The sequence below is a fragment of the Lepisosteus oculatus genome, chromosome 5, assembly GCF_040954835.1.
Source record: "Lepisosteus oculatus isolate fLepOcu1 chromosome 5, fLepOcu1.hap2, whole genome shotgun sequence".
NCBI classification, from domain to species: Eukaryota; Metazoa; Chordata; class Actinopteri; order Semionotiformes; family Lepisosteidae; genus Lepisosteus; species Lepisosteus oculatus.
Window position 1 is genome coordinate 61,219,814 of NC_090700.1, and position 219,962 is coordinate 61,439,775.

The 219,962-nt window shown below is 36.5% G+C and overlaps 2 protein-coding genes across 13 annotated transcripts; both read left to right on the plus strand.

Annotated features, from left to right (window-relative positions):
• The first annotated feature begins 7,460 nt into the window (after positions 1–7,460).
• celf6 (CUGBP Elav-like family member 6) lies at positions 7,461–153,577 on the plus strand. 12 transcript variants are annotated; one of them, XR_001478090.2, is made up of 14 exons: positions 7,461–7,926; positions 21,593–21,675; positions 101,588–101,636; positions 112,095–112,223; positions 114,454–114,533; positions 122,538–122,705; positions 123,358–123,505; positions 125,082–125,231; positions 126,764–126,826; positions 127,841–127,921; positions 129,449–129,592; positions 134,854–135,002; positions 138,724–138,802; positions 142,122–153,577. XR_001478090.2 is itself a non-coding variant. In XM_015343717.2 (13 exons), the coding sequence occupies exons 1-12, from the start codon at positions 7,677–7,679 to the stop codon at positions 134,979–134,981; spliced, it is 1,473 nt and encodes a 490-aa protein (XP_015199203.1). In that variant the 5' UTR covers positions 7,461–7,676; the 3' UTR covers positions 134,982–135,002; positions 142,122–153,577. The 12 variants fall into 12 exon arrangements, 11 of the variants coding, with proteins under 11 accessions (XP_015199203.1, XP_015199207.1, XP_015199209.1 ...); XM_015343717.2 differs by lacking the exon at positions 138,724–138,802; XM_015343721.2 differs by lacking the exon at positions 138,724–138,802 and having other exon boundaries at positions 127,844–127,921.
• Positions 153,578–212,654: 59,077 nt separating this feature from the next.
• On the plus strand, positions 212,655–216,786 carry LOC102693003 (ribonuclease P and MRP subunit p25). Its single transcript, XM_015343466.2, has one exon. The coding sequence runs from the start codon at positions 213,646–213,648 to the stop codon at positions 214,339–214,341; it is 696 nt and encodes a 231-aa protein (XP_015198952.1). The 5' UTR covers positions 212,655–213,645; the 3' UTR covers positions 214,342–216,786.
• Positions 216,787–219,962: the final 3,176 nt, after the last annotated feature.

The window sequence follows — 219,962 nt, forward strand, 5'->3', positions numbered from 1 at the left end:
TTCCTATATCCTTTTTCATTTGCAGCAAGGTTGTTTTTCGATTTCTAATATGAAGGAAGATTTGGTCATCATTCTTCCATTACACCTCTCACTGGGAGTCTCAGAATAGATAAGCATTTTCAAAAGAGGCTGATTTTAACGATTGAGCAATTTTACATTGCGAACAGATCTGCAAAATATTTTCCTCCCAGTAGAGATTCATTGTTATAACAAAGTAATGTGTTATATGAAACTAAATGTCACTAAAGGCTAAATTGTATATTAAAACAATCCGATGGAGAAAAAGAAAGCAAAAAAGAACTAGACATATTTGAACATGACTGGCATTCTTTTTCAAAAGCATTTGCCCTGTGTATGGCTTTATTTTCCTGTATAGTAAGTGGAGATAGATTATTCTTTATGTAATATAAATGCTGAATGCATAGGAAATTGTCTCCTGTTTTGTAAACATATAACTTCCATTGAGTCTAAATGCAGATATTTACATATATCTACAGTATGTACTTGTGACATCTTCCAGAACACAAATCACCCTAAGTCCATCCTAAGTCCAGGAAAGACTACACAGTCCTTCTCACTTGCTTTTCCCTTGGTTCTCTTACACAAATCACTAGTTTCTCACCATCTCTGCAGTAAATCCCCATGAACTCCCAGCTGATCCTGTTTGGCCATGGACTCTGCATCACTGACACAACAGCAGCTAGTTGGTTATTTCCTCTCAATTCTCACGCACTCATACAGCCAGTTCATGGTAAGGCCCAGGGAGGACTCAGGACGCATCCTTTGCCATCTAGACAACTTGCCAAGCAATGCCCATCATGAACCAACCAACCCTGGGTCAGCTGGCCAACAATGTTCTTCAGCTTAAACTAACTTTTTACAAGCATCTCCAGCTCAGCAAGCCCCACAAGCAGGTACTGTAAGCCAGTCCGTCCCATTACTCGTGTTAAGAAACCTGCCCTCTAGAGCTCTCACCCATCCTCCTTTCAGGCCGGAGTTTAGACACATATTGAAAACTTTTTCCTACTTCTCAGTGCCAATTACTTATTCACACCAACTGTGCCTCACTCTACAGGCTTTTCCAATTAACAGGTGGCTCTCTCACAAAGCCTCCTCTTACTACCTCACTTTAATGTTCATATATAGAAATGCAAATGCACACAGATATAATATTTTTACTTCATTTTTTCATTATTTTTTTCCATAAAGTCTGTCAGCGTATACCCAGAGCAAAGGGAAAAATAAATCCTTTTTAACAAACCCAAAAATAAGCCAAAGAATGAGAACTTCATGATCACAGTCTATATTTCTACATTCTATAAAGCTTGATGAAGAATGCAAGGTCTGTAGAAACAGATCTGTTATCTTTTCCAGGCAGCAAAATTTGAAGGAATGCATAAAATGTGATATTGCCATTATTATCTTTCATTTTATATTATTTTTTATTAGGTAAAAACCAATTGTCCATAAGCATTGCAAAAATACAAATAACAGAGAATGTACTACGTGCTAATGGACTGAGTGAGAGCTCCCTAAGAATTAAAATTTGAGATACTGCCATAACTTCAACTACGACAACTATGTTTTTTTAGACTGTACAAACAATCAGTAATTAAATTAAACAATATGGGCTTCTGATAGAAAAGGGTGGGCTCTAAAACTCATTATTAAACCATATGCAAAATGGTGTTGTAAACTGGACTTCAGCCAATGCCAACATTTCACTGTGTCTTAAAAAAAGTCAGAATGAGAATCTAGATTTATGAGAAAAATCAATTCTAATGTCCTTGGTAGCTAGACTATACTCCAAAATAAAATACAATAAATCTATTTTTAATAGTTCCTATTAATGGTTACTCTTGTAACTACTAGTATAGTTGTGCAGTTCTGTATAATCATGTGGTCTTTACAGAACTCAGACCATGAAGTAACAAGAGCTTGATTAAAGAAACAAGGAATGATACCTAGCAAAAGAGCCTTAATACAGACAGATCTAATGATTCCAAAGGAAGATAATGATTTATGACATGCTAAAACATGGGATCACATCTCATATGTCATGCATATGATGTCAGTTTTGAGAAATGTATTCTTTAAAGCAATTAATAAAGCTGTAGTTGATTGTTACTCCATAGTGTTCATGAATGTGGATGAATGACATAGAGAAGATAAAGAGGGGAGGGAGAATATGGAGGAGAGAAAGATGTTTCTGAGCAATGGAGGAGCATGAGAATTATTCGCTGCAATATAAGTGTATGCTTACCTTTCCCAAACTGCTCTGCTCTCCCTCCTGTTGGGGCCAAATGATTCTGAAGATACAGGACAGTGAAACATGTCTTAGAGCATAAATTTCATTTAACAGTTAGATATTAATAATATCTGCACAGTTGCATTCATTAATGCAAAATGTCACATATTCCCTGGTCTAATTGGAATTTCAATTGTGTGATTACTTTGATTAATTTCTTTAGTAAAGCAAATGCAGTTTGAAACTTACAAACTGAGTATGTTTTCCCAAGCATGAATATTTGCCTTTTAAAAATCCCCTGTATTCAGTGTGAATGTTATGCTGCATCAAATTGTACTATTTTCATCCTTCTAAACATTTGTTACTAATTTTTCATTGTATACATTTTTCTTATAACAAAATATACCTGTCATGTATTACTTGTTGATGTTTATGCATTGTTTAATCTTTAACCATGTCTGTGGGTAGTAGTGAAATTTCAAGTAAATTAACTGAGTTCAGACAAAGGGTGCACCTGCAACTCTAGTCAATTCACCACTCTGTTGCTTCATATTCTTATGCATCTTATCAGTGCAACTCAAATAGCAGTGGGGATTGGTGGTGTGCCAATCAAAAAGATTTGAAACTGACTCCAATGTAGTACAGAGAGTAATAGAGAAGGAATGACTGTCTTGGGCAACAGAGTTGCACAGATGTTGATCCTAGAATCATAGTTAACCCTCACAATATACACATAATATTGCTCAGGAGTTCAGTAGCAAACTAATTGAATTTGTTGATGGTACAATACTAGGGAAACTGGCAAATATCAAGATACAATTACAAGACAATACTTATTTTGATGCTTAAGGAGGTGAATAATAAAATAGGCTGAAGAAACTGAACATTTTCAGTCTTAGTAAAAGATGTCTATGAGGAGATCTGATTGAGATCTTCAGACTTTTAAAGGAGATCAATGAGGTAGATCTCATAGTAGCAATTTTATATAAGTTGAGAGAGCAGAATGAGTGTAGTTGGAAAATGGTTAAAAGCAAAATTCACAATGATTTCTTATGTTGAATTTATAAGGTATAGAATATATAACCTCAAAATATTTTGGAATTGGAGATTAAACATTTAACTGATACCATTATAGAGTCTCTCAGTAGATGTTCATTTAATTAGTCTTTCTGATGCTCTCTTTCATTCTCTTCATCAACTGTCTCCTTCACCAAAGCCACCTTGAAGGAATGGCAAACTAAATTAATTATCTAAGCAACATGGAAAACACCACGTTCAATGACAAGAAGTAACTGTAGAAAAGTTTATTTATTTTTTTCTATGAAGAAAATCAGAATAAAAAATAAGTTTGTTGTTTATCCCAAAAGCAGTTCTTCGTGAGCTTTTATAACATGCATTTTCCATCACTAATACTCTTTTATGCTTTTGGAGTTTGATGTTTTGTGTAGCTCCAGTGATCACCAAGCAGGATGGATATACTGTGGAATTGTCAGCAGCCAAAGCTCAAGAAGATGTTTGTAATACAACTTTGTGATACATTCAGGATGTTCTCATCTTCAAATGTAAAGATATATTAAAGGCATGTGTACACGTGTTAAACTGATGGCAACACTATACACATTTAAAATGAACTTTTCTTAAATGTTTTAACCGTCCCTCGATGAAGTGCATAATCCTAAGAGCGCAGAAACTATTTATATTTCTAATTAAAACTTTTATTACTAAGTTTTTGCAAATTAAAGTGATATATGCATTTCCTAACTTAAAAGGGTTTCACTTTGTGTGTTAAGCAACAAAATTGCTGTTCCTATCATCAAAAGCCATCAGTATTCATTAAGGCATAGTCAAAGACTCATAGATGTCAGATAGTCCAGTAGCTAATTTAGCAGAAAACACATGACTTTTTAATATTGTTTCATTTGGAGGATTCTGATGCAAGCAGGCACCTTCAATGACATACAGTATTTACATTTAATAATATATCTGTTAAATTCTTGTTCTGTTTCAAAATCAGAGCTCTGATAGTTAATAATTAGCATGCCACGATGGGTTTTCCACACATACATGTGCTAGTATAGAGAACAATAAAGGAAACTGAATTACACCCAGGAGAACACCTTCATTATTGTGCAGTTTTACTTAGTGTGCACCTCCAGCCACGCTAACCATATTGTTTGTAATATACCATCATAAATATCTAGTTTAATTGGAGGAATCCATCAATAAGCCAATTTCGAACGGCTTATCCTCTGACACAAGATGATTTATGAGAACAGAAAAGCAGCAGGGGTCAAGCAAAAAGCTCCCTTACAGTGGCCTCCGGCATTATCTGTTAATATGGTTCATAACCACTGGTAGAACTACAGTAAGTGTAGAAAATGTAAAAGAAATAGTCAGCCTTATATAGGTACTTATTTTTATACAGTGAGGTCCAAACGAAAAAGGAAGAGTAGTTAATATTGCAACACGGACACATTTTCAACATGACTATTCTATAAATTTGGGGAAAAAAATTAAACAGCAACCAAATCAATTCCACCCATTCATCCATTTTCTAAGTGCTTTATCCAATATAAGGTCACAGGGGAGCCAGAGCTATTCCAGCAAGCAAGAAGCACAAGGCAGGATACACCTTGGGTGGGATGCCAGTCCATCATTGGGCACACATAGACACAAGCATGCACACACTCACACCAGGTCCAATTAATCTACCACGTCAATTACCTTCAATAAATCGGAGTTGTAACACTATTGTGATATGTGCATAAGTCAGACCTCAGACTGCTTATTTCTACCATTACAAACATTATTGAATGACAGACAAGTACAGTGCAATTTGTGCTGCCTGAACAAAGGAAGTTGTGTTTTTTCTTTATGCTAATCTTATATCACATTGCTACAATGCATTCCAATCTGAGCCCTTTTCATATTTCAGCTGTCATACAACACTATCCATTGTTCCAGTGTTACTATCTTTTAGAGATTTTATGGAATATAGTTAGCTGTTGTATTAAATAAACCTCTCCATTTTCTCAAGGAATGCCAACCCTGTTTGGTCACATCAGTGAGAGTTTGCAGTGACAGATTGGGTTGTGTCAATTGACAAATTTAAATTGTTGCTTTAAGAGAAAAATAATTGCCTTTCCTAAACTTAAAATGATAATTCATCTAAGTCAGACACCACTGAATCTTCATGGTTCTGCAGTGCAGATCCCTTATAAGAATTGACAAAAAACAAAATTGCAAAACAAATAATGGCACTGGAACTAAACTAAATTATTTATGCCTTTATGGAAATAAATGCATTTCATGGTTTGAACAAGTATGTCCACGGTGCTTTCAAGCTGCCTTCAAGCTGCATTCTCTGGATATGCTATGAATGTGTATTGAATTTAATGTAAGTCAAGATTTCTTTCCTTTTGAGAAATAATCTGTGGTTTACATTATGCAATTTTAATGTGAGAAAAAAAATATTGGCTGTGATGTAGTAGGGTGAAGTAGGCAGTGGGAGATTGAAGAGCCCACTCCTAATTCAAACCAAAATTATTTCATTTCTACAATACCGTGTTGTGCTTCTTAGAAAGATGCGTATTCGTATCATCACAAATAAGCTTTATATCAATATGTATGGGGTTCTTTAGTAAGTATTCTGGTAAAAATATACTAGTCAAATGCATAAATATCAATAGTATAAGTTTATTTGATATATTTTGTGATAAATTAAATCAGATTTTTTTTTTACCAATTCTTCTATTCTTCCTTCAGGGAAGTAAATTGATGTGTCATAATTGCTGATGTGTTCCATTTTTTTCCTGTTCTTGATACTTTACTTCATTTGGTAGTGCATCTAGTCCGCTATATAGAATCCGGGCATAAAGGCTGTTTTCTCCGTACGCACATTAGCTACGCCATTTCTGGTGTGTAACTTTTCATCGAATCCTTCAGCCGTTTTGTGATTAGTTGTTGTTTTCTGAGCAATTGTCTAACCTCCTTCTAACAGAGTACATTGTTTTCAATCTTTAATCTTTATTCGAATTTCTTAAACCAGACATTGCAATCATTCGTTGTTCTGTGATAGCATTAGCAGTGTTCTAGGCAGTATTACTAAGGCTGTAATGATTCGACTATGTAATGATAGTAATGAAAGCGTAATCTTCTTTGGTTTTAACCATTCTCTCGGCATCTTTCGCAGCTACACGCGAGTCAGCACCACGGCCAGCAACAAGTAGAAAGGGGTGCGTTCAGTACCCTTGCCCAAGTGTGACAGACCGAGAGGCGAAGAATGTCCGGTGCAAATGGTTTGAATGCAGAAAGTACAAAATCTTCGCTTATTATTAAGCAATTTAAGTGCGCCATATTGCTTTGTTCAGGCATCTATGTGCGCAGACCGAATACGAAACCTTAGCTCAGACAAAGAGCTGTTTTTGTAACTTCGTCTTTCCTTTCTTTAGACTCTCCCAAACTTTTAGTTAGGACGGTAATTGATGACGGACACAAGAGGCGAATTTGCGTGGGGGGGTGATCCTTTTTTAAGAAAAAAAAAAGCTTAAGAAGAGCAGAACATGTCTCCTAGCCTAAAGTATCAATGTGATGAAGTCAAGGTGCAAGAAAAGCGTGTTCTTGTTACAGTAGTTATGTAAGCGGAACAACTGAAAACAGGTCTTATTCTCTTCAGAAATGCACTGTTTGATGAGCAACGTTTAAGAGCGTAATAGTGGTTAGAATTTCCCGAGAAGCGACTGATATTCCGCTGTTTGCATAAACAAAGCTTGTTAAATTTTAAAGCAACGCTGCTTTGACCTAACTTAGTTCCGCAAAATCTAATTTAGATTTAGTAACTCGCTAGAAATTAAATCATGTTATTTTATTTTTGAGCAGCCATCATTATCCGAAGCGACCAATATTCACCACAAGTACAGAAAAATGATAAACATACTCATTCAAACACGCATATACATTTATGAATCTGATGTTGCCTTTTACATGCTCAGAAAAGAGGAGATTTTTTTTAGTTCGCATTATATTGGAGGTGACACGTTGAAAAAGTAATGTAATTTAGTTTTTACTTCGGTTTCCTTGCTTTCAAGTTTCCAATCTCTCTCGTACACAAATGTTTGGATGTAACCCTCCACCCCTTAGGCCGCTGGCCACTGCCTCTTCTGATTGGCTTAGACGTACTTATTATGCAAATTGGATGGGGGTCTAGTCAAGAGCCCGTGAGCTGACGTCATAAGGCAGAGTGGCAGCTGACACGGAGAAAGAAACCGAGGGAGAACGAGAGGGAAGGAAAATATAAAAGATAAATAAGGCGAAATTTAAAGGACCGAGGGAGGGAGAGAGAGAAATACAGGAGAGAAAGAGAGAGAGCGGGTGTGTGCGTGAGAGAGAGCGAGAGAGAGAGGGAGAATAGCCGGCCCATTGGAAAAAGATGGCTACAGTCACTACGAACGGAGTGCAGCAGGAGAATGGCTTCAGCACCACGAACAGCTCCGGCAGGATGAACGGGCTGAGCATCGGGCAGAGCACCATTCCCATGAAAGACCACGATGCCATCAAGCTCTTTATCGGGCAGATCCCTAGAAACCTGGAGGAGAAAGATCTTAAGCCCCTGTTTGAGGAATTCGGCAAGATCTATGAACTCACCGTGCTGAAAGACAGGTTCACGGGAATGCATAAAGGTCGGTCTCTCTGTAGAACCTAGGATCATTACTTTTTTTAACAATAAAGTGCTATTTTCAGGTTGTCACTGTTGGGGCCGCTTCGCGAAACAATTTCATTCGTAATGAGTGCAAGCGCAGAGGTTTAAGGCTGTGTGCATTTGGTGCGCGACAAACTCAAATTCAGTGCATGTTTTTCTTTGTTGGTGTTACTAAATTGTAGCGGTGGTTCCCTAACAGGCTCTTCTAAGGACATCAGCACAATAAACTCATAGCGGCTGATGAAGTTAACAGTAAGCCAAGTGGACAACTCTAGTTCTCTGTTGTCTGGCAATTTTTTGATGGTTGGGATGGAAGGGTTAACTTCGGTAGTTCTATATTGGACATCTGCGAGTTCTAAATAGTAGATACAGCCAATTTGGATTGATTGTTTGCTTTATATTACGAATGAGGTCATTTAAAAGTTAAGAGCTGGCTGTGTACGTCTCTGTATGCATTGTTAACTGTGGTGTACAGAATTAGACAAGGAACATTAACTTCATTTGTTTTCTCGGTCACACTGTAAGGAAGATTAGATCAAACCAACCTCAACTAAAATGCACACATTTTATTTTTTTTGTCTGTAAGGTAAGCAGAAGATAAAAGACCAAATTCCACCCACCAACCCATGCGTTTATTCGTTTTCTTTTCCTTTCTTTCACTTCTTTCTTTGATAGCAAGATAAAAATAATCTAAACATAAACATTGTGCCTCTTCGATTGAAATCATCACAAATCTCTCCAAACCCCGTTCTGGAAATCATAAAAAATGACCAATGAGAAATCGAAGCAGCTCTAATTTCTGATAAATATGTAAATTAAATTAGACCTTTATTATCACAAAACTTGGGAAATTAATTCACTAGCCAATGTACAGTAGCAGGGCTTTGTCTGTGGTGGCTAATACACTTCGGCAAAACAACTGGCAAAGGAAAATTAAAGTTTGCTTACATCAAACAAAGAGCTCTTTCATCTAACCCCTCCTCCGAGGTTAAAGTATTGATCATCAGGCTCTGAACTTGACTTGAACATCCAGTTAAAAAAAACTGTTTTCACTACTGTTAACATATATGTTAGACATCAATTTATTGTAATTATGATAACCTACGGTACATTTAATAAAAATGCCAACATTATGGTAACTTACATTTATTTAGATTTGCAGCCCAGTAATAAATTATATATATATGTTATTTGTGTGGTCAAGGTGAAAGATGCCTTATGAAAGTCTGCGGTGGGATTTTTATCACCAAACGTTTTTTATGAAAGCGTTGTTGAAATATTTGCGTGAGAATGAAGCATGCACAATGATGTATCTATACATCAATGTTATGTATAATAGCCTATTAATGCAGTTGTATCCAAACTTATTTTTGTGATCCAACAAAAAGGGCTATCAAATAAGAAATATTTCACTTCTTTTTAGAGCCCTGTTAAGTTTAAGTTATTCGAATGGAAGGATTGACCAAGTTCTTCATTAGTCACGCAACCTCCCTATTTAAGCTGCATGTTTGCTGCAAACGTCAAACATTACATTTGCCAGTGAAGAATGAAAAAATATATATTATGGTGGACAACAGACAAGTAAACGGTTTGTTCCTCCTTTTAAGTTTATTATATTAACAACATTTTGCACGATTTGGCCTAAGTTCAAATTTCCATTCATACATTGTAACTGAAGGTGTGAAATGAACTGTAGCTCAAAAGTGGATACAAATTAGCAATACTATTAATTCAAAGCTCATTAACGTGCATTATTATTATTATTATTAAAAGTATTATTATGTTCCTTCTATATTAAGACGAAGCGATTAACAGACTGCAGATAAAGATGTTTGCACACGCAAACGTCTCTGTGTCTGCTGGTAAAGCGTTCACATCTTATCGCTTAAACGTACTAACCATAGGGGTTATTATAACTTGTCAGATGCAGAACACTGCATTTATTATTAATAAGTTTGTCAAGCTATTATTTCGTGTTATGTCAGAGGTCTTTAAGATTTTATGGGACTGGGAAAATAAGCTTTCTTGTTATTTTTATGAATTGCCCTCCACCGGGTTTAGTAAGTAGGCTATACCATACTGAGAGATAAATGTTTCAGTGTGCCGCGCATTTTTTGGTGCGCTACGGTTATATTTAGCCCTTTTTATTCAGTATGTTTTGCAGTCATTTTTATTTTATTTTTTTGGGGGGGGATCTCCTTGTATTTGATAAACCACGGACATAATAGGGATGAACATATTGAAAAACAAACGATCACTAGAGAAGATTAGTCCACTGAGCCGTCTCTCACATCAATTACTGCTCTCAGAAAATCTCCTTCTGAGCAGCAGACTTCGCTAATCACAGAGAAACAGGTCGCTTGCTTGCCCTGTGGGGGCTACAAGTTAATGCGCTCTATAGAATTAATACAGCTACTTTACATCTCGTACCTCGGGATCTATATAGAGCAAGAACCGTGGTAAAGAAACAAGCCACACAAGTGTCAAGCACATTTTTTGAGAACATTCGGTCTAGGAAATTTACGTACATCGAAAGCAGTGTCTTCTGGACGTTTTGTATCTTCGGAGTTTCTGTTCAATTACTGTGTGTAAACCAATGTTAAAGTTACACACGCTGTTGTTATTGTTTTAAAATTTCTGGCTTTCGGTTCTGGTGTTACAAGTATACGCTAAGGTGAAGGCCACACAAATCCGGGACAAAGATACACAGGACTACCACAGGGGACGTACGTTTCTTACATGAAATGAAACTACGCTCTGTAAGGATCGCAATCCCAGATTACTTTTCACCGAAAGCGTCATGCTGTGCCGTCAAAGACAGCAGCTTTTGATTTTAATTCATTCAGTAGTATTTATGCGCTGTATATCATTCATTATTAGTAGTAGCAGTAGTAGTAATATGAAAGTAAGACGAAAATAATTTTATGCAAATCATTTTGCAAAAATGTATTCCAGAACGTACTTTTAGGCTTAATATTAAGTAAACATTTTTTTATTTTAGAGTTCTCCTTCACAATGTGTAATCTCGAACTTAATGGCCTTCTCAAACGAACAAAAAAAATCATCCTTTTATCTACAGTACGTACGGATGTTTGTGATCTACTGTTCAACACTGTTCACAAACATGCAAACACACAACGGAAGGCTGCATATATACACATTTTAATTCAATATTAAAAGTAGTTTCTTTCACTGAATATGGTAAATCATTAGATTTTTTTAATTTGTTGCTGATGAATTATTCAACTGTCTATCCTGTTTACAGTAACAGCAGGATACCTTTTTATAAACCCATTTATCAAGAATAAAGAGTAAATAAGTAAAGCTAATCCACAAAAACGGCTAATTTAAATGCCACTGAGTGCACATGCAAGTTTGGGCTCTCAGCACCTGATTCTTCTACCGTATGACTCCTTTTGCTCCTATTGTAAATCATCTTGTGAACCATGCAAAGTAGTCTGTTTTGGACATCTTATCATTTGATGGTGGTCAGACCTAAAATTACTTTAATGGTCACTTATTCATCACCACACATACAGTTCTCTTCCTAACAATCAGGTGCACAGAAATTTATTCATACAATGTTGAACTACAAGTATGTTACAACTCCTCCAAATGGGCTTAAAATCATATCTCTTTAGAATATGTTAGTCACATAGGATGTACCACAAATTTTCTATTGCCCAAACACCTCTAAACTGAATAAAACACAAACATAAATTGACATGTTTAATCACATTGCACCTGGATCATTTTAAATTTGTTGCGTATAAAGTTATTCTTTATTAATTTTAATAAATCATCTTGACATTCATAGTCTTTGGAATCCATAATGCTAACACTGAATGTTTTGTGAATAAAGGCAACAGTTCATTGTTGGTGTGCTTTTTGCGACATAGCATCTACCAAAGCATTATGGCTATGAAGGGTTAACCATGCCGAACTATTTCTTTAGATCATGTGCTAGGAAACTGTATGAACAAGAAGATGTATGGCTTCAGGCTTTATGTAAAAAATCAAAATCAAAGCACCAAACTGGTATTCTCTGTTAAAGGAAGAGAAGATGAGCAGTTTTACAACACTTTCTGCAAACTCACTTGTGTTAGCAATGTATGTATTTAGGCTTCTTTTCATTCAGCAAGTTTGATAAAGCCCTAGAAAAAAAAGCACTTTAACCGAAATGTCACATAACCTCTAACATTTGCCATTATTTTTCAAGCACAGCATTATTTTGCACATGCACTGCTATTATTCATAAATATTGTTGTGACTTTCTCATCTCATTAAAAAGCAGTTTGCCCTTTTGTTTAAAATTACAGTGCATAGTACCCTTATAGGCCTTGCCTTTCTCGGTAACGTAATTCCTCATTATCAAGGGCTTGACTTGAATGCAAAACTCAACTGTAAGAATCCAAATGCATTCAATATGAAACATTGGATGTGATGTGAATTAATTTGGAAAGAAAAACAGAGAGTCAATCTTATTGTTACCTTACTAAACAAAGTTTTTCCTCCACTTAAAGAAAAACTCCTAGAATGAAAATATGAATTGTAGTAATTATCCATACTAATTCACCACCTAGACTGTTTTGTGTTTAAAGGGCATAGCATGAGACCTGATGTTTACTGGTGGCACAGAATGTTAATAATTGATTAAACAAAATAACATTACAACCCACACTCCCCTACATATAAGCACACACCCATTAATAATTTCTACAGAAAGAAGCTGGACAATATAAAATAGATATCTGAGATATTCAACAGATTCTACTACAACCTGTACTACATCCTAAAACAACCTGTCAGGTTTTGTTTAAATTTCAAATTGTTCTTTATTGGAACATTTCGGGTTTCTCATGAAGTGACTAAATGGTCTGAAATTCAACTTGGATAAAAAAATATACTGTAGTACTGGCTTCTAAACACTTCTAAACACTTTATGTTTGGGTTATCACTCAATATAATTATATGTATTAGATTTGTATCTCTTCAATAATTGTTTCAAAGATTTAATCCTGATTATTAATTATTTCATACATTACTTAAGTAATTCATAAATAACTGTCTAAAAGTCAATTCAGTCCTACATGGAATTTGATGCACAGTCTACACTTAATGTAAATTTATATGGAATAGTTCATATTGCTATTTAATTATTACATTGTTAGTATATTTTGAAGGGTGGCAGGGTGGTACAGTGGTTAGCATGGTTGCTTTGCAGTACTGGTGCCCTTGGATCAGTTCCTGGATTGCTGTGTTTGTGGAGTAGTATATTCTTCCTTTGTTTGTGTGGGAAACCTGGTTTCCCTCTGGTTTTCTCCCACAGTCCAAAGATGTGTTGTTAGAGTTAATTGGTGTTTGGTGTATCCTGCATTTTGCCTGTTGCTTGCTTGGATAGGCTTCAGATCTGCAACCGTGTATTGGATGAAGTGGCTAGAAAATGGATAGATGGAATCCATTTTATTTCATGGTGTATCTGAGATTTGCATTTCTAATTATTTCAGGCTATGGCTTCATGCTGGCAGTCCGTGCTCAGACACAGAAGTCTTCATTCGCCTCTAAGTTTTCACCCATTCTTTTCTTTTCACTTAAACTTGTAGGTTTAGAGCATTCAATACTTAGGGTTACCCCTCATTTTCAGAATACACGTTATTAACAGTTAAGGCTCATAAATATTTTTTAAAATTCTTAAATGATTAAGGTGATCAAGCTGTAATCTCAACTCCATTTAGTAAACAAAGTACTTTGAATGTGGTTTTCCAAGTGAAATCTCTTCTTTTGTTTCAGGAGAAAAGAAGGCTTTCTTCACTCTTAGACTGCTGAGTTTTTTAAGTCAGAGTACCTGTACTCAGAGATTGTAGCTTATTTTCCTTTTTTTGAATGCCCTTGGAAAAATAAATCTTCATAAAGTTCTTTATACACAGGACACAGTGGTAATTAAAACCATGTTTTATTATTGTGATTTTTTTGTTTTTTTCTTTGATAGGATAATGTGTTAGCATGATAAATGCCAATAGAAACATTAAGAAACAAAGTGTGAAGCAACAATTCATATTTAATAAAATATGCTTTAAAATCCGAACGTAGGTTTTTTGAAGACAGGTTCATTCTGATTAAGTGTGCATTGTTTGAAATGCTTTTTCTGAATTCAGGACTGGAGATATCAATATTAGGAGGAAAACATTAACTTGCAGAGCAACAGGTGATCCACAGTGTACAGTATAATGAAGTCTCAGCCACACTTCACATGCTGTGTCCAAATGAGAAAGTTGGTTCATAGTTTTAAAACATTCCCAAAAGAGAAATGTATCACCATTATAGGAATACACTATTGACAGTTTCATAGCACATCTATTTTCCAGGAAGATGGTTTAGCATATCTCATAAATACACTTGACTGAGTGTTGGAAATGGAAAAAAAAATGTCCAGTCATGCTTTGGTAGCGCTATGAATCATATGCCTTTCTTAAAGCAGAGGGCAGTCTTTGGGAGCCTTAACTACAAAGGGTGGTTTAGCTGCAGTCTCTCTACTATCATTTGATTAAATCCTGTAATACCTGAATACTGTATTCAGACACCAGCAACACAGATGCATTAATCTTCTTACAGTCTCTAGTGCACAGGCGATGGATTTGTTACAAAGGCATCTGTTTGACGAAAGAAAAGACAGTGTACTTTTACCAGCCAAAAAATCTTGTGAGATCTTACTATTATATTTTGTTTATATTGGGAAAATCACTAAAACAACCTACCTGACATTTCCTCTTGGATTTACTGTATATTTTAAGGAAAGACAATATATTGAGTACCCTTTGTCTGGGTGTCTGGGAGTCATGAGTATTGTGCAATCCAGCATCACTTGTCTCTTTCAACATTTTGACCTGTTGTAAACATGTAATGTGGATACACTTATAGACACTGATTACATATAAAACTAAAATGAAGTGCCATTAAACAAAATTTTGTTTAATGCATGTGTTTTGCATTTTTCTTTTGCTATCCACAAAATAACTTACTGGAGACATCACTGCTGTGTAATTATCCCCCTTAAGAAAATGCTCCATTTTCACGGGATTGAGAATAGACCTTTGCTGATTCCCTTTGAATGCAAAAAAAAAGAAAAACAAAAGAAGGAAAAAAAAGAAAGAACAAATCTTGTACGTAGATGCTCCTTGGAGTTGCATTTGCATATTAAAAGATTTGCCTTATCAGCTCAATTATGAAAAATTGAAGTGAGATCTTTAGCACTTTGGGAGAGTTTTGTTAATACCTTCAAAAAGAATTCTTAGCTGAACTGCCAGAAAACAGGGTCCGCTGGCCCTCCCACACACAGTAATACAGCCATTACAAACCATTTAAAGCTGAATTCAACTCCACAGCAAATACAATATACTATAGTTTCATACCTTTCTTGGTGAGAGCACATCTCTTCTTTAATCTGAACCTGAAGAGCAGTAGTTGAATAAGGTATCGAATAAAATACATACAATACACTTAGAATATCACATGAATTCACAAAAGGTATATAATATTCTATCTACTCGTTTGTCTCCATGGTTACAGGCCATTTTTAAAATCTAATTATGTTACAGATGCCTTTGTTAAATGCTGTGCAGTACAGCTTCTGTTTGATATCACAGAGATTGAGATAAAACACTTGCCTCCTCTTCTGTCAAGTAGAGCTTTAAAGGGGAATTTGGGATGAGGTTGGAAAGTAGTGGGGGGTTGGTATTTCCTGAGGAACAATGTAATGCATTATACTTCCGAGAGCTGTGCAGAAGGCTTGAGTCTCTACTCTAATATATATTAGATTACTTTTACATCCAATATAATTATGCAAAAACACAAGAACAAACTATGAATTACAAGGCATTGTACATTGTGCTGATGAGATGTGGGACACAGTGCTACTGGCTATATTCAGACACAATTGTTTCCTGATAGCTTTCAATAGCTGAGATACTCGACTCTTTATTACAAATATTCATTTACACTTTCCACTTTGGCAAAACTTTACGCTGTTTAGCACATTAAGTATGTAGAGATTTGATGCCCAAACTGGAAAATCACTCCCCATGTTAAGAAATAAATGCATACAGTAAATGTTTGTCATATTTGTGCTGCCTTGAATTTTTTACCATTAATCATTTGACAGAAGATGAACTGTCCCATGATATAGCCATGTAGTGATTTAATCTGGAGTCCGTTTTCAGAATCCTGAACATGCAATTTAATACCAAGTGTGCTTATGTCTATAGCATCTTGCAATTTGTGGTAATACTCATGGTGGGTTGTGTCACAGTAGTAATCTATTTTCACAAGTGTATACAGATAGATTGGATCTCCAGTCATGGATGGGGTGGCTCAGAGTTATAGTATGTAACATAATTCAAACAAACCTGGCTGTCTTGCTGGAGCTAAAGGCAGAATTATGAAGATATTTTTGGGGGTTTAGGAGAAATAGCCGTAGTAATTATGAGCATTGAGCTTATGTTCAAGTCATGAAACCTTTTGTTATCAGTGTCAATATTCTATGCATTTAACATATATGTGTATATGAAGCCACGAGAATCATTCTATTCCATTGTATTAATCTTAAGAGTTCCTACATGTGTTGCATCAACATTAAAACCTGTGAGTGTCTGAGAGCTGTCATTAGGTTCTATGGTCTTTGAGTCAGTGGTAATGCCTTATTTCTATAATCAAGATTAATTGGCTCTTAAAAATAAAACTGTTCTTTATGTAGCAGGTATCTGGGGACAGGGTTTTTCAAATTCTATCCCAGCAGCTGTTAACACCTGGTCTATGACAGCCTTTTCAGAATTCCACTTTGTCAGATGGCAATGAGAAACTGGCAGCCATTCTTCTGACATGCCCAGAATGCCTGACATGACAGGGGGTATTCAGGTCAGGACTGAAGTGTACTTGTTAGCAGATCTTAGAGAGGCAGCTTTTATAGTTGCTTCAGGTAACATGTCAGGTTTAAATCAACGTCATTTTCTCTTATTGTTTATGAATGCAAAATGAAACGGCAGACAAAATTTGTCATCACAACTTTTTAATTCATCCTGTAGCTTCATTTTCACCTAATCATATTCCTTTATTTTTCATAATATTGGGGTTTAAAGTTCACCAGGACCAAGAAGTGGCACACACAATGATGGAAGTTTTTCATCACTGTACCAAAGCACTTCAGATTATTGCAAAATTATAAAAGGAGAAATGTGGCCAAATATTGGCATTTGTAATTATTTTGTACCCCACTATTTGCAATTTTTCTTTCTCAAGGACAATGTAAACAGATAGAGGCTATAGCAGTAATTATGATGGAATGAGAATCACAGAAAAATGGATCAACAAGAGTGATGGTAAAGAAAACAGATCAAACTGTACTCAGGGTTCCAGAAAGAAAAATGAAAGAAGGTCTCAGAAACTATAACTCAGACATAAACTTCAAAGCACATGGTTTTAGGAATATGACAGACCACCAAATTCATTTATCCATTATAAAGCATTCTTATACAGTATAATGAAATCAGGAACATACGTTTAAAGGAAGTAGTTATCAGGGGAAATTTTGATTTCTCTCACGTACATTGTGAAAAAAACAAAGCAAGTGTCAGCAGTTTAAAATTAAATGGCAGATATGGCTGCTTTGATACTCATTTTGTCAAATCATCTGCTAGAAGGAATGTCTGTATTGATCTAGTCTTTTCAAATGATGAAGAGAGGGTTCAGGGAAATGAAAAAGAAATGACTATTAAATAACTGTAACAATATAGCATGCTTTGAGGTAAATTTAGAAACTGCAAAAGAAAAACTATTTCAGGATTGCAGATTATGAAAGGTTAGAAACTTTTTACAAGAAAGTGAATGTGATCAGATAGATATGGAATCAACAGAGAAAGGATGGCAGGAGTTTAAAGATATTATGCTTGAAGCACAGAACTGGTTTATCCCAGGAGTATGTAAACAAAGCCAAGAAAGCAGTGAACTGAATTGTTAAATAAATGAAATAATAAAAGTACAAAAGATAAATATATATATTTTTAAGAAATGGACCTATTTAAAGAAAAAGAATATAACGAACTGCAAGCACTGGTTACACAGGAAGTGAGGAATGTCAAATGAGAGACATAAAAGAATATTGCAATGGAGCTAAAAGAAATAATGCAATGTTTTCAGCATTGCAACAGCAGACGAACATAAAAGAGAAGGGTCTCAGAGGTAATAATTGGAAACTCTTAGATGATGGAAGTGAGTATTTCACCCATGTGTTTACAAATGAAGGAACTGATTGAGATTGAGGACTTTCAGCAGCCACTAGACAGGGGTCTGAGTGTGAAACTGATAATGAAGAACCCATCCATAAAAAAGTGATCAAGTTATCATAGACCAATAAGTCTCACATCTGCTACACATACAAATATGGAAAAGATATTTAGATCTAAACTGTAGGAACATTATAAATATGATCCTGAGAGACATAGATTTAAGAAAAGATGTTTGAGTACTTTGAACACAACAACAGTAATGGGAACAAACAAAACATACATTAGGGTTCTTTTAAATTTTCAGACAGCTTTGATAAAGTCCCTTATATATGATTTATTCTTATTTTGCATCAGTAGGTATTCACACAGTATTCAAGATAATGTGTGCTTCTCAGTTGGGAACTGGTAAGTGGGTGGAAAACAAAGAGTGCAAAAAAGATTTGGGTGAAGTATTTTCAGGTATCTTTGTTAAGAACACTAAATTCTGATTTAAATTGAGCAATTTCATGAATTATACCAAAATTGAGGATAAACAAACACTGTTAAGAAGCTGCAAAGAAAATTTAGAAAGGTTTTGACAAAAATCAAATCAACTGGGCAAAGAACTGGCAAAACATTTAATGTTGATAAGATCAGAATGTTACAGGAAGTATAAATCTAAATCTAAATACAGGAAACACAAAAAAAATGATTATATTGAAAATGTTGACAGATCATATACATTTTTGACGATGCAGTGAGGCACTAAAAAACAAACAGTGCTAGGATATACAGTATAGTGAAGTTGTACTTTACACTAGTTAGACCTCATTTAGAAAATTGTGTACCATTTTGGTCTCCACTTTATAAAATAGACTTTGGTACTCTGAAATAAGTCCCTATATGAGTGAGCACATACATTTCTGCACTTAAAGGAATGTCCTACTGTATATTAACAGGCTAATATAACTAAACATTTTAGCCCTGAAGAGAGAAGATTATTAGGGATGTCGTTCCTGTATTTGAAATTCAAAGATATAGACAAAGTCAACACAATGCACTTCTCCAGAATCAATGTTGACCAGACGAAACTATGTGCAAATGCATGTTAAACTGGGAAAAATCACTTTTTTACACAAGAGCATTGTATGAATTTGGGACAAGCTACTATCAGCAATGTTAAAGTTGATAACCTAGAAATGGATGGATAAGATCCCCATCCTTATCTTTAGATACTAATAACCAAACTATGGTTTGTTTGGGTTGAAGAGCCACTTGTAATTTATAACTTTTCTTAAGCACAAAATGTATTATATAAATTAAGTAGTTTGTTTACCACCATAGCTAGTTTTCAGTTTTTAACTTTCTCATATTAAACTTAATCAGTTTTTAATCCATATCTATTTACAAGTATGTAATGTACACCAAAGCACTATCTATAATATTAATAAAAATGGAAAAAAGGGGAAAAGATAAATATGGATGTCTGGAAGATAGCTCTCTTATATTAGTGTCAATGACTCATCTGATTAAACGCTACCAGAGATCTATAAGCTGCTGTCTTCTGAAGTGTAGAGACTCCATCGTCAATAACACAGCTATAACTGACAGTGTTTTCTCCAGAGGTTTACTTTGTGCTGACAGATTCTGGGAAAAGGTGTTGTGTTTTAATCTTGTGAAGCACTGTGCTTCTGAGGCACTTGGAGGCAAGAGATTGAGAGACCCAAATACCAGCCCTTATGTCAAGAAACTAAACTTGACATAACTCTACCCGAGCTTGAAGATAAGTGGGTAACTCCTGCAGAATTTGGTTATACCATATCCACTGGTAACCATTAAAAGGAGCATTACATGAAAATAACATTGCATTGGATACCTATATTTCTTGCACTTAAATGATGCTGATGAGCAATGTACCACTCAATGTAACCTCAGTCCTGCACTTTTTAAAATAAACACTGCACCTGAAAACTCCCAAGTACATTTTAAAATGTATTGATCAAACAGCTTATACAAAAATTATTTTCTTTGAACCAAATCCTTACCAAATTACTGCATGACAAAGTGGTTACATCATTACAGTTCTTTCCTATATATTAATATTATGCAGAAAACCTAATATTTTAGTAAAGAAAATAAAAGAATCCACACACATTTTGTCCAGCTTTATTTTTTTCTTTTTAAAAAACATAATTAATTGTCATTAGTGGGTATTTCAAACTTTAGAAAAAAATAACTTATTAAATAATAGTATAATGCTTTGATCTTTAAAGGTTCATGACTGTGTTGATCAATCATTCATCATTTGAAGATTGTCATGAGCTGTTTTACAGAAGGCTGGTAATTGCTGTTGTGAGTTGTTAATACAGTTAATTCCCTTATCATGCAAACCTAAGAATTAACGTATTGTCCATAGATGATTTTAACGTATTGTCTATAGGAACACATGAAGTTATTAGGCACTTTTTCAAAGGGTTGCCTTGGCTTGGACCCAATGGAAATCCATTTTTTACAAACTGGCAGTATTGTTTGGGTGGTTTCTGGACAGAATGATGGAGTGTTAAAGTCAAGGTTGTGGTAATTATTTTTTCATGAGAGAAAGCACTTCTGGCACCATGCCTGATAGCAACAATCTTCTTCTGTGGTTTAGCATTATGCAATTTAGGAAGTAAATTAGTAATGTACTAATAATTTTGAAAAAAAAGTCAAGAGCTTTTTTCTCACCTTTTTGTTTATGCAATATACAGTAGTTGACATGTACAACAAGTCCACATACTATATGTTGTAACACAATAATTAGTAAGTATATGTTAGAGGAAAATATAATCTCCAAACAGAGATTGGAGCTTAAGGTTGTAAAATGTAAAACTTGCTGATAAAGTTTTAAATGATGTATCACAATTTGGCAACAACCATCACAAATTATTTAGTTTTATACCTTTGAAGAAGGATATTATGTAGAACTATCTTTTATTTTTAATGTCCTTATTATGCTTTTATTCATGTTTCATTATTTTTGCATTCATCACATCACAAACCTCACTCCTAATGCAATTGTAATATAAATTGAATAGAAGTTCCCCCTATGTTTGCCTGGAAGAAAACTAAAAGAATAATCACAATAAAGACATATGCAGTGCAATAAAATCATTGGAATATGAAAATATATTGAAATGCTCACAATAATGAACAAATAGCAAAAACAAATCAGCTAATTGATTGTTTTCAGTACCTCTAACTCTTCAAATTGTGTTTGTAGAACCAAGGTGTAATTTTAGTTTAGTGGATGTAGTCATTTCCAAATCAGGGTAGTTCTCCAGTCCAACATATTCATGGAATTAAGTCCAAAGCTCACAGTTGTTTACAACCTTTCTCCATCTGTATTCTCAGGATGTGCCTTTCTAACATACTGTGCCAGAGAGTCTGCACTGAAAGCTCAGAGTGCTTTGCATGAGCAGAAGACTCTGCCAGGGGTAAGTGATTTGATTCTTTCATGTCTTTCATCTGGCTGAACTGATCCCAGCAACAATCTGATTGTTTGCTTCTACAGTAACAAATTATATATCTATGGGGTTTCTTTCTCATTTGTTTGCTGTAATTCAGGTAACAACCTTTATATTTCACATACACAGGCCTTTTGCTAGTTTTAAAAAACTAATTTTTAATGATTTGTAGTGTTATTATTAAAAGGTTTTTTTTTTTTAAAAAAGATGTTTGGTTGAAATGGTTAAAAAGCCTTCCATCACTAGACAGCATTCTTCCAACCTTATTCTTTCCAGCCTTATCTACCACTTGAAACCTCTGTGCTTGAATGTGTAGCAGAATTAAAACAAGTTGAGCAGTGATGTGTAGCTACTGTCTTCTTCAGCACTTGTACTGAGGTGACAAATGGTCAGAAGCTGCACTATACTGTACTTTAAGGGAGAGTCTAATCCTTGGCATAACAGTACAATTTTGACTTAGTCCTCTACAGACTCCGGGACACATTGTGGTTCTCAAAGAGAGGCAGCAAAAACACCTGTAAAAGAGACACGACCACTAGGAAGGACCTGAGTGGCGGATGTCTTTCAATCAATTAAGACTATTATTTTGCAGCCTTTGGGAGAGATCATTAGAGACAAATAAGGAGGCCAGATTCTTTGTGGACAGGAGAGTTTTGAAGTGCACTTGGCTTCCTTTTTAAAGTGCATTTCAGTTCAGAGAATGAGGAGACGATAAAACATTTTTTTCCTTTTTTTAGCTTATCTAACACAGAGTCTTACAAGAGATGTGTACAGAGAGCAGACAGCCTCTGTCACCTGGAGGGCTGCTGGAAAGGCCTGCTCTACATGTTTGTTCTCTTTTTGAGTCGAAGTGAGACATTTTGTGTTTGTTTTTCTGTGCTGGGTCTCGTTTCCTGGAGAAAGCTCCGGCTGTATGTGTGATATAGCAAACTGCAAGAAAATCAACAAAAGAAACAATTATTAACTTTGTTCCCTACCTGTGTAGGGTTACCCACAAAAAAAAATGATGAAAAGCTGCTCTTAATTGTGAAGGCTTTTCCAAAGGCACATTTTCATCACAGTATCCTGGAGAAATGTTTAAGCCTTTATTACTTAAGTGACGTGCAAAGGTCTTTCATTATCACATTATGAAGCAGCTGTTCCATCAGGTAATGTTATTCTGTCTTGCATAGGTTGGAAGCATAGTCATTGACCAAAAGTTGTAATTTATTTACAGGTAATGAGAAACTTAAACCTTTGTGACATTACTGCTAACACAGACATTCTAACAAGATTTCCAGATGTGACCGGAAGGTTATTTTCTGGCTATGTTATACAACATGCTATAGCAAAGTTTTTACAAAGTTACTGTAAGGGTATAGTGTGGTTTTGAACTATTGTACAACAACTATTTAACAGCTATTCTTAAATAAGATATTGTAAAACCACAAGATAATAGGTTGACATCTCTTATACTCTTATATTTTGGCTGTGACAACCTGTAAAATAATATATTGATGATATCAACTGTAGTTTAAACATTTGCATTGCTTATGTTTATATACTAAGTTGCAAATATTTTAGCATTTTATCACAATCTTTAGTTAGTTGTGATATTGTAGATCACACAAAACAATCATGGGGAATAAACTACCTCTATCAAAACTCATAAATGCTTATTAAGTTACCAGTTCACAAAATGAACTATTGCAGCTTACACATCTGGTATTCTGCAAATATCCATGTAAATTATTTTCTGTGACACTGTGCACTGACACATAAAGGGACTAGATTTACAAATGTCCTGTTGTAAAAGAGGAATTAGAAGGCATTATCTCCCTCCAAATAAGCCTGTTTATCAATGTAACAAGATATTATAAAAGCCTAAAATGTAAATTGCGATCATCTGTTGTTGACAGTTACTACTTTTTTCCAAGTCCATTTTTCATCATTCTAAGCTGTTAAAGTAATTAATCTAGCTGTTAAATTGTTTGTTCTATTTTACTTTCCCGGACAAAATGTTTCCAGAAGGCATTACAATAGCTGAAATCCAGTGCAATCTGAATGGGGCATTTTTTACCTTTTGTGAAGGATTTCCTAAAACCTATTAATTTTATTGGTTGCTTTTTCACACTTTTTCACACACAAAATCTGATGTGCTCTTCCAAACCCTAGAATTAGTTTGAAAGGGATTCTTTTGCATCTGAAACATGACAGTTTGAAGTTCTAAATTTCCCATGCTTCCTATCAAACTCTTGAATTTGAATTAAATGCCAAATCAAGCTTAGTCTCCAGCAGGGATTAACACCAAAGCAGGTACTCACATAAGTGCAATGTGGTACTCTCACTTTACAGGGGTTTGGATCAGACTGGCAGGGGGCTGTTCAGGTCAGGGTTGGAATGAAATTTAGAAGGCTACCAGATTAAGCTCTCAGCACCTCCTTGCCCTCCGCCTCACTATAGCCACTGCCTGTCACCTCTTATGAGTACTAAATTCACAAGCATGGACAGAATTGAACTTGATTAATTGAACTTGGTGCCTTATAGCAGAATTCTCCTTTCTGACTGAGACACACAGCAGGCTTAATACAAGCATACAAAATGTAGCAGAGTTTGCACTCACCCCATGCACAAAAGACTGCTGATGTCCCTGCTGGACAAGATTTCCCTATTTAGAACACCTGAATCATTATCTCCTCAGTGACTTACACATCACCTGAATAAACTCCTTCTCAATGTCCCGTTGCTTCCAATGGGCCAGGGGATTGGACAAAAACAAATCTTTAACCTTTCAAAAGATAGTTGCTCGATCTGTGTCACAGGCCACATCACTGGTACTGTACCTCTCAGATCCTATAAAACACTATTTTGTGATTCTAGATAATGGTCGCAGATTACAGAAATCTCCAAAAACTCTCCTACGAGTGTCTGTACTCACTGAATCCCAGTCATGGCAGAATGTTGTTATCAAATCCCAACCTCAAGGAGGCCTTGTAAGACAGTCTCAGAATGAAAAGAATACAGCAATCTGCAACTAAAGACCTAAATGAAAAAGGTCGAAACAACCTTATACTTTTATTAAAAGCTAGGAATTTTGGTTTCAGTGGATTAAAAAAGGTTAAAGTCTGAGAAGTTGAAAGACTGGGGAAAAAGCTTATCCAATGAAAGAATTTCACATTTTTTCGGTTGTGAACCATGACACAGTCTGTAGGCCACAGACAGGCCCTGGTCGAGCTAGGCAGTCCCCTGCTGTCTCCAGCATTAATGCGCACCACTGATATCACTAGTTTTCAGATTCTCCCATATGTCAAATCTGCAGCCACATTAACCAAACATACTGTATGTGACCTTCATGACAGAAGAAGGAGCACTTTTAGTCAATATGCAGGAATTCATGTAGCTACTTTAAAATTTACTTTGATCATTTCAGAGATGTTGTTCTCAACAGGTGCTCTCTTTCTCCACATCAGTCTTAAAATCAATTCCCTTTTTTTCAGGTGGGTAATGGAAAAAAAAGGTTTCTGCTGTTTAAAAGTATACAGATCTACAGTACATGAATTCTATACAAGGGGCAATCAAAAGAAAAAAAGTCATAGGTCTCACTTATAACTTAAAAACAAGCCCACCGTGAAAGTGCGTATGGTGTTAAAAACTCCTATTTTAAAAGCATAAAAACATTAGTGCTCTATTATCATGTATCCACAGGCAAATTGGTTATTTATTGATCATACTGAGTGGTATTAGTACTGTGAGAATGGGGAAAAACACAGGTTTTACCCTTCAAAATGTATACTCAGCCTAAAGAACTAGAATTAATTTTTCAGAAACAAATTAATCAAGTCATGTTATTGATACGTTATGTCAAAAAAGGCATATTTTATGATTCTATGCATGTTACATGTTCGATATTACATTTTTAAATCTACACATATCAGTGGTATTTACAGTATGATATCTACTTTGACTTCTATGTGAAGGCCAGGATTTTTCTACTTAACGGGCATTACTGTTATGCCATTTTTTTCATTGGTTGTGGTTGAGGGGATCCCCATTACCTACAGTATAAAGCGCTTTGAGTGGAGTGTCCAGAAAAGTGCTGTATACAGTAAGTGTAAGCAATTATTATTATTATTATTAAATATCATTTTAACATTCATATTCTCTACTGGATTGCTGCGCCTCCAGCACCATTAGCACCTCTGTATGTGCCTGCTTTAGAAAGCTACATCTCTACTCCAAAACCATTTCGCAGTCAGTTCTTGGAAACGGACTGTGAGTTTTTCTTGAATATGTCTTTGCATCACTCAGCATTTTAATATGCTGGTTCAGGTCTCAGAATTCATCTCTAACTAAAACATTCGCAAGGCAACAGGTCCTGCTTCACTTAGGCCAATTAGTTCCATGGGTATGGATATAACAGGCCCCTTAATTGGAGCTGTACGAGCCAAGAAGCCAATTAAAGTCCTGAAGTACATACAGTAAGCCAAAGCTATTGCTGATGCCTGTGTGAGTATTAAGGTGCTGCCACAGCCTTTCACTTATCTTTTATTCCTCACCGGAGTTGTCTGAAGAGAGATACAGATTTTTATTTCCATCTGAGCTGCTCAGACAGCACCTGACCACGTTATTAATACCTGGTCAGTGAAGCAGAGTTGCCAGAATTTTGCTGAAAAACTTTCTGAAGTTGCTAAAGCAGTTCTGCGTGAACTTTTGGGGGGTAAGTTGAAGGATTTCACAAAACCTGAACCGGTCTGTATTTTTTGTGCTACAGCAAAACTTCTTAAAATCAACCAGAAAGGAAAGTGGATTTTATAATAAAAGGGCCAGAATATCATTAAAGTCCTCAGAGTTACATTAAAATTAGATTACTGTAATGTGGACAGCAAATATCCAACAAATCTGTACACCAGTTACTCAAATTCCCATTACAGTTGCCATAATTATTCAGAAAAACATGATTTAAAAATCAGTTACTATATTTCTTTGTTTCACTTTTTAATGTTTCTCTGTCCTATTCTTTGGTTCTTGAGAAAGAGGGCAAAAGTTTTCCAGATCCAGAATAGTCTTATACTCATTGTCCATTGAATTTATCTAAAGAAAGATGTACAGTGTAAATGGTCTGTTCTTATGAAAATAACCAGAACCATAATTTCAATAAACTGATCAAAACATCTGTAGTAACTCTTAATATGCCACAGTAGATTCCAGTTAAATCTTTACAGTGCAAAAAACAGTTGTGCCAGGTAAGCTATTCTTCTGATGCAGGCTGTTTGTGCCTTTTAGAGCTATTGTTGGTATGACTGCTATTATGTGTTGTTCTTCTTTTTTTCATTGAGAGAACCAGAAGGAATGAAAAGGGAATTCTGTCTCAGGTCCTACTAAATAATAAAATTCAGATTAAAATTATTTTCCTTTCTGACCAAACAAGAATATAAAAAACTCAAGTTTCCGTTATCTGAATGGAGACTAATAAACATTGTTGTTTAGCTGCCCCTACATAAAAGCTTAAGGCAGAGTTTCTGTTTGATCATTGTCAGTGCACCTGGGGTGAGAGAAATGGGAGATAATGAAGTCGTGTTCACTCTTTTGACAAAGCTACCTTCCCTCTAAGGCATAACGAGGTGGACTATACCCCTGGAGATATAAGGGAAACTAAACAATGGGTGAACCATGAGACAAAAAGACATCCAGCTCTCTAGTGTGTCACTTTCCATGAGAACATGTCCATGACCAGAGAAAGTGAAAATGCTGAAAGATACAGTAAATATTCCATTCAATTTCCCCATGTTGTCAATGCCCCATAATAAAGTATTAGTCCGGTTCCACTTCTTCTTTCTCCTTCACCGTTCTCCTTTTTCTTCATCTTCCTCTCACTCATATCGTTAGTTTCTCAAAGACTCGCAGCAGGTTTCATTAAAATTCCAGACAGGAATCAGGAGGGCTGCGTCACCACACCTTATCGCCGGGGAAGTGAGACGCAGAGGGCACACAGAGCTCCTAAATAGATTTGCAAGGTCCACTCAATGAGAGGAACTGGGAAGCTTAAACTAATTACTGAAACAATACAGGGCCGGGTAATTCTTTAAAGAGAAATTACATTCTGTTGCTGGTCAATTTGTCCTCCACGCGAGATTTGTCAAACTTCAGTGCCCAGAAGCAATTCTTATTATGAGAAAGGAGGCTATTTCAGATGGTGGGGAATTCTTATGGCTTTCTGCCTTGGACCATAAATTACATCTCATGTTTTAAGGGGGAAAAAATAACCTTTAATTTACTCAGGCTTTCGGTCACTAATTATTTGCTGGTATACTGATAAAATAGGTTCATATCTTATAAGACATTCTATTAAAAATCCTAACTAAAGTATCAGTTATAGTTAAATACAATGTAATGTTACTAGAAAGAAATGTTACCAGTATTTCTATGTGTGCGTTTATAGAGTGTATATAATTATAATAATAATAATTGCTTACACTTATATAGTGCTTTTCTGGACACTCCACTCAAAGCGCTTTAAAAGTAATGGGGATCCCCTCCACCACCATCACCAGTGTGCAGCCCCACCTGGATGATGCGACGGCAGCCATAGTGCACCAGAACACTCACCACACATCAGCTATCAGTGGGGAGGAGAGCAGAGTAATGTAGCCATGTAGTTCATAGAGGGGGATTATTAGGAGGCCATGATTGGTAAGGGCCAATGGGAAATGTGGCCAGGATGCTGGGGTTACACCCATACTCTTTTCGAGAAACGCCCTGGGATTTTTAATGATCACAGAGAGTCAGGACCTCAGTTTTTTCATCCGAAGGACGGCACCTGTTTACAGTATAGTGTCCCCGTCACTATACTGGGGCATTAGGACCCACACAGACTGGAGGGTGAGCGTCCCCTGCTGGCCCCACTAACACCTCTTCCAGCAGCAAACTTAGTTTTTTCCAGGAGGTCTCCCATCCAGGTACTGACCAGGCTCACACCTGCTTAGCTTCAGTGGGTTGCCAGTTGTGAGTTGCAGGGTGATATGGCTGCAATATATATGCTATATTCTTATCTTCCAGAAGTACCAAAGTATCCAACCTTTAAAAATGAAATAAATTAAATACAAAATATATGAAATAGTAAGATTGAGATGAAATAGTTTAAATGCACCAGTTGGAAGATTTCATTCAAAGAGAATCAACTAAACTTATCCTTTAAAGGATAGGAACTACAATGTTGAGAACCCTAAGATTAAGTGGGCTACCATAAAGGTTATGGGAACTGAAGTAAAATATTTAGAAGCAGAAAGAAACAATGAACAAAAGCAGCCTTAGGAATAATTTAGGATAGAAAATGACTACATCATTCACAATGTTAATTGTATATTAATTAATAGTACTTTCTGGCAGTAATGCAGTGAAGTGCACTGTCAAGTGAAAAACGTCATAATGAAATTGGGGGCAGGGTCACAATTTTCAAGCCTCTGTGGAGAGGCCACAGTATTTAACCATTTAACCATTTAATGTATGTCACTTCATAAGATTGCAGCACTTGTACAAAATTGCTTGTGCATCTTGTGTTTGTTGTGTTGGAGATTGGCTATTTGTGTGGTTTGATATGTTTTTTTCATTGTTCCAGAATATATGAGGTGCCTCTGAGTAAAATGAAGAGACAAGCAGGCTAAAAGCAATAGAAACTAAACAGATTGTTGTTCAAAGCTCTCCAAGGGATCGCAGCATTTACTGCTCCTTCACCTGACGTTTCATGTTCAGGACTCTGCTTTCATCACTTTAATGCCTGTGAAAACAGGCCTTATTTCTGCATGTGTACCAGTTTGGAATTTCACTGTCCACAAAAGATGCCATCTGTGCTTTTGCTGTCCCCCAGGATGCAAGATGCTGTATCTTTAGGAAGGGTTCTTAGCGCAGTCCGTGTTGGAGATAATGTTCCATCTGAAGAAAAACCTTTAGAATGAATTACAATGTGTAGCAAAAAAAAATGCCTCCAAATCAACTGATCATGTTTTAAAATAGTGGCAGAACTTGAACGAATGTGGTTTTGTTCAGAATTTCAAAAGGCTTGACTTTCAGCTGCCTGCATTGCAGCCTATTGTCTGCAGTTAGTAAATCAGATCTATAAACTCTTTGTGCCTGCCAGGTTGAGCCCAAAGACTGTTCTTTTCATGGATTTCTAGTCTAATTTATCTACTTCCCTGACTGTAATGAGGCATGACTGGTAAATGTGATGACAGGATTGTTAGCATCGCTGGTTCAGTGGGACGGATAAAGATGGCAGTGAGGAAAATGAGCTTGAATGGTGTGTCAAAGCTGGCCAGTCAGATCTGCCCCCTGCTTCCTTCTCTTGGAGATGAATAAAATATAGCTTGTGATGTTGAAGGGGATAATTGCACTGAAACAGTCCACTTGTTTATTGCTCAAGTAATCAAAAGTTGCCACATTAAAAAAAAGACATTGTCATGTTTCCAAAGTCTAGTGATAACAATAATGCAAGCAGTGTATGGTGTGTTGCAGATGGAAAGACCAAATTCATCTAGTAGAAATGTGACTGAAGGTTCTAAAATCCCAAAGAAGTGTTTTAAAATTACAATAGTAGAATTCTTACTTGTTAAAACCTTACACAATTCAGAGCTATGAACTATAGGACATATCTGGAGGTTAAGTGGAAATAGATTTGGGGCTATAATTAGGTGACACTTCATTAACCAAAGTGTGGTGGGTGTGTGGTATAGTTTATCAAACCTTGCTGTGGATGATGAGCAAAAGGTGTGATTCAGGAAACACTTTTAAGTTATCACTCGCTTTAACCAAAGTGATAACTGAATTAGCATACCTTAATCCTTCTTCATTATTACAATATTTCTCTTTGAAAAATATTACCTTGGAGGTGATGAGTGGTTAGTTTAATATTTATGTATTAAAATACATCTGAGAATATATATTGCTGTCAAATATTTACACTCTCTTTTGGCATAATCAAGAAAAGTCCGTTACGGTAAATAATATATAATTCATAAACCACATTGATAAAAAGCATATACCATGAGGCTTAATTTATGGATATAATTTATGAATATCACAATCATGAATATAATTTTATTTTTGTGCCATGGAATTGTGACTTTGTGCAGTGAGATTCTTTTTGATCCATTATCTTGTAAGTAGTTCTATCCTACTCTCCGACTTGTTGTTTAATTAACAACTTTATTGTAATGTGTGTCAAGGACACAGATTAATTATATATGAGTTTAGAGTTTCAGCAAACACTACTCATGAAAAAGATATTGGATGACTGGTGACTCTGTAGTATTGAGCTGAAGTTGCATGCCATACAATTTTTTCTGTTGAGGAACGTGGCTGAAAACAGTAGATATCTTCATGATTACTGAGTAGATGTTGTTTTTTATCAGAGAGATTCTAGCTTGTCATAAATTGCAGTAGTTGGAAGGCCTAAACCTACCTGTCCTGTGACAATACCACAGGTACCTTCACCTTAATGGTACCTACACAGTTTTCATATCTTCTTCTTGTGTTACCTCTACAAAAACATCTGGTCCAATTTGACATATTCTTTAAGTCTTTTTATTCTAACATGATATTAATATTTTATTACTTATAGAGTAAGAGTGCACAGAAGAATTATAACTCAATTAGAGATCAGCTAATAGTAGAATTCATTGCTTTTCATAACCTACTAGACTCTACTTCCACTCTTTCCCCATGGATCAGAATTTTCAAACTTATGTCCAGTATGGTGATAAAGCACATTCCATTCTATATTTGAAGAGCTTTGTGACTCTTTGGCATAAGTGCAATCAATGATTATTATTGCCTCTACTTTGTTATTATTGAACTCTGCATTAAATAAAACCAAAAATTGTGCTGTCAACCATATATTGGCCAAGGACACCCCATAACATCATTTTCAAAGACATCACTGTGAAATGGCTTGGTAATTAACCAAGTAAATTGGGAGAAATATGTTTTCTGTATTTCTGCTTTCTGCTGAATGCAAATACAGACCTACATTTTCTTAAGCACTGCTAGCTTTGATTAGTAAGGCTTTGTTTACACTACTCACCTGAATCACATTCTGTTTTCAATTAATTCGATTTTTTTTGCTTAATTGGAAGAACTGAAAAATGATTCATACTGAAAGAAATTACTTGCACTCTTTAGAGGAATCCCATGCTCCAGACCCAAGCTTTGAACATACTAAGGTTTTTAAAGTAGTTTTCAGCAAATCACAAAAGGACATTAGTTTAATGCTTGTTATGATATGTAGCTTTGTGTTGCATACTGTTAACACTTTATGATGAAAGAGGAAAATAGAAATCTAATTTAATATATGCTCAAAATTACAGGGGAGTTTTCCAAAAAGAAAGACAATCTTTGTAATTAGGAGGGGGCTGTGTGTTTTTACATCTTCTAAATGACATGGAAAAGTCATAAAAGGCAAATAGAATACTAGGATATACATGTATAGCTAAAAGTGTAGTACAGTTTACAGTTAATCGAGAGTTTACATGTTAAGGTACTGTATGTTATGTTACAGAATCACAAAGCAGCAACAAGACCTCATGTTTGAGAACTGTGTACAATTTGGTTACCAAAAAGATATTGCTCCTCTGGAATCAATGCAGAGTATAAGAAACAGATACATATCAGAGCTCAAAGGCATTTAGTACCCTGACTGACATAAAGAACTGAATATTCTAGTTTCAAACAGAAGAGACAGCAAGGAATCCTGATTCAAGGCGCTAAAATTCCCAAAGCCATTGACACAGTCAATCCAACTTCAGAATCAAAAGTGAAACATTTTTTATTTCCATAGGATATTTGTGCCATAGGACACAAATGGAAAATGCATATACAACAGAAAGCAAGAAGCTCTTCTTTAGCCAATGACTTGCAGGAGTCTGGAACAAGCAACACAGCCATGCTGTTGAAGCCAGTACTTTAGATTATTTTGCAAAATGTCTAAAGGAAAACAATTAGTTACTAATAATAGAATCGGTAGATGGCTTGAATAACTTTGTCTTATTTGCAACCTTACTTCTGTTCTTGTGTACATGTATGAAAAATGTAAAGTCCTTCAAAACAAGAGATGCTGTTCTCTTAAACAAACATTTTTAAGATTCAGCCAAATATTTGCTGATGGGTGAGCTTTTTTTTTTGGAAGGATGGGAAGGTGGAGTTGTTTTGTTTTGTGCTGAACAGGCCTTGATTAATGAGACACGGGACGTGGGTGTGTATAATGGCAAGTGTCACCTTCTGCTATGACACTCGGCAGCTGCTCCCCCTACCAGACTTGTCTTGACCTTATGGATAATGAGAGATAACTGGACTGGGAACAGGCTCCTGTCAGCAGTAGATGAAAATAGGAAAAAAGAGAGACTGTTGCGCCAGTTTGTCTGCAGAACAGAAAAGCTTTTCAGCAAGCTAGATGCAATTACTGACAGTGCCCTGTCAGAAACAGAAAACTGGCTCATAGTTCAGCATTGGTCTTATCTAAATACTTAGGTGGTCAGGGTGAGGAAAAGGCTTTGACTCTCTGTTTATTGTCATTGTAAATATTTTACTGGATTTTAGGATAAACAAAGAAAACAATGGAAATCTAAGGGCAATCCCATTATAATCCTCCAAAATCAAGCCTGGGATGTAGGCTAATCTCAGCTGTATGTTTTATAATGGGGCTATAACAGTAATCTGAGAAAATATGATAATATGTATTTATATGGTTTCCTTACTGATGGATTGCTTTTTAAATTTCTTTATAGGAATTATCATCTTGCAGCAATGAAAACTGTGTTGCATATGTGCTGTTATTAGTAGCTACTGTAGATGTTTCTAATAAGTGACACATACTGTTAATACAAGTGCATTGTCAAAAAAAGAGTGTTATCTTGAAAAAGCAATGCAAGCTGTGTTGGAATCAAATTGAACATTTGTGGTGCCAAGTTTTAACACAAAATTCAAGGCTATAGCTGTAATCAAATTGTGGAGCCTCCCTTGCTCAACATTGCAAGTTGCCACTACCTTTAGTAACACCTAGGAAACCGATGTTATTTATATACCTGAAAATGATATAGAAGAGCGGCTGAGAGAGAAGAACATAAAAAATTGAATTTGTATCTTTATTTTTATATTCCAGTATGGTTCACTTGCTTTGGGGTGTTCTTTAAACATAAATAAATAAGAATTTAAGGGAAACAGTCTTAAAAGAGATTAATAAAACTGGATAAAAAATGCAGTGGCATATAAATACAACAGGACACTTACAAACCTCCAAATTTCAGGCAGTGAGTGTCTGTAAATTGCACATGTATCTCATACATAAGAAATGTATTTATTGTTCCTTATGGGAAAGCCTGGAGCGGTCTTTATGAAGAGCAAACCTCACCTTCCAGCTGCTGCAATCACTGCTCTGCAAACTACAGTCTAGCTCTCAGAACTCCAATAAAAGACGGCTATAAACATATATATCCCTGAGCCCAAGAGCAGCGTGCCTCCAGGGAGAGGTGCCAAGTCCTTGGTGAGAGCAGATTGAGTCTCGGCTCTTACATTTAAACTGTATCATTAAAGAAGGTATGAGAATGAAAAGCCAACCTTCCACACCTCATAAAGCCAGACTGCCTTGCAGGGTGAACAAGCTGATATTGCATTGGGTGCTTTATGGGGATTGACACAAGGTGCTCTGAAGTTTATGCTGGCTGGGGACTGAGCTAAAAGCTAGGCAAGCCTTTAGAGCATCAAAAATATTTTTTTCTTCATTTATCTTTCTTTACATTTCCATGGACTATTCTTTTTCTCTCTTTCCTTTTCCAATTGCTTTTTGCCCTCCTTCATTTTCCCCAGGCAAATTTTCATTTACATTGAAGGCCTGGAGACCTCTTTATACAGAAGGGCATTGAATCTGAGGCGAGTGCCTTGCTCGAAGGTATAACAGCAGCATCCCACCTGGATTCAAACCACCACTCTTTGGTCTAGAGTCCTCACCGTTACTACCTCTTTCTCCTTTTCTTGCCATGTTTTTTTTTCTCTCAAGGCTTCCTCTTCTGTTTTTTTTAACTCCCTTCAACATCATTTCATCATACTATATTCATCTTCATCTTTTATGCCTTTCAAGACCTTTTTTCTCACTTTCCTCTCATTCTCTCACAACGCCAAAGCATTACTTACCTTTTTTTTCTTTCTCATCAGCTGTCTATTTTTTATGAATTTTCCCATCAGTCTGTTCCCCAGTCTCTGAAGCTTTTTTATTGTTCTTTAGGCATAGAGAAATTGACACTTTAAGTACCTCTCTCCCTAAGTAAATAAAACCATTTTGTTTTCATTAAAAGCCTGAACTTGCAGAACGCATAGACCCTTCACAGTGTCTCATTTCCGTGCCCCTAATAATGCTGCCATCTATGGTGTTAAAGAATTTCGTCTTTCCACAGATCTCTTCTTTTTCAGCAGTAAATCTTCACCCAAATCCCACTTAAATCCACATCAGGCATCTTGCTCGCCTCAAGCAGCTGTCCTTTAAACTCCATTATCTACAATTACTTTAACATTAGGGATTTAGAGCACACCTGCCCTAACATAAAAGCATTTTCACCTAAATATTAAACCTCCTGAAAGTGATTTTGTGGCAATTATAGCACCTGCCCTCACAGGGAGCTTTCAACTGTCTGTCAGTGGTGTGAGATATAAAAGTCACTAAATGCTTCTTTCTTTTTTGTAATAAGATAGTGATACATGAGTGTTCCTAGCTTGCACAGATTATCATTTTGGTATTGGTGTTATATTTCTGTTCTAAGGTGTTCTGCTTGGGAGAGCAAAAGAACATGCTTTTATATTCATGTACAGTATAAGAGAGATATTTTATTTTTCTTACAAGAAATACATTTTCTTGTAACAATAAGGCATTTTGATATTCAAGAAATACATTATACCCTTTCCTTCTGCGTGAAATGGTTTATTTTAAAGCAGCTATTGTAAAAAAAAGCAGTAAGGACAAATCAGATCAAACTGAATATGGGTGTCAGTTTCAGTTCCACATTTGCCCATTTTGTGTTGTTTCCTGCTGTTTTTGAGTGAGTACACACTTACAGTACACTTTCAGCTTTATCTGTTATTTAGATTTCATTCATATTTCAAATCAGCAGTGTGTTGTCCCATTACTATCTTGAATATCAAAATGCCTTATTGTTATTCTGCCTGTCTTGCTACCCTTGTCCTGTTCTGTCCTGGAGCACGGGTAGACAAACAGGAGACAGAGTCATTCGTCTGACACCAGTTGAAAGACAGGCATGTCTCGGTGCCTATGCCCTGTCGGAGATAAGGAGAATTCTAATTTTTGACTTTCACCATGGTTTTTTTAGCCTGTAAATAATTCCAGCTTAGTTCTTTCAGTTTAGTGGTGATTAAATGCACCTCAAATGTGTTTGTTAAATCACTGCCCCCTTAAAAACAAGGTGTCTAAAAGGTGATCCTGCCTAATGAAAAGCCTTTGCATCTCCCTGGCAACCAGCACATCATAATATGGTCTTTCGCAGGTGGCCACCAAAAAGCATTCTCATTGACAGAACGTGGTTCTGTGCAGCGATCCAACTATATCATCACAGAATGAAAAATATTTTTTCAAAAAGGTTCCTTGATATATAATGAGGTATTATACCTTCCTATTTTTAGTATTATTTTTTTTTAATTCCACTTGACCTCATACAAGACTTGCAAAATGTGAACTCCGCCAAAAGTGCAGAGTAGCATAGCTTAAAGAAGATATGCAACAAACAAATTAATCTCTGTATTATCCTAATTATGGCTCACTCATAAAGCTTTTTTTCTGTATTTCATATTACTGCTTCAGCCCCTCTGGTTATCCTTGCTACTCATCTTTCATAAAATTGTGGTTTCAGTCAAGTCTATTCTTTAGACAGCCAATTTTACTGCTTTCCACGGAGCTACTGTTGCCAAAAAAGCACAATATTCACATCTACAGCATGACATCATAGTTCTGAAGTTCAGGAACAAAAAAGAAATGGAAGTGGAACCTTGTTTACCTACTGTAGTACACCTCCTAACTGAGATTTTTGGTTATAAAATTGTGAAAAATGCTGATGAAGGCAACATCTCATTCGTAACAGTTTGACATGTTATTGAATTTTTTGGAAAGATTTGCTGTTTCGAGTAACATTTCTGCCATTCAAACTGAACCTATTGTTAGGTCCGAGCTGTTATACCTCCGTCAATGCTTTGGTAGAGACAGACTAGGATGGCTAATTATTACAGCATTCTCGTTAAGGAGGATATACATGACCAAAGTTTATAGTAACAATTCCAACCAGTTATATCTTCCTGCATTGTATTGCAAGTTACAATGAGCTGTGCCAGTGCTGCTATATGCTTTTACACAGAGGCTCCTGGGGATCTGAAGGAGCTGAACAGGCCAGGGGTTCTGCGAGACAGGTGCTGTTGTTCGGATACACTGGCTGATCTCTGCTGATTGACAGTGATGAGAGATAAGGCAGTCTGGACTGGGGAATTTGAGCAGAGCTGGTGCTGGAGATAAGAAACAGATTACCGCTGCACAAAGGAAGCACGGCTTGGACTGAGGAGAAAGCACACAATCTGATGCCGAGCCAGTGTGCTTTTGATGGGCTGTGTGTGTGTCTAACTTGGTGGGCAGAGGTTGCTGAGAGACATTGTTAGTCACTGTGTTGTGTATCTCTTCACTGTGCCTAATGTTCAATCTCTGTGAGGATTTAGAAGAAAAAAGGAGAAGGAAATAAGCACAGTGCAGTCCTTTGTAGCTCTGTACCAAAGCATTTTCATCAGCAGCCTTCCTGAGTACAGTATCTCAAATTGTCCCTCAAAAACTATTTAAAGAGGTTGGTTATGGTGTAACACTTTGATATTTTAGGAAATAACCCAAACAGTAATACTATCAATGTTAATTAAAGCATTTTTATTTTTTTGTAATTGAGGTATCTCAGTCTTTAAAATGCTGGGAAAAGTGCACTGATTTAGCAGTCATATTATAATACATGAACATATAAGAACTAATAAGAACATATAAGTTAATATATAACATATACATCAACCTAATTGGTCTTTACCTCAATCTCCTTTGGTTTGTAACTGTTATTATAAAAAAGACCTTCAAATACCTTATTAATCCAAGACCCTCATCCAGGAGTTTCCTGAAGGAAGCCTCGGTATCACCCTCAATGGCTTAGTTGTTGAAGCTCATTCACTGGCTTCCTTCAGGAAACAGCCAAACGAGACCCTTATGTCTGAATCCACTCTTTCATCCCTCAAAGATCATCCTCCATGTTACTCTGTTAAAAGGTACTTCTATTTTATCTTGACCAGTTCACCCCACCACCCCAAAAAAATAGGTCTCATGACATACCATTCTGTGTTTTATCTACTAAAATAGTACCAGAGGTGCCAGAGGTATCTCAGAAGTACTGTACATTTATTGTGTCCCAGGCAATACAGAGTCTCAAATGCATTGGTTGTTAGAATGCACAGTGTCTGGTTGCTCCGTGTGGCTCAGCTCTATTAGTACAACCGATAGCACCTCTAAGCTCTGTACTTCACTGTGAGATGATTCCGATTAGAGCTATGCAGCTTCTAATGGGATTACTAAAGCGCAAAATAATAGGATTCAATGGGACTGTGACTTTGAACTGTTCAAGTGTTCCAGTAAATGAATGATTCTTGATTTGTTTTGTAAACAAACCAGTACAAAAGCATTTAAAAAATATATAGCAGTCTCTGTAATACAAAGTGTTATTTTTTATCACTGTTTTATTTAAAGGGTGAATGTTTTCATTATGGATTTGTAATTTTATTTTTCATTTGTGCATAAATTAATTCTAATAGCACATGAGGGCAGATTGTGCTGGCAGAATGAGTATTCAGTTGTGTCCAGTGATAGGCAGCATCAAGCCAGTCTCTTTTCATTCAGTTCACATAAAATCCGTTTTGCTTAGCATTGTCAGGTTGATAGCTAGCATGAGGAGTAACAACCAAAGCTAACCCAACAGAAGAAAATCATAATGAATGCTTGCAACAGAATATGAAGTAAAAGGAACCATTAACTGGTATAAACACCACCTTTCCAGGGTGCAACACAACTGCATAAAGAAAGCTTCTCATGCTGTGAGAGAAAATCTGCTACACTTTCAACTGCTCCTCTTCAATTTGAAGGAGCACTCGGCTGTGAAAATGGCAACAAAGCCAGCGCTTAATCACAAAGGTCTGAATTCTGTTCAAATGAATGATATCACAGCCTTACTGAATTAATCCATCTGGTTGTATGGGAAAACCTCTACCGTTATAGTCACTGCTAATAACTACAAACCCACAATCACTGCTGTGTAATCGAATTTAAGGGATGGTCTGCTGTCTGAAGTCTATAAAGAAACAAACAATAGGGAATTTAAGAATAGCAACTTATCTATAGGGATTCAAAATGCAATCTGAGAATGAACTTCATTCTAAATTAAATGTGTTGTTGTCCAAATACTGTTACAAATTTAAGGCTCCTACATCAAAGATTAATCTTAGACTCTGACCCAAAGATTTGAAAGGTTATAAATAATGTTAAAAACGTGAAACCCTATCTACCTGATATACTGTATACCGTGGTTGCCAAAGGTATGAGTAAATCTTGTGCAAAGGTACTTTATTGGTGTCACTGTGGGAAGGCCTAGAGCATGAACAAAAAATGATGAATCAATATTTTTCAATGGGATGACCTATGCTGTTAATCTGTAACTTTTTCTTGAGGTGTAGCCTACATTCAGTATTCTCACAGTGATTCACGGTGATAATGATATACTGTATATCTTTATGAGCAAGACAAAGAAGGTTTTCTATGTTTGTATTTAGGAACAGCTGAAAGGGCTCTGGCCCTGCGTGTACCATTCGCGTGTGTGGAGTCAGGAAAGAGGGTAGTTGATAAGCACGTAGGCCCAGGCAGCTGCGGTTTCCATGGTAACCTCGCTGCACATTCATGCGTTGCAAACAGAAAGGCACACGTGCCCTGCAGGAGGGGATGGCTGCATATTTACACAGCCCTGATGGTGGCTATGATGATAATGACAGAGGGAGATGATTAGGTTATCAGGGCCTGTGGCAGCGGCTGCAATCCGCCACTGCTAGAGCAGATGAAAATGGCAAATGACAAAGGCAGTGAGGAGGGCAAAGGTCACCTTTGAGTGACCAGGCTAAAGCAGCATTACAGTATGTATGTGCTAAATAACATCTCTTTTCTATTTTAGTAAATATTTTAAGGGCCATGTTTTATGGCTAATTTGTAATATGTAATATGCAAATATTACCCAGTGCAGGTTAGTGCTATAAGCACTATACTATACCAGTACTGGATGAATAGGTACTATATTGTACATACCTTCCTCCAAAGTGCACTATGTGATAGGTATTTGCCATTTTTCACAAGCAAGGCCTAAATTGCCCACAGCAGAATAGACACTTATTGGAGAGCAGATGCAGCTCTCACTGATAGCAGAGCAATCTTACTAGGGTGGGGCAAATCATTCAAGCATGTATTGCATTACAAAGTCAGGAAATTCTTGCCAATGTAAGTCCATCTATTGCTGGTGGCACTGAGGGTACACACTGTGTTTTTGGGAATCCCATCACCATCGGTTACAGACATCTTCACTGACTTGAGCAAGCAGCCAGGACAACATGTATGTATGTATGTTCTATGTATAAAAGTAATATCTGTGCATGCTGGGTCACCTTACGTGTATAGTTGTTCTGAGTCATTTCCTTTTTTCTTGCTAACATAATTAGGTGAACTTTCAACACAACACACCACAACACAACGTTTCGGCCGTGGAGCCTTCTTCAGGTCTTCACACCTGAAGAAGGCTCCACAGCCGAAACGTTGTGTTTTCTTTCTTCTCTTTTCAGCATGGAATAAACCTATTATGTGTTCCTTTTCAAAATGTTATGCTTTGGGCCTGGTCAAAACTGATGTCCAACCTTTACAGTCACATAAACAATAACTGTTCATCAAGACTAGACACACTTAGTGTGTGTGTTTTTTGTTAAAATACATGTATGAAATAAACAAAGATTCATCTTCACTAGATAAAAAAGCAAAACATCATGAAATGGAACATTCCTTAGACTGTAACATTTTCCTTTCGATTTTTTTACTTCATGAATCTTGATGAGAATTGGTTCAAAACGTAAAGGCCTATACAAATGCAATTGCATGGAAATGATTTCAATTGCAATGTACATCATAACCTAAGTGCTAACTAGATAATTTCCTTATTGCTATAATATATGACACTGAAATCTACTACACAGTTTAGATAAATGTCACAGACAAACTGTACTGGTAGCAAAAACCAAACAAAATAAGCTGGTGTTTAAGTGTTATTTCTTGAGAACAAATAAATCATATTATTTTTAAAAGTGATATTTATAAAAGTTATTTTTAAAATGCCTGGTAGACATTTATCAGTGCTTCTGATATTGTGTATTTGAGCTTGTAGAGTTATTGGAAATTAGAATGAAGTGTTCAAATATGTTTTCTATAAAATTATATTTGCTAATAAAACATTATGGCAGTAAACATGGGTTTTCACTGCAAATTAAAGTAATAAATCAGACAATCAGTTCATGTTGATTCTAGCATGGGACAGTGTGTTGTGCAAGACCTAAAGTGAAGTCTGCATGGTCTAGTTTGATGTGTGTGTGTGTCTGTGAAGTGTGCAAAATAAAAGGATTTTGATGTCCTAATAGCTGTTAAAATGTGGTCTTTTCATGACTGCAAAAGGTGCTGGGAGATGGGGACTAATGAGAATGTATAGCTCCTTCAGGATCCAGAGCAATGCATTTTTCACGTTTGTTTTTTTCCCCTGGTGTCAGAGAAAGCTCCGCTTCTTCAAAGCGTTGCCATTACGGGACTATTACAGCATTCTTCAACGCTGACAAATTACCTGAGGCATGAATAGAATTCAAAGCAGCACCTCTTCCTCTGGCTTCATCACAGCAACCTCCTGTTACAGTCGATAATTGAAGTAAAGCCTTTATCTGAATTTTAAGCCTCTCTCTCACTACCTCTAGGTTATTTATACCATGGCAACTCAAACTGCTAAAGCATGGCAAAATATTTGTGTTGATTAATTAGGAGATATTACATTTTTACAATGCCATAACTCACACTTCAGCACTATTTTAAAGATGCTTCACAAACATAAGGAACTTATTCCTTCATGCTTACCATTCTTCAAAAAAAGCACTCATTTTATATTTCACAAAACCACTGAAACAAGACAAAGAAGCTAGTAGCTACGGGTGACATGAACACAGAGCTTACATAATTAATAATGCATTTTTGGACAAAATAAAGTTGCCACTGGACATTTTTATTTATTACTCCAGAGCAGTATTTTAGGAAGAAAATGAACATTTAAATGAGAAAAAATAGCATGGAATTTAAACTCGAGGGTTATCATCAATACAACCTTGCTTCTGTGATCTTTTAAGAAGGGCATGTGCTTTTCTATGATGGAGATGTCCACTATGATCTTTTCTCATGTGAGCATGTTCTGTTAGCTGAGGAGTGGCAGCAGTCATTGTGCCTGTTCAGCTCTGTAAGTCACAATTAATGAATTACATTAACCTGTGGAGGTGTGTGGACAGGGTCTCTGACAGGATCTGGACAGGAATGCAACACATGACAGTTTGAATCATCCATCCTTAAAGCAAAAGGCTATGGCTGGTGTTGTCATTTGTATCACAATTGACAGCAGCCTTAGCAGTAATCCAAGAAACAGAGCACCATAGTCAGGCTGCAATAAGAGTTCTGATGTAATGTTTGTTTACTTTCCTCACTAGTTTTGTTCCCCTTCTTATTTCTGTTATGAATTGAGACAAACAAATTGACAAATGCTTCTGTAAGTTAGTTTGGCAGATGGAAAAAATAGCACAGTAAGACAACCCCAATTCAGGAGTCTTTGCCGTTCTAACCAATTAACCCCATGACTACTCACATACGAAGTGAAAAGGTAGTGCACCCTTATGTAACCGTTAACAGCTGGATTATTATCTCAAGCCTGCTTCACAAATAGGATCATTGAGTAAAAAGTGATAATTTGATATAAGCGTGCTAGTATATAACCCCCAGACATCAGTCAAAAGAAGAAGAGAAAATTGGGATTCAAGGATGAAGGAGTTGTGCATTGAAGTTGTACAATGAATGATTTTCCCTATCCTAACTGGAAGGATGGAAAACTTGCTAGCTTTTACAGAAAGGCACACAGGTAACAAACCAGCTTGATTTTAACTAATCTAATAAACTGTATGAAAAACACAACTGGTGTTCATTTGCTCCACCCTTATATACCCTCTGTGCAGGCTTTTATTGACAACACCTGTGCTCAATTAACTCAGGGCAAATATCTCATTTGCCTTAATAAGCTGAGGCCGGCTGGGAAATGTAGTTTTTCCACTTTTTTATTACTGGAAATACAGAATGTAAATAAGTTACAACGATTAGAGTTTATGTAGAGAATATCCCGGGCTTGTAATATAAAGCTTTTAGAACCAAACACTACAGTATGTTTTGTCACATATGGTTAAACCATTTATTTGTATTTCTGTGATACTTGTACTGTATAAGCATTAGTCAGGTTGAGTTACAATGGACCAAAGTTGTCCTTCATCAACAAAGGAGAAACAGAGCTGTAATGCCTTGAAGGCCTGATTGCAATTAAAAAGCAACAGAAGTATTATAAAAGCATTAAAAGAGTCATTCTGGCAGCCAGAGCATGCAAACCTGAGCCTGAGCACAGAAAGATTACTCTAATTCTTGAGCCAATTATCAAATCACTCATCAACACAGTGCAGGTGCACCTGCTATCTAACTGCAATTAAGCTTAATTTTTCTGAAAGCGCCATTGGGTTCCTCAACCAGTTGCAAGCTAGAGCTTTCATTAAGGAGTCTCCCCTCAGATGCAGGAAAGTCAAACGTCTGTTTTGTTCATCCCGTACTTTTGTGGTCCCTGCACATCAGACATCTTCAAGTCTTGCAACTGACTTTTTAAAACGTACATCCCTGTAGCTTGCGTACTGTAAGATTACAATTCATTTACAAGTTATAACAAATTCCAATACAAGGCAGGCAAAATGTAGAATTGGGAGGAATTAAACATTTTCCATGGTTCTTTCCAGATATACTGAAGATAAATGTAGATAAATTCTTAGTTGTAAATCTATTTAATCTACTATATAACTTATTGTCATGGATCTATAGATGGATCTAAAGCTGTAGGATGTAATATAAAATAAAGTGGGAACTTATTAAAAATAGGAAGTATTTATTTAGACAAACAGAAATGGGTGCAGGGTGATGACTTGTAATAGTTTCTTTGAGCAATTAATAACATGGTGAACACATTGGTTCTGCATGTTGGGAAGTTGAATAAAGTCTAAATCCACAGTGAACAAACTCTAGTACATCCAAAATTCGGCAGCCAAAATCCTGAACGGGTCTAGTGCAAGGGATGTCATTACTCCTATCCTGGAGTCCGTGCACTGGCTTCCTGTCAGGTGTCGTGTCGATTTCAAAATCCTCATGCTCACCTATAAGACTCTGCATAGCTTGGCACCTCAGTACCTGTCTGAACTCCCCACCTCGCAACCTTCGCTGTTCTAATTCTGATCTCCTATCTGTACCCCAAGATTATCTACACACTATGGGTGACAAGGTCTTCTATTGTTAAGTCCCAAAGCTCGGGAACTCTATCCCTAAGGATATCAGGGAGACACCTTCCCTATGTTCTTTCAAATCTAGACTAAAAACCTTCTTCTTTAGAAGGGCCATTACTAAACAGGTTCTGTTACATCCCCCATTGCTCCTACTATATTCAGTACCCCCATCTACTGTCTCCTCTCATTGTGTATTTTCATTGTGTATATCTTGTGTATTTTTTTTTGGTTGTTGTTCTATAATGCTTTTTGTGAAGCAACCTTTAAAGGCGCTATATACAATAAAATTTTATATTATTATATTATTAAAATAACAGCAAAGGGAATTGGTCACCACACCTTAAGCACTGCATCCACGTAAAGTTCCACATGTTTTCAAATTGACTGAAGCAGGTGACACAACATACAAACACAATAAATTATCGTGAACTGCTTGGAATTCAAAACCCAGACTCATCACCTGCGGCTTCACCTGGATTGATGATTGAAGTGCTGCATTAGTAGCTGAATCTTGTTTAGTCAGTGGCATCATTCAAATAGAGTGAGTGATTAAGCTTTAAGTTCGTGCTTGTGTGTCTGACTGAACCTGTTACCAAAAATGCTTTGGCCTTGAATACAGAAAAGGAACATGATAGCATTTTTTATGGCCAGTGATTTTAAATGGATTTTAGATGATTGGTAGTTTATATAAGCAATGAAGAGATAATGCATGGATTGTTTTTTTTAATTAAAGTTTTCCAATTCTTAATGCCACTTTCTATCTTATTTTAACAATAATTACTTATATTATTCTATATTACTTATTTTTCTGGGCACTCCACTCAAAGTGCTTTACAGGTCAGGGATGTCGGAATGGACGAAGCGTGAAAAGGCAGGAGAGCGGAAAAAAACCCTATGTGTAGCTGCGTAATGGGGGATTACCCCGGGCTGATCAGTTCAGGAGTCGTGTAGAAACCAATGCCCTCAGGCAGCGGACGTGGGGCGACCTGGATGCTAGGCGGGTCTCAGGACATCCGAACATCAATGCTGAGCGAAGGTGAATGACAGACCCGGAAATATATAGCCTAATAGATAGAGAGACACCGGAGGGACAGCAAAGCACAGGAAACTAGGGACAGGACATACAGTAGTAGGACCGCCATCTGGCTGCAGAGGGCGTGACAGTAATGGGGACTCCCCTCAATCTTCACCAATGTGTAGCCCGCCTGGATGATGCCACAGGAGCCATAGTGTGCCAGTAAGCTCAGCACACACCAGCTATCAGTGGGGAGGAGAAGGAGTGATGAAGCCAGTTCAGAGATGGGGATTATTAGGAGGCCATGATTGGTAAAGGCCAATGGGAAATTTTGTCCAGGATTCTGGGGTAACACCCCTACTCTTTTTGAGAAACACCCTGGGATTCTTTTTACTGTTTGGTGATGATACTATAATCCAGCAAAATCAGAACAGGTGAAACTAAAAAATTGCTAAGACAGACCTCAGGTACTTCTTTAAAGAGCAACAGACACTTCTTTGCCAGTATAAACCCATAGAGTGATGTATGTTAGAAACATAACACTCACACACCCTCGCTTCATTCCTCCTCCTCATCCCCTGACAGTAACTTGACAGCCTCAAAGATGACAGATTTGAAGGTGATGGAATAAGAGATTGTCAAGGATGACAATATCAGGCAGCTGCTTACTGGCTTTGAAGCTGATTATTTGATCCAGAACTAATGATTTAGTCGGGCTCAGTAGACCGAGATGTCTTGGCAGTCAGGTGTATGCTCCAGAAGGGTTTAACTCCTTCATCACTTGATGCCCTAAGGATCCAGGGTACCTTTAAGGCACCTATGACACCCTAGTTAGTGGATATGGCAGAGGGTTTGTATTAAATTTACTATTCTTGAATATAGACGTTTCTTTTCATAAAGAATCATTTTAGCCATCTTCCTTAAACAGTCGGGATATCACTAATCTTATCATGGCATGATCTCAAGATACTAAAGAATGTCAAGAAATCAATGACTCCTTTAACGAATCTGTCCAGTAATGACAGATGCAGGAACTGGTCATTGGAAAGGTAAAATACAAATCTAGCTGAAACAGCAAACAAGAACGTGACAAACCAATTATTGCCAAAAATAGGTAAACAGGGCGATCTGTCCCTCTGAGTTAACTGTAAGTTGCAGATTCTGATGTTCTGGGACTCGGGGTATGTTATGTGAAATAAATAAATACTAGAACAAAACTCCTGTTTCTCACATATTGTGGCATTCTGTCAGCTCCTGATTCAATAAGCAGTAATACCCAGGCAACTGTCTGATATTTTGGGATATCTCACCTTGCTATGCTTGCACTTAATAAGCAAAACAATACACAATGTCAATGAAAAAGCTAAGAATAGCTACAAAAAATACATATTTACAGGAAAGATACTGGGGAGTAAGCATTCTGGTCTCAAACCTTTTTACAGTGTAGCCTAAATGAAATCTACTGTACAGTTTATAGTCAGTTCAGTGTATAATTGCACTAATGTGAGAATAGAATGACAATTTTATGAAAAGTGTCAAAAACAAGGTCTAAGCCTCTTGAAAGAAATGTGTGTTGTGGCTCCTGGACTGTACAGCATAGTGAACGTTTTAAGATGGTAATTTTACTATAGGATTTATACCTCTGTTTTTACTGCCCACTGATTTTCTGTGTTTTAGTGAAAAACTCATAATTTTCCAGGTAAAAGCTGATTCTGGCAACAAGGGAAAATTGAAAATCTAGAAGTGCTTCCTAGTTACTTTATGTATCTGCAGTGCAATGTTTTATGTGATATTCACCATTATCTCCCATTTACCTGTATCAAGACTAAGAAATCAATTGACATTTAATTTAATTTAATTTCATACAGTGCAGTAGGCATGAGTTTATAAATACAAATTATCCTAAAAAGCAATTTGGTTATCCCTTATAATATATATACAGTATGATACTGAATGATCATAATAGACTTGGATAAAAATGTTTCAATGGTGTTTTGAAACACGATGTATTTGTTTGACACATACTGATTTGAACAGAAATGTTGTTACTTTTTAGGTTTGTCAGGAAAAGAGAAAATAATGTAACTTAACTTACATTATGTGTTAAAGTGTTCAGTGGGCAATTGGTTCTTTGACACTTTCATAATCTCTGGGAGAGAGCGGCAGGCAGGGGCACAGCTACGGAGCTGGTGAAGAACTAAACTGTAGAAGGGGAGGAGCTGAGCTTGATTCCAGCTGGACCCACAGTTTTTGGATTCCTGAGGAAAGGTTAATACTGGAGTTTGTAACAAAGAAAATGGATTTGGCAGCCTGTAAGTATCTTTCAATGGGTTTCGATTTCAGAATCAAATCAAACACAAATTGAAATAAAACAGATAGTTTATGGGTTTCATTTGTAGTTTCGATATTTCTCATTTCTCATAGTTGTTAAAACGTGCTTGTACTGTAGCTTAGTATTTGTTGGTAAAAATTGACAGGAAAGAGTGACATCGCAATAAATAAAAATGCCCTGGATAACTTGAGCAATGCCCTGGATAACTGAAATTGTAGCACGGTTTATGAGAAAATACCTTAAATTACATCCTTGTGGGATGGCTGTAGCATACACCACACTGCCACCTTTGCACAGCATGTGCTGCTATGCAAAGTTTGCACCAGCTGTTTCATGGAAAGAAACCTTGCCCTTTATTCAGAACTGTGTAATAATCCACATGAGGCCTAAACCACAGTTGCATTTGTGTTAGATGCTCCTTGCTTGTTCTGTTACATCTGAAGCCATTTTGAAGTAAAGTGAAGTAAACACTACACTATGGTGCTATGAGTGCCCTGTAATTATTTCCCAATATGAATCATTATTCCTCTACAATAACCCGGGTAATCAATCATCAGGAAAAGGAGACTTTTTTACTCTGTAAAATAGAAATATTCATGATTTAATGCTTTTTGTTGATGTTGTCCTAGTTTTGTCCCAGTTTCCTAATTTTGATACAAATCTTTAGTCTTTGGGTTTAACAAGCTGAGTTTAGCATGATTTGCAACAGCCATGGGTAGCTCAGCTTCTGCACAGCTCTCTGTGTGTCCTATTCATTCTGTGTAATGCTTGAAGCCACGATAAGCCATTTAAACCAGTAAGCTGAGACATGTCAGCCTCTGAATACTTTGTCTAAACTGAAGATCCTAAAATACTAGCAAAATGGAGCTTGTTCGTTTTCATTTCTACCGGTGATGGTGTTATTTAACAGAAGTTTGCAAGGAGGTCAGATTCTAATATATCAATTCTGCTCCTATATGTGTAAATACTTACTGGCTGTTCACAGTTTTTGCACATCTTTTCCAGCTTTCCTCCCTCCACCCCAGCTGCACCCTTGCCAGGACTGCCATTTCCTTAGCCAGGCGAGTTCACAATAAGGTGTTATCCCCTTATATCTGTCAATCAATTTTGTTATTAGAATTTGACTGAACAGCTGAATAATAAGTGACAGCAGTACCAATAGGAATAATAATAATAATAATAATAATAATAATAATAATAATAATAATAATAATAATAATAAACTTTATTTTATATAGCGCCTTTAAAGGTGGCTTCTCAAAGCGCTTTACAGGATGACAATAACAATAAATAAGAAGACTACAACAATAAATAAGAAAATTTCACAAGACAGGACATAATTATAATTACAACAATACAACAATAACAATAGAGGAGACCGTGGAAGATGGTATTAAGAAGAGCAGAGGGGTGAAGAATGGAACCAGTTAAGTAAAGGCTTTACTGAAGAAGAAAGTTTTGAGTCTGGATTTGAAGGAGTTTAGAGAAGGTGACTCTCTAATATCCTTGGGTAAAGAGTTCCAGAGCTTGGGGGCATAGCAGGAGAAGGCCCTGTCGCCCATACAATGTAGACGGGCTTGGGGGACAGTAAGGAGGGCAGAATTTGAAGAGCGGAGGTTGCGAGCTGGGGAGTAGGGCAATAAAAGTTCAGACAGGTATTGAGGTGCCAAGCCATGTAAAGCCTTGTAGGTGAGCATGAGGATTTTAAAGTCTACGCGGAATTTGACCGGAAGCCAGTGCAAGGACTCCAGGATTTACGTTTTAATATCACTCTGAGGGCATTTAAAGCCATATTTGTCTGGCAGTAAACTACATCCCTTAGTTGAATGCATCCAAAGTGCACAAGGATGTAGTTTACTATATTATCTACTAAAAGAGGTGTGGTATGAATATGATTTTCTGTTTACTGGGTTAGTGAAGTGGCTGTACTTCACATTGAAAATAATACTGCATGAAGAACAAGAAACTGAAGGCTGTTACTAATATGATATATGCAGAACTGAAACTGGTTCTATTGAAACTATGAGGCTTCACCTTTAAAACCAAAATGGATAGTAACATTAATAAAAGGTGAGACATTGAATTGAAACTGAAAAAAGAACAATAACATAGAAAAACAGATTCAGAGACTGTAGCAAAAATCACATCTGAGAGAACTGACCTGAGAGATTCTTTTAGTTTCACATCACACAACCAATGACCGATGATCTTTTATTCAAGGTCATTCATTGTGACACACAGTTAATCCTACTGATATGGTAGGATGGCCCGGCTTGAGTGAAGACCTCTGCAGACTCACTTGAATTGTTTAATCAAATAGAAAATGAAATAAGATCAAGGTGGGGAAAAGTGTTGGACTTACTGGGATTGATGATTTTTTATTAAGAACAACGCCACAAGAACCAAATGTTCACAAGGTAAGCAAGAGTGTATTATTAATTTTATTTTAGACAGCAGTGTTGTACAGATTCCTTTAGAGATCACTGGCAGGGTCAAAGACACAGTGGTGTCCCCAAATGCTCGAAGTCCACATGTATGAAATGTTATCTGTCAAATCAAGGAGACTGTAGGAAGCAAAGACAGTCACCAAGAAGGCCTGCACAGATGACCTTGTATATAGCAGTAGGGTTCAGTCAGATATGTAGACACGATACCCCTAAAACATATAGGAAACTAAGGCTTCAGGAAACAAAAAAGGACCCACTTTTGTAATTGGCTAGTATATATCTGACCTTTAACAGCTAGCTCCCTGAGGAGAGGTTGGGTGTCTGTCAGAGGAGAAATGGAATCTTGCAGTGGAGATAAGAGTCTGCTGTTCAACACATCTTTCTTTGATCTCGGGCTAATCTGTGTCTGCAAGGCAGAAAACTGTGATCTGTGACAGCCATTGCCTTCCCTTCAAAGTGGAATGAAGATTGTCCATGTCCCTGAATCAGCAAGCAGGAGCTCACAAACCAGCCTTAACCCCTCTACAGATCTGCAGCTTTTTCCTTTTCAGACCCAGGTGCTTAAAGGTCCCTAGCCCTGTTAGATTTTGGCAAGACATCTTTATTAGCATGGTTTAGGAAGTTATACAGTATGTAAATCTTCCATGCACTTACCTGCACTGAATGAGCTGAATACCCTGTTACATTTCAGTGATTTTTTTTCAACATGTTTTTTTTTTAAGTCTGGAAGTGAATTCTCCTGTGAATGTGAATTTTGGGGAGGTATATCTGGAGAAAATAGATAAAGAATAAGATTTTCTGCTGGCAGGCTCCATGTGCCTGGCTAGCCTGCTGCTCAGTGACAGAAAAGGCTTGGACTTTCATTTCAGGTCTTACCAGCAGCTGCTCATATGTTTCGGAAGGCATAGCTCATATCTGTTGTGGGTTTCATTTCCATATAATTGAATTCTGGCCTTTTCCCATTTGCGGGAGGATTTGGTTAAGCTGAAAGCCCTCCTTGACTGGTATTACCTCTGTGCAGATTTGGTTACAGCTGTTATTGAGGCAGAGAGGAACGGCGGACTGTCTCAGCGGATATCTTCCCTAATTACTGTGTTTATTGGAAATTAAAGATATACCAGCTAATGAAACGCAGCGAATATTACCTCCAAAGCAATGTCATTAATTCTGCCCCGTCTTGCAGTTCCTGTGTGAGAGAAGCAGATATTAGCATAAATATGAATTTTAGTCAGCCGGAAAGCACTTGAATGAAAACAAGAAAGGGAAAAAAACAACTCATGTTTTCTCATTCTTTTGTAATTTCTGGTGTGTATAACGTACTGTAAAGTTAGATTTTGAAAGGTTTATTTGTATACTCCTGTTCATCAATATTTTTTCCGGGCAGGGTCTGATGGAGCAATAAAAAGTTCATTCTCCACAGTGCCTGCAACCCAATGTCCTCTGTCCTCTGTTCTCGGTGAACAGGTCCATATTCAAATCCAGGCCAATTACTTAATGTCATATTAATGTGTTGTCTGCACAGCCTGGAAGTTCTGTTGTCTGCACAGCCTGGAAGGTAGAGAATAAATGCCCATGGTGGCAGTGACCGTCATTTCTTGGCAACTCTGCTAAACCTCAGCTGTACTAAATAGATCTGACAAGTAAAAAGAGAAAACATGAAAGTGGTCAAATGCAACACACAACCATTTAGTCTATTTACCAGCTAGGAAGATTAATGAAAACGGTGTTCAGAAGTTTTGCACTTATAGACACAAATACTTGCAAAATAAGTCCCCATTTTCATCTGATTAATTTATTTAATGTTATTTTAAATGAGCAAATATATAGTTTTTTAATTTTTAATTTGCTTGTTTTCTGGTGGGGTGAAAGGAAAATCTCCAAACTGACATGGGTATTAATCCTGGGCATGGAGTGTTTTTACCCTATTTTCAATCAAATAGATAAAAAATCCCTCATTTGAGCAAGTACTTAGCCTAATTAGAGATCAATATGCAGACAATTGAATGAAGAAATCTCTTTTGTTTGGGTAAAAATGCAAAAATGAAAATAATGAAAGACAGTCCTTCTTTAAAGATATTATTTCAATTATCAATTATAAACTAAAAGTGCTTTTAGATTTTGTCTTTCATATTCCTTTGATCCTCACTGCATGCTATAAGGTTACCCTTTGATACATTCATGCCACTCAGACGAGGGTGAATAACTTGTAACCATGTAAACAGACAAATAAGAGGAAAGCTTCTATGGCAGAAAAATACTAAGATGTACCACTTATGGCTCTGGCTAATTGAGCCCCTTACTTTAAAGTTGAGTCCTTCAGATTTTGCTTATTTTAGGTATAAGTGAGAGCTGTGATTTTAAAGTGGCTTGAAGCAAGACATGAAGACAAAAAGGAAAATACCAAATATTTTTCCACAGTGGAACTCCCCTAGAGAATAGATTTCAAAGCACTCCAGCGCACACAGCTTCAAGTGGACATGAAAACTCAAGGGACTTTGAAACACTGGTATGTAAAGGCAATTGTTTAGAAATATTTAATAAATGAAGCTAAATCTGCACCATTGAGACTGTATTAATTATCTGTTTTCATTTTTTGAATTGCTTAGTAGCCAAAAATATAGAGCCAAATTTGGGAAAAAATCTGTTTTAATTTATTATTTTATAATGGTGTTGCAGTGGCTATTTTTCATATTCAACTGCAGTCTCAATAGTCTAAACAGAAACTTATATTTCTATTTGTTGATGCATATTTGATGGCTTGTAGTCCCCATAACAGCCCTTTCTGTTCACCCATTTTGGAACACTGCATGGCACAACATTTTCTTGCCTTTGCATTGATTTAGCCTTCTGTATTGAATACCTGCTTTCTTTGAATTTGCTTCTTGTGTTCCTTTAACCTTTCCACTCCAGGCTGAAGCAGTGTCCTTGAGTGCTTAATAGGACCCCTTTAATGCTAGCTTCAAGAAAATACTCTTTTAAGGCCATTTTTCTACACCCTGATATTGAATTCCAACTGTTTCACATTTGTATTTTATAAAGTTCAGGCTAATCCCACCTTGCACTCTGAGATCTGAGTTTGAAAAAAGACTCAAATCAAATAACCCACCATCTCCTTTTATGACTGTAAACAAAGAATCTCTCCAGCTAGCAGTGAGATTTTGTCACAGACTATGTGCTGTTAGTATTAAAAAACACTTCTCACTCAACTACAGGATTATTGGATTGAGAATGTTTCAAAGAGCAACTGGGGCAAAGCAGCAAAAGTTTTGAACTGCTTAGATTTTGAAAAAAAATACTTTGCTATGTAGATGTAAAAAATAAAATCAAATTTGAAAAAAGTGGAAATCAGCACATACCAGAAAGGGATGTAATCCCCAAACTTTATTTTATTGAAAAACATAATGAATATAACATTTGTTACAAGATTTGTACTTTATTCTTTCAGATGAAACTGTTTTAGCATGATTAATTTGACATGTTCCAGATATTATTCTTAGCTGTACAAGTGAAAATGTTTTCTTCTGCAATCTATTAAAAAATACCTGCAAGTTTATTCTGATTTCTGATTTCTGAGAAGTGAATGCTGTTATTTAAAATGCAGGCTTCTCATTTTCTTGTCATCATGTGCTACTGGCAGATTCAGAATATGCAGCTGAAATGTGTCGTTAGAAAGATTTGTTTCTTTGAATTCAAACAGGGGCTGCCCTTGGGGATGTTATATAGGGCTTCTATCCCATAACACTGCATGGCGGTCCTCTTAGATAATTTTGTGTCACAGTGAGCCCCATGAACAGCTCAGAAGATTTCCTTGAAATTTTAATGAGTGCTTCCTCGTTATATAAAGATACTTTGATTTGATTTCAAAGACGACAAGATCAGAACAGCTATATTTATGCCTTAGACCTGTTGTGTTCTGTTGTGTATGTCTTTTTTGTTTCAAAGTCTTAAATAATGATGGTAGGGCTCTGATTGACCTTTCCATAATGACTGGATAGACTCATTTCCTCTCTACGGCTCTGTCATATCATCGAATCTCTCTCTCTGTATAATTATATGCTTGAGGAAACAGTGACTTATTTATTTTCCTTAACATAATCCCCCTGGAAGCAAAAAGGTTAAGTTGGGGGAGTGATTGGGTGCTATTTTTATCACAGCTTTATTTTCCCCTTAAGCTTAGGAAAGCATCTGCTATAAGGTGCATGTTTATATCTGACATACAGAACTAGAGAGGCATACTGTGTTTACCGAACTGTCCCCTAAATATTTGGTTAGGAAGACAAGGTTCACTGACATACAACTGGAATTTTCTACATAAAATGGGGTGTATTGTAACCAGTGAGGTTAGAGTGAGAGTACTACAAAGCATGATCACCTCCATCTCCCTTCTATCAGCGATCCAAGGGTTTTCTAAATTTGAATGGTAGTAGTCAGGCTGCTATGTTATTTTATCATATTTGTTGCATTATACCACATAAAACGAGCATCAGTGTTATTATGCGATGCCTGTTGTGTTTATTATAATATTAATTGTAACCTGTTATATTTCCACATTATATAAAAAATAACTGAATAAAGGTCCGAATAAAATTTTTATTCATATTTGTTTTCCTCATTTTAGAACCCTGACTCACTAAATATAACTGCATTCATGTAAAGATTAATGCATTTGTTTATATATAGTCTCATACAGTCTCATATAATCATGAGAAATGATGCAAAATCTTTGATTGAACAATAATGCCTTCTTTAAAAAGATTTAAAAAGTTATTTAGTAGTCTTTGTTTGACTATATCTGCTAAAAGAGATTTTCTGCATTCCCTTTTTATGCCGCAAAACAAATTTCACAAACAACTGTAGTGGACTGTGAGACATTATACCGACAGGAAGAACTAACATAGAAGTAAAAATATGAAATTAAATGAACCTTATACAGTACTGTACGTCACTGGTTGCTACCATAATTTTGAAGACAGAGGTTGATTATTTTAAAGTATTATTTCCCCATAGACTGGAGTAATCCAGTAGTCATTTGGTGACAGATACTTCAATAAGTTGTCAATTTCACATGCATGTCTCTTTTGACTCATAGACAAACTTACACCTCATTCTAATATGCAACACTTTCAACTGTGACTTTGCAAGTAGTTCAAATAACCTATTTGCATCACACTGGTCAGCCTTAAAGGTCAATTGGTCCAGATCACAAAAATATAAAAAATGTCCCATGACCGTAATGTGTAGTATATATCAAACAACTAGAACAGGAACTATAAAGGAAAACATTTGTATGCCCTGATTAACCCTGGCTGGAGACTTGGAGCGATACTTAAGCACCTGCTTTTGAGTCAGTAATTACAACAGTGGAATAGATTAATCAATGGTGTCTTAGTGGCTTGGCAATCAGGTGCCATTTAGGTTAATAGGTTATCTTGAGGGGAAGAGCTCAGAAATATGCAATTTAGAAGTTTAAACTCATCTTTTGAGCTTATTCAATCACAGCAATGCAGATCAATCAATGGCTGAGCATGAAACTGCAGTGGTATTCTCTTATGTTGTTGTGTTGAGGGCATATTGCAACCTAGGCTTCATCACTTGTTTTTTTTAAGTTTATTTCAGAACATCTAAATGAATAATTCTGTGCATTTGGGTCTTCTTTCCTTTGTTTTACCAGAATATTTTTAACAAATAATTCCCTGTAGTAACCTTGGAGAATTTGAATACTTGCTCTCAACTCAGAAATCTAAATTGCAAAATGACTGATACACTGCGGCAGTTTGTGGAAGGCAACATGCAAACAAAACAAGCAGTACTGACCAGCTGAATGAAAACACATAAATTCCATCTAAAACAAATATTTATTCTATTTTATTTTTTCTGATTTAAAATATGTTTCATCCGAGAACAGACTGAATAGGATTAATTTACTGTCTTGTGAAAGACAAACTAAAGCTCGACTTCAAAATTCTCACATTGATGAGGTCCTTAAGGCATAGCTAGAAATTAAATGACAAGAGGTTTTGGAAAGTATATGCTGTACAATGAGTATGTACTGTATGTGTAGGGTAAAACAGTTGACTTAGCCATGCTTTAAATGTGAATAAACCTGCAAATGTTAAGGTTTTGCAGTTAATCATCTACTAATATCCAGATGGGCATGGTAAGCTCTATAGTCTTCTTTTATTTATTATAGTTTGCTTAGTGTTATACAGTATTTGAATAAAACAGTGTTGTATCAGTAATGGATTATATAGCATATAGCAAATGCTGGCTGATCTACAGTACAACTGGTTATAAAAGTACACAAACTAGAAATGTACTGAAGACCACGTGATCTAATTGTGCTTTGGCAAAACCAATACTGATAATGCAATTTTAAAGTGAAAAGCCAAGATACAAAACAAATTAAGGGACCAGACCATCAGTCATAATTTGGACACACCTGTATTCTGCTACAAACACCTTTGCAATGTGACCAAACAACACTTCCAACATTTCTCTTGCCTCTTTGTACTCTTTAATTCACAACAAGTTCCAGGCTTTTCCATTTGTGTTCTAACACCTCAGGTACGCTACAGTCCCTGAAATGAGTTTAAATATTTCTGAAATCTACGAAAGTTGGTTTCACGTGTTAACATTTCTATGAGCAATGGTGACCCATGATGATCCCAGTGTCCAGCTGGCCTCTACATTACTTACAGTAATTGATGTCTTAGTTGAGGGAACATTTTGATTAATTAGGAATATTAGACAGCATTCAGCTCTTCCATTGTTTTAGATGTTATATTAAATATTAAATTTTAACTTAAAATCTAGAACTTTTTAAGAACTGAAATTGAAGACAAACATTAATTAGCTCGATTAAGGCTCTAATTAGCTAAGAGTTCAGCTGGAATGCAAACCAGCAGACACTAAGTCATGAGGACCTGGACTGAGAAGCTCCCTGCTGACAGTTTTATTCAGTGGCAGCACTTTGCTACTAACAAGAAATGATATCAGTAAGGTGTGGCCTATTAACATTTTCAAAGTCCTCGCCTTGGGTTGTCATTTTCTTCCCTGGCTATAGATGGGGACAACATAGTCTTACAGTAGGGTAAGATAATTTGGAAGGCTTTAGTTAAAAGTTCACGTTATAGAGATGCTGGAGAATCATGAACACATTTCAAGCAGATTTAAGACCAAATGACTGTATACTGTACATTAAAAGTCAATCTGGCAATATTACGGCAAATACTTTTATAATTAGAACATGAACAGTATTATTTGAATTAAAAAATGAAATGCAACTCTAAAGATGAATTAAATTATGTTAAAACAACAGAACAACAACAACCTATTATTATTATTATTATTATTATTATTATTATTATTATAACTGTTTTACTGTATTACTTCCGTGTTTATTCTCTTCAGAAAGTACAGTAAAAAAAAGTCTATGACCGATTAGTCTGTGTTTACAATCTCTCTCATTCTCTGTCAGTAACATCATACGAGACATTCACATTCCCTTTCAGATGATGTAATTTAATACTATCTGTCACTAATCTTGGGAAGAAAATCAAATACATACACAAATAAATAAATAGAGTGATAAACAGATTTGGAGAGATAAGCCCTTCTCTTTTTCTTACTCCCCTCGCTTTGTGAGACACGCACTCGGGCTGTGACATTTCTGTTGCCCTGGAGACGGAGTGTGCCAGGCGGTTGCCATGGAAACCTCTCTGCACTTAATGCACATATAACGATGGCCCTGATGCTGCAATGGCAAGGAGCGGGCTGATACAGGTTGGAAATTGCACTGGAAAAGGTGCACCTGCTGGCTTTGTACTAATTGGCTATTTCTCTTTCTCATTTTTTTGCTTGTTTTCTGTCTCTGTCTCTCACCAATCAATCCATATTCCACTTTAATCCTTTCTGCTTCCCCGCCTTCAGTACTATAGTTTCTTTCTATCTTGAATTCTGGCATTTAGATGCTCACAGTTTTATTTAAATTTTGTTTTGCTATTTTTTTCAAAGATATTTTTGGCTCCCCTTTATATCATGTCTAAAAAGTACTTAGGGAGTGCCTTTACCGTAGTCATGCCATGTCTCTGTTCTGCATACAGCAGGGTAGTGCACATTTGGATTCTTCTTTTAAAGTCTTTAAGAAATACGTATGAGCACAATTGTCTTTTGTCCTGTTAATAGGACTTGTATTTCAACTTTCCACAAAGCCTATTTTAATACCTCAAACCTGGAGACTACACTAGCAGGTGTATGCTGGTGCACATCAACATATTCTGCTATAACTATAAACGTTTTAGAACTGACTTATTTTTTCAGTAAATAATAATGAGCAGTAGTTTTACAAGTACATCACAGGTAAAGCTTACACCCATCAACTGGCATTGCAAAAAGCTCATCTCATAATAACAGGGTTCATACAAATGCAGAAACTCTATTGTCTGCACTTAATAAACTTTGTTCTACAGTATGTGATGGTTAGGTTTTCATTATAGTTTAGGGCATACTTGGCTTTTTTTTAAACAAGTGTTTTGTTTTAAGTAGTGGTTCGACACTCAGATCTGATCCTGTCTTTGAAGTGCTTACTGTTTGACTGAAACCTTAGGCTTCAATATCTGGATCAGGTGATTACATGATTGATGAATTGATTGTTCAGGCAGTATTTTTCAAGCCTGCATGTTCAGAGCACTCCAATTATCCAGGCCGTCACAGCTAGAGAGTGAAGAGTAGTGGCTTTGCCAACAATGTAATCTGTCAGGGAATTAAATTCTGACTGACGCATCATAACCCTTGCCATACACCATAAGTCACCTTGTTAGGCAAGGAATGAACAGTAACATCAAGCTTCAGCATTTTTTACATTTCTAAGGCAATTACAGATTAAGAATGCATATAATTATAAGGTACAGTAATAACACTACAGTACTTGAACACAATCTATACTTACTCTGCAATTTTTTAGTTGTGAAAAAAAACACAAGAAAAATGTTGGGATTTGTTCATTTAAAACTAAATAAATATTTAGAAACTTACAGTTAGCGATTTAGCCCATTTTCTTCATTTGACTCCAGGTAGTTCCTTGAGTACACAATGTCAGGTGCTTCTTGAGGGATTCCAGAGAAATAACAACAGCAAGGCAAGACAGTTTGCTTGAAACTTTATGGATGAAATGTAAACTACTTCATATTTTCACACCTTGCAACATTTCCCTCTCCTCCACTCTTAGTTGTTTTACTTAACTTGAATTATTTTGGCTGACATTGTCAGCTCCCTTGAGTAATCGGAATACCAGAAGCCCACAAAGTATTCCCTGTTGTGTATTGTAGAATGACTGTTATTTAAACTTGCCTGCCTAAGAGGTACCTTTTCAAGCAAAGGATTATATTGGTCACTCTTCTTTAAATTCTATCCATTTCAGCTTTGTAGAATTTTCATATCTTAGAGTCCCACCCTGTGTGTTGCAAGCCTAAGGCAAAGGGGCCTTGTGAAAGTGGAGCAGCAACATGCCAAAACAAGAATACTTTGTTTCCACTGCTGCAGCTCAGTCAGATCTCATCTGAGAAAGGCTGTCTTAGGTGCAGGTGACTCTACTTCTGCTGCCAGTGAGGCACAAACCAGTCCGGATCTGACTAACTTCGTCACAGTTTCACTTGACACTGAAAATGTTGATTTCTTTTTCCCATCAAGAACAGCATTGTTGTCTGTACCCACACATGCATAATATTAGTGTGCATTTTCAGTACCTAGTAACTATAGAATTTGACATGTTAGCTACTTTCCTTCATTTATCTTTCCTTGTCTGTCAACTGAGCTTTTGAACTTATGTCTCTTGCTCTGCTGCTGTAAGCAAATCTAAGCACTCTTCAGTACAGATGGTAAGACATTGACCAAACAAGTTTTTGATGTTCCCTTCCAAAGCTGCCTACTAAAGAAATATTTTTCCTAACAAGACCTTGAAATTTTTTCTTCAGCCTCCCAGCATCACAAAGCTGCCAGGCAGGTCAGGTGGGAGTTGACCAGATTAACTGGACTCAGTGAGCTCTTGTTAGCAGGGATGTGAAGCTGCCTTACACTCTATCTCAGCAACATTCACACCTAGATTAACACATACTGATGTAAAAATACATAAAATGAAATGAGCTTGGAATAAATTTTTCTTGTCATCACTCAGTTTCCAGATAGAAATTAACAGCTCTTGCTATCCCAACTGCGAATCACCTTAAAACATTAAAACTAAACCATTCATTTTAAAAAGGACAAAGAATCTCCCACATACCCTGCCTTCACCTTAGGAACCATTCGTCAGGCAGCTATGGGCAGTAAATTACTTTTCATCCACAGGCCGGCAGTGAGCACCTCCCTATCCCTGGGACTCAGCACTATTTACTCTCTGATTCGAGACCTTTTGACACAAATAAATCCACCACTGCCCCCCGTCATGGTAAAAATGATTGCAAGTGTCTAAATGACAGATACGCACATTACTGCCAGGGTCCAGATTCTTTTATCTATAAGAATGACTTTTTTCTGTCTTTCTCTGCTTGGTTCCACCCTCTCTGGCCTTCAATTCAGGGACTACGACAGAGTAAACAGACCTTTTCAGTTTCCTGCTCATTACAGTCTTGTTCTCTGGAATTGCTACTGAAATTTTATTCACACCTAACGCATTTGGTACCAATGAGAAATGCTGCCCCTGCTGAGGTGTATTACTTTAGGACATAAAAAGGTGTCAAAAGAAAGGAGGCTGTTTTGGCCATCTCACTTGTTTGGCTGTTTAAAAGCTAAGCAACCTTAAAATGTCATTCAGACGCCTTCTGAAAAAGCCCAGACTTTGTGCCTCAAATACCTGGCTAGAGAACTTGTCACAGACACCCACAGCTCTTTATGCAAAGAAGTGTTTCCCCTTCTCCATCCTAAGAAAATTGTGTCTTAGTTTCCAGCTGTGACATCATGTCCTTGTTTCGCTATTAAGCCTGAAGTAGTCCACTGGGGTAGTTGTTATTAACTGTACTGTGGTTACATTTCTTTTCACACAGCTGAAGAATGACTTGTGTCTGTACATTGTAAACAAATGATTTTAAAACCACGTAAGGCTTGCATGAAACATAAAAACATCCTTTTCATTTTTCATTATTTATTCGTACGATTCAATTCAAACCATTCTACAGTACATACAGTATACTGTATACATAATACAAATGTGTACCTTTGTGAGGTTCTAGACATGTGTAACCAAAGAAAATGTTCTTTAAAAGAGAAAGAAATTAAAATAAAAGTCAGGGAGACAGAGTTTGACAGCAGTATAATCAGCAGTCACCAGTTACTTCTTAATAACAACAATTAATCAACAACTTTTAATAGTAGATACATTTGCAAGAAAACATAACTTGCTTTTGATCTTCAAAAAATAATAAAACAAACAGTTTTAGAAGTGCATAATTGTAGCTTGTTAGCAGAGAATTAAAAGGAATAACAAAATATTAATCATAAAACTAATGAGGGAAATGCAATGATTTTTTTAAAAAGCTAATACATTCAATATTTTTCATTTAGACTGAAATCTTTCAGGTTGCTGACCAGACGTTCTGTAATTTTTAGAAAGGTTTTCCCACCTGTACAGTCCCTTTCAGCTTTGGAATTCAAAATAGCCTTGTGTAGTAGGATCTACACAGATAGGCAAACTGTTCACATTGATGACCCCTCCCCCCCCAGAAATGTGAGGCTAGTTTAACATTGAACTTTTCCCAATTTCCTCATATACCAGTTTTCAGTGTCAACAGAAACGAAGAAAACAATTGTCTATAAGAAGACTGTATTCGTTATAAACTTGCTTTCATTGAGTTGCTGAACGATTTTCCTCATCACTGAGGTTGCATTATTTTTTTCACTTTATTATAACAATGCTCATTGATTATTGTAATGACCTTGGCACACTTCAAAGGACCTGAAATCATGCAAAACTTATTTGTCACCATGTACTTTACACAAAGCTAAGTCCCCATCGCGTAATTTGATCATTTTTGTCCACGTTCCTTAACAACCAGGTTAGTGGCGCGTGGTCAGTATACAAGATAAATTGTATTCCCAATAAATAATATCTTAAATAATCCAGGGCCCACTTTATCGCAAGACATTCTTTTTCTATGGTGGAATAATGTTTTTCCACAGGGCTTAATTTACGGCTAATATACAAAATGGGGTGCTCCAATCCTTCAACTTCTTGCGACAGTATGGCTCCAATCCCAGTGTCAGACGCATCAGTTTGTACCATGAATGTTTTGTAAAGTTAGGTACCTTTAAGACCGTTTGAGGGGATAAAGTTTTTTTTAGTTCTTGAAAGGCCTTCTCTTCCCTTTCTGTCCATTTGATTTTTTCAGGGCAATTCGTCTTTGTTAAATCGTGCAATGGGGCGGCAATGGAGGTAAATCCTGAAATGTAACAGCGATAGTAACTCGCCAATCTCCAAAACGTTGGTATTTGCTTCTTTGTAGAGGGTTTAGGCCAGTTTCTAATTAACTGCACCTTCTGTTCTTGGGGCATGATCTTTCCTCTCCCAATCGTATAGCTGAGATAATTGGCTTCCTGGGTCCCTAGACAACATTTACTTGCATTAGCCGCTAATCTTGCTTCTCGCAAAGCTCCAGTTACTGCATTCAGGTGTTGTAGGTGCTGTTCCCAAGTCGTGCTATGAATTACAACATCATCTCCGTAGGCAGCTGCAAAATCTCTATGAGGTTGGAGTATTCGGTCCATTAATCTCTGAAAAGTAGCTGGAGCTCCATGTAAACCAAACGGAAGGACCCTATACTGGTACAGCCCCTCAGGGGTGGCAAAAGCGGTCTTAGCTTTAGCTTCTTCAGCCAGAGGCACTTGCCAATATCCCTTTGTAAGATCTAGCGTACTGATATATCGAGCGTTACCCAATTCCTCGATTAGATCATCTATATGGGGCATAGGGTACACGTCAAACATCGAGATCTCATTTAACCATTATTCTCATTTAAATTATTACAGAACCTAATAGTTCCGTCCTACTTGGGTATCAGTACTATGGGACTAGCCCACTCGCTATGGGATTCTTCTATTATCCCCATTCTCAACATTTTTTCTACCTCTTCCTTAATTAATTTCCTTTTGGCTTCAGGAATTTAATAGGGGGGCGGTCTTACCCTTTTTCCTGGTTCCGTGATAATCTTATGTTGGATGAGATGAGTTTGACCAGGACTCCAGGAACAAACATCCTTGTTTTGTGAGAGGAACTCTTGTAAGTCCTGCTTCTGTGAGGGTGCCAGGTCCCCCAGGACAATAGCACCAGTTTCTTCTTCCAAAAGGTCAGGGGAGAAGTGGGTGAGCAGAACTTCTGCTCCATGCCATCTCTTTAGTAAATTCACATGGTAGATTTGATGCTGTCGTCGTCTGTCAGGTTGCTTCACTTTATAGTTGACCGGACCCACCTTTTCCTCCACCTCATAAGGTCCCTGCCAGGAGGCCAGGAATTTACATTCCGGGGTCGGGACTAATAGCAATACTTTGTCCCCTGGCTGAAATTCTCGCACACTAGCTCCCCTATTATAAATCTGCCTTTGTTGCGCCTGGGCCTTCTCCAGATTTTCCTTCACAATGGAGACAACAATGTTGTATTCTTTCCCTCATTTGTTCAACATGTTCAATGACAGTCTGCAAGGGTGAACGTTGATGCTCCCAAGACTCTTTGACCAGATCTAGTAATCCCCGTGGTCTCCGAGCGTATAATAACTCAAATGGAGAAAACCCGGTCGAAGCCTGCAGTACTTCTGGAATCGCAAACATTAGATAAGGGAACAGTTGGTCCCAATTTTTACCATCTTTCTGCATGACCTTCCTCAGCATGCCTTTGAGGGTCTTATTAAAACGCTCCACCAGTCCGTCTGTTTGTGGGTGATATTGTCACGGACGTCCAAAGGGACTAACCGTGGGGAGCAGGAGAGCAGAAAAAGACCCATATGCGTAGCGGCGAGACGGGAAAAAGGCCCGGGCTCATTAGTGCAAAGAGTTCAGGAATGCCGTATAGAAACCTATGCCTCAGGGAGCGGACGTGGGGCGTGGGACGTGCTGAGTGAGGACAGAGCGCAAGACCCGGAAATATATAGCCCAAGGAAGAGAGGGACAGGAAGGACAGCAGACCGGAAACTAGGGACAGGACAGAGAAGGAGCACCCTCTGGCTGCAGAGGGCGTGACAGATATACTGAGGTTCTGATTTAATGAATACCCAATAGTTTACTTAAATCTCGCATAACTTTGGACATAAAAGGAGTTCCCTGATCTGTTAAGATCTCCTTAGGGATTCCCACCCTAGAAAAGACCTGTACTAGCTCCCTAGCTATATTTCTGGCTGTGGCTGCTCTCAACGGAATGGCTTGGGGGTACCTTGTGGCGTAGTCCACTATTACCAGTATATACTGATGTCCTTTGGCGGTTTTGATCAGGGGTCCCACCAAATCCATTGCAATCCGTTCAAACGGAGTTTCAATAATGGGGAGAGGAATCAAAGGATTCCTATAATAAGGTTGCGGGGCAGTTCTCTGACATTCTGGGCATTCCTGACAATATTTCTCAATGGCCTTATATATACCTGGCCAAAAGAACAGAGCGAGCAGTCTCTCAGCTGTCTTCTTCACATGAAAATTTCCATCTTCCAACTGGGCCATCCCAAACCTCCCTCGATGTTATGGTGGTTCCCAGTCTGGCAAATCCATATTTAAGAATTCATCTCCCAGTTTGGAGCCTACTTCCTGTTGGTCTGCCTCTCCAGGGTAATTGGTGTTGTCCTCCGAGTCTCCGAGATATGGAAGTGGACATTGCCTAGCAGACTGGACAGTATTCCAAAGTTGAAGAAAGTGGGGACAGTCACATCCCAACACCACCGGTTGAGGCAATTTTTCAACCACCCCTTTTCGGTGGAAATGGGAATTTTTGCAGACGGATATACCTTAGTTTCCCCATGGATACAAGTAATAGGGATTGCTTCTGCTTGCCTGATCTCGGTGTCTTCAGGTAGTGCTGCAGAGGTCACCAGTGTCACCGTACTTCCTGAGTCTAACAAGACCTCAACATATTTTTCCCCCTATCTTGATTTTAGCAATACAGGGTTCTTCACAGGATGGGACGCTTGCCGTGAGGTAGTTGCATTTTCCCTCTTCTCTGGTGTCCATTTGCATAGGTTCACACCAGTTGGGGCAATTACTGGCTAAATGTCCCTCTTCATGACACTTAAAGCACCTGCGGGACTCTTTCCATGCTTGGGCCCTTTGAACCGATCTTCCCTGAAGAGAAGTCTTAAATTGTGGTGGACCTCGATAATCTCTGTACTTTAGTGACAGGAACTCCATTTCATTCTCCAAACTCTTGGGGTTTCTCCTCTCCTCTTTCTGAAATTCCCCTCTTTCTTCCTTAATCAAAGCTTCAGAAGCATGCTATCAGTCCACTAAATCAACCACCTGGTCTAATATCTGGGGATCCCCATCACTCACTTTTCTTTTCATGTGAACAGGCAGACTCCTCACAAAGTGATCCAATACCACTCTTTCTACCACTTGCCCTGAGTTAAGTTCTTCTGGCTGAAGCCATTTTTTAGCCAGATGTACAAGGTCAAACATTTGAGATCTCGTTGGCTTATCCATTTGATACCTCCAGTTATGGAACCGGACCACTCGTATTGCCATCGTTACTCCTAATCTTGCCAAGATCTCCTTTTTTAGAGTTTCATAGTTCTCAGCATCCTCCTATTTTAAATCATAATAGGCTTTTTGGATATCCCCAATTAAATAAGGCGCTACTCTCCCTGCCCATTGCTCTCTGGGGCATGCATTCCTGGCAGCTGTTCTTTCAAAAGTTTTTAAATATGTTTCCACATCATCAAGCTCTGTCATCTTTTGAAGCCCAATTTCTTCTGTCTTACTGGGTTCTCTCCCTGTTACTGAGGACCGTCTAATTTCCTGTTCTAGTCTTTGCAATTCCTCTCTCACCAAATTCTGCTCTTCTATAATTCGTTGATTCGTCTCAGTTTGAATTTTATTAGCCTCCTGCTGTGCCTGTATAGCTTCTTGTTGTCCCTTTAAAGCCTGGAACTGGGTTAGTGTGGCTCGGGATAATTGTTGTATCAATTGTTCCATTTTCCTTAGCGAGAGTTCACACACAAACCGAGAGAGAAGAGAAAAAAAACTTTTTTTTCACAATCCCAATCAGCGGGTTGCCCGCATCCTCCACCAATTGTGGTGCCTCCGGGGGAAAGGTTTATGTGATAGAGACAAAAGTACTCACACCAGACTCTCTTTTCGCGGAGTTTTTTCCGTTTCCAAGTCAGTCCGCAATTCGTTCTCTCAATCCTTATTCAGTCCGAGTTCCAAAGTCTGTAAAGTTCCACCAATCCTCGCCGTATCCAAATCACAAACCATAAACCGTAAACCTTATTTCTTCCGTAAATCTGTTATCCTTAAATCTGTCCCAATACAACCAACTTCCACTATCTCCTCTAAACGCATTCACCTACTGGCTTTCGCCCTGGTTCACTGTTTCTAGGGCATACTGTATATATTTTGTTTCCTGCTGAGACACACCTGCGTCTCGTTGTTTTTCGGACTAAGCCCTTTCCATCTGCGGGTCAGCTGACTTCTCTTATCGGCCATCTTGGTCAGCTCTAAGTCAAGTATAGTGAGCAGATTGTTCCTGAAATACCTATCCTGGATGACCCTTCCTGTGGTCATCTTATAGCTTGAATCTGCACTCTCTGGGTTATGTCATCGACTTAATAGCTTGTGTCCCTTTGTGAAAGATTTATCTCATGGGGAAAAAAAAACAGTATCTCTGCTGTTTTAGGACAATTGCAATGAAAAAAACGACAATTGTTAGAGACATCTCAACATCTTTATCTTGTCCTGATAGCATGCTCGCTTTGTTTGGAAAATAATGATGTTGATCAAATAATAGATTTTGATCTTGGTGCAGTACATGTATGTATTCCATTTTATGGTTGCCCCATATGCTCCTTCCACATTTCCCCTTCAACCGATGAACACATTTCTCATTTCTCTATCTGGTCTTCTGTGTCACCCAGCTGCTGGTACAGTAGCTGCCACACCCAGATGGATGCTGTGCTTTAGTATTGGATTAATTTAGATCCCAGTCTATATTTAAAGTAATTTCAGAACCTCTGGGACGAAAAGCCCTGTACAATTCCAAGAAATTATTAATTATTCTTTACCATGATTTCATCATTCTTTCAAGCGTTTCATTGTTTCGTCTTGAACACTTTGCTTCCCATGCAATTCAGGCAGACCTAGAGAGAGGAATCTAGTTTGTTAATGGTGGATGATTATTATTATTGTTAATGGTATTGGGAAGATGATGAAAAGGGCAAGGACATTTGGAAAGAAATACGAGTAATGAGTTTGGAATTGTAACACTGTAAAATTCATTTTGTTACCCTTACCATCCAGTCCTAGACTGTCTCTAAATAACACTATATGACTTAGAATTTTGAATCAATCATTCATTAATGATTTTTTGGATACTCCTATTCAGATATTTTTTATTTTTCTTTCCGCTGTGCCATTTCATCCAGCTTTTAAAGTACTGTAACATTTTGTCATTCATCTGGTCCACCTAAGAAAAAAAGTAAGCCAAGGGCACACAGACACAAACACTCATGCTTGGCGCAATTTTCCTAGAAGCCAGTTAATCTACAAGTACTGCATGTCTTTGGACTGTGGGAGAAAACCGGGGCACCCGGAGGAAACCCACACAGACAGGGGGAGAACATAAAACCTCTACACAGATAAGACCACAACTGCAGGATTGAAGCCAAGATTCCAGCAATGCAAGGCAGCAATGCTAAAAACTGCACCACTATGCTGTCCATTGCACCAGCCTTATAGCTACATTTCAATCAGACATGGATCAACAGTCTCGTCTATGGGGCAGCAACCATGTCATGGTACATGGAATTATACTGCTTCAAGATTCCAATAATCTGGAACCTATGACACTATCAGAAGGAAAGATGACTTCAGGCCAATGTGTGTCCCATTAAGGATGATCAGCCGCAAACAACATGAATTCTAACTTTCTGACCTCGAGCTTCTGCATAACTATTTCTGTTCATTCTGGGCACAAATATTCTAAATCCACTGTTAAGCTGTAGGCTTTGCAGCAGAAATATCTCACCCCACTCATCTGATGCAATACTATGAAATATCTTTTAAAGCCCACATGCTTCTATTTGCTCCTTCACAGTAGCAGTGAAATATCCATGTTTTATTGAGCTTTTCAATATGTGTTATTGAGTTTTGGTCTTTATGTATTTTTTTAAGGTTTCAAAGCATTCCTTGCTAATCTGTCACTTTTAAAACTGGAGTTTTGCTCAGTGGCTCTCTTCTTGGGTTACATATACAATTTTTCACTGCATCTCTCAGAAATGATCAAAGGTCAAACCATGGAGGATTATGCTCAATGGCCATGAACACTTGATGAACGTGGAGACAAAGACAAAAGAGCCTCTGCTGGGAATGCAACTGTTTGCTTTTTGCAATGACATGATTCTTATTGTTCTAGTGTTGGTGTGATTGATTACAGAGCTGATTTCCATATCATGACTTTAACCATTTACAGTATGTCTCTTGCTATTGATAAAAGGGGTGGGTAAATAAGGTAACAGTTCAATATTCAACCAATCACATACCACTATGTTGTTTCTTTTCTTTATATAATCATAAATATTTCATAAGTATTTATACACATTCCAGAGCTTACATTCCACTGATACATACTATACAATGCCATACAAATTAAAACATCATTAGTTTTGTCACTTATTGTCAAGAATTTGTTTAGCTGACAAGAGGTATGAAAGCTTGTTTTTAAACATACAACACATTTCTGACAACAGACAAATTAAAATCTCAATAAATACTAAAATAGAGCTAGCAGGCAGAGAAAAGTTGCATCAAAGCAATTGGTCTTGTGTGGAATTTGAAAATATGAATATTTGGATGTGAATATTATCAGCTGCATTCATAGATTAATGCTGTTACAAGTTTTGGACAGTCATTTTCTCAGTCTTTGCACAAGCAAACGTGTTCATTTTGGAAAGCTGTGTTTCTTTCCAGAAGACAAAGGAAGATAAGGCACAGCACACACAAAAGAACAGAGATGTGATTTGATTGTCTGTACTATAGAGGGGGCTGCATTATAGCTGACAAACACGTTACTTCAAGTTGCCTTCCCCAATAACACTGTTGCATGATGACGGCATTACATGCTCTCTAACACACACGAGTTGCCCCCACCACTGAAGCCAGTTGGACTGCTTTATTGATGGTAGAAAGCTCTCAGAGAGGCTGTGGACTGCAGGCAGACTCTCTCGCCTTGTCGCGTTTGTCTGTTCCCATTTTCCTCAGCCTTCGCCTGCAGAGCCTTTCTCTGTGCCTGAGGAGAAATTAAATTTGTGCTTCTCCCAAGACGCTTGGCTGTACAACACACATACACACATACACACATACACACTCATCAAACCAACAACAATCCCCTCCTGCTTGTGCTGTCAAATGCAACAGGCAGAGAAGGTAAACTAACTCGAATTAGGGCTCAGTGAGGACCTCTTTCGTCTGCTGTGTAAGTTGATGTCTTGTTTTTTCAGTGCCAATACAAGCATCAACCCTGCTGCATGGAGAATGTTCAACACATAGTTTAGGTAATGCATGACAAAATGTAAGCCAGCAGTGAAAGGGTGTATTGTGTTTTGATTCTGAATTAGTAAAAACTTGATTAATTTAAACGTGACACATTAAGCAGCACCCAAGACCAGGTACATTGTAAATGCATGTCACACCGACATGAACTGATTAAACATAATATTCTCATCATTTTATACAGTAGCAAAATGTATTGAGAAATATACTTTCACAATAAGCACAAGCTGAAATGTACAATGCATATTATATTCTGCTACAGCATTTAGTATTCATTGTATTCATTTCATCTATCAAAATTTAGAAACTGTGCCGAGAGAGCTTATTGAAATCTACAAACAGGTGCTGTTGTTACAGAGGATATTGCATTGTTAAGGTTATTGTAACTGTCATATGATAGGTTTCTTTTTTTAAATGAAAGGCTATGTATTAAACAGCATCCAATAGCAGGCATAGTGAAGTATATGCTTGTCATTAGGGTGTATTTTAGAAAAGACTAAACATATTATTCACATCATATAATATGGCAGCAAAACATATCAAAAACAAATATTTGATCATTATGCACACGCAAATTGTATATTGCTACTACAGGTATTCATCATGTTATTCTGTTCCTCCATTGAAATGCATAAACTTTACTAAAAAGCTGACTACAATCCACAAACTAATGTTGCTGATACTTTCAGAACTTTATAGCACTAAGCTGACAAGCCTATATCTCTAAGATACAGTGAGTAAAGGCTAAACATTTTTTGTATTCTTAAGCAACGGACAGTGTGTTATACTGTGATTATAGATTTGCACTGTTGTGGATTGAAGACTCGTAAAACATTATAATATAAAGCTAGCAGATTCTGGAATGAGTGAGTTAAAACCTGATAAAGTATTAATTTGTTTTTCTTTTTATAATATCAAACATTATAATCAATTATCAATTATAATATCAAACTCTTAAATATAAAAGTTTTTGACAAAAACAAGCAACTTCTCCCACCTGAAAAAGATGTATTTTAAAACGTTTTTTTACTGCACTGCAAAATTGTGATTGCACATGCAAGAATGGAGGTCAATGCTCTTCCTTTGGCAGCGGAGAAATGTCACGGACTGAGGACAGCCTTTGAAAACCATTTTTCTTTTAGATAATTCTTGTCACACAATCCTCTAACTGAAAAGTGACTAATCTTTAAAAAAGCATGCAAGTCTATGGAATCGACACCTGTTTGCACATCATACATGTTCTCAGCAAGGTAGACAGAATTCCAGAAAAACACATTCAGATCCCTCTGTTCTTTCCTTTGAGTAATTCCAGGTTCTGAGTTCCTAAAATGCTTGTAATTGTTGGATTTGAAGTAATTTAGTTGTTGATTAACTTGGCAGCATATTAATTAGCAAGGTATTGAGAAGGCTGGATTTAAAAAAAAATCCTTTAATTTGTCATGTAAGCAGTAGTGTGAACTCATTTGCATTTCTGAGAAAAAGATAAAACTGCTTATTTTTTGGAATCATTGCAAACATAATTATAGTTTAAGAGTCAGTCTTATAAGTGTTGGCTGAGAGTTCTTTTCTGGCCTGGGAAGTGCTACAGTATACACAGTTTGTAAACCAGAAAAAAAGAAACAGTTCCTTAATTTTAAACAATATTGCTTTTTTTGTAATTATTTGGTAATCAGTGGTACTATTACTTAAAAACATGAGTGATCAATTGAATATGAAAATAATCTATCAAACTAGTATAAAAATATTTTTGGATACCATGCACAAGTACATAATGTAATGCATATATGGCATACAAAGGTCTAAGATCTGAATGACATACGTTTCTTTTTTCTTTCTTCTAATTCGATAGATCCTTTACTTATTAAGTTGGTTACAGTAATTGGTATATCCATTTACAGGTGTTTTGTAACATTAATTTTATCAGTAATTGTCTTAATTTAGATAATGTTTTACATGCATCAGTGTTTGCCAAACACTATATTTTGAAGAAATGTTTTTTACAGTAGATGTGTAGCACTGAGGATAGTCTCTGTGACTGAAACATGTATGCCTTTTCACTGTGCATTCCTCTATGCACTTTAGTTAGAACATATGTCAAACGTTAATAAAAAGTGTGTGCTGTTCTGTTGGATGTTTTTCTTTTGGATATGTTACAGTGAGTGGGTTTATTTCTATTACAATGTATTTTGATCCAAAGTTGGGATCATGGCATTGGTGGTTAGAACTACTGCCTTGCAGTTCTTGGGTACTGGGAGTGAGTCCAGACTGCTAATCATTATTTTTGTAGTTTGTATGGTCTCCCTTTGTCTTTATGGATTTTCTCCAGGTGCTCCAGTTTCCTCACACTTTACAAAGGCTTTTATTGTAAAGGGAGCCGGTCCTGACTCCCATGTAGTGCGTATTAAGGACCCTATGCAAACGGCAAAATCCAGAAGTGACTGGAGAAGCGCTACAAGGAAAACGCGATGAGGATCAGGACGGAATGACAGACAGGGGGGCTTGACGACGGTGATCAGGTCCAAGGGGGGAGCGCAGGCAAACAAGTCCAATACTGTCCAAGGGGGAAATCCGGGTGCAGTCCAAAATCCGAAACCGGGTGATCCATCCAAGACAAGATAAGGTTAAAATCCGGAACGGGATCCAGACCAGGAACAGGGAGTTAAAAATCAGGACACCGATTGGAAGCCTAAACCTTCAAGCCGCGGATTTAGGGCCACTTGATGCCAGGCAGGTCTCCGTCCGTCCGACTTCAACCGCAGAACCCTGAGCTTCCGGAGCACCGGGTTGAAATAATACGGTGAATCCAGGGACAGGTGTAGGGGATAAAGAAACGAAAACACAAAAGGCTCGGAGCGCCCTCTAGAGGAGGGATGACGATCATGACATTTATGGCTCGGTTAACTGATGTCTGTATTGAACCTGTGTGGTTCTGTGAGAGTCCCACAGTTGTCTAGTGTCCTGTTTAAATATAGCTCTTGGAGGGATTATACACCTTGTACCATTTACAGCATTAGTATGATAGGTTTTTAAAGGTGTATCATTTTGGGACTACTCTTTTATAATTATAGCATGAAAGAGCAGCAGTCATGGACATGCTGTAGTTTTGCACTCAATGTTCATGATCATGTAGGAGTTTAAATCTACAGCCTTATGTGTAAATAATAACCTGCTTAGTCAGGGGCTTTAAAAACATATTTATTTTCGTATGTAATGGACTCTCTAGAGCTGAGTTCTCCTTTCTTATCTCCTTTAACATTTGCCATTCATCTCCAGCTATGTTGAAGCTGCAGCATTGACATTTCTTTCATTCCCATTACTCCACATCCATCTGCTCAACAGCTGCGCAGTCAACAGAGTGAGCTGAAGGGACTGGCAGACTGAGTAGGACTGATATCACGTCACCTTTTTATAGTGTTGTACTGCTTAGAACTGTCTATTCTAACAAAAGTATGTCTTGAGAAGCAACCAGATAAGTGGGAACACAAATCAAACTGCCATAATTTTCTGAAAACCAGAAATGAAATGCGAAAAGAAACCCATAGACCTTCCCAAAATGTCTTTTTAGATTCATCTGGAAGGAAATTGTTCTGAAGCATTTTAAAAAATACCTGTAAAAAATAATTCCCATAAATCATTAAGAACACTCACAATACGTTATGAAATGGTTGGTTAGGACAGGAATGTTTGATGTATCACACTGGAAGCTGCAATGAAAGTTGTACCGCAAGACAAGCTGAAGGATTTTGTGTTTTCTTTTCTTTTTACAAAAAAAGCCTACCAGGGGAAATTATCAAAGCAGAACCTGCTGAAGAGAATGTTAAAGACGCATAGTAAACACGCTGCTCGGGCAGCGTAAATTGCAGGAGTCCTGTTTAAATTTGCAAAGGTAAACTTCAATAAGCGGATGGAGGGATTTTGCTTGTCTCTATTATTTCTGGCTTGTGTGGTTGGTCCCTGCAGGGAGATGTCCCAGTTTTAATACATATGAGCATGTGTGCAGTTATTAGCGTGCCTGAGAGAAGAGTACCTACCTACTTCTTCAAACTACAAAGGGAATCTGTTTTACTCAGATGCCATTCCTCAAGTTTACAGACTTTTCTCAGGTACCTATTGTGGATTTTTAGAGTGCCCGAAACAACAAAGCGATACAGAGAAGCTGTGATACGTTTACACCCTAGTGTCATTAGCTGTTTCCTTTTAAACAGATATTACAATGAAGCATACAGTGTGAATGATCAAAAACTGAGAAGCAGATGATGAATAGGGTTATTTTACTGTTTTAATTTATTAAATGTATTTTTACTGTAAAAGGATGCTTTTGGCTGATTATTCTTTTTAAGGCAGTAATTTCCATGCTCTATGCTGTTTTATGATTAACCCTGTATTTGATCTCTTGCAGCCCTTTTTTAACATTGAGTGATGTTTCTACTTTGGTGGTCATTTTCTTTTCTGTTGTACAATATGCCTTGATCCTCTGATATCCTTGCATGAAATAAAGCTGAAAAAGTGCATTACCTAGTCCCGATCAGAAGGAGCACTCTTTAGTTGTGTGCTGGGGCATAAAGCATTGCATCGCTCCTTGTAGTTTTCTTTTTTGAAAAAGAAAAAATCTTTAGAATTTCACCTCTGCCTCATCCTTGACCATTAAAAACTGACATACGCTGCATTTTCATTCTACTTTTTCTTTAATCTGACATTTTTCAATAGCACCTACATTGTGTATTAAAAATTAAAATAATTTCAGATGACTACTCTTCCATATTTTTTTAAAAATGAAAGAAATTGCAGTGTTCATTAAAAAATCCACTGAGATGAAAGGAATCCTGTGGTCTCCTGTCGACAACTAGTTAAGAACAAAGGCACCTCTTTCAACCAATCAGAAGCTTTTAAAGTTACCCATAATAGAAAAGCTTCCTTTCACTTATTGCTCTTTTAGATAAAATTAAAGGGATATAATGTAGGTTTTTTTTAAAGCATATTAGTTGAATGTGGTGTACAGAAGGACTGTCTGATCATCTTTACAGGGAACGATTCCCAAAATAGGTTGACACCATATTATCTATTTCTGTTTAAATGTGTAATTATCTTTGGTTTACAATTACAGCACAAATGTACAGCCTAATTGATAGAACACATTACAGCTAATGTTGTAACTATTATAATGTGTCCAAATTTGCCCCATGCATCAATGTCATATAACAAGGCCATTGGTAAATCATGGACAGAAAGCACACAAATACTGTATTGTATTTGTACATCTATAAAGAGAAGCTATCGGAAATATACTAAGTTCTAAATATACTTTTAGTGATCTTCAAAAGATAGTTTGCACTAGAATATACTGTCACTTTGGGTCTTCAGTAACAGGCCTGTACCTGCATTCACTGTTGCACTGTACTACTGTACATACAGTATGTAAAATATACTGACACTGTGAATGAGACTGTTGTTTCATGCCAGATGTAGACCGTTGTTTTTTTGCCCTAAGAAACAAATTGAGTCTCTCCTTTTTCTTTTACTCACAAATATCTCACCTGCCACGTTCCTTTAAGGGGATATTTTTTTGTCCTTTTATTGAAAGAAGAGAACTACAGAAAAAAAACTAAAGAACTGGAGCAGACAGTTGTGTGTGCTGTGTAAGAATCAATAAAAGTCCTTACATCCAGTGGGTGGACATTCCATGATCTAATAAAGCAGTAGGGGTGGAATCCAAGCCACTGAGGTTTGTGAGAGTGCAGGAGCACATTTTGAAGTACAGTGGCCTCTTTTATGACAATAAACATATACAGTACAGTACCAAAAATATATTTTTAAGTGCACAAATATAACATATACACATATAGATAAGTACTGGCATATAGAGAAATTGAGATTCATGATCAGGAGATGCAGGGTCTTGTGCTCATAATAAGATGCTGACATTGGCCTTTGGACTGCAAAGTAAGAAGAAAAAAAGAGGCATTTGATCTAAATGCTGCACCTCTCAAAGTTGGATCCATAAAATACAAACTGTAGCTTATAAAATAATAAAAAATATAAACATTACTTATCTGCTTATTATCCACAATTGTAAATGGAATCCTCTTTTCTAAAAAAAATACATTTAATACTACTTTGAATGATGGACCACTTCAGGCACACTCCTAATACTAATACGAACTACTAATGTGGATAAAACCATGATTTACATTTTATCATACAAGAATGCAGAGTGACATGGTCTTTATTTGTTCAGACAAGCATCTTGACCTAGTAAACCATACTATGCTTGTCTGAACCAGAATGATATCAGCCTATCAAGATGAATCAGTCATGGGCAGAATGGCTTCAAAGCTGTCAGACACAATAGTCTCACAGCTGAGCGATGGTACGATTAATACCCTTGGGGGAGGCATTTCAGGTGCAGTGTTGGTTTGCATTGCCATCAAATCCCTCTTGTGCACAACATACAAAATGAGGGAAAGCAAGAGTGTTGACAATACTTTTTTGATTGTAGGAAATGAGTTGGTATCCATTTTACACAGATGTAGTGATCTAGAATGCGCAAGGTGTCAGTCCGTTTACTGCTGAAGATACCATGGTATCATGGACAGTACTGTGTCATGGTGGGTTTTTTTTTGAATAATTTGATTGGAGGACTGCACTACACTGCCAGGTGGTGGAGTAGATCCATAACTGTAGCTGCATGTGGCTGTCAGACAAATCAGTGCTCTATAAAATATTTATTAACCCATTGCGGTTTTCCTGCACTAATCATACTGTATGCATTCTGTACTAGCAACAAACACTGCATTAAATGCAATGATTACATTGTTGGGCCAGGAGGTCGTTTTTTTTAATTACATATAGTATACAGAATTATTAGTAATTGTGATAAACGGCAATTAGAAAATGGATAATTTAAATATTTTATAGAATATAAAATTATCCATGGTGGTTTTAAAAATACAAGTGGGCAGATTAAAATGTCAAGTAATCATTTGAATTACTTTGTTGGTCCTGTACTGTAAGTTGCATTGTAGCTTATACAAGTCTGCTCTATATTTAGTGTTACAATTCCCAACACTAGTAGCACAAATAGGTAGAGCATGAAGTGACCATATCAGGTCCTTAATTTCCTTGTTTTTAACTTTCTGAATGTCCATCCATCAACATGGTCTTACAAACAATAAGGTACAAAGGCACCAAGGCCTGTCCATGAACTTGCAAACACTACACAGACAGATGCTGAAGGCTGAAGCTGAACCTACTATCCTGAATTTGTGAGAGAGCACTGGTAACCACAATGCAGTCATTTTGCCCATTTGTGAATTTAGTGAGCAGTTATTTTTTTGTCTTTTCTTGAAAAGCCCACAATCCTGGCAATCAAGAATGAACAAGTAATAGGTTTATTCCATGCTGAAAAAAAGAAGAAAGAGAACACAACGTTTCGGCCGTGGAGCCTTCTTCAGCCTTCTTCCACTCCTGAAGAAGGCTCCACGGCCGAAACGTTGTGTTCTCTTTCTTCTTTTTTTCAGCGTGGAATAAACCTATTACTTGTTCCTTTGCAGCCTACGCATGCTGACGCAGCTACCCACCTGAATCAAGAATGAAGATAGGTTTATGATTTACCACCACTGATGTTGAAATATCTAGTACAGCGGAAGCCTTCACAGTACTAGTTTAATCTCTCATGTTCTCACAGTATTGTGTCTTAGAACTCTTGTTATTGTGCCTGTATAGCAACCTAGCTTTAATAATATAGCACTGAAAATCACTGATACTGAATCAGTATTGCATGCCAACTGTTTTATTGCCTGTATGAACCAGAGGGCATGTTGTTCAGTGGGGTGACATTGGGAAAAAGATATTGGTTTAGCATGGCATTATCAGACTTCTAGTCCATTACCAGCAGCACCAATATTATATAACTGGACCTTGGTAAGGAATAACAGCATTTTTATTAACAATGACACGATCAACCCTTTGCCTATACTGTAGGCAACCCCTACCAGAAACTAATAAATCTGATTGCCAGCATTGGTTGGCATAAAGCATAAAGGATAAAGCTGACAATAAAGCTTGAGGGGTATTTTCTAAAGGTTAAAATGTCAGAATTATTTTTATTTTATTTTAGGACAATCCACTTTGCCTTTGGCATGATACAAATCTAATACTTTGTTTTGAAGATTTTACTTGGGTAAATCAACCAATAGTGTTTATGTTTTATTTTCTGCCACACCGGTTGAATAAATACCTTAACTTTTCCAGATTAAGAGATCTGTTAAGAACCTTAATCTTAACTGAATTAGAAACAAGTCAATGAAGTAATTAATTCCACAGTATCACCAAGTGTGGTGTTGTGCGACACTCAAAAACGTCTGATCTTTTTTTTGGGTTGGATAGAGCACATCCCCTTTGACTTATGCAGCAAGACAAAGATCTTAATCACTAAGGGTGATAATCTTACAGAGCAAGTTGCTTTATTCAATAGAAAATCCTGATAGAAATCACAAGACATATGGTGTGAGTAATACAGTTCTCTGAGTTTGGGGAAACTATATTAGGTAGTGAGATTTTTTAGTGATTTTTTTTTAATTTAGTAGTGAAAGACATCTACTGAAGCCAGTGACCAGGAACAGGCAGGAATAACAAACAGCTGAATTGAATGTAAAATCAATCAACATGAGTGACAAGTGGGAACGAAGAAGCAAGGATCTTGCACCTAGACTATACCTGTAATTCAATTAAGGATAAACAATACGATCAGCACATCATTAAGAAAGACGTGGCTCTTTTCTGTTAAGAACATAATGAAGGTAACAAATGGGATGAGGCCATTTGCCCATTTACAGTGTGTTTGTGTAACAAAGAGTTCTTTCCGGACCCTATGCGGACGTCTCCTGCATGACTTTTTTTTGAAAAAGTCATGCAGGAGAGGGGAATTAAGACAGGGGCGTGTCCTTGGTGCGCTGGTGTACGGAGAAGGTGTGGCCGTGGCAAACAATCCAAATAATAAATCCATAGGCGAATCCAAAAATGGCAAAAGTCCATGGCCAGGTGATCCATCCAAAATGAAGGATTAAAATCAGGAACCGGGTCAGAACCGGCGAGCGGAACGTGGAACGGGCATAGAAATTTAAAAACATAACGGAGCCAGGTGCAACAAGGTCCTGGGCAAATTCAAATTTTACATTTGAAGATTTAAAAGAGAAATCTCAGCATCACTCAATCTGGGTGGAGATGGAGGGTTTTAAAGTAAATGAGGTGTGTGTTGTGAATTACATAATAAATACTTGACAGTGGAAACTGTCAAAAAAAGGTTTCAGGTTTTATTTACTCTGTAAAGTTTCCCAGACTTAGTTTCAAAACCAAAAAGATAAGATAGACTTTACAATATTTTGTAAGATGTGTGTGAAAATTCAGGATTTTGAATCATAAGAATTTAAGAAAAGTTGTGAATGAGGAGCAACCATTTGGCCTTTCTAGTCAGTTTGGTTGCTAGCAGCTAACTGATCCAAGGATCTAATCCAGCAATTTATTGAAGGAATACAGCCCCTGTCTGGGTTGTTTGTTCCAGACCTCCACAAGTCTTTCAGTAAGAAAGTGCCTCCTGTTTTAAATTTCTGCTGGTATCTGGTTTGTGTTTTACTTTTGATTCTGAATAATTACTTTTGTAAATAGAAATGATGAAATGCAGGTCATAATTGAATAGAATTTCTTTTTAAAATAAATAAGTTCAATATCTGAAATACAGTATTTCTAAAGTAAGTAAAGAAAACTTAAAAGGGTGTACAACCAGCAAAGAGCCATCCATCCATTCATTATCAGAAGCTGCTGATCATTGTCCTGGTGAGGGCTGTGACAAGGCAGAACTTGTTGTGGACTCATAGTGCAAAAGGAGAACATAGAGTTGTTGTCTCCCAAGATGAGACTCCAGGCTGTCACAATCAGTAGAGACCTTCATGTTAAATGTACAAATTCACTATTTGTGTGCAAACAAATGGTTAAAAAATCCTTATTAATCATTACTATGGATTAATCATATTTGAAGAAAACACAATTATTGTTTGACATTGCATTTTAATTTCTGTGATGAGCATTGGAACTTCAAATAAAAAAAAATGCTCACATTTTACTGTACTGCAACATGAATGGAATTTATCCTCGAAGCTATGAGCAATTCTTATCTCTCTATAAATATCTAGTGTTAACTGCAATGTTTTTAGAGTCACCAGCAACCAAACCATGCATTATTCATCCAGGTTATGTATTGGTAGAATTGAGTATGAAAGCAGATACGAGGTCTGACTGAATATTGAAATAATTTATTGTATTTACTAAGGAAAAAGTAAAAGTACAGCTGCTGTCTTTCACTGACAGCAGCAAGAGGACACAACCATTATCAGAGGAGGGTGCTGTCATTTTGGCTTGCAAGAGCTGATGTAGACAAAACCAATGATGAATATACGTTACTAAAGATTGTATTACCAAGCTGCAGTATATATTATATGTACACCATCTTTATATCTGTGTATAGACTATTTATGCAGTATATGCTGTCATTCTCTGTTTATCTCTTTTTTGTTGCAGGAATTCATTTGTCTGTCCACCTACAGTATTTCTCGATCTAAATATATTGAGAAAAATGCATTATAAATCATAGGAGGAAAGTTTTACATTCCGAAAAGTTGCATTGTGGTATTTCTCTAACTTTTACAGAGAACTGGAGCTTCACTATTTTGTTCTGACCATGATGTATATGTTTTCAAAGTAGCACTATATCTTTGATACTGGAAGAAATGGCTAACAAATCCTACATAATGGCTCTAACACAAACTCTATTAAGTATTACTGTACAATAACTAATGCTGATACAACTATAATTCACACATTTTAAATAAGACCTAGCTTACTGAACATCCTGTCATCAACTCTATTTGTTTGCACCTGTCTTGTTTGTGTTGAGCCAATCTGCATTCATTTTTACAAGTTGATTAAATAAATGAAATTCTGTTTTTGCCAAGATGGAGGTTCAATATATTCTGATTTGTTTTATGAGCATGTTTAAACCTTAATGGTTTTCCAATTAGTTACAGATCAATAAAGCAGCCCAGAAACATACAGCTGCTGCAACAAAGTTGTAAGAAATGCCTTTCTCTTTCTTTGTAAGTCTCTTCTTACTATACTGTATGTATGCAGTTATTACAATTCTGTCCTGTTTCCTCCTACAGATGAATGCATTTTTTCTTTTTGATTGTTAAGTGGATTCCCTGAAGGCATTAGCTTCCGAAATACACCTGAAGCCCAAAGCTTTTCTTATCAGTCACAAGTCACAAATCTGGCAAATAACGAAGAGTTGTTTCAAATGCAAACCTTCTTTTTCACCACACAAACACAGTTAACTTGGAATCCATGTTGGACTGAAGAAATATTCCTCTATTAAAAACGTGATTTACTTTAAGCTGAATTCGGCAAATGTTCTCTTCAGCGCTCCCTCTTCTTTCAGTAATCAGCCTCTGCTCAGAGGTGTAGTCTGACAATCAGCGAGGGCTCTAGATATTGGATGGGGAATCAAAATCCCTGTCCCCCTCCCCCCTTCCTCTTCATATGTTTGCGCTGTCAAGTTATGTGGGTCAGCAACTGTATATCTTCAAGCTCTTTGTCATCAGTCCTTCATTATAACAACCTGGACAAAATATAAGTGATATATTTTTAGGATATTCATTTCAAGCATATGTGTGTAGTGCTTCACAAATTACATATCAACAATTAGGTTAACAATAAAAACAAGCTTTTCTTAGTATAAAATGTCTGCTGCAGAATATATTGTTGGTCAGGACTATATAATGACTTCATATATTCAGGTTTTCCAGATACAATGCAGGCTTAAGTGTTTTTATTGAACTGCATTGTATTTACGTAGACTGTATTTTGATGATTTTGATTCTTTAGCAGCTGTTTCTGTTACAAATTATGAGGGAACCAAAATTCCAAATTACTTACATCTGTTTTAAAGTGAAAAGAGTTTCGATTTTCCATGCAATTCTTATGTTTCCCATCTGCAATTTCTTGTACACTGAGCATCAAAGGAAACAGCTCTATGCAAGTCTGTCTTTTGGAAAATAAAGTACACAGATTTCAGATACTGATCTGATATTTTTGGCATCATTCTGATGAATCGATCACTCACTGTGACAGTGACTGTGATACCTTCAAATGACTTCGACTGTTGCATAAGCACTAAAATACTGCATTAGTGAGAGTTGATTGAGCACAAGAGATGAGGTGATTTAACATGTTGAACATCAAGCCTGGATAATCCAGAATGAAAAAAAATTATCAGAAAAAAATGTTCTCTGCTTATCAAGAGAACAGTAGTTTTGTGCCCTCATCATGCTGGAGAATAGTTTTAAAACAATACACTGTTGTTCACAATGGAGTCATGTCCTCTTAGGTGAGGAATTAAAGATTTGATGGATGTTAGCAAATGTGGCACAGGGACACCCAAAGATGCCTTATAGGTTGTAGTACAACACATCAGTCGATGGGAAGGTCCAGGTTTACTGCTCTTGGTAGGTGTATCTAGTCTTTTCAGAAGTCAAAGTGTAGTGATTGATGGGAGTTCGACTGCATGGCACTGCATTGATCAAATCCTGGGAATTCACTTGCTACCTTTCCTGTGGAATTATCCTGACATGACAAAATTCCAGTAGGAGAGCACAAGTCAAAACAATGGTTTTCCTGTGAGATTAGGATCTACCAGATATGCTATACAATCTCTATTCACTAGACCTGAATCCAGTTGAACATTTTTGGGAATATTTATGATGACTTGGATTGTATTATGTAGTACTCATACTGTGACCAATGAACACATGCTTGTTTAAACTTTTCAAGAAGAATGGAAAAGAATCCCACAAGACAGTATCGGCATTCTATCATCCAAAGAATCTGTGACAGATTAATATACTGTATAGGTCACACTGGTTGCAATGGTGGCCATTCACATTATTAGCCTGTAACTTTCAAGCCCCTGTTGATCAACCCTGTTAATGACAAATATTAAACAGCATCAACCAATTTACCTATATTATAACTTTGTAAACTTGTTTCAGTTATAAATGATATGTTTCTATTGATGCTTAGGATATTTAATTTTCAGAAAATGAATGGAGCAAGTGTACTAACAAAAAAAAATGCATTTTAAAAACAATTTGCAAGTTTTAGTGTTTAAACCGGATCTCACTTTCAGACTAAGGTGCCTTTGTTAATCTTCAATAACATAAGCATGAAATAATTGCAATTCGAGGATGAATGACTGCCATTCTATCACAAAAAGGACTTGCATCCCTTACTGCTTTTAGCTTCCGTGACATGAGCAGGCTTAGTAATGCCCTGTGTAAATGGAATTTGGAGATAAATGGCAAATTGCATTCTGTTTCATGTGTAACAAATCTCTTGTAATAATATAATAATAGATGTATTATTCATTATGCCTGCAATGATGAAAAAAATCAAGTAATGTTGACTGTAAGACAGAGTGGCATTTGCACTCTTATTTGATGCAGTATTTATGTGAAAGCAAAAAAGCAAACAAACTAGTACAACATCTCCAACAATTTGAAGTGCTTCCGGGCAGTACATGTGGACATTGGTTATATGTTTTTATTGGATAGCTAACTGTGTTGCTACAGGAATGAGGGATTTCTTTTCTAAATGAAATGAAAAATGAATGTTTTTTTTGTGTGAATAAAATGGTAATTCTAAGTAAAACAATAATTCAATTGTTGACACGGCACTAGCAGCAGAAAATGTTTACACTCTTAAAGACTGTCAACATACCTTTAACTGTTCAGACAGAACAGTGAATTTAATAAATCTGGGGTGTATACTGCATTGTCTTTGACTTAAAAAGAAAGGGAAGGGAAAGGCACAAGATTCTAGAGGAGAACAGATAAGCCAGAAGCATAACTAAATATATGGAAAATGTTATTATTTTTTAAACTTTATTCTTATTCTTCAGATTTCTAGTCAAGTGCTATCAGAGCTACCGACTTGCATGACAGATCATGTAGAAACAGTCAGTATATAATGGTTGGCCATTGTAGTTGAATTGCATTGCCATGTCATTGGAATTCAGGAAATAACACAAGGCAGACATACTGTACCTAGTGGATCTTTTAATCCATTCCTGTTGCAGGGCTTTGGGATTTTTAAGGTCTGTCCATGGGGCAGGTATACTGACAGGTGCAATGCAGCACCAAAAAAGATTTGTTCCAAAGTCTTCTTCCAGACTGAGAAGAAAAGTAAATCAGTCCATTAAAAAAAAAGCTTTCTGCAAATAAGGTAATCAAGTCCTGTGCTGACATTGCTACTGAATAATACTGGCAGCACTGTGTCGGAATTTATATTTGAATTACAGAAATATATAAATATATTGTGCAATGCTGTTTTTGCTTTCAAGTAATAAATGATTGAATCATTTACATTTATTCACGTTATTAAGAGCAGGAGAGTTTTTTATTGTAGGAAGCTCTGACCTGAAACGTACTTCTCTGTCAGTGCATTAATCTAAATGGACTGCTCTGAGCCTGTTGAACACAGTTTATGACATAGTGTGCTACATCTATAGAATACCAAGGGCCCTGAGCATTGGAAAAGAAGAAAAATCTCCATACAAGTGAAAATATAAAAGCCCTGAAATGGAAAATAAAAAAGATTAATGTGGAAATACTCCCCTGTTAATATTAAGGATGCACATTTTTAAATGTATAGTGCTGAGGCTCATATTGTACTTTACATAAAATAATTGATTCATTTTTTTTTCATTTGTTCATTTAGCTGCTGCCTTTAAATGAGGAAATGTACAAAGGTTACAATTAGGCAAGTACAGAGCATCTATTTATACAGGCATCTATATAAAAATCATGCGTATCCAAATAGTAGATCAGAAGCAGCGCACAACTTCACAAAAAAGCCACAGCCAATGGTCCCTCCTAAGTACACAGAGGAGAACAGCAACTGCCAATCAAAGGAGCCTTAGGCACTGCCACTGACTTGTGCTTCCATAAATTAGCATGTATTTGCATAAATCTGGTTGTTAAGCAGCTTCACTTGGCTCTCCCACTGAATGACATTTCCCTCTCAGAGTGCTGATAAGAGCTGAAGGATTGAGGGTTTAACTCTTTGTATGCCGCATCCTTGAGCTGGTTCTGTGTTGGTGAAGCAGTAGAATAGGTCAAGGCATCTCTGGCCCTATATGAGTTAGGCTATACTCATCATAAATCCAGGAAGGACTCTGATACTTGATATGGCAGTTTAATCAGGTTTTGTGTTTTTTTTTAACTTTACTTACTTTTGCTTAACTTGATTCACAACCAATGCTTTGACAGATTCGATGTCAGTATTAATGGAACAGAGCAAAAAATGCTGGCATTCTGTGCAGCTTTGTGAGTCACACTGAAATTCTGGAAATAGGAGTTGTTCTTTTTCTATTTGTTTTAATTAGGGTTTTGCTTTCATATCATAGACACGGTACATTGGTATCTAAGCACTATAACACAAAATCCTATAGAGGTAATTGCAGCAAGAAAGCCCTGCACTTGCAGTAAGTAGTAGGAAAGAAAGAGTTAACAGGCCTTTTGTTCTGATGTAATCAGCCCAATATGGAAGGCATCTCTGCCATAGCCTACAGAAAGAAAAAAAACAGACCCCTTGGCCTCAGTCTGAGGGTGGGGAAACAGTAATTGGATAACCCCTGGTCTTCAGCTTCAGTAATCTCTGCTTGAAGCAAGCCATGCACTGTTAATGAAAGTTTCCACAGCTTTATTTCTTTCTCACGTTACAAGATGCCAGCCTGATAAATTATTAAAAGTGCTCCTTCGCCCAAAGATCAGGTCATGTTTACAGATTAGTTCTAGGCTTGTTGTACCATCCAGCTTACAGGTAGCACCACCACATAGGTTAATGAATCCAGAATTTGAGCTCAAAGGCAGCATTTGGTTTTGCATTTCAATCCTTTAGCAAAAACTGCTCTTGGAATAAGAGCCTCAGATCTTGGAGGTCACATACAGAGCCATCAGGGGTACACCTGAGATAAACCATTAATGTGGTGTGGGTAGATCTCTATGCACTTTCCTGGTAGAAAAAGCATTAGAACGTTCTCAGAAACATACAATTAATTTGTAATTTAATCTTTTTAATATATTTCCATTTACATAGATAAAGCTATGGTTCAGAGTGACAATGAACCTGGAATGTTTCCTGTGTTACAGACACATGGGCACAAATTTCAAATACAGCATCGGCTCCTGGATGTGCCAAGTCAATTTCTCTTGCAGGATGCACTGGCCAGAGCAGTAGCCAAGGCCTTCTGTCACTGCTACATCGCAAGAATATGTTTTTTTTTTTTAGCTGCAAAGAGGCTGTTAAAATCAAATTTCAAATTCCAGTCTTTCAAGATAGGGCTGGTGTGCAGGTCGTGGTTCTTTCTTCTGAAATAAACTTCTGTGTAAGTAAGAACTTACTGTGAAATAATTTAACACTTTGTAGGCTCTATTTTAGCTTGGCATTGGCTGTATTTATGCTGATTCATTTGCTGTGACGTACAGGTTGGCAGGTGCTGTTCAAGGTGGGAGGTATGCCCAGGATAGAATTGCCATCTCAGAAGAAAAGTGGAGATGTAAAGGCTGAAGTAGCTTTTTACTTGCTATTTTTGCTGTTTTTTTCAGCACTGGGCTATGTACTCTTTGTTCACTTCACACACGCAATACAGCAATTAAATGCAGTTGCAGTGTTCAATTTCATATCCTTATGTGACAAAGGTATAATTGAATATTGGCTTTTTTTTCTGACTCTTGACAAAATAACAGAAAATGCAGTTCTAGGAACCAAAATCTGATAGCTGTACTCTTTTATGGTCTAAATTAGCTCAATATCCACAACAAATAGACGTATGACATGAAACAAAATGACACTGGATCACTAATACTGTCAGGTACAGTAGTTCAACAAAACTGGCATACATTTTAACATACTGTATAAGCACTTAGGTCAGTGTAACATATAGAAGTACTACATGAAGATGTAGTCCATGTTAATATTTTATTATACCTGAGTTGTATAGGCTTGACTGTTTAGACACTGATTGGCTGACTTCAGTACATTCAAGTGCAGAACAGCTGAAAGATGAATGCACAACCTGTCAAATATGTGAGAGTGATTTTTTGGGTTCTCTACTGGCAGCCCACTACAGTATAATAAACAAGCAGCCCAACTGAAACACTAGCGACATTTACTGACCTTTCACCTGGTTTCAGGGAAGTTGGTTGTTTTTTTGGGGGAGCAAGTTGAAGATTCTCACCTTGAAATAATTTTTCATTTACAGGATCCATTCACTGACTTTTAATCCTTGCAACATTTTAGTTATCTTAAACTTCTGTTTTCCCGAATTAACTGAAGTGTAGAATTCCATGTATTACTTATATCAGTAGCTGATATCTAGAAAAGCACACCTGAATTCAGCTGAGAATGCTCCATTACGAGAGTAAATGTTGGTAGGTGGCTATTGATTAATATAAATAAAACATAAAAAGAAAGAATATATATAATTGATTAATGAGGGACTAATTAGTCTTGGTCCAGAGGACCCTTGTTCTGGTAGGGTGGCAATTCTCTGAATGTCACCAAGTCATATCCAGAAGAGATGAGTGACAGATCACTTCAGACCACCTTATCATGAGCCTACAGTCCCTGGGGCTCAACCACAAGCTCTAATTAACTGTCACCCCAGGTGCAAACAGGCAATACAGCTTCTGCTGAAGCACACGGGCTAAATCAATTATTGAGTATGTGTCCTGTTAACCCTTTCCTGTGAACATTGGTTTCTTTAGCTGACCTTTTTCTCGAGTGTTTGAAGATCCCAGGCTCTTATACATATGATGTGTTAGAAGTCAAGAATTCCTGGAATATCCAACTGATCAGAGAAACTTTTGAGGACAGTTTTGTAACTATTCCATTTTATTTCGTATGAGTTACTATAAAATATGATGCAGTTTTAGGCAGAAAATCTACTGTAAGTCTTTCCTCTTGAATTAACGTGCGGCTTAATTACTGCAAGATAGTATTAGAATTAAATTGTCTTTTGTAAAATTAAATTAACAATTGATTTTTTTTTTGCTAGCTTCAATTTAAAATCTTGCTTATTCTCTGCTAATTAATATATATGGTCTTTGTCAGAGAAGTAATAACAATCAGCTGGCTGTATGGTGTGATCAGTGGATGACATTCTTACAGTTGTTAGAATTAGAGAACAGATCTGATTGTTCAATAATGTTATTTCTCCTAATTGTGTTCTTAGTGGGTCTGTGGTTAAGATGCATGTTTTAAAAACTTTATTTACAAAGCCTTCTGTATTTAGTGGGACATTTGACAGCCCTAATTTTAGTATATTGTCATGCTGCCTGATAACAATTAAGAAAAATATGGCAGTTTAGCAAAGGTGTAATGCTTGATTTATGTGTTTATTTTTTTCATTTGAAAGGCAACTTTAAAAACTTGTCCAAATACTCTGGACAGAAATATTGAGCCAGATACTGTGTTGTGGGGCTGCCGCATGTCACATAAGTGAGTGTTGTGCATTAGTGAGGGATGACATCTTCTTTTGTATACTGTATAAAAAGCAATTTGAGACACATTGGGATGAACAGTGCTAAATAAATCCAATTCATTATTCAATCCATTTTCTTACCACTTCATCCAATTCAGGGTAATGGGGGAGCTGAAGCCAGCAAGCAACAGGCGCAAGGCAGGACACACCCTGAACAGGACACTAGTCCATCACGGGACAAAAAGACACAAACATAGGCACACATAGACTCACACCAGGTCCAGTTTTCTCAGAAGCCAGTTAACCTAGCAGTATGTCTTTAGACTGTGGGAGGAAACAGGAGTAACCACAGGAAGCCCATGTGAAAATGGGGAGACTATAAAACTCCATGCAGATAGCACTCCACCTCTACGCTTATTATTTTTTTAATTAAAGACATAAACATATAAATTGAATGGGTACTTGATGGAACATGTAGAAGAAGACCATTTTATATTTTCGATTCATATTGAAGACATAACCAATATGAATGCTAAATAAATACACTATAAGCAAATCACATTGATATGTGAAGAAAAGAGTTATTTCAATATGGATGTAATCTAATCCAAAATATGTACTGTTAAATTGTATAGTAGAAGTTTCCATGTTCACGCCTGCTGCCCTTTGGAAATCTGGCCCTCCAAAACCATAGAAAAGGTACTGGATTATCAGACTATTCATAAAAGACCTAAGAACCTTTTCCTTTCATTCTACAGTTGTGCTGTTCACTCAGTAATGCCCTAATCAGGAAATAAGTTCTGTCTGCCAAAGTTGGAGCACTGGGAATGGTGCAGATATTATTTCTCTGGCCTTACAGAGGAGCATTTAATTTTGATGGGGGAGGAAGTGTACTATGCAAGGAAAGGTTTAATTAAAGTTGAGATACTGTAAGTGAGTTCTGGGGTTTTGTGAAACAAAAGCTTTCTTGATCATTATATAAGACAGAATCTTAATTGTTTAGGATAATGGTGTGCCTTTACTGTATTGTCCAAAATAAATAATTTCATAATTTCATAATGAAGACATTTTATCACTGTATTTGATAACCTGTAAATAAGATTTTTGATTTCTCTCATTCTAACAACTGTAATTATTTCATATAAAAATGGAATAGAAAATGCATAAAATCTTCAAGGTTTTAACATGATCAAATGTATATGTTTGAATCTATGAAGCACGTCCTAGCAAAATAGGAAATGTGCCTGTTGCTGTAAATATCCTTTCAATACCCCATTTTGAATTAATTCAAGTCTGATTTTTTATGCCATCTCAGCCAATACATGAGCTGGATGCTCCTTTCCACTGGACCATGTTAAAAAGCAAAAGGCAAATACTTTGTTAAATATTTATCAACTGTATTTTAAGAAGGTCCCAAATTCTTGGAATTTGGGGGATACACAATTGTTACATCTTGGAAAGGGAATTAAGATGTTGTGGTCATAAACTTCTATAGCCCATCATAGGCCAACAACTTATACTGTACATCTGAGTGTACATTCACTCCTTTTCATAAAAATTAGAAAGCAGCTCTTGAGAGACACAGAGTAGTTCTGACTTTAGAGAATTGGCAGACATCGAAGGATAACATGCTCAACCCACAAATGTGATCCTTTGATAGCAGTCTGAAATGGAGCACTCAAGCACCATGATTAAAGCAGTCAATGCCGCATCAGCCCTTGTATGTGTCTTTGCTGTTACCCACAATGTGTTCTCAGTGCTTTTGTGAGTAATCACAGCATATTATTTGTTTTAATGAGGCTTAATGCTGGCTCCTTGCAATTTTTGTACTGAAATTAAAACCTTTGATGTTTACAGAAAGATCCATGCCTGATCCTCTTTTTATTTTCTTTGCACAACTTGAAAGGTACAGGAAAACATTGTCATAAGAGGCTAAAGTGCAGTGTTTCTCTTCAGAGCTGATTAAAATATATAATTTCAAGCCATCCCATACTGATGGTAGAGTATCTTGATTAGCTTGTCCCTTGGATTGTATGACTTAAAACAATTCAGTTGCCTAGACCTGCAGATACAGTAAGCATGCAGAATTGTGAGAAATTCACAGAAATGTCTTTTCATCAAGTCTCTTATACAGTATATTTACTTAAGCTTGTTCACCAGGTGAATGGCAAAGGTTTACATACAGTAGCTAAGCATGTGACAGCTTTGATATTTTGCTAACAGGAGATCCTTTAATAAGTAATAACTTATACTAAGGTATTGTGTTTTGTTTTTTTATCCTAGATTATCCAGTGTTGACGGAACCCTGTCTAATATCTGTCAAAGATTTGTTAAGATCACTTCTGATTAACAGATTTGGAACACAAGTGAACCTTGTGTACTGTACTGTATGTGTTTGTGTTGTGTCTCTGTAGAACAAATCACCCTAGTAAAAAGCTCAAGTTCCCATGCTAGCATACTCCATGTTGCTACAGTAGTTTATTGGTTGCTGCCACATAAAATTCTCCAAATATTTGACGGTGTTCAAAATCTTCAGTGGCAGTGAAAAAGTCAACCCATTGAACTCCTGCAGTGAAACACAAAGCAGAAAACATAAGTAGAATCAAAAGGAAAGTGTATTTAAAACTGAGAGTAGGTGGCCTTTTTTACACAGATAGTTGGGGAATCTGGAACAACTCAACAATCCATGTTATTGAAGCAAGAGTCCTCGTTTCATTCAGGAAATGAAAGAATGAGATCCTCAGATCAAATTAGCTAGAATCAGATCTGCCAAATGTGTTAAGTAGTCCATTTGGATGGAGGTTGAGAACCTCCATCTAAAACTACAGATGAAAGTGTTCGTTCCTGAACACCCAACCCAGCATACAGTTCACAACCTGTAAATCCAGTGCTAGAGATACAGTACTTACAGTATATCAGCTCAATTTCTGTGGGAGCAGATATTTGTCTAAAACTTTAGCAAGTCTTAGTTTGGAAAACTGTGCTCTGGTTTCTATGTCCTATTTTCCATTAATTATTATTATTATTATTTTTATCGCAGAAATGTAGACTGGAAACAGACTTAGCACCCTTATGTCAAAATGGAAACGCCTTTGAGCCTGTGCTAGAAGCAGCACTTTGGAGAACGAAGATCATAAAGCTCCCTGTCACATTGACTAATTTGTTAGTCTCGTCTCTCTCAGTGTCGGCTCTCCCTGCTCGAGAAAAAATGCCCATAAACTTAATGTAGTGCGGCGGCCGCATGCTGTGGTGATCTATATGGTGATCTATCTGCAGCTGGGGAAAACAGGGACTTTATGAACCAGAAGATAATATGACAGCAAAGTTTCACATACTATATGCCTCTGCCCAAATTTCGTCAGCCTTTCCCTGCTAGAGGACTTGGTGTCTCTTAAAATGATAAACAGAAAATATTTTGATATTTAGAAGGTATTTTGAATGAATTTATATTTGACTGTATTCTTGCAAGGATGGTGATACAAAGTCTCTAAAGGTTTCAATTAATGGTGTAAATTAGTAAAAGAGTGTGAGGCAGAGGAGAAAAAAAAACTAAAATGGGCTACAGGGAATCGATAGCGAGGTAATTACAAAGTGTAGGACAGAACGATGAAAATGACAGAGGAGAAAAGTTAAAGCAGTTTTGTTTTAAGAATATCTTTCAGTACTATGCTATCAGATGGAGGAAATGGGCTTCAGTTCAGAAGTTAAAACTTTTTGTCAGGACTTAAAGAAATCTGGTACAACTGGAAATAACTCCTACCTTCCACCCCCTCCCAGGCTGTCTGTTTACAGGGTTCTATTTCTTCCTGCTCAGGATATGGTTGTCCTAATACATGCTTGTTCACTAAATCTTATGACTGGCAATCTGTGATTTCCAAATTGCCTTCTTTACTTAAAGATGAGACACTTGCAATATCAGCAGGCCATGTGCAGAAACTGATACAACTTCCATAAACAGAGTGCATTTGAAAATGCCTCATGTCATGTATTAGGACTCTTTTCTTTTCCTTGCATCATCCAAACCACTCAGATGAGTAACCTACTTTTTTAGGTTGCTTTCTTTCTAACGTGGGCTTAATGAGGTTTATTGATTGCAATTGTAATCGGAGAACAAAAAAAGGCAATATGTTTTCCTGCAGAGAGTTTTTATGTTACTCAAAGTTCAGAATATCTTTTGCTTCATTTATTTGATTTCAGTGCAAGCATGTACCAACATGGCAGTGAAGAGGCATTACTTTAGATATCAGTTTTGCATTTTGTGCTGCATTCTATTGAAAAAAGTGAAGAAAAAAATGTACGTTGTACATTCTTAAAAAGATCTGAATGGTTCTTGTTAAATACAAAAAGGCACAATCATAGTCCAGCAAGCCTTCTGAAGGTGAAATCGACTTGAGATTAATCTTATACAGTATATTATAGGCCACGGTATGTTGAAATCTGTCTCATTAAACGTTTAAAGTTTTGAAGTGATTGTCCAGAGTTGCTTTGAAGAATGTCTGTCTATGCAAACGAAACAAAATCAATCAAAAAGTCAAAAGAAAAAGTCATGTTAAGATTGTTAATACATTTAACTACTATATAATATTCAGATTGCACTGTTTATGGTTTTTATGTTTTTGATGTTTACATTCTTTAATCTCTTTATTACTTAAAGGGGACAGTACCCAATGAATAATAATTGTCCTAAAATATTAGAATGCAAATCATGGAAGCCTGGTAATAATATTGTGAAGCTGTGTGTGCTATGTTTCCTGGGGCTCCTCGGAGTATATGTGCCTATCACATGAGGATAGGGAATGGATTCCAGACATCTCTCTTCTCTCCAATGGGGCTTGGAGATGAGTCAAACTGCGTTAAGCATCTTTAATTGAGTTTAACAGCCTGTAAATGGCATTAACAACTTGAGCTAATATTCTGATGAATGAGTCTAGATTGGTAGGCAGCAGAGAGAGTAGATGAGGGACTCTTGCTGTTTGGGCTCTTTAAAAAACATTAGGAAAGAAGAACTTGCCATTTACCCTCTTTTTCAAAAGCGCATATAAACACCTTATGAAAGAAGAGGGTACAAGAGCTTTTATTTTACATAGCAACTTTCAATTTAAAATACCTTCTCAAAATAATTTACAAGGTGAGGTTACAAAAGAAATATAAAATGTACTAGTTGATAAGCCGTGATTTGTGGTAAGATTGGAATCCAAACTGAAGAGACTCAAATAGAATGCTTTTGGCAGCAAGTCGCATTATCTGGCTGGAACCTAACTTTCCCAGAATGTAGAGTTTTGCCTAAATTATTCTTTCTTCTGCAAAATCAGCACTCAATCCTAGTTTACATATTGAATATTGAGGCATCTACAATGTTGTTAAATATCCGGAGATACCTACTGTAACATTAAATCTAAAATTATAATCAAATGTGAGCTTGTTGAGTATGGGACACATAGATTCTGAATGGCAAGAAAGACTTACAGTACAGCATGTGTTCTTATGTAAAAAGATATTGTCTACAATGCCAACAACAAACCTTTAGCATTTGCATTGTTTTTTTTATTCACAAGAGCTGATAGGAAATATCCCAATCAGCACATCAGCTCCCAAAGTGGGGCTTGTTTCAGACCTAATGCATTAAATATTTTTTACTGTAAATGTCGATCAGCAAAACATTGTCTTCTTCTGAGCTAACTAAATATGTGTTTGTCATGAAGCTTGGAGAATCATTTATCTAAATGGAAACATTTGCCTGATGGAAGATCTTGATGGAAGATCTTGATGGACAATCAGTTCGTACCTATGAAAAAAGAAACTGAATATGAACTGGTTAGGTGAGACTTCCATTTTAGAAAAAACACAGTGTCTCTGACTTCCAAGCAGGAGGATGAGGAGTTGCAACTTTAGGCCAAATTACAATGACACATTTTAGGGCAGGGAAACTACTGTAAGTCTGTTACAGATAGAAACATGATAACATGAGAAATTCATGGTGCAAGCTCATCGCACTACTGTCAAAGGCAGCTGGCAAGGTGAGAATCAGGGAGACAGCTCACAGGCTTCAAAGGAGGCCAGAGGCTTTACTGGAGAGGAAGAGGAAAGAAGGTGCAGATTAGTTTCAAGCACACCAAAAGCAATAGGAGATGGAATTAACCAAGGGGCAGCTGTGCAGTGTTTCAAGAAAGTAGAAAGGAGAAGCTCTGGTAGGAAGGGAAGAAGGTAAAGGACTCACCCTGTGAAGTACCAAGTACACATTCTGTCCCAAACCCTTGGGTTAGTCTGGCAGTTAGAGACCTCAGGGTAATATTCATATTGGAGAGAAGAAAAAAAGAACTGGGGTAAATAAACAGTCACAAAAGGTGAAACAGAAAATAATAATTTCCTTAGATACTGCATGAAAAATAACACATGAAAAAGAAACATTAATGTATGTTCCATGCAAATGGTTGTAATGCAGCATTTTTACAAAGTTGATAAAATTGGAAAGCCACACATATATATGAGTTATATCATGATATGAGTTTAAGAATAGAACCTTGTTTTATTACCATTGCTCAAAGAGGTATTTCGGCATTTACCCCTTTTCCAAGAAGTAAAATAATATCAAACAGAAGCTTCAAAAAGCGATGTTCAATACAGTTTTGTATTTTTATAAACTATTGTGATCTATTTTGGATATAACTGAATTGTCTTAAAATTGAGGCTAGTACCACAGGCAATATCTTATTTTTAATTATTACGAAGTATAAAATTTTAAATATTGAACAAGTCACTGAATATTTTTGTGAGCCCTTGAGTGATTCTAAAACTCGTGAATAAGATGCTATGAAATAAAGCAAGACATTTAAGCACCAGTGCATTTACTTTAGATTACCACAATATTTTTTTTTCTGAAAAAAAAGGCAGAAAATGCCCCAGCTCTAATCCCTCATAGAAATAGAATTAATTCAAAATATTTCTCTATTTTCCCTTTTTGGCATTCCATTTTGCTTATGCAAAACTCTTGATCACCTTCTTTAAGGTTCCACCCTACAACTGGAAAAAAGAAAAAAAAAGTTTTTTCAAAGTCCAGTTATGAGCCTGACCTGTATTTCCCTATAGCATTATCAATTCCTGGTTAAGAGAACAAGACTGAAAGAGAAATGTGGTGTTTCTTTTTTTTTCTTTACTAACAACCAGTGTGAAGGCGTAGGTATATTTATCATAAAAGAATGAAAAATATAGATCAACCCCTGGAGATTAAAAAAAGAACAAATTGAATGTAGAAACAACTGCCGCTGTGCTGAGCTGACAGGTCAGTCCACAATTTCGATTGTGGATTTTCGGGCACAATTGTGCAAGCTGCCAATTTGTCAAAATTGATCAACCCATTAAGACAGTGTGTCAAGAAACGTATTGGATTTGGGAAGCTGAGAGAGGGAGAGAGCTTGTCTTGAAGACTTTCCTATTGTGTTTGCCAGCATCTGCAAGATAACAAAATATTTTGAAACCCACATTTAATTAAAATATATATATATAAAATAAAAAACCCACCTGTGGTTGGAAATGTCACCATTTGCTGTCAATTGTAGTACATATTCTAGCCAGAGGGGAGATGGCTCTGCCATCCTAGGCTCTGATAAATTCATATAATTAACTTTGCCTTGATCCCACAGCTAATCTTTTGCACGGTAATAAGGGATTAAAATGTCACTTAAGCCACCTGCTGTTAGTGAGCCCCTGAGCCAATCTCTGTGTGGCTTCTCCTACTCCACATTGTTTTGAAGGAACCGCAAAAACCATTGACAAGAGAAATCTAGCAGGAAGAAGTGTTTATTGGACATCAAGTGCTTAGGTATAAATAAGAGGGGCAAGTGTGGTTTAGACTTGGATCACAAGGAGGTATGCTATTAAAGGATGCTTTAACAGGTTCTTTAAGAAGACACAGTGTTTCCACCAAGACTTTCTTGTAACAGATTTTGAATCTTTAAAGTGGAACTGCAATACTATTTTAATATTTTGTATAAATATACATTTATATACATCTATATATTTTAGAAAGAATCAGCATTAATGAGTGCATTTCAAACCACAATAAAAGTCAAATTTACACTAATTTGTAAAACCTCCAATTTACATAATGAAATAGACTAAATTTCCAGGTATGCGTAATGCCATATTCTATGATTCAGGAGGAGGCAAAACACTTCTAGTGAAGTGATGCAGCCTTATTGCATTGTAAGCAAGCAGGCTTGCGAATGCATCTCTTTTAATCTAATAGAAATATTTGCTCTCAACTTTGAGATGGTTTTGCCAACAAATACTCCTTGTTATCTCTGCAGGCAGATCATGTTGGAACAGTTTTGTCATGAAATGTCTGCTGTACAACCTGTACTTACTTGCTCATACATCTCATTACATTAGTCATTACAGTGACTAGTGAGCAGGAAGAGCCACATTATGTTGCAATTTGTGAGAACTCTCGCCGGTGGTGAGACCAGCAGTTTGTGACTAAATGACGACTATCCAGTACTTTCACAAAGTTCACAATTTTGTGCTTAATTCAGAATTTGTAAAATGTTGTCATACCGTCAATTATTTTTTATGTTGCTGAGATTTAATAACCAGTCTGAGAAATTGAGACTGCAGTTCCTCTTAAGTTCCTCTTAAGTCATTACATACAGTACGACGTCTTTCCCCCATACTTCAGATAAATATGTGTTATTGTATGCCAGTCTGTGAAATTTTCAAAGTTAGGAAAATGTATTGGGAAAAGGTCAGGATTTAGGCTGTCAGACACAATTGAGTACATGATGTATATGCACATACCTGAATTAATTAATTTAATTAAAGAATATTTAATGTACAGGCATTATGAGTACTAAATAATGTAATATGATATATTTGCATCTTCTGTGGGAAAAATAACAGCAATTTTTGTTTCTTCCGGGGCCTTAGCACAGTGGTGAAGAGACAAGGAAAGCAATCGGGTAAAAATCATTCCAGAAGCACTGGAGCTATACAAGGATATTCCTCCAAGAAGCAACAGCAGGAAAAGACTAGCATGAAGAAAATAATATGTTTAAGTCTCATTTAATGGTTTCACTTTTTTGATGTAACCTCAGAGAGCAAAATATCTGCCAATTCAATGGATAATGGCCCATAAACCAACAGTCTGGCTGCTCTGGAGCTGCCCTCTCCATGGTTGCCAGGCAACTTCCAGTGTATTAACCTCTGCCTAATGACTCCTATTGAAATGTTGCCTTGGAGGCCACTAATGGCCTACCGCTCCAGTCTTGTGCTGGAACGCAATTAATTAGAAAGCTGTAGAGCTGACTGCCGCGTGAACTGGGACAAATTTCTGACCTCCTCACACCCCTTGCTCACACTCAGATGTTTTAACTGGTCGAACTGGTGTTCCTTACAGATGCACCTTCTTGGACTGGAAGCAGGGGGTAAGCAGTTTGTCAAGATTTTGTGAATATGGCTCATTATGAGGGTATCAGTAAGAAGATTAAAGAACACCCATTTTAATTCCATGTAATGTGCAATTTTCATTTGTGCTATTTGTTTATAGGTTAATTCTTATTTCTTTCTTCTTACTATATTTCAGATATTATCTGCTTTTTTCTCTGGTAAGCACTTTGTTCTGATTGGTGATGTTATGAAACCCAAAATTTCCAACAAAATGATTTAAATGTAATCAAATAATTTGATTTGCCAGAAATGATAATTGAATTTCCAAAGATATAACCCAGAAGACGCCAGTAGCTATATCACCCTCCAGCTCTCAACTGGCTACCCACTGAAGCTAAGCAGGGTTGAACCTGGTCAGTACCTGGGGGGAGACCTCCTGGGAAGCTCTGGTTGCTGCTGGAAGACGTGTTATTGGGACCAGTGGGAGGGGGCTGTGGGTCCTTATAGACTAGTGTAGTGGCGGGGACACTACTGTAGTGGGCACCGTCTTTTGGATGAGACGTTAAACTGAGGTCCTGACTCTCAGTGGTCATTAAAGATCTGAGGACATTTCTCAAGTAGAGTAATGTCCCCCCCGGCCTTTACAGAGGCCTTCAAATTGTCCCCATGTATTATTGGCTTGCACTGCGATGGCCCTGCCTTGCACTCATTGCTTGCTGGTTAGCTCCGGCTTCCCACAACACCGGATGGAAAAATGTGGTTTGGTAAATGCCATGACATAACCCAGAAGAGACAAAGTTCAAAATCAACTAAATGTTAATGAAATCAAAATTATACCATGATGTAATTTTTTATATGATTTAAAACGTGCGTACAATAATGGATATACTGTATAAAACAGAATAATACCATGTGCATTTTCCAGCATATATACAGTATAAAAAAATTGTTGTATGACTGATGGAGAACAAACATATTTTGGAAAGCAGGCTACACAAGACTGAAAGTCCGTTATGAGTGATGATTATTCCAATTAAGAATAATACAGACAAAATGAGTAGGCTGCTAAATAGGATTGTAGAGGCTAAATTTATCAAATGAATTAATCAGCAACTATACAAAATGAAGCTGAGACAAAGTGCACTTATTACTTTTCCTTCAGCCATTACCATATACAGTAATTGCATTTAAACCTTCCAGAGGTAGGGGAGCCCTTTTAACTCCAGGCTCTGTAATGCAAATTTAGCCTGTGATTTCAGATATTATTGCAAAGAGAAATGTCTCAAAAGACACATCTACTTTTAAAAATATATTATTCTTCACCGGTTTATTTCTTGTGACCCCTGATATTAAGTCATTCTTTTCTTCTTTCAGGAGAATCAAATTACATACCTATTAATACATAATTCACAACATTAGGCTAGGATGAGATAAACTTTTTTTGTGCCTTTAAGGTTAGGAAAAGTCTCTGTCACTCCACTTAACTGAGTGTTTGTATACAATCCAAGATTGGATTGGACAATATGCGCAGGGAGTGTACATGTCTTACCATGTAACTTTTCCTCTGTCTCACTGTCAGAGTATCTTTGCATTTGGGTGTAACACTGTAGGACCACCTTTCTATACAGTATGTGTCTGTATTTAGTAGGGATCTCATGCACTGTCAGTTGCTTGCAGGTATAATGGAAAAGGGCTGCTGTCCTTGTGCCATGCCACAGCAAATTTGTACTAAGCTAGGAGCTCTCTACACTGCAGGGCATCAGGCTCAATGGTCCAGATAGAGTGACCATGTAGTTTTCTTTCATCCTGTTGGCATGGGGTTAACATGGATTCTTTGTGTGTCAGTGAGATTATGCTCATAGTATCAGTGTGTGTCTGAGATGTGACCTGCCAGTGCAGTTTTTTGGAGAGGGTCACACATCCCTGATTTTCGAACATGGCATTGCATAAATTTAATTGTTAGGATGTTCAGTGGCTCTGATGTACCTCAGTCAACAGACACCCATATTATTAATGTTTAGCACCAAGTATTGAATATATATCTGTGTTATATTGAAATAAAATTAAATATCACTACAAATTGAACAACAAAATATACTTTAAATATATACAAATATAACTGATGGAAAAAAGAAATGCAACATTTTCTGGAAGTTATAGCTAGTTATAGCTTATTTGTTTTTTAAAAAAGTTGTCAATGTGTTTTAAGCCCTCTGACCAGCAAAACAGCTTGTGCAGTGAGGTATTGCAACTTGGCAATAACATGAAAGCTCGTTAGGTGCACTTTTACCCAACGAGGTCCAGGTGGAACAATGCCTGATCAGGTCACCTTTAAAAAGGCCTTAATTCAAAGCTTAGGTCACTGCAAGAAAAAGACCACACATAGTCAGTTTTCTGTGCCTCGAATGTCACCAGAAGCAAGTGAGAGGGCCATTGGAATGCTTCAGGCAGGAATGTCATGTTGCCAGTGTTGCCAGACACTATGGAGTAAGCCACTCCACTGTGTCCCGACTGCAGAAATGGTTTTGGCAGATTGGCAGGACAGATGACCATCCAAGTTCTGGTCGCCCTAGAGTAACCACACCAGAGCAGGACTGACACATCGGACTGATCCATCTGAGAGATCGTTTCAGATCTGCCACCTGTACTGCTGCTGAAACTGCCGGCAGGCACAATGCCCGCATCAGTGACAGGACAGTGAGGCTCCATGCTGCTGGCCTTAGAGCAAGGCGACCTGTCAGAGGCCTCTACTCACACCTCCTGCAACTGCGATGAACTCATCAGCACTGGCATCAGGTCCTCTTCACTGATGAGTCACTCTTCAGCCTGTTCCACGCAGACGGGAGGGCAAGAGTGTGTTGCATTTCTTTTTTCAATCAGTATATATAGTATACAGTACAACACCTTTAGAAGCATAAAATAAAATTCACCTGATGAGCTTTTCAAATATCGCTAAAGGTAAACAAATTATTGGAGCCACATAGTACATTTTAGTTTTTTTACATTTTACTGCTCTTGTTCTGAAATTTCTGAAAAGATTTTTTTTATAGTAACATAATCCTATAAAATAAAGAAGTTCAAATTACATGTCAGTTTCATGTCAGTTTTGATTACTTTGTCAAGTATATTTGATAAGACAGGCATTAACAACAAAATAGTGGAAGAAAAAGTAACTGAATGAGAACTCATGATTTATATATTTTTAAAATATGAGGTTCTTTCTACAGTATAATAGTAAACAATTAACAGTTTGGATTTATAACAAATGAGCACAGATGTTTCTTTAGGTCATACAGTGGGCATGATGTTGGGCATGATGTAACTCAAAGACAAGGCTTATTTCTTTTAAGGGGGTCTAGATTTGTTTAAATGGTGAAGCAGTCAGCATGGCAACTAAAAACTCTTGTTGGTAAAACCAAGAGAGGTTCTTACAGAATGCATTCAGTAAAGTAAAAAAAGAAATGAAAAAATAAATTCAAATTCAACAAGAAAACTGCTCCTGCATGTGGATTAGTCTAGCAGGCTAACATGGAGAAAATTCAAAATACTGGGATCGTTTATTTTTCCACCTTCTTCAAATGTCTATGCTAGCGAAGATGGCAGCATATTCAGCCCCTAGCATGAGAAAATGCTGCTTTGTAATCATCATCTTTTCTCTGCCCTTGCAGATGAACCGGCCAATCCAGGTGAAACCAGCAGACAGTGAAGGACGAGGAGGTAACTAACCATTTTCTGTTCTCATTTTTGGCCTTCTTCTTTATTATACAGACAACCAAACACACAATTATCCAGATAACAAACAGGACTTTTTGCAGTAGCATTTTGGGGTCTTTCATTTCTGAATGCCTAAGGTTCAAGTCTGCCTCAGGTAAGAAACGAATGGAGGCTGGTTCTGAGAAGTCTTTCTACAAAAGCAGGTTCTGAGGATTCTCAGCTGGTTTAGGACAATAGTGTAAACAATGAGAGTAATAGTATAGCTGGGTTGGGTAAGAGCCCACATGTTTTTATTGTGTAGAACACTATAAAACCCCAGTCTTAAATTATTAATTAAAGCACGTTTTAATGATTGAAATGGTTCAACACAGTTTTCAAATAATATGGAACAAAGATTAGCTTTTGTTTTTTACAAGTTTTCATAAGCTAGAATGATGGGACAAATTACATTTATGTAGATTTTACTATCCAAGCTGACAGTCAGAGATTTTGAACTGTAGACTTGATTTTCCACCTTGAATCTTACATTTTCCATTATGTCTCGTAAGAGCTAATGTACTCCAAAAGTAAAAAAAAGCACATTAAGAAATTGGTGTGTAGTCTTAAAATGTTTGTGTAAATTTAATTCAAAATGCAAATAAAGCACTAATAGAAACTATTAAAATACAAATGTAAGTAATATTGTTGATAATCTCACTCTTTAATTTGCTTACATTTACTGTACCTCTAAAAAGTATTATAAAAAGTTAATACCAGACTTAAACAAACATGGATACATAGTTCATGCTACAGTTTGTCTTAAAATATTAAGCATTGAATAAATTTCCGGCAAGATATTGCATTATAGTTCTCTCAGAATCAAGGCTGTACTCATAACTGTTTTCCTGCCATAACACGATGAGTTATTATTTGTTATTAAAACAAAAAAAAGACATCACAAAATGGGATGTTTAATAGCAAGTGAAAGCTGAGATGTACTCAAAGAGCTCTTAGAGGAATTTCTAAGTGTGCGAGCCAAGACAGGCCAAGCTGTTTACAAGCATCATTCTTCATGATCACCAAATGCATTGTCAGTAAAGTAAAAATGAAAGGCTGTAAGTATTATAAATACACTGCTGTGGAAAAGTCTTGGGCATTTTGCACTCTTTTCATGGAATGTTTTTCTTTTCTTTGTTTATGCAGAAACATGTTTTATGGTGGCCTCCTGAAGTTATGTTATGTTAAGTTATGTTTTAAGATTTTCATAATACAGCAGATCTATATTTTGTCATACAAAAAATAGCATTTTAACTGCATACATGTAGATCTGCATAAAGGAACAAAGCAGACTAATGAAGAACACTTGATAGTGAGTCAATTGAATTTCATTGCTAAATGTGATGGATTATCCACTACAAATTGAAATTATAACATACATTTGGGAAGAAGGTTAGATCCTAATTTTACACACTTCCCCTCTTCTTTATATACAATTTATATACCTTACCTTGTGGACTGACTTTTGTGTACTTCTCCCCTTCTACCCTTGCAGCAGCTCCCCAGCTCATTCCTCATTCTACTGAGGCGGGTCTGATCAGACTCATCCTTACAGTCAGGCTGCCATTCTTTCAGCTACACCAAAGTTACACCAAATAACCTCTAAAACATCTGTCCCATCGCATTCATAAGGATCTAACCAAACTGCTGAACACTTTATGTTGGCTTCTTCTGTATGCTTTACCTTGAATTGCTGTGCTAAAACATTTGAAATGATTATGACCAATATGAGTCAAAGATAGCTAGATTGCGGGACTGACTTATTTTCATCCAGACCAAGTTGTTGACCAAAATGAGAAAGGGTACAAACAGCAGGGAGTTATTCCACCTTTCTAGATTGCTTGGCTGTTAATAGTTAAGTGATGTGAGGATCTCATCTATTTTCTTCTTGAACAATGACAGGCTTCTTTTACGAGCTTTGACAACATGGCTGGGTACCTGTCTACTAGTCTCAGTTCTAAATGCACTTCCCAGTGGATGCCACTTGTATGTATGGTTCACATTTCACTGCTGGCTCTAAAGAAGTCCAATGGGTTTGATTCTAAATACAGAAATACAGTACTTCATTAAGGTTTTCTATTACATTTCAGTGGTGCCAATCAAAGTTTTTCTAATGGCAGAAAACCATAGTGGAGATAGTGAGTAAATTGCTGATGCTCATAATATACAACTATCGTAAGTACTGTTTGTGTCTAAGACTTTTGCACAGCAGTGTAAGTAAATGTGACAGAGACCCAGGTTTAAGTATAAGGCCATTTGAGGTTTTCCTTGACACTACAACCCCTCCCCCTTCTCTCCTTGTAAAGAGGTCTGATTGTGATTTACACAGCAAGGTTAGGGTTTGGCAGCTGATTTCCTCACCACGCAAATCCCATTTAGATCCTATTTTTGTCACGGCGCCACTTTAATTAATGGCCATCTAAAACCAGGCAAAGTCCGACTGACAAGGCTTGGGATGGAGCCAGTCTGCATTTTACGGAGATAAATTGGACATTGGGTTTAAGAGAGAAGGATACATGGGCCATGCTATCAATTACTACTATTTTCAAGAGGCAGAAAAGGAGAAAAACAAGAAGCAAAAGAAAAAAAATGCATGAACTACATATTGGTTGATGCACGTCTCGGGATTGACAGTCTGCATATGCGATTGAGAGACTGCTTTTGAGGGCTGTTTAAAAAGGGCTGGAAACTACATTATATACTGTACCAACATGGGCACAGAAATGTAAAGCTTTAATGTCAACAGGCACCTGGACTGTAAAGTCGAAGAAAAAAGCAGAATTGAAAATTAAACCTAATGAGAGACTTGTTTTGCTTTTTAGTTTTCTGTACGATTCTATCATTCTATCTTTAGGGATTCATCCCAGAAAGCCTGAAATATGTGCCTTACTGCTGTTTCCTATCCATTGTGTGGGAACTTCTAGGAGGTTCTTTGATTTTTGTGTTTAGATGGTTATTAGTCCTGCTACCTTGTTATTCCTTAAAAAATGCATCTATTGAAATGACATTTTACAGCTGAGTGAGCCAAAGCAAAGCATGTTGGTAGTGCATCACCTCATTTCAGATCTGTGTGGAATACTGCTTTACGTTCTGAGAATGCTCAGGCCCTTTTACTAGTGAACATTTATGGATGGATTCTGAAAACATTACAATGCTAAATAAAATTAGATATGCATTTTTATTTAATAATGAGTGTATTTATGAGTAGCTTTGACTATAAGAATTTTCATTTCTCCTGGACCATACTGCTCACTGTCCTATCATGAACACAACACTGTCTAAACCCCCGTCTATGAGCGCTAATACACAGCCAAATGTATCTTTCTCACTCCAATGCAACCTACAATGTGTTTTTGAGCAAGCCACTCAGAATTTAACTCTTTTGCTAAATCTATACTCAGGATTAGGAAGCGTATGTCCCTCAATATGTCTGACCTCCCATCAGTCTCTGTACCAGCAGCTTGCAGAGAGGTGTGGCGATTGAGTTTGCAGAGGGAGCAGTGAGAAGCTGAGTACACACACAAACTGAGTAATAAAAGACAGCAGAGCTGCCTTCACTCTGCTGGGAATTTCTTCCCCCTGACCTTGTCTGCTGGTGTCTCAGTGAGGAAAAGATCAAGCCTGATAATCTCTGATTGGAGATGGCCGTTATCTAAACACAATCTGTTTGTTTGCTCTGTCCCACTCCTTGGAGTTCGGCGAAATATGGAACACATCCAATTACCGGGGAGATGAAGAGAGACGGCAGGCAGGTTGCAAACCCCATTCTCTTTCATTAGCTGTGATAACAATGAGTCCTCCTTTCCATCACAACCTGGAATTTCTGCAGGGGCTTTTCCTTTGTAACCTTTGTGAGGGGACTTTTTGCCTGATTTCGTCCTTGTAGTCTTCTGCTTGTCTGAATGGGACTCTAGCAGAAATTATGGAATTGATGCAGCCCTGTGCAGTACTGACATGCCTTACCCAGCATGTTGGAGCAGAAAAGATCAATGGGCTATGTGCATGTGGATTTCTGAATGGCTGTCTTCAGCCTTCAGTATCTACAGGAGTTAGAAATTGCCATACATTCAATTAATCTAAATTTTCTGTCTCTTGCTCTAGTCATGTTCTATATGAATTCCAGTAGCAGCATCTGTTGAAAACCAAAAATAATGTGATTTGTTCATATTTAAAAGAAGACAGGAATTGAACATTTAGCAGCTAAGTAGTTCAGGTGGGTAGCTGCGTCAGCATGCGTAGGCTGCAAAGGAACAAGTAATAGGTTTATTCCATGCTGAATAAAAGAAGAAAGAGAACACAACGTTTCGGGCGTGGAGAAGGCTCCACACATAGTCAGTTTTCTGTGCCTCGAATGTCACCAGAAGCAAGGGAGAGGGCCATTGGCATGCTGCAGGCAGGAATGTCAGGTGCCAGCATTGCCAGACACTATGGAGTAAGCCACTCCACTGTGTCCCTACTGCAGAAATGGTTTTGGCAGATTGGCAGGACAGATGACCATCCAAGTTCTGGTCGCCCTAGAGTAACCACACCAGAGCAGGACCGACACATCGGACTGATCCATCTGAGAGATCGTTTCAGATCTGCCACCCTGCCGGCAGACACAATGCCCGCATCAGTAACAGGACAGTGAGGTTCCATGCTGCTGGCCTTAGAGCAAGGTGACCTGTCAGAGGCCCTCTACTCACACCTCCTAGACGTCACACCCGACTGGCTTAGGGCAGACAGAGGCTGCCATGGACTTGTCAGCAGTGGCATCAGGTCCTCTTCATGGATGAGTCACTCTTCAGCACTCTTCACAGACAGGAGGGCCAGAGTGTGGAGAAGGGGGTGTTGCATTTCTTTTTTCCATCAGTGTATATAGTATTCTATTGATGCCATCTAAAACTATCATTTAGTGATAAAGGTACAAATCAGTGGTACAGTTTTTTTCACGTTTTTACATGTAAAGGTACAGTGGTAGATACTAAAAAGGAATGAATGGTTAATTAGAAATGTAGATAAAAAGAGCACACTTTAGATAATATAGCAATTTGTGTGTTTTAATATATAAAATACATTGTCTTTAATATATGATGTAAAAATCCAAAGCTAAACCCCCTATTTGAAATCACTGATTTTTTAAAACATCTTTAAATGTAAGATTTTTTTTTCTTTGATCCTAGAATTTTAAGAAAGTTTTCCTTATCTACTAACAAAGTTAAGGGTATGAGGTTAGGGCCAGAAAAAATGTACCTTCTATTTGATTTTCATTTAAAAGGATGAATAGAAGCAATTCCACTACATGTTAAAGCTGCCATGTGCTGCCCAATGTGATCAATTCAAAACCAGTTGTTCAGTTGCCTTGGGCAGAGTATGATGGGCATTAGTCAGCTTGCATTGAGAACTTTATAGCCTAAAGATGCTGACTTTAGTTCCTATAGAATGTGATAAATTCTTCTCAGTAATGTTTAAGTAATTTCGGATTTATTCCTGTATAGAGGCAAAACCTGTTAGTATACGAGGACTGTGGTGAAACATACTGTACAAACCAAATACAGTGTTCTGATTTCCTACCTCATCAATTTTGTAATCCTACTACCAAATTAATAGCAGTTATTGTTACAGCTGTATCTAAAACATGTAAAATGCTGAATGGGGGCTATATTAACTAGAGTAGAAAATAATTCACATGGTAGTCTACCGATAGACTAATTTCATGTTTTTTTAGCAAGGTAGCATTTCAGCATGCTTTCAGAGAGAGATTATTCAATCTTTGAGATGCACATGCATATTAGGAATTGTGATTATTACCCACACCTGGCTTTGCATGTATAAAATGTAGAGAATAAACAATGTTAAAACTGTCAATAAAAGAACATTTTTCACATCTTTACTATTGAGCAGCTATTTAAGAGGAACTGTTGAAGATGTGGAAAAATATATTTTTATAAAGGGCTAATCAGCATACAGTAGTAGTAGAAAATTGAATATAGTACATTCCTTTGGCTCTAAAATAAACATGATTTGTATTTATGTGGTTTCCTCTTCTTCTCTTGGTCTCTCTGCACGTATTTTATGCCAGAACACCTAAAATCTCAGAAATAGTATGTTCGATAAGCTGGTTAGAATTGGCATTAATGCCAGGAGACACAAACGTTCAAGCAACTTATGCACATTCTTCTGGAAAAATGAGGGAGCAAACAAAAAACAATGTTGTATCCTAAAAAATGTACTTTGACTCAGATGAGAAAAACATCAATCTTGACAGCATATGCCATTTCAGCAAAACCCATTAATTTTTAATACACTGGGTGTTGAAATGAAAAGGCTTTTCCGGACAAGCAATTGTCAGATGTCAGTACTGTTTTGATATAACGTCTTTGATCTTCTTTTATTTGCATTCATAAACCTGGCCGTCAACACACAATTTCGATTTGGACAGGGCTCAAGACTGACAGGACGCTCCATCTCATTTCCCAATGAAATTTCTTCCTACTTCAGTCAAGAAATAAAACTCATGCAGGCTATGAGCCTGGTGGCAAAAAGAAAAGTCTTTGCAAGTTTACAAGACAGACGCATTCTTTACCCTGGCACTTTCAGGCACTTTCCATTCATTACGTACAGGTAGATTGTCAGAAATTGTGAAACCTGAAAGGGACTTATTTAGTACAAAACTGAAATATGGCTGAGGTTCAGTAGTTGCACAGCCATGGCTTGCCTTGTTAAATATGTTCTTTTTAAGCTATTTGTATTGTTGCATAGCAGAGTTTTCATGGCAAGATATATTAAAGAAATCCCAAATAATGGATTGTAATACACCAGCCAGAGCAAATAAGATCTTCCACAACCCTCAATGGATCCACACACAAATTGGGGAGTGTGTTTGTTATTCAAAGTGTTTTCCATGTGTGCGTAAACAACTTTTGTTATATTATACACAGACTCCTGCTCCATTTTACTGTTCATGTTGCATCATGTGCATTTATTATGTTAAAGCTGTTTGCCTTAATAGGGTGGCTTCAGAGTTTTACAAAATATCCATGACAAGATACAAAATGTTTAAGGGCTTTGCATTATAAATCAAGGGTGTAGACATGGTTTGCTCCCACTTATAAACAGGAAAATATTTGTATAAGAAAAACAAATAACTAAGTATAGTATAACATCTATAACTTAATATCAGTATATATTTTTCTTACTGGCATTTTCAATTACTACTACCTGTATGTACTGTATATGGTTTACAGTCACTTATCTTAGTGTTCATTATTCACATAGCTAACTACTGTAGTTTTAAAAGCATTGCTTGTTAAACATTGACAACAGAGACCTCTTCTGTTCTTTGGTACTGTGATTTTTAGTTCCTTTTTAAGTGTTCCAAAGTGTAAGTGCAACAGAAATAATATATAAAGACTTTTTATGGTGACATCACTCCTTAGGGTTTTTCAAGAGCATCTACAGTAGATGCCCTGTGCCTGGGGACTAGGTTTGATGTTTGTTTGGGCTGTAAAGTTTGGGTGATTGTAAATGCAAACGTGACATTGGTTTGTACTGCATAAACAAAAGAGAGATAGTAACTTCTTCCTCATGAAATGTATGCCATTTCTGTTCAGTTTAGTTTCATTCCTGCTTTGTCTTTCTCGTCAAAATACTGTATACTCTAATTTTAAATTTTCAATCAACAAAGTTTATTTTTTAACTATGAGTCAATTAAGAATGCGTTTTCATTAATGGCAATGACAAACTATCCAGAGAGTCACACCAATGTGTAACATTACATTTAACAAACCAGTTTTGAGTGGTAATATAGTTAGCTTTTAGCCTGAGGACCAAATATTTTGATACAGCATGTTAATAATGTGATACTTATAAACATTGTAATCATCATTGATGCTGAAAATATTTTTGTAGCAGTTGGGGAGCAGTCTAAATGTGTTGATTTGTAACAGTCTGTACAGACTTAAAATAACATGATGCAGATACAGTATGCAAGGTTCTTAGATGAATAGTACATGAATTTCATCACTCGGATAAAAATGCATAATTCTATTTCTACTCAGTATTCATTGATTTTTTTAATAGGAGTCTCGCTCTCCTTCAGGCTAAACATCTCTTTATTCACTGTATGCATTAGAAGTCATTTATTCATATTCTTAAATGCACTTTAAAACCTGAGAATGGGTTATAGCAAACTCGTTTGTGGAGTGTAGAAATCTACAAATTCGATAACTGCATCTTAAGAGACAGGTGTAAAGTACACTAATTAATTGTAATCTATATGCTGGACAATGTGTATAGCTCTGCAAAAAGTAAGCTGGGTATTCCAATTGAGTGACTTTATTAGTATTAAGTCAGGCAATGAAACAAGAGTGGTTCTAAATTCAATTTTGAATGTATCCTCTATAGAAAACAAAGATAATTCACTAGCCTTTCCATCTTCCTTCCTGTGGAGACATGGCTGGTGTAATTGTTATTTTTGCATCACTGAAGAGGATTGGTGACCTATGGCTCATTAGTTTAAATGCAGTAAACAAGAATTAGACCTAAGAAAGGAATTCTTTGAATTCCGGGCTCTGAATTTGAGTTTACCTTAAACTCAATGTACAAAAGTATTTAAGTGATTAAATAAACAGAATATAAACAGTCGTTTCTGGGAAAAACATTTCCATTTTTAAGATATTAACAATTTCTGACCCTGCCCTTTTCCTTTAGAATCAGTCAAGAAAGGCAGACACCACCAATCCGTAGGATTAAAAAAATGAGGACACCAAACAAAACTGAAACAGTTCATCATGGTAAAGGAAAGGGAGATTAGTCTAATTGAAGTCTTTGAAACTAGTAATATGTTTCTTTTATTTTCATTCAGAATGCATTGCGAAAACTTGACTTGTCAATCCCTGAGATTCTTGAATGCTTGTAGGTTAAGGTTAGGCCTCACACAATCTCCTCACCTATGTTTATCTCCCACTCAGGCAAGTTATGACTTGTAGACTGTGAGGGAGAGATGGCTGCCCCATATGTGCCACCCTCCTCTAAACTCAGTGCTTAATTAAGGCCTGGTTCCTGGAACTGCAGCACGCACTAGGCCCCTTTCAGTCAATGTGCAAGGCCTCTTGGGTTCTCCTAACGAGGGGAGATAAGCAGTAATGAACAAGATGAAAAATTGGCTAATTTTCAGCACTGGCAGATAAAGCGTGACTAAACGACCATCTAAAAGTTGGAAACCATCCAGCATGTAAGGGAGATCATACCTGCCAGCATTACAGAGGCACAAAGTGTTTTATTCACCTGCAAAATATAAGGTTTTACGATAGGCAATTTACATTTTAGACTTTTCTGTAAAACGGGGAAAGAAAAAATGAATACAGTGTAACTGATAACAAATTTTTATTTTTATTTTTGTAAGTCACACAAACATAATTGCAACCTTATAACAGGGTTTGGCATGTACAGCTGGCAGCACATCTTTTGAGACCCTGGTGGTGTTCCTGCTGTGTCTGTCTGCACCCTCACCCACACCCCCAGCTCTCTGTTTCTCTTTCTGCATCTCTTTCGCTTTTTCTTCACCTCCCTTTTACTGTCTCTTGTAGTAAAGTGATTCAAGACAAAAAAGGACTGAATCCATCCAGATTGCCATTCCTAATATACCTCTTACCTTTCTATCAGGCACGGGCTTATAAATTCTCAGGCTTTGCATAAGAAAGTTTTTCATAACTGCGTTAAGCACATAAGAAAAGGACTGAGAGGTGCTAAAAGGAGATTAATGAAAGAGATAATTCTCCTTGACTGTAGAAGTATCTCTGTTTACCTCCCAGGAAAGAAGCATACTCTCAAACTCATGTCCTAGCCCTGGCGTCTTGGTAAACAACTATGCCAAATCTCATAAGGACAAACCAGAGGCAGTTCTCATTCGAGAATCGCAGCAAATCTGCTAAATGCCCTTCATCACAGATGAAACTGAGTTTTAATATTGATTGCTGCTACTGGAAATTTTAGGTTTCACGGGTGTTTTACAGCTGTGCTTGTTCCTCTCTAAAATATGTTATAAAAACAAAACACTTCTATGTGCGATATACAGAGAGTGGATGTAAGTAAACTGGCATCCAAGCTGGAAAAGATTGCTTGTCCATTCTGGAGCCATGCCTAGCAGCAGCAAATATGAGCTGGGTTACTACATTATGGTGCTGTCATTTGCCTGCTGGAAGCATCGAGAAATAATGGAACACAATCTGTGTCAGTCCAAAAATGATTTGCCCTGATCTGAAAACAATTATTAGAACAAGTACTTAGAAATAAATAACTTTTTTTTTTTTAGAAAAGGCGGGAGTGGTCAACATCCTGAACCTTTTTTTTTTGTGTCTGGAATTCCAAATTCCCAGCTCCTTAGACTGTTCTGTCAGCTGTATCTCTTGTTTTTGTTGTTTTCGTATTTTTTTTTTCTTTCAGAAGACAGGAAGCTGTTTGTGGGAATGCTGGGGAAGCAGCAGAGCGAGGAGGACGTGCGGCGTCTGTTTGAGCCCTTCGGCCAGATCGAAGAGTGCACTATCCTGAGAGGGCCTGATGGGGCCAGTAAGGGTCAGCGCCAAACTCCCACATCCCTTCACACAGTTTACATCAGAAGCCCCCAATTCGATACAGGAGTGCTCTGAGACATTCGTGACTCCCATATGTCCCTCTAACCCACACAAGACTTGTGTTTTCTTCTTGCATTAATCTTTTTCTACTTACTGCCTGTAAATATGCTGATGGAAAATCCATTTTTGTTATCAAGTTATATCAAGACTGAGGAAGCTGAACTTGTTCAGAAAGGAAATTAGTTTAATTGCATATGAGGCATTTTTTCTGGGTCTCAGTCAAACGTTTTGGTGGCTTGACAGGTTAGGTTATGAAAATGCAGATCACTCAATTTTGGCAGCTATTCTTATTAAGTTAGATTACAGGTAAAAAGAAAAGTCATACTTCACCTTAGCTTTGACCATGACCAAAATTTAAATAGAGCCTTTGGAAAGTATTACCATGTGGTCGTAGAAAACAGTACTAAAATGTTGATTTAAATGTGATTAGATGAGTGTAGAATGAAGCCTATAATTTTGAAACTCTCATTTTATGACTCTGACTGTATCCACAATTTTGATGTGGGTCCTAAAGTGATCAAATGCCATAATTATTGAGACTAATGTAGAATTAGCAAGGAGGTCCTCACCTGCCTCTGATTGACTTGGGAACATACAGAACTACTGCAGGTTCTAGTAGTTTCTTACTGTTGTATCTTCCCATACTGAGTGAAGTTGCAATGAATGGGATGTCTTGGTATGGGGTGGTCTCAGGAGACAATGTATGTTTCATTTTACTAATATTGGTGCAAAGGTGTAGCAATTGAACTAATAGAGTAACAATGAACTATTGCAAATCAGGAGTTGAAACGGGAGGGTGAATTGGGAAGGGTAAGGTTTAGGTTAGCTGAAAGGAGTTTCTTGATTTGCATTTGATTAAGACATCTCAGGTTGTATGTCCTATTACAACTTTAGACATACAGTACTGTATAAACCCTCTTTATTTTCCCTTTAGCTTCTTTCGATTCTTGTTCTAGCTTTGATTTGTTCATGTTTTGTTTTAATTAACAGAAACTGAAATGAATAAAGCTGTGCTGGTCTGCCAGACAGATGCAATGCTCATAACAGTGTGTTTTTGCTGAAATTATACCCTATTCACTCAGTCTTAATAACTCATTAGCAGAAGTGGTATTTACTTCATTTACATTATGGTTTAAAATGTGGTAACGATGCATAATTTCGACTCTTAGCTTTTTGTGTTAATGTCATTTGATGGTGGTTGTTTCTAACATGAATCTGGCACATCTGTGCCTTTCATTTGCAGTATTACGTGCTGGATGTGGCAAATTAGAAAATAATCAATATTACAAATATCATACTATAGTTTTAGATATACATCTCTGCTATGTGGTGGTGGTTAAAAATATTACGTAATTTAAACAATTAGCACTGCGTCATGCATGTCCAGAATGTTGAAAAAATGTCTCAGACCATTTCCCCAGACAAAAGGAACCAAACAACTCTGTAGTAATGTGGGCCTCTAATACCAATGCTGAATGTTAACACTTCCAATTAACTATTAACTTTATGGGCTGTGATCAAATTATCAGAAAAATCTGCCCTGATCCCTCTGCTTTCATAGGCTACACCTCCTCCCAATATTGATTTGTATGAGAAGATGCTTATTATGACAAACCAATGAGGCTCAATAATAAAGTGACTATTTTAATGCAACTACAGTAGGAAGGAGCCCAGGTGACCCTCACCAATGCAAGAAAATGTGGAAAAGGATTTGGTGGATATGAGACACATTTCCTATATTCCAAAACTCAGAGCAAAGATCTTTTTACATCCTCCTTTTGATCGAAATATCGGAACTTGTACTTATTTGTCCTTGTATATGCTACAGTATTTATGAATCTTTCTTACTTTTAATTATTTTTATTCCAGTGTTTAAAGGGACTACACTTTTTGATGGTCAAAATGAACAAAACCTTTACCAAACATGAGAATGATCATTATCCAGTTTCAAATATTTTACATTCATTAATAAAATAAATAAATAAATCCCTAATGAAGGCATAAATTGTGTGTAGAACTTGTGTAAAACAGGTGAGTCGTGTAGAACCTCTTCAGTGTGAGAGCTCACACAGTGGTAGACACTTTCAGTGGTGCCGACACTGACAACAGGAAGTTTGTGGCTTGTCGGGACCCCGTGTCTAACTCCAATGTTTTCTGAATGTTTGTTGTAGGCTGTGCCTTTGTCAAGTTCTCCAGTCATGCAGAAGCACAGGCAGCCATCAACAATCTCCACGGCGGCCAGACTATGCCGGTGAGTGCCAGTTCAGTTGCCATACTGGAAATGCCACCTGGTGAATTGCTCTTGCTTGGTTATAGGTCAGAATGAAATGATGACATGTTGTGACCATCCTGACTAGAATTCAAACGAGATTTTAGAACACAAAACATACAGTAATATAGTATTGCATAGAGTTAAAACAAGGCTGGTCTAACAGCACACATGCAGTAGGCTGTGCATCAGGAATGAAATACACTGTCCACGGCCTTGATGGCCATAGTGTAGGAATAAATTAAGAAGCAGTAATAAATCAATTTTAGAACTGTCAGTTTTTACAACTGCTCATGTATTATGTATACTGGCACCAGTTAAAGCTAAGCCAGAACCTGGAGTCCACAAGCTGGAAGTAAACACAGTTCAAGCCAAATTAAGGCATCTGAAGTCCACTCTGAATGGACGATACAGCTGAACATATGGAGCCACAAACAGGCCAGGGGGTGTATCAGGAGCAAACTGAGATTGGTTAATAAATTATCATTTCTGGAGCCAGTTAGCTCTGATATCTGTGTCCAACATTAAATCAGATTAATAAGTGAGCCGGCACTTAGTATTTGACAAACAAGGTTTTTGAAAACAGGTTTGGATACCAAGTGTGATCCAGTTAATTTGGATAATACCATAGCCACATGCCTCCCAAAACAGACAACTAGGGGAAGATTAGTGAATGTTTTCTAACTTGTGCCAAATGTAATATGTGGATATGCTTTAAAGGCAGCATGACTTGTTAATTTTCATTTGGGAGCATCTGCATTGGTTGGCTTAGAGCAATACTTTAAATAATATAAAATTAAATTGTTACCGGTCGTCAGTGGCACTACTTTCTCCAGACTTTATATCAGACTTTAAAGAGTGCTTTTTATTAGAGGATGTTTGTCTTAATTTATCAGACCTATTTAGCTCATGTTCTTAAGGTTCCCTTTATAATTGTCTACAGTATTGGTGAAGTATCAAAATCCTCAAACAACACTTCTGGCTCAACACTTAAATGAAATATCGATATAAAAGAACACACGCTGGAGAGGGGTGGACGCACTGAACAAACTGCCGAAACATATTATTGATCACTGGAACGTCCTGATGGGGATCCATAGCATACTAGCAATCAAATGATAATGATAGGACTGATGACCTCCTGTCATTCCCTCTGTATCTGATGTTCTCAAGTTATTTGAGTCACATCACTGGTTAAAGTGTAGGTTGTTCTGAGTTATGACTCTCAGAGGGGTAACCCTCAGGCAGTATTACTTTAACCTCTGTGTTCAATGGACTGCAGAGGGAAAATCAATCAAGGTTAACTTGCCCAGGAGCACTGCAGCAGCCTCTAATAAGAAAGCTCCACTGAAGCCAGGGGGACAGCTGAGATGAGCACTGTTTTTCTTATGTTGACTAACTTGGCAACAGGTTATGTGGATAAAAGAAATACCCTGAGCACAAACATTGAGATTGCGCCATGCTCATTCACGATTAGTGTTCTTGTGAGCTTGAGAAGTCTGAGATGGAATTTGAAAGGTACAGTACACTTGAAACTAGCTTGGAGGTGGCAACAAATTCAATTAGACATGCTCTTTTTTGTTTAGCTTACAAAGAATGTCCAACTGTGAAGCATTAAATGGTTTTGACTGCACTGTCTCCCAGCTTCAGTTAGAACCCACACACCATTCATTTACAGCCTCACGACAGCAGTGACTCAGCTACACCAGAAATTGGAAGCATTTATGGTATATGACTAATTAATTGGCAAAAACATGTAGGCCAGGATTCTCAGTGCTTTTCTACTTGTTACTGTGACATTCCCCTTGAAAGATAAAAATGTTAATTAAATTATTCAACTGAGAGGAAGCAACTACAGTATATTGTTTTATTGGGACTGAAATTCTCTCAGTATTTTGGTATCTGTAATAAATTGATTTTTCTCTCTGAAATAAAAAAAAAATCTGCCATTAGGGATTTACAGTAAAAAAAAAAAACTATTATTTTTACTTTCTCAGATGTGGTTTTGCAATTTCTCTAAATGAAACTGAACACAGCCAAAGGGGGCTGTCTGGATGAACACTCATGAAACATTTCAGGTGAAATAAATATTAGCACAACACCATATGTCCTAAACAAATTTTTGAAAAGAAGGACAATCTTTTTGGTGATTAATATAATTTGGTGACTACTGGTGCAATAAGAATGACAGACCAGAGAAGGGAAATGTATTGCTCTGATATATTCCAATCATTTTCAATTGTATTAGGTTTTGGTTTAAATACTGTAGTTTCACACACACACACAAACATAAATAGGTCATTGTAAAAAGAGATAAGTAGCTGACTTTGTAAAAAGCAAAATAGAAAAATCTTATATTTCCATAGGAAAGATTACACATGAAAGAAGGGGCACATTCTATCCATCTAGCTGGACTGCTAGTAGTTAATTGATCCAAGGATCTTATCTAGATGTTTCTTAAAAGACCTTTATGTGATCCCAGAGGTCTCACAATAAGCTAACAGAGTCTTGGGATGCATAAAGATTTTTTCTTTGATCAAGCAAGAACAGTAATGGACACATAGAGCATAATGTGTATTTAGATTTTCAGAAGGCTTTTGATAAAGTCCTTCATAAAAGATTAATTCTCAAATTGCAGGCAGTAAGCATTCAAATTTGATGTGTGTTTGGACTGAGAAATGGTTTAAAACAGAAAGTACAGTTAAGGGACAAATTGTACAATCAGTGTGATGTAATTAGTGGCATACCACAGGGACCTGTAATAGAACCACAATTCTTCCAAATTTATCTCAGAGATCTCAATGCTGGTAAACTTGCACATTTTGCAGTTGATATCGAAATAGGACGGTTATAAAATACAGTAGAAGATCCAGTGAAAATTCAAAATGACTTAGATAGAATTCAAGACTAAGCTAATACTTGGCAGATAATGTTTAATGTAGGCAAGTACAGAGCATTACATACAGATAGACACTTATGGAAAAAGTCCTAGGTTCTTGTATTGACACACTTTCAAATCAGCTAGACCATAAGGGAAAACAGCAAAAAAGGAAAATATTAACATAAAGATAAATATTAGACTGTATCAACATACAGCCTGACAATAGCATTAAAAGCATAGAATATAAATCATGAAATGTTATTTTAAAATTGCACCATGTTGAAATACTACCCCATTTAAACTATTCTTTACAATTTTGGTTACTATGTAAAAAAATATATTGCTTCTGTGAAAGGAGTCCAGACAATAACAGTTAAATACTTCCATTGGCTTAGAGTAGAATGTCCTACACTGACAGGCAAAAAGCATTAAACTTTTTTTTGAGTGGTGAGGAATAGGATGAAACCTGATTCAAGTATTCAGAATCCTCAAAGGCATAGACAAACTCAATCCATTGGACGTCTTTGAAATCAGCAGTGAAACGTGAACCAGAGGACACAGAAGGAAACTTTGTGGAAGTACACGTAAAACGGAGAGGGGAGACATTTTTTACAAAATGGCTTCTTTCAGGAAATGTCTCAGTGAGATCTTTGGATATATTACCTTATGACTAGGAGCCAAATGGGCTGCATGAGCCAGTTATTCGTATTCCTTTTTATGTTCTTAAGGAGATCTTAAAACATGGCCCTTTTCTACCCCTCCTCTCACAAAACATGTTCTCTTCTACCCCTCCTCCCACACACAATGCACAAGCACCAGCCTTTTGGATGGGTTCTGATTCAAGCCCAAAATACTGTAAACTGCAGTACAAAGGTTTTAGGCCTGTCAGTCACAAGCATGATGTGATTGTTTTCTGTTCTAACGATGATGTTATCGGTGTTAGTCTGGTATATAAAATACATTTAGTCTAGGCAAGATGAAACCAAATTTGTATTTTAATGATCTTAAATTCATATGGGACAGAATTATCAAAAACCTGATCCCAACTCAGGGTGAAGTGTACATTAACAGCTGATATAAAGTGGTGACACAACTGCTGTATACCGGGGGGTGGGGGTGGGGTTCTCTAACCATTCTTCTATTCACTTTCCAAGTGATTGGAAATGAACTGACTCAAATTCATTTAGCTAATTCTTTTCAGTTTGATTGAAATTCCAACTTAGATTATACAAAAAGAATCTCAGAAGTATTTTGTGTCACCTATGAAGCAGTCAGCAAGCTAGCATTGACACTGATGAACAACGTATTATCTGCTTGTCACTTACAAGAAAGCATAGTGTACTGTAGGTTTTCTGGAGTGGGTGAGAAATTTCTGTACAAAAAGTTTCTTAATTGTGGATATGCAGTCCCTGACTTTCCTGTCAAATTTTAATAACTGTTTGGGAGTTTGGGAGGAGGCAAACCCTAATCTCGCCCACCTCCACCTACCTGTGTAGAAATATGCTGTTCTTCACTTAGTCACTTATATGTTATTTTCCACATTCTGAATGTTGCTCTCACCAAAGACAGACCATGAATGCCCAAAAGAAGCCCAACTCCAGTACTTCCAGCACTGACTTCATAAGCTGTGCAACTCATAACCGTGTGTTCATAGTCTGTCTTTAGTTTTTGTAATTTATGAATTCCTCCTCAGCATTATGGCATCTCTATGGTTTCTTTTGGGGGTTCGGACAGTCCTGTCATTATGGGTGGGCTGATGTTCTCCTCAACAAGATGATTTCCTCAGTAGAGTTCACTAATTCAGATCATGGAAATATTCATTTTAAATCTAAATCTTAATTCAGCACCATTTTAAAAAGGAGTTTAAATCAAAGGGTTTGGAGGAGGTCAAACCCTAAACTCAAGCACTTCCACCTACAGTACATGTGAATAACATCACCTTACTTGCTTACTCACTTGCACATTTTGTTTTTGCATCTCTCCCTTCATTACAATAAAGCTTAATAATTCAAAATGAATATTAAGCTTTAATATCAAAATAAATCACACATCTTTCTGGTTTTAATTAGGGTTTGACTGAACTACTGAAACGATTGTCATGACAAAGACATTAATAACACTACAATGAAATTATTCCATTGTCGTTCCTGACTTTCCTGACGTTGTCACTTTTAATGTCCTATGATCCTTCAATCCTGCTCAGCACTCTGAAGAGACACCTACAGTTCCAATAATACTTTCTCGGAATGTTTTTTTATTCAATCACATCTTTGAAATTACATGCAGGTGAAGGTGTGCAATTTAAGTACAGAATATAATTTACAGAATTCTGCTTTTGGAGTTGTAATTTTATTTAATTTTCATTCATTTTTTTATTACAAAAACAGATAATGCATCTTTACTCTGTAGTGGGTCACTGAAAGCGTTCCAAGTATTGGATATGAATCATCTGCCGAGATTCTTGTCAGATCTCTGCAGAACTGTAATGTGCAGTTGATAAGTTTTTACTGTTTCTAAAAAAAATCATATGTCCTGAATTAATCCACTTTTGAAATAGCATTTTTGGTATGGAAGAATTTGTTTTTTTCCTGCTTCATGACAAAGTTGAATTTTTTTCTACAGCAAATGGTGTCAGAGTATGTCAGTGGAGTTTATAACAAACGTTCAGGAATGATGACAACAACCGGGTTTATTCAGTTATCCGTAATAAACAATCACTTTAGACATCATTTCCTCTACTGAAACACTATAAATACTGTACCTGATCCCTTCTCTACTTCAAACATGTCTTTTTGCATTCCACCTCCACCCCATCTCCATCTCTGCAGCTGCCCTTTGGTCACTCCTCACTCTGCATGGGAGTCCTAGCCTCCTCGAGCTCTGGCCAGGAGGTTAGCCCTCAGACAAACAGGTGAAGTCAAATTTGGACTAAACACTCCATAATCCTTTAAGTACACTTAATTCTTAGGTGTTGTTATTCCCAGTGAATCTATACTTGCATGGCCACTCAAATTATCTCATGCTTTTGTTTTTAAGAATATTAGATCTTCAAGTGAAAAATGATCTCTAAACCCCCTTTACAACACATTGATTCCAAAGTCAATTTCTTTGACATTGGCAGTAGTTGGTTTGTGGAGTCGGGAGGCTGCAGGGGTCACCAGGCACGCCTCATTGCATTTAAGTTACCTTGGGGCCTTCAAAATTCTGTGCTGGAGTTATATAAAAGTGTAAAAACACAGAAATTGAATGTGATCTAAATACCAAACTGTTCTCCTGAGGCAGAGGTGGGTGCTGGGAGAGATGTTCCTCAGCGATGACCTCATTCAGGTTAACATCTAAGTGATTCCATCGGCCGCAAACATTTCTGACAAGAACAAAGAAAGGTCAAAGAAAGGTCACAAATGAGGTGGAAAACAAAACACATGGAAACTGTGCCATTACTCTGCTTCTAAGTATTGATTGAGGGGTTTAAAGGGGGACCTACAAATAATATGTGCAGCTTCAGAAAATGAGATTAGAATAAAACTCTGCTAACAGCATCAATGGTGAATCAAATATGTGTAAATGGTTTCTAACATAATTTCATCACACAAAAAATCTAGATGTGTGGTGAGTGTCCAGTGAATTTGAGAATATAATCAGCCATTTATCTTTGTTTCCTACAATGTAAAAACCAGGTAAGCAAGAATGATGTTGAATTGTTGAATTGTGTTGATTGAAATATTCAAAGAAATCCGAAGATTTCTACTTGCACAACTATCATCTCATTCTGTTGGAAACACATACCCAACAAACTTAAAATCCACATGGTTTACAGAATAGTCTTTCTTGTTTTTAACATGCTCTATTCACTTAGGATTCTGTATGCATGAAGCTTCAGGGTGTTCTTCAGTAAATGAATGCATGTGAAATCAAGTGTATTCTCATGCAGATAAACAAGAAGGGTAAGGAGAAAGATCAACAGCAGGCCCAGATCTTAATTGAAATCCCTATTTTCCAGTCCTGGAAAGAAGATAATCATAGTGCTAATATGTTCATGCCCTCTTAACAAGTGTATTAAATAATGTATCTGAAACCAATTCAGTGTCCATATCAACAACTATTTTTCAAAGACTTGCAGAACCTTTGGACTTGGCATCAAACTGTAATTCTATTTTTTTTATTTTCTAAGATAGAACATAGCTGATACTTCTACAAAAACAAAAAACATTTTTCCCAATTCCAATTTCATGGCTTTTTTGGCCAAATGCAAAACTAAAATAGTTCGACATTCACAATCTGTGGAGCAGATTTTTCACAGGAGCTTCTAGCAGCCTGTGAAAAATTTAAGAAAGTTCCATTAGTAAATTTCCAGCCCTGGATCTTGACTTCTGAAGGTTACTGCTGCTTGGCAGTGCAACATTAACTGACCAGTCTCATTTCTCTCTGTCTGTCTATAAGGCAGATGAATCCTAAGGTCAAAATGGAACATAAAACATGTTTTAAGATTAATTTCCAGACAGAAGAAAGGAGTATCCCATGAGTTTTTTCCTGAAAGACTTGCAGAAATATAGCAAGCTGATATCCAATTCAATATTGCAATGTTAGACCTTGGTTTAAGGGCTTAGAAGAGGAGCAGCAAGGAGCAGTTAATGCCAGGAAGACATCCAAAAGTGGAACAGATATTACAAATGTACAGCATTTATTCTTTTAGTGTCTCCAGTTGAATATATGATTAATACACACCTTGTAAGAACATACTGTGTGTATTAATAATTTAAAATGTGTGCTTCCAGAACAACCCATGACGCCAGGAAACCTGTGCCATTAACCTTCCATAATAAATAGCTTATTTCCTGTTTACTTTGGTTTAGTTGTAAAGTTTGGTTTAGTTTTACGGCACTATAACCATTTGCAGGGAGTTGCACTCTTTTGTTTCTGTGACCTCAGTTATTATGAATAGCACATCACAGTTTCTGTGTATTCGTTTTAAGAAATTACATGACATGCCCATTTGTCTTACATCAGCTTTTGCATTTAAATAGCAAAAGCCTGCTCTGCCTGGTATCCTTTTGCACCTCACCTGGGCATACCATGTGTTGATTGCTGCTTGTGGCCTTTTTTAGGGGGCATCCTCAAGCCTGGTGGTGAAGTTTGCAGACACAGACAAGGAGCGGACTCTGCGGAGAATGCACCAGATGGCAGGGCAGCTTGGGATATTCAGCCCCATGACCATTCAGTTTGGAGCCTATGGAGCTTACACTCACGCTGTAAGTGATATTTCTCCTTGGCAGGTGAGGAACCCCCTAAAAACTTCTTCATTTCTACAATAAAATTCCAAATATTGTCTTGCAATTTCATTTTTTGATAATCTGAAAGGGGAGCTATCCTAGCTTGGATGCTTGTCACAAGACCTTTTGCACTAGCTAAAATCTAACTTTATAGTAATTTGTAATTATTAGTTAATGTATTCCACCTATTGCCAATTATTCTATTACTGACAAATATCAATATCCTGAAACCTTATAATTAATGTTTTAACTGGTAGAGATAATAGAGCAACACTTTCAGAGAGACAGGAAAACAGAGCTTTGATTTAGTGTAAGAACTCAACATTTTTGTGTTGCAGAAGCTCACAAAAACCCAAAGCAATACTAAAATTGCTCCTTCTTTTTTTTCTCTCGATTTTTAGAAGAGTTCAGAAGAAAAGAGTTTAGTCTCATGACCGTCAAACTGTTAGGTATATTCAAGTAGTTCAGCACCAAATCGTTTTTAAAACATTCACTTTTTAACTTTAAGATTGAGCTACACAGCAGTGAGAAACAGTTTGGACGGGAAGATTAGGAAGAAGGCAGAACTGGATTCTGAAGTTCAGTGCCCGTTCAGTACCCCCGCCGGTGTGAATGTGAATTGAGATGCGATGGTGCCTTGGTTGTCTCTCCACAGCAGATCATGCAGCAGCAGGCAGCACTCATGGCAGCAGCCCAGGGTTCCTATCTCAACCCCATGGCAGCGATTGCTGCAGCTCAGATGCAGCAAATGGCAGCTTTCAACGTCAATGGCCTGGTGGCAGCTCCCATGACACCTTCCTCAGGTGTGTTGGCACCTCCCTGGCCCTTGAGACAAAAAAAAATCCATTGACTTCTTCCATTTAATTGTTGAGAAGCCACCATTATGGCAGAGAAAAGCCTGTAACATTTTTGTTGCAGAATAAGGTTGGAGAGATCCTATAGTTAGTTCTCAGACGTTTTTAACTGTTCTTACACAAGACAGCATAACACAACACTTTCTTGTCTGCATAACCCTACAGACATGAGGAGATTTTAAACAAGACTGTGAAAGGAGAAACGCCAGATGCTGAAACAGTTTTTGAAAATAACAAAATATGGAAAGAATACCGTGTTCAAGATCATGTGAGGGAGCTGCTGACATTCCACTGGTATGCCAGCAACAACAGCGGATGTGAGTGCAGTCAGACAAGAAATTAACACCTGTTGGGCTCGGTTCAGCAGTTTAAACCGACAGACCCTGAAGGCCTGAATCTGAATCAGAAGTTCTTCCTCCAAAATAGAAAAAAAAGAAGGCTTACTGGTCTTTTACTTTCTCATGAGAAGGGTTAGCCTGTGCTGTATAAACCATCAAATTGCTGAAATTTAGAAAGGATGTGCAATCATAGGTTTTCTAAAATAAATTTCAGTATGAATATTGATAACAACAATAATTATATGAACAGTAATATTATTGAATGGTCAATTTTTATTCTTTCAAACCATTTCAAACAAAAAATTCTGTTTAAGATAATTCAAAGTTGTGGAAGACATTACTCATTTTGCATCTTATAAAATATACAACCTCCTGAGTAGCGATGAGTTACTGTTATTGATAATTCTCCAGTTGGTACAGTTAGAACGGTAACTGTAGGTTAGATAGACTTTTTTTTATACAGTATCTACACTTTGGTTAGGTTTTTATTTTTTACTTAACAAGGATTCCTTGCTCTCAACCTAGCGCTTTTTCTAAATGATCTATATATTTCTATATGTGGCATACATAGGCCAGCCAACATCACAGATGATACCACAATAGGAGGATTAGCACACACTGTAGAAGCTGCAAAGGAAACACAAAAAGGCTTAGATAAAATTCACGACTGGGCAAAGACCTGGCACGTGAAATTTAATCTAGAAGCAATTAAAAAACAAACACAATGTAAGGTTATATAGTTATCAGTGACAAATTTAAATCATGGGGTATTCTATTCAAATTGTGCAAAGATTAGGAAGGGCTCATTTAAAATATTCTGAACAATTTGGGTAACTATTTCAAAAAATATATTCATTTTCTTAGAATAATATCCTACACTAACAGGTAAAGACTAGTTATAGTCCTGAACAAGGAAGACTAAGAGGGAAACTAGTCCAAGTATTTAAAATGCTCAAAGAAATTAACCCACTGGAATTCCCCAATCCAGCCATGCTGTCAAAGATGATCTTTCAAGAAAAAGGCTGGAAGAGATCCTTGTATCATTTATCTGCAACCAAGCACACAAGCTAGATGTGTAACTTTTAATATGTTCTTTAGATTCAATCCTCGTGCTGCTTTTACAATCAAGCAGTCTCTGCTAAACTATTAAGTTTATTAAAATTATTAAGATATATTTTGTGTTTCAGGCACCAGCACTCCTCCAGGCATTAGTGCCACAGCCGTGCCTAGCATAGCCACACCCATTGGGGTCAATGGCTTTAGCACTCTGCCACCCCAGAGCAATGGGCAGCCTGCATCCGAGCCCATCTATACCAACGGGATTCACCCTTATCCAGGTAGGGGACTTGGCAGAATGTCTGTAGCCAATGCAGAACTTAAGCAACCTGCCAAGTGTTCTCGATTCTTTAGAACAGAAACAAAAACGTACACTCAAGCTCTTCCTTTATCTTTATTCATATTTTGTCACTCAGAATGTAGTTACGATGAATAATTATAATTATAGCAGGTCACATCAGTTTTATTGCACACCAAGTCAAGGATAAACTGGCCTAATGAAGCAAGCCCTGTCCTGGAGAATCTGCATGGCCAGTGAATGACGTTAATCGGATTTGAGCCATGGATTTGGACTATAGAGTCATGTTGCGCTCTAAATCCTGGCCTATACTGTATTTGAGGCACTCAGGAACCACCCAATAAATTACATTTTGAATATTATATGAGCTGTTCATTTCTTCTACAGTATGTCCATAATAAGCATCCATAATTAAACATATGACTGCAGATAAAACCTTTTATTCTAGAGTAAATTTTGACTGCGGACAAAACCTTCTATTCTAGAGACCTTTCTACCTATATTCCTTGGATTTCCCCAAGTGAAAGAGAAATATTCAACTCAAGTTTCCCAAAAGTATATTCAATCATGTGTTGCAAAATAAAAATGTCCGTATAAAATATTGAAATACACTTAAAATTTATGGAAATGCTTCTTAGAACCATTTTCATTTAAATAGAGTTCAGATATTTCAGTATTTCAAATATTGAAAAGTAATGTATGAGAAATGTAAATCCATTTGTGTCTGACTTATATTGGAATGAAAGTTTTTTAAATTAAATCTGTTTTAGTCTGTCTGTAGTTATTTCTTAATATTCTGAATTTAAATAATATTATTTAAAATATGGCTATGAAAATGACAGCACCTTAAAGATATTTTTAGAAATGTATGCTCCATATTGAGAGAATGTTTTTTGCTCATTTTCTGGTGTTATAGAGGTGGAAGTCGTGAAGTGATATTTATGTGAAGTTTCCTACAGTTTTCCTTCAGCTGCGACTCAGCTGAAAGGGGAATTCTGGTGATGTGTCCATTGTAAAAAGAGACTGCAGTGATAATAAACAGCAAAGTGGTTTGCCACAACATAAATATTTAATACAAACATCAGAGGCCCTTTTATAGATTTTTTTAAGTGTGATAAAAACAGTATATTCTGTGGGTCTCCTTTATTTAGCTATGAATTTCTTTCCCCCCCCTTTTCTGTAGTGTTTCTGTAATGTTTATAAATAATAATGTAATAAATAAAATAATATCATTATACAAAGCACAGACAGAAGTGACTTTGCTTAGAGAAAGAGTTCTGAATTCCAAAAAAGGTGCCTGAGATGAATGGTAAGAGCTAACATAAATTTAATTCATTGCAAGGGGAGTTGGAAATTCAATTTCTTGAGTGCAGATTGATGAAAGCACATGGCTGCAGTTGCAGTAGGACTGACTCCCCCATCTCCCTTTACCATGTGTGAAGTGACCATGTCTCTCACTCAGAATTCTGTTTCTTCCTGTCTCTCTCCCTCTACTTTTCTGTTTTCTCTCCGTAGCACAAAGTCCCACTGTGGCTGACCCTCTGCAGCAGGCTTACGCTGGTGTGCAGCATTATGCAGGTCTTCTAACGTTCCTGTAGCTTTCTTGCTCTCTTCCACACATCCCCTTCATCCCTTTAAACCTTTTTGCTCAGCTTGCGTCTCTGCTTTGACGATTAAGCATGACGGGAATCTCTGCTCTTTGCACTCAAAAAAGTCCAAGTCATTTTTTCTGCAGGTGTTTAAAGGTATAAGTTTTATCAGGCATAAAAGGGAAATCTGTTAGAAACAGATTTTATGTGTAGGGTTTCGCGGGGTCATTTTTATTACACACACACTTACATACTGACTCACAGATGCATGAATATAGCAATGTGTATATTAAACATCACCCAAGTAGTCTAAAATAATATACAAAAAAGAATTATTTTCATATTACTTTGCATGGGGGAGTCATAGCTTTTTAGTAAATGTATTCAGCTTCATGCATATTGGATACTAGTACTCAAAAGACCATGGATTAGAATGACATTCACAGTTGCTTTAAAATCCCAGAGCAAATTATACAAATATATACACACAGCAGAGACTCAAAGACAGAATTTGTCTCAAACACACACTTGCAGATTTGTCTTCATTACTTATGTTCATTAAATACCCAATTGGCTAACCCATTCTGAGCTGTTGAATAAGTCCAGTTCATCTGGTGAAAGCTCAACCACGTTCTTCATTTTTAAAGTTGTCATTCATATCATAATGTCTGAAACAAATCTGTCTTTGGTTATAATCATGAGCTATGATTATCAGTCAAGTCACAATGTATTATCACAATGAACTTTAAAATTTATATTTTCTAGTAGCCTGGCTTTAAATTAAAATTAAAACCTCTGCATATTTACATAAATATATTATTTTCAAGAGAAATTACAATGAATCAAACGTTTTATTTTTTTAGAAGTAGAAAGTAAAAGGAAAACACCCCTGAAAAATAAAAACTATTTGAGAAAGAAATAGATAATAAGGTGAATATAAATTGAGGGCAGCTGTGGAATATTCTTCAAATGAGAAAATCACTGTTTTTCTTCCTTGCAACAGCAGCCTACCCAACAGCCTATGCGCCAATCAGTCAAGCGTTTCCACAGCAACCAGCCATCATTCCACAGCAACAGAGAGAAGGTAGGAAAGTGTCCCCAAAAAGTGTTGATTGTGAGGTTTTATTACATCAAAGCTCATGTATTTTATAGATATATCAATATGAACATATCTACTTCTTTGAAGTATATCTGTGCTATGGCATCAACTGTTTATATAGTAAGAGACATTAAAACACAACAAAAGCTACTGGTTCCAGTATTTATTAATGCCTGTCAGTCTATGTAATAATAAAAAAAGGATGGAACATCAGTGCAGAAAAGGAAAAGCACCAGAAACTGTGCTATATAAAAATGATTCCTGGACTTCAGTGGATCACAAATTAGAATTTAGGCTAAAGTTTAGAATTTATATGTATCAACTTCAGCATTTTAATGATGGAAATGCTCATTCATGTTTTTAAGAATTCCAAATTTAAAAAAAAATATTTACAGGCTGTTTGTAAATTTCTAAAAAATGTAATCAGTATATGTCTAGTGAAAGTTTTTATTCATGCTCCTCTTCAATGGAATGTTGTGATCACAACAACAACAATCAATGCAACACAGGCCATACTAATTGAGTACTGTTTCCTGTTGGGTGGTGTGGTAATAAGCACTACTCCCTCATAGATTCAAGGTCCTATTCTGGGCTGGGGAACCTGTGTGTACAAATGGGTTTTTGGCATTCTGGTTTCCCTATTTCTGGGCAAGAAATACAGCATATTTACAGAAATATGTTGTTACAAATGAGGGGGGGAGGGGGGTTACATAAATTACAGAATAACAGGAATTGGATGAGCGGCTTAGTCAATGACTAAAATAAATAATCATAACCCCCAACTTGTAAGGATTTTGCCAAGAATATACCCAAGCAGTTGGTATAGTTAGAGGCATGTAAATTTTTCATTCTCTGGCACAGTTTTGGTGAAAAGAGTAGTAAATCAGGCACACTGGATTTAACAAATATTTATTTACAATGCAGATCTTTTTGGATGATCTCGAACAAGGACTGACACTCTTGATCATTCACCCAGAACTTATTTAACTTGGGTAAACCAGAAGATTCTTCTGATCACTGTGTCTCACACCCAGGACAACTAAGTAAACATCCCTTGGTTTGAAGCTCTAGGAAGTAAAAATATATTGAGACTAGTTAGCTGTTACTGCATTGTGTCTAGATTCTTGTAACACCTGTAACAATATACTCTTTGGGATCACCAGAATTGCCAATGAATCAAATATTTTGTTTTTTTTAGCAGTAGGAAGTAAGAGGAAACACCCATTAGAAATTAAAACAATTTGAGAAAGACAAAACACGAGATGGTACTGTACATCAAGGTGTAACTGAAGACAGCTGGGGGGTTTAAGGGGATTTTATTTTTGGTGGCCTTCAAGAATTCTGCTTGAAAGTCATGAGATAGACAAGAAAAAAACTTTGTCTATGGCTTTATATAATTAAAGATTAAGGTCCATTGTAGGCCATTCTAGTATGTATAGCATACATTATGGATTTCAGTGTGACTAACAGATTAGGTCTGTATCTCTTTTTTGTTTTTCCATATTTCACCAGGACCTGAGGGCTGCAACCTGTTTATTTATCACCTGCCCCAGGAGTTTGGGGATGCTGAGCTCATGCAAATGTTTCTGCCATTTGGCAATGTCATCTCTGCCAAAGTCTTTGTGGATAGGGCCACCAATCAGAGCAAATGCTTCGGTAAGTCAGAGCCGGTATAAATTAAAACCTTTGCAGGTCAGAGAGGAAGCAGATAAGTAAGGCAAAAATTAATTTGTATATTTCTGGACTCATTTTTCTCTGCCTCTTCCAATCAATTTACAATTAACATTTTCATCTCAGTGACACTTGCAGGTGATAAAGTCAGGTAATGAGCCTGGAAGCTCACTGCCTAGACAAAGTGTTTCAGTTGCTTATGTTGCTGCCCAGTTCAGCTCCTGAAGACACAATACAAGTTCCTTCAGCTTAAAAATTAATATTGCATTTCTTTAAAATAGAGTAGAGGGGGCCGGTTAACTGGCTGTCTGTATGATAAACACTTATATTGCTTATTCTCTAACACATGAAGAGCACCAAAAATCTCATGAATCTCCATGAGTGCAAAATATGTCTACAGCTTCATCCTGCGACTGCTCTGGTGTAAAGTAAATGATGACAATCAACTGGGAACTGGAAATTTCTATACATTAACATGTAGACTGTTTGCAGGACAAAATTAGCTCTTTTTTATGAAAACCAAAGTTTGATAATAAAAGACTATCTCGTTTTAGTAAAATCCTTAATGCTACACTTAAAATTGAACACACTTGGGTCTGTTGTTATTTTCTTTTAATAATGAGAGCCTATTTATTCTTCATTAAAGTTGCATCTTTGTTTTTTTCAATAACTAAATTTACAGATGCACCATGCAAATTGATTTTTAACTGTTGTTTGAAAGAAAATTGAAAATGTTTGGAGTTGGATAGGGGGTTAGAGGAAAGGATATACTGGATGCTTTGTGTCCCAGTTCAATCTTATTTTTACTTCCAGAAATTAAGGTCTTGGCTGAAAACTAATTGTTTGAATTCTGTTTTTAAATTTTTGTTTTATCCCTCTTTTTTCTCTGCCCTAAGGTGCTTGTAAAATAAATTAAGAAATTAAAAACAAATTGTCCTGTATAATATGACCTACTTCAGCGGTATCACTGTAGGAATAAGAACAAAACCTTTTAACCTCTTCTCAGAAAATTAAATTGAAGGAGGCCTCTGAAAAGCCCAATTTAATGTAATGTTTTAGCACTCAATCTATCTTAAAATTTTAACACTGGTTGTTACTCAGGCTAAATCCTGTATATAAAGAAGAGTCAACTTTGTTTAAAACTCCACACTACATATGAACCTAATTCAACTCAATTGGAAAGGAGGATTTCTTTTTAGTACATTTTCTTTACAATATATGAAATGAACTTTATAGTTTCTGAAGACATTCAGAACTCCTCGATTATTGGCTTTGATCGGCTATTGCAGCTGTTGGCATGGAAACATGACAGTAATAATGATCTGATAATTGTCATTACAATGGTGAGAAACTAAGAATGAGAATTAAGGCTGAATCTCATGCTTGCCAGTAAGCACTTGCTAGATCTTCATACTAGCTTCTAAGGACTTCTGTCGTTTGTAATTAGGAGCAGCATATACACATATATAAGTAACTTACATTATAGCAACACAGATTCTTGGTCATTTTTGGTACTTCCTCAACAAATTCCCCATATTGATTAAGTAGTTAAAATCAGCTACAAAGTTATTCATCAAAAATCAGCTGGATCGTTCTGGATATTTTAGTTTGGTTTTAAATTTTCTGAACAGAATAAACAAAGCCCTGGTAGGTGTAATTAGTGACCTTACGTTTTACTAATTTAGTTAAATCTATTTTCACATTCATTCTGGTAATACCAGACATTAGTGCAGCTTTTGATACCATTGATCATACTATATTGTTAAGTAGACTCAACAAAGAAATAAAGAAGTAAAGAAAATGTTATCGGTGTTAGAGAGTTGGCTCTCTCATGACTTGAATTGTACTCAACTAGAACAAAACAGTTGTAAAAGCTGGGTAATGTCTTTGACCAAAAATTAAGCAAACCAGTGGTCCAGTCAACCTCTAGAGTATACTGTAGTTAATTGTATTTACAATTCTCCTTACCAGTATTACTCTCCTCAACACATAGTTAGATCCCATATATTAAATAACAATACATTTATAAATTAAATGACAAGCAAAAGTTACTTTAAAATAATTTGTGTTGCTGTGTATTTGAACTCATATCATCTCCTCAGCTTCCACTTGTTTCCTTGACCTGTACATTAGAGGAAATAAACGCCTGCTGCCTCTTTGCCCAACGGGGTTAAAGGCCAATGATGCCCTTGTTAAATTTCTTGCTGGAAATTGTTTATTTCCTGTCTGAACATAGAGCCATATTGGGCTTCTACATGGATCTGGGGCCAGTTTTGTTTTGCATCCATGTGTTTCCATTACAGTATGTCAGATCTCTCAGAAAGTATAAATTTCATTTTCACTGTTAGTTTTATGATCAGAACTCCTGTCCTCAATTTATATCTATCTTCTTTAGACTTAGAGAATTTTGCACAGCAGAAAATAAATAGAATAATGCTGGTCAGATCCTCAAATAATCTCTATACAGATTACAAGTATCTCCGACTGTTATCTTCCTAAAATAATCTTCCTAATAATTGGTATTATTTTCAAACCAAATTTGAACAACAACAGATGAAGAGATGCTCACATGTTTTTGTCTTACCTCAATTGTTGTAATTTTTTGCTTGCTGCTATTTCATAAGTAATGTTTACAATAGATCCAGGACACAGCAGTCTGAATTTTAAATTATAATAATCTCACAATCACATTAAACTGGGTGCAACATCTCTACACTGGAAGAGTTCAGGGTTTTTTCTAACTTCTCAGGCTTGACACAGGTTTGTGTTTGGTCACATCTATGAGCTTTGTCCGCTAAAAACCCCAAAGCTTATCCTTTTACCTTTTGGTTGTGGCTTCTAATAATACCTAAATCAAAATTATGCTGATTTGGACACCAAACATCCCCATCCTTGTTTAGCAGTGGCTACGGAACTGACAGCTGTTTTGAATTTTCACGACATTCAAAATGTCGTTTGGATTTTGAACACACTGCAAGACTTTTTCCTTGCCTTGAGGTGAATGCATTTTGACTACTGTTCCAATCAAACATGGTTACTTCATGTCAGAAAGGTCTCTGTCACTTTTCATTGTGATCATCATTACAGCTTTCTTGGTTGCTCTCTGGAACGAGCGAACCTTAAACAGAGGTAGCATATGATGCTGTCTCAAAGGTTCACCTATTCAGCTACTGCAGTGTAAATAAATTAAGACTATAGTCTAAAATCTCCTTTACTTGCCTTATTATATCTAGATGTGACGTTGGATAGCAGTAGCTAATAAAGTGCAACTTTTGGTAATAAAACAATTCTTGCTTTAAGAAAAAAAAATAGATGTTTTTCTTTTACTTGCAAACCAATTTAAACAGAAACAATAATCTGCAATAGATCCCTGCTTTATTTATGATTTGTCTCTACACCCATAGTAAAATGTTACAGTATAGTTCTACAAGATGGCTAAGTCTGTGAGCTATATAAAAAAATGAATTGGGACAGTTCTGTAGAAAAGACAGTCCCTTGAATCAATGCATGCAACAGACATCCCCTGGACTCTTCCTAACCATAGTTCTTGTGTTTATAGACACATGCAGAAAATAACACTGCACTAACAAAGAAAAGCATGAAACCAAAATGCTTTGAGCTGCATATTTGGTTAGTTAATTGTGATATTTACATGATTTAACCTTCTGTATCTTGTGTTTTAATATTCCCTTTTTAACTGTACTTTATTTTAAAGTGCTTTAATATGTAACCCTCAAACTGTGAAGGTGTCTATCCAATACAAATGGACTGTATCAACAGAATTGCTCATGGAAGGTGAAAGCACCAGCAGAGCGGAGTTTGAGCAATAGTGCAGCATTTTATTTTTCTCTCTCTTTTTTTCCACCTCTTTTTGACAATAACCTTTTGGAGGCCATGTAAATGAAACGCAAGATTTATTAAAGCAAGAGCTGGGGGGATTCATGCTGTTTGACAGCTCTCGGCAGCAGGTTTGTTTAAAGGTTTGTAAAGCGTAAGTCTTATCTCTGCGGAGCTGACAAAGCCTGCCCTCTCCCCCCAAATTAAATTGGACCCGTAGCACCGTGATCAAATCAGTTGGCAGGCGGAAAATTCAAGCCATCAATCACGGAGGTGTCTGATAAGAGCGGGCGGTCGTGGCTCGGAAAGCTCTAGTTGAATCTGCTCTGACACCCAGGTAATAACTTAAAGCCAGGACCCAGGCTTTCCATCGGCACCACCAACCATCAAGCCCATCACAGAGCCAAATGGAAAAGTGCAGCACTAATTTCACTTTAACCCCAAATGCTGAAAGACTTTGTCTCCACCTTTGCAGTCTTCTGGCTTACACAATTACACTGCTATAGTATTATGGTCCTGCTGTGCCTCCAAAAACCATTTAATTGCTTGGATATGAATGAGCTATAAGAAGAACCATTGGTGTTTCTTTTCGAAACTAGCGTCAGAATAATTGCATGCCATGAGTTCTCTTTTGTAACCTTTAATGCTGATTACAGTTTTTTAAGACATGAAATTCCAAAATTCTTGCATCCTGATCACTGCCAGAGCAATAGGTCACATGCAGTACTTATCCCAGCAGATGCTGGAATCAATACATTCTTCAACATCTGAACTTTGCAAGGATTACTTTAATGATATTTTCATGTACAAATGTGTTTTCCATATTGAGTACTTCATGTTACATTACCTTACACACTGAACTGCAAACATCTGTTTGTACTTGGTCCCTTTGTTGCAGCTTTGGATTATATACAGTACTGTAGTTATACAGTATCTGAGCCTACACCATACTCAAATTCAAAAGTATTCAGACTGCAATCAAACAACATCGGAGTGTACAAAAGTTTACCTTGTTAGTCTTATGGTCATAATATTTGATTGCTATTCAAGAGTAAAGAAAAAGGGGCTTAACTCTAAGACAGCATGGCAACTAACTCTTTATGAAAAGTGTTCTGTTGCTGTACAAAGCAGCTGCAGAAAATACAGCTAAACCATCTTGCTATAAGAAGATATGTTAATACGCATAGGTTCATTTAAAAAAAAGTGCTTGGCTTTTAATGAATTTCACTTAGTAATTATTTATTATGACCTTTAGCTAACACTTTTGAAAAGAGCATTTGTTCTTTTCTTGAAAGCATTCAAACCATCATTTTATTATCAGATCGACTGGGTCATTGAAGTGCTTCACATGTGGCAAGGATTGTGATCGGGGAAGATTGAGCTCACACTTCACTTTATTATGCTTTCAGGTTTTGTCAGCTTTGATAATCCTTCAAGCGCTCAGGCCGCCATCCAGGCTATGAACGGTTTTCAAATAGGCATGAAGAGGCTGAAAGTGCAACTCAAGCGGCCAAAGGACGCCAACCGACCTTACTGACCCCTCTTCCATCCAGACCAGGTAGGGTCAAAACCTGAGGGACGCGCTGCGGTAAAGAACACCTACAGAGAGGCCCTTATAGTTTAATTTATAGCCATGAACCACCGGCACCTAAAATGGCTGACTCTTCAACAATACTATGAGGACCTGGGTTTGCTGTCAATGATCACAACATTTACCTTCACTGCTGTGTTAATGCTAGTGTAGGAGGTAATTGTTCAACTGCTAACCTTCCCTTTCAATAGCAATGAGCACTTCAAAATCTATATACTCACATTATGTTTGAATTATTAGTATTATACAGTATCAACACCACTAATAGGGCTCAGATACTGGTATATCTTAGATGAGGGCTATCTAATAGTCCTTAGTGCTAGAAATAAGTGAAATGATGGTACTGTATGCCCTGGTACTGTACAGTATTTGCTGTAGGAGTGTGAGCAAGCATAAATCTGTATTCTCAAGGTATAAGTAATATAGAGTTTTGAGAGGTTTGCTACTACATGGTTTTTACAGTCACTAAATTTATAGATACGAAAATAAATCTATGGCCAGGTCTTTGAAAACGTTAATCTCAGTGAGACTTTATCTTGGTTTAATAAAGGTCAGTACACATATTAATGTAACTGAATTTAGGCAGAAAAGAAGTGAAGTATTCTAAAATTAGAACTCTGTTGGCATTTGAAACACAGTATTTTATTCTCCAAGCTAAATATATTCCCTGTTTTAAATTTCAGATTTTAACTCTAAAGGTATGATTGTGATATGGAGTGTTAACAATGACATATTTTATTAACTGTTTCACTGACATTGTTAATTAAAATTAAACATTAAAACATAGCTGAGGTTAAAAAGTACACTCCAGTATTAGTAGTGATACCATTAAACTTCAGTGGTACTATATATGTATTTAGACATCTAAGGACATTTAAAATAATGTATAACTTAAAAATAAATCTACTGTTCATGTTTTAACTGTCAGTATAAATAAATAAATGTAATAATTTAATGTCACTTATTATGTAAAAAAATTGAAAACCCATTTTTTATTTTTTATTTCTCAGTTCCATTGAGAGTTTAAAACATCACCAATAGACCTGTTCCCCATGCCTCTAAGCCCAAAAGCTTTATTCCTGGAACTGAATATAAATTTTTTGTATGGCTTTCAACAAAATGGCATGACCTAGTCTGTTTAAGTAGCCAACAATACTCTTCGTACCAAACAAGGCCTTTAAAAAGCATCATGTCTGTGATGCATAATAGGGAGAACTTCCAAAAACACAGCAAGGGTTACAAAACAAGTTATTTCAACATGCCTAAGACATATTGTATGACAGAAAGACATGGACAGGAAGTTTTGTTTTTCACTGGATATGGAGCCAGCCTAAATGTGTTTTGAGGTTTCCCGGTCATTTTTAAAGCCCAGTGTTTGACAAGAATGTAATTGCTTGTAAGTGTGTTCATTCCATTTTTCTCCAGTTCAGTCCTATTTGTTGTTTACTGTATGTCCTTTTAGTGTCTGTTTTTGTCATCCAATCCTTTTTTTTAAATTGTGTTATAAAACAAATGTAACCAACAACTGCAAAAGTGAAGGACTTTTCTTATAGAGAGCATCTCTGGCAACTACATTTGGCACAATAATGGTTGGTCTAGTTCCTAGGAGAGGTTTAAAACTATACAGAATGGTGGGATGGTGCAACAGCCTATGGTCTATGTTACTGCTGATACAGTACATCCTGTAGATAGCATATGAGCCTGAGCTATTTTCGATCAGGTACAAAAGTAAGGTTTGAGGGCATTGAGGAGTCCTGTGTTTTCTGAGTTTTCCCAATCTTTAGACAACATTTAGAGCAACTAGAAAGCAGATTATGGGACTAGATGGGATAGTTTTTATGAATCTCTGCGCTTTTCTCCAGTTTATGATTTGAAGTAAAATGTTTCTTTCACCTGATCCTATCATGTTTTTTACTGTAAAGGATACTGTAGTTATGTCTAGTACCAAGAAGACCTATCAAGGCTCCTCTCTTTTGCCTTAACAGTTGCCTTCAGTAAGTAAATAAAATAAGTTTTTTTGCTTCTTCTGTCCAGTTTTTAGAATTGGGTATTGTTGGGGTTCAAATATGTCCAGAAGACGTGAAGTGTTTTCTACATCTTACAAGACTTCTTGTTTTGAGTGATTGATGACTAAAGAGCATAGTTTTGAATTAGGGCATTTATGCACATTCAGAACAAAAGATGTCATTGTCATACTTTCTGGTACTGTAGCCAATACCACTAGACCTCACTTTCTATGTTATTTTATAGGTGATCACCTTAAGATACTGAATCTTAAGGAGTAATTGGAAATTATTGTGCTATGAGGTCTTGTGTCACTTACGGGTTATGTTAAAAAATACCGTTCATTTTTATTGCAATAAATTGACATAATATGTCGGATTGGAAGTGACAGCTCTGAGAACTGAGAGAAGAAGATACAGAAAGATAAGATTTGATATGTGAGTTTTTGTTTTTTGAAGTTGGTGTGGATGACTTAAAAGTTTACTCTTTTCTTGTTGTCTTCATCATATTTGAAAGTCTTAATGCTTCCCAGATCTATCTTTTTGATCCAAACTGGCTTTTGAAAAACAACCTAAATTATTGAGTTCTGGTCCCTTTATACAGACATAACATAAAGTTTCTAGTCAGAGAGGCAAGCCGGTTCCTGCAGAACTTTAGAATGAATCTTTATAGGTCTCCATTCATAGCAATATATTTGCTTGCCTAGGACTTTTTTACATTTTGTGTTTTACTACAAAATAATTTTTAAAGCCTCTATATCCAGCACTAAATGTTCTGCCAGTTTTTAACAAATCAGTGACGGCTGCTAAGATTAGAAATCCAGAAAGGATTGTATCTAGACACAGGGAAAATTTTTCTTATATAGTATTGTTCGTGGTGTTATTTTTGTTTCACAATGTTACAGCTGATGAACATAGTGGTTTCATAAGCAGAATCTATTAAGAACATTCAATTCTGTAGTATAGTGTATGTTGGGTTTGCCTATTTATTAAAATATTTCAGTACCCATTAAAATATTCAATGTGTAAGCATTGTAAACTGAGTACAAAAACCGATTGATTACCTTGTTGCAGAGACAAGCTGAAGCAGATCACATTTACTTTGACCTGTCCCCCATGTCATCCAGACAAGAGAAAGTGGTTGCAGAAGTTAATTAATATTTCACTTCTTTACTTTTTCTGCAGTAATAGAGAATTATATTAGACTTGAATTATTAAAATTCTCTGCCTCCATGTCAATTAGGATTAGACTTATGCAGGCCGTTAAAAATAATGTTGGGTTAGCTGTTTGCTCCATTTGGTATTTGCTGTCTTATTAGCAACTGAAACCCAGAATTGTTTTTTTAGTTTCTTTTTTGGAATATTTTGTAGTATATTGTGACTGGTTTCCAAAAAGGTAACTACAGAGAACAAGAAGGTAATGCTTTTCTGTGCAAGGAGACCTCTAAACATTCAATGGAAAGACTGTGTCTTTACTTGCTGCTCAGAGTAATTTCCATAGCTGGCCTCTTTTGCCTCTTGTTTTCCATTGGATGATAATAACACCTTCATTTGATTTGTCAGCTGAGTAAGGAAAGAGGCTGTGGCTTTTGGGGAAGGGATAAATGCAGATTATATTACCTACATAAAGGAAAGAAATCCCACCACATCTTTTCTTCTTTTGCACCCAACCACCTGCAAACCAGGCAGGGCCAATCATAGCTCAAGATGGCCTTCCCGTTGTCTAGCAACCCTACCAGTCATGGGGGACAAACTCCCAGACCTGTAAGTTGAACCCATGGTGTCATTTTATTTTGGATGACGTCATGTGGCGGGACTGTGACTGCGTTGCATGACGTGACGTCGATTCGTTTCTATATATATATTTATCTATATATTTTTTTGGCAATTTGTGAAGTGCAGTTGATTAATGCCTTAGTAGTTGATAGCTGTTGTAAGTAAATCTGAAGTGCTGATTGGTTGATCATGATCGGACGTGAACTTTGACCCTTGCTGTTGTAACGTGACCTTGTGTGTTTTTTATTTTTGTGGAATTCAATGTGTATGGATATTTTTTACTATATATATTTATATATACCAACAAAGTCCTTTTCAATTCTTATAATTTGTTCTAATATTATTGTTTATGTAAGGAGCTGATGCCCGCTTTTGTTGGCTCAAGAATTTGATTCTTTGCAAAAAAGGACCTTTTTCAATTTCCAGTTCAAGGCCTACAGATCAAAAACTGCCTTGGGTTTGTGAAAGCAGCTTATGAAATAATTTAAAGGACACTTCAAATAACAGAGAGATTCAGATTTTAGGTATTCATCTGACACTTGAAAGAAAATGAAATCTAGACCAAAAAGCAGTGAAAATGATGTTCAAATGTTGTAATCATTTTTTTTACTTCAACACCAAACTAGAGAAAATGCTCTAATCTACTGGTCAACAAATGAAACCAGTGCTAAAATAGAATGCTTAAGAAAAGGTTGTTTCTGAAAATGGTTGGTTAAAATTGTCTATGTTTCTGAGCACATAAGTCCTCTTGAATTTAAATAAAAACATCCACTAAATATACAGATAAATATAAAGTGCTTTTACTGACCTATTTCCTTAATTTTCTTTAAATGCAGGAAAAATTTTATAGGAAAAATTATCAAAAATGATCAAGGAAAGAAAGGCAGGGCAATTAATTGGTAGGTACTGCAGAATTTAAAACTACTAATTTTTTATGTTATAAGAATATATAATAGACTACCTTTATTCCTCTCCAAAACAATTAAGCAAGCACTTGGAGTGGACCACTTTTCCTTATTTTTTTCTTTATATTTTCCTTCTACCAAAGGTACCAATACCTAGTGTGTTTTCTGTGCAGCTTTTAAATAAACCCAGGACTATTTTTGTAGCAAGTATGACCAAAGTATATAAGTAAGTATATGAATATATATATATATATTCTTGCTTTAATTTATACCGCACAATGCTTACGTTTACCTTATTTGTGACTGGTGAAAAGAAAGAAGCCATCTAGTTATAAAAGCCTTTTAAATAATGCCAGCTCTTCATACCCTTTTATAAGCCTTCCCCCCAGAGCACTACAACCAGACTCAAAAGCTAAGCTCTGTCTTCTGGTTGTGGAAGGTACATTTGGAAAGACTGCAGTCTACAAACACCTCATTGCCTCTCAATTGGGATTGCGGTGAAAAAGGTCCTTTTCATGCAAGTTACACTTTTTTACGTTCCTACAGGCCAACCCTGATAAGACTGCACTATTCTCATTGAACACTTTCCCCCATTCTCCAAAAAGCCCTGCCGGTCTCTCTAGAAGCACAGTTTAAATATAGGACTCTGTGGATGGCCGCGAGGGCACCAGTCTATTGGGGTTCGTCTGTCTCTCCTGTGCCTCTCTTGTATTGGTCTCTCTCATAGATCCACTTCAGGTGTGTGCCTTAACTTGCTGGAAAACTTGCAATGAGCATGCCCCCTCAACGTGACTCAGCATGCACCACTGGAAACTCAATCAATACCCATATGAAATGAACATATATGTGGTTGAAAAAAAAAATCTTTACATTTCATCCAGAAAAAAACAATTTTTCTTTTTGTTTTTGTTTGAGTTTTTGCAAAAAAAAAAAGTGCTGCTTTAAAAAAAATAAACTCGGGAAATTTGGAGTTGATCTATTTTAAAGCGACTGTGTTTTTTCTTATTTTGTTTATTGTTTTATATTTGCATTTTATTCAAATATAAGAAACTACTTCTTTTTAAATTGAATTTCCTGTATAGCCCATGTACATGTTATAAAGTAGGCGTGAGAAGGACACCAGTGTTACACAGCTGTGCTGGTGATTGTCAATTTGATTATTAAATGCCCAACAGCGAAGACGAGAGGTGAAAAACAACAGAATAAATGTAAATGTATACCACTGAAGAATGCAGATGACTTTAAGACTGTATTTAAGATGATTTTATACAGAAACGTTAAATTTCCTTTACATGTATCTTGTAGGTTCACTGTGCATTTTGTTATATTTCTCAGAATATTATGGTTACTAAGAATTAGCCTGTAGTGCTTTAGAAGCGTCACCTGCATTGTATGTGATTTATGTTAAACTTGATTGGTTAATAAAAGTAGAATTACCCATGTCTCTATACAGTATTTTACATGGAAATTCACAGTTCTCAGTGCAAAAGAATGTAAGACTAAACGTACCGTTTATACATTTTAAGTTAAGTCAATGTTTTTAAGACTTTATTTGTAGTTAAAGAATTATCAAATGTTTTTTTAAATAAATAATGCTGCCTTTGTTTAAATAATATTGTCTGTTATAAAGCATGCTGGTCTTCCTAGTCAAGAATAAATAGGTATGTCCTATGCCTGACATTTTACCCCCAGCTCTATACATAAAAAGCACCATTTCTATAAAGAAACTTTTGGAAATCAAAATTCTGTAATTTTGGCATTTAAATTTGTGATCTTTTATTTTTTGTGAATCACTTTTCATGAATTTCAATTTCAACAGCACAGAACAAGAACAGAGCAGTACAACGCACCAGTCTCCCCAGACATGTGCTCTCTTACATGGAATATTTCCATTGTGATGGGAACATAATAAATTACAATCCATCATCCTTCTGACTATATATCAACACAAATGGTAATGCAAAGAAACACTGCAAAGTTTGTGGAAAAGGGTCCTTACTTTTTACTCAGCCAGTTACTTTCTTCCTGTTTATATTTTATTTTCCACCTTGTGTTCCTCCCTGTGTTTCCATACTTTGTCCAATCTCCTCCCCTCCCCCCACCCTTCTCCTACTGTTTATCCGGGACTCTGAAAAATCATGCAGAATTACAGTAGGACCGCTCACCTTAGATGTAAAACAATACAGTCGCTTTAAATGACCCCTGTTTGAATTTGTATATCAATGACCTTTTAAACATACATGTCTGTTCCATATGGTAAACCACAGTACATTCATTTGCTGAGTTTTATTTAATTAAAACTTGATTTTTTTCTTTTGTCGTTTTGTCGTTGCGTTCACCTGAACCCATCTAATTAAGCAGAGCCCGCAGTGCTCTAACAATCTGTCTCCTTTCTCTTGCAGGATGAAGGGCCACAAACTCTTACTTCCACAAGTGCAGTATCAGTACAAAGACTTCTTGCTCTGCTACATATCATGAGAGAAGGGGGGTCCCTTGTTCATTTGGGAATGAAACCGAGAGATTGAGCAACTAAGAAAAGGAGCCTAGAGTTTTGTTTTTGTTTTTTGTTTTTCAAAATTCTCCTCTTTTTTTTCTTTTCTGCTTTTGCAATGTGGAAGAGGATTTGCTGAGACCAAGATTTTGCTGCTCTTTTTTGAAACATTTGAAACCGTTCTAAACATGTATACTGGAAACACGTGCAAGCAGACATAGTACAGACACACACAGACATACACAGACACACTCTAGCCAGCTGGCTTTTAGGTTTTTGTGCCTAGACAGGTGTTTGGACATGCCTCGTTTCAGGGCCCAAGGACAAGCCCTGAAAAGACTGGATATGTGGGCGAGGAGAATCCAGGATTATTAACACGCATCATTCCTTAGAAAATAGGGACCAAAGGACTAAATGCTTTTTTAAAAAAATATTTAAAAAAAAACTCTTACCTTGTAGCTGCGAGTATTACGATTTAATAGTAGTTAAAAAGTCATTTAAACAATATCCAGTGGCCTAAGTCTACAAAAAGAAAGTGACTGAAAATAATTTGTTCTGGTAGCCATTTTGCTGTACCAGGTAGTTTAGAACAGTAGATTAGAAAGTTAAACTTGCAGATTGCTGGCCTTTTTAAAACTATGATTTCTTCAACTGTTAAAAAGAAAAAGTATCTTTACATTTTTTCGCTGTCCTGGTTAGCGGTGAGTTTATGTTTAGGGTGTAAAAAAAACGCCACTGGATAACTTTCTACTCATGGCATTGTACATTTCATCTCGATTATCTGACAAAAATAAATGGAACTGTGTAAAAAAATCCTAAAAAGGAAAAAAAAAAATCAAATGTTGCCTATGCTGGGCAGGGTGCGGATTTTGGGGGCTTCCAAAAAGCCCTTGTGTTCAAGCGACAATCTACATGAAGAGACCAAGTGAAATGGACATGTTTTAATTTTTTTTTGCACTGCTACAGAAAGTATGCAGACACAAGCTTATCATTTTTAAACAGATTCTGTAACGATGAAGGACTGAGGACTGATGTAGGGGTGTCTTGATAGCTAATGAAACTGCCAAAAGAACACACAAAAATTGGCCGTTGTCACTTTTCATGAGACTTGGCTTAATGAAGCAAAAGCAGGATTTTTTGGCTACCAAAGGCAGAGCGATCCATTTATGTGTGGCCATTTTGATTTTCTAGGCTGTGGTATGAGGCTGCTGGTCAGGATTCAGAGGGTTTTGTCAATTTCAGAGCTCAGCATATCTATCTGTTTTTACAGTATGATGCTGGCTCATGCTAGCAAAATGCAAGATGAAAGTTGAATCTTTTCCAGAATGATAATTTGATCTATTATACCCATCAAGCTCATAAAATCCGGAAAAAAAAGGTCTAAGTACCTCTTAATAACCTGTAAAAAAGAAAGGGGGTGGGGTAAGTGCTTTCGAAACTATTTCTGTATCCCTAAGAACAAGATTTTACTGCCTAAGACTATGGGCAAGAGGCAGATTTACAAACTTAATTTAAATTTGTTTCCTTGGTGACAAGGCAATTTAGTCTAAAAAGTTGAAGGGTTCTAGATATAAATCTGAAAACATTTACTATTTAATATATTTAATATAATATTTTTCCAAAATTTTTCAAGGTGATTATTGAATGCCTATTTATTAAAAGAAAGAGACAATTATACAGTTTGTTAAAAACAGGGGCCAGATGCTCCTTTAAGGCACTTTATCTACTTCTATTCTTTCAAAGTGATGCTTCCAAAATGTGCCAAATATTGTCCTTGGGAAGTCAATTTTGTAATGTGGCTTGAAATCTAAACTGAAAATATCCAAAGTATTTCTATAAATTTGAGCTGTTATGGTGGTCATAATGATCAAAGCTTTTTACATTTCCAAATTTGAGAGGCATGAAAAAAAAATTAGTGGCATTTGTTTTATTTTTTAAATACTATAGTACTATAATGCCAAATTAAAAACCTGGAAATGTTTTCCCAATCTTTTAAGTACACAGCAAACATATGGAAACCACTTATGAGTATTATGGAATTGTGGTTTTTCCATCAATACGTTAAAAACATAATTGAAATATGAGCATGTGACACATCTTCATCCACAAGTGAGTGATTCCATTAGAAATAGAATCTTCTAAGCATTATTTTAAAACATCTATTATTGCGAAATTATTTTTACTAAAACCTTCAAATTGCAACTTTTTTCTTGATTCATTATAGATGGACTAAATGGAATTTAATATATTAATTATTCAAGCAGTTTATAACAAAATTACAATTGTACCTGTAGTTGATATGGCATAGAAATACTGCAATACTAGTAGTATACTACTACAATAAAGTGATCTGAATGTCTGGACACTAGCCCCAAACTTTAGCTTTTTATAATCACTGACACTCTTAAGCAGGTTTTTGAATTTTTCCCAAGAATGTTCTATAACAGGCATTCCCAAACCTAGTCCTGGAGAAACCCCAACGCTTGACAGATACAAACACAGCTGCTGTTTTGTTGTTCCAGCTGAGCTGCATTATATAATTGTACCCTTAACTTGCTTAAGTTAATATCTCAACGAACACAAGCTTTAGCTTTTGAGCAGAAAAAAGGTTGCAAAGGTTACAATTAAGAAACTAGTTCAAATAAGGATTCAATGACATACAGAGGCTGGCTAGACTAAGAAACAGCAGGCAGACAAGAGTTATGATACCCGGCACTATAAGTAATGAGTTGCATAAAAAGCCATGTGTGGGATAGCTTGATTTGTTATCAAATGCCCCCAGTGCCAAAAAGTACATGTTTTTTTTTACGATCTGAGAAATGAGATAAAGAAGGGCAGCCAACTTCACATGGCAGCCACTGGACACCAACACTGAACTGTTAAACTATGTATACAGCTGGAAAGGGTGATGGAACTAGAAACAAGCTGTAAAAATTAAGCAGTGGAAGTAGGAATTTAGTTTAAGCAGATGTCAATAACCAATGGTAGTTATGTTTTTTGAATTCTACATAAAGAGTACTGCCCTTTGTTTAAGCTTAAGCCTCACCTTTCTTAAAGGGGTGCCTTCAAAGACATCCTAGGACCAAACTGCTGGCATTTTAAAAAGCTCATGTGCAGCCTTAGTTTTTTTGCTGAAACAAATGCATGATGCTGACAGTGCCTTGGGGATGGCACTAGTGAGGTAATAGAAAATCAATTGGTTTATATTGGACACCTGCTGCCTTATAGCTACAGAGCCTGCTCTTGTCTTCTTTCCAAAGCTAAACAGACACATTCTCACCTGCCACAGCAATGTACGACTGCTCAACCATGCACCCAAACAGCACCTTGAAGTGTATATTCATTGTGCTACAAAAACATTGATTAAAACAAGTACTTGAATTGCTGCTTAAGGAAAGTGTTGCGCCATGTTTTTCCTCTAAAAGCCTTGAATTATTTTTTTCTGATTAATGTATCTTTTCTCATTTATATACTGTATATATATTTAACTGGATTGGTTGCTTTCTTATTTAGTTAATACTAACAATTTAAGGCCCCTTTATTTTGGTTAACTCTTTTCTGCCTGATAAGTTTCTATCAGTATTTGTCTTAATATAATCTGCATCAGACCCCACCCTGCACTTCAAAAGGGAATCTCTTTCTGTGGCCCATCATCTGCCTGGATGCACATCAAACAGCTGTGCAAGCAGTGATGTCCAACAGCTGCTTTGCCTCAAACCCAGGAGAATTGAGATGGAGTGCATAGTGCCATATTAGTCTAATGAGTTGGATTGAATCTAAGGACAAGGGAGAAATATATGGGGTAGTTCTTAATAAATCACAAAATACTATCAACAATAACATGTCTGTATAAAGGTACACAGGGTTATGAACCCAAGTATAATTTTTAGTATAAGTATAAGGTATAAGTATAAGTATAAGGTTTTGTGTGGAGATGTGGCGCAACAATCTCTTTAAAAGCTTATGTTATAGATAGCCTTTATAAAAAAAATATTTTCCTGTGGTAAAAACATTGCAAAAAGTAGAAAATCTGTTAAAGCACAGAGTATTGTAAAGCATGGACAAAACTATACCAAGTAATGGTAAAGCACAGTTATTCTTCAAATTAAGGAGGTCTGGAATACAAAATTACAGTACTCAGCAAGAAAACCTTCACGTAACTTCAGAAGAAAGATGTCTATCTTGTGTTATGTCCCTCTTACTGTTTTATCTGTGTCTTTTCAGTTTCCAAAAGTGAAAATGATATTTCAATTTGAATAAATGCTTTATTTGCACTCATCAGGAGTCTATCCATAGAGCACAGTTCACTAAGAACCTTAAGGACAATGTCTGCCCCTGAAATAGGCATTCCACTGAGCCACAGATCTGATTTAGTGGCTCAGAACACCAAATTATATTGACCATTTGCATAAGAGAGCTGTTTGCCATAAAGGCATTATGAAAATGAGGATAGGTATTATGATTATTGAAAAACCATTTGTTAAGAACTGTTCTCTGAAGGTAGACATGAGATTGTTTTTAATAGGCTGCAATCAAGTGTTTTAAAGAAAGTGTTAAGTTTAAGATATCTATGGACAATATAAAAAAATCTAATTTATCTTTTATTATACCTGCTTCTCTGCACATAAAAATGTTGTACCAGTATGGTGCAGCTCTCCGTGTTTTTATGCTGTATTCAGGGTATCAAATAGTTGCTGCAAACTTCTAGGTTGTGTTTGTAAATGGCAGATCTTTACCATCTTAGTCCAGGACACTGTTCTACTATGGTGTGTTTCCATTTGGCTGTGCCTGTGAGTCTGAGTCATGGAGTTGTGTCCATTGACATTTATCAGTGTGTGTAAAAAAAAATTTTTTTTTACACAAGATCATATATTTTAGAAAATGGAAACTGATATGATCCAAACTAACACCATTTACAGTAATTTGTTTTTTAAAAAGATATTTAAGAAGTATACGCTGTCTGTTAAAGGTGTTCTAATGAGTCTTATTGACTCATAACTACTAACGAGAAATCATGAACATCAAACCTTATAAAATATTTCTGCAGTAGCTTCCATACAGCCAAATTTTAGCATGGTTTTAATCTCCATTTTGAGGAGACTGGATTATAAGAATGATAAAAATGTTGTCTCCCAAATCAACACCATTTCAGAAGCCAATGGAAATGAGCCATACTGGAACTGGTAAATCTCTGTCAGCATGTGTGCAAATGCAGCTTACAAAGCTCACTTACAGGTGTAATACTTAATTTTATGGGATGTCACTCAAAAGACACTATTGTATGATTTGGGCAAGATCTGCTGTGCACCTAAATAGAAGATGTCTATGGTTCTAAGATCATTGATCTGCTCTTGAGGCTTAAACACAGTATGAGATTTGATTATGTGATTGCTTTTCAGATTTTTTGGAGTGACATGTAACCATAGGGGACAAGGTCATGCAAGGCAAAATACTCCGAAAGAGGCAGTCTAGTGCGTGCATGCTGGGATGCTAGAGATTGAAAATTATTAGAGTGCTCTCCATTTTCTTTCTATTTCAATATGCTAACAGATGACGTCCATTAACAGATGAAACATAAGTGGGTAAAATGATCTTTAGGAAGTGCTGCTGTTGTGGCAAATTTAAGGTAAAGACAAAACTGGCATGGTTAAGCAAAATTAATTTGATTGGAATTTTAGTTATGACTGACGCAATGAGTTCTGATGTCCCACTGAAATAATGCATTTGTAATTAATTTAAAGGTAAATATACTACCTAAATGCAGGAAATATAAACACCTAGAATACATAGCTATATGAAACCGGATGTAGTGTAAATTCATACATTCTGTAGAGTGTCTTATAAAGTAGTGCATAAACGGCCTAGGTAGCACTTTTTTAAATAAAACAAGCAGGGAGCAATAAAAATTGGAATACTTGGATACTTAAATGACACTATTCATTAAATTGAGAAAAATAATGTTCCCTGTAGCACACTTGGTGATACTTTGTCTCCACTATTTCTCCACACAGGTCTGTCATATCCTCATTTTTAGAAAGTGCCAATGAATTTATCTTGTTTATCTCAGTGTTTCAAGCAGGCCTGATGAATATGTTCCCAGTTGCTATAACAACTCAGTGAATTTGTTTTCTATGTACAAATTGTCTAAGCGCCTGTTCAGTTAAGAAACCTGCATTTTAATGTACCAGCATCCCATATTCCAGTTATGAATATTACCCAAGTAGTGTGTGCAAATGTTATCATAGATAACTGCTTAAAAATACTGGTTGTTTTTGTTTAGTCACTGGTTTACTTTTGCTACATATGTCAAGGAAGGCAGCTTTCATTAAACAATCTTATCAACTAAATCACTTGTAGCGGTCCCAGCCTTATAAATGTATTTAAGAATGCTTACTCCTGCTTTGCCTACATGAGTATTGGTGTTGTTAAATGCCATTCAAAGCATCTGGCAATCTTTACTTTGTCCTATTAGGAAATTATAACACTTGTTAATTCATGCATCATTCACTTGTTCAGACTGCAACACCAGCTAATTATTTAAAAAAAGTGTTACATGTTGGGATACATGGAATAGCAGACTGAAAATTAAAAAATTGTAGATGAAAATGTCTGTCCCCCTTCAGGAAAATTGTAAGGCTGTCAAGTCAAGTGAGTTTGTTGTCTTACTGAAAGAGTATTTGGCTCTTGCCAACCTGTGCAGTCTATTCTATTAATCTAAAAGGTTTCATATTTATTAAAGAGTGATGTCACCCTTACTTCATTCTAAATTAGGCGCATAATTAAGAATCTCATTATCCGTAATTGTAATTTTATCATAGTAACCACTGACCAAGAATTAAGTTGTATGTGCCAGACTCTTTAATGAAAAGAATGTTTCAATAAAACATCAGAGCATTACTGAGGTGTTTTTAGGGCAAATGCAAATATAATGTTAAATTCTTAAGAAATAGAAAGCAAAAATTCTGGTCTGCCATTTAATGAGTAAAGCATGGACAAAATGCCATTTTATTAATGCCATTTATTTATTTTATTTTTTTATTATTTTCCCCTTATTTTTTACTTTGGTATTAATAGCTGTGACATTTGCATAAATTGCATGACCAAAACTGTTTCTTTGCAGATACAATCTTGCGCATAAGAGAGGAATATGGATTAAGATGTGAATTTCTAATGTGATTGAGCAGGAATTGCAGGATGATTCCTCAAAGCTGTTTTACCTCGATGTAGAATAAACTGGAAAGTAAATGTCAAGGACTGGGAGGCATGATGTTAAAATCTGAAAGTGTAAATCTAATTAAAGAAACCTTTGAGGTGGGAGGAAGAGAGGTAAAATGAAGACTTTGCAAACAATAAGACATTTTGCCAGTAGTATCATTAGCACATTTCATTTAGAACATTTACCAGTTCATTCAGGAATAGGGCTAGAAAAGCAAGAAACTAACTCGTACTGTTTTTTGTTCTTTAAATGCAGGGTGTGGGGAGCGGAGAAGGGGGGTGTTAATCTGAAACTCCACAATTCTTCCGATACTCAGGGTGTTAATAAGCACGATGATGTCACGATTAGTGGTGACTCTTTCAGAAATCCAACCTCAGTTTCCTCAGAAAAGAAAGGGTGATTTGCTGGGCCAGAAAGATTCTGAAAATCATCTCATTGCACCCTCTAAGTCTGGATGAAACAGCTAGGGCTTCAGACATACAGTAAAATCACATAAAACCTCATCGAAAGGTATAAAAGGTGACCAGAGTGATCTGAAAGTGTTACGTCAGAGATGTTACATCTTCAGCTTTCAGCCTCAGAGGTATTGATCTTCTCCAGAATGATGGAGTGTGTCTGGACCTCTTTTAATAGAAAGGCTTTGCAGTTCAGTAGAGTAGTCCAGTAACTTGCTTTGCTTCATGGGACTGCAGTAACTCACATTTTTTCACATCAGGTTATCATTCTATACATCACATAGTCATAGGATGGAGAGAATACAAAAATGCTGATCTGACTTTTGAAGAATTTGTTCCAATTCTTACAGAATTACAAAATTTTAAAACAGAGGCAGGTTGCCAGCACTGTTAATGGAGAACTGCTCTGAAAAGCTTACAAATGTGGCATACAGTGATGTCAATTTAAATATAGCCACATTAATACAGGCATAGTGAGTGGGGATGAAACAGGTGTGCTCTTGAACCTCATTTTCTCAGTAACAAGGGGCTGTTTATAAACATTTACAAATGTTTTATAAATGGAATATAGTAATAGAGTATTAGAAAAGTAATATAAATGTGATAATAACCAATCACTATTGGAGATTAATTGCATGTTATTAAAAAAACCCTCATCCTAAACAAAACCTGAAACATCTCTGAAACAAATCCTACCCTAGTAACCCTAGTTATGGTACAGGTATTTAATATTATTTTAAAACTATTTATAACATCCTTAATATCTTGTTATATTTTTTTAGACAGTATTACTGTTACTTGGAAATCTAGCATAAGCTAAGTTCACTTAGTGGATGGAAACAAAAGTATCATCATTTTTAGTATTTGTAAATCCATTAAAGGGAATAAGAGTGAATCTTTATACTGGCCATGTCTAATTAACTATATTTTATTAATCAGCAACACATATTCCATTGGTCCAAAGGCTGCCTGTGTGATTACCAGACTTCTCTTTACTCAGCTACAAAGCTGCTATAAAGTTCAATAAAATACTTCTCAATTTATGAAGCTCTATAAAAGATAAAATGTATTTTCCTGCAAACTAAGTTAAAGAAGGGGTTTGCAAAGTGAAATTAGTGTTAAGATGAAATACATGCTTTCAGTATAGAAATAGAAATTAGTGTCATCAAGTCACAGTCAAATATTACAAATCAAGGCAAAACAACAAGAATTACAAAAAAAACCCATGAGGACCATTAACTGAAAGGTAGCTTTGGAGCTACCAGCTATTGTCACTATGATGTTTCAAAGGTGTAGTGAAAAGGGTGATGAGTTACTGTAATGAGGTAAAAGGTAATCGTGAATGACAAAAATAAAATAAAATTTTCTCCTCAACAAATTTAGGGCACTGTTCAAGTACCTAGATTAGGGACTACTTTGTAATGTGTGTTTACTCGGCCACGAAAGGCATTCTCTCAGACCACAGTTTCAGCATTATAGTCTCAGCCATCGCTGGCTGGACTTTCGATGATGCCTTTAAGTGGCCTGGACTACTTAAGAAGTGGTGCATGATTGACCCAAGCACTGCTGCAATCGGGTGGGCTTGAATCAGCCAGGAAAACCTGAGCTTTGCCACTCTTCAGTGAGCCTTGTGATTTGCCTCGGTGCCTCAAATTGTCATCAGCAAGAGCAGCATCGCAATCAGTGTAAAACCTCCAAAGTACACTGTATGCTGTAGGGCAAGCAATATGAAAAATGGCAGGTGTCTCTGAATGCACAGTTCTCAGTCCACATCCCTCCAACATGGGTTAGAAGGTCTGGAAAAGCCAACCTGATTACTAACTGGTAGTTTTAAATTGGGTGGTACATAAAATAACAACAGGTAATTTCCAAATTAAAACTAAAGTTACAGTTTTGGACGGGTAACTGGGTACCCAATCTAGCAACACATCTTCAGCCAGTGCACCAGCCTGCCTCTGCTTTTCAGGTTATGCCAACTTCAGTACTTGTGTATATATAATATAGCTTATTTTTTAATTCTGTTATCAGCCTTCTTTATAGACCTACAATAAAAAACTAAAAAGTAATAAAAGAAAAGATAGTTAATATATTTCACTGAGTTTAAGAGGAGACTATGAAATAATTTATCAAAAAAAACATTAATAGAGAAAATGATTTTATTTCTTGTATATTGATGCGCCAATGTTTAAATGATTTTATATTTATGGTGGTGATTGATTTTCTTTGTTCTTCTTCCTTTTTTTTAAACAAAGCTGGGATAAATGCTGTTACCTTGTTCTTATTTTGTTTCCTTCACTCACGAATGATTGCAGAGGACAATTGCAGTGGATTCCCTTTTAAAATCCTGTCTGTTTAAGGGGTTTGGTATTCTGTATCTGGTCTGGCAATGATTCAGAAAGTACAAATAACAGAGAAAGGAAAAAAAGAAATGTACGGAGAAAATATAAAGATGAACTGACAGAATTTTAAAAACAATGTATCTGCTGTGAATGAGAGATCAAGCATAAAACAACAATGTAACACTTGAAAATGTGATACTCTTCCAGGGCTGTTCAAAGTTTTTTTAATTATGAAAAAAAGGCTCATGTGGATTTAAAATTATGCATTGAGTTTAAATTATGACTTCAGTAAGGTTAGTACAGTGGCCATGCTGTATGAGTCACATTTTGCTATTTGCCTTATCAAGCTTTCTTCTGTGTACCTTAATAGCTATTGGATTTGAATCCAAGTCCAAACATTAGCAACATATGTTATGAAGGATGGACAATGGATTTTGACTCTTGTTTTTTAGAATGTTTTTTTATTTGTAACCCATTATTGTTTTTATAAACATCGTCATTTTTATCCATCCCAAGAATTAATGTGCTTTGCTGATGTGGCCTCCACAGCTATTCACCCAACTTGAAGTAAATACAAAACAAAAAATGAGGTCAGCCTTAAATCCACAGCATCATCATGTTTGTCATCATCTTCTTTAAATATATATTATGTATTTACTTAAGAAAGATGAATCAGAGTCTCAATACATAAACATCACATTAACTTCAAGTTTGGATACACAATGATATTCCTTTGACAGCACAGTGTGTACAAGAATATTATTTTGTTTTTGAATAAACTGCTGTCAATTTATGCAAGGATTTCAAAAGTCAGTCTTTGCTTCAGTCAGGTGAAAGGCATAAAAAAGGAACTATATTGTCCCCTTGTCACAGTTTTATGGACCAAATGTTATTATACGTTGCTCAGGTATTTAAAAATAGCTGAGCAGCATTGTAAAAATGTGACATTAATCCTTAGCATGTCGTTGCCTCAAAACAAAAAGCAAACATGATGAAAAAAATGAAAAGAACTTATTAAAATGCCAAGTCAGCATTCACAGCAGAAGCAGATGTGAAGAGGCAATCCCAGCTTTGTTTTTAACTTGTATGAAACTGTCTTAAATTAAGGAATTATTTATCTTGTATTTATTTACTTTTTGAGTTAAATTATATTGAAATATACTTTTTTATTTCCTGGAGAAAAAAAAAACATTTTTTAATTTTATTTTCCTGAAACAGAGATGTAATTTGAACTAGTGTTGGTAAAGGCCTGTTTTACCCTCTGATTTGGAAAGATTTTTCCTGTAGTGTTCCTGAACTGTAGTTCTCTAGTTAATTATATTCTGCTTAGACTAAAATAAAGCACAGTCCTGTAGAATACTGATTGAGTATGTGCTTTTTCTTAATGCTCCATTAACTGATTTAATATACATCCAACACACTGCATGAAGCAAACACATCAGGGCTATAACTAGTAATACCTCACAATATTACTCATTGCTAAGTGTAATTAACTGGTTTAATAAAAGATTAAAAGTTCCTGGCGAAATTAAATGAGACCCTAGTTCTCAAGGGCTGCCAGGTCATCTGGTTTTTACCCTAATTTAAGCTCTCAATTACTGTGTAAATGTACTGTGTGAGCAATTATACTGTATATTTACAGGGCTGGAAATCAGACTACAATAGTACAGACGTTTCAGCTGTTTCATGTTTTACAAGCTGCAGAGATGTCTTTTAAAGCCAATTGAAAGTGTTAGATATCCCCTATTTTTCAGTACAATTTACAACCCCCTCCTTTCTCCTTTTTTGCAATAAAATTCAGGTTTTCAAACCTGGAAAACAAATCTGACGGTAAAAAGCTAGGTTCCTGCACTTCTCTTTTATTGAGCTGAGAAGCGTCAGTTTCAGAAAACATGACAAAAGAAGGAGAATTCACGAAAAAGTTAATTGGAGGCTTAGAAGATTCTCTTGGTTTAAAGGGCTCTGTGAGGCTGCCAACTCCAAAGCAGATGTGTTGTCCTCGCTGTTTGAGTGTGGAAGGACAGATGAGAGGAGAGAGATGTGCAGGAACCGGCCCCTTTTGCTTTCACAGTCCTCCATTGCAAATCAGTTCTGACATCCCTCCATATCCTTCATTATCAGCTACTGCCTGGTGTGATAATCAAGCTGATTGGGAATCAGGCACCTGTAATGAATCTGAGATTGGCTGAAGGTTTTTTTTTTTGTGTGTGTAACTAAAGTGCAGTCTAATGAAAACAGAACATTCAAAGCACTGCTTGAACAAAGAAATTCATACAGACTCCCTCACATGCAATCATTTTTTTTATTTCCTCTGCTTCTGTGCAAGCACAAACACAGACCCTCCTGAAATGTTTTCAAATGTTTTATCCAGATAGATGGCTGCAACTAGACTGGTTTTAAATGCATGTACTGTGTATATAAAAGCATACATTTATACAAGCATTGAAATATACACTAAATATTACTGACACAAAACATTCCTTGTTGATATCATTGGTTTGGTATAATACTACTTTATCAAAACAATGTTTAGAATTCCTTGTCTGTCTTCCTATTTCTCACAAATGTTTTTATCTTTTATTCTAGAACATCCTGTATGAGCTCTAAGGAGTCCAGGTCCAAGAACCATAATCTGCTTCAGCTGTTTGAATTGATGTGCCCTGTCATCTCCACTTGTTTGAACAGGATGGGACAAAGATGATGTTATACAATGTACCTTTCTGCTATGTTTTGGTAGGACGTTTTCAGGTAAAAACGGAAAATTGACATTTCTGATACATATGTAAGAAATATAATTTTCTTTCATTGATGAGCTTTCTTTTTCATAAGTATTCACTTCAGCATTGGTGACAAACACAATACTCTCTCAAGGGGCTTTTAATGCAGTCTTTTTGCTGTTTTGCAGGCCCTTGTGGGGCCTGAACATCCTTTCAATTAGCAGGTAAGTCATTATCCTGTAGGCAATCAATATCCCATCATCTGCACAGCAGCTGGAATGCTGGGAGAGGCGGTGTACCAACACTGCGGCAAGTGGGGGGGCATTGTGCTGATCCCCACTTGCGATATCCTGTCAATCACTCTAACGAGCCGACAAGACAAGAACCCAGAGAAGAGGAGGGATGTGGCATGTGGTACGGTGCCAAAAATGCACCTTGCCTGGAGACTAATCATTTCTCAGCTTGGCAAGTCTGGGATGAAGCTCCTGCTCGGTAAAACGTCTTGCATTGGCTGAAAGTAGTGTTACAGAACATTAACTTTTAATAAGTTGAAATATTGCATATCTCTCACTTCTTCTCTATTAGCAGTAACCGAGTCCAGAACATCTCCAACTTTTCTCAGTCCTACCCCACACTCTGAGTAATATACTCTTACACAGCCAGGAAACAAGGCTGACTAGAATATTCCCACTGAATCTCAATTTATTTTATTATTGTTATTTAGACCTGCATTAAGCATATTTTATGAGTACATTACTAACTTTCATATCTCAATAGGATTCTTTTGAAAAGTTAGACATTAATAGTTTATGAACCTATAAAAGTAAAGATATTATACTTTGGGTGATAGTAAAGGTAATCAGGGATCACTGCTTATTATTCAAAAATGGACTTGAGTTGTAGGTTATTCCAGTATTCAGTTGTCCCATAGGCAAATTCCAGATTATGACAATGGAAATTAATTGTTGCAATTATCCCAGACATCTCCATGCAATTTCTGCAATGACATCAACAATCTAACACTCAGTTTTTAGTCCTTTTTATAACCTTTATTTCATTTTTTGATTTTCAAAAGAATTCAATACCCCTGTTGCCATCCACAAATACTGTGAAGGCCATACAAAAAGGTAATTTACACTAGAACAGTTTGAAAAAATCTAAAACTTTCAGTCTAAAATTCTATACAATAATATACAATCATTTAAAAACATGAGTTGAAGCATCTAAGGGAGCTAAGTATCAAATGTTTAACTATTGTTTAACTATTGTTTAACACAATGTGACATATTTTCGACCAAGGGTTTTGAGAAGCCTCTATTACCCTGTACAAACTACAGTTTGTAGTTTCATCGTTCCAAATCCCTGATTAGCTTGACTGTGTGATGAGGCTCAGCTGTGGGTAATCAGCTTGCCTCTCAAGATATAAAAGGGCGTAGCAAGAACATCCTATTGTCTTTTGTTTAGAGGATGTGGGTTGTCTGGGGTTTGGCTATTAAAAAGAAAGATGGAATACAAAGTGTTTTGAAAGCAACCTAGGGCCTGTGAATGTAAAACCATCAAAACGTTCAATTGTTGCAGATCTTAGTAGATGCTGGAAGCTTAACAAACTAATCTGGAAGAAATATTTGTCAGACTGTTTTTTCCTGTGCTAGTTTGGAAAACACAACTGAAAAATTCCAGTCAGTAATGTGAAACCACCAAAATATTACGCTATTTAATGTTTTGTTCCAAAATAATACTGAAATTAAGCTTATATCAGAAAAGTTGATATTGTTTCAAGGATTATCTTTAATTCTTATTATTTTTTCAGTTCTACAACAGCAAAGGCTTCTTGATAGTGCAAGCACTTGATTCCTCAAGTTTTCTTTTGAGTGAGAGTGACACATTTTAGTGGATGCGAAGCAATGACCACCAAATGTTTTCTAGATTTGACTGGAAAATTTCATTTTTCCAAACTGGGATGACTGGAACTCTGAGCTCAGGGTTAAAATAGTGATTGATTGGTGAATGACAAATGTTAAAAGAGCTGTGGTTTATAATGAGGTAATACAATACAAACAAAGGCTTATATTATATATAAAAATATATATTTTTAAATGAATCTTATTTTGCTGTTGGTTTCATTTTTTTCTACAAATCTGAAAAACAATGTATTTATTGTTTTAATGCCTCTCAGCATCTGATATATGATACAATAAGAAATTAAATTGATCAAATCCTTTCCTTCTCCATGAATTAATATTTTGCTCTTTCCTTCTTTCTTGAGCTATAATATTTCTTGGAATGTCATTTCTGAAGGACTGATTGAAATTTGGCAATTATGACGAAACAATTCGGTTTAGACAAACATCCTTACTCATCCTTATCAAGAACAACCAAAGCTTTCATAATATAACTTGGGTTAACAGTGTAGTTTAAGAGCAATTCCATAGTGATTCTATTCCACTCTAATCTCACATTGCAGAGTATGGATGTGAATACGGGTTACTCAGACTTACCATTTCTCTCATGTTGCCATGAAGTGTGATCACTTAAAATGTTGGTAATTATTCAATGGTACTAAACAGGATGAATAGAGCATTAAAAAATGTTGAATAGATTTCTCCACCTATAGACAGATAACAGATTGCATATAATAGATAGCAGAGCTTAGTGACACTGAGCGTGGTACAGAAAGTGACATCACTCCTCTTGAAATCCTACACAGTGTTGAATATTGCTTTTGGTGTAGCAAGAGTTTGTCACTGTTTAGGAATTCTGTGTGCTTTGAGCCTGAGTGACCATGATCCAAGTCTTGGACTTTAGAGAGGTCTGATGCAAAGCCTGCTTTACACTTCAGTGTCTCAAAAGTTGTGCTTATGAAATTGCAGTTCCAATATTCCAATGTTTTTGTTCTCAACTTTTGTAATTCTCACAAACATAATAAAGCACAGAATTCTCAAATGTCAGTTTTTACTCTGTCACTAATGTAGACAAATTGATTTATTTCAAATGAGTATATGTTCCCTGGGGGATGTTTTCATTTCCTCTGAAGAGAGCTACAAATAGTTCCTTCCATTAACAATATTACAAACAAGACCTTCCATTAGCAGTAAAGAGGAGGACTGTAATGAAATGAGGTGATTGTCACCTAGTATCTCCTTGATAAATCTTGCACAGTGGTCCATCATGGAGATTAGTGCTCAATACTCTAGGAGGAAAATCTTCAAACCAAACATTTGAAGAATTCAAGTCCTTCAACAGGACATTTAGATCTATAAGGAAAACAGTTACTTTCAGGAACTGTCTGAACTGTTGCATAGTTACCTCATCTTTAGATCAATACAAGAAAAGGAGAAATTCAAGTTAGCCAAAGACTTTGTACAACAAAATAAAAGAATTACATATTCAGACAGGCTATGACATTCTTGCATCCAAATGGCTTCTTACAGCACACAATAATATCACATAACTGACCAAGAGGCATCTCCAGTGCCGTATTGCTGCTAACAGTATTTTGTTATAGCAGGGAATCATGTATGCTCCTTTGTAATCCTCCTTTTTTTCTGCTGCATCACACATTCAAAACACTTTCAAAGAGTTTATTTTAATCTACATTGATATTGACTTCCTGGGTCAAACAATTATATTGCACTGTCACTCTTGGTCATCCTAGAACTGCAATGAAGCAAGTCCCTGTTTATATCCTCCTTCAAAGACTTAAACCTCATTCAACCTACCTACCTATATTCGTTATACAATATCGCCTATATTTTATATACTGCCTACTGTATAATACAGACACATGGTCATGAAGCGGTTTCTGATAAATTACAAGCAATGACAAACTATATTCCTTACCAGTAAAATCTTGATGTTAAGGTTGATGCAGAGAAACATATTTGTTCATTTCAGTTTTTCAGAATTGTGCAGTTAACTTCAGTTTGCCCACATTTTACAAATACCTTTGGTTAATGTTTTTCTTTTCCCTTTTTAGATTAACTGGATTCTTTCAATTTTGGAATACAAAAAAAATCTCATAATTTATTTCTATAGAAATAGTCATATTCAACTCTAGTTAAAGTGGCACTAATTTTAAATGTCATATTTGTATAATTCTATTCAGCTGATTTAATTAACATATCACATTCCTTTATTAATGTATTTTCAAGATTTTTCAAGATGTTGTCATTCAATTTCAATCTTTTGCCTCAGGATTTTAAATTTTGATATTGCTGAAGCACTTGAAACTTAACTGAATGGCATTTTGAACCAACCTTGGTCAGTAATATGCCGGTAAGCTGCCCAGCTCTGCTTCTATTATGTATTACAAAAGCTTAATCGATATCTAATCAAAAGAGAAATACAGCGAATCATGTCTTACAGAACCCTTTGTTGTCAAAGGTTATGTTTCCATAGCAACCAAACAGGTGTTTGCTGCTCATTCTCTGGAGTTATTGATGGAAATTAACAAGCATTGACAAACCTTGAAGACACGAAGAGACCCGTATCTCCTATTTCTTTCACTTTTCTCTCAAGGCTGACCTTCTAGGTCCATAATGACTTGCTTGATTTTATAGCAAAGTAGAAGTCTGTATCTACTTTTTATAGGAAACACAGTGTGCAAATCTTAGGTTTTTCTTAGTATTCTCTAAGGACTGATAACTCGGAAATTGCCTGTGCTTAAATATTCTCCTAAACCATAAATGACTTTAACATTAAAAGAGATGAACAGTGTTCTAAATCCTAGGCATTTGAAGCCGTAAGCTTTTAAGAGGCAAAACTGAATCCAGTGTATGTTGTCAATCTTCTGTCCCTGCCAAAAGGATTGCAAGACATTGCATCTTGTCGTCATGATTTTCCTCTTTAGATACTGATACTGATACTGGAGGTTAACTTGGGATTACCTCCCCTGCCTCAAAATTGTCCTTAGTGACTTACCCTTTCTCTTGTTCTTTCTTGCATTCATCCCTCTCTATCCTTGATGGAAATAAATTGCATGGTGTGACCACGTTGCTGAGCCACGATTCACTTCAAGTGAAGATTCAACTGAAGATTTGTCTTCTTCAGTAGAGCAGAGTGGGCTCAACTTCTTCTTCCTCACACCTTTCTGCTGTGCAAAAGAAACTGTCACGGACGTCCAAAGGGACTAACCGTGGGGAGCAGTAGAGCAGAAAAAGACCCATATGCGTAGCGGCGAGACGGGAAAAAGGCCCGGGCTCATTAGTGCAAAGAGTTCAGGAATGCCGTAAAGAAACCTATGCCCTCAGGGAGCGGACGTGGGCCGCCCTGGTGCTAGGCGGGTCTCAGGACATCCGAACGTCAATGCTGAGCCAGGACAGAGTGCAAGACCCGGAAATATATAGCCCAAGGGAAAGAGAGGGACAGGAAGGACAGCATACCGGAAACTAGGGACAGGACAGAGAAGGAGCACCCTCTGGCTGCAGAGGGCGTGACAGAAACACATGATCAACCCATTTTCCAGTCTCCAGGGAACACCTTGGGTAGCAATTCTAGTACAATGTGAGGGTTAAGATAAGCTGTGGTGAACACTGCAAGAAATACCTTAATGCTGTTTTTCGTCAATCTTTAATAAGCACACCATCATACTTCAGAGCTTGCTTCATTAAATGCAGTCAATGAGGTGCAATACATGGAATGGATCCTCACAGGTTTGGCAAGTCAATGGCAAGGTGTCGTGGGCAATTTCTGCATTTACTAAAATTTTCCGAGCTGCAAGCTGAAAAACATCACCTGGCTCACAGGTTTACCCAGCACCTCATAAACTGATTGTAAAAATTTAGTTTAAATTTTCACCTTGCCCTCAAATGTGAGGCAGGTGTAGCACATTTTAAACACAGTCCACATCATAGACTGTGACCCAGGTTTTAGTTTGATTTGGTTACAAATATATATGGATCTAATTTAAATATAAAACAAGGACCCTGGGCCCTGCTTTGCATTCCAGAGCTGTCTGGCTCTCTATAAAACATTTACGAGTAGGGCTCAAATGCTTTTAATTGATCTGTGTAGATTGCTGTGGCATTTTTCTCACCTTTTCTTCCAAATGTCATTGGAGCAGTCAATGTGAACCTTGGGGAGTTCACAGCATATTCACTCTCTGTATGTAGATAGTGTTGTCTAGCTCTCAAATATAGATTGCCACTGATTTAATTCTTGTCTCTTGTACAACTAGCATAAAGATAGTAATGATGTGATTGTGTGGAATTTTGTATTTAAATTTAATGAAAATTTAATTCATGGCTCTTCTAGGGTGTACACTTACAAACCTATTGTTAAATGGCTATTGAGACAAAGGGGAAAACCACAATGAGCTACATAAGAAGCATGCAGTAGTTTATTTTTTACATTACTAATTATTTTGTTACTAAAAAGTAGAATAATAGTTTAAAGCAGATATTCAAGTTAGAAATATTTGAGAAATCTCTTAATCTATACATTTCCTTGGAATGAATAAAATTAAAGTTATTTTAATTCCATGAAACTAAGGTGTGCATGCAAAGCACAAATACAACTACACTATTTTATAGCTTAATCTTCTGGATTTATATCATTTAAGCAGTTATAAAATTATATGACTTAAAAGTCAGTGTAAATAAACGCTACACACAGGAGAGAGTGAAAAATGACAAAAACAATTGAAATGAAATGTGACACATTTAAGAATAAATGTGTATATAAATGATAGGAAACATGGTGCCCTTGTGCATACAGAAAAAATATAATTTAATGATTATGCTGAAATATACTTTCAATATCTCAAATAACTAATATTTTGCTATCCTATGCTGTTTTCAATCATTATGTTGCAAATGAAACATCTTCTTTTACAAACAGACACATCCCCCTTGGTAGAATATTCTGCCACGTTTATCTGCAGATCATTAAAGCAGCATGCGTGTTCATTTTAATGCATGTAGTCTAGGGATCAGCGTTTGCCAAGTGAGAAACTATTTTGACATCTTGATTCTATTGATCCAGAAAACAGTGACAGGACATCAACACTGAAACCAGAAGAATGAGAAAGGGTCACTCTGCCACTGTGCATCTGCTACAAACTTGTATGAGCTTTACAAAGAGACAGGCACCCGTAGGGACTGTTCATGCCCCAGTACAAAGACCCCAGAGAGATGGTGTTGAAGAAGTGTAGTCACATGATGTGACATTGTCTACCACTTTCAAATACTCTCATGATTTTTAGAGTGTTTTTTGTAACAGGGCTCAGAGCACTAGGCGAGATACAAAAATGACGTCACCCCCCTCTAAAGTCTAGACAGCAGTGTAAAACTTTTCTGCAACAAAAGGACCTGGTCTTCGGTGTGATGGAATCGTACTGTGCATTTCTGAAGCCTCTGAGTGACTGAGATCAGATCCCTGCAGAGGCTAAAATTGTCACATTTTAATGGGCAAGTTTATCTCAGGTTTCATCAGTACTGTGGTTTGACAAACCACAGACAACATCAGACAAGAGCTGGATGTCTTCAAGCAATAGTCCATGTGCCATAAAGACCATGCCAGTCTTTTCCTGCCGATCAACACCACCTGGAATGGCATAAATATACCTTTGTGTCACACGTTGATGACTGCAATGTCATTTGATTAAAGCAGGGGTGCTTAGCTTCAATGGATGGCCACGGTCCAACAAGTTTGATGGGTCTCTTTACATCAGCAGTGCCTTAATAGATGGGAAAAGCTGTTAAATGGCTCCAGTTATGCCAATAATTATTTGAATTGGCTCATTAAAAACTGAACTGGAAAGAAACTGTGCAGGCACTGTGGCCTTCCAGGACTGGAGTTGGGTGTCTTTACAAAGGCTTCCTGCGCACTACAGGTACTTTTGTTTCCAGAAGCAGAAAATCAAGAATGTATTCAGTAAGGCGATATTGTATGGCCTATTTTGATCCTGGCAGATATGATGTAACTTTGAGATGATTCACTGTGAAGCCAAGTGACAGCTGGCCCCCATTTGTTGCACATTTCCTTATCCAAATGGCCTTTAAGTCAATTACAAGCAATTGTGTGATACAGTAATACACATTTTCTCTCATCAGAAGCATGTGGTGCATTGTTAAAGGTGGTCAGTACAGTGCACAACAGAAATTAAGCAGTACACTGGAATGATAATAGTGTCATTACATTAATGAGCTCTAATAAAATATCACTTCATACCATATTTTTCTGTAGCATTTAAGTTCAAAACAGCTCTACCTCATTTTGTCACTGAAAAAAAATATTTTGCAAGAAGGCTGTCGGTTGGATGCTAAAACTGTCATTAACATTTTGATTGTCCATTTGCTTATGAATCACCAAGTATGCAGAACTCGCAGATACTTAGCAGACAAATAACTGTTTGGAAGATTTAATAAGGATACCAGTTTTATTGACATTCCCTTTTTCACCTTTAGAAATAGAGATATGGGTGAGATGCTGTTTTACGCTTTAGGAGAGAAAATGCTCTGCTTTCCCATTTAGGTAGATATTCATTTATTTCACAAATGGGTCCAAAAAATAAAGCCTTCATTAAAGAAAAGAAAAATGGCAGGGACACATCTAAAAGAGAGCGTGAGCTAGTATGCTGAATTCCTACAACTAATCAAACTGGATAAGAAGACTTTATGTACAGAACAAGTTATTTTTGTAGGTAATATTAAAATAACCCAGAGGAGAGGTAGTAGCTTCCCTAGTCTAATAAATGAGTTGAGATGTATAATGTAGACTTTGGTGGAAAGACAGGACTTTAATGTCTTGTAAGGGTATTCCTCCCACTGCTCGTTTTCCCCTTATGCCTATGAGGGAATTTTGATTTGGGAATTCATGTTTCAGAAAAATGAGCCCCTGTGGGTCCACATCTATTAATAAAAAAAAACTTTTTTTTATTAACTTAGGTCAAACTTTTCTAAGAAACCTTGAAGGACTTTTGCATAACTGTCAGCTACATCAGTTTCTAACCCTGGATAAACTCCAATCATAAGACAATCACAGATCACATTCTTGTCTATTTCTTGTTGTTGCTGTTATATTTTTTGGCATAGGAAGATATAAAGACAGCCTGCTGTACAGCTGCTTTTCAGTGGTAAACAGCTTGATCAGACTACAAGTGCACTTCCCTGGCCTTCAGGAACTGCTGTGATAAAATCTGTGTTGGTATTTTGCGGGTCAGTGCGATTTAACCTGCCACTTTTCAGCTCTGACACTTAATCTATTCCCATAAATCATATAGAAGCCCTATTATTCTCTAATTATCTTGCTCTAATCACACACACGCGCGCCTTTGTTGCTCTCAGGTCCTGAATACTGAAATGGGGAGAAAGGTCAAAATAGAAAGCAAGTTTCCTCATCTCGCTGTTTGTAGTACAAGAATGAAATGCAAACAAACAACAGGAATACAATGAAGAGATGAGCGGAAAAGTAAAAGCATTTACATTATTTGGGGTGGTGATTAAAAAACAGTCAATCTATGTTAGACACAGACAATGCAAATAAAAGGAATAGCAAGTTAAGTAAATATTTGCAAAAATTCCAAGGTCTATGTGACATGTACATGAAGTAACAAACATATAACACCAACGGACATATGTGATCGATGTAATTATCACATAAATACAGCACAATATATATTTAAAAAGTCATGAATGTAGTGCGTTAATATCTGTCAAATGTATCATAAACCCACTCCCTTAAAATTAACCTGCTGTGTCAGTAAAGTGTATTTTACATACAATAGTGCCTTGCATATTAATAATGCTACAAATGAGTGATGTTCACATTACTATCATACAACTGTTTCTGTAGATTTCTTGTAGAAGTTCTACTGCTATCTAGAAAGAATGTAAAATAAGCATGAAGATGTTCTTAAAAAAATTGGCTTCTTAAAATGTTCAAAGCTGAGTGATGCAACTCAGCAGCAATACTCTTTGTTTCAACAGTGGTGAGTATAATCTGGAGCTGCTTTCATTCCCATTGCCTTCTTTACACCCAGAGGGCCTCACTTTAAAGTTAGCAAGCTGGTGAATAATTCTCTCTTAAAATAATCATGACATATCAGCATAACAGAATTTGGTCTAGTAAACGGTTTTTTTTCTGTTCATCTGTACTAAGTAATCAGCATAAAATATAAAAAGAGGGAGCAACAATAACAGCTTCATTAGAGAGAGCGCAGAATATAAATCCATTTTTCATTTTTTTTTCTGGGTGGCATGATTTCAAAAGGGGCTTATTTAAAAAAGATTATCCTCCTACATTTTTTTTAAAGTTCATTTTTATTATTAGTACAAGTTTACACCTCTCAGTCTCTCAGCTCTAAAATGCTGTGTGTATCCTAGCAACCTGCACAGCAACACAGGAAGATGTGAGAACCTGCTTATTAACCTGTTGCTATGACAACAGTGTAAGACAAGAACTAACATTGGATTTGATTTTAACCCCTTCCTGCAAATATAGCCTACCTACTGTAATTATGTCTCCTTCCTGATGGAAATATCAAATAAGGAAATCCCTTACATTGGATAGGGTGGAAGAGATGTCACATTACAATACAAAATTTGAATTTGCGATATTATGTTACAATAAACAATTGGCTGATTAATGTTACTAGAGTCTTATTTATATATAACCGATATATATATATGTGTTTTACTGTTCAAAGTAAGCCATGTCATGGTGCTAAACTTTCTCTGTGGAGGAGAATTTTGATTTTGTAAGCAAAAAGTCTTTGCCTACAAAAAGTGGAATTGGATTACTTTTTAGATCGTTCCATCCCCCTCAGCACTGAGAAAGAGCTATAGCTAATTAATATGTATTCCCATAACATTTTAGTAGAAAAGTTGGCTTCTGTGGAAATTTGTGTCCTGTGATAAATGGTAAATATGGTTTTGTGAGCAGGGCCGGATTTTGGTGTTCGTAGGCCCTAGGCACTTTCACTCCGAAATGTGCAAAAAGAGAGGTGAACGACACTTGAATGACATCGATGGACATGATGCACTTTAAACTGTTCTAATGCTAAACCACCTGATTGACGGAGCGAGTCGAGCGACCGCCGCTTCAGTACGTCCAGTTTCTAGAACAGCCGCTAGAGAGCATTTGATTATTGATTTGGAGCATCTAGAGTTGATCACAAGCATGTTGTTTCAGCTCGTTTTTCTTTAGTCACTATTGTTTCCCTCCTTTGTAGGCCCTAAACATTTTGTAGGTCCTATGCACTGTGCCTACAGTGCCTAATGGGAAATCTGGCACTGTTTGTAAGTTAAATAAGGTAATACTCTAGAATAACAGTTAATAAAAACACTTTATTAACCAGTTATAAATTAATAATAGACATTAACATCATATACAATATGTCAAATTTTAAACTTTAACAAAACATGTTATAAGTAAAAATAAATGCTTAATATTTAGAGTTCAGTGTATCTGTATAAGAGATGGTGATGTAACCCCCTTTCCAACACAGTTTTGAATTACCCGACTGCAAGGATTTTTGGTGTGACAGAATTCTTAGCTGTGCTGCTCTGTAGCCAGAATTGCTCCCAAGTGGCCACAATCAAATCCCAGTGGGGGCAGAGTTTCTCTCATCACATTGGTGCCATGACTTGGATCACAGAGAGAGATGTCTGAGGTTTGCTGAGGTTGTCGCGGAGGAAGGAGAGAATGTAACTGGGCTTGGTGGCACCGAGCTGGTTATACAAGGTGACATCACCCCTTTGAAACCTACATAGCTCTGAATTATTCTGCAGCAGGAGACCTGGCATTGTGGCATGGCATTGGCATTGCGGCTATATTCTCCTTGGAAGAGCAACCCTCATCGATTTTTGTCACTGATTTAAAAAACAAGTTAAGAAAAAACAAGTTGATTCCACAGTATCCAAACTTAGCTGACAACTGTGAGTTGACACTTCTGAGCCTCTGGACACTGGAGCTGGTAGCAAAGCCTGTATTCAAAGCAGCAGATTTTAGGGTGCAAAACCTACCACGTTTTTCAAGGAAAATCTTTTATGAAATAATCCAAAGTGATAATGTATTGTACAAAAATTAAAAAGCCACAATCATTACATAAATCTAGTTTCCAATGGATGAATCTGATAAATGCATTGGGTTTCGAAGTCTGTAAACCTAATTGCACCTTTTTTCATATGTATTTAGTGTAACAATTAAGACTAGCAATTCGATTATTGCACGATGAATTCTGTGAACAAATTAGTTTTAGAATGACCTAATGTATTGTGCGTTCTGCTCTTCTTCTGCTGCTTTTGGAGGCCCTAAAATTTGCACATGCAGCGGGCATATAAAAATGAACCTTATTTTAATCCTACAAAGCCCAGTTCCAACATGATATAGTGACAAATGTTTCAGCATGTGATCTTGAGAGAACAAACTGATTTGAACTGATGTTATTTCAGTAAAATCAATGCATTTTTAACAGCTGCAATTATGTGTGAATGTCAATTCATCATATGATTTGCATGAGGTAGTTCTCGCAGTCTCCAGAAGTGATGCATGTTATTATACTTCAATTATAAATTGAAACCAATTAGGAAAGCCATTGTATCTCACTGTACCTAAGGAAACTTTTTTTTTTTCTCACCATACCGTATATAAGTCTATTTCAGATATTATCTTTTAAATGTTTAGGCTGGTAATAGAAAAGTAGGTGAATGAATAAATTATAGATCGTTGGAAATAATTATGGAAATTGGAATTAATACATTGTTCCGAACATTCATACTGTATTATGTGTGTGAATTTGTTTGCCTACTGCCATTCAGTTTATCTTCAAAGACTATGGAATATTGGTCTGGCACTATTAAATTGATCAGGCTACCAGTAATATTGTGCCATATCAATATAATACAACATGAGAGATTTAAATACATGTATTTACATTCAGTAAATACATATTTACTAAAACAGTTTATTTTAAAATGTAGCATTGCATTCCCACTTTATCCTCTGTTTTCTATTTTTTCTGTTACTGTATGTCCAAAAACATAAATGAACATTCTGAATGAGCACTTGTTTCTGAACTGAAGGATATTTAGTTTTCACAATACTGTCTAATAATGGGACAAAGAAATACTGTTCTGTTTTTCAATATCAAGAAATATGCAACAAGTGGAATTTGTTTCAAACAAAGACAACTGATGTAGTTTCAATTCCGCTTTTTACATGTACAACAAAATGCTTGTGTGCATCATCATATTTTTCGGGTCCTTGTGGGGATTCAGTTTTAAACAGACTGACTTCCTTAATAAAGGATCAATGTGTGCTTGCTTAGGCAAGAAACGAGCCAAAACCCCAATTAAAATGACGGCCTGAGATTATCACTCCACCTGCAGAACAATCCGAACAGACAAAGCTCAGTCATATTTACACCAAGTCCATCCTCTGCCCTTACCAATAGGATCTGAGTGGTGTGGCAGGTACTTAGGCATCCAGCTTGATCTCTTCGCTCTCCCTTGCCTTTGCCACTCCCATACCAATCACAGCAATTGATTCTCATGCAATAAAATCCCTTCCAGGAATCAATCCCTGTCACTTGCAGGGAACACTGAGGCGAATGTAGATTGTAATGAATAAATATTTGCACATTTATCACAGTGAGTACCCGCTGCATTCAATATGTCCTCAGAGTGTGGCAGGGGCTTTTACAGCACCTAACAGAACAGGCTGTCTTTCCAGCTTTACAATAAATCGTAATTAGATTGAATGAAATGTCAGGAAAATGGAAACAGATTGCAATACCACCACCATTCCACCACCCCACCCCTCCAAAAATAATCAGATGAGACAATAAGCCTACATAGTTGGATATTTTAGTATCAGCAATGTAGTTACTTGTACCCAACCAACCTATATTGTCATACTGCCACCTAGAGTATTGTATTGGTTGTTGAAGAAATAAAGATGCTCACAAATTCCTAAGTGCAATCCTTAAGTGATTTAATACCATGATGTTCTCTGTACTGGTCATGGGCCACCTAAAGAAAAGTAACTAAGAAAGATTATTTTCCGGTCAGTGGAGCTGCTAAGAAAAAATAAGCATTACACCAATATCAATATGGCACAGGGAACTGCAAAGCATTTATTTTGATCCACCAATTTTGAAATCTAATATTCAAATTGTAAATTATTTAAATAAATGAGTCCACTGTAAAAAAAGAGTGGTTTGGCATACAAGAACAATGCTTTTCTACTGCAAGACAAAGATTGTGAAAAAAAAATGTTCTCCTGGTCATTATTTTAATTTAATTTTAGGCTAATATCAGCAAATGGCAATTTATATTATGCTCCTTTCTACCAAGATAATTGTCACTGAACAGAAGGTTGGTATAAAATTTAAAACTAAATATTTTCATGATAATATTTTTCTTTAAAATAGTTTGTCTTGTTAGTGATGGATGTGCTAACTGTAATTCTGAAAACATGCAAGGGTTAATTCGAAGGCTAAGGAATATGCTACTACCAATTCAAATGAAGTCTTTTTGTATTTTTTATTTCAAATAGTGCATCTAAAAATCTCACATGCCAGTTGGTTTCAGTTTCACCTGGGAATGTTCAGCATAACTGATACATACAGTACATATTGTAAATGATAAATCTGAACAAACATACACATTTTGTTAATAACATAAAAACTAGAAGTAGGTAAACAACACATTGACTTCAAAGAACTTGAACAGGAATGTTAAGTTAAATTTAACTTCCAAAAAAGCAAAATGTTTCAAGAGGGTAAGAATCATGATAATAGTATTATCAAATTAATGCAATGAAATCTTGTTATAACTATAAGTCTAATGTATGAAAAAGACCTGGGTGTTTTTAGAGCCCTTACTGTAAATACATTTAGTGTCAGAAAGCCACAAACATTTGGATATGCAGTAAATTTAATATTATTATTATTATTATTATTATTATTATTATTATTATTATTATTATTATTATTATTACTGAATATTTATTTAGATTATGTAACTGTATCATGTAACACATCAACTGTATCATGTAACTGTATTATACACCATAAATCACAGTTTTAACATATAACAGAAGGGCAACATGAAACAACAACACTTTATATACAGTACAGTCATAAATTAATATACTAAAAATATCTCATCTTTTTTTCCTTGAACAAAAAATACTTCCCAGGCATTTGACTGATAAGCTCGAAATTTTGACAAATTTTAGAAACCTTCTTAAAACTTTTCTTCAGACTCAGCTGAACCAAAGCAAGAAGAAATATAAAATTCCTTTGCCTGCAAACATGACTCTGCTGCTTTACAGGACGACAGATAATAGTGACGCAATGAGGCCAACATTAACAAGCTCTTCACCTCTCTTTTATGGAAAATGTCAAGCTAGAGTGCCAAAAAACAATTTTTCCGCAAACCATGTGTGGAGTACACTATTAACTATCAGGCTCACATTGCGTGGTTGAAGAGACCTGGGGAAACAAGACTTCTCCGAGAGTTGTGCTTGCTTGACGAATGGTTGTTAGAGAAATAATGAAACTTACATAACTGTCAGTTCAAGGACAGAAAAACACCCAAAGACTACAATACAAAATTCCAAGGATTCCCTAGTCGACCACACACTTAAGAGCTAATAGTGGACTTTCGGAGACACAGGCCACACACTCACAGCCCACTCAGTATTGATGGAACGGAAGTGGAAACAGTCACCAGCTTTAGGTTTTTGGGAATTCACATCACTAAAGATCTAACCTGGACTGTGAACACTGACTCTATCATGAAGAAGGCTCAGCAGCGCCTTTATTTCTTGAGGTGCCTCAAGCGATGGGGGATGCCAATACATGTGTTGGTGAACTTCTACCGCTGCACTATCGAGAGCGTCCTCACCAACGGGATCACCGTGTGGTATGGCAACACCTCTTCGCGAGAAAGAAAGGCACTGCAGAGAATGGTCAATATGGCCCAGAAGATCATCGGCTGCGGTCTCACTGAGATTAAACAGCTCTATGAGGACCGCTGCCGTGGTAGAATTCTGGCCATCACAGAGGACAGTCACCACCCAGGGCATGAGCTCTTCACCCCACTGCCCTCAGGCAAGAGATATAAGAGCATACGGACACTTACCACTAGATTCTTCAATAGCTTCTATCCACAAGCAGTGAGACTGGCAAACACATTTAGCCATTCCCCTCGGACCACACCCACACCATCACCATCTACCTCATTGTAATTTATTTATTGTACGTCTCCAGTCATTGTTTACACGTCTGTATTGTTTACATTCAAACTGTCTGCATGTTTACTTGCACATTGTCTATTGTTTGTTTGTACATTGTCTTGATGCACTGTTTGCACTTTGTTTTGTTTTTTACACTTGTTTTACAATCGAGAGACTTTCTGTAAGTAAGAATTCCATTGTACCAGTACCGGTTACATATGGCAATAAAGTTCAAGTTCAAGTTCAAGTTCACTTCTCAATCGAGATCTTGCTCACACAATTCAGAGCTCTCACTGCAGGTTCTCAGTCCCAAATGGCAAGAGAGGTAGCCTGTATTCAAACTGGGGACTTACATGGGGTACAGAGAGAGTTGTAACCCAGTCAGCCAACTGAGAGCCCGATAGGCAAAATGTCCCACGGTTAGCCAATTAATTATCGATGACATATTGCATAATTTCTATCCTCTCTCTGTAAAACAAAATGTCTCCAGACAATTTTCACTACTTGAATAGTTATTTCTGAGCTAAATAATAGTTCCCTCAGAAACTAAACTATTATTAATAGTAATTAATAATAATAATAGTCATAATAATAGGTTATGACAGACTGGTGAAAAATGTTTTGTACTTTTTTTCCAAACAGGTGTCAAAAAGTATATTCATTACCTGCAATCCTTAAGTGATTTAATACCATGATGTTCTCTGTACTGGCCATGGGACACTGAAAGAAAAGCACTATGAAAGATTATTTTCCAGTCAGTGGAGCTGCTAAGGAAAAATAAGCATTACACCAATATCAATATGGTACAGGGAACTGCAAAGCATTTATTTTGATCCACCAATTTTGAAATCTAATATTCAAATTAAAAATTATTTAAATAAATGAGTCCACTGTAAAGACAAACAGTTTTATACTTTTTTTCCAAACAGGTGTCAAAAAAGTATATTCATTACCTCTTAAGTTATCCACTGCTTTAATACTTATGTATTTTCTGGTGGCTTTTATGGTAGCTGGAACATTTTCTGAAAGTGAAGAGACCAGCGGGAGACTTACAGAGGTGCAATGAGTGATGGATAATTCAAGAGGTGAAGTCATTTAGCCTGACTTCATTTACCATTCAGAAACATGTGTATTCTAAAGTCATATAATGAGGAGTGAGATGCTTGTAAATTGTAAATAGAGCCACATGATGCATTAATCGATAAGAACGGACTACAAGAGTAACATTGTCAAGCATAGCTCTGCCAGATTGCTTCTTATTCAATAGTTCCATTTGAACTGTTAGAATCTCATTTCTTTGTGTTATAGCTCAGATCAAAGCTGCCCAGAGCACAGTGAAACACAGTAGGGTGCAAAAAAAATAAAACTACACTTCCAGAGCTGGGGTTTTTTGTGGAGTAAAAGAAACAAGGACTTCAGGGCCATGACTATAAAATGCAGGGCAATTGACATGACATATGATATAAATCTCAGTCCAAGTAAAAAAAGAATTGAAACAAATTGAAGGGAACCTAGAAGTATTTAGGTAGGAAGCACTCATTAGATTTTTTTTAATATAAGACACATACAGTACATATCAAAATCTCTCAGTTAGAAGTCCATTAAGAGAAGGTGTACTGTATGAACATAAAAAAACATTCCCCCAATTACAGTACATGGCTTTTCAGTACATCACACAGGAATTATTCTGAAGTTACAAGGTAATTTGTAATATCATAATTATACTTCAGAACCAGTCTAAATAATGTCTGCTATCTGGGAAGGCTTTAGATCGGGTCTGCTTTTGTTTACATTAATAGTGGCATGTTTCCAATTATTGGTGGAGTCTGACTTCACCAGCAAATACGAAAGGCCAGGAATTTGAAAGCTTTAACTTCTCTCTGCATTTTTCAGTGGCAGTCCAACCCTTATAAATAAATAAAATGTTACTGCTTAAGAATGCTAAAGTATACAGAGGTCAAGGCCGAGCTATAGAATGGCCCTCTGTATGTCTATGAGACCCAATAATGATCCTATCTGTTTGAGGCAATGTTTAAGAGATCTGCAATAATGGGGTGGGATGGGAGATTAAGCCAATACAAATCACAGTGTCAGACAGACAAAGCATACCAACACAGCTAAAGGGAAACATTGATCATTGTAAATGATAATTTTCCAGGGTTGGCTGGGAATAACTGATGTACCTAACTTGTTTTCTCAAGCTATACAGCTTCATAGCAGAGTCCAACAGCTTTTTCTGTCTTGGCCCCATTGCAGCAAAGACCCAGTTTTCCTCTCATTCTGTGTCACTTGTACTAGAGCACAAAAGTACATAAAGTATAAACATGCATAGAGTGGTAAGAGTGGAGAGCTGCTTAAGCATGCAAGCTGCAATGGAACATGGAGAACTTAATTCTCCATGGAAAAGTAAAAAGAAAAAAAAACAAATATTTTGGCAATGGAGCTTTCTTAGGAGATGTGGTGGAAAAAGGAGTAGTACTAGGCAATGGGCCTGAACAAAAGAAAGCAAATGTGAAAATAGGTTGATTGAAAAATATATGGATCAATTTAGCAAGAAACTAGTTATTGAGTGCTGGGGAAATATGTGATCCCATGGAAACTTGGAAAGACCTTGGGTCCTCACGTCTGATGTTTGATGTACTATTTAAGGATAAATAAGGATTAAGACGTCTTTCTGGTTTAGGGGTTGTTTGAAACACTATGAAAGGATGCTGGCAATGTCACGCCCTCTGCAGCCAGAGGGCGCTCCTTCTCTGTCCTGTCTCTTGTTTCCGGTGCTTTGCTGTCCTTCCAGTGTTTCTCTCTCTCTCTGGGGCTATATATTTCTGGGTCTTTCATTTGCCTTTGCTCAGGATTGACGTTCGGATGTCCTGAGACCCACTTAGCACCAGGTCGCCCCACGTCCGCTACCTGAGGGCATAAGTTTCTATACGGCATTTCCTGAACAGCTGAGCCCGGGCTAACCCCCGTCTCGCCACTATGCACAGGGTCTTTTACCTCTCCTGCCGTTCCACGGTTCATCCCTTTCCGACATCCGTGACAGGCAGGTCAGTGTAAATGCAGGAACTATCAACTTAAAAATATCTTGGATCCTCACTGCTCTGATGTACGGCATGTAGAGTGCACACTTAGATCTTTGCAGCTATGAATCAGTATCATGGTGCCCATTGGGAATATGTGGGCTCAATAACATGATTTTAACATAGTCAGACAACTGTAGTTCAGAGTCTCCAATGTGAGCCTGTATATGGATCACTGGTATTACTTTAGTCAAACATGTTTAAAACTGTCAGCCAGCCATAATTTAATTTAATAAATTTGGTTCATTTTGATCAAGAAACCATCCCCTCATCCCTGCATGCATGTCTTATTACCCTCTCTGTTGTTGATGATATCTTTGAACATTTAATAATAATAGTATTTTATAATAAGCATTGAATGTATTTTTATGTTTACAGATTAGCATCTATTAAGAAACCATACTGAAAAATGTACATGCAAGACTAGAAAAAAAATACAGTATATCTAATGTTTGTTCCTGATCACCAGTTGCTGGTAAAAATGATACAAATAACTCCCAAAATATATTCATTTATAGAACAAGAACAGAAGAAACCTGAAATGGGGATTCATGCGTATCTTTCCTGTTTTGGCCTTGTGCTTCATTAAGAACATGTAGAGTGCTCTCCTGATAATTTAAGAACATCTTTGCATTTCTACAGCCTACATGAAAACAGCTTTGATAAGGCAATGCCAAAAGAAGCAGACTGGGAAAAAAAATCCAATTCTAATAATTTGAACACTTTGGTTAAAAAGCAAGTCTCAGTGTAAGGCAAAAAGATGAGAACAGAATGGAAAAATAGTTGTCTTTATTTGGATTCTACCAACCTATTTTCTGCTATCACACAATGTTTAAGGCATGCTAAGTAGAACAAAAGCAGTTCTTTTCTTACAGGAGTGCATTTGTGCTGACACATCTCTGTGACAATGGGTTTTAAAGGTATACCTAGTGTATATTTTAACAAACGTGTTTGTTCTTTAAAAAAAACTCAATTCTTTTTAAAACCGTGCAGCTCTCCTGCAACATGAAGGACCCCACAGCCTCCCACGTACCTCCACTGAAAAGCAGGTCCCGTATCTGAGCAACACACTTAGCAACACTCCCGTAACCATGGATTATAACCTGTTGCCAAGGGAGACAGAGAGATGGGATTGATTTTTAGAAATAAAAATATGCCTGAAGCCAGAATATGATTTTATTTTTATTTATTTATCCCCATAGCACAATATCTGTGTTTATCTGGTAGTTTGAAAGACAAAGTAGTATTGCTTAGTCTCTTCTATAGAAATCTTCTGATTTAATGGTAGTGAGAAAAGGAACAAGCAAAAAGGTTAGATTTCTAGTGGCATGGGTGCCAGTAAGTATCTTATTAGGTGTCATTTAAAAATCTTCTCTTGACACCTGCTCAATCCGTAATTCAAGCAGTAAAAATGGCTAATCCTCTCTGTTTTTCTGGCTTACAATAAATAAGTAAATAAAAAATAAATAGACTACTGAAATCCATATACAAACAGGAATTATAACAGATTTACTAACTGGTGTATATTTCACCTGGGTATAGTAGCATTTACAAAAGATGCTACTTTTTGGCAATGTTTTAAGATAGTGTCTTGAGGTTTCCAGTAATATAATTTACTGTTTTGAATACACTAAAATCTCTGCACTCTTTGAGATGGCCTCTAAACACTTTTATTAAAGTATTTTGTTCTATGTTCCATACTGTTTCTAGGCCAGCTTTTTCCTTTTAACTTTAAAGGCATTTGACTGTTAGCACTCTCTGAACTCAAAAAAGATGGAAGGTTTGAACTAAATTCTTCACAAAGACTCACAAAAATGGATTTTTGGAAAAAAAGGCATCAGCTGCTTCTAAAAGGAAGCTTTAGAGAGCTTTCAAAGAAGAGTATCATGACTAATCTAATGCAAAAGCAGGGAGTTAGAAAGATAGGTGAAGAGAACTAAATCTGTGCAGTTTTGAAAAAGCAGGTTAGGCTGGATCAATTTGAAGTATTAGTATTTGAAAGGGATACAGAAACCAAGGGTCAGATACTGTTTTGCTTCAAGTTAAAAAAACAATCATAAAGAACATATCTTGAGCTGCTGATTTGAATCAGTCCATGATTTTTAGGAATATGTGGCTACTAACTTTTCTCATGAATATAGCATGTTACAACAGTGGACATTCTAAGCCAGCAGCCATGTCACCCTGCAACTTACAATTGGCAGCCCACTGAAGCTAAGTAGGTGTGAGCTTGGTCAGTACCTGGATGGGAGACATCCTGGGAAAAACTAAGGTTGCTGCTTGAAGAGGTGTTAGTGAGGCCAGCAGGGGGCGCTCACCCTGCGGTCCATGTGGTTCCTAATGCCCCAGTATAGTGACGGGGACACTATACTGTAAACAAGCACCTTCTTTCGGATGAGACGTAAAACCGAGGTCCTGACTCTCTGTGGTCATTAAAAATCCCAGGGTGTTTCTCGAAAAGAGTAGGGGTGTAACCCTGGCGTCCTGGCCAAATTTCCCATGCCTCCTAATAATCCCTCTCTATGAATTGTCTACATTACTTTGTTCTCCTCCCCCCCACTCCACCAGTTGGAGTATTCTCGGTTGCATTTAATGGCAACGTCAGCTCAAAGATTTGGTTCAAACCACCAAATGGAGACGGGTGTGCTGACAAGCGGACTCTGCTGATGCGGGATTAACGCTAGGATGAGAGAGAGAACAGTGGACATTCTGTAAGTAGGTTGCCAGCAAGAACAGTCAACATGGGTGCTGATAACACAATTGAAATCCAAATACAGTATGTGGGGGTATGGTTGCTCTTATGAGCAGAATATGTTAGTTTTTCACATTGACCTGTGTTTCCTTATGTAGACCCTAGAGATGATAAGACCCTTGGCAAGATAAGAACGCTGTACATTTTAAAGCTGTTGTTTAAACCATTTTCTAAAAACTACCTACTGTACAGTACTTCCCAGCGGGCTGTGTCATCGTTTTCCCTGTCGAAGTATTTGCTCCTAGAAATGTTAGTTAGCTCAGCATGTAATTATAACAGCAGCTGCAATAATGAATGAAAAAGATGAATCATAATAGAATATTAAAACATGCAAAAGAAGATATGCCATCTAAAATGGTGAAGTACGAACACCTGCTGTCCTCCTCCTCTCACTACTACAATGTAATCAGGCTAAGTACACAGAGTTTGAGAGGAGAAAATGTACACAGGTGAAATCTATAAGAATAAGCTAATTCAGTTATTTATTTTTCTTCCCATTGTATCAAGGGTCAAGTGCTTGTGAGTGGGGATTTTTAATATGGATTCTGTGCTTATACCAAATATTTAGCATGCTTTTGCATGGGAATTCTTTATTTGTTAATTTTCTTACTTATATGTATATTTTGTCATTTCTATTATGTTGTTTTAATTACCACCAACACCTGTATTAATGTAAATGACGATGGACATTTCTCAATATTTTAATCTTTGACATCAGAAAACTAACAGGGTACACATCATCTTTATGGTGTCATCTCACAAAGGACTCGGTAGTCGGCATGATAATGGACTACATGTTAGCAGTGTACAGAACTCCTCATAAACAATCAGAACTCTTTGTTGGAAACAGACTACTGCAGTAACTGCTTCTGCTCTTATCTTAGTTTTAAAAGCATTATATCCATAATTGAGCTACAGTAGGTTAAACCAGCAAATTATCAACAAGGGATTTAACAGAACAATTATGGTAACATAAGCAATAAATAAGAAGTGGAATTAATAATTTATTTTGTATAGTTCCTTTTTAAGCCACCATCATTTCAAGGTTGCAATGTGTAAATTCCAGAAATTAAGTTCCATTAAGAAAACAATCAAAATTAGTTCATCATATGTTAATCTGCTTTTCAGTTTGGTAGGAATTGGCCACTTTGAGAGCAGTCATAGTATAAAACTAGAGAGGAATAAATGATGATCACCCTTAAATGGGTGACCCTAAAGGACAAGGTTGTAGATTACTGTGAGCACATTTTTTGGCTCTCTATTTATTGATTCAAATATTCAAAATCCTCAAAGGCATAGAAAACGTTGACTCTGTGGATTTCTTTGGAATAAATGGTGAAGTGCAAACCAGAAGATACAAGTGGAAATTGTCGAAGCACCTCTAAAATCAAAAACAGGTGGCATCTCTAAATGCAAAGGGTTGTGGGACCCTTGGCCTGCCCAGTAGGAGGAGCCAGAGGCTGGGTTTAGAATTTATATCCAAGCACTCAGTACTCAATGTTCACAGTAAATGGACAGCTTTATGACTCAGTTTCTGAGCTGTTGATAATGCTCAGAATTTCTTTAGTTCTCTGTGTTCTTCTTTGAAGCATATTTTTTGTTTGCTAAGCAGAGTTGGGTCTTTCTATAATATATTATTATATATATATATAATATACTGTATAACCTAAAAAGCCTTTTGAACATCTGTCTAATAATAAAAACTTATAACCTTAATGATACTCCCTAGAGATACCAGAGGTGTGTTTAGTGCATGACTTCCCAGTCATGTTGTTATAGCACTTTTCTGGACACTTCACTCAAAGCACTGTCCAGGTAATGTGGATCCCCTCCACCACCTCCAGTGTGCAGCCCCACCTAGATGATGTGACAGCAGCCAAGGTGCACCAGCACACATCAGCTATCAGCAGGGAGAAGATGAAAATGAAAACAATTCATAGATGGTGATTATTAAGAGGCCATGATTGGTAAAGGCCAGGCGGAAATTCGTTTATGACACCAGGGTTAACACCCCTACACTTTTCAAGAAATACCCTGAGATTTTTCATGACCAAGCAGAATCAGGATCTTGGTATTAAACTGGAACTTCAAGGCTATTTTTGTATTTTGGTGTTAGAAAGAATCAGCATTGATGAGTGCATTCCAAACCACAATAAAGTAAAATGTACACAGTAACATGTAAAACGTCCAATTTACATAATTAAATAGATTATATTTCAAAGTGTGCACAGCACCATATTCTGTGATTCAGAACAAGGCAACCAAACCTCTGGTGAGGTGAAGTGACCATGTTACATTGTAAACATGCAGGCTTGTGAATACATCTCTTTTAATCAAAAAGAAATAAAGAAATATCATACAACTACAACTTACTTAACTCTGCATGCAGATCTCATTGGAACATTTCTGCAGCGAAATATCTGCTGCACAACCTGTACTTATTCACTTGTACAGTACATCACAGTACATCAGTCATTACAGTGACTCATGAGCAGGAAGGGCTGCTTCACGTTACAATTGGCAAAATCAAGGCATTGAGACAAGATGGTGACTATGCAGTACTTTCACAAAGTTCACAATTTTGTGCTTATTTTGGAATTTGTAAAATTTTGCAATGCTGTCAATTCATTTCTTTTGCTACCAAGATTTAATCATTTCAAGATACTTTGAGGTAGATACCTTTGCTTCTTTCATGAAATAACTGGATAAAATCCCTGGATCAATTAACTTCTATCATTATCTTCTAACTACGAAACAGGCTAGGTGGACTGAATGGCATTCTTTTGTTATGTTCGATGATTTACTACACCTGTGCTAACACAAACACACAAGCACAAATAGATTAAATTTTGTTCTTCACACTGATCTTTTCTTGCAGAAGAAGTCCCACTGAGACTAAATGTTAACCCTCTTTTCCCCCTCCTGCTTTTCCTGTGCTCTTCTGTAGCTTTAAAGACTGCTTGTTCTATGAGGGTTACAACCTGCTCATTAGACACTCTCCCTCCCCAACTAAATTACAGCACATATAACTTGACATCCTCAGTCCTATTATGGCTGACATTATGAAAGCCTGTAATTCCCTAACCATCGCTGTCTTTGCACTCAAAGCTGTGTTAATAACAGCCTGCTATAGAAACCCACTCAAATCCCAGTCTTTCAGCATTGTAATGTCCAACATCAAACTGCTACTTCATAAAGGGCTTTAAAACACATTATTGTGCCTTTCTCTTAATTTCTGTGTTCTGTCAGTTCACAGGCAAGGATCAGAGTGCTGCCTGTCAAGTAGATGGTCAGCCACTGTCTGAGATATGAATAGCAAAACCAATAGACCTGTTATTGGATGGAAAATGCTAGAATATTGGTCTGGTAATTTTATATCTATTAGCTACAGGGAAAAACCATTAGGGAAAAAAGGGACTATTCAAATGTATAGTTTACCTCCATTTTCTTATCCTAGTTTCCTTTAGTTTTTAATGTTATATTCCTTCGTTTTCTTAACAATTTTATAAACTTACGTCCTTTTTAATTAGAGAAAGGGCCGTGCTACCATCTTTAATGATCACTATCACTTCCAGAAATAGAACACTTTTCTTGTAAAACAGTAGACACAGATATTTTTCTTGATTTCCTTTTACTTTAAAAAAGCAATCCCCAAAACTTACATTTCCAAAGTAATTTTTCATAATAAATATAGGCCTTAAAGTACTTGATGACAGGGTTGCTGGCTGAACTTTAGCACACACAATGAATTGAAGTCCTGTCTGTGGTCGAATGGTGAAGACATTCTGTGCTGATATTAAACGAAACACCGTGCTGTAGTTAATTGGATCAGCTTGAAAGGAGGCCAGAAAAAGACTTTATCCAAGAATTAATTGAAGAGAAGGGAATTAGTTGGTCCAGTTTTACTGCTTACTTATCTACCAATGTCACTTCCACCAAGAAAATGATTTTTTTCATGTCTCCCCTGCAAGTTGATAAACACTTCAAGTACATATCGATCCTTTCACCATATCGGAGTTTAAACTTGTAATGTCTTTATTTTTATGTTTCAAAACTTTCTAGACCAAATAGAAAAATGTGTCTGTTTCAAACTATACCAAAATAACTAACATTACAACAATGAACTATTTCTAATCATTTGTACTAATGTTTACTTACTGGATAAGGCACAAATTACTGATGGATATAAGGGGGAGAAGTTGGGGGGTCAATTTAAAAGTCTCTCAGATGCTGAGAGTTTGGAAATGCCTGCCTAAAACTCATTCATTTCAAAGTCCTTTTCTGCAAAAGGGTTATGACAAAATGGAGAACAATTCTCCAATTTGTTCATTAAGAAGTTGCTGCCTTGTTATTTTTATCCCTTTTAATCGTATCCAGACACAGGTGGAAACAACACTGTATTCAATTCTAAAACTGAAGGAATGTTTGGTTTAGTTCTGTGCATTAAATAAATTCTGTAAAATAATGGGTTAATAATAAACAAATAATAAATTAGTTCTTGGTTAATAGTAATTACTAAGTAATTACTAATAATCACCTTAAAATAATTGATCAAACAAAAATCAGTAGACACAGGAGTCTCTGCAACACCTAAACTATAACACATCAAAGCTATGATTAGGGCAGATGGATGTACAACACTATTTCAGGTCCTTATAAAGATACTTTGATGATAGCTGTGGTGTGCAACTCTGGTTCCAGAGACCACCAGTGTGAATAAAAAAAATATTTAAATAATTTTAATCTGCTTCATATATGTATGTCAATTTAGGTATGACTAAGATTAAATGTTTAATCTGCCTAATTTTAATCTCCTTCATATATGTACATTATGTTAAAGCTTTGTTGAGTTAACCTTTTTATTTCAAGGACTAAATTTAAAGACCTCTTGATTACAGTTCCTCAGCATTACAATTGTCACATAATAATAAATCATACATAGAGATATATACATATATGTGTGTACTGTATATAATTTAAATTTGGGAGTCTTTTACTAAGCATTGTAAACATTTTTGTTTACGAAAAATCTTACCTCCCAACCCTGATAGAAGTTCTCCATCTAGTGGACAGAAAGAAACCAAACCTTCACAACAGCTGATGAGAAGAATCATCTCAAGAATATGTGAAGCTTTGCAATGCAGTTTGTTTTATAAAAAAGGAAAAGAAAACTAACAAGAATGTTGTATTATAAGTTTTTTTTCTTTTCATTTTATATATCCTCAAAAAATAGAAAAATGGGAAAGTTATTTTTAAAAATCAGACAGACCTGTATGAGGGTAATAGCTACTGTGTACAGTTTCCACTATTTCGCTTCTAAAAGTAAATAAGTAAGCACGTAAAAGTTCAACAGGCTTCTTTCGTGCCAGTTTATATAATTTTATTATTGGATACCCCTATTGCTATCTGTCTCAGTGTTTGCTTATTTTTTTAGATTGAATCCCTGAACAAAAGGCCTATATTAAGAAAAAGATATAGGTTGCTTTAAACATTTTGTGTTTCTTTTTCTTTTTGTTTGCTAAAAACTGCAAAGATAGGAAGGAGGAAACAATATGCTTATTTTGTGGCTAGTATTTAATTGATCAAAGCATTCCTTAAGCTGAAGGAAGGCAGGTACTTGCTTTAAAGGTATGGGTGGATATTTTGTTCCTGACTCCCATACCTTTTTGTGTAAAGAAGTCTTCCCTTAGTTTTCTATCTGTTACGTTGTAGTTTCCTGTAGATGCTGTATTTCCAATTTTGTCTTCTTCTGACCCTAAAAGTGTTCAAACCAACTTCATTCTTTGATTTGTTTAATCTGTGCTTGTTTTTATTAAATTAGAATTTTTACATGTCAAGCTAAAGGCTTTTGTGATTACTTTTAAGTAATTTTATCAATTTGATAAACCTGGGTACAGCCTAGACATGTGGTTGTTACTCATGTGTTCTATAATGTTTGAATCTCACTATATTAAATAGTCTCAATTGCTGTACTCAACTGGCACTTTTTTGAAGAGGTGTTGTGTTTCTTAAGGGAAATATATCAAAAGAAAAATAATTATAATAATGATAATTATTGTACATTCTAAATAGCCATTTTTAAAAATTTTATTTAAAAATATACTTTTATTTTTTATTAAATAAATATTTAAAAATATGTCTTCAAACACCTTTGTGACTAAAACATATCTAAGGGATGTTTAGAGTGCACTGTTACACATCATTTAAAACTTACTTTACCTCCAGACCCCTTATATCCTGATCCTGAACATTTTTTTTTTTCCCACTTGCATTTCTGGAGCTACATTTATGTCTGTGGAGTTTCTTACCATAATAAACATTTGTGTCCTTTATCTTCATTTCATGAATTAAGTAATTCTGTATGTAAAGATTCTAAATGAATGTGCAGTATTCAAATGTAAGTACACTTACAAATACACTTAGAAGAAGTAATCCTTGCTAGATATACTTTATGTACTCTTTTATTAAATATCAAATCAATAATAATAAGTCAATAACTTATTAATTGCAACTGTGTTTTATACAAGGTTTTAAAATTCAATTGTCATTGCATTTTACAACACAAGAGGACAGCATAGGTTGTTTTTTGTGTCATGGAAAAAAAATTTCAGTGGTTTATGTTGACTATTTGCTCATAATGGGCAAGTAAAACAATGGTTATGTGGTCGCATGCAAAATTACATTTTTGTAATTATATATTGTCTTATATTCTACACTCTCCTACACTCAAGACGTGCTCTATAATTTCTAGATTTTGATAAAGATCTTTGCCGTGTCATGAACACAAATACTGTATCCCACAAATAGAGTGTTTCAGAAATCTCAGCAACTGGTTTGAATTTTCTGGTCCAGAAAGCTGACTGCGAACTACTGATCCATCCACACCAATTGAAGGAGGCAGATGATTTTCTTTAGAATATAGGCGTCCATATGTATTACATTCAGGTAGGACTCATTCATGTTTTCTAGGTCTGTTTAAAGTCTATGGATCAGGTAGAATATTTATTTATGGCCAATCAAGACAATAATACAATTAAGTGCTCGGCTAGAACAAAAACACAGGAGTGCCTGCAGTCTTTGAGGACCTGATTTAGATACCGTACGTCCACCTTTGATGGCCCTCCCAGAGTAGCCCTACCCTAAAAGCCCCAGTTTTGCCCTACAGCTTATAACTGTCTGTTCTACTAGTTTCACTTTCAGTATATAACAATTTCCTTGATACAACTTGATACAAATAAGAATGCCTGAGAAAACGACCAGCTAATCAACAGGACTGAATTGTAATTCAAGTCAGCAATGGTCAATTAGTTTTCTGAGGATGAATCTCTTGAAGTGTGTTAAATCTGTAAATATTTTGGGAAACAAAATTAAGGTAATCTTCAGTTTATCAAATAGAACCTGATGAGCAAACCTTATGAGGCAGCTAATAGATTAATTAGGTAAACAGCAATGAAGACACAGAAAGATAGCCTGCCACTAATGAATTAGCAGTGTATGAAGATGAGAAACTAAAACAATGACATTCTAGAGCAAATTGTTACCATCTGTCACTAAACATCAAAAAGTCTTATATAGTTGTGAGTGAAGTATCTTCAGTGGTTTCTATAAGCAGTCCTAATGTATGTCTAATGTTGTAGAGAACAGAAAAATCAGAATTAACAGTAAACACATTAATTTTGTTGTTCCCAGATTTACATTACACAGCTGGGAGCTTGACAAGCCAAACTCTACAAATGATATGCAGTTGCCCAGGTTTCCTGGTGATGCCATTCTCTTCTGTGATTTGCATAATGTATGCTAATTACATCCTAAATGGGTGTCGGAATGGCAAGCTTTTGTTTCGCATCACTGTGTCGGCCACAGCAGGGAATACGAACCAGCTGTTTATTGTCGTTGAAATGGTAAACGCTTCACAAAACATGACTTTAAAATACATTAAGTAAAAAGTTCAGAGTCTTACCTGTGGTTTCAAAACTTTTTTCAAATCCTGGGTTTGATATTGAGAAATATTGCTATTGTTTGTAGCTGCAGTCTCTCTAGAATACATCATAAATAGTTCAGGAGGATGTCAAAGAAGCCAAGGACCTTTTTCCTGGAGAAGAAAATGAATGTCAGAACACAGTTTTAAAGTGTGGCTTGCATTAACCTTGTTATCTAAGTATGAAATACTCAGAATTAAACCTAACATAATTACCCCACTAAATAAAAAGCTGTGTGGGGAGAAGTTAATAGACTTTACAGAAGCATAAAAATATAACGTTTTGCGTTTTGACTAATTTGACTAATGGCTCATTTGTGCTGTCGTTAAAAAAGAACGCTGCTAATTAAGAAAGCATGGCATTTTCTTCTGTCAAAATAGAAAAAAAAAACACATTTTATACAAGAAAAATATAAGGAAAGGAAAAAACATCAATGACACCTTCATTAATTTTTGTGATGCAATGTTCTTTCACGTACTCAAAACGTGTTTGACAATGTAATACGTATGTCAGTTTGATTAAACCCAGAATATCATGATTCAGAAGTGTCACATTAATCAGTAGAAAACAATACGTCCATAAAGAGCTAAATATCAATTGCCTAACAATGCCTAACACCAGCAGTCATATCACCCTGCAACTCACAACTGGCAACCCACTGAAGCTAAGCAGGTGTGAGCCTGGTCAGTACCTGGATGTGAGACCTCCTGGGAAAATTTAAGGTTGCTGCTGGAAGAGGTGTTAGTGGGGCCAGCAGGGGGCGCTCACCCTGCGGTCCATGTGGGTCCTAATGCCCCAGTAAAGTGATGGGGACACTATACTGTAAAGAGGCGCTGTCCTTCGGATGAGACATAAAACCAAGGTCCTGATTCTCTGTGGTCATTAAAAATCCCAGGTTGTTTCTCGAAAAGAGTAGGGGTGTAACCCTGGCGTCCTGGCCAAATTTCCCATTGGCCCTTACCAATCATGGCCTCCTAATAATCCCCATCTCTGAATTGGCTTCATCACTCTGCTCTCCTCCCCACTGATAGCTGGTGTGTGTTGAGTGTTCTGGCGCACTATGGCTGCCGTCGCATCATCCAGGTGGGGCTGCACACTGGTGGTGGTGGAGGGGATCCCCATTACCTGTAAAGCACTTTGAGTGGAGTGTCCAGAAAAGCGCTTTATAAGTGTAAGCAATTATTATTACTATTAATATTCTGTACTAGCATTTTACTACCATTGTTTAGAATTGCATCCATCCTTCCATTTTTCTAACCTCTTTATCCAATACAGGGTCGTGGGGGAGTCAGAGCAATCCCAATATTTTTTCAAATGTCTTGAATTAAATAGTTTATGTCATATAAAAAAATGCTTTGGACACAGCATGGAGGATTATTATAATCCATAGCGTGATCCGCAAAATAACGCTATGAAAGGATAACAGGACTGAATGTTGGAATCCCCACGAAGTGTGGTAAACTGGACATCTCACAGCCTTTACTTTCCCAATGACCTGAAAATTGATTGTTTTGGCTGACAGCACAAAACATGTTGCAAGAGCAAAAAAAAAGAGAGAGAGAAGCAATATGCTAAATAAGGACTACACTGCTTTGCTGATAAGAAAACAATCTTTTTTTTGTAGTCTGCAGGATGACATCTAACCTGTTATCAGTGAAACACCTGCACTCAGCACCAGCATAGATATGGGCTCTTGTACTGAGGGAACAGAACAGAGTAGCCTCAGAAAGAGCAGGAGCTAATAAAAAAGAGTTTCAATCTTCAAACATCCTCTGGTTTCTTTAGAGCCAAGCCAGCAGTTTGTCTGGACCTGTCAATAGCAGCTCACAAGATTGTTTCTTAGAAAAATCAGAAAACGAGGACATTAAGTGTCTGAGGGAATGCTCCTGGTATCGACTGCAATAAAAAATGAAAGGAGCAAATCTTTGGGCAAAGGCAGCATTACTCAGCTGATTATACCTAATACCAACCACCAATCCAAAGTGTCAAGAATTACATTTATCTTAAATAAATGCAAACATCTCAGCTAACATATTGTTTTTAATTTATTATGTGTGGAAAATATCAGCTTCTCATAAAGAACATAAGAAGATCTCATTAGAATCTTCAAGATCACGTTCAAAAAGAAGAGCATAGAGGGCAGATAATGTTAACAGGAAAATAGAAAACATTTCCAACATATTCCAATGTAGTTTCGAACTCTCCCCACAATATGTGCTACACCTCAATCTCATGAAATAACCTAGTTTTCAACTGCTTCATATTGACAGAATCTGTCGTTTATGTTCTTCTTCTTCTTCTTGAAGGTGGATCTTGTAGGTTCTAAAGAAATGTTACTGATTTTTTTCTACGTTCTGACTCTATTACCATAGGATTGCATCTGTGAAAATAGATTATCATTACCCTCTTGTATAATAAATAATGTACTATGAATACATTTTGGGATCCAAACTAGCCGAAAGTGGCACACAGATTTGTAAGCTGTCACACTTCCAGGAAATACTTCCACAGTATATGCCTTCTTGCCAATTTCCTAATACTTCTGAAGCATCAGGAAGGCCAACTAGCTTCTTCATTTTTGCAGCTGTATCTGAAAGTCCATCTTTTAGAGATTTTATGAAACCATTCCTTCCCCGGTTTCTACTGGAAAAGGTCTAAGAAAACTTTACATGATACAATTCTTAATTTCTTAAAATAGCTTTAGTCCAGTAGAATCAGAAAAGTGTGGTCTGTAGAGAATAACAAGGCTTCCTGGCACCAGAATCTGATTTGATCTCAGATGGCATGGTGTGTTGAAGGGGGGCAGTATTAAGGCAGGCTGCAATTCACTGCCTTTTCAGTACTTTATAATGGAAATGCCAACACATTAGCTTTGATTAATGTCCTCCCCAGCTACCTTTAAAGGTCAGGTTTTTTGCACGGTAGCTCATTATTTTAACTTCCTTTTTGTAACTTTCAACACTTACTGAGATTTACAAGACAGAAACATGGGGGCGGAGCAGTGGCTCTGTGGCTAAGGTTCTGCGCCTGTAGCTGGAAGGTTGCTGGTTCAAAACCTGCAGCCTCCAGAGGAATCCTACTCCATTGGGCCCCTGAGCAAGGCCCTTAACCCCAACTGCTCCAGGGGCACCGTACAATGGCTGACCCTGCGCTCTGACCCCAGGCTCTCTCCCTGTCTGTGTGTCTCATGGAGAGGAAGCTGGGGTATGCAAAAAGATAAATTCCTAATGCAAGAAATTGTATAGGGTTAATAAAGTGATGTTATGTATTTTCCTTTTTTATCACTTTTTAGAATTCATTCACTTCACCTGTTTAAGACATTGGTAATTAAAATTCATATATTGGACAAATATCTGCAGGGAGCACATGGTTAAGTGATTTAAATCCGCTGAATTCTGTAACATGATTCTCAACGTCTAATCATGGTTGAAATGCAAAAAGGGAAATGATAAGGGCAAAACATATTTGAAAATAAATAGAATACAAATTGCAGCATGTACACTAGTTTAATTACTAAAATTATTATACTAATTTATTGGTTGTGATCAATGATTTGAACTCTGTCATGTGCCTTGTAGATCTGATACACTAAGCATTTTAAAGTTTTACTATTAGCTCTATTTTTGGTTTTATAATTTACTGATTACAATTATATTTTAAGCAGCATTATTAAGATTCTGTTGCCATCCAATATTATTAATTCTGCGTGAAGCAAATTGTGCTCTTTCAGTAGTGCCTTACACTGTGAAGGACATACCCTTCTCCTTTCGTCTGGATTCTGTAGACTGTTTCTTAGGACTAGAGATTTCCAATATCTGTTGGACCCAATTAACAGTAATCTGGGGCCCTTCAGGCACATTTTAAGATCATGAAAAGATATTTTTTTAATAAAATATATTTATACTCTTGTAAAGAATGTGATTTTGTGACAGATTCATAACTATGGTTCAGAAATAAGTGGGTAAGAAATGAACAAATTGGCAGATATATTGTATACATTTATCCACTTTTTGGTAAAGAATTTGAGACCCCCTTCAGAATATTGTTAGCGACACTCCTCTTATTTTAGTTGCAGAAAGTAATAGTGGTGCCAACTACCCTTAATTTGCATAGTAGTTTGATGTACATACAGTAATTTATTTGTACATGATATCTCATTCCAACTATATTTCAATGGATTTGAAAAATATACCAGTTGCCCTGCATTCTATCATGAAAGAGATTGCTGTTTTGTCCTGGGGGTGGCATGTTTTTTAATGATCTGGAAGACCTGTTTGTGCACTCAAGCTTTTCTCTCCATATGAGCCCCACACAGCTGGGAGAACAGACTTCTATACCCACCCCTGTTTCTCCTTATAATTTTTGTTAGATAAGGTTAAGATAATTAAATTAATGATTAAATTACAAAGTAACGCTCCACATAGCCTAGTATTCTGGTTTCAGAAAAGTATTAAAAATTATCTTTGTAGCGGCTGATACAGTAGGTATTTGATCCCACATACTATATATCATTGCACACAAGAACCACAGCTGCATTAACCACAGAGGATATTTTATGCCTGAACAAGTGGAAAATAAATTAAACGAAAACAGATAATATAATTCTTTGAAGACTCAATGAAATTAAAGACTCAGTAGACAGAGGAGCTCAAAGCCTAGTTTAGGTTTGTTGGATGGAGACTGAAGCACCATGAAACTCTTGGCAGTACCGCTGGTGTTATAAAAAGTAAAAGCTTCAGGGAGGCTTGGAAAGGCATCCTAAAAGACTTTAAGATATTCCCTACAGCTAGAGATTGCTAGTTCCAGTCTTGCCTTGGCTACTTACCAGCTCTGGCCACAGAAAGACTTAGATAAATGTAATACTGGCCAGAAACTACAAAGAGTAGAGTCAGGTGGAGTCTTCTAAATACATTTAGTGACTGGAAAGGTGGAGATTAGGACATTATGATTGGAGGCTGGATTTGTTCTACAATTTGCACAATACTTGTATTTACTGTAAGCATGCTGCATTCGTTCACATAATGTACTGTATAAAGAGAATGCATTAATAAGTTGAACTTTTCCAGGTGAACATTTGCTCACAGTAACCCCAGAACAGGATGTTGACATTTTCAAAGTTTATGCCATGGGCTTATCAGGTTGTAAAAAATGGCAGGTACCATACTTTTGTTAGCAAGGCTTGGAAAAATAATACTATATGTTTCAGAAACTCACTATATTTAAGATTATCAAAGAGCTCCAAAAAATAAATATCACACTCTATTGGCTCAACTCTGTGACCAAATCCTGGGGTAGTAGTCAACAGTATATTCTTCAGTAGAATTTAGTGCCTTACAATGCATATCCACTATTAATATGCTGTATTCCTGCCTTGATACATGCTATAGTAATGATAAATTAGCTGCTATATATGATTACCCACAACAAAACCTCAATATTTGCTTTTTTGCTAATTCTGGACAGCCTGCAACACTAAATACACATTTGTATGCAAGAGATGGCACATTTTGTACAATGTGTGAATAAAATAAATTGAATCTCAGTGAAAAGCCTTCGATCGAACTGGCAGAGCCTTAGGCAGGTCATCATGCCGTACTCCACGGCTCACAGCTCTGTGATGGCAGGAGTTTCTGCAGTCTGCTTTTGCCTCAGCTATTTATTAACATGAAGGCACTCTGCATTTCTGTTTTGAGCTCATGATGGTGAATGAAACACACTGGAACAATCCATTTCATTGTGTTCTACCCAAGCGCTAAATGTGAATACATGTTCATCGTTCAGCTGCCACAATCTTAGTTTTGAGAGCAGAAGCAAGGGAAGAAAAAGGTGAATTTACATTTGGTTTTGCACACTATTCTCCACAAAGGTTAAGAATCAGAGCTCTGTCATTTGAAACTTTCTCTTCCAAATGGGTGATCTTACTGACAAAGCATAAGACATTGTGACCGCAATCTCTTTGCTATCACTTTTAAAGGATTCTATCATTCATGCAAAGGCAGGGGATAGTTTAGGTTTGAAAACTGACATCAGTTCTATAGCACTGTTGTTTACAGAGCTTTTTTTTTTGCAAAAATGATTTTCCTTAACATATATATCCTTGTGACAGAATATACTATAAATGGTTAATTTTAAAACACTGCCATATAAAACATAAATACAGCAAAAAGGAAAGAATAGGTTGCTTGCCAATATTTTCCTTACCTGAAAAATACTGTAATGATTCCCAGTCTAGATGTGGCTCTAGCTAGTAAATTATAACAATACTGGTGTGCCTAAAAGCACAGAAAGTAAATGCAGGTCTGTTGTTATTCTTTCATCTTGACAGTTCATGCCCTCCTTGAAGTGACAATCTTCTTTCTCATCAAAAATCTTATCTTCTTATCCCTCTGGCAAATAAATGTGATGTACAGTGAGTTGAATGCCTTGGCTCATTGTCAATTTCAGATAATTGTTTTTCTAAAAAATGAGGATACAAATCGAGGCCTATCATTTGCTGAATTTTAGTAAAAGTGAAACAAGAAAATTATCTTGGAAAGCTTTGACTTCTGTGTTGCTCCTGATGTTTTGAAAAGTAAAGGGAGCCCCTAAGGATCATTCCTATGCTACATAAGCAATTTCTGAAAAAGCCTATATCATGAAGTTTCAACTCAAACACTGCAGTTTGAAACAGGCAGAACACAAAGAGCTCTACACAAATTGATGGAAAATATGTAGTGTGAAAAAGTGTAGGTTACTCAGCTGTTGAAAGAAACTGTTCAGAAGCATGTAAAAAGTACACTTACTTTTGTCAAAATTTGACAATAGATTAATTTCTGTTTGTAATGAAAAGGTAGAATTTGAAAAATACATTTTTATCATATTGTATTGGCTAAATGTCCAAGACAGCTTGTGGGAATTTATACGTTGTGACACAATATGGAGCATAGAGGTTATATTATAGAACCAGGACATGACATAACCTCTACACCATTTAAGTCAGAAAAAAGTGGAAAAACTACATTTCCCAGATGGTCACAGCTTTATAGATATTTTTCTGAGCACAGGTGCTGTCAATAAAGGGTTCAGGTTGTTTAAGGGGCAAAGCAGCACTTGGTGTTTTGTTTTGCAGTAGAAGCATCTTTACCTTGAGGCTGGTTAATTGCAGTTTGGGCTCCTTGAAAAAAGGTGTTTAAAAGGAATTACTGAGAGAAAAAATAATTTGCCACTCAACCTTTGTGTTAGGCTAGGGAGAAATACAAGTAGAAGTATGGTGTTATTTTGGGTCCTGAAAGATCTTGATATTTAAAAAAGCCAGTCTTTTCCTGACCTCAGTATTAACAGTGCTTGTGCGCAAAGCTGTTGCTTACTCATTTTAGAGCAGTGGTTGCCAATCATGGTCCTGGGGTATTTGTTGGGTTTTGTTTCTTTTTATAAAATAACTTAGTAATATCATGAAAGATATATGTACATTTAAGGGTTTTCAAACTTAGAAAAAAACTAAAGAAAAATAGAAAGTATAGCAGCAACAATTTGCAAAAGTGTCCTCCACACTCTGGCTGTAATCAACAGACAGGCATACACATGAAGTGGTTTTATTCAGTGCATTTTCTGCAGCACTGCCACAGGCAGACCCACAGCACAATCAAATCAATTTTAACAACCTGAGTTCTATTAGTCAAAGAAAATAGAGGAACATACAACAATTAGAGTGGCTTAGCTAAGCATAGCGAAGTGCAGATCAATAGCTCTAGTTCTCTGAGGCGTGAGGCAGCTGCATGGAAAAAAAGATCTTTAATAAACCTGAAACAAAGCTCAGCATTTCAGTTAAAAGGCTTCATGCTTGTTTACTGCTTTCTGTTTTTGGACACGCATGGAATTTGAAAGTTAAGGAGACCCAGCAATTTATTTATGTCCTTTTAAATAAAGCTGTGTGTGAACCCATTTAGATTGTAAACAGTACAAAAAGGTGCAATGATAAGTCACAACAATGTGTTTTGTATCTGTGGAACCATTAAAAAAAAATCTCAAGATTTTTATAAAATAATACCAATTGTACACTATCTGTGTTTCATAAAATGTAGATAAAGGTAAATTATCTTATTGTGTGGAAATATATAGCAGCATTTGCATACTTGTTCATTAAAGATCATATGGCACTGTTCATAAGAGTAAGGGTGTTAACCCCAGTGTCTTGGATAAAATCCATTCAAAGTTTGCACAATCTGGCCTCCCAAAATTCCCTCTTATATCACTTGATGAAGTAATTACTGAAGTAAGATGTGAAGACGGGGTTAATTTTAAGTCCTTTCTGCATGAAGATTAGATTTCTAAAGCTGAAGTTTATGGCAGGTAGGGGGTTAACTGATAAGGATTCCAGATGCCAGCTAGGAGAGCTAGGGAACCCCTTGTGGACTTAATCCCTGACCATTTGGCCAAAAAGCTGTAAACTGGCCAGACACGTGACCTCCCCCCTTTACTATAACAACAGTGTCATCATAAGCAGAAAGGAAAGGATATATAAACCTAAAGTTTGTACCAGCACTTTGAACAATACTTCGGTTTTGTTGTTTCTTGCAAGAAACAAGACTTCGGCTTTATTGTTCCTTGCATGCAATTAACTCATTTGTTTAACTTCATCTCGGGATCCAGAACCTTATTCTTTCTGTTACAACATTACTGTACCCCCTTTTCCACCCAATCTGCTGTGGAGCTGGGATGTTGGCCACCATTAACTTTAGTTGAGTGTTGTAGACAGATCCCCTCCGAAATGTCAATCTCATTGGGACTCTGTGATATGAAATGCACCATACAAATGCAAGAAATCATTATCATTCTACTTTGCTTATACCCAATGCTTTTCTTATCTTCCTAAAAGAATAATGACACTGACACACCCTTAAAAGACAGAGTGTCATCTACTGTATCATCTACTGTATTTCAGGTACTTCACAGTAATATCCTTAGTAAATTCTATGAAAAAGAGGAAAGTTTATTGAATACAAATTGAAAAAAATGGGTATTGGGTTAAGTTATACCCTCTATCAATCTTATTTGGATGTTTTTGACTCACTTAATTTTGATGTTCCTGTTGCTTTAGGGTAATGTCAAGATCACGAGTTTCGTGTAATGATTAATTTCTCTGAGTGGCAATATGTCTGGTGGGTCTAGATGTGAGCATTCAGTAATAATAAAGAAACCTTAGAGCCTTTTCAGAATAATTAATTGGTTAAACAGAATCTGTTGTATAGTTCTCTTATTGCATATTGATATAATGTAATACAATGTGGATGTCCACACAGGCTTGCCAGTATACAGTATAAAGCAGTGGCTGTGGTTTTTCAGTCTGTAGCAAGAGGTGAGGTAGATCAGAGAGGTACATATTCTTTACTTTCCATTTAGACTGATTAATATGCAAATGTCCCCACAACCACCCCAACAACAATGGGGTTCTTCCACAATTATCTACAGGGAATTCAAATGGTTCTGAAAATCCCACTTAATAGGCCAAATATTACAACATTTCAACAGCATGAATACATGGAAGAGCGGCAAGGTTTTATATTACATGCCACATGCACACTAAGTCTTTTTTGCCATTTATTTCCCATTGCAATCCATTGACAAATATCTAGATTAAGTAGCATTCAACTTTGATATCCCCAGCCTATCCTGCAAGAAGGTTATGTCTAAAAGACACCCTAATGCAAGACAACTTGGAGTTTTTTAGTCCAATTGAGCGATCGATTTCTAATGATTTTTGCCAGTTAATATCATTATACAACCCAACTAATTCCAGATATGAATTATGCTTCCAGAATTTATGTGCTTTCATGTTTAGTGGATGAACTCCCTTTACAGCTTCCCCTCCTCTCCCTCAATTACCAGCTGCACTATTATTTTCATGGTCCAGATTTGTTGCCTGCACACAGCACCAGGCTATGAAATAACAAATTCAACAGCTCTGTTGTGTGCTACTGTTGGTCAGGTTGCTTCTTATTCTCTGAAAAGGTGAATCATGCATTTGGAGCAAACAATAGAAGCTGAGAACATAATGTGTAGAAAGTATTCTGACCTGGGAAGTAAGAGTGAACAGGTTAAATAACGCCATCATGCTGATGGTAAATACTGTATATTACTCTTTTAAAAAGGTAAATGTTGAATTACTAAGTCACCTTTTCATTTGTTAGAAGGCTATTTGTTGACAAACACTGATTACTTGACCAAGCTGTTTGTAACACTGTAACAGGCAAATATACTGTACATACAGTAATCACATGCAAGCAGAAAACAAGACCAAATGATACCAGACATCAAACAGAAAGAACTCTTTCACTTTCTTCTGTGATTTGGGTTTAATTTAGTCATGTTAAAGGATATGGTACTTATGTTACATATGGGCAATGTACCAGATTTAAAGTGAGGCAATTAAATGAACAATTTTCACACAGGGAAAAAATCAGGTTGAAATTATTTCAAACTCCATCAGTCTCCTTCACTTCACTTAGGAATGTTTAAATCATTTAATAATACTCTGCTGCATTGACAGGTTTCTGAATAAATGTTAACTAAAAAAAGGGTGAATAATAATTAGATGGCGAAATCTACAGCAAAATACCTCATCAGCGCATAATTGTGAATTTATGTATTCTTGTTTGCGGTACTGCAAGCAAGTTACCATGGCAGCTTTGGAAGAATTTCCTCTGAACAGGTAAACCATAAAGAGCAACTTTGTGTGCACACAAAGTATTTCTTATCTCTCAGTGTGCATCTCCCTCTTTTTGAGCCTTTCCACATTGTTCTGTTATCATTGTGTTTCTGTCAGATGTGCCTTTTCAATGGCTAGACTACATATTTCCTTAATCAACTGAAAAACAAAGATTACTGAATTCTTTAAAAGGGACATATTGTCTGTTTAAAAAGTGCCTAATAATGTATAAACAAATCAAGCGTGACAGAGATTATATGTATCTTAATTGATTTAGATATACTAGACACACAGTGAGTTACCTAAATCTAAGCAGATTTTTAAAATAGTTTTATTAGTGGACCTGTGTAACTTACCTTTGTGTCTTATATTAATAGCATCAATTATAAAGCATTGATGTTTTCTCAGCATAATAATTGATAGTACCCATAAAGAATCGCATTTTTGGAATAAAAAGCATTTTCTTGCAATTAAGAAAGTACATCTTTTCAGACTTTAAGATAAATGTTTCTGCAGCATCCAGTTCTGTATGTGCTTTATATTTTTTTGTGTAAGCACAGATCAGAAAGCCTGGCTCTTGCAACTATCTTGACAACAAATACAACTCGGATTAAGCTCTTTCAGCCATGTTATTCATTAGCAGATGTATATATATTATTATCTAAGGAAAAACAGTGTGACAACACATGCATTTTTAACTTCTACAAAGCTGTAGAGGTGTAAAGGCATTTATACATTTGTCATACCCATGCATGTAATTTAATGCTCAGTCAGATGTCTTTGTATCAGCTGCCTTCATACATGTACTTTATAGTTTTGCAGTGTTATCTGTATAGAATTACAATAAAAAGACCATACATAAAAATTAATTATAATAAAAAATCATAATTGTTACTAAAACAAAAATAAATGTTGTCCATTCTAATGGTAGTGGCTGTGTTGACGCACGGTATCTGTACATTTCGGGTGATTTGAGTCTTGCCTTGGCCCCTCTTGAGAGGTTGGCAGCTGCAAAGATGGTTTCTCTCCTGTAATTTTCCGGCACACTTCCTCTGCCTTTTTGTGAGATAGTGTTGAACACAACCCCTTGCCGCTCTGCATTTTCAAGATTATTAATGCAAGAGCAGCTCCGGTGTCAGCAAGGTTAAACCAGCAATCAGCATTTTTTAAATAACATAATTCAAAGCTTTTAAATAGAGCCATTCAAATGTGCCCTGCCGTGCGCTCTGCTCTCAAAGAAGCTCTGCTTCCTTCAGTCGCTGCTTTCTCATCAGAGCTTAGTGATTAAAACAGTCGTGACTTCACACCAATTCTTATACCAAGGCATTTGTAAAAGAGTTCAGCTAGAAAATTAAAAGAACCCTATAGCTCTATTATAGAGTAAACTTTTTAAAAAGAATGGATTACAATATTTCTGATTAATGCTGTACATGCATTATCTAGTAAATATATACATATCTGGTAAATGGTATTCATTGATAACACTGTACAAAGCATAGGACAAGCTCATATGTGGGTACATGTGAAACTGGATACCATTAAGTATCAAAATTACTATGGTAAAAGCCTTGATAAAAGAACATTTTTTGCAGTTTAAGGTATTTTTTTTAATTTAAAAGGTATAAATAATTCTAGATTTCTTGTGCATGCATTTTATTGTGTTTTTTACTTTTGGTGTCCAACAGTAATGACACAACTAGGTATGTTATGTTGAAGTCATATGGTCTACATCTACGCAGTGTTCCCCTGAGGAGACCCTGAATGATATGATTTAGGGTCTCTTAACTTTGACTATTGGTCTCAACAACGTAGAACCTGAAAAAATGTATTCTGTTTACACAAACTGTTCCCACTGGTATACAGATCATCTGTGTTCCATTAAGACAGCTTCCCATAAGCTTGAGTATGAGTCTACCTGTATCCATGGGAAGAACTGCTTGTAGGAATTCTATTGCCACTGTTAAATACATTTAGACTCATTTAAATGATTAAGAATGACATTGACAGCACAGAAAGCATTTTCTTCATTAGTAGTTTGGTGATAGAGACAGGTTTCCCTGCATTAACAGGTTATCAAACTCTATGGACTTTTTCAGAGTTCTTTAACATCAAGATTAATAAGACCAGACATTAACTTCACATCCTTGATATCCCTCCTTTGCATTATCCTATAGATAAACTTTCTTTAGTTAATGTCACCCATGTGCCTTCCTATAACATTATTACTGAACGAATTCATACAATTAAACCCCACTGATTAATTAGAATTAATAAAAAATTAATCACTAGTTATCTTAATTACATTTGTAATTCTAACTTACCTTGTATGTGCAGTAACACAACAGTTATATATCCAACGCCTGTTAAACAAACACGCACCTCTTCCATCAGGCTTTAGACTGTTTCAAAACAGTAGGGAAACAGCCCTTGTCAGGCTTGTTATAACCTCTTAATGCATTAGGTCTATGAACTATAATACATTTCTTGCTGTAAATCAATTCCACAAAATAAAGCAATTTTCCTCTGTAGGTGGGTTCAGGTCTGCTAAGGGCTTAGTCTTCTCTCGTGTTCCCTAGGGCTCGATACTGGGACCTCTTCTGTTTACTTCATATGGGCATCCATTTGGCAACATTTTCTGACGTCACGGTGTAAGTTTCCACCTTTATGTTGATCACTCAGATTTACTTATAAACCAAACCTTACACGGATGGAGCTGTTAATGGGTAGACATTGGGTGCAACAATGTTTTGAAACTGAACAGTGAAAATCTTGAGGTTGTGTTGCATAGGATGTCTGGATCTACTGCACAAATAAAATTGTAAAAAACATGGTTTTCAGTAGTATTCAAACTGAGGGTCAGCTGAAGAAATTTGGCAATTTCTTAGCCTATTCTAACTTTTATAATTTCTAACTGTTAGTGATCTGTACAGATAAAATAATATATGGCTGTGTAATAGTATGACTATTACAGTGTCCCACTTGCCAGTTTATCAAAGACCACCTTATAAAGGCTCAAGTATGTTCACTACTCAGTGACTAGAATATGTGACAAATGTTCTGAAATCCCTGTGAAAAATGCCAAGATATGATTTAGCCAGCAGCTGTATTATCTTGCAACTCACCACTGGCAACACACTGAAGCTAAGCAGGTGTGAGACTGGCCAGTATCTGGATGGGAGACCTCCTGGAAAAGCTAATGTTGCTCCTGGAAGAGGTGTTAGTGGGACCAGTGATGGGGACACTATTTTATATAAAAAAGGTACCTTCCTTCTAATATGTTGGAGCATCAAGGTCCTGGTTTTCCATGGTCAATAAAAATCCCAGGGCATTTCTCAAAAAGAGTATTGGTGTTATCCTGGTATCCAGGCCAAAGTTTCCCCTGGACTTAATGAATTATGGCCTCCGAATCTCCATCTATAAATTGGCTTCATTACTCCGTTCTCCTCCCCACTGATAGCTGATGTGTAGTGTGTCAGGGAGTACCATACTTCGGTGGATTGGGATCCTATGCCAGGCACTTCATATTTGGAAGGTTAGGAGTGGAGATGGGAAGTGAAGACGTGGTTGGGAACAAGAGCTGGGAGGACACCTACTGTACAATTGTGAGCAAGGAAAGGAAGACTAGAGAGGGTTTAAATAGTGCCGAGAAGATTGGTGCGTGAACGTTTAGGGAGAGAAGAGCACATGGGAATGTGGGAGTGCTTACATGCCCAAGTGCGATTCGTTACAAATGAGTGTTCTGGCGCACTATGGCTGCCATCAAATCATCCAGGTGGGGCCGCACACTGATGGTGGTGGATGGGAGTCCCCATTACCTGTAAAATGCCTTGAATGGAGTGTCCAGAAAAGTGCTATATAATTATAAGAAATTATTATTGAGGAATTAAGATGGTTGTCTTGACTTATACAAAGAGATTCTCTCCCCTTTATATTTCTGAACTCTTGATAAATTACATCAATGTAGATGTCATATTGATGATATAGTGGTCTCTTGTTTTCCCCTTCTTCAGAGGCTGTGCATAAAGACCTGTAAATACTCTTTCCTATAAAATCAAAATCTGTCTTAAAATTTACTTGTCTAAACTGCAATTATTGTAGATTTTTCAAACATATGTCTATTGTATTTTAATTTAATTTTATCTCTGAGTTTTTCTTGTTCGACACTTTGAAAGACTAGAAAATTATACATTATAAAGTAAAGATTACTGCTAATATTCTGTTCTCCTGCTGGTATTTTTAATCTTTTCCACAGATAAAGCAGACTTGTCCTCGGTCAAGAGACATTTTGGTAAGGTTGACTAATTTCCAAAGAGGACTGAAGGTGAGCCCACTAGTGTTTTTCACCTTGAATCTGTTCTTGGAACAGAACCATGCACGCTAAATTGATGACTTGGAAGGAGAGTGGAACGAAATCTCATGATACCTGCATCCAGAAATATGCAATGATTTTTTTTCCATCTGCTTTACCAGATAAAGGATTAATTAACCCTGTATTAGGAAAACACACCCTAGTGAGCATGTAAATTAGAGAGAGGGGATTAGACAGTTATTTGGAAAGCCAGCTCTGAAGGCAGAGCAATACAACAGGGCCTAATTAGGGACTAAATTTACAGGTTGACTTCCCAAGTGTATGCAAAGGAGAGATTGTCATTGAGGTGCTGTATTGAGCCCTCAAAACCTATTTGTAAAAGAATTCTGAGAAAATACTACTCCACAAGTAAACCAGATGATCCTTTTAGTTTTTCTTTCCTGTTTGGTATTTTGTTCAATCAAAACTGTGCCAGGAAGTTTCTAAAGGTAACATCTTTTCCCAAAAAATATTTTTTTCTAATTGTCTAAGAATTTAGAGAGAGCTAGTAAAATGTCTAGTTCAGAGATATGTCTCTTCTAATAGGCTTTTTTATTTATCAGTTACAATGCAGGTAATGATACTGTCAAGGCAAATTCTATAAAACTGCAAGCTGAAAGGTGGGAGAGAGAAGCATTTTCAGAAATGCATGAAGAAAATGAATGTTCTTTAAGTAGCATTAAAAAACTATTATTTTCACCTGAAAAGCTGTGTGAACTTATATTACAGTCATAGCGAAATATGGACTGCAATTGAAAAAGGGACTGTAATTTTGTGAATCAATTCAACATTAATTTTAGACATGAACCTCCTCAGTAATGTACATCTTCATGGTGATCAATAAGTTGAGTTTCTTAACTATGTTTACAGTTTGGAGCTGATGTCTAACTATGTAATGTGAAAGAGAAATACATTAATTTGGACTTAAATTGTGATTGTCAGTTCTTATATTGTTCATAAGTAGGTTATGCCTAATTAATTATGTCTGCCATTAGGCTTTTGAAAGGCTTTGACAATACATTTTGTGCAACAGTGTGCATAAGGCATTCAGTCTAGTTGTAGAATTCTGTAATTATTATTTAGGTCCATGAAGGTGGACTTATTTTTTCTTTTTTACTTATTAAATTAGGTTTGGGGCACCAAATGAGAGAGCTAAGTGCTTCTTTTCAAACATAGATGTAAATACAAATTGTTGTACCTTTTGAAAAGAATATATGGTTTTGGTGTGAGACATTGCTTTGCTGTTAAAGATTCTTTGTGTATACTGTGGGTGAAACAGCAAGTTACTTATTTCCCCATTTTTGACAATACTCATAAAGATCATATAACTTGCAAATGCTTGTAGATTATAATAATAATTTAACAGCTGAGCTCTTTTTGGCATTTATCAGTTTCATAGCAGCCTTTAAAAGACATGTCTAAAATATTGGTTTGAATTTTTTGATAGAACATTTTTCTCCATGTTCCCTGATTTTGTGAAGTCTTGGCACTTTTCTTTTATAATAGTCTGCTAACAAACACATGCTGATTGAAAAGTACTGTATGTAGAGAGCTTTCCAGATCTAAAATTTTTCAAATGTTTTTTTTCCAATAATAATCATAGCAGAAACACTTGATTAAAATGGATGAAAGGATTTTAGATTTATTTCATCAGCGTAATGTCCTCAGAGGGGTGCGAGACCATTCAATAAGCTTAGTCTCAATAAACTCCTTTGAATCATTTACTGGGTTCATATTCATGTCGGTGATGACCTTTAGGTAACCTTTTCAAAGCTAGATTTTGTGAGGACCTCAGAGAAGCAGGCCAACACAGATTTCCAATTGATGGCTCTTTTGATTTAGCATTATTCATAAAGTTCTGTCATCATTTTTGTGACAAAAGCAAAATAAAAGTTAGTGCTTGAATAAATTTGTATCTTATGAGTTCTGTTAATGTCTTTTGCTTAAGTTATGTTTCTGTTGGAGACCTTGGCAAATAATTACTGTAATTAGCCTAGAATTCCAGTACAAAATGGAATTTAATACTTTTGATAGTAAGGAATAAATATGCACATACACATATGACAAAAGGGAATAGTGTGTAAAAACAGCTGGACTTTTTGAGATGAGACATATACTGTATGTGTTAAAGAAAAAGTTAAGGTTAATTCCACACTTAAAGGTGTAAAACATAAACAAGATAATGTTTCTGCTTTGGAACATGTATTGATGTACAGATGTACAGCATGTACAGATGTATTATCAACCCTAAACCAAGAGCTACAACCTTTGATATCTTGAAAATAGCTTGTCCCCATCACTGCTGGTTAGAAGCAGCTAAGAAAATGAGGTTGCTGCTGGCTCCTGTGGGACATAATTAATACTTTTCCCTCTGGAACAGCAATGACATTATTACCCCAGTTAAGTGATAGGGAACAGTCTGCCATAGAAGAAACTGACATCTTCTGGATAAGATGTTACAGTGTTAAAATGTTTCTGACTTGAAGCTAATAAAATTGCTCTATGAAAAAATAATTTTATGAATGCCAGCAAGTAATAGCGTTTAAAATGTGGGTTGGTACATTTCAAACTCCTCTGACTATGGTAAAAAAAACTCAACAGTTATGCAGCTCTTTACTCTGATTTAACCTCTACATTATAACTATAAATTATTTTGTTTAAATAGTCATAGACGTTTACACTTTGCAGCCCACTGAGGAATTGAGAAACATCAATTAAATATTTCATAACCCATGAAACTGATTACCTCAGAGCCAATGAGAATTGTTAAACCTTCACGGTAAAGGACTGTTGAATTTCCAATGTCATTTTTTCCCCTGCATTTTGTGTCTTGACTGGGCCACTGTTAGAATGTAAACAATGATAGCAGAGAGAGAAGGAGCTTATGCTTTCATGAGTGTGTCATTTCTATCAAAATGGTCTCAGACCCTGATGTCCCAGGCTAGTGAAAACAATTAGATTTTATCTATGTGATTAGTTTCTTGACTACTTCCGTTAGAATATTATTCTAATGATAAGAAATGTTTTAAGAGGGTTTGCCACTTCTTAGCAGGTTATTTTTGATTAGAGAATATTAAATTTAATCTCTTGTACATCTTAGAAATAATTTAACGATATGATATGTTCTTTGAATTATTTTCTCTGTTTAAGATTCTCCAATCATAACCTACAGATAATCTGTAACTTACCATAACCTACAATCTTTATTAAATTGTTTCATTGAACTGAATAAAAGGAGATCTCTGGCACAACTATATAAATGTAATAGTTTCTCAACAATACTTAATCAAACATAAAATCCGCAATCTATCAGCACATATAAATCATATTATTCTCTATTTTGAAGTTTTTTTTATTATAAATATGGTAATAATGTATTAATTTTGTAGTTTATATAAGTGAGAAGTGCATAGTTTATTTTAGATTTAATTTGGAGAATTCAGTAAATTAACAATGATGATCATGCAGATGGAAAGCAAATATGTCAGCAGCACAAGATGGAGAGGTTTAACCATCACACAACTCTGAGCTTGAAGTAGATGAGGACCCTTTACCACTAGGAATGTGGTAATGGTGCTTCTTGCTTTCAATAATTGCTTGTACAAAATTGCCACCTAATTTCCTAGTTCATATTTCTAGGTTTTTTGTAGCTACCAGGCACAGAGAAAAGAAAAATTGCAGGCAATTAACTTCCAACAATTACTGCAACCAATTATCAGCTTTTGTAAAACATGCCTTAACAGAAGATTTTGAGGTACATGCTGACTGCCTTCAATGACACTTTTAAATCACTGAATCAGGCACAGTCAACACATTGGAAAAATGACAGACTGTGCATCATTGGAACTGGCTGTAGGTCCTTCAGAAAGGATTACTCTGCTGACTTTGTGTGAAAAGTATTTTCCAAAGATTAACCATTCACATTTCTGAATAATAAGCAGTCAGCTAAAATGTTTGGCATGACTGTCTGCACCATTGAAATGTTTCTTGATAGGGTCTCAGTGTGTAAGAACTCTGGTTCAGTTCCTGTGCCTCACCAAAGATAAAACCTTCTAATGCCTTTAAGGAACACTGAATTCCACGACACGTCAAAATATTTCGAAGCATGAAGAATGAACTAAAAACTGACATAATTTATTAGATAGATACTTTATTGATCCTGTGAGGGAAATTGCAGTGCAACAGCAGCTTAACACAGACAACACAGACACAGTGTAACGAAATAATACAACAATACAACAATACAACAATACAATACATACAATACAATCAGTATAGTCAGTACAGTCATTGAGAAGTGCACTAAGAAGAGTTGCTCACAGTCCAGAATACACCAGAACAGTACACAAAAAGTTGTATTGCACTATTTAAATATAAATATAAATATAAATATATTGCACAAAAAACAGTTGTAAATGGAGATTTACTATTTAGTCCAAAAACAGGATGAAAAGTGGATGAGTACAGGCTTATAGCAGAAGGCAAGAATGACCTTCTGTAGCGCTCCCTGTCGCACCGTGGATGGATCAGTCTATTGCTGAAAGTGTTCTTCATTTCTACAAGCCTGTCATAGAGGGGATGGGAGACGTTGTCCATGATGACCTCTAGTTTGGACACCATTCTCCTCTCAGCCACTACCTCCAGGGGGTCCAGGTCAGACCCAATGAGAGAGCTTACTCTCCTGATGAGCTTGTTCAGCCTGTTAGAATCCACTGCTCTAATCCCAGAGCCCCAGCATACCACTGCGTAGAACAACTGACTGATAGAACATATGTAGCATCTTACTACACACATTGAAGGACCTGAGCCTCCTCAAGAAGTAAAGTCGACTCTGACCCTTCTTGTTCCTAGACCATTCCAGTCTATCGTCGATGTGCACTCCCAGGAACTTGTATGAGTCCACTATCTCCATGCTACTCCCAAGGATGTATACAGGAGTAGGTTGGACCCTCTTCCTCCTAAAATCTATCACCAGCTCCTTCGTCTTGCTACATTCAATTGCAGGTGGTTCTCCCCACACCACTCCACAAAGCTGCTGACCAGTCCTCTGTACTCTTCCTTCTGCCCACCTTTGATAAATCCCACAATTGCAGAGTCGTCTGAGAACTGCATTTTCCAAAGCAGGAGTTAAAGGGCTGTGTTTAAAAGGGTATTTAAGATTTTAAGGAGCATTCAACTCAAATGAACAGCAGGAAACAAAACACTTTTAGACCTACATTATACTTAATGGTCTTAAAATATAACTAATATATAATTAATAATATGTAAGTATTATTATTTTTTATGGTAGTTTACATAGCTCTTATATTGACGTGTTGCAAGAGATTGTTGCCTATGTGGTAGGTGTCTTCAAATGTTGCAGTAAGTATAGCATTGATATTGACAATGATATCAGTCGAAACTAAGGCAAGTTGAGTTTGCCCTCTCCAGGCTTCAGATGCTTTCAATTCTTACTTATTTTAAAATTAAGGTTCAGTATGTGATAAGGCAACCAAACAGCTAAGAATAATTTAGTATTTAAAGAGTTTCAGAAAAACACTCTAAATCATACTGACACACAGATGCACACTGAGGCACTAAGACAATTATACACGCACATTTTGCTTTCACTCACTCATTTAAATTGATTAACTTGTTTTCCCATAAACCACTTCTGTTAGAGCATTGACCCATAGCGAGCAAACCGCTGCCAGTGTTGAACTGAGGTTAGAAATCGCTGAATTGAACTACAAACTGATTGTCACCATCTGCCAAGTGCTCAGACACCCAGAGACATCCACCTCCCTTAACTCTTTTGGGGCTCCATATATCATAGCCGCAGGCTGTTTCCAGCACTATGCTGCACCTCATTGATTCCTCGCACCAAGAGATTACAAACATGCAGTCCTCTCTCCCTCCTTTTCTCAGTAATGTAACACAACAGCCACACAAACACCTTGACCTTGACATCATTCCTCTAGGTCTGGGTGCAAGAAAACTCAGTTGAGTTCTTTTTGTATCAATATTCTATGGTTTCAGAATTTCAGAAATTTCACTGCAAAAGCATGAACCTTTCCAGTTTCAGTGTTTTATCTGATGCGTCGAATTTCAGTAAGGGTCATTCCATATAAAGTCAACCAGAGCCACTGCCTGACACCTTCAAATTGTGCTGGAAAAAATTACATTGGCATGGCCACTGAGTTTGGAAATGCAGGTCAGTTTATATAATAAACTTTTCCCCCAGGTGATTTTGTTATAGAAAAAAACAAAACTCACTTTTTCTGGCTAAGCTGCTCATAACAGGCGTCTACAGAAATAGAGTTCCAAGCAAAGGAGTAAAATCTAAAAGTGCCCCATTTGTTAAAAAATTAACAACTAATGTTTTTTTTAAATAAAGTTTTTCAATGTTTGAAATATTATATGGAGGTGTTGTTGAGTTAATGCCTGCAGTGAATCACTTGACATACTTCAGATTTTTTCTGATTTTTTTTTGGTTCAGATTAATATTTGAAATGGATAAATATTACGGTTAATGTATTAAGATCCCAAATGACTATAATGGTTTATGAATTTCATCTTTTTTATCTAATTTTAAATGTAATTAATTCATTTGCCTCAATATTTGAATCCTGTAATGTTTTGCATGTAAAATTAAATTATTTTAACTTAATTAATATATATCTCCAGAAGTCAATTATAACATGCCGCAGGTTTAATTCCTTTCAGTTAAGTGGAAGTCGAAGTAAATATGTTATTTTTATTTTACATAATTAGCCAATTAGACTAAAAGAATACTTTTAATAAACCTAAAATAATTCTACCAGAGAAGTAAATATGTTTAGTGAATAAATTAAATATTAAGCCACATTGCTTCATCCATATATTTTAACTGACTTTATTTATATTGTTCCCAAGGGAAGAAATAAAATTGTTAATGAGATCAACCTGTTTACAAGTGGAATTAAAGACACTGGTGGACTAAAAAAGTATTATCAAAGTTATAAATATCTGCTCAGAGTTTACAGCTAAGATATTATTTCCTGTAGCCATTCCAAGCAATCTTTATAGGCTACAATATATCTTCCAGTAACAGTTGAAAATCTTTGATTTAATGAAAATTGTATAATTATATCCCATGTGGGAACTATTTTATTTTTATTTAAATTCCACTTTTCAATACCATTGGCTGTCACAGCAGGAAACCACTCTTAGTTGTGCTCCAAAATCAGATGTGTTAGTAACATTTTTTATTTAATGATGACAGTGAGGATAAGAGAAAAATATAATCTCTGGACATTAGATGTTTCCTGTTGTAGGAAGTGTCTCATGAAAGTACAGTATGTGTTGTGTTGTCTCTACAAATTTTGAAAGCTTTCTTTTTATTTAAAGTATGTGTTGCAGTGCTGTGAAAGTGATTTTTCATTTATCTTTTTCTCCTTCCCTATCTCAGCATTGTCTGTTTTATGAATATTCTCTGATTTTTTTGTAATGATAATTCACATACTGTAGCACCAGATGCAAATCTATGGAGCAGAGCCCGATTGCTACTGAGAGGCATCAGTTTGAATAGAATGTCAGCCTTGAGGCAAGTTTTGCTTCATGACCGTGAAACATACTGCAGTTCATATGTACTTGGAAACTCACTGATACCACTAGATTCAAAGCCATGTGAAGGGTTATATGAGCAATACCATCTGAAAGTCCTTTTGTGAATGATTGTCTGCTTTTTCTACTTATGCCAGGAAGGAAAAGGGGTTTTAAGCTCAGCTGTTAAACAGGGATGTTTTTGAAAATATCACTTGTTTTTGTTTAAAGAATTGTTACTTTCCCCATAAATCAAGGAATTGCTATAGTCATAGAAACATGTGTCTGAGTTGATAGATTAATTACCTTATGATATAAAAGTTAAGGTCATGTGACTGTCTTACACTAAAGAACTACTAAAAGCTAAGATATTATTGGGCACTTTTTCTGTTCATCAAAAACAAAACTACAAGGAGATTTTTCTAGCCAGTAAATTCCAGGCTTTCTTTGAAGAATTGGAAAAAAGAAAATGAGCAATATGGCATACCTAGCATTACACACTTGTCTTCAGTCAATAGACTTGGTCAATAAAGTGTTCTTTAGCTCCATTTTCTGTTGGTTTTATTAACTTTATTACCCAGTGGATATTCTCGGTTACAATTTTTTTTCGGAGGCTTTGACTACCAGAGGTTCTATTTAATGAAGAGTAAACTCTGCCAGATCCCTGATTGTGAAGTGTGGAAGTTCAACTGTGACATTCTTTTCTCTCTGTCTTTCTTCTTTGTATCATCAGCAGATACTCCCTCAGGCAGCTGTGCATCTCCACATGACGGATGAGAGTAATTTCTCTGAACAGGAAAATGATCAGTTTGGTTGTTTTTGTGTTCGCCCTCCGTGTGGGGAAATTAGTGCCATTTGTTTCCAGTCTCCTGCAGCAGAGCAACAGCTCAAGCATTAGAACCCCTTAAAAAAAAGATTGCCAGCTCTCCCTGTTTTCATCAGCTGTGTTCCATAACATTCATGCACTTTAATCCACACACACTCCCTGTGCATCCCTGCTGGTGTCTTCCAAGAATGCTCTTTGTCTGTGTTCTTATGCATTCATTCTAAGAGGGCTGGACTGTTTTGTTAACAAATCATCTAATGTTTAATAGGCCTTTTTGCTGTCCACAGAAATGTAACACTATCAGAATTTGCCACTGGCAATCTATTAGCATTCTTGTAGTAGGCCATCATGTAATCTGTTGATAAAGAAAATCCACAACAGCAAAATAACCTTGCAAACTCACCTCCAACACCTCCTTTAAACCAGTGAAACAAACTTAAGGTAAAATAACTTAAAAGCTCCCATTTATGATTAGGATTTAGGTTTATTGATGGATTGATTTTGACATGCTAGTACTTCCCCCAGTGCATTTAATGAAATGATTCTATGAGTACTGTAACAGAACCTATACGTGGAATAGGAGGATCCTTGTGCGTGACCAGAATCCCACAGGACGCAGAGTAGCAAAGGGACAATCCAAAGGCTGGGTCAATAAGGGAGGCAGAGGGTCCAGTAACAAGAGATATCCAAAAACAATCCAAAAGTCAAAATCCAGAAGGCAAGGTCAAGAGGTGGAAGCAGAAGATTCATAACAGGAGATCAGTCAAAAAGTTTGGAAACACACACTGGAGAATACTATGAAGGCTTCTCAATAGTGAGCATGGGAAGGTGTGCGAAGGGGGTTTAAATACTGAAAGGAAAGGGGTGTGATTGGATGATTGGTTAGGGAGTGAGAATTTGAGGAATCTGGTGCGTGTGAGAATGTGCTGGGTTCAATCAGGGATGAGATTGGGAAGCAGAGGTTCCGGGAATGTGACGTCGTTTGCGAGGGAGAGTGTGGGGCGTGACAAGTACATTGAATTAACAGGTAATTTCAGAAAGACAATATTTAAAACTAAAACTTACATATGGTTCTTCAATTGAAAATTCAACAGTTATTTTTTTCAATCATAGAAGAAAAAATAGAAAGGTCATTTACCACTATAATTCACTATTTTTTTTATTCACAGTGTTTTGTACTCTTTTTCACTCATAGGAAAATTCTATGCTTGAAAGTTTGGGAAACAATGAGTGCAGACTCCAAATAGCTCTAAAATAAACTGTTATATAACTACAGTACAACCCTTACCTTTTTGCTAACTATGTTAGAATGCACATTCATTATTTACCAATAGTAAACATTCTGTGAACTATTAACTGACATTTTACAAAAGTATTTTTGTTTTCTAATGTGATTTTTATCATGAAAAATTTTGGTAATTGTCTGCATAGTGCAGTATACTGTAGCACTCTCGGGTTCACGTGGATACAGTATGTGCCCTCGCCGCTTCGGCCTCAAGTCAGACCCCCACCGATGGGGCATCACTCAACAGGGACCCAGCCAGTTGAACTAAAGGGAAATCTCCCCTCAGCCCGACAGCTGAGGTCCATGCTATTCACAGTGAAGGGGGTTGACGTCACTGCGCTGGCAAGCCGGCTCGCACAACCTGTAATGTCAGACATAAGAGTTATACTACGCTGCAAGTATGTGATGCACAGTCTTTATTTCTCCTGCTGTAAATTCTACAGAATACTGTGGGTTTAAAAGCTGTTATGTATCACCTGCAGTGTCTGATGCAAAATTGTACTTATCACTCCTATCTTCCTTCTGACACAAGTCTAGATATTTTTACTGGCAGGAATAGAATTAGAAAATATTTACAGTAGGTGCAATGTGATTTTGACATATTATGTCACATATTTGAGATATGAATACAAAGAAAAGCTACTCACTGATTGAAATAGGGGAATTGAATGGAACAAAATAGAGGAAATGCTTTTGCCAGTTTTGTGGGATCAAAGAATTGGATGATTAGTGTAGGGTAGATAAATTTCTCCCGAGTCTCTATTGAATTAAATGAAAGTGGAGCTAAGAAATCTTCCTGGGTTGTTCACAAATGATAGCACAAATGAAAAGTTTATGTATAGGCAGGTTTTTGTTCATGTTAGACAACATAAACCAAATTGTATGTCAGGAATGTTAATCTGTCATGAGACCCATTAAAGATTATCGTATACATTAAATCACAAACAGGTCCTGTTCAGGCAGTTTAGTAATAGATTTATTTATTTGTAGAAAAAAAACAGAGGATAGAAGTACTTTTTAAGATTGGCCTTCTTTTTGTATTCTTTATGAAAGCCATCTAATCAATGTGTCTCTTTAAATAAAGAGTATGACATTTCCAAACAATTGCAATTACTAGAGTAAGAGTTATGTAAACTTAATTATGTATTTAAATTGGGCATCATTAAACATTTGATATTTCCCAGTGCTGATAAAAATAAATATATTTCTCATTTGAACTATCACTGATTATGAGGGATATATTAAAGCTGTGTAATACATAGTTTTAACTGCATTAAACCTCTGCTTTGATAAAGAGACCTGAAGATGTCTGCTATGGAAAAAGGCAAATTTCTTTTTAAATCAAGGCTTTGTGGTTTGTGTGAGAAGCAAACTAATGAAAGGGTTTGTTCCCTGAATCAGCAGAAGAAGGTGGCCATAGTTTCTGCTGAGTCAGCCCAAGTTTTTCACGGGTCATTGTTCCGCAGCCCCATTGCAAAAAAACAGCCCTCCTGTATAATACAGTACATGGAGGAGGGCACAAAAAACCTTCTTAGTGATATTATAATAATTCTTACTGTTAGTTTAATAATTATACTATTAGTTCTACTAATGATGATGATAATAATAATAATAATACTCTTAGCGTTCTTTAACGTTGCATGGATTTTTATCATGCCCTCCACATAAAAATAAATCACCATTCTGGAGAGATTGAGTAAGAAAAACAAGAAAGACAGAGCACTCTTGCTAAGTGGAATGCATTGTTTATTTAGTTAAACATATATGACAGTACATTACATTATTCATAACCGACACTGTATGGATTCCAGGGTTATGTACATTCCTGTATTACATGACTGACTTTGAGTACTTTTTCATACATGATGATTTTATCACATTCTGCTTATAAGCACAGTCTTAAAAGATGCAAACATGCCGTCTTTCAAATTCTGATTTATCAAATCATCTGTGTATTAAAAGGAAATTGTGTTCTTTATTAAACCATTTTCATAACAAGATATGTTTTTAATAATACAAAGACAAAAATTTCTGCGGATGAAAGTAGAACATTAGGCCTATCAAGCTTGATTGGATGCTTACAGCTGTTTGGCCCAAGGATCTCATAAAGTCATTTTTTGAAAGAAATTATGGTATTAACTTCAATAGACTGACTGAACAGTTTATTCTCTTTGTGGTAGTGGAGGTAAGCTAATAAGTATAGAAGTTTAAAGTAAGGGCTGTTATTGTAAAATAGTGCTATACACTAGTAAGACCTTATTTAGATTACGGTGTACAATTTATATCCCTGTGTTCCAATAAGATTTTGGTGATTTAGAATCAGTATACTCCTAATTACTGGGCTTGAAGAAAAAATCTTACACTGACAGGCAAGAAGAACTGAATCTGTTTAGACTTGCATATAGAACATTACAGGATCAGATTCAAGTATTCCAAATCCTCAGAGGCATTGATAAAATCAGCACAGTAGATTTCTTCAGAACCACTTTTCACACAAAGAGTTGTAGGGGCCTGGAACAAACATCTGTCCATGTTGTTGAAGCTAATACCCTTATTTATTTCAAGGAATGTCTGGATAAGATCCTCAGATTAATTGGTGACCAAATCACCTAGAAGGACTGAATGACCACCTCTCTTTTGTAACTTTTCTTACATTAATATGAGTTCAGTTTGTAAACTTTCTGTAACATTTTATTTAAGTATATCATTCCGCTTATTCAAGTATCTCTGCACCCCATCCTGAGAAATAATGTGAAATACTTTGACTGCAGTTATTCATCAAGATAAATATCCTTCAAAAATGACTACAAATTTGCAGTGTGAATTTGTAGAGAACTCATTGGGTAACTGTAAATTGCACACTTCTTGATTTGTCGCAGTATTTGTACTGGAGCTTGTGATAAATGACTAGGTGCTGCTCCTTTAAGAAGACAGTCCCCTCCCTCTCTCCCTCTCTCTCCTTCAATGTCTCTCTCTTTCACACAGACACTCCTCCTACTGCATTTGCAAGCCAGCAGCTGTCCCTGTGTTTCTTTGTAGCAATGCATATCAGACAGACGAGACATCAGTGGGAACCATCGGGCAGTGAGCAGTGGAAAAGTGGTTTGGAGCTCTCAGGCTCCCTGCAGCAGAGATTTCACACGCCTGAGTCAGAGAAGAGACCCAGAAGGGTGACAGAAAAAAGGGTGCTCCCCAGTAAAGTATCTGAATCTTAAAGTAGAGGAAGAGTAGCACAAGGTTAACATAGGGTTTCCCAAACTGAGCAGTACTTTGGGACACTGTGCAGTGAGCTTCACTGGTGATCTCCTGGAGCTTGGCTATCTTGGCAGAAAAAGGAACATTTTTTTTATAAGGACAATAAAAGTTTCAGGTAGAGGGATATTTCACTCACTGGAAAGGCTGGAACCTGGAAAGAGAGGACTTTGTTAAAGCTGATGAGCTTTCTACATCTATTCAGCAATGCTCTTTTCAGGGGACTGAAATGCCCTTTAATGCAGCGTTCCCGAGAATGTGCCGACTGTTGGCCAATTTAAGGTCCGCTGAGTGTCTCGTCTTTGAAGCGTAGGTTTGTTTTTTTTCTTTTTAACTCTTTGCACTCTGTAGGGCTCTGCATAGACTCCTTCAATGCTGGCGTTTATACTGTCTTGTTTGTGTTGAATTTTGTTTCATGAATGAGACTTTTGTTAACCTTGGAATTGTGGAAATTATTTCCTCGCAAAATAATAATTTAGCAGTTGGATTCAGCGCCCCCAGGACAGTAACAAGAGCGTCTTTTCAATAATGTCACACATTTTTTCCCAGACTGCTAGGAGATCCATAGTTTGGATCACACTGCCTAATAACAAGGCAACTCAAGGATTTTGTTTCGCTGGAGTTTTAAAATGAAGGTGGTCTATTCCAGAAAGAGATTCTACAATTGTCAGCACTGCCTGTGCAGCTGGGGGGACTACGTCAAAGTGACTCCTGGGCTGAAAATATTAACAAAACAGACAGAACCACCTTATTCCTGATGGAGGTCAGCATAAACCCAGATGCGATTCTTCCGCTCTCTGTGAGGACGCACAAGGAACCCCCTTCCTCAAGCAGCTTTGGATGTGCCCCACATGGGACAACTAATAAACTGGGGGCCGGGAATTTCAGGAAGGTGGGCAAGATGGAGGAGGAGAGCCCACCGCCATTCCCAGGACTTCCCCCAAACGTGGTGGAGATGCGGGTTAAGGAGGGCAGCAAGATCCGCAATCTGATGGGCTATGCCATGGCACGGATGGAGAGCGGAAGCACCCGACAGATCATTTTCAACGGCTCCGGCCGCGCTGTTACTAAAACCATCACCTGCGTGGAGATCATGAAGCGCAAAATGGGGGGGCTCCATCAGATCACCAAACTAAGGTACAAGGGCCTGCAGGAGGTCTGGGAGAGCCAAGAGGAAGGGCCTGGCCAGGCTTCGGAGATGACTGTCCACAAAAATGTGCCCTCCATCTGCATCCTGCTCTCCAAGGACCCACTGGACCCCCAGGAACACGGATACCAGCCCCCAGAGTCTCTTAGTACCATATGGGAAGCCCAGCAGGAAGAGAAGGAAGTAGACATCCCATCACCACAAGGCAGTAAGCGTCCACTCAGCTTTCTGACAGACACCGTCGAGCCAGATAATAAGAGGCTTAGTTTGGGAAAAGACTTTTCGAATGACCTGACTGATGGATGAAATGTCCTTCCAGCTTTTCCTGATAAGAGTAGAAATATCCAATAGCATTGGATAGCAATATCATTTTTTTTTCTCAGTGGGTCCTCTAACATGCTCAAGAGAAATTTTGTCATACTTCAAAATACCACACCACAGTATAGTTAGACTATGTCATAGTCCGACCTATTCAGAACATTAGCTAGGGTAGATAAACTACTCAGTAAAGAAAACAGTCCATCCTGACTAATGCTTGCACAGCAATCTTAATACAACTGGACAGTGTATTAATGCAAAAATATGTCTGTAACATGGTGAATTCCAAGGGCAATTGAAATACGCTAAAAGGTGTAAGATTGGGAGTGGAAAAAAGAGTTTATTTTTTTATCTCTCTTTTTATTAAATGCATTGTATGCTGATTATAAACATTTTGACTTTCCAAAATCCATGTTATCCAGGTTGGATAATACAGCCAAACATGCATTCACCAATATGATATTCTTTTTATCTCTGTAAGGTAGGTTCTGCAGATATATATATACATTCATACAATTTTAACAACTTCCAAGTTGTGTCTGCAAATATCGTCCAAGGCATTTTATACTATACTTCTTACTTACAGTGCTTAAATTGATTTAAGTATCATAACCAAAAGTGATTCTGCTTTAAAACATAATCTCATCTCATGCACATTATTTGATAAAATAGTAAGATTCAAATTGATTTTAGCTAGGCCAACCAATTCTTAGACTGCCATTAATTCAAATAATCCTGTGTTTGCTAATAACATTTTTAGAGGATAATGACCGGTAACATCTCTCTATAGTGATTATTATTTAACTTAGGAACAAGTAATAGGTTTATTCCATGCTGAAAAAAAGAAGAAAGAGAACACAACGTTTCGGCCGTGGAGCCTTCTTCAGGTGTGAGAGAGACAGGGCAGTAGGCAAAGGGACCTTCACGGCCGAAACGTTGTGTTCTCTTTCTTCTTTTTTTCAGCATGGAATAAACCTATTACTTGTTCCTTTGCAGCCTACGCATGCTGACGCAGCTACCCACCTGAACTATTATTTAACTTAATCCAAAGAATAGAAAAAACCAAAAACATCTCAATATGAATTGATTGCATCCTAATTTTGGACACTGATTGATCTAATAAAAACTATTTTTAGGGTTTTCCAGAAAAAATCCTGATTTGAAAATAATAGGCACCAATATGAGCATTTGGTGTAATGTTTTTTGTGAATTAATTATGTTTTGTCTAAGGAATACCCTTTTCTACTGTGATATTAAAATCACAGCTTCATCAAGTATCCATTATTGCTTGAAAGCTTGAAAGAATAGGATTCACAGTCAAATGAGGTTTATTCTTTCAATGTCTCACTTATGGAGGCCAGAGCTTTTTTGTGGCCTTTTTCTTTCTCTACAAAAAACAATGCACTGTTTATTGAGATTGAGTAGGTTTTGAGCACAATGACAGGGAATAGCAAGGTCAAGATTGAGGTAAATTACTGATTTAGAGGAGAGTGATAGTGGATGGTGTCAGCATCCCACATGTTAATGAACACTTCAAGAACTCATATAAAACATGCCACTTACATACCACAGGACCCAATGTTTTTGAGAGAAAATATCTATTTATTTCCTGATCAAACTAACATTTTCTTGTAGCATTTGCATGATAATAAATACATAAGTTAATAAATAAATCTAAAATACACTCAGAACTAAACTGATTTCTCTTCAGCTGCAAGAAAAATATGGCATTTCTGTACCTACAGCACAATAAAAATATGTCAATACTTCAGATACAATCTACTTGTCCATGGAATTTGTAAGGTAATTCTTTTCTATATAGCATGTTAAGAAAAGTCTTCAAAAGGTTTCTGTTCAAAATTCAAAGTCTGGACATTTTCTTACAGTTTATAGCATGATGCTCTGGTAATGTATATCCATTAAATGAATTGCACAACATGAGTGAGTATTGATTTACATTATTTTAATTATGCAGTTAATCCAGTTTTTCTTTTACTTTATATCAAGCTACTACATTATTTCTGCCCTTTTATAAGGACCTGTGCTTAATATTGGAGTGGGTTCTCAATTTCTCTAATTATTACCCTAGGCAGGTGTTCCTGCTTATCACAGACAGCAGTCAATTAAAAAAACCTGTGCAGCTGTTCTTTCCCCTTGATTGTTCACTAAATGATTGTGGCCAGTGTTACAGCTGTCTGTCACGGCCAGTATCTTCCCTGATGAAGGTTAGATGCCTTTCAGAGTGAATTGTCTTTCTTATGCAGGCCGCTCACTGTTATTCCTGACATATGTGACATTATATTTTTGTTTTTCCCTTATGAAAGCTCTGCATGCATTCAAATGTTTCCTGTGGCATCACTGCACTGCAAAAAATCACATTACATCACAACACAAATTATTATTTGCAATAAAGAAAAGTGCTAAATAAACAGACAGGCCAGTAAGAAAATCTGAAAGGCATTGTTTTTCATGCTACAGATATTTAATTAAAGTTTTTTAGTTTGATAGATAATGTTAAAATTTTTTTTAACTAACAGCATTTGTCAGTATGGTCACTGTGTAGCATACATTTTAAACTTTATAGTTCAAATAGAAACCAAGTGCTAGACAAACAGAATGGGAATTTAGAACTCATCAGTGATTGTGTCAAACAAGACAGGATAGGGGTGGTTTAGTATTGCATGCATGTTATTCTTCTTTGCAGTTTGTATAGCCATGGCCTTCTAATGCTGTCATTGACCTGCATTCTTTATTAAGCATTAAGTATTTTGCCTTAATGTAAAATGTAGAAAAGGTAATCAAGGACAACTCAATAGCACATCTCAGCGAATGGGTAGATAAAGCAATATTATAAAGGGATTAATGGGAAAGCAAAGTCTTTACTGATTAAAAAGAGAGTTATATTTAAATTAATTGATTTCTGAACCGGTAGTATTCGAGTGGTAATAACACCACCACCTCGCCAAAGTTTCCCCAGTTACACCACACATAATATTGTACAGGAAACTGCTATTGGTAATGAAGAGGATTATGATTTAAATGCCTGATTCCATCTTTAGAATGTGACGATATACCTTTAATTTGAAAGATTCTGATCCATATTCTTATGTCTTAACATGCTGAACTGTGCACCAAAAAATTCAGATTCACATCCCAAAGAAAAGTTGGAGTGATTCTAAAAAACATGTCTCACAACCCTTATTATGTACTGAAGAAAATGATACTTAGTTTTGTCAAACCCGACAAGTATAGAATTCATGAAAGAATCCCTCAGTGTTATAACTTAGATGTGTACAAGACTTTATTATGGAGAGTAAATAAAACAGGTATACAGTAGGACATGTTGGGAAGAGGAGCTTTTTATTGTTTTCAAAAATATTGTGCAATTTTATGTAAATGCACCACTTCTCAAATTAAACAGCTAAATATATTTAATAAAAGAATGTTTGAGAAAAATGTTCTTTGATATTTTTTTTAATTCTAATACTTTGTATTAAATGTTTAATCCAACCATAAACAATGACAATTAAAAGGTCTGAAACAATTCAGGTTAATTTTATTGATATTGTTTAAAAAATTGTGTTTATAGTAGAGTAAGCTAGTAACAAGAAAATCATAAGAATAGGATTTGGGGTCAAAGTATCTCTTTCTTCGAAGATAAGTAGGTTTACACTTACAAGTAATTAGGAAGATTATCCTATTGATAATAAAACTAAGATATGAATCCCATCAGGAAAACATGTATGAGTAATACTGTACTTGTTCTCATAACCCCTTTGTAATCGCCTTTGACCTTGAATGTCTCCTAAGGGAATAATGAGGACACTGACGACAGAACAGCCTTCTACTGACCTCTACTGTTCAACACATCAGCAAGCTCAAGGGCACTTAAATTTTTCAACATTAATTATTTTAAAACAGAAGTCAGATTATGTTAACATGCAATAGGGAAGGCTTGCTCAGAAGCCCCCTGCCACAGACAAAATTATTTATATAATAATAATAATAAAAATAACAATAATAATAATAATAATAATAATAATAATAATGTTTTGTGTGCGATATTATATTGTTTTATAATAAAATATAAAAAGCCTTTACTTACTTTCCAGACATTTTCCCATGGTAATTTAAAAGGTATTTTATTTAAATGCCATTTGAGTTTTCAGGCTGAATTTTACACCAGCCTTGACTCTGGGTCTTTCGATAACTTCCTTGGATTCAACACTGATTTCCTGGCATTCAGAAAGATTATGCCAAAGCAGAAATATCCCGAGTTCACTGCGCAACCAGATGAAATCAACCTAGAAGCAGATATTTTCCACTTACATTATCTAAACATTGCAACGCATTACAAATCATATAGATTGATTATATATCATATAGACTGTATTATATAGATCACATCCCATAGTTACATCTTGCATGTGCTCATTTCATAATCTTTGGATTAAGCATCTTATTTCTAAATCTTAAATACTGTTCTAGAATGCATTTCTATATACACATATTGAGATTGAAAATATTAGCAATTGTTTCAATGTTAAACAATAGAACTGCATTATTTGAGTGCATGTTAAATAAAACTTTCAATGCCTTCAGCATAATAACATTCGCTATTTACAGATTCCTTTTGCCCAAATAAAGCTCAAAGCACCTTACATAGTACCAGATAACTTCCTACGCTTGACTAGTCTTTGCTGAGAATGCAGTCTTTTTTAAGCTCAGGAAGAGTGGTATGTATTTAAAGCACAACAATACTTTAAGTTAACTGTGAGCAAATCCCAGGCATATTCCACAGCTTGTCAGCTTTGGACAGCTTCATACAGTGTGAAGCAACCAAAGGTAAAAAAGGACCAGCTATCTTGTATTGTATACCAGGGATTGACACTGCAATTCAGTTATCCTTAGTGGTGTGAAGAATGTATACCTTGAGGATGCAAAGTTTATGTTGCATTTTATTTAAAGATTCAAGAAGAATGTCTCTCAGGAATTCAGAGCAAGTTCTCTTGTTCTGGACTGTCTGCTGTACAGGATTAAGCATCACCCTGATTAAAAAAAGATTGATAATACAAGAAGACACTGATAAAATGTGGTACCATCACAGCTGCAGATTCTCTTGGAATTCATAGGAAGTGCAGTAGCATGTACATCCCAGGAAGAGTAGATGCATAGCACTATTATGTTAGTACCCCATTTGGGGTAAAATATTATTAAAATATTATTTTAAGATTAACAGCTTTTTTTTTGTTAGTCACCAGTGCATTCAACTGCTGGTATTGCTTTGTCAGTAAATAATAATTGAGGAAGAACATCATTTATGACAAAAGCTGAACAAGGTTAGACTCTAGTACTTTGTGCTCTTAAGAAGTCTTCAGGCCTGGCTAATTAAATCATCTCCTCTGATGTGCTCAGTCTACCTGCATGTGAACAAAACATATGTTTACACACTTCTGTTCCTTGTGAGGGTCGTTGTTGAAAAAAATGGGGTTATCAAACAGATGACTGCACTCTTGTTATGTACAATTTTTTTAACTCAAATAACTTACCATGTGATCAAAAGTCTTGCATTTTCAATGCAAAACATGTGAGGCTCAGAGCTCGCTGTC

What these genes read in the sequence shown, in the direction of transcription:
- LOC102693003 (XM_015343466.2), top strand. Translation starts at nt 213,646, where the DNA reads ATGGAGGTCAGCATAAACCCAGATGCGATTCTTCCGCTCTCTGTGAGG.
- celf6 (XM_015343717.2), top strand. Translation starts at nt 7,677, where the DNA reads ATGGCTACAGTCACTACGAACGGAGTGCAGCAGGAGAATGGCTTCAGC. An exon ending in AGCAGAAGACTCTGCCAGGG is followed by an intron (nt 21,676 to 101,587) that starts GTAAGTGATTTG and finishes CTGCCCTTGCAG; the next exon opens with ATGAACCGGCCAATCCAGGT. An exon ending in AGACAGTGAAGGACGAGGAG is followed by an intron (nt 101,637 to 112,094) that starts GTAACTAACCAT and finishes TTTTTCTTTCAG; the next exon opens with AAGACAGGAAGCTGTTTGTG.